This window comes from Taudactylus pleione, unplaced genomic scaffold, assembly GCF_031769625.1.
Source record: "Taudactylus pleione unplaced genomic scaffold, aTauple2 ptg000016l, whole genome shotgun sequence".
Taxonomy (NCBI): domain Eukaryota; kingdom Metazoa; phylum Chordata; class Amphibia; order Anura; family Myobatrachidae; genus Taudactylus; species Taudactylus pleione.
In genome coordinates, this window is record NW_028284418.1 from 2,014,448 (window position 1) to 2,302,805 (window position 288,358).

Consider the following 288,358-nt stretch of genomic DNA (forward strand, 5'->3'; position numbering starts at 1 on the left):
CCAGGTTAACCCAGCTATAAACGGGTTTTAGCTGTGGTGTAAAAGGGGTATTACTGTTGTACAAGAGACTTACTTCAGAGAGGGTTCAATTAATTATTCCAAACCCACCAATACCCTCAGTCTTTTCTGTTTAGTAACCCCATGGGTAAGTGGAATGTATTGATCTTGTGCTTACAAAAGATTGCCTGTAAATGATCTTACACTGCAGATCCTCACGGAGGGAAGGAGCAATGGAAGTGAACTTTTTCAAATGTTTGGGGGTGCTCATATTACACCCACCATATGATTGAAGCATAGCCATGTGGGCAACACAACTATTGGAGGTTGCTTGAGCATACACAGCAACTATAGAGATGTCTCCTATGGAAGGAGCCATATGGTGTCCGTTGAGATATTTGATCAAACACTCACATTTTGGAATCTTTCTGTCCATAACCAAGGCCAACCATCTTTCATTAACATGCTCTTGTTGAAGATTGAGCAGACAGACTCTACCAGTAGCTCCCTATAATATTCACCTGGAGAAAACTGAAGGGTAAGATACTGTATATCTGTCATTTAGATTATTGGTGCTTCCTACACCTCAATTACTCAATATTGGATTAGATATGAAATGTTTAGATTGTCATTATCCCTCAGCACAATACTGGAAAAAGGAGGAGTATGATGGTGGAGAATGTTTAAATTTGGTAAATATTTTGAAACGAAAATTAACTGTTTATCTGATGTTGATATTTTCGTAATTATTAGAATATTCTTTTTTATGAGTATTGTTTTTGCTGCACATCTCTAAAAACCTCAGTCCAATCAGATGCATGATATGAAAAACAGAGGCATGTAGTGCAATAACTTTCTAATATCCTGATATAATAAATTGTGAGTAAAATATGCTTCCCTTTACAAAATCTTTGTCAAAGTAATGAAATATTATATCTTTAATAAATAATAGTATATAACAATAAAAAATACTCTGCCAGCAGTAGCATGCAAGTGGTGTCACATGCCACATGTTGCAAGAACCATTGGATTTAATAAACACTATATTCCAGAAAGTAATCTTCTGGGTTTAAGGATATTTTAGCCAAAACTAAATTTTCTGAATTAGCTTTTAAAACTTTAGGTGCTTTGCAAGGATCGGTATGAATGACCGCTGGACAAGAGCCCGGCGGTTGAAATCCTGACGCCGGCAGGCCGAACAGCGGATGTCCCGACTAAACTACCTAACCCTCCCCCTCTCCCCCCCAACCCTCCTTTAGGGGTGCCTAACTCTAACCTCCCCCCTGAGGTGCCGAAACCTAACCCCCCCTTCCCCTAGCCTAACCCTAACCCTCCCAGGGGGTGCCTAACACTAAATCCCCCCGGGGTGCCCTAAACCTAACCCTCTCCCCCACAGCTATGATGACGCGCAGACCGTACTTACCTCGTTCGGTCCTGTGTCGTTCTGGATTCTGGAGTCGAGATTATGATAGGCATTGGTATTTCGACGCCTGCCAATAATCCCTAGCCGGCATTCACATGACTGCATCCCGCTTTGCATGTTGTAACTCTATAATCTTTTACATCTATTACTGCCGTCAACTACTGCAGTCATTAACTGCCTTCTGCCATCTTATCCTAGATGTCTGAGTGCTTCCTGAAACTTAACATGACTAAAGCCGGGTACACACAATGGAGCGATGTCGGGCCGATATGCCGTTTCATAACGCCGTATCACCTACATTGCTCAGTGTGTACACGATTGCGAAATCCCGCATTGCAAGATATGGTCGCCAGATTTGATGTGCTGCGATATTGCTAGTAGCCAGTGCATTGTTAATGAATGATGTAACTGTTATCATTCCGTCGTTCATTAAAGTCATCCAGTGCGCTCACAATCACTGTCCATGAGCATGGCATTTGTTCGAACCAATGTCCTTTGCTCCAACGTGTACCCAGCCTAAGACTGTGCTCCCCCTCTGCCATCACCTTCTTTTCTGTCCCTGGTGTGTGCGCTGCCTCAGTGCCATCCTCAATTCCACTCTCTCCTTCTCTCCCACAAATTCAGGTCCTCTTGCTTCCACCTCCATAACATTTTCAGGATTCCTTCCTCTCCCCAGATACTACTAAATCTCTTACCCACCCTCCTTCCCCTCCCTCTATGCTGCCTCTCCTCTCTCCTATCTATATTTAATGCTGTTTCCAGTGCCGGTGCTAGGGTGTTCAGCACCCCCTCCAGACTATATATTAAAATTGCGCCATCCCTCCCATACTTTTGAAGGGGGACAATGCACGCTGAAGGAGTGTGGTCCCACAAGGAAGGTGTGTGGCCACAAATTACTCTTTGAAAAAGCCTCTATGTGAAGGGGCAAAACGCGTCAGTGGGGACCCCTGATTATCAGCACCCCTAAGTGTATTAAGTGTATTGGAGTACCTTTTGGACACAGATGGAGGAAATACGTAGTTTGATCAGCTGATTCAGTACAGGAGACAGAGAGACTGCTGGTGCAGCATACCCCAGCTCAGGATGCCGCTTATTCAACTCCAAAAAACAAAACCGGATCAAGCGTGGTAAATATGCAGGATTTGGGATAAGACTTTTGCCAGCTCATTCTTCCTGTTTCAATAAGAGACTATGGGGCATATTCAATTCCAAGCAAAAAGACCCGTACTTTTCCCAAGCAGGGCTTTTCATCAACATCATTGGTTTTCAATGCGGAAAAGAATCGCGCGCGTGCCCGCTTTTCCCTGTATTCAGTTAGAAATCGGCGAAAACAGAACCCGGCGAAACTCTAACATGCGAAAAGTACTGTCAGATTTGGGGAAATCAGCCTGACACCCCCCAAAAGATGCACTGACATTGGGGATCATTCTAGTTACCCTAGAATAGCCCTGCTGAAGGTATCTCGGGTACTTAAATGCTCTGAATAGCTGCTATTTAGCGTCTTTGTATAAGTGGTGAAGAATAGCATTTAGCAGGTTTTTTTTTTTTTTTAAGAAAAAAAAGTAGTGCCAGCAAATTTGGGGTACCTGAAAATGGGTGCTAGCATATTTATAGTTGCTAAAGTGAAGGTTTAAATATCATAAAAAATCCACTTCGGGCAAGCACCTGCAAACTTAAAAACAACTGGTTTTTAAGTTTGTACCCCAACTTTGGACTTTTTCGCCCCCAAAACGAAAGTACATTTTTGGTGTGATCTAAAGACTTTTTTAAAAAACTTTTTTTTAACAGTTTACCTTTGGGGGACTGTCCCATGGGTGCAGGGGGATTTCCGCAGCTTTGCACCCTAAAACCCCAATTCTGCACTTTTGTTCGACACCTATTCATACGTGAAACTTTTTTGCAGGTCCCATTGCATTGAGTTTCTGCACTGGCGAAAACTCATTGGAATTGAATACAGAGGAAACTTCTCGCTAGGCGAAATGTCACTCGCAATACTTTTCCGCAGAAACTGACTTATCGCGGCTAATTGAATACGGCCCTATATGTTTCGTATTTGCATTCCATTTCACACGGATTGCCTCTTGTCTTTGGACTTGTTACTATATGGATTAATACCAGTTTATTGGAGTAACAAGTGTCTGTTCCAGAAGGCTCTTACAAAGTATCCACATTTAGCTATTTAATAACCATGGCTAGTATTTATTTTTAAATGAAGGTGATGTGTGTTCTAACATATTGTGATTAAATTACTATTTTTTGATTATAAGGAGCCCTGACTGTTGTTACATTTCTGCCATTTCACAGTCTACTAGTGTTTTTTTTTATTAATTAGCACAATCCCTGGAGTTTAGACTTGCAGCTGATGGATATATTATTTATATAAAAGTGGGAATTAATACTTAAGGATCAATAACTATACAGTTGAAATCTCTTAATTGGTATATACGTTTTATTAGCGCCCAGGTCATTGGGTTGTCTTTTCATTTTCAAACATGCCAGCCTCCAAGAAGTCTTCCACTGCTGTGCCCTCCCTCCACTGGAACTCTCTCTCCTGGCAAGCCCAACTTCCACTCTCCCAATCCCCAAAGCCCTCCACTTACCTCTACTCTCACATCCTCCTCCTGCCCACCTTGTTTCTTTCCCAGTTCACCCTCCAACTGTTTATTCAGCCTTTAGAACAGGGGTTCCCAACCATTATCCTCAATGCACACTAAAAGTTCAGAATTTAAAGAAAGCCATACTTGAGCACAGGTGACTTCATTAGTACCTCAGTAATATTGATTTAACCATTTGTGCTCAAGCATGGAGATCACTAAAACCCGGGACTGTTGGTGTGCCTTGAGGGCCGAGGTTGGGTATCACTGCTTTAGAATGTCAGCTCTTAGGCAGGACTCTCTTCCCTCTTATTCCTTTGACACTATCTTTACCACCAGTGCTCCTTGTCTTTTGTCTCCTTTTCCCCTTTCAATGACTTGCAGACTTCTTGCTCATCCATAACATGGGTACAGGATTATTTACACTTAGGGCCTGATTCAGATTTGGGAATAGAGTAAGAAAGTGCAAGTAACTGTGCATCATGGTAAAACCATGCTGCGCTGCAGGGGGGCAGATGTAACATGTACAGAGAGATTTAGATTTGGGAAGGGTGTGTCCAAACTGAAAACTTAATTGCGATGCTGGAAGGCCGACAAGGGATTTAAGATAGTCGTTTAAATACCGACGCCTATCTTAATGCCGATGCCAGGAGGACGACTGCCCAGATGAAGGAAAGTCTGGGGCACCCTAAGCATTAGCCGCGCGGTGGAGAGTTAAGTTTAGGTAAGATAGCGGGGTTAGTGTTAGTGTTGTTTTTTTGGGGGGGTTAGGGTTAGGCACTAACGGTGAAGGTTAGGCTACAAAAAGGGAGAGTTATGGTTAGTGGGTGGGTAAGTATACTTATCAACCTGTCGGGATACCAATTATCGGGATGCCACTGTTGGTATTGTGACAGGAGGCATCCCGACAACCAGCGTTACATACCGATTCCCAGGGCCGTAACTAGGATGGTGCGATCTGTGCCAGGGCTGTTCGGGCCTCACAATGTTCTGTTTATTATCATTCTCACAAGTAGCTTCCTCTTCTTTTACCTCTTCCCTGGCCCCTCCCCATGAGGCCATGACCCTTTTCCGGGTATGTGTCCTGTGTCCCTATTTAAAAAATTGGGCGGGAGGCTGCCAATCCTCTTTCTGGCACAGGGCACCAAAAAGTTTAGTTACGGCTCTGCCGATATCCATTTGTGGGCTACATGCAAAAGCAGCCAGTATTTACCACACATGCAAAAATAATGTATTTACTCCACTTGCCTTGCAACATAATTTAATAAAAGAAAAAAGTAGCTGTGCGCTGAACAGGGGGAAGCTGTGAGCCCCTCAGCCAGGAGCAATCCAATTCAGTGTGACTGCTCCCCCAGCACAGGCAGAGGAGCAATGTGTGCTGGCCTGGGGAGAGAGGCTACTGCTTACAGGTAATGCGGAGTGAGGGCGGACCCGGGGCCCAGCCGGTACCTGCTCCCCCTGCCTCTCAGCGCCCCTGGGTACCATATGTGTGAACAGAACACAACTGCATGAAAGACCAGTCTCTTTCATTGGCACCTCCAAAATCTGCTGAAGGGACCTCATATGTGTTCCCAACATTCAACTTAATGTAATAAACAAATGGAAGAAAATGTAAATGCCTCAATTACATTGTTTTCTCCAGCACAATTCTTATTACAAATGTGATTACTACAAGAGATCATTATCTTCATATTAGTGATTTTGCTCTTAATGCTAGTGTCCCTTGGTAAAATAATTGGAAAGACACATTGGCCCAATTGCAATAGCCTGCAAGATATGGACATTGGCAAGATTTCGGCAGCAATTTGTTTTAAGTCAAAACCAACCTATTTACCGTATATACTCGAGTATAAGCCGAGTTTTTCAGCACATTTTTTGTGCTGAAAAAGCACCCCCTCGGCTTATACTCGAGTCATGCCCGCATGGTACGCTGCTGAGTAGCATACCATGCGGCCGCGGTGCAGACTGTGTCACAGCCTGCACCGCGTGTGTAGCGCTGACCGGACGGAGTTCAGTCAGCACTACACACTGCTAAACACACAGCCGCCGAAGCCGGCAGCTGTGTGTTTGGTGTAATCAGCAGCCGCTGAGAGTCGGCTGCTGCTGCTCCCACTGCGGGAACCATCTTCCGGCTCCCGCAGTGGGTAATGGGAGAGACGTCGTCATGACGACGTCTCTCCCATTATGCAAAGCGGCGGAGGAGCCTGTAGCAGCGTCGGGACCAGGAGCGGGGTTACAGGTAAGTGTTTTTTTTTTTTTACATTTCTTTCTACTGGGGGGGCTACTACCGGGGGGTACTACCAGGGGGGGGGGATATCGCTACTGGGGGCACTACCAGAGGGGGGGGGATTAATAATGGGGGAACTACCAGGGGGGGATATGTTGCTACTGGGGGCACTACCAGGGAGGGGGGCAATACTGGGGGCACTACCAGGGGGGATGTTGCTACTGGGGGCACTACCAGGGGGGGATATTGCTACTGGGGGCACTACCGGGGGGGATATTGCTACTGGGGCACTACCAGGGGGGGTATTACTACTGGGGGCACTACCAGGGGGGGATTACTACTGGGGGCACTACCAGGGGGGGATTACTACTGGGGGCACTACCAGGGGGGGATTACTACCAGTAGCTGCTGCATTTCCCACCCTAGGCTTATACTCGAGTCAATAAGTTTTCCCAGTTTTTCGTGGTAAAATTAGGTACCTCGGCTTATATTCGGGTCGACTTATACTCGAGTATATACGGTAACAAAAAATGCAATCCAGCTACGAAAATGAACATTCCTTAGCTCTGCATATTGTGGTAAATGGGCCATGTATCAAAGATCCATTGCTGGAACAGTAGCTCCAATAAAAGGTGGTCCTGGTGTGATACCCCTGACTACAGCTCCCTATTGATGCCTATGGGCCTTGTAGTGCCCTGGGGCTTAGGTGTTACTGTGGAGTAAAAGAGAAGTACTCAGACAAGTGGGAAATTACTTGTGGGTTGTAAATGCGCAGTGTGATTTGAGAGACACTGAGGAGCGGAGCTGTATAGCAGGGGGAGAGGTGCCACAGGTCTGACTGAGAGACTGGAGCAAGCAACGTCGCTGATGTACTGTAGTTTGCCACAGTACAGGACCACAGAGCACCTGCTATGTTTGGCAACGAGGATGCAGCGGAGCCCTGGCAGTGTAACGGAGAGGCAGTGTGCAGTTCAGTGTGGCAGCGCTATGGCTGCAGAGGATCTGTGGTGGCTGAGAGACTACACAGTTGAGAAGGGGGACATCTGTAACAGACCTTACTACTGATATGTGTAAAGGGGATCGAGTCTTGCTAATAGCTGGAAAGAGACCTATAGATATATTTATAACACTAAGTGCTGGTGAAAATGGTACACTCAGGATTGAGATATATAACTGCTAGAGTGTTGAAGATACTTGTGCCCTCAGGAATGAGATACAATTGCTAGAGAGCTGAAGCTTTTGTTTTCTGTGTTTGCAGGATGAACAGCATTAGATGCTAACTTTTACCGTATAGTGGATTCTCGATAATGGAACAAATACATGCACATAATAGGACAGTAACCACCTAGAATGGAGTACTCCAACAAAAAAGTGACCACCTAGCGAGAGTCAGAATGCTGACGCTGGAATCCCAACACTCATCAGAATACCGGCATTGGCATCCCGACTGCAGGGATCCCTATGGCAAGTACTGGGGTTAGGTACTAGAGGGAGATTAGGTTTAGGCTGTGGGGGAGGATGTTAGGTTAGGAGTACTTACCATTAGGCTTTGGGATGCCAGTGTCAGGATTCTGACAGCCGGGATCCCGAACCCATCCCAGCAAGAGTACTACAACATAAGAGACTCTGTTTTCACCTATAAGTAAATGACTAATTAGTCTAGGGTATTCATGGACTTTTGCAGAGTAATATAAACAGATCCTATTTGCTAACTATATATGTAAGAGGTATTGCATATATTCAGAAAATAATGTGTTGAAGTAGTTGAGGGATTGCATTTTCTATATATTCATAGTTAAAAAGGTGCTGTAGCAGCGGAAGCTAAGCAGTATATTTGATTGCCAAGAGAAATGCAGTTTGCTGGTTATTCAACACAGAGAAGTAATGATAGGAAATAAAAACATCTCTCATTTGTGTCGCATTGTATGCAATTTGCATAGTGATAATTACTTTTTACCTATTTGATACTTAATCTTTATTGTGAAAAATTCCATGTAATTTGTATGCTGATATTTTTATCGCATACCTTATACCTGGACCTACGTCCTCTTACTCCCTATAATAAATTTGCCAGATTATTCTGCTTATCAAGGTTGTCATAGTAAGTCATTTTACTGTGTGTGGGCCTAGCCTCTCTGCTGTAATCTGAGAAGGAAAAGCTAGTGGAATCATTGTCTGTCAGAAGATGGCAGGTCCACTGGAGCTGCTGTCTCTACTACAAGGTACCATCTATGTAGGGGTTAAGGACCAGTGCCGTAACTATTTGGGGAATTGGATCTGGCCAATTGGTGGTGTTTGCTGCCTTGACAAGAGAAGAGGTATCTAGATCTTCTTCAACAAGATACAATGTAGACAAAGTCCTTTCTGGTGCATGTTCCCCCATTGAAGAATCTATGATATTTCTTAATAAAACAAAACACAACAGTATTTATTAAGGATTCATTATAGATAACATAAATGTGATCACATCAGTGTCTTAAAAGGCGACAATCCGATACAGCATACATCAATTCTGCATAAACTTTTGCTGCGCATTTCACGGGACTGCTGCCCGCTTCTTCAGATAGTTTATGCCTAAAATTTTCCTGATAATTAAAATCCCAAATGCCATCCAGAGTACCACACTGGCAGTGAAGTAATAGCTATAACTTCAATGCATTTTTGACACGGAGCATGAGCAGCAGTATATTTAGCAAAACACTTATGGAGAAGCGAGGCATCACAAGGTCTCTCTCCTGCGTGAATGCCTCTGTAGGCACACATGATGTCAGCCATCAGTACTAGTCTCCAAAAAGTGTAGGGAGATGGGGCCAGATCTCAGTCCCACTGAAAATAATAGGGACTGTGGTCTGCAGTGCTAATTAGCTTCAGAACATTAGCATTACACTGATGGATCACTGGATCCCCATAGCACATCACGTGACTGCATTGCCTTTTTTTTGTTTTTTCTTTCAACCATTGAGGATTTTTAAAACATTTCCACCTGTTAAAAAGTCTGGTTAATGCACCAAATACATCTCTTCCACTTGCTATTATTAATGTGTTTTGGAGAAGTACAGAATAAGCATAGTTAATATTTGCAGCACTAATCGTCTTTGATTTCCTTTATCTGGTTTACATTAGATTATATATGTGAACTTGAAGGTGAACTTTTTGTGTTTGTTAGATCATGATGTGAGATAACAAAATTAGTGCTCTTACAAAATAAGCAAATCTCTCAATGATAATTGATGGAAAATGCATAGGAGCCTAAGCCGTGATTATAGTGTATGATATGTGCAAGATACACCAACAGGTCTGCAAAAATTAGATTTTGTTTTTGGACATAGATTTTAGTGGTGGAGATTCTGTTTATTTGCAAGCACAATTGACTACTTGCAACAGGACTCTTCTGACCTTAAAATTAGGTACTAAAATCCCAACTAAATAGGAAGTTATTTTAACTAGTAAAACATATATAAAAAAAAGAATACAATGCGCATTAAAACATCATAGCATCGTACTGTGTGGTCACAGGTGCTCCCAGTGAGTGGGGTATATGGGGAAGTCAGAGTGGCATATTGGTGTTACTGATTAGTGGCTGTTTCTTATCACAGAGACTAAGAGTAATGTGTGGCCCTTTTGAAGATTATAGGGCCACACGTATGGTTCTTGAAGCAGTTGCCCTATCACGGCAGCAGATATTGATGAAGTTTCCTGTGATATTCTCTAACATACTTTAGGGCTGATAGCAGAGGCAGACAGATCTCCTTGTAAAGATACAAATAGCGAGTTGTAGCATACAGCCCATGCACAGATGCCATGAATTTACACATATTGTGTCCTATTTTGAGTCAGCTGGCCTTGGCTAGACCTTTTTTTCGCGTGAAATGAGCATTTTGGTGCAGATCTAGGCGGTGACAATCTTATTGCACTGAGCTGTTCTTTCTTGTGGCAGTGTCATAGGAGTGGAGATAGAGTTCGGTGCTTATACGGTGTCGTACGGAGAAGGGAAGCCTGTTTCAGAATGATCTCTTGCACATAGCTAGGGGCCGATACTAATTATAACGGTTGCAGCTGTGTCAGTAAAGAAGCAGTCGGAGAAGCTTCCTTATTGAAGCCTCACATTAGACCTATGGTAACTTGCATAGGCAGAAATAATAATTAGGAGATACAGTAATTGCTCTCCTTTTAAGAATTTTGCTCTAAAAATACAAACTGGAATAAATACATCTTATACCGGCATATTCACCAACAGGAGATAATTACATTGTTTGTGGGTATATCTAGCATCAGTGCTTTAATCTGCTACTGTTGTAACAGTGGTCCTATATGACATTTTTGTAATCACTCCAACCTTCCCAGACAACATACACAGACTATTGTATAACGTTTTGTAATGGTACTTGGCATGTGAGTATGGAATTATAACACGTGCATTCTTCCTTTTAATACTTGGACAGTGACAAGTTTGTTGCAAGCTCTATGTGTTCTAGTGCTGGAAAGCCCAGCTCCCCATGCTTCAAGTTTTTCACCAGATCAATGGTTCTAACAAACCACCTTGTGCCAATGAGGTGATCCATCCAACAGAGGCCTCCTTCCAGCACTACGTCTAACCTCAGCTGTTCAGGAAGGAAAACACAGAGGGCAGACACGGTTTTAGAGTTCTTTCCTGTACTACTGTATCAGCTGTGGTTGTGTTACTACTTGTTTGATCTACTATTGTACTTCTCACAGGCATCAACAACTCCATACCATCAAAAAGAGACAAACAGCCACGTGTAACCGTCTTAACCAACGCCTCGGCATCACCTTCCACAGCGGAGCCTCTATCAGCAGCTGTTGCACCAATGTCCATGTTTTTGATTCTGCCTTGCAAAGAGTTGTTCACACTAAAACCACAAGCAGCATTTGTGGAGCCGGACTCTGGGATGAGTGAAGAGGGGGTCAGTAATTTCTCTCCATCTGGTCCAGGGAATACATCAGTTAAAAGATCCATGGAGCTGGGTTGAGGGGACAATGGTGAAGGCACGTGTTGGACAGCTCTGCGCATGGGTGATGTTTGTGTAAGTGCTTCAAACTGGAGAAGAATCTTATAAAGATGGAAAAAAGAAAAGAAAGTACTTTAACAACAAGATGAATTAGTAATCCGTAAGTATGTAGTATTTATTTGGTAGATTCTTCTTTATTCATTTGCACTCAGTACAGGTGCAGAAGTAATATAATCAAATCAGGAAAGATTCCTAACCTTTACGTATGACAAGTATTCCAGACAATGTGATTCTTGGTAAAATGCATAAATGAATCATCAAAATAAAACCAGATAGGTCACTTCTTACTTGTCAGTATGCGATTATAAGAATTTTATTTCATGTTCAAAAGTAATTATCAATAATAAAAAAAAAAAGAAAAATATTCTATTTACTACACTTTATATAGAGTCCTGGGGGTAAATTTACTAAAGTGAGAGTTTTTAGAAGTGAGTTTTAAAAGTGATGTTGCCCATAGCAACCAATCAGATTCTACTTAACATTTAACTAGCACCTTTTAGAAGAGAACAGCTAGAATCTGGTTGGTTGCTATGGGCAACATCACTTTTAAAACTCACTTCTAAAAACTCTTACTTTAGTAAATTTACCCCCTGTAGTCAAGTTACAAAATAAAATACAAAGTCAATATTTTATTAACTTGGAATCACTACGCAGCAGTCAGGTCTCATCTAGAAAAACCTCTAGCTTCAGTTATGAACCGAACTGAAAATATATCTTACAAGCTGTTGCCCTACTGGTACATAACATTTACACAGCTTTAGACCATTGTATTCACTGTATCCGCTCCAAAGGGTGCTCTGATCTATGCACAATAATACAATAATACATAACAAATCATCAGGAAAGAGGTGGAAATGTGGCTAAAAGATTTACTGGTTGATATTAAATTGAGGGTGCAATAAGCCTTCCCTCCTTTGTCTGACAAATATATTCCTCATTAGGCACAGAAATTTATATCCCATGTCATCTCGTCAGCATTGCTGACTGTTATTGCTCACTGGCTCACAACTATTTTTAGTATTAGGGCCGGGATAATGATTATATGCAATAATGAAGACATAGGGGGTGATTCAGCTTTTGACTGATCAGCTAAATAATGAATATGATCTTTATAGATTGATGAATTCAGTCACATACTAGCATGTACATTGATGTCACTGAATGTATTTGGGAAAGAAGTTACATGTGGTGCTTTACTTAAGAGGGTGTCCTCTATTGTGGCCACTTATACATTAAATATAGAAATGTTTAGTGTTTAAAAAATAAAATACAGTTTTAGCCTTACCTTCCTGGCCTTGTCCATAACCGGTCCTGGGGGCCCTTTGCTGAGCTTCAGCAAGTTTTTTCTAACCACTGACAACATGTGGTCATGTGACAAAAGATCAGAGGTCACTAGAGAAGCAATAGCACACATGGAGCGCTGCAAGAACACAGGACACCAATGTTTAAGTATATATTCCCCTATCACTATATAATGAGCGATCATACACAAAGCATGAACATACCACTCAGAAAATGGCTACGAATGGGGAGTTTACAGGGTATGATCATCTACAACACCAGTGCCAGTCTACAACCTCATCCTAAAACTTTAGTATGGCTGAGGTTTCCTTTAACCATGTAATAAATCTTGCCAATACATACTGGAGGGAAAATATGACTGACCAATGATGGCCCCTGTGGCCTGTTGAAAAAGTACTGCCTCACCATCTCCTGACAGTGGCTTTCAGTGGTATGCAGCATGGAAAGAAGCACAGCCACGCAGGATGACATAGTTTAGCACAGGCCTGACCAACCTGTGGCTCTCCAGCTATTTTGAAACTACAAGTCCCAGCATGCCCTGCCACAGTTTTAGCATTCCCTAATAGCAAAACTTTTGCAGGGAATGCTGGGACTTGTAGTTTCACAACAGCTGGAGAGCCACAGGTTGGCCAGGCCTGGTTTAGCACTTCAATCGCAGGTCGCTCCAAGTTGTGTACCTACAGGGCAGAGGTTCAAACACTGAAGAGTGACACAAAATTTTAATGATACAAAGATAAATGTAAATGAACCTTAATGTACCCTAAGAACACAGCAGCGCTTTACATTGTAGTTAGATTGCCTTAGAACTCCTTTCCTTTTCATATCCTCTTAGTCTCCTTTCCTACTGAATCTGCTGCTGTTTACTCCAGGCTCCTGTCCATGACAGACGCCAGGTTGCTGAGATGTCTGCACTACTGCGACTGCCTGCCTGCTCCCGGCTCCTCTCTGATACTGCAGGAAATCAGGGGAAGGATGGGACTTTGTTTTGACAAGCCCAAGCAGTATTCAGTACAGCAGCGGGAAGAGCAGGAAAGCAGTCTCCTCCCCTTGCTCAGCTGATTGGCCGGAGTGCGTCCTGTGGGAACCGCCCTTTTTGTTGTCACCAGGGCCGGCTCTAGGGGTGTTAGACCAGTGCGGTCAAACAGGGGCGCCACCCATAGAGGGCGCATCCCTCCCCAACATCCCGATTTCAGTACTGTCCTGCTGTTCCACCCGTGGGACGAAGTGGCCCGCAGGTGGTCAAATCGGGAGGTTGGGCACCGCCGCAGCTGTGTGGTGGTGCCGGACCCCGGAGTCTGAATGGATGCTGCGCGCATGTGCACGGTGTCCATTCAGTGACGGGAGAGGGCTGGGGGAAACCCAACTAGTGAGGCTCCTCCGTGCCTGATGTTATTAGTGGCGTGCCATTCGGGCACGCCTCCAAATAACGTCACGTAGGGGGCGTGGCCTATGGTAATTAGGTAAATCCCCCATTTTTGGTAGAGCGTGGCTTCGCCGCACTGTAGAGAGCTGGCACAGGGTGCTCCGACCCCTGGAGCCAGCCCTGGTTGTCACTACACTGTCCAGAAACCAAATCGTGACACACTAAGGTGTCACAATACACAATTTGAGAAGCACTGATCTAGGTCAGTGGTTCTCAACCTGGAGTACCATTACCCCCACCAAAGGTTTTCGCTGTCACTTTCAGGAGCATTAGAAAAAAATTCTGTAATGAAGGGTGTGGCAGAACAGCCAAGTAATAATTAGACACTTAGGGAAAGCAGTGTCCCAGGAATCTCTAGCCCCATGCATCACATGACCCTGATCGCAATAAATAAAATATCTATCCCTGTAAAAGAAAACATATGTGGACTATAAAAACAATCCATTCATTTTTTTTTACATTCTTTACAAATGCATGCTCTGCAAATGTTGGGGGTACAAATACACAATGTGCTTCCTAAAAGGTACCCAGGTGGAAGATTATAAGAAGCACTATGCTAAACGGTGGGACATCATTTGGCGCTTGCTGTAATTGTTTTTATGCTGCATACTACAGTGAGGAGACAGATGACACAAAGGTACCGCTCTTTTAACAGACTGCAGGGGGCAGCAGAGAGAGTAATCATGATTTTACTGCATCCTGCCTATAGACAATGTACAATATAGTTAATTTGAAGTTAAACATCTTTTCTTTTTCTTTTTTTTAAATGGGATCAATCAATACAAATGGACAAAACATTCTCATTATTTATGGTTTAAAAAAAAACAAATCCATCTTCATATTTTAGATAATTGGGGGTAAGATAAAACGCACGCACACAGAAACACATGCACACACACATATATGCAAATAAAGGTACAGTGGACAACTGCGCACAAGGGGGCTGCAAAGAAGGATTGACCGTGGGGGGATCACCAACCCCCAATAGATAAGTCACAAACCAAAAAGATTGGGCAACCCTAAAACTCTGCGCACTCCTTATAAAGTAGCACACACCATACAGCAAAGAAACCAATACAATACTATGAATATAGTCTTACTGCCCAAAGGGAATGTTCAATGTGATGGATGCAGTTCTAGTTCTTCTTGTATGGGATCTCGCCAAAAATGGAAAAAGAGAACAAACAAGAATAAAATAATATAGTGTAGTAATTCATAAAAAGTCTCTCAAATAACACAAATAAGTGGTGATTTCTTCCTCTAAATATGAACAGAAAGGATGATCATACCGCACTCACGTTCAAAAACTATGACTTCCACATATAAAGGTATCTTTAAATCAGATGGCCTCGTCACCACTGTGCAGCATACCAATAGTGAAGTTCACCCATGCAAATGGTGTAGTATAAAGAAGGCGGGCGTACCCCAACTCACACTGATCATAAATTCATAGGCCAATAAAGGTATCTTTGAGCTTTCCACTCAGGTCATTGTTTTTATTTTCCATCTGTTTTATTTCCACTTGGTTACCCGTTTTTAAACTTGTATTGTATGGTGAACCATTAAACTTTTTAAACTGACGTTTGATGGTTGGTTTCCACTTTATCCCATTCCATATTTATATGTTTGGAGTAAGAGGATAAGTCATCAACCACAACGAATAGAAGTGTCGAAGCTCAAAGATACCTTTATTGGCCTATGAATTTATGATCAGTGCGAGTTGGGGTACGCCCGCCTTCTTTATACTACACCATTTGCATGGGTGAACTTCACTATTGGTATGCTGCACAGTGGTGACGAGGCCATCTGATTTAAAGATACCTTTATATGTGGAAGTCATAGTTTTTGAACGTGAGTGCGGTACGATCATCCTTTCTGTTCATATTTAGAGGAAGAAATCACCACTTATTTGTTATTTGAGAGACTTTTTATGAATTACTACACTATATTATTTTATTCTTGTTTGTTCTCTTTTTCCATTTTTGGCGAGATCCCATACAAGAAAAACTAGAACTGCATCCATCACATTGAACATTCCCTTTGGGCAGTAAGACTATATTCATAGTATTGTATTGGTTTCTTTGCTGTATGGTGTGTGCTACTTTATAAGGAGTGCGCAGAGTTTTAGGGTTGCCCAATCTTTTTGGTTTGTGACATACACACACACGGCAGAAATGGCAGCCAAAATCCTAACACACTTATGCAGCCAATCGGGCAATCTGCAGTGGATCCCAATGACTATTGTATAGTGTGTACGGCCAAATCCACCCAATTCATTGTTTTATGAATTGTGTGGTTCCATCATCCGATCAGATGTGCTGCCCATCAGAGGGGATGATGCCACAGACAACATGGTGTTGTTATATTATGTATGTAACAATACATCTCATCATTGTAAGGATGTGTACCTAACTTAGGGTCACTTATGTGGTGTTGGCAGGGTTGCACTTTTGTCTGTTCACATATTTTATGATTGGCAGCCATTAGCATTGGGCACGGGGCTTATTGGCACAGTGACCAGGAAAGGACACGGAGGTCTGTAACTTAATAAATGGAATGATGTAAATATATGTATATAACCACAGACAGTACACTGGGCCCTGGGTGTACAGGATGTTAAGTGAGTTACGCAGCAGAGGTGCTGGTGGTGGTTAGTCCTCATATGGAACAGCATAACAAGGTTTCCGGTTTATTTAACCAGATAGAACAACAAGGTGAATAAAGATACAGGAATGAGCAGGTACAATAGCAATGCTGGAGCATATAGGGTATTGCTGGGCATTGTAGCGCGGACGGACGGAAGAATTCTATATGCCCTGGTGATTATGGCGTATAGTACCCTTTAGTAATAGCAGTGGTGGTTTAGGGCTGTATGTTGCTCTTATGGATGGGAGTCTCAGAGAGCACATTCAGTCTACTGGAACACGGAGGACAGACTCGCCAACAGTTTGTGCACGTAGGTGGTCAGGCCTCCTGCTGAGCCGTGGCAGGTCCTAGAGACCACCGACTCTACTGCTATGGACTGAGGCAGCATAGAGCGTCCTTCATCCAACAGTTTTGCCTATCACATTGACCATAAATAATTTTACTTAGTCCTAGACTATCAACACGTGGCACACTTGCAAATGCCATGTGGCACCCCAGAGTACCACGACAGCCTGTTTGGGAACCACTGATGTACAGTAGTGTAAATAGTGAACATCCTTAAATCTCAGGACATCAATTATAGGATAACTCCACCAACGCAGGCAGTCCCAAAGGCTGTAACAGTGAATCTCTGCATAGCTCTCAGAAACAGGTTCATCTTAGTGACAGTGTTCCCTTTCCTGTGTGAACTTCCCATTTGTTTTGACAATAAGCGGTCACAGATCACCATCAGCGGGTTTGTTTTGGTAACATTTATGAACATTGATGCATAAGAAAAAAACTGTTCTATCCCCTATCAGCCAATCAGATTTACTCTCAGTCATTTTTCTAGTAGGGTGTATAAAATAAAAGCCCTAAAATGAAATTACTGTCCTGTTGAAGACTATGAGGGGTTGATGCAGAGTTGAAAAGCAAATCAGACATAATTAAACCTGCATTGCGTTCATGGATGTGAACTATGCCAAGTTATATGTATATATGCGGCTGCATCACAAGAGATCAGTATTTCCTAGTGTGCCCAACTCTGCATAGCCTGTGATGCCATCAACACACTCAACACTAAACTTAGCCTCTGTGCGAATGTCATGCTAACACACAGCTACACCCCCCAGCCACAAGTGGTGATACATACGACTCAGTGTCCCACACGTGTTACTTTGCAAGGCGGTCGGGTTAGTAAGCGATGTTGGAATGTGTTAGGAACATATATTAGTCACTGGGGAACTGAGCTGCATGAGTCTCCATATAATTCAGCTAAGTGGTCCAATATACCTCTATCATACTCATTTATAGGTGTCCCGCACACTGCCACGGGATGTCCAGCTGGACAAAGATACAAAGTTCATTTCAAATGTAGCACTTACCATGCAGTGCAATAGGTTCTGGCTAGTGCTGTTGTCAGTGGGAGTGTTTGCATCTCACACAGCGACGTTCAGAGCGGCTCATTTTATTTTATAACACTGAATGCGGCTGGGGAGGTGCCTGGATGCCTGCTCCCTGGCAGCACCCTTATCCGGCTCTACAGGAACACCCGACTGTACCAGGCTCCCGTCAGCATTGCAAATAGGCTCTGATCATAACATTTCTCAGCATGGGTAGCAGTCGCTCCCGTGCATCTCCCCCTTCCCTGGCTACTCCACTGTTATTGGCTATAGGTTGGTCTAAATCTGATAAAGCTCTTATTAGATACAGGTTGGTCAAGTCCTGTGAATGGTCTAATATTCTAAATAGCTATAGACTGGTTTAACCCTATTAATCTTTACACACTAGCAATGTAAAGGCCAAACTGGATAAGATCTGCCTGTTGAGCCTCTAATGGAGCCAGTTAATGCAGCCAGAAGAGAACTACACACATAGGGCCTGATTCAGAGGCGCAGCGCTATTTGCGCTCGCTCTGATTCAGGGCTGCCCTATTTTTTTTTATTCCGGCCTCCAGGCCGCTCGCACAGCTGTGGATGACCACCCACAGCTTGTGCGAGCGGCCTGGCGATGGTCGTGATTATCGCGAGCATCGGCATTGCGAGGAGACCCTTGTGGTAGGGTCTCTGCACTCGCAATGCCAGGTGGACTTCCGGCTCTAATAGAGCCGGAAGTCAACTACTGACATCAACATTCGCCCCATTTTGCTGCGAGCTCCGGGGCGAGTGAAGGTCTCACTCGCTACGGGACTCGCGCATGCGCACTGGGCCACCATCGACCCGCTTGCGATCGGGTCTGAGTCAGGCCCATAGGCTAACAGTGGTCATCATCCAATCTCATTTATCAACATGCACGAGGATAGGATCGATTCCCACTGTTTTATTAAAATAATTTAATCAAAACTCAAGCGGGTCATCCATATTTGGATGTGGCCAGTTATCTGACATCGGCTGTGACATATCGGAGTTTGTGTGACCAGAACTATAGCTAGATCCCAATGTAATAAGGCACAATCAATCAATGGTATTTCCTCACCAACTTGACACATGTATTGTCCTCTTCCAATGAGTGGTTTAACATCTCGAACACCACTTCACAGTTCAGCAATGAACACCTGGTGTGGAAATACAAAAGTCAGAACAAAACACCTGTGCAGAGCAAGGACATAGATGTACCACACAACTTTGTTTCTGAGTGGAGCGTAATACACAGACTCATTAGGTGCTTTCACTCATTTCTATCTATAGAGAACACCTTCCCTTCCCTAGCAGTCACTCACCCTCTAACAAAATGATGCACTTCCTCCTGGGTCAGGAATACTTGTTGTCCCCTGATCACTGTTAAAACCAACTGTGCCTCTTGTAGACAGTCACCAGGGTGAGCAGGTTCCAGTCTGTAAACAGAGAGGTAAAAAGAAAGTCTATGATCAATAAAAATACCCCTCACTGTACACCGTTATGGCATGGCTGCCTGTGCAATGATATGGAAATGCTGGTCTTGTTCAGGTGGAAACAGGTAATTATCTATAATTAAAGTAGGCCTGTTACCTACAGCCAATGGATGCAGCCACTCTGTAAGCTGGACCAATATTCACTAGGACAAAGACTGTACAAAGACATAATCCTCCTTGTGAACTGCTGGATTGCTTCCTCGTGACAATTACATTAGCACACAAAATGGCTGCCCTCAGTGACTGTCAGCTCGGCGTACACTTTAAGGAATTTACACTAACAAATTAACATTTTGTCTGTGCACTTGTAAACGCAGTGTATAGCGCACTGAAGTTTGATCAAAGCACAAAAATGAGGGAGTTAATTCTGTTGGGAGTAGTTTGGTGCAGATTTAAATAGGGAAGGTCTGAAAGTGCTTGAATGGGCTCTTCTTGGAGGTAGATTTATTATATATGTACCATAGACATCACGTTTGGGTAAATTTGTGGGATTTGTACGCCTAGATCTTCTCCATTGCCGCTAGATGTACTACTATATAGCATTCGCACAGATGGGGCTTTGGGGTGTTTCCAGTAGCTGGAAATTAGAACATTTGGAGAGCAGTTTGTAAATAATAATAAACTATCCTATCTCTCTGCACCTAGGAGTAAGGACCAACGGTCTGTAGAAATCAGGGGGTTTAGCAATATAATACTGATGATGCAGCGCCCCAAAATGCAGACATTTTAGGGCAGGTCAACCAGACTAGATTTGACACAGCAATTATACAAACAGACACAGAACCTAATAGTGGGCCTGGTTCAGAGCTGTACATAAACTCGATGGTTTATGCACAACTCCGATGTTTTCCGATCAGCGCATGTGCAGGCCAGGATAGAGGAGTTCCTACGGCCATCAGAGCAAGCTTACTCACATTGCCGATGGCTGCCCGATGGTGATCCGATGCGGAGTCATCAGACGCAGCACTCGGGTCTGCAATGCCAGCAGTGGCCGGCTTTTGCCTTTAGGCGCCTCCTGAGGCATTTCCATCTTTGGACGCAGCAGCAATGTAAATAGTGTGCAACTCTGAATGAATCAGGCCTATTGTTTGCACATTACGTAAATCTCTAGTTTGTATCAATGACACTCTACCTTTCAGTGCTCTCTCGGTTGCTACTGCGGGACTGGCCATCGCTGCCTGTTTTACTACCAGCATCTGAGGATCGACTGTGTGGAGACTTGTCCTGTAAGGAGTCCTGAGAGCTATGTCCACTGTCACTGTCATCCCATCCTCCCCCAGGTACTCCTGTGCGATAACTGTCTGGTAGGCAAAAAAAATAAATAAAAATACACATATGTATTTGAATGAAAATAAGAAATATTCCCCATGAAGGCACATTACCACTCTTACTGTGGTGCAGCGTAGTGCAGGCATCTACGGATGTGAACTTCTTTTTATATAGAAGAACATTAAAACTTAATTCTGTTGCACATGGGCTTATTACACAATTGTGTTCTGTATGTTCTAATGCTCTGATTGGCTACAAGCTGATCTGGTCATGTGAACATCCTAATGTTCTGATTGGCGAAAGGCAAATTCTAGTCCAACCTACTTTAAGCATCACACAGTCATTGCAAAGCATAAAAAGAACAAACGCTCACAAGCACAGGCAAACACTGCTAAATATGAATCACCTCTGAAGGCGCGTGCTCCTGGAGGTACAGTCTTGTCTGCAGATGGACACCGGTCACCAAGGGGCACTGCCACTGGCTTATATGTGTCCTCTGCCTGATCCTTTACACAAGGAGGAGGTGATGAAGTTCCTACTAGAACCGCCTGAGTCACAGCCACTGCTGCTCTCTGTATACCACTGAGCAGAGCTTCACGTGGGGTCCCTGAAAGAGAACATATGCGGTTTAGTTTATTATTTATGACACTTTTGGCTTTGAGGAGTGACGAGACTGAATGATACATAATGTTCTGCAGAGCATGAGGTATACAACAAAGCAAAACAAATGCTCACCAGTAACAGTAAACAGTTATGTTAGCTAAGCTTAGGGACTGGGTTAGGGGGTTAGGTTAGTTTATACTTACTTTAGGGACGATCGGGATTTCCAGCGCTGTTGGGCTTCCGCTGCCGGGAACTCTGCTTTTGTCGGCCAGGCACTGCAGGGAATCGAACCATGCGGCCGGCGGTATTTCATACAGATTCCGATCCCCGGTAAAGCTTACAATCTAATTTCCTCATCACATCAGGTCTAAACTAATGCTAAGTATTTGTTGATTGTGGAAGGACATGGAGGAAGCCCAGGTAAATACTCAAAATTGTGCCGACTTAACATGGACAGCACCGAAAGTTATATTTCAATCAAAGTCGTAATGCTTTGGAGGTGGGAAGCCAACTACAGTAACTCCCTCCACAGTTCTCTCCAAGTAAAAGGAAAAAATAAATAAAAATCAGGTAACGGCACAACATGCGCTTCCATCCAGATTACTCCCTCTACCAAATGTCATCCTTGATATTGCTGTTTCGGACTCTGTTACCCAGTGGCGTAACTACAAGGTGGCTAGACTGGCAAATGTCCAGGGGCCCACAAGGTGAAGGGAGTCCAACGCTGCACACCCTGTAGGCTTACAGCCGCTCCAAGTACCTTAAGGATGCTTAGATTGGTGCAGTAGTGATCCGGAGTCATCAGTCCCCAAACACACCTTGGAGCGTGCACCCGATGCCCACGTTACACCTGCTGCTGCGAGTGTTCGGAATGCAACAGTGCATGCCACCGTCACTGAGAATGCACAGTGAGCACAGAGAGAGGCGACTGGCCGGAGCACAGAGAAGTGCGACTGGCCGGTCACTGCATGCTGGGCTGAGTCAGGAGGAGATGAGCCCGGGCATGTAGGACACTTTTGCTGCTGTGGATGGAGACAATAAACAAGCACCAAAGTTCAAGTCAAATAGGCGATGACTAGCAGGAAGAGGGTTATTATACCTGCAGGTGCTGCTGGGTATGAAATGAATTGACGGATTAGTGATTGGGGATCACATTGACCCTTAAGCTGGGTACACACTTTTACGATTGCAGGCTGATCGGGTAAAACTTTCCCCTTCAGTCGTGCAGTCTGTCCCCAGTGTGACCTCCTGTCAGCCGCATACACACTGTGCAGACATATCACAGTGTGTAAGGGGTTCTATGGGATTGGGAGGTCGAACCGACGAATATTAAACTGTACATAAGATGCGACCTCCCGATCCCGACCATTGCAGGGGAGTTAAAAGACGTTTATCGGCTAACGCTCCTGCATCGGGACAGGGTACACACCTATACAATCTAATGGCCGTTCTCTCGATATTGGATAAACGGCCCGATGACTGTATAGGTGTGTACCCAGGTTTAGTATTGACTATCTTGACCTTTATTGTTCATTGTTGGAGCGTTCTTTTTCCAAACTTAAAATCATAAAACAACACAAAAAAAAAAAACTAATCTGAGAAGCACCATGAGTTGGGAGAGATTGAAAGGCTTAGCAGTTCTTTCCAACGAGTAGTATGTGGCTAGCAAGCTGGATTTTGAAGAAGTTATAGATAACTTTGACGAGGTCAAAGCCAGAGGGAAGGAATTTTATGGTATGAAAAAGCTATACAGTCATAACATTTAACAAGTAATCAATTCTTATTATTATTTATTTTGCAGGTCAGTAAAACTCACATTCTTTAGAATGTCCTTGGCTGAACGGAGTTTACATATATTGTGTGATCAATGAATTAGGAGTTTTACTGTATTTAGAGTTGTTACGTATTTCTGATATGCATGATACAGAAATTTTCAGATATCATAAAACATGTAGACCTAAAGGTGCCCACACACATACAGACTTTTCATCCAATTTGGCCAATTTCGACGAATTGTGACGACAGATCATGTAAAAAATGGCCAAATCGTGAGTTTCTACTCTTGATCACGATGCCGATGCTCGTCCCCGCTCGTCGTACCTCGCATCTTCAGATCTGCCGTGCTGTAGGGCAGATTAGCCAATCTGGGATACAATGCATTGGCTGCAAGATAGATCTTTAGTCAGATTGGACTTTTTTAACTCCAAATCATGGGGAGAGTTCAGGGGAAATCGTGTACATCGGCTGATTGGGAGCAAATCGGTATGTGCGTGGGCACCATTAGAGTTTATAGAAATCAAATAGTTAGTCCACCTTGAGAGTTTGCCAGGGGCCTACAAGCCTCTAGTAACGCCCCTGCATTCACCTTTTATCATACTTGTGAAAGTAAGGAGATACTGGAGCTCCCTGTATTTATTAGTGTTATGCTGTGCAGGCAGCACCCCCTGCTGCTGAAAGTGGTGAATGACTTTAGTGCTTGTTAACTGCACATCATTCAGTCGCAAAGTACTCATCATTCTGCTCAAACTGTAGCCGTCCGTCATTCTAATTTAACTATTTATAATCAATGCAATATAAATAATATTATGTGAGTATTCTGCTTTACAGTCTAAAATGTTAGTGTCAGCAACATACTATGCAAATAAGAAGGGGTAAACGGATTCTGAGCAAATAATCTTGAAGTTTAACAATAAACAGTACCTGTGTAGTTGTGAGGAAATACTGAAAATTAAATGACAGAAGTCCCATTGTCTTTCTATTGTTAGCATTAATTATTGTATGTAGTCATGAAAGTAAGAAGTTAAAAAAAAAAAAAAAAAAAAAAAAAAAGAAGAGAAAATTGACCTGAACTGTATTTCTCTTGGGAAAATCCAAACCCTTGCAAAGTCTGGGGACGAAAGACCTGAGAACCCATTCCTAAAAATGAAGCAAGGAATCAGTGACCAGTAATAAATATATATCACACATCTTTATTACAGGACTGAAGTAACAGCAACAGATATGTATTTCTCCCATTTATAGTTTTAAATAATTGTACATTTAAAATTAAAAGTTACAAAACCTAAGAAAAAGTCTTGTGTTTGGTTTCAAATAATAGTCCGGTTATAGGGCCAAATGTAATAGGTAGTCAGTTTTAGTAACAGTACAAACTCGCACTCTCTCGCACATTTAAAAAGTGCGAGTTTGTACTGAAACTCGCAAATGCAATAGCCTGCAAACTTTTCAGCTCGAGGCTACTGCATTTGCGAGTTTTTCCCTATGTAAACTGACACCTTTGAATGGGACTAGCATTAAAAGGTGCGAGTTTTACAGAAGACATCACAGATCAGCAAGATCCGTGATGGCTTCTGTGTGTGTTTGAAAAAAAAATTACGTGCACCCCCTCCCCAAAAGCATAACCAGCTCCGGATTTTATAAAGCCTGTCCTGGTTCTAAAAAAACAAGGGCCAAAATGCGTAGGGGGCCACTGTATATTAAGAACAGCACAGGGCTTTGTTGAGCTGGTCCTGGTTCTGGAAAATCAGGGGACAAAACAAGTAGGGGTCCCCTGAAAATTCCAGAACCAGCACCGAACTCTGTCTAGCGGTGGGATAATGCCACAGCCAGGGAAAACCTTTCACTGGTTTCCCTGACCAAAGCATTACCCCTGACCGCTAGTCAGCCCAGGCCGGTGATCCCTGGGGAGTTGGGGACGCCCTCAATAAAGGGATTCCCCTCTCCAGGGCACCCCAGGCCTAGACTGATAGCCCGGGGCTATCCCCGGCACCCTAGGGCGGTGCGTGCCGGGTTCATAGTGTTAGTGTTTTGTGTAAAATAAAGGGTTAAATATTGTCTTTAGTTGTAGAACCACAAGTACCAGCAAGCCTCCCCCACATGCTGGTATTTGGCGAACCACAAATACCAGCATGCGGGGCAATACGGGCCCGCTGGCACTTGTAGTTCCAGCGGGCCCGTATTGTTCAGCCTGTCTTCCCCATAGACTTCTATGAGAATTCACCATTGAAGTCTATGATGGGAGCCGCTACATCGTATCCACAAGGTTAATTGAGATTAACCTTGTGGTTACATCATTGATACAATGTCGCGAGGCCTGGGCGGACTAGCGGTCAGGGGCAATGCTCTGGCCGGGGAAACCGGTGAAAGGTTTTCCCTGGCTGTTGCAGTATCTGCATCAGTATCGCTAGAACGAGTTCGGTGCTGGTTTTGGAATTTTCAGGGGCCCTTACTTGTTTTGTCCCGATTTTCCAGAACCAGGACCAGCCCAACAAAGCCCTGTGCTGGTTCTTAATATACAGGGGCCTCCTACGCATTTTGGACCCTGTATTTTTAGAACCAGGACAGGCTTTATAAAGCCCGGGGCTGGTTATGCTTTTGGGGAGGGGGTGCACGTAATTTTTTTTTAAAATTAAAACCTTTTACGTAAGTACACACAGAAACATGCACGTATCTCATGGATATGTGCATGTTCCTTTGTTAATATGACCTGCTCAGGATATACTCGCTAGCCTGAAGCAGGTCTATTATTTGGGGACTTTTGGTTATCTTTTTTTTGCGAGTCTAAAACAGACACCCTATTACATTGGGCGAGATCATTGTTTTCAATGTGAAAACATCTGGATGCAAGTTTGAGAATGGAGAGTTTTAGTAACTCTGAAAAATGAGAGTTCTATTGAACTGACACCCTATTACATTGGAGAGTTGTGAAAAATTGCGAGTTTAGCACAAAACTCGCAATTTACCAAAACTGACACCCTATTACATTTGGCCCAAAGTGATAAAATAATTATGATAATTTCAAATTTATAAATTCAGGTTTTATGTTTGTTTTGTAGCAGATGCAACAATTTCATGGAACTATTCCCTTACAAAGTGTACCCATTACCTGCACACACAAGAGGGAGCCATTTTGGGCTAAACAAAAAAGAATTCAGCCAATCCATTCACCAGGAACCAATGACAGCACTGAAGCCTTATATGCCTCATGAAGTCAATTGTTCCTAGGAAAGCCCATATTCAGCTGAATATTACACCGCACTATATATAGGTATCAGGACTGTGCATTGTACGTTGCACGCTTTACAAATACATGTGGTTCTTCTACATTACCTGTCTGGGACTTATCCTTGGTTGGCACCACATTGGACATACGAGGGGTGACGTCTGAGAACAAGTTGCTAACAAGTTCCTGGAAGCAGGAAAAGAAAACAGTTGTTATAACGCCATGGTAACTAGGGGTGTGCACCGGACACTTTTCGTGTTTTGTGTTTTGGTTTTGGATCTGGATCTTTCTTCGTGTTTTGGATCTGGATTGGTTTTGCCAAAACCACCCTTCCGTGTTTTGGGTTCTGGGTTTTGTGTTTTGGATCTGGATTTTTTCTTAAAAAATAAAAAAAAAACGCTAAAATCACATAAATGGGCCTTTTTTTGTTCCTACGCTATTAATAACCCCAATAACATTAATTTCCACTCATTTCCACTCTATTCTGAACACCTCACACCTCACAATATTGTTTTTAGGCCAAAAGGTTGTACCGAGGAAGCTGGATGACTATGCTAAGCGACACAAGGGGGCGGCACAAACACGTGGCCCATCTAGGAGTGGCACTGCAGTGGCAGACAGGAAGCCAATCAGCGTTATGGTGCCCATTTGCATGTAGCACGAACCCGGGAGATCCGTGCTACATGCATCTGTGTGATTGGCACAGAGCAATGACAGGTCCGTGAGACCCGTCTGTGCTGCTGTGGTAAAAAAAAAAAAAAAAAACCTGTGTAAAAAAAGAAAAAAATGGCGTGCACCCCCCCAAAAAAGAGCAACCAGCCCCGGGCATTAGTAACCCAGTGCTGGGTGTGCTTAAATACAGGGGACAAATGACGTAGGGGTCCCCTGTACTTAAGCACAACCAGCACCGGGCTAGTCAGAACCAGCGCTGGTTGCCAAAATACGGGGGACAAACGACGTAGGGGTCCCCTGTATTCTGCGCAACCAGCTCTGGGCTCTGATCCGGTCCTGGTTCTGGAAATATAGGGGACAAAAAATGAGTAGGGTTCCCCTGTATGTTCCAGAACCAGCACTGGACTTTTTCTAGCGGGGGGCTGATGCCACAGCCAGGGGAGCCCTTTCACCGGGCCCCCCAGCCGCAGCATCAACCCTGACCGCTAGTCAGCCCAGGCCGGGGATCCCTGGAGAGCTGGGGACCCCCCCAATAAAGGGGTCACCCTCTCCAGGGCACCCCAGGCCCAGGCTGATAGCCCGGGGCTATCCCCGCCACCCCTGGTGGCGGTGGGTGGCGGGTTGATTGTGTGGTGTGGTGTAAATAAAGAATATCAAACATTGTCTTTACAAGTAGAACTGCAAGTCCCAGCTAGCCTGCCCCGCATGCTGGTACTTGGAGAACCACAAGTACCAGCATGCAGGGCATTAAGGGCCCACTAGTACCTGTAGTTCACCTGTAAAAAAAATGTTTAAAAAAACACAGGACACACACACCGTGACAGTATAAGTTTATTAAACATACATACACACACACACATGTACACATACTCACCTATGTAACCTGTAGCATCGGTCCACTTGTCCGGTAAAGTATCCCTAGGGGACCTGTGAAAAAAAACATACTCACCATCTCCTATGCGAGGTTCTGTCCTCTTCGTTCCAAAGTAGGCATCCCCGGACTTGGCAAAAAAAAAAAACGAAAACGCGATCCACGAACTTAGTACCGTTCTATAGAACGGTACTTCCCGAATGAGAGCTTAGCGGCGGGGTATCACCATGGAAACCCTGCTGCTAAGCGTTCATTGGCTGAGAGAGGTCATCTCCCGTCTCTCAGCCAATGAACGGCTCCCTCCATTGTAGTCAATGGTGGGAACCGCAGGGTAAACTTTAATAACCTTGCGGCTCCCAGCATTGACTACAATGGAGGGAGCCGTTCATTGGCTGAGAGAGACGGGAGATGGCCTCTCTCAGCCAATGAACGCTTAGCAGCGGGGTTTCCATGGTGATACCCCGCCGCTAAGCTCTCATTCGGGAAGTACCGTTCTATAGAACGGTACTAAGTTCGTGGATCGCGTTTTCGTTTTTTTTTTTTGCCAAGTCCGGGGATGCCTACTTTGGAACGAAGAGGACAGAACCTCGCATAGGAGATGGTGAGTATGTTTTTTTTCACAGGTCCCCTAGGGATACTTTACCGGACAAGTGGACCGATGCTACAGGGTTACATAGGTGAGTATGTGTACATGTGTGTGTGTGTATGTATGTTTAATAAACTTATACTGTCACGGTGTGTGTGTCCTGTGTTTTTTTTAAACATTTTTTTACAGGTGAACTACAGGTACTAGTGGGCCCTTAATGCCCTGCATGCTGGTACTTGTGGTTCTCCAAGTACCAGCATGCGGGGCAGGCTTGCTGGGACTTGCAGTTCTACTTGTAAAGACAATGTTTGATATTCTTTATTTACACCACACCACACAATCAACCCGCCACCCACCGCCACCAGGGGTGGCGGGGATAGCCCCGGGCTATCAGCCTGGGCCTGGGGTGCCCTGGAGAGGGTGACCCCTTTATTGGGGGGGTCCCCAGCTCTCCAGGGATCCCCGGCCTGGGCTGACTAGCGGTCAGGGCTGATGCTGCGGCTGGGGGGCCCGGTGAAAGGGCTCCCCTGGCTGTGGCATCAGCCCCCCGCTAGAAAAAGTCCAGTGCTGGTTCTGGAACATACAGGGGAACCCTACTCATTTTTTTCCCCTGTATTTCCAGAACCAGGACCGGATCAGAGCCCAGAGCTGGTTGCGCAGAATACGGGGGACCCCTACGTCGTTTGTCCCCCGTATTTTGGCAACCAGCTCTGGTTCTGACTAGCCCGGTGCTGGTTGTGTTTAAGTACAGGGGACCCCTATGTCGTTTGTCCCCTGTATTTAAGCACACCCAGCACTGGGTCACTAATGCCCGGGGCTGGTTGCTCTTTTTTGGGGGGGGGGGCACGCCATTTTTTTCTCTTTTTACACAGGTTTTTTTTTTTTTATTTACCACAGCAGCACAGACGGGTCTCACGGACCCGTTAGTGCTCTGTGTCAATGACACAGATGCAAGTAGCACGGATCTCCTGGTCCGTGCGTGCATCTGTGTCATTGAAATACACAGCAGCACAGACGGGTCTCACTGACCCATCTGTGCTCTGTGTCACTGTCAATCACACAGATGCATGTAGCACGGATCTCACGAGTCCGTGCTACATGCAAATGAGCACCATAATGCTGATTGGCTGAGAGCCGTGACAGACGGCTCTGTCAGCCAATCAGCACTTTGCCCATTAAAGGCAAAGGCATTTTTTTTTAAATGGCCGCTCGAGGCAAAACCTCGAGATCCGACAGCAGATCTCGAGGTTTTGCCTCGGGAGAGGGATCCGGGGCAGACAGGGAGATCCGAGCTTGGGCTCGGATCGCCCCGGATCCCCGAAGTTCGGGTGGGTTCGGTTCTCAGGGAACCGAACCCGCTCATCCCTAATGGTAACACCTGCAATGGACTGTAATCACATAAAGCCATAGCGTTATAACTACCTATGTACACTAATAATAACAACTGTCATCAGTTATCAAACAATGGACACCTGCAACAGGACTAATACAGGTTAATCACATGTGTATGGAGCAGGCATATAAAACCAAAATAAACCTGTGCCGTAAGGCAGACCAGTGCTTACAGGCTTACCTGAGCAGTACATCGTACCTTCTGGTACATGCTGATACCATGAAGGGGGTCAGGTGGGCCACTAACAGCTGTAAAGCAAAAACACATAAGCATACATATAGTACAACAAATATACATATATATGCTGCTGCAATAACTATTTGTCCCGCAAAATGCAAGTGGAGACATGTTTTCTTCCATATTCCCATATATTATTCATGCTAAATGCTTTGTTATGAGGATATGCCATTCATATATTAAGATACTTCTCTTATCTAAAGACAATATATTGTGAATAGGGCATCATACTGTGTAATATTGGCAGGGTTACTGGGCAGTTGTCCCAATATTGAAGCATGGCGGCCTAAAAACGACTGGACCGTTGTTGGGCATATTGGTAAATGACTGACTGCCAACCAACAACACATACTGGCTCTAGTAAAGCCAGCCAAACTGTACACTAACATGCTTGCATGGTCATCATCAGGGGAGCCTTTCCTCATAGGGTTCTGTAACATTTTCATTATTTTCATAGTTTTGTTTTCTATTGTATATTACACTTAGAAATTGATGCCTCTACCTGCAGCCTCCTGTATGTACACCACATTACGCCGGAGATCCTGGATGAATTGATCAGATCCATGAGTACACAGATAGAGTAGAATTTTCAGCACCTAGATTAGGCAGAACATTAAAATATATTATATATAATATATTCTAGATATCAAGCACTCACAGCCATCCGAAGCTCATATACAACTAACCTTTAACTTTACATTGCATGAGCTGCTCTGCAAGCGGTTCAACAGATATTCCAGGAGACAACTACAGCTACCTGGAGATTCGTGAGAGATCTCTAAATGTCTTGTTAGGGATATGACAGCAATTGTTTCATTAGATACAGATCTAAAGTTAGGTTCTATTAATCAATGCAAATGCATAATGAAATCTACACTGACAGCACGTCACATTCTTACACTGCTGATGAGGGGCAGTGGCGTCACTATGGGGGTTTCGTAGTGCATCGGGTGTTACCGTCCGAGGGGGCGACACCAAAATGCCGGCTCCTTCACAGTGACAGGGAGCCGCACGCTGCACACTAACATCACAGTGCAGCACCCAGTCACTGAGACTCCCAGCACTCCAGGTGTGCTGGGCACACCCCAGTATGATGAAACAGAGTGTGCTGCGAGGCCATGCCCCATTTTTGGCACAGGGAGTTTACTTACTGCACTGTCCCTAGCTGTCGGAATATGCAGCTATGGACTGTGCTTACAAAGAATAATAAAGTTTTTTTTTTTCAATAAGGCCACAGGTGCTGCTGGGGATTTTTGACCGTCGCACTCGCAGACTTCTTGCAAACGCCAGCCTGAGAAGCTCAAAGGGGCAGAGTGTGATTAATTTTTTAATACATCCAGGCGGTAAATGACCCTGCGTTGACTTGATAATGATCAAGCAGGGCATGACACCTTAAGACCTTTTTACACAGTTATAATACATTTCCCCTTTAGTTACAACACTTGTCACGTAGCCAGTTGCCCTGATTATTCTAACTTGTGACTGGGATCAGATCACATGGTCAACACTTACATTCATAATGTCCACATCCTCAGAATGTGGACATGTTCAAAATGTCGACATCTGAAATGTTGCCATGTGAAACGTGGACATTCTCAGAATGCCGATGGTTAGGTTTAGGTGCCACTGGTAGGGTTAGGCTGCAGGCGGAGGTTAGAGTTAGGCTGCGTAGGACGCATTAGGGTTAGGCACTAGGCTGATAGTTAATTATAAGGGATAGGGCTCAGACACTAATTGGAACGCCTCTCCGGCTCTGCCGGAAGCGCTGGTCACATGGCTGCTAGGACTCAGAAGATTATGCTACCGCCGGGACCCGGTAAGTTAACGCTGGGCCACCAGGGACGTTAGGTTGAGATTCTAGTAGGTCATCCATGTAGCCATGATGAATGTCAATATTGTCTATATGCTAAGCAAGTAGACACGCCACATGTTGATATTTCGACCATGTAGACACTCACCCACGTGACTAATAGCCCCATTCAACACCTTCTACTTATCTCCATGTTGGCAGTGATCCTGAACATGTGACCAGCAATTCCACTAGCTAATGGAAAAGGGGTGCGCACAAAAAGAAATCATTCTAGTATGATGATATTTTCCAACACTTCACATATATATGTCATAGAACATGTCCAACTGCCAGTAGTTATACAAACTTAAGGAAAGGTGAACAAAGGATACTGGCAATTTCCTCATATAAGTATCCAGGACATGGGGTGTCATCATCAGAGGTCCCTTTTAACAGCGACGGAAGCTAAGGAAACAGAATAGGTTTAACCTGAAATCATACACAGTGGAGTTGGAACAGGAGAGCTCAATCAATTGATGGATTCTGTAGCTGTAGAGGTCACAGCCATGAGCGCACCTACCATAGGTGCAAGAGGTGCAGCTACTATGGGTGCCAGAGATTAGGGGGGCTCATCTTCCTTGTCAAAGTTACATGGGTTATAAATATTTTTCACCATTGGGTGGTACATAGGGCCCTTACAAACTGTTGCTATGGGGCCTTCAAATATCTAGTTATGCCCCTGGTCACAGCTAGAAGTATGGTCAGCCCCATTAAGTTCTGATCCACCTGTGCTGGCATAGAAGAGGTCTACCCCATTATTCCAGCAAGTAACTTCTCTACTTCCCTGCACTACCTGGATCAATTGTTCTACCCTACCCACTCAATAATGACCCAAGAATCTGCATTCATACACATTTCGTACAACAATCCACATGCACCTACCCAATGTAACTTCTCTCTCTCTCTTACTCGCTTTCACCAGATTTCTCTCAAAACTACGCTTCTCTCTCCAGCATTCTATTTCTTCCTTCCTTGTAATTTATTCCCACCCTCACCACATCCCTTCTTACTAGTTTGCACCAATTAAATATTTCGGGTTTTTTTCACCCACCTCACTCACCAACCCACACAAGCAGTAAATATATAAATATCATCTTATTTCCTTTTTCTTATCCAGCTCTTTCTCCTGGAAACATTTAACCAAACCCAGGCTATGTGCAATTTCACTATCTGATCTCCATCTTGTCTCCACTCCGAACCCTCCTATTCTCCTCAAATTTCCTCCAGCATTATCCACATCTCTCTAACACACACCATCCCATTCCTGACCACTCTGGGGCATGACATTTGTATGTAACCAATCATATACACCAATAATCTATTAATTCAAAAATCCCTCTTCTTGCCATTATAGAATAACCTCCTCTGACACTAGTTCTTCAGCAACTTCCTCATACAAGGACTTCACATCCACATCCTACTTTCTCCACGCTACACCTTTCCAGTCATAGCCCTGCAACCCTCCATCTTCTCTTCCTTTGAAATCCACACCATCCATATATTCTCTTTGATTCATCTTTGTGCTGCTGACACTGGTGTCCTCCAAGGTCGAGTCTCTCAATTCCCTTACTACTTTGTTACCTGACTCACATATTTCCCATCCTTTGACTTACCTTCTCTCATATTAGAGAACCTCAACAGCACAGTGTCTGCCACCACAAGACTCCTTTCACTTACTTGTTAATCTGGTCCAACCCAGTAGACTTCCACTCAATGTGATAGACCTCTCTAAATTTGTCCAACCTGGCCTTCCAGCTGTTAGGATCTGCATTTAGCAGATAATTTTTTTTATTACCATTGAGACACTGCATTTAATCCTGTGTGTGCTGATCACATGTGTTCAGTAATTAACTGTCTGCCTGTGTGCAGTATCAGCTGCTCACTAATTTGTCAGTGTGCACAGGCCAGCTGCTCACTGGTCTGTTATTAGGGAGGCTTACAAGGCGTCCTCTGATTGGATTTTGTATCTGTTAAATTACAGCCAGCCCTTCACTCCATGCCGGTGATAGAGTTTCTCGTGCTTCTGGTTGTTCCAGTCTCCTGATTCTCAGTCGAGTTCCTGTGCCAGTTTACTGTGTTTGTTTGCTGCCGTTTGTACCATCCAGGCGGCGCAGTCTGCATTCCACCTGCTCGTGTCATCTCCTCCTGAAGCGCCAGACTAGCCCGGCGGTTTGTGTCAACCCGGCGACATAGGCCGCAACTCAGCATTCCTAGTGCGCAATCCTGTGCACCGTCGCCAGTGTCATCCCGGTAGCACTGGTAGCTACTCGGCGTCCCCAGTGCACAAACCAGCGCACCATCGCCAGTGTCATCCCGACGGCACTGGTAGCTACTCAGCGACCCCAGTGCGCAAAAAAGCGCACCGCCGCCAGTGTCATCCCGGCGGCACTGGTAGCTACTCAGCATTCTATGTGCGCAAACCCGTGCACCGTCGCCAGGGTCACCCTGGCGACATTGGTAGCAGCGCTACATCTTTCATCTAAGAACACAAAAAAAAAACGGAGTGACACCACACTGCCAGCGCTAATACATGTATATACTTAAAACCAATGGTAGGTAACTCCAAAGTCCTCCAACTTTCATAAATAGTGGATGGTCAGATGATTCTTAGACACGACATGGTCCGTTGAAACAAATGGCATATGTCCCCATATAAAAAAAGAGGATGTGGCATATAGTGAAGTACAGTTTTAATACATAAAAAACATATAACAAAAGCACAATAAAGAAATAGTTTCTTATAAATCCGCAGAAATTACTGGCAGTAGCACATAATGACGGGCAGTAGGTTCTTTTAGAATGGAATCCCCCACCAGCCAAAATGAAAACAATTACCAGCTGAATGAGAAAAACTTGCAGCAGTCAGGTCTTTGTAAACGGGTGAGAATGCCGCGGTCCAGCGTCTGTCCGGAAAATGCACTGGATACTAGCCGGCGTTCGTCACACGTTCCCTGCAGTATCGCAAGTCCTGGAAACAACCAACGCATTTCAACCCCTTACCCAGGGTCTTTTTCAAGGTTCACAGTCAGAATAAATCCAAAGGAAAGTGAATCCATTAAATACATCGTGTGCCCTATCCGAGCGGTCCGGACACAGCTGATCTCTATACATAAAACAACTACAAGTCCCATGATCACTTGCTGTGTCCGGCCAATCACTTCCATCAGCACAAAGCACGTGATTCCTCTTCTTCCGCTCTACAGCCAGGGTGCGTGTTATCTTCCACTCATAGTAGCGCTACGTCATTTCCTTGACTAACTATAGTAACAGGACGCTTCTTGAGAGCAATACTTCGTTCTCTATTCAGTTCTGCATAGCGTATCTGTTAAATCTAGATTTTCTCTCATAGAAATAGCGGATTGAGGTAATTCGATTATAAAGTGCTCTGTGCCTATTAGTATAAAACAACAATAAGACCATAATTAGTAAACACATTTAAAAATATTAGAAAAACCATTTGACCTCAAAATCAAGGTTCAGCCCTCCTGGTTTGAGAGTACCTAATTCATAGATTTTTTTCACCTCAGCTTTAGCTAGCTGTTTAGGTAAATCCCTCTGCCTCCATTGTCCCTTGATACAAGATAGTCCTATAAATCTTTTTATAGCCATTGGGCTACAATTATGACACTGCTTAAAGTAATTTGACAAGGCATGCGTCTCAAGGCCCTTTCTTATGTTACGCAAATGCTCTCCTATTCGTACCCTTAAAAGGTCTTGAGGTGCGTCCATCATAGAAAAAGCCACATTCACATTCCACAGCATATATCACATTACTAGTATTACATGTTATAAATTCCCGAATTGGATGTATCTTTCCATTTATCTCAATTGTTGTTATCTTTGCTGTTCCAATATTCTTAATATGACGACAGGCTATGCACATACCACACCTATAAAACCCTTTTGATTTAATAGTTGTCATATTTTTAATTTTCGGTAATGCACTTTTTACTAGAACAGTTTTTAATGAAGGGGCCTTCCTATAACTACATTTAGGTTTTGTCGGGCTTAAAGTGCCTATAACCGGATCCTTCTGTAAGATACTCCAATGTTTTTTCAGAGTCTTTTCGATTATCCTATGTTGACAACTATAGGTTGTGATAAACGCCCAGTCAAAAATGTTTTGTTTATGGTCAGATTTATTATCTGATTTTTCCGCAAGCAGCTCATCTCTGGGCATTTCATCAATCTCTTCCATTACTTTCTCTATTAGGTCTGGCTTGTAGCCGCACGCTAAAAATCTATTCTGAAACTCTTTAGATTGTCTTTCATAGTTATCTTTCTTTGTACAATTACGCTTGAGGCGTCTAAATTGACTCCCTGGGATTGAACTGAGCCAGTTATGGTGATGACAACTATCCGCCTGAATGTAAGTTTGTGAATCCGTTGGCTTAGTAAAATTCATAGTGTTAATGGCCCCGTCGTCAATAAATATAGTGATATCCCAAAAATTTACCGTGCTTTCACTGGATGTGAATGTAAAATTAATATTTTTAAGATTAGTATTAAGATAATCATAAAATTAATTTAAAAGCTCCCAACCTCCTTTCCAAAAAAACAAGACATCGTCTATATACCTAGACCAGGACACCAGGTTCGCTCCATAGGGATTTTGGTTCCAAATCTTCTCATTTTCCCATAAGCCCATGAACAAATTAGCATAGCTTGGAGCGAACCTGGTGCCCATCGCAGTCCCAACCTTCTGTATATAAAAAATGTTGTTAAAATAATTATTAGACAAAATAAAAAGTACTCCTTCCTTAATAAAATCCTGCAATTCTTGTTTTAAAGTGCTTTGTCTTAAAAACTCTGTTACAGCCCTTACTCCCTCTTGGTGATCTATAATGGTGTACAGGGATCGAACATCCGCCGTCACCATAATAAGCCTCTCCTCCCATTGAATTGATTGTAACATATTTAATAGATATTTAGTATCTTTTAAATGGGATTTGTTCATAGTGACCAAATTAGCGGTTACTGAATTTATCCCTGACACAATCGGTCTCCCCGGAGGATTGAGGGAATCTTTATGCACCTTTGGGAGTATATACACAACACTGGTATAGTTGGTTCAGTAATCAGGAGAAACTTATATTCTTTCTCCTCTAATAATCCATTATTTTTATATTTGTCTACCATTATTTGAAGCTTCTTTATGATCCCTTCTGTGGGATCCACTTTCAACCTTTCATACGTCAATGTATCATCAAGTTGTTTAAAAACCTCCTCCTCATACATGGTTCTATCTAAAATTACAATCCCGCCGCCTTTATCGGCGGGTTTTATTACAATCTCTTTCATTTCTTTTAATTCTTTCAGAGCCCTTCTTTCTTTAAAATACAAATTGTATCTGGAGATATTTATATCCAGTTTTTTTATATCTTCATGAACCATGGAGAAAAAAGTATCTATAAAATTACCCTTAATGTAAGAAGGATAAAAAATAGACTTAGGTTTGAAGGGAGTATTAGGGGTACTTGACTCCTCCTCTACCGTATTAATTTCTTTACTTAAGAAGAATTTTTTAATAGATATTTTTCTTATATATTTTTGTAGATCCACAAACGTGGAAAACTTGTTCAGAGCTATAATTGGAGCATATTTTAAACCCTTTTCTAACATCGTGGTCTGTTCTTTTGAGAGAACATGTTTACTTAAATTAAACAATTTCACTTTTTGTAGTTCTGGAATTGTTGTATTTGTAATGATCCCTGTTTGTTTTATTTTTTTTTTTCTTTCGTGAAACCTTTCTTTTCATTTTTGGTTTCATCTTACCTCCCCTACAACCCCTTTTTGTTTTGGTTATTATCTTAGGGGTGGTAGGCATCTCCCGTTGGGCAAAAAAGATGTTGAACTTTCTAAATCTTGTAATGGCTGAAACCTATTAGTGGTACATGTTGTTCGTATATTCGAATCAATTTCTTTCCAGTTACGTCTATCCTTGTACGAATTCATTATAGGGGACTTAATGAAATCTCTACAATTATCTCTCCACCTATTTTATTCTTTTAGCTGAGGTGAAAAAAATCTATGAATTAGGTACTCTCAAACCAGGAGGGCTGAACCTTGATTTTGAGGTCAAATGGTTTTTCTAATATTTTTAAATGTGTTTTTTAAATGTGTTTACTAATTATGGTCTTATTGTTGTTTTATACTAATAGGCACAGAGCACTTTATAATCGAATTACCTCAATCCGCTATTTCTATGAGAGAAAATCTAGATTTAACAGATACGCTATGCAGAACTGAATAGAGAACGAAGTATTGCTCTCAAGAAGCGTCCTGTTACTATAGTTACAGTCAAGGAAATGACGTAGCGCTACTATGAGTGGAAGATAACACGCACCCTGGCTGTAGAGCGGAAGAAGAGGAATCACGTGCTTCATGCTGATGGAAGTGATTGGCCGGACACAGCAAGTGATCATGGGACTTGTAGTTTTATGTAGCGTTCCCGCTAGGCTGTTTTAGCGGGGCGCGGCGCCCTGCCCTCCTTCTGGAGGGCAAAAAGCACCTTGCCCTCAAGGAGGACGGCAAAAAGCGCCCTGCCCTCACAGCCTGCGGGAGCCGTTCTCTCCCACGGGACGCAGTGTCCCGCGGGTGGAGAAACATGCGGTGACCCGGTCACCGCCGGAGAATAGACGCCGGGCGCATGTGCCCAGCATCTATTCTCCCTGTCTGCAGGGCTTGGGGGCTGCCCGGCGTGTCCGTAAGTGCCGGGCACGCCCCCAAGTGACGTAAAGGGGACGCGTCTTATAGACACGCCCCCTTTTCCGATGACCACGACCCCGTTTCAGTCGCGCGCGCGCATGCCCTCTCTAGCTCCGGCCGGAGCTAGAGGGAACACTATTTATGTATAGAGATCAGCTGTGTCCGGACCGCTCGGATAGGGCACACGATGTATTTAATGGATTCACTTTCCTTTGGATTTATTCTGACTGTGAACCTTGAAAAAGACCCCGGGTAAGGGGTTGAAACGCGTTGGTTGTTTCCAGGACTTGCGATACTGCAGGGAACATGTGACGAACGCCAGCTAGTATCCAGTGCATTTTCCGGACAGACGCTGGACCGCGGCATTCTCACCCGTTTACAAAGACCTGACTGCTGCAAGTTTTTCTCATTCAGCTGGTAATTGTTTTCATTTTGGCTGGTGGGGGATTCCATTCTAAAAGAACCTACTGCCCGTCATTATGTGCTAATGCCAGTAATTTCTACGGATTTATAAGAAACTATTTCTTTGTTTATTGTGCTCATTTCAATTCTGTACATCTCTTTTTGTATATCTTTCATCTAAGACCCATCATCCCAACGGCTGCATCTAACCCAGGTCACAACGTGCAACAGCAAACCAGCCCTCAAGGTAGCTCCACCAGCCCAAATGCTGCATCTTGCTCCGGGCCCTCAGGCCACAGCCAGCCAAGGTAAACCAGCCCTCAAGGCTGCTCCACCAGCCCAAAGGCTGCATCTTGCTCCCAGCCCTCAGGTCGCTACCAGCCCTCAAGGCTGCTTCAACAACACATTGGCTGCATCACACCTTTGGTCCATTGCCCACCGCCACCTACACCTAAAGCGGCCCTCAATGCTGCTCCAACACCCCAAAGGTTGGCTCTCACCTCTAGCCTTTCGGCTACCACCAATTCATGCAAATCAGCCCTCAAGGCTGTTTACACCAGGTCTAACCCTCAGTCCTTAACACCAGCTCTCAGACCACAAACCTTTTTTCAGCTTCCTCATATCTGATCCTGCCACCAGTATCCAATTTGACATGCACATCGAATCAAATAAATGTCTTAACTCAATCCTCTTCTCATCTTCACAAATTAGCTATCCCTACCACCTATAATTACCCTATCCTTCTCTGGTCTGGATGCCTCTTTTTTACAAGAATGCAATCACTTCAACCCTAGACAATGCACAACAAACATACAGCTACCTGCAAAACTGCCCCTTCCCCTCCCTCCCACATAAGTAAGGTCCACTGATGGAATTCTCAGTCCAATGCTTACCTCCTTTGCCACCTTTAACTCACTTCTCTGCCCACTTGCACATCAATTCCCATTCTCCTCCAAAGATAAAAACCAACACTCATGTCTGTGACTGTTAGGCTAACACAAAGCGGTGCCCTCTACCCTCTGCTTTTCTCACTGTACAGCTTTTCTTTTGGTGAACTAATTTTGTCATTCAGCCTCCAAGATCATCTTTACACTGATGACACCAAAATCTAACATTTATTCCCTGACCTATTCTTTTCTCTACTATCTCATATGATCAACTGTTGCTCTGTTATTTCTACATTGATCCAAACACTACATAAAAGTCAACATGACATAAAAGAGCAAATGACCCCCACCCCTGATATCTCTCTCATCAACAACATACCAAGATTTATTCAAATCTCCCATGTCTGCTGGCTTGATGTACCACTTACCTACAACCTCTACTGATCCTCTTTATCTCTTCCCAGTCCTCCAATCTTCTTCATCTCTTTGCAACTTTCAACTCCCTCCTCTACCCCCCTCCCACATCTCTTCCTCACACTCTTGACTTCACCACTCACTTCACATCTGAAATTGAATCCATACATCAGGACATCACATTCCGACGGACCCTCGTTACCTCATCCCCAGTATCTGGAGATGAGTCATGGCCCGAATCTGGTCCTCCCCCCTTGACCCCATCCCCTCCTGCCTCCTGTGCTCCTCTCTCCTGTACATCTTTTCAATCCCTCCCTCTAATCAGAAACTGTCCCCTCTGCATTCAAGCATGGCCTTGTCTCCCCCATTCTTAAAAAGAAAAACATCTTTGATCCCGACACTCTCTCCAAATGCCACCCCATCTCTCTCCTTCCCTTTGCCTCTAAACTCCTTAAGCAGTTTGTCTACAACCACCATTCTTTCCTCCCACTGCCTGCTTGAGGAATTTCTGTCTGGCTTTCATCCTCTCCACTCCACAGAAACTGCCATCACCCTCTCTAAAGTCAGCAATCATCTCCTTACTACCAAATCCAAGGGCCACTACTCTGTGCTCATTCTCCTTGCCCTCTCTGCAAGTCCTGCAAATTCTTCACTACTTTGGTCTGCATGATACTGTCCTCTTTTAGCTGTCCCCTTAGCTCTTTGACGGTTTCATCTGTCTCCTCTCACGATTCCACTACTCCCTCACGTCCACTAACAGAAGGTGTTCCCCAAAGTTCTGTTCTTGGCTCTTTCCTAATCTCCCTTTATACATCTCTTTGGGCGAGTTCATAAGCACCTGACCTTTTCCCCTCTCTCCTTACTCAGATCTCTGCAATTATTGTTACAGTGCTTTCTTAAGTGTAACATGTCTAAGATTGAACTGATAATCTTTTTACCCTCCGGAAGGCAACTAAGACCCTCATCCACTCAATGGTCATCTCCAGATTGGACTACTGTAACCTCTCTTATCTGGCCGCCCTGTCTTTCATCGCTCTCCACTCCCATCTGTTCATAATCCTGCTGCCCCACTTATCTTCCTTTCCAAAAGTTATTACATCTGCCTTCACTCCCCTAAAAGCATTGCAATGACTCCTCTTCAGAACTCAATACAAACGTCACACACTCACTTACAAAGCATTCATCCAGTCCTTTCCTACTTACATCTCTGACCTTATCTCCCTTCACAATCCCGCCCATCGCTTTGCTGAACACCACCTCTTCTCCCTACTTGTTACATGCTCTCAATCCCGCCTCCAAGATTTTCCCAGTGCTGCTCCCTACCACTGGAACTCTCCCTATCAGACTCTCCACCTCTCTACCAGACTTCAAACAAGTTCTCAAGACAACTTCTTTATCAAACTCAACTCTCACCTTAACCCAATGATCCTTGCTCATTGCCTTTCCCCTCTGTTCACCTGTCTGTCTGTCCCTAACCTTTAAACTGAAAGCTCCCATGAGCAGGGCCCTCTTCTGTCATGTGCTTTTCCTTCCCTCACTTACACCATAACTTCCTTCACACTGCCTACAATGGTTCTACTGCCCTGCTGCTTATTTTGGTATTATGATTGTTGATGTAGCAATATTTATAAACCTTGTCCATGTCCTGCAAGGTTTTGTACTGTATGTCACTTTCTTTCCTTTTCTCGTTATGTTTCTGTACTTTGTAAGGCACTGCGGACCCCTAGTGGTGTCATATAAAATATAACTAATAATGTTAAAAGGAAGCCCAGCGCTGATAAGGAAATTTAATGATAATAATATCAATTAAACTGTCAAACCCAGCAGCAAAGAGGAAAAAAAAATGTGCTTCTGGTTGCACATAAAATAACCTTATAAACAAGGTTAGCCGCGTACACTATCTCTCTCTCCTAAGGAGGCTGTGACTTTCCCCCCCTCCCGACACAGCTACATAGTCCCACCGTGGATTCTTTGCGGGGGATTCTGCAAGGAATCGGTAACATTCAAGTGCTGATATGGAGTTCTATGGAGCTAGTTACAATCTTTATAAGTAAAAGTGTGATTGAGAGCTGTAACTTGGATATTGCTTATTATCACAACTACTGCAGATGTGGATGATTTGAAACTATCCCCCCTTTTTTGTTTGTTACATTTTTTGGACTTTGAAAAATCTTTTTGGATGGTTTATGATCCACCTCCTTGAACCAATCCCATTTAAATATAGTGCTGCTATTTAAGCTAAATGTTTTTATAAATATAAAATTTCCAACATTGCTTTCTCTATATATTTGTGTATCTATTATAGGTTGTTCTTGTGATTGTATTTGGTCAATGAATTATAATTGAATTTATTTTATTAGTTATTAAAACTGTTTATAGCCAATTTGTGAAGTCATCCAGTCTCTCACAGTCCTGTCGTCTACATCTTGCTAGCATATGCCCTTTCCAAACCCAAAGTGTAGCCAAACCTCTTATACATACTCTCATCATGTTGCCTTGACTACTGCAACCTTCTCTTAGATGCCATTCACATATCCCCACTTCAATGCTAGATGTTGTGACAAGACAAATCTGACGCATCGCTTTGCAAATATCTAATCGGACAATTAATATACCCAAGATTAAAATTCAAAGGGTCCGGGTCAGTAGCACATCGAACAGGGAGAGAGAGGAAATGGAAGTGGCAGTCTCTCTCCCCAGCCCAGCACATGCTGCTGTGTGCTGGGCTGCGGAGGGTCCAGGGAGGCTGCTGCCGTTCTCTTTCCCTGACGATGTCCCCTGGATCTGCCCCCTGACCAAGGAGGATAAATCTGCCCTCTTCCCAGCGTCTGATGCCACACTTAGGGTCTCATTCAGACCCGCACGTGAGCGCAGGAAGCTTGCAAGCGGGTCGATGGTACCCAAATGCGCACGATGGAGGCTGCTCCGTCGTGCACATGCGCGAGATCCGGCGAGCGACGGGGAAGCCGTCGCTCGGGGTCTCACACCAAAGGGGGCGTGCTGTCGATGGTGAGTGACAGCACGCCCCCTTTGGTGGGTGTGGCTGCCCAGACGGAGGCGTTCCCATGGGAACGCCTACTGTCTGGGTCCGGCCCCACTGACATCACTAGTGATGTCAGTGGGAGTGATTTTGGCTCTGATAGAGCCAAAATCACTCCAGGGCTTGCGGCAGCGAGACCCTACCGCAAGGGTATCATCGCAAGCCCGATGGTCGCGATGGTCTTGACCATCGCGACCATCATCATGGACGCTCGCATAAGCTGTGGGTGGTAACCCACAGCTATGCGAGTGTCCTGGAGGACGCACCAAAAAAAACAAAAACGCCCTGATTCAGAGCGTCCGGCTCTGAGTCAGGCCCTTAGTGCTTAATTTTTTTGTGGAGTGGGCATGTCCACACCTCCCCGCTTTGATCACCCCTCTTTCCCTCCGTACCTGTAAGACTAGTGAGAAGCAGTACCTGGGCCCAGCACTGTTCTTGTTGGCCCTGCTTCCTAGTTCTATATCTTACATGTGCTTTGTCTCCTCTGCAACCACCGATCACTCCCACCTACAAGACTTCTCCCACAGATTTACCTTAATCTTTTATTTAATTTAAGATATAAAAAAAACACTGAAAATGTATTATTTTTCTTTAATAAATATATAATTTATATTTAAAATGTTATTGCAATTTGCCTTTAAAACAAAAACAGATTACGCACGCAGTCTCACTGCGAAGATGTGCTAATCCTCTGCGATTGCTATGCCGTCGCAGCAGTACATAAGGACGCCCACCTTACCTTATACACATCTGTAATACTTTGCAAGACTGTGAAACCATCAGTAACATCAAGTACCATCGCAGTCTCACGCACACTTGCACATGCTCTGAGCTTACTCAGGAATTGCTAACAATCACGCACGCAAGCTGCATAGGGCATCGCAGTGGATAATTTGTGCACAGCCCTGCAACGGCGGTCAAATGCACTGACACGCCTGTGTTTCAGCGACCACCCCCCGTCACCTTCCACAAACAGTACTTTCTGTCAATCACTCAGAGATGGGTCTGTGTGGTCACTGCGATCGCAGTCCCGATAGCAGTAGAGGGTTTTCGCATGCGCACTGCGATGCATACGCAGAACACAACAATCGGCCAATTGCAAGCATTATCGCAGTTGCGATCGCTGCTGAATTAGACCCTGTGTGCTGTATTCTGCAAGAGGTACTATGCATTTAGGTCAATGTTCAAAATGGGACGTGGTCAGGGACAAAAACATTAATTGGAAAATCTTTCAAAACTGGTCTGTGTCTGTACATTTAGAACAAATACATGCTTACATAATACAGCATCAATAATGTAAAAATGTTATCAAAATGTTTGGAAAGCACTGAGGCGTGACGATTGTGAATAAATATTTGGATTAGTTTCAGGAGGTGAGTATGGATACAAAAAAAGGAGGAGTTATCTAAAAGGAAGAGACATGAATCATGGAGGATGTTGGAAAAGAATTTTCCTGGCCAGTTGGGGCACATTCCTGACATATGAAACATGAGAAATGAATGAGAGAAAAGTCATTCCATGTCAAATGGACCAATTTTGAAGATCTTCCGCACCCGCTGATTGTGCACTGCAGAGTTGGTGACAGTTGCACTCACCCCCACTTTCAGGGCTATAGTTTTGCTACTATTGCACCGGAAGGCAGAAAGCTGAAAATCCCGACTGAGGTAAATTCTAACCCTAACCCTCTCATCTTCCCCTCTTTAGGGGTGCCTAACCCTTACCTCCCCCCTCGAGGGGGTTGACTATCCCTAAATCCCCCAGGGAGTCCCTAAACCAAACCCCCCCCCACCCTCCCGCAGTTAAGAGGCCCCGACACCCGGCTTATCTTCGTTCGGTATGCCAGGCATCTGGATTTCGGTGTCTGGATAATGATAGGCATTGGTATTTTGACGCCTATTATTATTCCCATGCCGGGATTTCACAGTCGGGAAGCCGGCGGTCGGCATTTCGACCGCCGGCTTCCTGACTACATACCCCTGATATGCCTGTGAACAACGTTTCTGCTATGATCGAACAATATATCTCCTAGTGTGTATCTGGCTTTAAAGAAAGAAAGAGGGAACTCTCCTTTTAAAAATGCATAAGATACCCACATTTAAAAAACAAGAAATGAAATAAAAAAAGCTTTCTTCAATTTGCTTTTAAGGTCTCACTAGTTATACTCCATATTGCCTGGGCCCCTTTGTAGGCTGTAAAAGTACAAAGTAGGAAATCATCCTAGAGAACCAAACAATAACTTGCTCTATTTCTTAAGTAATCACCTGAGGACAACTTTGTAAAGGACAAAAAAACAAAATAAAACAGTTATTGAAGGTGTCAAATGTATAAAAAGGCCATCAAAGAACTTTAAAAATATTTCAGATTTCTACACTATTACAGAATACCCACATATGCTCTTTGTTTGAAAGAGATAAAAAAAAAAAAAAAATATATATATATATATATATATATATATATATATATATAAAACTTAAGCCTTCGGTGTACTTTAAAAGGGCTAAACCTTAAAAAAATGCCCTGACATTAAATAAATGCCAATCACATTTCCCTGCCCCACTTCCAGTGGTCACACTTGCAATGTTGTAACCAATTGTAGGATTTTTTTTAATGTTAACAGTTTTGTCATACTTACACTTTATTATTACAATAGTTTTTAATTTATCTTTGTAAATCTTCACATCCTGTATGAATGTATTCTATGTATTAACATTTATCTATGATTGATAGATAAAAATAAAATATAAAATACATAGACCATTACCATTTACAGTGTTTTACAGATCACATGCAATAATGCCCCATGGACTGGTAATATGTGTTACAACAATGATTGGTAATTAGGTATCTACCACTGAAATACATCTGTGTTTAGGAATAAAATGTATTGTCAAATAATATGATTGCTGCAAAAGTAAAGTATCTGATCCATAACCTATATAAAAGGTCCTAGGATGAACTGTGAAAATCAAAAATTCAGGATTGAATGGATGCTCATACTGATATTTTACATAGGCAACTTTAACACCAAAGAGAAGTAAAAAAGAGAAAAAGCACACACATACAAGGGTGACTGTTTTTTTATTTTTCTTTAGCAAAAGAGTCACTTTAGAAGGCAAGTTGAGGAATCTACCAATAGAGGTCTAACGATAAGATATATATATCTATGTATAGCAGTTCTCTGTTACCTGGTGCAGGAAGGTCAGCCTGTCCAGTACAGCCATCCTATATTCCTCACTCTGTGCAGTGCTGTGGTGGGAGGGACAGCGGCAGCCACAGCGTCCTCACAACAATCTGACAGCCGGAACTTGCGTTCATCTATCACCAATCTCCCCCGCCAACCAATCCTTGTGTAGAGCCCCTCGGCTCAGCCAATAGGCGTCATTCTGAGGAATAGACCAATGAGAACCAGGCTGAAACCACTCTGCGATGATTGGTTGAAAGTCGAACATGGCGGCGCCCATACAGTTTTTAGATGCAGCATCATGAGCAGCAAAGCGGTCACTCAAAGGAAGTGGACGCTGGAAACGATCCCCCGGCTGTTGGTGGAATGCAGGGCGCCGGTGAGGACGCTGTCTAGCGATTGCTAATAATACATGATACACCCTTGCTCATGTACTACAGAGGCCAGTGCAACCTATTGCCCTACACTACAGGTCCCAGCGTGTCCTGCCAACTCAGTGCTGAGTTTGTTTCTGTAAACTCGAGGCAAGCTTGGTCCTATACCTGGCTACACAACAGTGGTACGCCACAGAACGCCTACTGTACTAATGCTTTACATATATAATGGGTCTGTGCAATATATCTGTCCAGCTCACGTCTTTCACTATGTGACACCAGCAAACCACTGTTATTTATTATTTTTTTTATCACCATTGTTCTACTGCAATATAATGGACTTATACCTGGAGTGTTTTTTTGGAGAACAATTGTATTTGGAGAGTTTTAATTTCGTAAAATGTAGATTAATAATTCTGGGTCTTATCTACATATATTACTAATTTAATAAATATGGAACAATGTCTCACCGTTATACTATGACCATTGAGGTGGCAATGTTGATGAAGGGTTCTCTATCTTCCCTCCAGTTCTGAGGCGCTTCACAGCTGTTTTCATTGTGGGGATTTTTATGTTTTTTTTGCTTGTGTGTCCAGCTCAGTGCTGACCCCTGTAACTGGTTTCAGGAGCATATTTCTGAAGTGTCAGCAAAGAGGATGGGGCTGGAATATATCTGGGGTTTATCAAAACCATACAATATTTAGTAGGCTTGTAGATAATTAAGACATTACAGTGTTTATAGGGCACGATCTGCCTGTAACCAATGAGTGGTACAGAACTTTAACAGCATCATCTGCAACCAAAACATGATTGAGACAGTTTCGTGATGAGTTTATTTAAAAAAAAAAAAAAAATTCAAATTGTTGCTGTACTGATATATTTTAACCTTTGCTTAAAGGCAGCATCCTATGGGAAATGTGTGTCAGCAGATGCTATTGGAAAAGCTGACCTGCGGAAAGGAGCTTGTGCAAAGGAGTTTGAAGAGTTAAAACAGTGCATCATCAAGGCTGTAAGTAAAAACAATGCACCATGTTTATAAGGGCTACAGCACACTGGCATGTTTGAAATATATGGTTTTTCTGACCGAAAACTATATTTCTCATTCAATGTAATGTTTAACTAGTGGTGGTCTTTGCTGAATAAAACAAGTACTTACCTTTGTTATCTCTGTTTCTACAAAGTCCATAGGGTCCACAGGGTTGACCTTGGGGTATAGCTGGATCTGGATCCACGGGCACCACGCAGTTAAAGCTTTAGCTGCTCCCAGGATGCTCTTGGGTCCATGCTCCTCTATACCCCACCCCCGAGCCATAGGCACCTCAGTTGGTAAGCAGCCCAGGCCGGAGGAGGAGTCTAAACAGAGAGAAGGAAGACTGGAACACACAAGAAAACCATACTCACAGAAAAGGGAGACTTAAAACCGGTGACCAGCAACACAGCCCTTTTGAAGCCAGGTGCGGCAGAGCGGGCGCCCTGTGGACCCTATGGACTTCGTAGAAACAGAGATAACAAAGGTAGGTTCTTGCCATATCTCGTTTTCTACTTCAGTGTCCATAGGGGGTCCACAGGGTTGACCTTGGGGATGTCCCAAAGCAGTTCAACTAAGGGCGGGGACACCCCTGTGCAGAAAGGAGAATCCTGCGCCCAAAGAATGCATCCTGAGAGGCAAAGGTGTCAAACGCATAAAACCTCAAAAACGTCTGAATGGAAGACCAAGTGGCTGCCTTGCACAGCTGAACAGCGGAGGCACCACGTCTAGCAGCCCAAGAAGGACCCACAGACCGAGTGGAATGAGCCTTAACAGAGGCTGGAACAGGTAAACCTTCCTGTACATAAGCCTCCCTAATAACAGAACAAAGCCAACGGGCTAAGGTTTGTTTGGTTTTCATAAGAGGGGTTGGCCTGCCAACAAAGAGGACAAACAAAGAATCGGACCTTCTAACAGAAGCAGTCCGATCAACATAAATTCTGAGAGCACGGACAACATCCAATGAAGCCGCGCCAGCTGTAAGATCAGGGGACTGAAAAGCTGGCACCAGCAGTTCCTGATTGATGTGGAACTTAGAGATAACTTTAGGCAAAAACTCAGGACGAGTGCGAAGCACTGCTCTGTCCTGGTGAAAAATTAAATTAAGAAGGGGGACTACAGGAAAGTGCCCCCAACTCGGATCCCCTCCTGGCCGAAGCAATAGCCAGGAGAAACACAGTCTTAAGTGTTAACCACTTGAGGTCAACCGACTCAAGAGGTTCAAAAGGAGGTCCCTGCAGGACCCGAAAAACCACTGCCAAGTTCCACGGGGCCACTGGAGGCACAAAGGGAGGCTGGATTCTAAGAACACCCTGGAAAAAGGTGTGAATGTCAGGCAGTGTAGCGATTCTACGTTGGAACCACACAGACAGAGCTGATACGTCTTGCTTCCCTGAAGGTCCATGTAAGCCCAGGTCAAGACCTGACTGCAGAAATGCCAAAATCCTAGAAACCGAACACCTGAGGATCAAAGTTTCTGGACTCACACCACTGAAAGTAAGTGTGCCACACACTGTGGTAAATCCGTGCAGAGGCAGGTTTACGCGCCCTCAGCATGGTACTGATGACAGAGCTTGAAAAGCCCCAGGACCTTAAGACGGCTGTCTCAAGAGCCACGCCGTCAAAGACAGCCGACCCAGATCTGGGTAAAGGCAAGGCCCCTGAGACAGCAGGTCCCAACGTTGAGGCAGAAGGAACGGGGCATCTACGGACAAGCTCCTGAGATTGGAGTACCAAGGATGTCTGGGCCACGCTGGAGCCACCAGCAGAAACGTGCCCCCGTCCTGTTTGATTTTTCTTAGTACCCGAGATAGCAGGGAGATCGGAGGGAACAGGTACGCTAGGTGAAATGTCCATTTCACCGACAGCGCGTCCACCAGGCTTGCGTCTGCGTCCCTTGTCCTTGAGCCGTACACGGGTAACTTGTAATTGTGACGGCAGTCCCCATTTGTCCACGAGAAGTTGAAACACCTCTGGGTGAAGTGACCATTCCCCGGGATGCACGTCGTGACGGCTGAGGAAATCTGCCTCCCAATTGAGGACTCCCGGGATAAAGACTGCCGAGATCGCTGGAAGGTGGCACTCTGCCCAAGCCAGGATCCGAGACACCTCCGACATCGCAGCTTGACTGCGAGTTCCTCCCTGGTGATTGATGTACGCCACAGTGGTGGCGTTGTCTGATTGCACCTGAACTGCCCTTCCGTGAACAGCGATGCCTGATGACAGCAGAGCCCTGTACAAGGCCCGCAGTTCCAGCCCGTTTATGGGAAGAACTGCTTCCTCCGCAGACCAACAGCCCTGAAGAGACAATGAGCCGGTCACTGCCCGACAAACCCCAGAGACTGGCATCTGTTGTGAGCAGAACCCAGTCCGGGATCCAAAAGGGGCGACCCTCGATGAGATGAGCTGGCTGAAGCCACCAAGCTAGAGACTGGCGCACTTCCGAGGACAAGACCAGTGTCTGGGATCAGATCCGGTGAGGTAACCCGTTCCATTCCGATAGAATCTGCCCCTGCAGGGGCCTGGAATGGAACTGGGCAAATTCCACCATGTCAAATGCCGACACCGTGGACCCTAGGACTCTCATGGCCGAGTGTACCGATACCCTGGCACTGCTCAGGCAACTTTGTATCCGCAGTTGTAGGGAGGACACCTTTTCCGGAGTCAGGAAAATCCTTTGCTGACGAGAATCCAGAAGGGCTCCCAAATGAACCATCCGTTGTGATGGGATCAGAGATGACTTCTTCCAATTTATCAACCACCCGTGTGCCTGAAGACAAGCAATGGTCAGGTGGAGATGTCGTAGAAGTACCTCCGGGGAGCTCGCCAGCAGAAGAAGATCGTCAAGATACGGCAGCAGCTGTATACCCTGGCCCCGAAGGTGGGCGGCCATAATTGCCATCACCTTGGTGAACACCCTCTGAGCCGTGGAAAGGCCACAAGGCAATGCCCGAAACTGGTAGTGATGTTGCAGGATAGCAAACCTCAGATACCGCTGGTGTACCGGTGCTATGGGCACGTGGAGATAGGCATCCTGGATATCCAGAGAGACCATGTAATCCCCGGGTTCCATCGCCAGAATGATGGAACGTAACGTTTCCATCCTGAACTTGGGAACTCTGAGGTATTTGTTCAGAGACTTCAAATTCAGGATAGGGCGATGAGAACCATTGGGCTTCTGTACCAGAAACAGAGTAGAATAGTACCCCGTCCCGCGTTGAGACTGCGGAACGGAAACAATGACCCCTGCTTGTAGCAACGATTGTATAGCCACCTGAATCTGGGAAGCTTTGGCCTTGTTCAGAGAAGGATTCGTGCAAAGAAAACTGGTGGGGCGGCCTGACCCGAAAAGACAGGACGTACCCCTGAGAGACTGCTTCTCGAACCCAGGCATCCGTGGTGGTATTGTGCCAACACTGGGCGAATTGGAGAAGTCGGCCTTCCACTCTGAGGTCACCCAGAGGGAGGCCCGTCCCATCAGGCAGCAGGTTTATCCTCCTGCTTGGAAGAAGGGCGCCGAGCACTCCAGGCGTGCTTCTTTGGTTTAGAGGCGGTCTTAGCCGCCGACTGCCTCGGGAAGGACTGACCTTTTGCCTTACCCTGAACCCCGAAAGGCCGAGCTCCGGACCTTGGCAGGCGTTGCTGCTGAAGGGAGGAAAGCTGACTTGGATTTAGCCAGGGTATCCACTATTTTGTCCAAGTCCGGACCAAATAGCAATTCTCCATTGAAAAGGTAAGGCCTCCTGGCCTTTCTTTGAATCGGAGTCCGCTCTCCAGGACCTCAGCCATAAGGATCGGCGGGCAGACACTGCTGCAGCCGATACTCGAGAGGTCAGCAGACTAGCATCCAAAGAGGCTTCTCCAATGTAGGAGGCAGCGTCTCTCATCTGTGCTAACAACGCCCTCTGGACATCCGGAGCGTCGTCCGGAAAGGTATCATCTAATGCGTTGGCCCAACCCTCAATGGCCTTGGCCACCCAGGAGATGGCCATGGACGGTCGGGCCACAGCCCCTGAGAGGGAGTAAATGGACTTTAAGCAAGTCTCAACTTTTCTGTCCGTGGGATCCTTCAGCGAGCATATAGACTGTAATGGCAAAGTAGCGCTCCTTATTAAACGGGTGACGTGGGAATCCACCACCGGTGGAGTTTCCCATTTTTTACAATGTGCCTCAGGAAAGGGGTAATTAGAAGCCAACCGCTTCTGTGGTAGGAATCTCTTACTGGGCGCCTGCCAAGCCACCGCCATATGATCCGTCAACTGATCAGACAGGGGAAACGCCGCAGAAGCCACCTTAGTTTTTTTTAAACTAGGATACTTCGACTTAGGAGCTGGTGCCTCATCCTCTATTAGGAGAATGGCTCGCACCGCCCTAACCAGTGCTCGCACATTAATGGACGACTTGGTATCCACTTCCTGGACCGATGTGTCATCATGAACCTCCCCATCATGAGGACCCCTCGGAGTCCGATACATGCGCCGCCTGCGCCATTAGTGTGCGTTTTGACACCCTAGAAGACGTCATTCTGCAACATTGACTGAAATGCCGAAGACGCGGCCGCCAAATTTTGTACTGAGTTGGAGAGCATATCCACCCAGGGTGGAGGAGCCGCCACAGGGGCCTGGAAGGGCACCACAGACTGCTGCGTTACAGGGGAAGCCTGTATATACCTAGGTAACCCCGCATAAGGACCAACAGACAGACCCGGGGGGGCTCCGTAATAATTGCGGGACACCTGGGGAATGGGGGACGGCCAGCTGGGGCAACGCCCTAGTAGGGACAGCAGTTGGGACCGACAGACGGTCCGCAATAGACACCAGCACCTGAGAAAACATCGCCCATGGTGGTTCCTGCGTCATAGGAGGTTTTGAAGGGCCAGGAACCACCTGGCACAGTCTACACAGGCCATCCTGTGACAAATCCTCCCTATCCACTCCTGCAGAACAGCGTCCGCAGGAGACCAACACCGGAGCCAGGGAGTGCTCAATCTCCTCGTCCGACATGACAAAATATATTATATAAATAAATATATCTGGCAACAGAGCCGAATCAAGTGCACTCACCAGTGTGCTGAACAGCCCACAATATGGTACTGTGTAGCACACAACTGTATGTGACGGACCCCACAAATATGTGATTTATATAGATGAGGTCTGTAGAAACGCCCCTCCCCCACACACCTGTAGGGCTTGTAGGAGAAGTAAAGGGATAGGTATAAGCCGACAGTAAGTAGAAATAAGCACAGACAGGCACTAGCAAAAGTCACATACCATGTAGAGAAGATATACTCACTGCACCTTTCCACTACAATCAACCTCCCAGATTCAGTGTCTGGGAGGGCTATAGCGCTGTGTACACTGTCCTTGATCGGGGGAGAGGGACACAGGGGACCGGTCCACATGCTCCCCGAGAGATCTGCGCTGCCACAGAGAAAATGGTCCCCAGAGAAGGAGTGGCCGAGTAACTGCAGCTCAGCGACGCCAGACTACGTGCTGAAAGGCGCACTGAGCTGAGGAGCCGCTAAACAGGGAAGGCTTCCTCCCCTGGCTAGCTATTAACCCCCGGGTTGCCGGCATCCCGCTTGCCGCTAAATAACCCTGGTGGTCTAATGGACTAACGGGGTATTCCTCCAATGGGGGGGAGCCCGCCACCACAGGTCTGTCCCCTAGAACCGGGGGCAAAGGACTGCATATAGAGTAAGACCCGCGAGCCGCCGCTAATCGGCGACTCGCGGCTTACCTTCTCCCCGGCGACTCTGGCAGCAGTCCAGGGAGGTCCCCAGAGTCCGGCTAGTACGGACTCTGGCCTCCCGCCGCGATCCCCAGTGCGATACTGGAGTCGCGGCGCCAGCGGGGAGTAAGAGCGCCAGCGTGGGCGTCTGTACAGACAGCCCTTCGCTGCCACTGAAGAGCCCCTGTTAAAAATAAAAAAACTAACAGGCTCTTTTTTTTTTTAAATAAAAAGCTGTTGGGGGCTGCGCCTGCGCAGGGTGACCCGACTCCGGCCGGGCACCAACTCAAACTGAGGTGCCTGTGGCTCGGGGGCGGGGTATAGAGGAGGATGGACCCAAGAGCATCCTGGGAGCAGCTAAAGCTTTAACTGCGTGGTGCCCGTGGATCCAGATCCAGCTATACCCCAAGGTCAACCCTGTGGACCCCCTATGGACCCTGAAGTAGAAAATGCATTTTCTGGTTGTAAAAAAAAACCCCTTGGCATGAAAGCACTGCACACGCTGTAGAAAGAGAAGCCCTTTCTACATTACATTATTTTTATTTTGTGGCTCTCCCTTAGAGCAATGGTTCAAAACCTTGATTTTGTTGAAAACCCCACTGACTGAGTCCTCTTCATAAAACACCAATTTTAAAATACTGTAATATGTTATGTAGCCATAATCATAAAGAGATTAGTATATTCAAAAAAGCAAGTTACAGTTAATTTTTGTTTCCTTTCTGGTGATTGTGATTTGTATGGGATCCCGGCGGTTGGGATGTCCCCTGTCAGAATCCCAACACCATCAGGTAAGTACCCTAACCCTCCCCCCAAACCCCAAATACTTACCTTCGGTATACTGGAGCCGGGATCCCGGTGTTGGTATTTTGATCATCGGCATCTCGCACGCCGGAATGCTGACTATCTCCCGATTTAGACTTTATCCCTACAGATGAGCATAGTTGACAAATTTGGTTGCATAATTTGCTGCTGCAGAGATTTGCAAACTCTAGTCTTTGAATTCTGCTTTTTAAACAGAATTACCATTTTGTATTTGCAAGTTCTTATTTTGTTGAATATGCTAGGGCAATGAGAGTCTATCATTCTGCTGTGTAGTGCAGGTTGGTATAGGACTGGGAACACCTAAAGGAAAATTCTATTAGTGAATCCTGCTAAATGCAGAATGAGGCACATTTTCCATGGAACCTTTGTGAAAACTTCACTCATTCTTGAACCCACAGAGTCTGCGGAAGCCCTGGCTTATGGGGTCTAAAAAAAAGATACAGTACAAGACACTTTATGGGCATCACCATATATTACAAGAGCATATAGCAAAGATCAAAATGTTTATTTAAGCCTGTACCCATGATACCTTTCTGTTCTTGAGATATATCCATTTTCTTCTGGTACTCTGGCTCTTTATTCCCACACATCACTTTACAAATCTAACCATTTTGCTATAAAGTAATACTCTTCTTTGCAAAGGATGAATTGCTCATTCCCAGTTCCACATCCGCACACAAAGTACCTCCAAATATCTTCAGTGTGCTGAACAGCATTGGGAATAAAAATCACATGACGTTACTATTTTCTCTACAGCCAAAATAAACCACTCTATTTTTATTTTTTTTATTTTGTCTGGAAATGTAAGCAGGAGGTATGTTTAATAGCACTAAATTATTTAATGCTGAGGGTAGTTGATGGTCTTCCTAATTGTGAAATTCTGTAGAATGTGAACACGAATATAATTAGCATAGGAGTATAATTAGCATAATTTATAACAACTAAAAATTCAGTTGACATCCGAATTAGTCTTTATGGGTCACCTACATATAACTAGGTTCTCCTAATCATTACACAATGGTTCTTTCAGCATTTTGAACCACAGCACCACTTCCTCTCTTCTTTATTTTATATTGGGGAACCTCAAGTATCTACTATTGTCCATCTGGTTACTCACTTGGCTGACATTGCCACCTACAGACTTTATATTTATACTGTAGTTTAATGCTGTTCATATGGATACATGAAGATAGACATGTTACATTTAAACTTTTTTTTTTTTTTCCCCCCTCATTACAGGCAAAGCAAAGTGCAAGGTGACAAAGACTATACAGTCTGACTCAGGACTGTACTTCAACTATGTTGTTCTTCCAGAGCTAATGCCCAGGCCTAATCTTTCTATTGTTTTGATGTTAAGTCTTACAATTAAATAAAATTGTATCCCTTCACTGCTCCTGTTCTTTGCATGCGTAGTGCGGTCATGTTCAGTAATGGAGTGTGGTTCATACACTCCTGAAAATGTTGAGATGTTTATCTCTGGTAATTGGCATCACACTTGTAAAACCATTTTTAGGCTATAAATAAGCCACAAGGAAATGTGTTTAATGGAAAGAGACAATGACTTCAGGAAAACCCATAAATATGAAATTAGAAAGTGAATGTTGTGTTTCTGTTTCAGGATTACTTTTGTAAATACATTTAGAAGGCTCAGTTTGATTTTTTTTTTTTTATAAATGTAAACTTCTAGTGCTGGTGCCCTCTATTGGTCACAGCTCATCCATCTCCTATAGTGACTCTTAATGTACCATCTGGCCACTACTTTCATTGTTTGCTATGAAAAATTTTGGAGGTACAAAACACCCTTATGAAAAGGAAATGAGTAAGGAAATATTAATCCAGTGTCTACACATATGATATAGTAGTGGGGGAAAACCTTTTAGGGTATGGTGGCCATCTTGGATGCAACTCTTATTTTTTTAAACTAGGAAGGTAGTCATGTGACATCAAACAGATGCAGAATTTCATAAGAAAAACACACGCCTCTAGAATAGAAAGTCCAGATTCGTTTTGCAAAAAAAAAAAGCCGATCTGGAACAGCATTGTTTGGACAGATGAAACTAAGATCAACCTGTACCAGAAGGATGGGGAATGGCTCATGATTGGAAGCATACCATATCTGTAAAATTCGGTGGAGGCAGTGTGATGGCATGGGTCTGCATGGCTGCCAATGGTGCTGGGTCACTAGTGTTTATTGTTGATGTGACAGAAGCAGTCAGATGAATTCTGAAGTGTATAGGGATTTACTCTACTCAAAATCACCAAAGTTGATTGGATGGCACTTCACAGTACATGTGGGCATTGACCCAAAACATACTGCAAAGCAACCCAGGAGTTACTTAAGGCACAGAAGTGAAATATTCTGCAATGGATGAGTCAATCTCAAACTGCTTGAGAATGCATTTCACTTACTGAAGACAAAACTAAAGGCAGAAAGACAAACACGAACAAAACAACAACTCTAGTAAAGGCCTGGCAAAGCATAAAAAAGAAGGAAACCTAACATTTGGTGATGTCCATGGGTTCCAGACTTCAGGCGGTCATTGCCTGCAAATGATTCTTCACAAATGATTGAATTTAACATTTTATTTATAAGTCTTAATTTGCCTAATTACATTTTAACCCGTGGAAATGGGGGATTGTGTATAAAAATCATTGCAATTCCTAAACGTCTCATACAATAATTTTGTTCAACCCCTTGAATTAAAGCTGAAAGTCTACACTTCAATTGTATCTCCACTGTTGGATTTCAAATCCATTGTGGTGGCATACAAAGCAAAAATTATAAAAATTGTCAGTGTCAGTATAAATATAATTTTAATATACTTTTTAGGAGACATAAGAAATTACCAGCCCTGTGCGAAAAAGATCTGGGACTCTTCCAGAATCCCCTGGTCTGATGGGTTCTGGGCAATGAATGGGATCTCCAAAGCGGCATCTATACTGACACCTCTATTACCCTTATTAGGGATAAATAAGAATTTCCATTATACCTCAACACTTACATAGAATACATTAGAAATAATCACATTATCATTGAACAAAAAACAAAATGCACTTTACATAACTTTTTTTTTGTTTACAAACAAACCTGAAGAACTGGAAGACACAGCAGCATATTATTTAAGTTACACAACCCGTGGCTCTTCAGTGCTAGTTTCCGAAGACAACCAGGCACCATCATGTACTACATTTCTTTGCTTGAATCCCCTATCCCTAGAAAACAAATTACTTCCTTATTCTTGATAACAGGCACATTATAGAAAGACACACTGTGATAAGACAGCAGTCACTGACTGGGGAACCAATATTGATTTATACAACTGATGATGGGAGTTCAAGCAGAGAGGGGAAGCCGTGGAGGGTACTGCACAGGGTGCTTTAAGGTGCCAAAAATCACAGATTTTAATCACCATTTTGGGATTATAGGCCTAAGTATACCATGTATGCAGATCAACATCTGATTAGGGGATCAGTATGAATGACCGTCGGACGAGAGCCTAGCGGAAGAAATGCAGACGCCGGCAGGCTGAACAGCAGAGATCCCGACGGAGGTGCGTAAACTACCTAATCCTCCCCTAACCCTCCTGTAGGGATGCCTAAACCTAATCCCCCGCACCCTAAACCTAACTCCGTATGGGGGGGGGTGCTAAAACCCCCCGTCCCAGTGTGCCCTAAACCTAAATTGCGGCCATGAGGACAAAACTTGGTCCCGCGTCGTTCTGGATTCTGGCGTCGGAATTATGATAGGCATTGGTATTTCGATGCCTATCAATAATCCCTAGCCGGCATTCTGCAGTCAGGATTGTGACAGGTTATTTGACTGCATCCCCTGATTAGAATTCGCATCATTTATATGGCGCCACAAGCATTCCGCAGCACCTTACAAAGTACATAAACAAATAGGTCACCAGCGATTTAAAGTACAATGCAGGCCAAGGACATGGATAAAATTAATTGCTACATTAGTGACCATAACACCCACATAAGCAACAGAGCATAAACAACCAAGTGTTAGGTGCCCTAATGGGGAGTAGAGTGGAGGTGATTCAGCTGCCTATGGTCACTAATAGGGGGTTCCCTTTTCCCCACAGTGAGATAATGGCAAACAAACTGGTATAATGACCTGGGTGCTGAAGAGAATCCTCAAAACGGTGTCATTTACTCCAATTAAAAAGGTACTATATATAAAAGGTAGCTTATTCAGATATAATAGCAATAAACAAAACAATTAGCTTCAAACATGAAGCAACAGAAAAAAGGCGTACCAGTCTGTAAAGGTGAGTGTCACATCAGGTAAAGGAGCAGGGGTTTCTTTCACATACCCTTGCTGGGCACTCACAGGCTTTTTAGAGGATCCTGGGTTAATGCGGGAATGCACAGATTAGCAACGCATTTTGAGCTGTCTGCTCTTCAAGGCTTATCTGTGTGTGGTCCTGTGCAGGCTTCTTAAGTAGCAGTGGTCTGATGAGTCATTTAGCCGCGTCTCTGATCTCCTCTCCCTGACCACCAATGACTAAGTAACACCCAGGAAGTCATGCCTTGTACCAAAGGCTCCATTAACATAGGGTAGAGACTATTACCACTTCAGATTCTGTACCTGGAAGTGAGGGCCACTGAGGGCGGAAGTGTAGTTTCCTGCCCACACAGTCCACCAAAAAAAGAAAGTTAAGCGCTCGCCACATGGTTATATTCCCGCTCTATGCCCACTTGGATGGTAGGGAATCATGTTGGACACTGGCTGATGATGTCATGGTCAATCCACGGAAGGGGATCTAGCTGCTTCCATTAACATAGGGATAAATAGTGCTACCTCAAACCGGAAGTGACGCAATGACCACTTCCAGTCGCGGCTAAATGACGGGTTACAATGTGTTTTTGGGGCGTGGGTCCCCCTGGATTGCTTAGGTTGATCTGTTTCAGGGCATCACATTATAACACATTTTTCTTTTATAACACATTTTAACCCTTCACTGTTTTGTTTATTATACATGTACTTCACTTTTCTATATTCATTCTTTATATGCAGCTATGGCTGCACTTTTCTTACTATGGCAGTGCCTTGGGGCAGCTGAGCTGGGCCAGTTTGTAGGTGTCCTGCGCTCTAGATTTGAACCCTAGTATGTTAGGGACCTACCCTAAAAAGGTTACCTGGATATGGTGGGTAGGCCCATAACCTTGGCCATGATTATGCTAAAAACTTCTACTGATTGCAAAATTTTATTGCATTTATATATTATTAATAATTTGGAGTTGTGCACCTGAGACTTGTCTTTCTGTATCTCATCAGAGTAACCTGATACCATAGGTAACACCTCTGTTGATGACAAAGAGGCAGCTACTGTTGGACTTGAATGTTATGTCAGGGATTATTGTCTCAGCCAAAACAAAAACAAACAAAACAAAAGTAAAGCAAGGCTTCAGCAAAATATAAAACCATTTTGATTTAAATTAAACTAATTGCAACAAAGTGTTGCAATTAACCAAGTGTGTTACAAAAGGGGACATATCAAAATATAAAACATCAGGATGGTGTGAAGGTGCTGGTTATTCCTGACCTAATAGTTAGACATATGGTCAAGTTTAACCACATGGCTCGGGTTTCCATGGTGTTCTCACCACCAACCAATTTGAAAGCATTTTGTGCACACTCATGTCTTATCTGCAGCACCCACTCTATGGAATGCTTTACCACGCACAATAAGACTTACTCTAGTCTCCAATCCTTCAAGCGTTCCCTGAAAACTTACCTCTTCGGGCAAGCTTATCAGATTCCAGAACCGCCCACATAACCTTCATAACTTCCATGTCTAATTACATCCCCTTTCACAGTCCTCACTTAACCTCACACATTGTCTTTCTTTCACAAACTCCTGACATTTGGCCAACATTCCTTTGTGACTGGATCATGCAGCCCACCAAGAAACTCTGCATTGTGGCTGGACCAAAATTGCAATATATAGCACCTATCCTTGAGTATCAATGCCTATTTCCATATAGATTGTAAGATTGTAAGCAGGGCCTTCCTACCTATACATCTTCAAGAATAAAAATGAATGAACTGCGCTAGGTATGTCTATACAGCTGCTCAATTAAAAAACTTCAAGTATGGAAAGGGAAAACGAGCGCTTGTTAAAACTAGATCAAGGAAAACAAAACAAAAAAAAAATTAAACAATAAAAAAAAAATAAAAAAATTATATGGACAAACGAACAAACATAAAACACTGAAACCATATGTTTAAGCTCTTTTAGGAAAAATTGATGGCAGGTCCAAGCAAGCGTGCAGTGGTATGTTAAATCCAATGCGACCTAGCTGTCCCTACCTTAATCTGTGGCTTCTAGTGCTGGCAGCGTGTTGAATCGCCTGCACTGCACAGGAAGCTGCACGAAGTGTAAGTGGGGTAGCGGTGGTTGTGAGCAGCGGCACAGGATGACGTCAGCAAGTCAGGAAGATCGTCAAGTTGTAGTCCAGTAATGCTCCACTGTTCTTCCTCCACACTATCTCAGGGGTCCAACGCGTTTTGTACCTGCCTAGGTACTTTTTCAAGGATAGTTTCCTTCTCTCTGGTTACTTCCTTTTATAGGGAAAACTTTATTAACCAATAAAAAAAACAAACGGAAGTGGTCATCATAAAAATTGCTGAAAAGAGCGGTAAGCTCATGGGCCAATGTTAAAACGTGGTTTCACAAAAAATAATAAATAAAAAATAATATAATAAAATAGGACAACATTGAAGACGAACATACAACATATAGCTAAAAGATAAAAGTGAAGAAGGGGGGATATTTCTATAAAAATACATTAAGCTCAATATCTACATTAAGTCCCAATGGCTGTAAAGTTTTTAATGAATAAATCCATTTGGTTTCATTTATTTTGAGTATGTCTACTATATTGCCTCCTCTCCAATGGGGGGCAATTTTTTGTATGCCAACAAATTTCAGGCCAGATGGATCTTGATTATGTTTCTCCAGAAAATGTTGAGACACACTATGAGTTTTTAATCCTTTTTTTTATATTATATATATGTTCGGAAACTCAAATTTTTAGTTGTCTTGTAGTTTGCCCTACATATTGATACCCACATGGGCATTCTAAAAGATAAATCATACCTTCTGTGTTACACGTCAATTGATTTTTGATTCTGTACTCTTTACAAGAAAGAGTACAGAATCAAAAAATTTGAGTTTCCGAACATATATATATAATATAAAAAAAGGATTAAAAACTCATAGTGCATCTCAACATTTTCTGGAGAAACATAATCAAGATCCATCTGGCCTGAAATTTGTTGGCATACAAAAAATGAAGTGGGCATCCAGTGTTCCCTGTGGAATCAGAGAAAAAGATTTAATGGTGAGTACCAAAATCTTGTTTTCTCTCTCATCCATAGGGGGGCACTGGAGTCAAGAACTGTGAGAACAATCTAAAGCTAAAACCCACGGGAGGGAGAGCGCTGTAACACCTGCAGAATAGATCGACCAAACTGTTTCTACAGGTTTGACACCTTTGCGACTTCTGAATCTAAGGTGTGGAGTATGAGCCCAAGTGGCTGCACGGCAGAGCTGAGAAACCGAAGCTCCTATAGTGGCCGCTCAGGACGCAACAACAGAACGCGTAGAATGTGCAGAAATGGACACCGGCGGAGGCCAAGAAACAGCCAGATATGACCGATCATCAGACGTATCCAGCGTGCCAGAGTCTGCTTAGAGGTAGGCCAACCACGCTTAACCGCATCGTAGAGTGCGACCAAAAAACCTGATTTCCGTAAAGTAGCTGTTCGATCCACATACGTTCTCAAGGTGCGAACCACATCCAAAAAATGTGAGGCAGGTTGGTCCTACGCTAACACTGGAACCACAGTAGGTTGGTTGATATGGAAAGCAGAGACCACTTTTGGAAAGAGAGCAAATCGTGCTCTGCACGATCCTCATGAAAAATCAAATAAGGCGCGTGCCAAGCGCAGATCCTGTTCTGGCCGACACAAAGGCCAAGAGAAGCACCGTCTTCCAGGAAAGATACTTTAAGTCAACAAACTCCAACGGTTCAAAGAGCGACGAAAGAAGAGCACCAGGCTGAGGTCCCAAGGCGCTGTCAGGGGTATGAAAGGAGGCTGAATCCAGAGAACTCCCTGCAAAAACGTCTGAACATCCGGAAGCAAGGCCAACTTGCATTGGAAGACAATAGATAGGTAAAGCAGAAACCTGGACTTTCAACGATCCCAGGCGACCCGCATCCAAACCTGATTGAAGAAAATGCAAGACGCTGCTCAAAACGAAAAGACGAGGTAGGAAACCCCCATCTCTCACACCAGGCCACATAAGATTTGCAAATTCGATGATAGTGGGCTGAAGTCACCGGTTTTCTGGCCCTAAGCATGGTAGGGATAACAGCCCGCAGAATGCCTTTTAGTCTTTTTATGTTTCAACAGCCATGCCGTCAAACGCAGCCGCTATAAGCCGGGGTAAAGGAAAGGGCCCTGTTGAAGGAGGTCTGGCCGTAGCGGCAGAGTCCAGGGATAGTCTGTGAGAAGCATCCGCAGATCTGAGAACCAGGCCCTGCAGGGCCAGTTTGGAGCCACAAGACTGACCGTGGCCTTCTTTCCTCTTGATGCGCTTGAGCACCCGAGGTAGAAGGGGAAAAGGCGGGAACAGAAACTGGAACAGCCACTGGGTTGTCAGTGCATCTACTTCTACCGCTGCTAGATCCCGGGTGCGAGAACAATACAGAGGAAGTTGATTGTTGTGTCTGGACGCCATGAGATCTAAGCTGGGGAGTTCCCCAATGCTGAACCAGCTGCTGGAAAACTTGAGAATGCAGAGCTCATTCCCCCGGCTCGGATGGAGATCCCGGTGACTGAGGTACTCTGCTTCCCAGTTGTCAACTCCTGGAATGAAGACTGCCAACAACGCTGCAGCGTGTTTTTCTGCCCAATGGAGAATGCAAAAGACCTCCTGCATGGCGCCGCAACTTCTGGTTCCTCCCTGATGACTGATGTATGCCACCGCAGTTGCGTTGTCTGACTGGACATGAACTGCCAGCCCCCGCGGAAGAGGAAATGACACTTTAAAGCATTGTACATGGCCCTGAGCTCCAGAATGTTTATTGTAAGAAGGGCCTCTTGACTTGACCAATGGCCCTGGTAATGATGACCCAGAACAACCTCCCCCAGCTACTGGCGTCCATCAGAAGAACCCAGTCTCAGATTCCAAAACGTCGGCCGGCCAAAATGAGGCAGGACTGTAACCACCAGAAAAAGGGAAATACGTGTCTCGGGAGACAGACGGACCAGGCAGTGCATGTGGCAGTGATGACCCGACCACTGGGACAAGAAATCCAGCTGGAAGTCCGAGTGTGAAAACAACCGAACTCTAAGACTTTGAACGCTGCCACCATCCGACCTAGTAGTCTGATGCTGAGATGAATCGACACCCGCTGAGGCTGGAGAACTAGACGGACCAACTCCTGGATCGCCACAGCCTTGTCCTCCGGAAGAAACACCCTCTGTCCAAAATCATCCCCAGGAATTGAATTAGTTGTGATGGAACCAGTTGAGACTTTGGAAAGTTGATAATCCAACTGGGTCGCAGCAGAAGGTGGTAAGTCAGCAATACATCCTGAAGCAACTTTTCCGGTGAAGGCGCCTTGAGGAGAAGGTCGTCTAGATACGGAATCATGGTTACTCCCTGAAGTCTTAAAAGAGCCACCATGGTCGCCATGTCCTTTGTGAAAACTCTGGGGGCCGAAGAGAGGCTGAACAGGAGAGTTCGAAACTGATAGTTAGACTCCTGAATTGCAAACCTGAGAAACGCCTGATATGGTTCCCAGATGGGAATGTGTAAATAGGAGTCTTTGACATTTAAGGACACAATAAATTCTTCTGGTTCCAGACTTGCGATTACCGAGTGCAGGGATTCCATCTTGAATCTGTAAAACGCTAAGTGAACATTCAGAGACTTTAGGTTCAAAATGGGCTGAACGGAGCCATCTGGGCTTTGGAACCACAAAAAGATTTGAATAGAATCCTTCCTTGCACTGGTGAAGTGGAACCAGCACCAGACCTCTGATTCTAGAAGCGTGGTGATAGCCTGCTGTAACACCTTCCTCTTCTGACTTGAAGATGGAAGTCCGGTTGTGAAAAAACGAAGAGAAGGATGAGATGCAAAATCTATCCGGTAACCCTGAGAGACCATATATTTCGAACCCAGGTGTCGGAGCATGTTTGAACCATACGTCCTTGAAGAAAGACAGACTAGCTCCCACCATGGGGGTCACCAGGTGGGCAGGCAGCCCGTCTTGCCACAGACTTGTTTGCAGGTTTAGGGTCCTGGCGACAGGAAGGAGCGAAAGCACTCCCTCTACCTCTTGCTCCTCTAGAAGCAGAGGACGACCCTCTAGTCCGACCTCGAAATCTAGTGGGGACATGAAAGGAACGAATTTAAGTTCCTGAATAAGACCTCTGTGGTATAGGAGCTGAAGAAGAGGAAGGCAGAAACGTGGACTTACCTCCCGTTGCCTGGGAGATCCACTTGTACAATTCTGGTTCGAAGAGGATATCGCACGAAAAAGGTAACGCCTCCACTGCCTTTTTGGACTTCGTGTCAGCCTGCCAGGAGCGGAGCCAGAGAGCTCAGCAAGCGGCAACTGCTGAAGCTGAAATCCGGGATCCAAGCAAGCCAATATCCCTGGAGGCTTCTCCAAGATAGATGGCTGACTCCCTAATATGTTCCGCTAGGATGAGCAGCTCTGACCTTAGAGCTCCGGAACGCAAACCCTTAGTTAATTCTTCTGCCCAACGTTCAGTAGCCTTGTTGACCCAAGAACCTACTAACGCAGGGCGGAGAAAACCCCCCGCTACCGTATAAATTAACTTCAAAGTAGTTACCAACTTACGGTCAGAGGCCTCCTTCAGGGAAATTACTCCCGGGACCGGAAGGGTTGTCTTCTTAGAGAGACGGGAAACAGAGGAATCCACTGGCAGAGGATATTCCCACCAAACGCTATTTTCTGTAGGAAAAGGATAGGTGGATAAAGTCACTTAGATATTTGGAACTTCCTCTCCGGATGTTTCCAAGCAACCTCCAGTTGTTCGTCAAGTTCCTGGGAAATGGGAAAAGTAAGAGAGGACTTTTGTGTCTTAGTAAACAGAAATGCCTGAGATGGAGACCTTAAGAACCTAACGTACGGCGAGAATAAGGGCCTCCAAACCCTGAGGTGCCACATCCGCCTGAGGATCCTACTCTAGAAGAAACTCCTCCTCTGAGTCCTGTAAGAACTCTCCTTCCTCAACGATAGAGGACTGGTCCTCCTTTGACTCAGCCGCCTCCAAGATCGCCGGGAGAGATTTTTCTGGGCGGCGGATGGTATGGTCCTTGAACCTGAGGCAGCACCTACAAACATTCCATAGACTGGGCTAAGGCCTGAGCGCCCAAGCTGGCTCCGCCGCCTGCCCAGCCGCCAATGTTTTCCTCTCCTTGTGTGACTCTGCTAACTCTGCAGATAAATCTAACAGGAGAGTGGAAATCCAAGGAGGAGAGGGGTCCTGGACTTGGCATTGTACTTTTTACAGGCATAAAGCTTTTGTGAAGTCTGAGACGCTGCTCCCTTGCCTGTCATATTGAACCACACACAGGAGACCGTAAAACACAGCTATATGTCTACACACACAGGCACAGCAGTGACAGTGAGGAGAGAGATTGATAAGAGCAGAGAAAAAACACACAGCAATAGAGAGGGAGGAGTACCACACAACCCCCCAAATTTGTTGGCTCCCCCAATCAACCAGCCTCCCCAGGGTATTGATGGTATAACTGGAGGATATGCTGGAGACCCGGGAGACAGCTTGCTGTGTGTATAATGCTGGCCATACACTAGCGCGATTTTGGGCCAATTGCCCGATTTTAGAAGTGTCGTGCGATGAACTGTGTAGTATTTAGGTAAGATACGATCCGATGCACGCTCCCGCCGCTCTTAAAATGTATCGTATGATCAGATGTGCAGCCCATATTATCTATCATAATCGTATGCAGATCATGCCATGTATACGATGCATCATACGATGCATCATGTGCCCGACCGGCATCATTTGAGTTACACTTTGAAGAAGTGTGTTTTTTCAATGACCTTCCCTCCTAAACTGCAGATCAATCTTATCGTGCGATCGTATGTACATCGTGTGTCGATCGTGCGGCCAGGACTGCCATCGAGTTCAAAGGAAATCGTAAGATGAATCTCATCTATTACTGGTCGTTCTAGTGTATGGCCAGCTTAAGTCACGGATGCTGCAAGCAGAAATGCTGACTCGGCGTACTGTAGGCTGCGCTGAGCGGGAACTAAGCGCAGGATGAGGAGTGCGCTCAGACGGCCCTGCTGGAAGGAAGAAACTTCACCCTCTTCCATGATTGACACCTGGACGGCCAGACAGAGCCCCTGCACCTAGCCGCCTGCCTACCGCTGCACACAGCACTAAGCTGTGTGCGCCATGACACCGCGCTTGCCAGCCTTTCTCCAACTAGCAGGGAAGGCTGGCTTTACTGTGGCGGATCCCCATAGCACAGTGTGCCTTGATCTGGATCCCAGATGCTCGCTCAGGAAGCAGCGGCAGGACCCTCCGGCGGCTGCATCAGTGCAGGCAGACAGGGGCTGATATGGTCTGCCTATCCTCAGTAAAAAATTTTTTTTTTAATAAAAGTGGAAAAAACTTCATAGGATATGCCCAGGGAACCGGCAACCTCGAGGCACATTTTCTAAACTGGGGATAGGGGTATGGGGGCATAGAGGGGGAGGAGCCAGTCACTAGTTAAATTCTTTAAGTGCCAGCTCCTCTCAACACCCATCTATATCCCACAGTTCTCGACTCCAGTGTCCCCTGTGGATGAGAGAGAAATTATGTTTTTCTTGTTATATAATGAACAACAAAGGGATATGAGAAATTTGGCAATTGCAAATTGTTTGTGCAAAGACAAGGCAGTAAAACAAGACAGAATATCCACAAATGACAGACACCTTAGTTGCAAGATGTAGTGTGTCTGGAAAAAACAAAACAATAAAAAGCTTCTTAATTAACCTTCTCAGTATTCCCAGGACTAATATCAAGATGTTCTAGCCAAAAGGATGATGGTGCCAGATGCATATGGTATATGTGCGTCATTAGCATTTTTCCCCTTTTGCTACCAAATTACTATGGACAAGAGTGTACTCTGGTGCAATAGGAATGGAGAAGAATAGAATAAATCTGACATAAACCTGATTGCTCCAGAGTACACATTTCTCCAGAGACAACAAGGGGAGAACATTAGAGACTTCCAATTCCAGCTGACCGTATATTATGAACTGGTAGATTAACCCCTCTTTTTTGTAAACCAAATCACTAGCACTTGCTTTTCCCATAGCCTTTTATATTGTAGAAATAGTACAAATATCATCAGCTGTGTATAGACTCTAGGACTCCAACTCATTCCCACTGGCAAACACATTTCCCTTTGGATTAAAATAAAACAAAAAATTACCAGGCTCGGATTTCCATTACCGTTACAGGGGTGCTAATAGTCCTCATTATTCCAGTATCAACACTGGATACATTTAGGCTGGATTTTGCCCCCACATAGAGGCATCAATACACGCAGACCAGCATGGTTGTAATTCCCCATTGACATACCCTGTTAATAGTAGGATTTCTTCTCCAGATAAAGCTTGAAGAGAAATCTAGTGTAACTACAGCTGAATGACAAGACTTACCGCAGAGGGAGCACTGCAGAATGCAAGTACCCATACTTTCATAATAGGAAAAACACCAAAGGGAAATTAAACAGCTAAAAAATGGCTGACAAAGATCAATAACTTTCACTTTGCTACATTGAAAGTTTATCTATCATCCATGGATGGGCCAAGTCTGACGCAGATGCCTCCCCACATCATGCTTTTCAAAGCATCTCTCCGTGGCGGATTGGTCTGAAACTACTCCCTCAATTACCCAGGGGAGCTTGGGAAAGAGCAGAGCCCAGTATGACGCTGAACAGGGTAGTTGAACTGAGCAATAAACATTAAAAGTAGTGCACCATAATACCTACTCTGGGGAGATGGATGCAGGTTTTTTTCTGGCTCTTCAAGTGAAAATTTTCGGTTAAATCAGGAAAGTGCAACTTTATGGAATGGCTTTTTTTACATTTTTTTTTTGAGGATGGGGAATAAAAAGGCAGATATTTAAAGTTACTTTCACAATAGATGACCCCGTCATAATGAACTGCTTATGGAGGATATAATCACAAATCCAAAATCCCTGGGCAAATCTAACAAAGCCATAGTCATTTAATTCCTGGGAACAACTGTCACTGGGTAGATATGACCAAATACCTGTGGTATTACAAGTCTGTATTAAGACTAGTAATCTTCTATATAGGCAAGCCATATATTCGTTAATGGAGAAAGTAAAAACTGCTAGGAACATCGCCATTTGTAAGACAGACAAATTGCATAGCAGTAATAAAAAACCTGCTTGCAGAAGCCTAATTGTACAATACCATATCTCCCAACATTGTGTGTGAGATGTTACCAACAGTTGTGGCCATACCCCAGGGGCAAGCCTTTTAGAGAGGACCAGAATTTTACAGCATCTCTAGATAATAGTACATCTTTAATAAGGCAATTCGTATTTTAGATGCAATAGTTGTTTAAAGCAATTGCGCTTTGTACTAGGTTATAAAACTACTGATGTTGGGATCACACTCCTCACCCTTTTGTGAAGGCTATCTATGGTTACATTTCAACTTGCCTATTAAAAGTATAGCAGATGTTTGAGGACCACACTATATACAGTATATGTACTGAATGTGGTGGGAAGGATTGCTTTAAAATGTAACAGTATAAGAAAAAAATACACAGGGTTTGGAAGTCTTACCTTACGCATTATATGTGAAAGAGCATTTGAACTTTGAATAAATGCTTCATGTAAAATGTGATTTATTAGGAGGATACCAAGTTCACTTAACAGTTACAGGGCTGCAGAGGCAAGTAACACTGTGGTGTCAGGGGACTTATGTGTGAGAACAGAAAGGGACATCACTGGAATGGACGGAAGGCAGGACTTATTTGTGTTATTTTCCATCATAGCAGCAGTCTGCTCATTATCCAGATGACAGATTGTGACGGATGATCACGGCTTTACATTTGTCCTGTGGAAGTAACAACTGCTGCTATTAGTACCTGAGATACATTTGGTCATACACAGTATGTAATGTTTGTTACAGGGCAGTAACAAAGATCAATTTATTTCACTAGGTGTCCCATGAGCTAAATAAAGTTCACAATGGCTCCCTTATCCTCATAGGAGTGAGGAGTTAGGTATATAGTATCTTGAATATTTGCTCAGTCAAGGGGGTAAAAAGTATAGCTGCCTCGCTTAAGACAGTTTCCATATCTTTCTCTATGAAAACTCTGTATGGCAAACCAGCACAGTGAGGCCACCAGGTGTGCGTGACTTTATGTGCAGCCTCTTTCCAAAGTCATTGTGTTCTCTCATCTCTTCTTTTCTTCTGGTACCTGCTTGATTTGGCGGCTGAACACATGTAGTCCTGCCTCAGCTTTAAGATGCGTCTCTAGAGCTGTATGGAGGTCATTAACTCTTGGGTTGGGGGCATGGTTGAAGCCGATTATATGTGCTTCATCTTCCTGAATGTGTTCCTCATTCCCGAGATCTCTCTTCTTTCTTCTCAGATCCAAATCATTTTGCAGCTTCAGATCTTTGTTGGGCTTGGCTTGCTCATTATCTGGTACAGCACCATCTACTGTTTCCACTTTTTCTTCCTCCCCAGCAGGCTTAATAGCTTCTACTGGCATCGCCACTTCCACTCCATCCCCTTGCGCATTGTGGACGCTGAGTATTTTACCTGGATTTTGCAGGTCTTGGTCCACCATTTGGGCTTTTACTTCTTTAACAGCTTGTTTCTCTTGTATCTTCTCAAATGGAGCTGCTTTCTGTTCTGAGCCTTCTACTTGCAGCTTTGCTACATTAGCTTTATGTACAGCTGGGTATTCTTTCATCCTGGTGATCTTTTCTGGAGACAAGACATCATTTTCCCTTGCTTTATGTACATCTGTCTGTTTAAGGTTTTCTTCATATTTCAGGAAATCTTTATCATGTTTCTTCAATGTTTCCTGCTCTTGCAGCACCGGTTTCTGTACATGGACTTCCTGCATTGGCTGCTTTTTCATTCCTACTGTCTCCTGCACTATATCTGCAGCTGCATTCTGCTGTGGCTCAACTTTCTCAGCTACAGGATTATCATCAGTCTTTTTGACTTTAGGCATTTGAACTTTTGCCCCATCATCCACACCTTTGTCTTTCTCCAATTCAATATGTTCATGTCCTGCCTTTTTCTGAGATGCAGGCAGGACAGCTCTGTCTTCCTCCTTTCTCTGCTGTTCCTTCAGCAAATCTTGTGCAGGCTCTTGTTTAATATCTAGGTCTTTTTCTGCTTCTCCTCCCTTAATTTCTTCCTTACTTCTGGGATGGTCCTGAACATGGTCTTCTGGCTTGTCACCTGCACCATTAAAGTAACAATAGTTTATTGTGTGCTCCACAAAGTTTGAACACAGTGCAATAAAATATGTAATCCCTCCCAAAAAGGGCCTAAATCTATATTGAAAAGGGTCCCTACCTTTACCTAATTTAAGGCGGAAAACCAGTTAATGTCCAACAAACTGTTAATGAATAATTTCCCTAATAACTCAAGTTATGTTTTTTTTGTGTTCGCCTCAGTTTGAGCAAAAAGTGACGCCTAATTCCAATAAAGTTTTGAAGGTTTTATACAAGTGCTAACAAATAAAAAATGTAGGATCCTAAAGGTGATATACACTGCCAGTTCTGGGTTACTATAACAGTGGTGCCTTAAAAATGTGGTTGGTACCTTTTTCATTAATTCAGGGAACTCCATTAATACATTTATAATGCATTCAGCAGGCCGTCTAATCTATTAAAACCACAAGCCCATTTGATGCATGGATGCTAGCATGTTTAAGGGGGATTGGTGGACTGACCAGGGGAAGGTGCTTTTCCATCTGCGACCAGGTTTGGAATATCCACTTGGTTTCTACATACACTCATTTATCCTTATTCTGGTAGGAAACCACCCTCATCATTTTTCTGTCAAACATCTAATCCTTTCACTTCATGGATTGTGCTATTCGGATTTTATCTTCATTAAATGTTTTCATTTTTTATCTACTTTGATTACCCTTTATTATTACAAATGACACTGTCAATATTTACTGCAATATATTCTTTTCAGTATATGTATTTGTTGCTAACATTGCATTAATGCAACATTTGTCTTACAAATTCATAATGGATGTGAACTGGTTGCACTAGATTGTGTATATTTATATCTTTACATGTCTCATGTTCCGAGAGTATATCTTCATTATCTTAAACCATTATATTGTGGAGAATTCTGGTCCAAACAGATCAACTTTTCTTCTGTAACAAGATAAGTGTTATGTTTTTTTAAGTGTTATTTAAGGTGCAAGGGATGCCATCCAAATAAAGTATGTATGTTTATTATTCTGACGAGCTCATATCAACATCAAAGACTACTACAATAAACAATATCACACTAGTGTAATGTAGTGTATTTAGCATTTTTGTGATGTGGACGAGTACTCTCAACTTTATACTGTAAGCTCTCACAAGCAGGGCCCTCTTCCCTCATGTTCTTTGCCTTCCCTCAGTTATACCTTCATCTCCTCCCCACTGCCAACAACAGCACCTATCCCTTGGGTATTATGACTGCAGGTCATGGTTTATAAACCTTGCTACATTAGCAGAGTTCTGTACCATAAGCGACTTTGTTCATACTGCTTCTTGTGTACTTTGTATGGCACCATATAAAGGATAATATTAATGCTGGGAGCTGCTGCAATTTTCCAAATGTAATGTCTTAAAATGGCTATATTTTTAAAAAAGCACATAATGCTAGCACTAGATATGAGGCTCCATTTTATCTAGTGCTAGAACCAGATGGGCAGTGGCAATCTCACTCTCCAATGCTGTGTCTAGGAACCATTGACTTGGCCATCCTGGGCAGTGTTTCCTGGTCTCTAAAGGTGCCCATACACGGTGCGATTTGCAGACGATCCGATGTCGTATACAGTCCCCCTTGAACTCTCACCGGCAGCTGAAGTGAACGATGTGCAGCAAAAGCTGCATGATGTTCACCCAATCTATCGTGCACGATGTAATTATTTGCATATTCATTCGATCGAGTGAGATATGACACATGCATGTAGCACGGACAAGGGAGATCCGTGCTACATGCATCTGTGTCATTGACAGTGAGACCCGTCTGAGCTGCTGTGGTACAAAAAAGGAAAAAAAAAAACCCCAGTGTAAAAAAAAAACAGAAAAAAAAAAAAAAACAGCATACATTTGGCATGTAGCACGGATCTCCCTGGTCCGTGCTACATGCATCTCTATCGTACATGACATTGTTCTGTGTGCACAAACACAGAACGATGTGTGCATGACAGGTCGCAATCTTACTGCAGGGTTCAGTTGATCTACGATGCCAATATACGCCACCAGGGGCGCGCATCGTCATCGTCCAGGAAAATGCCACTTTTTACATGATTGGTCGTTACGATCAATCGAAAATTGGCAAAATGTGTAAAAAAATAAAATAAAAATCGCACCATGTATGGGCACCTTACCTGTCCTGGTAAAATTCCCTTTCAAAATGTGTACTTAAAATGCTGTAGTAAGTACATAACATTAAAGCTAACTACTGTAAGTACAGAAAACAAAAATTCAAATCTGAAAAAGGTAATTATATCCGATTTAAACACATTTTAAGAATAACATTTCCGTGATCAGGAAAACAAATCCAAAAGTCGAAACAGTATACCTCAACATTGTCAGATACCCTATAAATAGGGAAAAAAACAACAACCACCTGTAAGTAGAAACACTGATCCTGATCTGTTACATAGTTACATAACCTAATATGGAAATGGGATTTCTGAATTGAACTTGTGAAGAAAACCCTGTGACAGTGATATCCTCAAGCAAGTTCTTTCCCGGTAGCTCTGTATTAACAAATCACTGATAATACAGCAGGTGGCACTCAGACGAGTGACGCGGAGCCTCCGCAAGTCTGAGCCAACGTTTCAATTCTCAAATAAGAATTTTCATCAGGACAATAATAATAAATAAAATAACTTACCTATATAGCCTTCACCAACACCCATAACGTGAAGTCAAACGGAGACATGGAGGCTGGACTGCACGATATGGGTGCAGTGCAGATGTGTACTTATACACTATTGCTGTACTTGTGCTGACCAGCCCTTTCTGGTGTGCCGGGTCCCGTGTGACTCTGCTTTCGCAGAGTGTCTGACGCCTGAAACTATGTCTTGGTCGCAAACAGATGCGACAAACAGCTTCATGAGACTGCACGGATTAATTTGATATGCAACACTTGTATATCTGTCTGCGACAGTCTGAATTTGCATATGAAGTGCTACGATGCAATGGCCGTCGCTGTTTTCCATGCCAAGTTCCATTGTGCTTAGTTTGCAGATTCAGTTGCGCACAGATATACAGATGTGTCCTCATACATTTTTGCTGCAGTCACGGCAAACAGTTCCTCTTGGCGCTCCAGGACCAGTGCAACTCTAGCACCGGGCATCTTTTTTGCCCAAAAATGTGTCCTAGTTGCAATGTGATGTGACTAGGACGCACCCGAAGACTGTGAGTCATTTGACATGCAACACTTATCAAAGACACCTTTTCCAGCTGAAAAGGCGCAAAGACGCAAAAAAAGATGCATAGGACCTGGCTGCTCAAATGCGCCAGGCGTCTCACGTCGCATTGAGGCTAGGTGTATGAGGACACATCTGTACCAGTGCCGGTTGCAGCAACGGACATTGGGCCTGATTCAGACCCACTCGCGAGCGGCTGTCCGCTCGCAAGTGGGTCGATGTTATGGACTGAGCATGCGCACGACGGAGGGAGCTCCGTCGTGCGCATGCGCCAGACGCGACGAGCGAAGGAAAGTCCTTCGCTCGTTGTGTCCGATCAAAGGGGGCGTGCTGTCAATGTTGATTGACAGCACGCCCCCTTTGGTAGGCGTGCCGGGGGCGTGCCTCCCTGACGGGGGCGTTCCCACGGGAACGCCTCCCGTCAAAAGCCGGCCCACTGACATCACTAGTGATGTCAGTGGGAGTGATTTTGGCTCTGATAGAGCCAAAATCACTCCGGAGCTTGCGGTTGAAAACCTCAACCGCAGGCTCCGGCTCGCAATTTCAATGGTTGCGATGGTCACGACCATCGCGGCCATCAAAATGCACGCTCGTATAGCCTGTGGGTGGTGACCCACAGCTATACGAGCGTCCAGGAGGACGCTCCATTTTCATGGAGCCCGGCCCTCATTCAGAGCGTGCGCTCTGCTCAGAGCGTATGGCTCTGAATGAGGGCCATTGACTTTTGTAGTGTCGTATGCTGCATCTGCTCTAACGGTCATGAAAACAAAAATATATAATAATTTGTTTAGATAATTTATAAAATGTAAACTTTATTCTTAGTGAACTAGACCCATTTCCAAAACAAAAATTGGTTTGGCCATGAAGGGACAAAACCACTGCTCAATAAGACAGTGTGTGCTCAGCACATCCCCGTAGCTTGCAAGTGACACAGGGCCCGATTCATACACGCTCGCGAGCGCTATGCGCTCGCAAGCAGGTCGATGGTGGCCCAGTGCGCATGACGGAGCCAGCTCCGTCGTGCGCATGCGCGAGACCCGGATAGCGAGGGGCAATCCGGGTCTCGTACCAAAGGGGGCGTGCTGTCGATGTTGAGTGACAGCACGTCCCCTTTGGTGGGCGGGCCGGGGGCATGGCTGCCCAGACAAAGGCGTTCCCATGTGAACGCCTACAGTCTGGGGCCGGCCCCACTGACATCACAAGTGATGTCAGTGGGAGAGCTGTTAGAGCCGAAAGCTCTCTGGGGCTTGCGGCAACGAGACCCTACCATAAGGGTCTCGTCGCAAGGCCTATGGTCTTGACCATCATCATGGCCGCTCGCTATAGCTGTGGGTGGTCACCCACAGCTACGCGAGCGGCCTGGAGGCCGTTCGAAAAAACCAGAAGGCCGGCCCTGATTCAGAGTGTGCTTTTTAATCTGATACTTCCTTAATGGTAAATAGGTGTTTATACGGTGTCCATAAGAACTACCCCACTGCCTTTATCGGCGGGTTTTATAATTATTTTGCAATTTTCCTCTAAAGATTTAATGGCAAGTCTTTTACTTTTAGTTACATTATGGGTTTGATATTTTTTATGTTTGTCTTTCATTCAGATTTTTAAATTCCTCCACCACTAATTACCTAAAAGGTGTCAACAACGCAAGCTCTTTCATGTACAAGGTTAAAAGTGGATTGTTTACTAAATGTGTACTTTTTCTGATGGTTAACTGTGGTTTTGTTTACCATCTTTTGATTCTTCTTTGTGTAAGAATTTCTTTAAAAAAAATTTTATCCTATTTTTTGTGAAATGTTTTAAAATAAAAACTGCTTCTTATTTGGAATACTGAATGGACTTCCCTCATGAAATAATTAAGTCAGCTGTGTACCTTTATTGTTCTGGATAGGAGTGGATTGCATTAGTGACTGTGCAGTATCTATTTTCTGCACGGTTCATATGACAGATTGGTTACTTTTCTTCTTTTGACTACAGCTGCAGAGTGTAGTAATCCTGCCCAGATTCAGACATTAGGGGTATATCCAATTGTGGACGGGCTCTTTAAAACAAAACCTGCGGCGTGGGTTTTTCCTGTAGCCGAAGGGTTTTGCTATTCAATAAGGTGCCTGAAAATGGGACACGGTGATCTCTATAGAAATCACCGCGTCTTTTTTCTCACACCTCCAGAGTAAGTCTGATTTTTCCTAAAATCGTTAATTTTAGGAAAAATCAGTGGGACTTGCTCCAGAACCCCGGCGGCACCCCCTCCTGAGGACTAATTAAGCTATTGGAAGTTTCCAATTAGCTTAGTCTTTCTTTACTCACCTTCCGAAGCGGTGCTTTCTGCATCCAGCGTCAGGAGCCGTCTCTTCTACAGCATGGCGAGTATGTCAGTGTGTTTGAGTGTATGAGTCAGTGTGCGCACGTCTGACCCTTGGTGTGTGTACCTCCCCCCACCCCCTTCCCGTAACAGGAGCTGGGAGAACTACACCTCCCAGCAGCCCTTACGCCTTCCAGCAGGCCCCTCCCCAGTGACAGATGGAGGGGAGGCCACACCGGAAGCCACAGAGACCCCCAGAAATCCAAAATTGGCCACAAGGTTTCTTACCTCGCTAAACCGAGCACTCAATTAAATATGCCCGTAGGTGTATGCGCTTGGCCGAGGAACCAATGTGGGTGAAGCTACCATCCATGGCAGGGTTTCCCAAACTCTGTCCTCAAAGCACCATAACAATCCTGGTTTTAAGGTTATCCATGTCCGTCACGGAACTGGAGCATAAATGGAATAAGGATGCCCCTCTCCTTCAGCACATCATATGTTTACTGGGCACCCGAAGCTAAATCACTTGTTAATAACCTGCTTGTGGAGAACATTTCACTGGAACAACTTTGCTTCATCTCCCGTAATCATGTACTTCATTCTCCGTGCCTGTGACAATGTACTGGAAGTGACTTTAGATTTCTGTCTGACCAAGATATCAGTTTTGATACCTCCACCATCATTGAGATATCAAGTTTGGTTTCTGGTGCCTACTTGATGATTTATGAAGTCCACCACAGTTCTGTTGGCTGAGAAGACTTTGAGATGCTTCTCCAGTACTATTAATGAAAAAGTTTAACAGATTTTCACACATGCTCTACTTTTTCAGTATATTTATGTTGAGTTTCTTTAAGTGATCATCTTCCTTGTGCTATCCTTACAAGGAGCATTTAGCACTGGAATCAGTCATTAGTATTAGCTTTTCTTGATCTAAGAGTGACATTCCCTTTTAAATCTTGAAGTTTTCTGACCAAATTATACTTCTTTTGTGGTTCTCTATAATCTCATGTTGTGATCTCTAGAGGCCTGCTTGTGATCTCGAAGTTTAGTAGTTCCAGCACAAGACTGTGCAAGGGCAGTCTTACCCAGAGAACCACAGTGGGTAAGACTGCACATGCAAAATAATTTGAGCTTCAGGTTTCTGGATTTTTAAGACACATATTTACACATACTTTATTTCCTCCCGATGGCAGAGGTAAACATCCCCAACAATTAAAAAACTTTTTTCTTACTGTTGTCCACTGATGTGTGTCTAACTGATATGCCAAAACATCTTGTTTTGTATGGTATTTATATGCATACTCAGAAATGTTATATGCTGTGAGGAAACGAGTTGACTCTTTGGCCTGTTCAGACATGCTTCTATAAAAATATCAACATCTATATTGTTTTTCAACCTATAGCATTTTCTTATCAAGATACTGAAATACAGCTATCAATTTTTTTATTCTGCCATGAATGCCACCAGTTCTTTTGTGAAGGTTCTTGGAAACGTTGTCAGAATCGAAAGACAGGTAAATTGGAAACTGCTGTTTTATGATCAAGAGCCTGACAAACTTATTGTGCTAAACTGCAACTGGAGCGTGAAAGTAAGCATATTAGAGATCTATCGATGTGAGAAAATCTTTGCCGATAACTGTGGGTTCTGAATTCACTGATTTCACGCAAAAGGTTCTGGCATTAAAGTTGTGAAGTCTTCGCAGTTCCAGAACAGAGCAAAAGGTTCCTGAGGATTTTTGGAATAGGAGCGGCCTGAAGTAAAACTCCCTGCCCTTCTGATCCAAAAGAAATGGGGACATTCCAAGACTGTTTACAAAGCTTAATCAAAGCCTCTAACTCACTAAAGGGGCTTATCAATTACACGACTTTGTGAACAATCCGACCAAAACCAGGAGGTTTTAGTTGCATTGTTCGCAAAGTCGAGTAATGCATAGCCGGCAAGGACCAGCGATGCGCGTGCACGCTGGGTTCTTGCTGTCCCCGACTATCTACTGAACATGCCCATCAACCTGACGACCCTCGTCAGGTTCGGCATGTTAAGAGATAGGAGGTCATTCAGTGCGAGTACCACACCTCGGCAACCTGAAGGTCTGAACGCTAGACGTTCAGTCTTTCAGGTCGCCTAATGGATAGGCCCCTTTAGTCTGATTGACTGTACTTGCATATTGCTTAAACGATCTTGTATCCATTTTATACAATCCCTAGAACCCATTGATCTTTGATGAAATGTGACAAAATCTACAAATTCGTAATTCTGCCCTCCTATGAGTGCTAGTGGGAGCGGATTCCTAACTTTAAGCCATTGTGTGGCTGTATAGAGGTAGAAGAAATATTCTGTGTGGTCTTCCTAATAAACAGCTTCTTGCATCTTTGCCACAATAGCGAACGTCCATGTATTTTCATCCATCATGTCAGCAATTCAATCAGTTTGGCTTCCCATTAGAGGATTTTAATATGGGATCTTATTTCTTTACTAATATAAAACAACCCTTCAAATGGGAGATTAGCCAAGCGATTTTGAGACTGAGGGGTAAATTTACTAAAGTGAGAGTTTTTAGAAGTGGAGATGTAGCCCATAGCAACCAATCAGATTGCACTTAATATTTAACTAGCACCTTCTAGAAGATAATAGCTAGAATCTGATTGGTTGCTATGGGCATCATCTCCACTTCTAAAAACTCACTTTAGTAAAATGTACCCCCTAGTGTCTTCAGCCCAAGGCATAACCAGAGAGATCTTCAAGCCACTATGTGATTACACAGATCTTGCTGAAAAAGCAATGGTGTCTAAGGGAGTTTAACACAGGAATTCTATCCCTCTTCTTAGCAGGTACTGCCTGTTTGCCTTCTTTTGGATATCCACATGGATAATGTGATTAAAAAAGAGTGTTGTTGAATCACATCACTTTTTCTTTCACTTATATTCTTTTGTTTTTAAATATTCGCTGACCACATTTTATGAATACTTAATAAACATTGTGTTTTAATTAGGGATGTGCAGGCTCGGATAGGTTCGAGTTTGCACGCAGAGTTCGGACTTTTGTCCAGGAATGATGATGTTTGTCCATGCAAGATGACGTTTTGCCTCTTTCTGAGTCCCGTTTTTTGGAGGGAAAAATCCGAACTCGGCGTGCAAACTCGAACCTATCCGAGCCTGCACATCCCTAGTTTTAATAGACCCTTTGCATCCACAATACCTATTCTTTTTCTAAGTTCTCTTAGATTTATAGTAATTTAGGTAGGGTAGTTCCACCAGTAAATTATAAATATTGTTACTAATATTAATTGGGTCTCTAGTGTCAATTTGAATAAAAATGAGTCTTGTGCGAGTCATATTTCTTTGTTGAGACTTCTAATAGACCTGAAGAATCCCATCCGAATGGGAACATCTATCTACTATATCTATACTTGTCTAGAATCTTGTTCTTTCAACTCCTTGCTTAGCATAGAAAATCTCCTTTGTGACAAAATGCAGACTATATATGTTATTTAAACTGTTCAAAAGGCTGAGCCACTCTTTTAGTCTGGAAACTGCACTTGGTACAGAAGGCTCCCTCATTTTAAGCAGAAAACGTTCTATCACAGGCTGCAGACCTTATGCATCTGTGACTTGCTAATCATCTTTCCGTAGTTCTACAAGATTGCTAAAAATAATACACTGCCACTAATCAAACTATTCAGTGTAGCACCATAAGAAACCCGTAAACGTCAGAAGCTTACCTAAAAGCAGGTGTCTTTCAGCTGTCTGGGGTCAAGCTTAGGCTCTATCCTGCTTCCATATACAGCTTCATCCGTGTGCATGTGCAAGGGAAACTGTGTTCTAGGCATAGGGGACGCGCAGAGCTGTTCTGCATCCCTTTTCAGTCTGTCTCACATTTCTTCAATGGGTTTGTACTATCATTCAGGCATGTGCTTTATTTTTTAAAACCAAATCTGCTCCCGATTCTGCTACTTTGTTTACAGTATCAGATGGGGCATCGCGGGAACCAAAGAGAAGGTAAACCCTTGTAGTATAGGAGAAAAAACCCTTCCTGACCAGACTATCCATAAGCAACCAGGGACAGAAGTGGAGCTTTATCATATCCGAACAACATTTTATACTACACTCATTAGAGTGTAGTATAAAAACAAATGGGTGATGGCAGGGGCATATCTATAATGGGTGCAGGGTGTGCGGTGCACACGAGCCCCTGCGTCCAGGGGGGCCCACACTGCACACCCTGCACCCATTTATTAAATACTTACATCTCCGGAGTCCCGCGTCGGTGGTTCCATTGCTCTACAAATCGCCTGGAAAATGTCCGCCGTTGCCATTTTCCCGGCATTATGCACAGACACCGTAAGATCACAGGGAGAATAGTTGGCGCGCCATTTTCCCAGAGAACTGCGCATGCGCAGTAGACTCCGGCAGAGCACTAGAGTTTACTAGTAGCGCACTGAGTGGGACAGCTGGGTGGAGAGGAGGGGGCCCAGGATGGAGACTGCACATGGGCCCCCATCCTCTGTTATTACACCCCTGGGTGATGGGACTAGTTTCTAAAAAGGGAGCACAGTGGTTGACTTCAGCTTTCAAAGCCCTAATGAGAAAGTCAATGGATTCCCAGTGGGTGGACAAGTGGTCTCTTGTTATCTTTCCATGTTTTGCTGTCCTTTACTGCATCAGTGCCCAAAAACATAACTATGCCACACCTCAGCGTCCCCCAAAAAAACAGGGCCCCTAAAACATAACTATGCCACAGCTCAGTGCCCCCAATACATAATTATGCCACACTTCAGTGTCCCAATACATAACCATGCCACACATCGGTGCCCAAAACATAATTATGCCCCAATACATAATATACCGCACAGCTGCGTATCCATCCATTAATTATACTATAACACAAGTAAATATATGCATTTACCTCAGACCAGGTTGAAGCAGAGGCCGACAGAGGCTGTAGATTTATGCTGGCCATGGAGTAGAGATTTTGAAATGGCCATGTTGGAAAACAAAGATATCCATGGGCAGGGTGGCATCCAAGCCCATCCCCTAGTTTCTCACAATAGGAGGTGGCATGGCACAACCCTCCTCCACTCCAAACTACTCTTGTCTTTACCTCAGCATGCATAGCACTACAAAAGGGGGCAGGGCACATTCTTAATCTGCAAAATGGTCATTGAGCAGCGCCTTGCTAAAAAACCAAGCGTGAAAACTACACATCACGCACTCTGTTAAACACTCTGTATTAAACACAGCTGTATAATCTGAGCACCCAATATGCCCATTCACCCCATTTATAACCACCTTTTACCGTAAATAGTGACACCATGCCTACTTTAATTTTTCTGCCGTCTCTCAGCCTGTGGATCGTTCTCTCATCCCTTCTTTCACTACTTTGTACATGAAGGAAAAGTAGAAGCATTACCCATGTTCTGGAGCTGCACTCTAATATTTTCCCCTTTTCCCGAGCCACAATACTGCCAAGTACCCGGAGGGATCTATGACCAGTATCCCTTTATATATTGAGTCCTGTGGCAACACTCATTATACCAGATGTCACTATTATCCTGCTTTGAGTTATTCATGGGATGAGAGTTTTCAACTTTTAATATTGTTATTTGTAATAGCAGAGGGTGAAGAGTAAGGAACTAACTCCGCTTATTTGCAGGAAAACCATTATTCTGCACATATATAATTATATGTAAACTAGCTGAAGTACCCGGCGTTGCCAAGTTATTAAGTTTTATTATGTGATGCCGTCCAAATGCATTTAGTGGAAAGCCCTGAACAGGCTCCCTGGGTCAAAATTCTGCCCTGTACACTCCGCCATGAAGACCAACCGGGACCCCAATTACTCCATTAGGCATCCCAGACCAATTTACACCCCTCTGAAGTTATCATCCAAATCCATTCAGTTGAAGGCCTAGAACAGGCTCCCCTGGTCAAAGTTCTGGCCAGCGCCCCAGGTCAAAGTTCTGCCCACAACAACGGGAGGTCTGACCGACACCCTAACCCCCCTAAAACCTTGGCAGGTTCCAACTGGACCACCCTGCGTTGGTTTCATCCCAATCTGTGCAGGGGTGTCCGAATGCATAACCAGGCAGACAAACAGACCAATGAATTTTATATACAAGATGACGGTCTGTATTTCTCACTGAAACACAATAGTGGGGTCTGACAAATAAAATAATAATAAACGTGCATTTTAGGGATCTGGGACATTGTTCTCCTGTACTTTTTTTGATTCTCTGGATTTGAATAAAAGGCTGGTGTCTTTACATTGTGTTAAAGAGAAACAATATACATATGTGGACTTATAGGTCACCATTATCCTGCACTCATTTAGGCGCAGGATAAAGTCTCTAATATCTACAGCGGATTTCATTTTTATAGCAGAGGGTGTACATATAAATATCATCAGCGTTTAGCTGCAGTTGAATCATTGTATTGCATATATCATTGTACATAACTGACCGTCTGTGATTCTAAACACAAAAGTGGGGGTCTTACGACTAAAAAGATAAATCGTGTGTTTAAATGATCTATGACACACATTTTCCTGTACTCTTTGTTTTTCTGAACTTTAAACAACGCTTATTTCCATACATTGTGCCAATTAGAAATATTACACACATGCAGACAGTATCTATTCCTAGCAACCTCTTTTCTTTGTGAGTACCTGTTACTATTTATTTTTGTGCTTCCTTGTTACACAAACATATTAGATTTAGGACTCATTATTTTAAGAAGTTTGTTTTGTGCCATAGATATGACCTGACAGCTGTGACTAGGGATTACCGCATTATAATTTTATTTGCCGTTTCAAAAGTATTATTTCATTATTTTGCCATTCTTTCCGGTCATTTGCAAGGGTTTGATGTGCCTTACGGACTTATCTATGTTTAATACACGTTTTATATGGTGGTATTAAGATTCTAATCCTGTAACTATTACACCTTTTCTATTTATATATTTAGAAGTCTTCGTCACAATTTATTCAGAGATTATTAAAAGTTATGTTTTTAATTATTTTTCACAAAAAGGAGTTTTTTCTTCTTTCTATTCTGCTTCTTTGCAAAGGTAGATTCCTGTTGTATGTAACCACCATTTACCCCCAGCAACTCATTCACACATCCTATGAGTTCACAGTAACCCATTTAGCAACCATTAAATTACCCATGAATCAATTAACCCCCATTTACTCAATGCGTCAAGAACCCATCAATAAAATCTCCCCCCCATCATCCATTGACCCATTCCTCTGCAATCCATCAATTCACCCTCACAGCTCCCATAAAGATCTTCCCACTCCGCACCCATCAACCTTTCCACCTGCAACACTCATTAACACCACCACTCAGCACCGATTAACTCCCCCCACGACCCAGTTCAGATTAACTCATTAATCATGTCACCCTCCCAGCACCCTTGAACACATTCACACACCCTGTCAGCACTCATTAACACCCCACCCACCCACATATATACTCCTAACCAAGAAGTCATACAGCAGCAGCTCCTCAGTCAGTACAGTACGTGTAGTCTGGAGGGGCGTGATTGACAGGCTGGGACTTCAGTTGTAGGAGGAGAGGGAAGTGATGGCCACCACACTGCCGCATTTGCCATAACACTGACAGCTCAGAGTGCATTGCACTGCAGTGTGCGGTCATGGGCAGAGGGAGGTTTGGAGGCTTATTAAGACTGCAGCAGCAGTTTTCATTTACTATGGTATAGATGTCAGATACATCCATGGGGGCAAGGAATTCCAGCAATGGTAGTGATGTATGAAGGTTGTTTATGAAACACCCACCTGCTGCTACATTCCAGGAACCAGCCTTTTTTAATGCACAGATGTACAAATGTTGCACACCAAATTGATCAATGTAAGCTAGCAATGTAGTTTTGGTGCAACTATGTCAGTGGTTCCCAAACTTATTTGAATCACGGCACCCTAGAGTATCAGCATTGTTTTCACGGCACCCCTAAGCCAAAATTTGTTATTCAGAAAAAACTGTAGTAAAGTGAAGTAAATTGTGCTTACCCGTCATTCTTAGGTTTGGTTATATAGTGGTGGAGAGGTTTGTGCACATATTTACATTACATTGACCATAAAGAATTTGATTTGGTGCTGGACCACCAACCCGAGGCACCCCTGCAAGTGTCCCGAGGCACCCCAGGGTGCCGCGGCGCACAGTTTGGGAACCACTGTGCTATGTTTTTCAATTATGTGAATAAGGTGCACATTTTGAGTGCTCAGTTCGGCCGAGTTGCATGGGACCTGCAGTGCCAAGAGGGGCTATTTGGCACAACTGAAGCAACAGTAAGAAAGGACATATCTGTAGTCTGCTTACTAGGAATGAAACATAAACCACTATATTTGTTATATGAAAATTAACTGATTTTTTTCACGCCATAGATCAACCTTATTTTTCAGGATACTTCTCACCTTGCTGCTCCTGGTGTATTTCCATGTGTTGTTCTTTGATCACCTCCAAGAGCTTTTCCTGCTGATCTAATAAACGCTTTTGCTGCACTTGCTGCTCCTTGATGACTTGTAACAAGATTGCGTGGTCCAGTAACTCTGCTTTCCCAGCGTCTGTGTATGCGGGAAAGATAAAACACAGAAAAGCAGGATACATTATCTATGAGTAATCAATCATTTCTATCTAGTATTTGGTCTGCAGTGTTAACAGGCTTTTCCACCTTCAGGGAAGACCATTATTGACAAGTATATATCCTCCTGCTATTTTTAACAAATATATTGCTTTATATTTCTGCTTTCCTTTTGTGTATTTCAACAAAGCTTTAACATTGTCCCGTCAGAGGTATTTTTCTTACACTTGTAATAAACACAGAAGCTATATATACATTTGTATCCAAATGACTGTACCATAATCAAAGAGCTATGATAATAGGAAATGTTGTCTGAATGATTTAACAGCCTTGTTGAAAGTTACAGAAGGAAAAAGTCATTTGAAGGTAGAAAAAAAACTTCAATTGTTCTTGACAATTCATCAAACATCACAGCCAAACTGCAGTACACATATCTAAAACTATTTGGATAGAGAAACAAACTAGAACCAACAAAATGTTTCAGCACACAAATTAGTTCTACAAGAAGTGGATCACAAATGTTAGCAAATTGCACCACTCAGTAAATAATCAAAATGAGCACACAGATTGGCAATAGCGCTCACACACATGCAATGGGTGACCATGCTTACGTTCTGCTAGCCTTCTAAGCTCTGCTGTGAAGGTCCCAGGAAAGCATGAAGGGGGAGAGAGAGTAATAAGTGGTCACAATAGTGCATTAAGAAACCAATCTAAGAATTCTGCTTATCCCACTTATGAGACTGTCTGAAGCTACGCAGACACAGTATGATTTTGGCTACTGTTATATGGTTATCTGGGTCTGATATAAGGTGAAACACCAAGTCAAACAATGACCCTCAGTGTGTGGTGTTAACGTTTGGCCTGGAAACGCAAGCGTGTCTAAACAGATCTGCTCTGCACAGCAAAAATTAGACTTCTCCCAATTTCTCCGATTTACTAGGATGCAGCGTTCTACTAAGAAATCAAAGCCTTTCTATAAATAACTTTTTGAAATATAAAAAAGGATGTTCTATAAATAGGTAAAAAGGTACTTTAAAACCACATCACCAAATTGGGCAATCGCTGTAATTTATTAAACTGAACTTAGTCTCCAATTTAATAGAATGGGTGTAGTACCTTTTCCAGTGTACCAGTTTTCAAAAATATTAGCAAAAATGTTTTGAAGGAACAGTAACCTCCCTTATTAAAATTCATAATTACTGTGCCCCCTTTGATGATCAATTGAATTAAGGTACAGTAGGGATCCCCGCGTATTGAGGCATAAGGGCACATCTGTATATGTGCATATTAAATGATTGCTTATATTAAGGAACTGACTTAATTAACAATCTATCTACTATTAACAATGTTTTTAATAGGAATGCCTGCAGCCTCTGTACCGCCCACCGGAAAATCTTGCACACTTCGTGCATGGCTTGATGACTTAATGATTGACGTAGAGGACGGTTGTGGCATTGTCCCAGCAAACCTTGACTGAATGACCTGTGTCTTGCATAAAATAAAGCATTGTAAATTGCCTGGAGTTCCAAGAGATTAATGGGGAGCCGGGTTTCCATTGTTTGCAGCCCAGGAAGGTTGTCGATAGTGTGACTGCACCCCAAACCCTTAGGCTGGAGTCCACCGTAAGGATAGTCTACTCTTGAATGATGAGACCCTTGTAAAAGTGAGAAGCGTGAAGGAGGTAGAGAAGACTATGGGGACAATGTTAGAAACTTGGACTTAATTTAATCATGAGCTCCATTCCACCTGGCCAGAGGTTCCAACTGTCAAGCTCGGAAATGGAACTGCAAACACTCCTGCAATGTCAAAGGTGGAGACCATTTTGCAAAGGACTCTCATGCAGAGGTGTACTGACACTCATCGGTACAGGAGGAGAGACAGAACCAAGGTCTGGAGGCAGAAAATCTTGTCCCTAGGGATAGAACCCTCTGGGCCTCAGTGTCCAAAAGGGTCCCCAGGTGTGCCAGTCACTGTGAAGATAAAAGGCTGGATTTGCGTCAATTGAGGAGCCACCCATGGGACTGAAGGACTTGAGACGTTCGGTTCAGGTGTTCCTGCATGACATCTGCTGACTGGGCCACAATGAAATGCTCGTACAGATAAGGCATTATATGGATCCAGCGAAGTTGCATCGCGGCCACCATCACCGACATAACTTTGGGTTGTCAACGGCTTCAAGTTTTCACCAAACAGTAAGGCCCAAAATTGGAAGAAGTGATCCGAGAGGACTGCGAAGCACAGGAAACACTGATGGCCCTCCCAAATCGGAAATAAGAGTCCATCACATCCAGGCAAATTAAAAAAATCCCCGGGTTACAGAGCGTACATAATGGACCAGAGGAACTCCATCTTGAACTTGGAAACTCTGAGAACAACATTCAGTGATTTTAGGTTCAACATAAGACTAAAGGAGCCATCCAGCTTTCCTACGAGGAAGAGGTTAGGGTAAATGCCGTTTTCGCTTTGAAGTAGTGACACAGGGGAACTTACTCCCGAGTCCAGAAGGGACACGATGCAACCTTGCATGGCTATGGCTTTGTAAGGGTAGCGAAGTAGACCTGTGGTGAAAAAAGGTCTAGGAGGAAACTCCAAGAATATCAGAGCATAACCCCTTTTTACAATACATAGCACCCAAGAGTACGATATCGTCCTCCACCACTCCCCGCACAACTGAAGATTGCCAGTCCACCTGGTCCGGAGTCTGCATGCGCAGAGCTGCTGTCTGTGACAAGAGCGTTCTGCAAGCTGAAGCCAGGGATTTGAACAGGCGGCGGGCAAAAGCGCTGTTAAGTAGCAGCTCCGCAGCCAGCCCAGTAGAGGGGGAAAAAAAAGTGAAACAAGAAACTAAAATAATAGAGTGGTAGTCCAGCTGTACGAGCAGGTGAACAAAAAAAAGGTGCCCAGCACCGTTGGGCACTAAAAAAAAACAAAAATGGGGGGGGGGCGGTAAACGTTAGGAAGAGCCCGAACGGTCTCAAAAGTTAACTTTTTAGTGCCCAAACTCCTCCAGAACCAGCTTTACTCCATGGTTTCTCCAGTGTACCCCATGGCTGAAAGATAAATCTGTATATTTTACTAACACAAGAAACATTCTAAAATGACTGTGGTAGAAATAGTGTGATCATAAGTAATCCTCCACTATGCATAAAGCTTCTTAATAGCCTGAATAGTCTATCACAGGAGACATACAGAGAACAGCACCAACCTTCTTGATTGTCTACTGCCTTAAGTTCTGCATTTCTCGCTTCACGCTGCTCCAATTCTGTATCGGCTGGTGCTTGCTCTTTCTTCTCATCTGGAATGGCAGCGACAAGTTAGATGAACAGTCACATAACATTCATGGAAAGCAGACTCAAAATAATTTTAATGATTAGTATATCTGGCTAACTAGGAGAAGGATTATAAAATACATCAGACATGCAAAGGCTGAGGAGAAAGCAACACAAAACTGTTTTAGATATAGGAGTAAAGAAAAAAGGAATAGTAATATTAAAGGCGGAGAGAAACAAAAGTACAGTAGTACTGGTATTTTGAACCAATTACTCACTGAGTTATAAACACACAAAAGGAGTTGCTCTCTTGCTCTGTCCCCAGCCAACCCCTGAACCATAGGATAAACAAAAGGTCAATTTACAGAGGAGAGCGTCCTGACAGTAGATGGAATACATTCAACAGTACCAAAAGAGCTTAAAGGGGTGCTTGGTTACACCTTTACTAAATTATTCAACAAGTCACTAAATAGTGGAAAGGGGGGCTATTAAAAATACATGACAAACAGGAAAGGCTAAAGAACAACATGAATAGATTGGTTTTAACATGAGAGGCATTGTTAGCTCTATAAAACGAAATAATAGATTTGAGTTGTGTACAGCAATTGTTTAGGAGCTCAAACATGATATGATGGCTAGTCAAAATTGTCATACTGACCAACCAATCCAGCCAGAAACTTGCTAGGCCAGAGGTCCACAAACTCTGCCATTCCAGTCCACGTTTTAAGGATATCCATGCTTGAGCACAGGTGAATTAATTAGTACCTGTCAATTTGATTTAACCATCTGGACTCAAGCATAGCTATCCTTAAAACCTGGACTGTGATGGCGGGGTTTGGGAACCTCCGTGCTAGGCACATGCCAAAGCTCAGGACACCAGAGAAGGAATATGCACTACATGTATATAATTGCTACTATATACTAGTACTTTCAGATTTATTAACAGCAACCTAACCTTTTCTTAATAGCAACATTATAGGAGAACACCAACAATCTTAGTACATTTTCTACAAATACCATATCTAAAATGTCCCCAAAATAAATCTGCAGAATAAAAGGAGTTCAATGTCCAGGGCTCTCACTGTTTATTACATACATGCCCCATCTACTGCTATACAGCAATGGTTCATATTACAGCTACACCCATCAAATTATTGCTCTGGATAAAAGAGGCATAAGCAGACCTTAGCTACAAAACTCTTCAGCAGGAGAAACCACTGAAGTGTTGCAGAGGAGGTTTCTCATAACTGTAGGGGCTTACTGGTAGAAAATGTGTCTGGGCATATTCCTTCTATAAATGCATTTTCAAATTGAAATAAAAAAGTGAATTTGGTCAAACCAAACACTGGATATGTAGGTTTCCTTTAATGTGTGTGCTTTTTATTAAGCTCCTTACCTTCCTTGAGCTGCTTTTCCAGGACTTTCTCAGCCAGGGCTAGATCGAAGTCTCCTGCTACAACTTTTGCATTCTCCTTAACATCCATAGCAGCATCCCCGGCCTTCCCGTTAGCCTGCAGATCTTTGTTTGGAGGCTGGGCATCCTGCTCTTCTTTCACTTGGACTCTCTCTGGCTCCTTGTTGGGTAACCCTTCCTCCTGGGGAGGTTGCTGAGGTGCTGCTTGTTCATGCTCTTCTTTCTGAACAGGAACCAGCTCTTTTTCTTCAAGTTTAACATCCACTTTTTCCTCCTGTTTCTCACCCCTTTGAGCACCATCAAGTTGAGATTCTGGGAGCTGCTTCTCCTCATATGCCTCGTTGTCCTTCCGTATGTCTACAACTACTTCATCCCGTGGAACTGGAGGTTCATGTCTGTGAGCCTCCCCAACCGGAATTGCAATGCCTGTTAGACAAATAAAAGGGTCACTTAATATGCTGTAAAGTAAAACACAAAATCAATTTCTATATTTTTTTTTCATAAGCAAATCCTAGCTTAATAATGTTATTATTACGCTTTCGGTCTATAGAAAAGTTGTATTTATTAACAGTTATTTATATCTTAATCTGCTAAAGTCAATCCCATCCAACGGTTCCTACTGCTAGGGAGAAGGGACAGACCCTAGCCTAGCCGGTGAGAACGATGATGCGCCGAGCATGGTATAAGTATGGGGATGGGACAAAGTGGGGGCAGGACAACTAAGTGTGACAGGGCAGTAGACAGAGGAAGGCAGGACTGTCCTGGGACCCCTCTTTTCTGCCCTGGCACATTGTCCTCTATAAATCACCACCCCACTCCACAACCAGGAAGCATCACTTCCCTGTCACTGTTTTTCCCCTTCCTCAACAGTCTCCCTGGGAGCCCTTCCCTCTGCCCTGTCACCTTTCCTGATCTCCTTGAAGAAGTTCAAAAGGGTCAAAACGCGTCGAGAGCTTCTCCTCCATTTACAATTCATACATGGACGGAGACAATTCCTTTTTTGAAGTAAATGGACTCTCTGAACATTGTCTAACACCTAATTTGGCGCTAGTTTATGGCTAAGCGTTTACTTCTTTTAAGATATTTATTGTATTTTATGTGTCTGGTTCTGTTTAATAAATGTACCCCACTTTTTATCTACAATGTGTAGAATTCTGACTTTTTACTTAACCTATCAAAAAGGGGTTTATTTGCATTGGGTGAGAAGCACCTTAGACCAGACCAAACTAGCCTGAGCCAGTGTCACCTTTTTTTTATTTCTATTTATGTCGTATTTAATTCACAAAGAATTGATCGGAGTCATAGAACACACACGGCAACCTTTGAGACCACAACTTGGAATATTACAGCATTTCACTGCTTTACACCAAGAGTCTATTTGGTACCCATATATTTTGTCACAATTTGAGTTAGTCTCAACTGCACTTGGATAACTACACTATTAGGCGCTCCTTTTGCTCTCTCACTCCAGATTTTCCACAGCTGATTTGCTAAACCAGCCCTCAGAAGAAAGAGCTCCCACCCATAAAACTTAATGAGGATGTATATTTCTTGTGCTGAAGATAGCGCCAATATCCTGGACTAATGCTTTTCTCTAATATCATCAAATGAGGTCATCTGCATAGAGACCATAGTATTTTGTGAAATATTGTTCATATATCAAATAGTGTGACTGATTATCGTACATCTATAATATACCAAATGTAGAATTCCTTTCATACCTAATTAGTCACAAAGATCCATAATTATTCAGAAGAATGTATATTTCTAACAGCAACATTTACCAATATATTATTGTAACAATTCCAAGTAGATACTCATGGAGAATGTTGCCTAAAGTCATCTCTTATAAAAACTTCCACTGTAGACACATAAATGCAAGGTATAGCCGACCTGCCTTACCATGACTTTGGCATGCCCTTACAGCAAATCTGTGGCAGGGCATGTTGGCATGTGTAGTTCCACAGAAGTTGGAGTGCCACAGGTTACATGACAATTGGGCACATCAGACAATGACAGCATCCCGGTTTGCGCATGTGCAGTGATCTTCCCTCAGTAGGACACTATCTTGTACATTTGTCCACTATGAATAATGGTCAGTATTATTATTTTATCTATGTAGACATTTTGTTTGTCAACAGCAGTTATTTTTATATTGTCCACATTTTGATTGTGTCTACATTTTAACTGTCGACCTCATGTCCATGTCAACCTTTAGGTAGACTACCTTTTAACCATGTTGACATTAGGTCAAATTACATTTTGGTGTCAACCTTATTGATCGCGTAGGTTTATATCGTCGATATTTTGACTACATCCAGTTTATTACAATAGTAGCAACATAATCAACCGTAGTGTACAAAAGACATACCAAAGTAAAATTATCCCTGTAGAAGTGTCATGGCATGGTCACGTGCCAGTAGGTGTGGATAAGACATAAGGTCGGTGTTGCTGAGGACCTGAGACACGCAGCAAAGATGGCCAACACTGCATAACATTTTGGAACGCTTTGTTTCCTGTTCATAAATGTGAATATTTGTAATAACCTCTAGAATGTGAAAGGAACAGGGTGGGCGGAATTACCCCCTGCTAAGTTGTATGCTGTAATGGAATGTAAGCCCTATTTTGTATATACCATCTTAAACATCGTGGTGTGTGTATCTGTACTTCTGAAACGTCTTGTATACTGTAATGTTAGCACCTTCAGCTAAGGAACTGGCATTTTGTAGACAATTTGCAGGGAACAATCATCATTTTGCTTCAAGATGTGTGCATCTGCTTTTATCCTGTGACTAACCGAAAAACGCATAACAATATTCTGTTATCCAGATGTCTTGAGGTTGAGCCTAGTGTATCCAAGCTCAAGCCCTCTGTCTGCTCCCAAATGCAATACTGGTCCATACTAACTACCCAGCGTAGAATTAGCCCAACATCAACCAGAGCTGTTGCAGCTTCCAGGTGCCAGTGGTAGGAGCCTGGGACAAGCGATTCCAAATGCTGGTGTAGGAACATGGTATTGTCAGCAAGTTAACTGCCAACAAAGCAGTGGAAGGAGACTGTAACAGACCTTTACTGATAGCAAGAGGTAATCCCTATACACTAATGGAGGGTACACATGGTTAGACTATCAGATAACGACAATAATCGTTATCTGATCATCCTGCATGTGTTGGATGATCGTTATCGAGCATCCAACACATGCATTAACCCCCTGACTATAATGACCCGCGATTAACGACTGCAGGTCCCTATGGTAAACAGGCTAACCTGGTCGATATCGACCAGGTTGGCCTGCATGCACGGGCAACAGTCGATGGTAGTCATCGACCACTCGTGCCAGCGCATCGACCATCGTTTGGTCGTTTGCAGGGGCCAGAAACTGTACGATTTTAACGATAACAATATTATCATTATCGTTAAAATCATGCAGTTTATCTGACCGTGTGTACGAGCCATACAGTGGTGTGGTGAAGTAAGCCAATACAGGTTGCTCAAGGAAGAGTGACCTTCTACGCAAATGTGACTACTTGGCAGAGTAAGGTCGTCATGTCACAGTGGGCCTTTGTATGTCTCATCTACAATAACTAAAGACAGTTGTTCCTGCACTCAGGTTTTAAGTCAGGACCATCTTGCTTCAAATTTGCTAGAGAAGATGAGTTTCACAAAACTTTCGTCATTACAAACTCAAAAAGGACAGAGTTCTAAGCCTTCTATCCCACTTCCCACGTCTAGTCCAGGATACCTTGGTCAGGCCGGTCCAGCTGTACTTCCTCTTGCTTCCTTTTTACTTCCTCCTTTTGTGGAACATCAATTGGGCCTTTAATCTGGGGCGGTTCTTGTTCTACCTTCTTTGGAGGTAGCTTAGGTTTGTCCCGGTCATCAGCTGGTTCTTCCATGATGGGTTTCTGGACTGGGGACACAGGACAAGTCATCAAATAAAGATGATATACATGTGAAATTACAAGCAAAAAATATGGTAGTTGCTCAATCAGCTTAATGATATACTACAGGCGCTTGTAAAGGGCGGGGTTTACACTGAACACAGAAAAAAGGAATTTGCCCCCCGGCACACTGCAGCTAAATCAAAAATACTTGAATCCTACATGATAATAGAAATTCAGAGGTATTGGTTACATACATTTGCAAATATATGAATAAGCGCTGGGCCGACGTCAAGGCTCCTCTATACCAGTGTCCCTAACATTAAGGGGTTCACGTCCGAGAAGCAAGGCACCCCAAAAAATTCCAGCCAAGGACCATCCCCAGGGCATCACACGAAAAGGTGAAAAAAAAGAGATAGTGAAGTGTAAAAGGATAGATGTGTAAAGATAAATCAATAAGTGTTAATGAAATGTAAAATAATTAAAATGACAAATAATATACAAACGAATAGAGAAGTGAAAAAATATTCTATGTGAATTAAGTGGTGATGCCTTGAGAAAGGTCCAGCCAGAACAACCCCGGGGGCCCCACCCCCAAACGCTCACCCCAAAATAATTATTGCTACATAATAGTCCAAAGTAAATCCACCAAAGGAAATTTCGAACAGCTATGTAGTTCTAGAGATACCCAGCAATTAACAGAGGGAGAACTAAACCAGTCTTGGAGAGGAACTAATAAACAAGCTTCTTGATAACAAACTAAATCTGGTAGACCTAAACCTCCACGTTCCCTAGAGAGAATAATTCGAAACGAGCTAGTTTTGGAGGGCGATTCTTCCAAAGATAACGAGACAAAAAAAGAAAAACATTTATCCAAATATTTACTAGGAAAAAGAAAAAGGGATAGTACGAAACAAATGCAATAGTTTCGGTAATAAAGACATTTTAAAAGCAGCCAAGCGTCCAAGCCAAGAAATCTCATACGAAAACCAAGATTTAGTAAAGTTGGACAGGCAATCAATTAGGGTGGGCATATTAACATCAGAAACCGATGCAGAGGAGGGTGGGATATATATACCAAGGTAGTAAATAGAGGAGGTACGGCAATTGTACTGAAAGGTAGAACGGAGAGAAGAAATATCGGAAGTTGTAAGATTAATAGGCAAAGCATCAGTCTTAGATGTATTAAGTTTATAGTAGGAAGCAGCACTATATGCTTCCAAAACCGAGTGGAGATGCGGCAACGAATGGAAGGGATCTGTAACAAAAAGAAGGACGTCGTCTGCGAATAGACAAAGTTTATGTGACTTAACCCAACCTTAACTCCAGGAAACGCAGCATCTGTTCTTAATTTAGCAGCAAGTGCTTCAATAGGTAAAAGAAATATCGATGGGGAAAGGGGGCAACCTTGTTGCATACCATTAATTATAATGTGTCCGAACCCATTGCTAAAGACCCTAGCCGAAGGAAAGCTATATAGAGCTAAAATAGACGCGAGAATGCGATCCTTAAAGCCAAATTTAGAAAGGACAGCCTGCATATATAGCCAACTAAGGTGGTCAAATGCATTCTCAGCATCAAGGGAGAGTAAAAGCAGTCCAGTTTTGGAAGAGTTAACAATCTAGGAGATTAAATACTCTGCTGGTGTTATCTGAGGCTTGTCTGCAGGACACAAACCCTACTTGGTCAGGGTGAATGAGAGAAGGAAGGAGAGGAAAGACTATTCGCAATCAATTTCGCATATAATTTCACATCTCCGTTTAGGAAAGCAATAGGGCTGTAATTTTGGCAAAAGGCAGGATCTTTTCCTGGTTTAGGCAGGAACACAACCAGGGCTTCTAATATTTATGTGGAAAAAGAAGCAATAACAGACACATCATTAAACAATGATGTCAATATAGGGGCTAAATAGTCCGAAAAAGTCAAATAAAAGTCATTAATAAATCTGTCAGGGCAGGGGGCTTTACCACGCGGGAGCGAGCGGATAACCGCCTCCACCTCTAAAAAGGAGACCATGGGGCATTTAATTCCAATAGCTGATCAGCCGTCAAAGAGGGAATACCAATACCAATGTCCGACAGAAAAGAAGCAATAGTAGAAGACGAATGTTGAGGGGTAGAAGTATCAGAGGACAAATTATATAATTGAGAGTAATAATTGGCAAACAAATTAGCAATAGCTGATGGATTACCTATTTTAGTACCTGTAGAGAAAAAAACCATTAATTCTATGTCGAGCATGTAGAGTTCGAAGTTTACGAGCTAAGAGTCTCCCAGCACGGCTACCCATCAAGTAGAACTTTTGGCGTAAATGACTTAATGCAGCTTGAAAACGCGCCATAAGTAATTTCTGAAGGTGGCGTCTAACAGCGGATAATTCTTTACGCAATTCTCTAGAAGGGTGCGACTTATTATGGGTCTCCAGAGTCTGTAAGAAGGTGGGGAGAGTCTCCAGGGACGAGGGGGAAAATGTTGACAGGACAAATTCCATCTCCATAATAGTGGGGCATGGTCAGACCATGTAAGGGGTAAAATGTCCAGTGACTGCGAATATTGTAAAGTCCATTTGTCTGTGAAAAATAAATCAATACGGGAATAAGAATTGTGGACAGGAGAAAAATAAGTATATAATCGTCCTGAGGGATTATATATTCTCCAAACATCATACAACTAACAAAGTACAAAATGCAAGATGGGGATCAGAAGACGAAGAGTTGGAAAGCGGACGTGATATATCTACTCTAGGGTCTAAAACCAAATTGAAATCCCCCAACATTAACGAGCCTCGTTTAATTTTTTGAATGGCTAAACACAGTTTTCTAAGAAATGGAACCTGGTTGGAATTAGGGACATAAACAGAGACAAATGTCACCCATTTATCATCTAATTGGCCCACCAAGATAAGATACTGTCCACTTTTATCTGACACAGAGGAATGTAAAACAAAAAAACGGATTTAACAAATAAAATGGCGACGCCATTACGTTTAAAGGGGCCATTAGCAAAATGGGATATCTATGATCTTTAAGGGCAGGAGGGGTTTTTTTGCATTGAAATGTGTTTCCTGGAGGGCTACTTTATCTGTTTTCTGCTTATAAAATGTGGACGGTGCAAGTCTACGCTTATTGGGAAAGTTTCTTCCTATAACATTTATAGAAAAGATGCGAACCATCACACTGGATAAAAAATTAACAAAAGTTCTAGGAAACAGAAACAAATATGACAAATAATTGTTGAATCACATTGTACATGTGCACAAAAAATCCCTTATGGTATAGGAAAGGGCTGAAAAAACAAGGGAAAAAAACCCCCAAATGACCCGGTATATTGGGTCAACATAGTTACTGCAAGGGAAAAGAAAAAGCAGTAACAACAAAGTGCGGGGGTAGGCCTCAACGCCACCACCCATGTCCTAAAAACAGAAAAGTAAAATTACACAACCAAATAACAAAATCATCACATAGTATAGAAAATATCAAAAGAGACATTAATATAAAAAATTGTAGCATTAATGTAACAGTGTTTAAATAACTCACAAAACCCAAAAAGGTATATCCCGTATTCTGGATATAGGTCAGTCCTGGAATAAAGCAGAGTTCAGTTAGGCCAAACTAGCAGAGACCAGCTAAATTAAATACAAGAAAAAATTGTAAAGAGTCTATCCAAAAGGAAATAAGCAGTACTGAGGAATACGAAAATTTGAAGATCCAGTAGTAGACACAGGAATTTCAGGTGAAAGACCATTCAGGTTGGGATGGAGATGGTTTCTGAGGACCACTTGGTAGTTCAACCGAAATGTCCCACTCCGAGAGAAGTTTGGCACCGGCCTCTAAATCGGAAATCACGTAGGATGATCCATGCTAGGTGATTATTAATTTAACCGGAAAATCCAATCTGTATTGGTTCTCATGGGAACACAAAGCAGAGGTAAATAGGGGCCAGAGACCTGCGCCTGGAGATAGTTGCAACTGAGAAATCTGGAAAGAACTGTAAGCCGCCCAAAACATCAGAGTCCTACGGATCTAGCTGCTTGGAGAATACGTTCTTTTATCAGGAAAAAATTAACCCGTAGGAGAGTATCTCTAGGTAGAGATCCGGAAACTGACCGAGGTCTAGGGAGACGGTGTTAACCTATTTGTGTATTATTATAAGCATCATTGGGGGGGGGGGTCCAAAGGGTTCTAAAATAAATCCCCACATTTTTAGCCAAAAATAGGGATTTTGCATTTTTTTTTCCTCCTGGTCTGGGATGGAGAAAACTTTTCTCCATTTTTTTTTTCTCCATTTTCGCCTGTTTGCCGTTTTCACCTGTTTTTTTGGGGAAAAATTAAATTTTTTGTTGGCGAAAAATGGACATTTGCTAATGACGAAAAAAACGTCAGTTTTTACTGCGAATTGAATAAGGCCCAATGTTTGAAGGGATAGCCTGGAGCGCGCCCAGACGCGGGGCAGGTAGGAAAACCTCACGGAAGTCACGGAGGAGAGGAGCTCCACTAAGGATATGCAGTCGGGAAACCGGCTGCCTTAATACCGACAACCGGCTTCCCGGTTGCTTTATCCCGGCGTGGGGTAAATGACCGACATCTATATCTTCGATCGGGATGCCGGGCGCCGCAAGCGGACTGCCGCGGGGTGGGGGGGGGGGGAGGGTTAGGTGTAAGACACCTGGGGGGGACTTAGGGTTAGGCACCCGCGGGGGGAGGTTAGGGTTAGGCACCCCTAAGGAGGGTTAGGGTTAGGTTAGTTTATACTTACCTTAGGGACGATCGGGATTTCCAGCGCTGTCGGGCTCTGCTGATCTGTCGGGCCGCCGCTACCAGGAATCGAACTGCCGGTCATGCGGCAACCAGGATTCCATACAGATTCCCCACTAAGATGTGTCCTCCATGTTAGGTTGCAGGCCACGCCCCACATAATCTTCACTTTTTAAAACTGAACTTGAAAAGTGTAAAGAATAAAGTATATGTTTTGTTCATTATTCTTATGTATCATATAGTATAGTAGTTAAAAGAATCGCCTATTTGTTGGCTATTCTCACCAGCTGTTTCATGATCAGTAAGCCAGTCCAAAGACATCACAGAATACCGATAGCTAAACAAAGTAATATTATGCGATTATCTATGCAGAGATGGACACAAGAATAGAAAGATAAAAAAAAATTCACCAAAGTTACTTAAAAGTGTACCAGTTGAATATATTCTACCGAGGCCTCCATTTTAAGAGCTGGACCAATATACATGACGAAGCACCTCACCTTATGAATGCAGGGACATCACTGATCATGAATTGGGAATGTAACTTACTAATTCAAAATGAATGTCAATTTTATTACAGTGACAATTCATTAAACCTTTTACCATTTTGAGAATTGAACAAAATTTGTATGAGAGCCACCACCAGCCTGTGTGTGTGGTCATTTTCTGTCTGCACTAACAGGTCTCAGTGATGCCAGAAGTTATCTTACCACTAGACTGCCAAATTAGACAGTGCCTGTTGCATGGCTCACTGGCCAGTCAACACAATGGCCAAGAAGGCTGGTCTTCCAAGCTCCGCAACTGGTAGGACCATTTAGAATAAGTATTTTCATGTATTACATCTCACCCACTTATAATTTCCAATTTATAACCTCCGGTAGCTTACCACCAGTTATAAAAGCATGTCTCCTCACAAAAATATATTCATTCAAATAGAGGTAAACTTCTTTATAACATTATTCTATGTGTGATCATTTTGGCCTGTTTTAAGGAGGCATTATAAAAAAGGAGCCAAGTATAAAAGAGAACAATACGAATAAAGTATACATACAAGGTTATACACACCACAGATGTATAAATAACTCATTACCATGAGATGAATTGCTATTGGGTCAGTGCTAGTAAACAGGACACAAGTCATTTTCCCTTGTGGTCACCTTGCATTGGACTATTTGAGGATATCCAGGTAGCAGTTTGACCCCAGTTTCCTCACTCTCTTCAGTACAATATCAGGAAGCAGCTGGAAAACCCAGATCACAAACACTGCTCCTAAACCAGACAAATCCTCAATACCCCAAACATAGATTCTCTGTCCTTGTATGAACAGCTTGAATAATAATTACTATTATATAGAGGTCTAATCTCACCATGCAGGACAACATATTATAGATTAGCCATGAACAGGCTTGCAAACATAAATGGGGAAAGAGTCTCTGATTATTTATAGATCAAGCACAAACAATGAAATTATGTCTGATCTACACAGTAATTGTCTGAACATACATTAAAAGGATTTTTGAGTATGTAAAAAATAAATTGCATAATTGTCAGCTAAGCCTAATTTCAATGGACAACATACGCTTACTGCCATATTATGATATTTTTTTTTTTATGAACATAGGGCCTGATTCAGACGCTGTCGCAAGCGCTGAGCGCTCGCAACCGGGTCGATGGTGGCCCACAGCGCATGCGCACGACGGAGCCGGCGCTGGGTCTCACACCAAAGGGGGCGAGCTGTCAATGTTGAGTGACAGCTCGCCCCCTTTGGTGGGCGGGCCGGGGGGGTACTCTTGCCGTTTGGGGGAGGCCCCACTGTCATCACGAGTGATGTCAGTGGAGAGCTTCCGGCTCTGTTAGAACCGAAAACTCTCTGGGGCTTGCGATGAACGAGACCCTACCAAAAGGGTCTTGTCGCAAGCCCGATGGTCACGATGGTATTGACCATCGCGAGCATCATCCTGGCCGCTCGCTATAGCTGTCGGTGGTCACCCACAGCTATGCGAGCGGCCAGGAGGCCACACAAAGAAAAAAAAAACGCCCTGATTCAGAGCGAGCGCTGAATCAGGGCCATAGTTCCACTTCTCTTGTGCTCTAGGCTTTAGTGCATTTCTCAATATTTCTTATTATTCAATAATTCCTATACAGTGACATGAATATCAAATACAACAAAATGATGGTCATATCCAGGGATCAAATCTTATAGTACCCTAGCTGCTAAATGTCCCTATATTTATATGCTGAATTCAGATGACATTGAAGATGCACCCTAAGCAGGCAAAAAGACCAGGATGGGTGTTAATTACAGTAGGTTTCCGGCTGCTTTAAAAACAAAAACAGCTATATTTTAGCTACATAACTTGCTAAAAATCGTACTTTCACTGTACAAAGCAGGGCTGGACACTTGCATATAAGTGGGGACCTCTGCAAAAGCCCTTTAGCGCTGCTGGTCTCTCATTGCAGCAGGAAAAGATATACGGCACAGCGGGTCTCAGCTATGAGCGAGTGCTAGGACTATGCTACACACAGGCAAATAGTACAAAGTTCCTTTCCAAAATCCCTGCGCCCCTGCTAAATGAGCAAAATCAGAAGTATTATTGGAAAGTGTTTTCTTTAGTCAAATTAACTGTTAAAGTAAAATAAACCCTAAAGAAAATAATTAGTATCAACAATTAATGTCTTATACGTTAAAGTCATATACTCTTGGCACCATACACAGACCGTAAGAACATGGATTTGTAGCATCACCTGATATTTTGGGAATGTTTTGTTTCAGCTCAGTCTCGCCATCTTGTAACCCCTCTTTTACCAGCAAATCCGACTTCACTTGTGCTGATGTTTCTTCTGGAACTATCACGGTGGTGTAGGTACTGATCACGAGAATCACTAAGCCAACTCCCAAAATAAACTGCACATACATATAAGAGGATCACAGGTCAGTAGAAGCCATAATTGCCATTTATAATAAATATTTGTATTAAAACTCAGCACAATAGAACTGCAGTTATATTTGCAGCTTCTAATCGTACAATGTTCCCATGACATTGGCTAGTTTACACTAGTTTTGGTCAATACTGTAAAAACTTTAAATGTTTTTGTCAGTGTGTACGCCAGTTTGCAGTGTGCAGGGCTAGGCTCATCCTATATACGAGATTCACAAACTCCGCCATTCCAGTCCACGTTTTAAGGATATTCATGCTTGAGCACAGATGACTTAATTAGTACCTCAGTCAATTTAATTTAACCATCTGGGCTTAAGCATAGCTACTGTATGTATCATTAAAATCTGGATTGTAATGGGGGACTTTGGGTACCTCTGGTATATAAAGTCAGAGATTTAGAACCTTTAAATAAGTCAACTGAGGGACATTTGAAAGATCAACAAACTGAATTGTTAATAAGTACCTTAAAATGTACTCTTATCTGCTGCATACTTTGTTCATACAACTGCTAAAATGAATAAATTGCTATATTAATATATATATATATATACATACATACACACACACAGTATATGAAAAATATATATATATACACAACTTAAAAATGTCTTGCAGATGTGTCTTCATACAATAGTTGTTCAACAGACCCTTTAGACGCACCAGTTCCCGAGCTACTTAGCAGTGGCTAACTTGCATAAATAAAACAACTCACTCTTTGATAAGCCTCCCCAAACAGGAGCGAAACGTGTCAGTACTACAGGACTTTTCTACATTTATCTGGTGCTATATTGCGGACATTTCTAAAAAGATCCCGGCCAGGCAACTGCAGACACACTAAGAATCTGACTCCGCAGACCGCGGTACTGTTGACAGCATTTAAACAAAGCTGTGGTGCAAGGCTGGAGACTGGAGTTGGACACTGCCGCACGCTCTAGAAAGCCGGGTAACAGTGTGTGCGGCTGTTCGGTCAGTACAGAACAAAGTGCTCTGTGCTCAACAGCGGCTGAACTGGGCAAAAGCCGGGACTGTCCATTTACTCATTGTTGCTGTTCCAACATCGTGGACTGTGTGATTTCTAATATTTGTCCCAGGAGCACTTTCCTATATTTATATTGAAATAAGGAGATAATCTGTCTGTGGAAGTACCTTTTACTATTAAAGCTGGATAAAGTCGGATATATAAAAAGGATTGTTCTACTACATTTTTTCTGTCTGGACAACTACTTTTTAAAGGTTTTTCTATATGTTCCCTGGTGGAATACCAATAGATAAGTTTGCAGTATAATGTTTTTGAATGGCATCAATTTATTAATGTGATATCATTAATATTCAAATATTTTATTATAGGTTTTTGATATATATGATATAACTAGATTAAATAGATAAAACATTTTGGAACAATTTTATATCTAACTTGTGTCTTGGAATTCTCAGTTTCTGCCATAATAGATTAGGCTTATTAAAGAGCGCAGTACCACTTTATTGTATAAATAAAACAACTGAAAGCAACAAAACTGCTTTGCTAGACTGCACAGATTAATTTGATGTGTGACATTTGTACATGTGGGTGAATGAGTCTGACTCTGTATACGAAGTGCTACAAACAATGACGCGGCCGTGGCGTTTTCTCACTCCATGTTCCGTTGTGCTTCATCTGCAACTTTGTACATGTTTGAATCCTGTGTGGTTAAATTTGCAGCCCAGCCAAATACTTTGAGTGGTGTTTTGCGGTGTATGAACTGCGAATAAGATGCAAGATTATACCTCCCAGAGCAGCTCAGTCACGCCGGGTGGAGTATCAAGGTGTATGAGAACGCATCTCTAGCTGTAACAATGGTCATACACCCAAATAGTTAGACTATGTTCAGACTGAGCATATGTATTGGGATAGCAAAATGGCTACTGACAGACATTTCTATTCATGGTTCTTATGTGTGTATCAGACATGAAGTGGTGTATCAGGCATGAAATGGTACAGGAATGTGGAAAGCAGACAAGCCATAAATCCTTTAGGCGTTGTCTACTGCGATGTACGCTTGCGTTAAGTTTTAGAAGTCCTTATCAGTAGTTAACCAATAAAGTAGTTTGAAGTAGGTTTATGCCCAATTTAGTAAGAGTTAAATGGGTATGCAAGTAGGATACTATATAAACGAAGAACAAAGGAGATTCCAGTGGCCTGCCCTATGCCTGGACCAGAGACTGCAGCTGGTGGCCAGGATATTGTTCGTTCCAGCTCTATTCTGAGAGGAGGCTCCTGGATCGTGTAACCATCTTATATTCCAAAGCTAAGTAACTATTATTCTTCCATATCTTGTTATCTGTTGTAATAAATTATATCTTTTTTCAAGATACTGATTTGTGTGGCTTAATTAACCTTCTGTATCCAAGAACCTTATCTCGTTCCACCGGGAACAGCATACCAGTGAGACACCATTGGCAGCATCAGAAAATGGCCCCATACACAGTAATGTAAGGTCAATGTCTGACTTTAATTTACAGGAAGCTGCATATAACAGATTCTGGTCACATGATGACCTGAAACAGATCACCATGTTATACTCCATTTCACTAATCATTCTATGGTGCAAACATTTGTAGATTTCTAGGTGTATCATTTCTTGACTGTTCAGTGTTTCAAACCTATTCATTAATTAATTACATTTAGGTAACTGTTCTTATTCTGTGACAGATCAGATTAATATTTTAAATAGGAAGCAATGTTCCTCTCATCCTTAACTAAACAAGGTCTCAAACAGCACCACTTATCCTCTTCAGCCTTGTACTATCAAGGGTTAAAGCAAATGTGCCACCAACATACAGCTTTTTTTTACATTTACTGTGTATTACAGCTAAATACTTTTTCATACTAAGATTTAAACATGCCAGTATAAAGTCAGTCATTTTCTAACCAGCTATGAATATTCCCGTGCATTAATAAGAGTCAAGAGCTGGCAAGGGCATATTGTTTCTGCTCCTGAGAAATTTCCTGTCACATCATCAAGTTGCCAGCTCTTACTACATTAGTTATGAATGATCACTTGATCCGTGTCACACGAACTTTTGCCTATATCAGTGGCTAAGGGGTCTATTTACTAAGCAGTGCTAGGAGACAGAGTCAAAAGTGATAAGGTGCCAGCCAATCAGCTCCCAACTGTCATCTCACAGGGTGTGTTTGAAAAATGACAGTTGAGAGCTGATTGGCTGGCACCTTATCACTTTTCACTCTGTCTCCTAACACTGCTTAGTAAATAGACCCCTAAGTGAGGGTGGAGCACATAGTGCACTCTTCACAATATTGGTATGTGTTCTATTGCTCTTCTACTCCGGTTTTACTATTAAAGTTAGATTTTTCAAAACTGCATGAGGTATACTTTAACAATCTCTGAACTCAATAGCTTGTCATTTGGGACAAGTTTCTGTCTTCCCTAAATCCCTGTGTGATGGCTTAATATGGCCAGAGCTCTGTGAGTGACCTGACCTACATTTAACACTCTGTGCCATTTCTCTTTCCCCTGTGTTACTGCAAGTTCTGCAGTCTTTGCGCAGCCGCAAATGGGATGTGTGTGAAGGGAAATTAAGGTCACTATCACAAAGACACTTTCAGCTCAATAAGCTTGTGCCCGTCAGGGGAGTCTCAAAACTTTCACCTCATAAGCAAGTTTTCTTTATTTCATAATGGGGGTTAGGTTGGAAGCAGAGTGAAATATCAGACCTGCAAAATTAGCAGGTACTTTATGGTTATTTTCACAAAATGTTTCTTGTAATTACTACATTTACCAAATTAAACATATACTAGAAAACTATCTAATAAAAAGGGTCTGTTACACTAAAGTATGCAAACACCAAATAGGTTTGTATTATGTAAGGTATCATGGTGTTATTTAGTAGCTTAAAATATAATAGGGCAGTACAGACTGTGCAATGGTTAGCATTACTGCCTCATAGCACTGAGGTTGTGGGTTCTATTCCCACTACGGCCCTAACTGTGTGGAGTTTGCATATGCTGCGTGCGTTTCCGCCAGGTACTCCGGTTTCCTCCCAAGAATATACCGGTAGGATAATTGGCCCCCAACAAAAATTAACCCTAGTGTAAGTATTTGGTAAGGGAATACAGATTGTAAGCTCCAATGGGGCAGGGACTGATGTGAATGGACAAAACATTCTCTTTAAAGCGCTGCGGAATATGTGCCTTATGCACAGTAATAAATAAATAATATTATTGTCAGCACAGGTCAATTTAACCTGAATGTACCTGCTGCTAGACATGTTTATAATTTAAGGGTTGAGTGGCACGATCACCAATTTGGGGGTCATAAGTGGATAGGGAAACCAGATTGGCTCCAGCCTTTAGTCCAGATCACTAGGATGCAGCATTGCAGCCTGTTCGTGTAGTCAGAAGATCACTGCTGCACACAATGAGACCACATATTCTGCCATGTCCACAGAGGTGTGTATGCTAAAAAAATAACCTCAAAATCATTAGGGCAATGGCCTGAAATTGTAGCATGTGTGATCTCTTACAATGCAGGTTACACTGCACCTGTCTGTAGCGACGTAAAGGGGAGACACAGCACATTTTTGTAGGCATGGAAAATGTTCTCTGTGTAACAAAAAAAAAAAATAGATAAGATGTTTTCTACTAAATAATAATAATTAATTTCCATTTCGGAGTAACTTCCTGTTTGCTTCACTTTCATCAGACAATTCTATGAAAAATAGCCCTGGTCCTATTGATGAACTGGAAGAGGTAAGTGTAATAGCCTGCGACCTGCAGACATCTGCAAGCTCCCGGCAAGTATGCCCAATGTTATAAAAGTGCAATAATTTGAAAGGCAAAACTTGGGCAGACTCGCCAGAAACTCACCGTTGCCTGCATTGCGCAGGCTATTACATTTATCCCCAAGTAGTTTCTTTTTCTACTCTTTAAAACTATTTAAAGAATAACTTAAACACACCTTTCCCCATATAATGTTACAAACTGAAAGTTACTGGATACTTGTGAGATTAACAGAAATTATTTTATCTCCTCAGTACGAGGGAAACAGAAATGTAAGGTAAAGTGATCACCAAGAAGAATTCTCAGACAGCCTCATGGGACAGTAGACTTAGTACTAAATGGCAAACTACAAAACCTGTCCAATCAGGTTACTCTCAGCTGACAATCTTCTGCAGAAATCAGAGATTAGCAGGCTGCAAACTGGTAACAGTGGGTGTCTCAGTCAGGAGGTAAAATGTACACAGTATAAAAATAAAACCCAAAAAGCGGTTTAACCCTTAGCTGTGTTTTACATCCAGAAGCTTTACTAGTTTGACCATTTGCCATGTTACAAAACCTTAAAAATGTCCCTCTTCCATCTACATTGCTTTAGACAAAGATCCAGGTGTCAGTTCCTTCAACAGTCACCCACCGACCATTTTGTCAGATGGAATGGAGTACAACTGAGGATTAATTGGGCGTTCACAGGTTCTCATCTTTTCACAGCCCAGATAATTTGCCCTTTTCAACTTCCGCTTGCCTGCATGGACTCTTACTTCCCTCCTCTTCACTCAGCCTCTTAACAGAGCCAGTCAAGGCTTAGTGCTTCCTGCATGCTGTAATTAACTACTCGTTGGCAGAATTATAAGGCGTTGGCAGCCCGGCTGTAACATCTGGACTGCACAGATCCTGGGGAGCTCAGCTAGTGTGCAGGACATAGCTCTATGGTGTATCACACTGCTCCTCAATACCTTGTTCCTATACTGAAAGTACTAATGTTCCATCTACGATCTAATGCGAATGCATAAAGGTCACAAAGAAATGAACAGAGAAAGTTTTTCTATTTTGATTAAACGATAGGTAATGGTTGCACAGTAGAGCACAGACCTGTGATGACACACCCTTGTTGTGTATCTTTTTGTAGATGAGAGCAGGGCAAATGAAGCATATCAGACTCCCCATGGTTGCCCCGGTCACGCCAAGGATGGTCTCCACTGAAAATCATAATACACATCTGGGGTTAAAATGGAAATAAGACAAAATCTCACAGTACACACATCGCATGTAGCCAATGCTTCTGTTAAAGGGGGGAGAATAAGGAATTAATTTATAGCTAAAGTAATTGCATGACCATCTAGGTTTTCTATACATTTGTAGAAACAATGCTCAATCTAAATCCTCTAAAGGCAAGTTATTAGCGATGTAGAAATAGTGCCAGCATTAGTTCGTATTCAGATTATTCGCACTGCCAGGCATTGGCGGTTTTCTAAAACCCTGACCTGGTAACAAGTGTTTCTAGCAGATATAGAAGTCAGCGCCCCCCCACTCTGCCACTGTAGCTTTTATATGCCATCATGGTGATGACTAGGGTTGTCAGATCATCCATTTAATAAGGGGCACATGCGAATTACACAGGTCATGTGGCTGATTAAACCCAGGTGAAATGGAGACTAAGTCAGCCAGCCACAGAAACTGTGTAATTCATATGTGTCCCTTAATAAAGGGATGAGGTGGCAACTCTAGTGATAACTGAGCTACTTGGATTGGAAGTGCAGGCCAATATCTCAGCTCATGATTTGCACCTCAGAGTAATGGTGCACGCTATTTGCAAAATGTTAAGGTGCGTACACACGGTACGATTAAAAAGCACAATATGAATGATATCAATCATATCGTTATCGTAAATTTTTCGGTGCCTCCAACCCACCAACAACCTGCGATGCGCGGGCACTTATGGACGATAAAGACATCGTCCATCGACCTTGCAAGCAGGCCAACCTGGTCGATATCGATCAGGATACTATAGGGACCCGTTGGCCGTCATTGGTTGGTTGGTGGCGTACTGGATAATCGATATCGAACATCCAGCACACCCGCGAGATCGTTCAAGATCATCCTGTGTGTATGCATCATTACAGAGTTCTTGCATCATGTATGCCACATCACAGGCTCTGAAATGACATGCCCCAATTTCTTGAAATTTCATAGACTGCTGAACCAGCACCAGCTAAGCAAGAACAGGGAGCTATAAAAAGAAATAAAAATATGAAACACCCCAGAAGGATTTCAAAAATCATAGTTAACCCTATAAGTAGCAGTTAAGTATATTGTAATAAAGAAAAAGGATACAGGCACAACACAAGGAGAGGGAAATGCACGGTTTCAAAATGTGCAAATATGTATGATGTGTATGTAGTACAAAGACAAAAATATATACAGTTGACAAGCATACTACACAACCTTAACTAAAATGAATACATGTAAAACATACTGCCATTTCAGTTATAACCAGGGTCAATGTAATATGTAAGGCAATATGTAGACAATCAATTGTGTACAACGAAGTATAATATGATACAATATATGTTGACTAAGAGGAGGTTGAAAGTACTTCTAGCAATATTGTATTATTAAATGTTAAAAAAAAGTTCTCTGAGGATTTTAAAATTATGGGTCTTTAATCAAGCTAGTAATTATGCCCTTTTAAATGTGATTAAAAGTTAGGCCTTAGAGGTTCATATTCTTCCAGCAAGACAGCAGGGGTCTGACCCAGCAAGCATGCATATATTTTTCATCCATCCATGTAATATGGTAATGTGTACATAGAAACAAAAAATATAAAAAGTCTGACTTTTCTTGATTTTGGAGCATACGAACGTACAATTCAAGTGTTAACAAAATGGTCTATTTAAGGACTTCTCGGAAAGTTCTGTCAATTTGCGATCACAAAATTGAATGGCTAGGGGACAAAACTTGCTAATTGTCAGTATTGCACTGAGAACTATTTCCTGACTTCTAATTGGTTTTATACTGACTCTGTCAGTGCCTGACTGATGGAAATATATTCCAGACCCTTGAGGATATAAAAAGCGTGTCAATGTGTAAACTAGGCTGTTGACTCCTTATCACAGCATGGCCTTTATCATGAAAATCTGAATATTTAGATAGTCTATCCTGTACTGCCATAGTATTGCACAGTTTCTATTCATAGTCTTTGCCAAGCATGCAATGTAACTTCGCATAGCTCCTGGGTATTGAGTCAATTCGGGGGAGTTTTTACACAAAAATCATGAAAATGATTTAATCTAACCCTTGTCCACAGTGTTCAATAAAGGGCAAAGTATGAACCATACCATTAGCATAAATACAAAAGTACAAGATGTGTTAAACATTGCTCAGCATTCCCTGGAGAACAGCAACAGTACCTCAAGGCAAGGGGACCTGGGGGAGATTTAGAAAGGGGCGATATGGGGGAGGAGAGGTTTCAGAGCACATTATGTGCACTGATAATGCTTCTCCCCCATGTATTATTGTGGGGCTGGGCGGTAAAAGGAATTATCGGCGCTATTATGTACAAGATAGCGCGCCGATAAGGAGGGCAATATACGAACGTTCAGATGCACTGACCGTTCAGACAGATGCAGCTATCGATATCGACAGCTGCAGCTGTCATTGCCCTACCACCACAGCAGGGACAGCACTGACCTAGCTGCAGCGGCTGCCGGCTCCACGCGGGATCCCGCTATAAACTCATTTACCCCCATGGTTTCTTATGACTGATGCGGTGCTTCCACCATTTGTCTAATTTTGAATTTACAATGGTTACACTGCCAGTGATCACTTTAGAAAATGGGGCTCCTACTTCACTGTTTCTGGGTTCATTAACATATTATGGGGGGTAAGGGCAGTTGGGACAGTGCAGGGGTCGTTAGCAGTTGAGGTAGAGGGATTTAAGGGCAAGCAGCAGTTTCGGTAGAGCTGGGGTAAAGTCAGGGAGAAGTTGGGGTAGAGCTGGGGGTAAAGGGGATTAAGGGCAAGCAATGCTGGGGGTATGGAGGGGGTAAGCCAAGATAGCAGTGCTGGGGAGCAGCGAGGGGGCTAGGGGCAAGCAGTGCTGGGGGGTAGGAAGGGGACAAGGGTAGATAGCAACCAGGGCAGTACTGAGGTAAAAGGAGAGGGGTTGGGGCAGGCAGTACTGGAGGTAGAGAGGGGCCAAGGGTAAATAGCAGCTTGGGCAGTACTGGGGGCAAGGAGGAGGTTAGGTGCAGGCAGTGCTGGGGTAGGGACGGGGTAAGGGTAGATAGTCCCTTCCCCGTCGCCACCACGACTATTAATGTTTGCTAAATGGTAGTACCCCCTTTAACCCCTTCTGGCCACCAGGCGGGTGCCCGCCGCTCTCCACTAAACATCAGCCGCAGGAAGTTACCAACAGCCCCCCTACCCGCCACAGTACCAAGTAGCTACTTGCTAACCAGCAGCACCCCCACCTGCCATAGCACCAAACAGTCACCCGCTCACTCCGGCAGCACCAAATCCTGTCAGTGCATTCACGCCAGAGACATTGTCTTCTGCAGCCTCCTGCCCACTGTAGTATGCCAGGTGCCATCTTCACACCGGGTCAGGTAGCCACACTATGTCCCTGTAGTGCCAATGCAGCCACTGCATGCAAGGACTGGCATCAAAGAGGTCAGTCCTGGTTCCACCTCCACTTTTTATAGCCTGCAGCGGGACCAGGATACATCAGTCACTTTATTGGCAGCATATAGTGCATATTTGCGATCACTGTACTGCTCTCTAATAACATATAAAGGGCCTTATATAGAGTTGGACAAAATACATGCAACTGAGTGTAAGCTGAATGGCGCACGTATGTTGTGATTTCTGCAATACTACATTAAATGCGTATAATGCTTCATGAGGATTGGCATTTTAATGTGGAATACTAAAATATTTTTTTTTCTTTAAAAACCAGGTTATGACAAGCTGGGCTGGTGATACAAATTGGGAAATCCAGAGAATGAAGTCACCCTGTCATAATTTCACACAGACCCAATTTGTAAACTGAATTCCCCAAGGATATTGGGCCCATATTTTCCTCTAGCAAATAGTGTACTAAAAGTAACAGGGTTCCTCCCAAAGTGTCTGCTGGTGGGGGAAGGAGTAATATGTGGTTAAATTAGATAAAACTGCTATTTTTTCTCCCTGTGGCACCTGCAGTCCCAACAAGTCCTGGCAAGTATAATGCCAATACCTGTAGTGCACCAGGAAACAAAATTAGGAATTAACTACATTGTATCAATGTACTAGTTCAATAAACACTGAACCACACAAGTTGTTTATCTGCCAATAACCAATCAGAGTGGCTTTCTCACACTGACTAATCAAAGTGAAGCCTCTCTGTTTGGTTATTATGTTTTTATTGCTATTTTGCAGCATTTATTTTGATCCCAGCAGACCGTGGATTCCAGGGCATGTTGAAACTTGTAGTACTACAAACACCAGCATGTCCATGAAAGTTTTTGACTGCTCATAGGGAATTCAGCTCCGTGCCGAAGGGCCGTATGACACCAGTCCAGCCTGTCAAGGTCAGGTGCTGGCAGCAGCTTTTTTTGGGAGGTCCCCATGCGGTTCATCCCTCATAAACCCTAGGATGCCGCGGCGCACACTTTGGGAACCACTGGCCTAGGGTAATCGGACAAGCTAAAAAAAAAAAAAAAAAAAAAAAAAAAAATACAGGCGCCCTCATCTAAGAAAAAAAATAATCAACCTGTAAGTAATGTTTAATCTCTCTTACATTCAGCACTTTGACAATGCCCCTACATTTCACTTTTCTCGCATCTCATTCTATGCAAGTCGCAACATGTTACATTGCAGAATCTCCTCTAGAAATAAGTAAGTACCCCATATGCTGGTTGCATATTAAATTACAATTGTGTTTCTCCCATTGTAGCTTAGGAAGTTAAAAATAACTTGTGGAAAATGTAAACGTGTTTAAAACATAAGTACCTTTTCTTTTACATGTGTTTTAAAACATTTTGTACACAAGAAATTACTATGATAAGAGCTATTTTGCACATCAATGACCAGATAGATGTTCATGTGTTAGAGATATGCCCTGTACCCTGGGTATAACAATTTTTTACTAAACCCAGGCGATTTTGTATAAGCGCTGCGGAATATGTGTGATCTATATAAATAACTGGTAATAAATAAATACATTTTTGGAGAGAAAGGAGGCTCTTGACAGTATATATTTCTTTTGAATTGAAATGTACATGGAAATATGACCACAATATCAAAGACTATTTTTCTTTCAATAGTACACTAAAGGTCCAATTCAATTAGCCAACAGCAGCTTGCGTTGCAAATTTTTCAGTGCATTGTGGCAGGCAGATTCTGTACACACCTATAGAGGGTACGCGCAGAATCTGCCTTCTGCAGTTAGCATACAGAAGCCGACCAGACCCGTTCCTGTGCAACTCCATTAAAATTACCATAAACTTTAAGCTAGTGTACACAGAGTTGAGGCATGCTAAATGTGTACTTTTGATATAATTCTATGCAAGATTATTTATAAAGAAAAACAAATGTAAAATGTTTGTCTCAGCGCTCTCTCTCATATTATTATATAGAATTTTTTTTTTTCTGACAATAAAGTTTGAAAATGCATTTCTTAATTATGACAAACTATAACATCTATTCTATTTTACTAAAAAAATAAATAAAAAAAAAACCAGCTTAAAATGTAAAGATCACTTCCATTTAGAGATCTGGCATACCAGTATCCTTAAGGACCAATTTTCTGACCACTCCTATAAACTATATTTCGGATACACAACATTTCCTGGTCTACGGAACAATAGAACTTATTTTTCCCAATAACTATAAAACTCTTTGAAATAAAATTAACTCCTCTACTTTACTGTAACAGCTGTGGAAAATTGATTTTGTTTTAAAACTTTTATACACAACAAACATTTACTGCCACTAAGGACTGTTGGATACTGACAAACTAAAGTCCATCACATGTTGGAACACTAATTTAATACAGTGATCAGTACATTACCATTTGGTATAAGTATTCCACCCATCATGGTGCCAAATACCACTGCTAAAGTCAAGACTTTGAAGCGTAATGGTGGCATGTACCCTCCAGCGGTAAATGTGCCATCTTTTTGCTGTAGGAAAAAGAGAATCGATAAGTGTTTGAGGAACCCATTCAGATTCAATTGATATAGTTGATTATTCATTAATAAATACATATAGCTGTTATAATTAAGTAATGTCAAAGGAACTAAGGGCCTGATTCAGACCCAGTCGCTAGATGCGTTCGCACACAGCAGTCAGCTGCCAAAGTATGCAAATCCCGCGATCGAAAGGCAAGACACTTGCATGCCCACTATGTCTAGCCGTGCGATCGCAGTTTGTATTTAGATGCCCACCAGCCTGTCATAAGACGCCCACTTTCCCTTAGTAATACACGTCATCTCCTGGAAGTGTATTCAACATTCGGCAACATCGGACCCATAAGCAGCACTTGTGGCTGACCATACCCTACCACAAGCACTGCGAGTGCTGCAGTGTGTAATTCAGCCATGTGACGTGTATTACGACGCTGCTTCTTAATTATGCACGCCCATGAAACGGCATTAAGACGTACAGACACGCCTGCGTTCGCACCAGTACACCTCCGTTTCCATCGACCAACCCGTCACTACCCACAAACGGCTCGTTCTGTCACTCATTCTGGCGAGGCGCTTCCCAATCGCATTTACTAGTTAGCGCACACACACTGCGTCTTGTACGCATGCGCACATTGCAAACATCGGCAGGCTACGTGCAAACGCAGTCTAGCGAACGGGTGTGAATCAGGCCCTAAGTACAAACTGTTCTTAAAGAAGGTAATTAAAGCGAATAGCTACTCAACAGTCTATACTGCTGGACTTTACCCACCTCTCTGCCAACAGCAAGTCGCTGAATATCCCCTGCTGCCGCTGGGCACTTACACATACCTATAATCACTGAAGCGATCCCTCCTGATACCGCTCACCTGTTATTGACCAGCTGCAAACACTGGGCCACTAGAGCAGCTGGAGGATGGCACATTCTTTTTCCTCTCATGACTACTCACCCCTTCCCCACAGCCTCTTACAGTAGATGTTCTTGGACCTCTCCTATTCTCTCTCTCTCTATTCGTCCTCTCTAGGTAAACTCATCTGCTCTTTTGGCCTCCATTATCGGATGATACTCAGATCTACCTTTCCTCACCTGATCTTTCACCCTCTCTACTGACTCGTATCTCCAACTGTCTCTCATCTCTTCCTGGATGTCCCAACAATTTCTCAAATTTAAATATATCGCAGACTGAGCTGATAGTCTTCCCATTCTCCCGCATAACCTAATTTCCTACTATTTCTTTCTTTAGATGGCATATCTATCTCATCTAGTCCCAAAGTGCGTTGTCTTGGGAGTCATCCTGGACTCTTCCCTCTCCTTCAAACCACATATTCAGAACCTCTCACAGTCCTGTCTTTTTCATCTCAAGAATATTTCCAAGATCAGACCCTTTCTCACCGAGGATGCCACCAAAACCTTCATACATTCACTGGTCATCTCCAGATTGGACTACTGTAACCTCCCTCCTATCTGGCCTCCCCAAATCCCATCTCTCTCCTGTCCAGTCTGTCCTCAATGCTGCTGCTTGGCTCATCTTCCTCTCCAAACGCTCTACATCTGCCTCCCCTCTACAAGCCCCCCACTGGCTCCCTGTCCTTTTCAGAATCCAATTTAACGTTCTCACACTAACTTACAAAGCCCTCACCCATTCCTCTCCAATTTACATCTCTGATCTCATTCTCCCATCACTCTTCTGTCTGCCCTCTTCATTCACTTAATACACTGCCTTTCATGCCAATTGATTACTTCCTCCCACTCCCGCCTCCAAGATTTTACCTGTGCTGCTCCCCACCTATAGAACTCCATCCCTCTCCCCATCAGACTCTGAACCTCTCTACAATCAGTCAAATGAGCACTTAAGACCCACTACTACATTAAACCCTTCCAGCTCTCATCCTAACTTGCTGCTACATCTTCCTTCCTCACCACCTACCCCATCTGTGTCACTCCTGTTTGTCTGCCCCTCCCTTTTAGAATATAAGCTCTTTCGAGCACGGCCCTCTACCCTATTGTGCTTCTCCCTACTGTATTTTCATTTATCTTTTACTCCCCACTAGGGCAACTAACACTTGGCTGCTTATGTTATGCTTATGTAAAGGTTGCTAATATAGCTATGTTTATTATCCAGGTCAGTGTCCTGCTTTGTATTGTAAGTCGCTGGTTACTTGCTTATGTACTTTATAAGGCGCTGCGGAACACTTGTGGCGCCATATAAATAAATAATAAAAAGTTGATTTTAATTTTGGATAACTATCTTTTATTTATGCTCATCTGAAACATGGAAGTATTCATTTTGTTGACAGAGCACTTGATATTCAACTGTTTTACAAAATGTAATACTGGGATTATACTAACATGTTTTGACCATTATGTACATTATATTTAATTAAATAAAATTTTTTTTTTATCAAATTACATCCAGAGCTAAATATGTTTTAGCAATTTCAGGCTGGCACAGTCCATTTTCCCTTTTTTCTTATTAGAGAGGATGCCATGTTCAGCCAACTTTTGTGGCATGGCCGAACACCTCAATACATTTAAACCATGCCTTTCTTTATTAGATTCAATGAATATGGGAATCCATAAATTTTATGAGGTTCACTATCCACAGATCTGAATAGGGAAGGGGTGGGGGACTGGGATGTAAACTGTCTTGGAGGAAACTTGAAAGCCAATTGTCCATTTGTGGACTGGTTGTCAGTGATCACCAAGTCAATGACTGACTGGAGGTGTGACATCTTTTAAAATGCCATAAAAAGTGAGAAAGGGTGGAAGCAATGATTGAAAAATAAAATGGTGCAAACATGTTTTACATATCATAAAATTTAGAAATAGCAAATAGCATAATACAACAATTCATGTATACTGCTACCACTATACAGGATTAGTGACAGCAATATACATGTTACAATGCTCTCTCTCCTCTGACAGTATCTTTCATTGAGTGCACCTTCACTGCACAGATGTTATTCCTGACTAGGACATTATTTAGTAGCCACATTAAAGTTTGCTATATGTACAGGCAATGGAAGTTTCTGCACTTAATGCTTATTTATGTTTTGACTTAATTTTTTAGACTCAAAGCTTTAATGTCACCACTGGCAACATGGAATTCATTAAGAGCAACACTACAACATCAATATAGTAGGTCTTTTTACGATTCCATGTACACAGAGTTACACATTTCCAAGGTATCCAGCAAAATGGGGCAAAACCATTTCAACTAAATGGGTATAACTTGCCCTGTACAAACAAGACCATCTGGGCTTTGAAAAACCAATAATATGTGATTTACCAGAATATTAGCATCCATTTGCATGTGGTACAACCATTATTATGATTAAGGTTTTGCTTGATTGATTAAATGATGTTAATTTACAGACTGACAAACAGCGTAAGCTAGGGACAAACAAAGTCAGTCATGTGTTTCACCAATTCAGCCAGCAGGCTTGTCTTCACTATCTGGGCAAAATTTACCATGCAGTGGGTTCTAAAGCCCAGCGGTATGGCGGTGGTTTTGCTATCCGCCGATTTACTAAGGCCAAAACCGCTGCAAAGCCAACAAGAAAGCACATTTTAGAATAGAATATCAAAGCACCATCAATGTTTTAGACCAAAGAAAGAAGAGAATCCCTGTGGGCCACTCTCAGCCAATCAGCACTTCCTCATTCATTTCTATGGAGTGACGGGCACTAATCTGTCAATCTGCAAGGAGACAGTTTTGACAGCATATGTTATTGTGCAAAGATCCCTGGTTGCTACGTGGACCATTTAGGACTGCTTCATTGCATTTTTAAGTATTAAACTGGAGAACAAGGGCTGTGTGGGGGAGTTTTTTTTGTTTTTTTTTTAAATTACAAAACATTGTCTGTCCATGTCTTGTCTATTATATATTACAGACGGACTACAAGCACCAGTGTCGTTCTACAAGTGCCATCATGCCGTGGCACGCCGTTCCCCCCCCATTTTCCAATATCCAACCTGGCTCAGAGGTCCAGTGCTGGTTACTGATTTACAGGGGAACCCCACACATTTTCTTCCTTAAATTTAACTATTTCAACACTTAACATAACGAAGTCTGTAGAGATTATAGTGATCTGTGCAGTGCTAGTCTATTGTTTAGCTTCTAATCCACAGTGATTTCAATAGAAACCGCTGTGGAGTACAACACAACACGGCGGGTTGTCATTTTGAAACTGCCAGGGACAAACAGGTGTTTCAGTTTAGACATCAAAACCGACCTTTAGTTAATGCCACCAATTAGATATCAATTGACGGATGTTTCTGGCAGTTTCTAAATGGCACCAAAACCCTCTATCTTAAAAGGACAAGTACGCAGTGAAAAAAAACACATTTTGTTCTCAGATGTCATTGTAAATAATCAGAGTTATCGTAAGAGTTAGCACAGGTGAATTAATTAGTACCTCAATCCATTTGATTTAACCATCTGGACTTAAGCTTGGATATCCCTAAAACGTGGACTGTAATGGTGGACTTTGGGAACCTCTGCCCTAAGTATTGTTTGAATCACAAATCTGGGAGAAACCCTTGGCTCTTAAGATGGAAGACTCAGGAGCCTCGCCGTCAAAGTCAGACGAGGTAAGTCCGGATGCAGGCAGGGACCCCCATGCACTAACAGATCCGGCCATAGAGGAAGAGGACACGTACTGTCTATGGATAGATTCCATATGTCCAATGACGTCTGGGAGAAGCAGGAGCCACTAGCATTACTGTTCCGCCTTCCTGCTTGAATTTCCTGAGAACCCATGGGAGGAGGGAAGTCGGAGGAAAGAGATACGCCTGCTTGAAGTCCCATCTTTCTGCTAGTGCGTCTACGAAACGGCTGAGGGACCTCTGGTCCTGGACACATACCTGTGGTTGTGAAGTGATGTCATGAGGTCCATGTCTGGTAAGTCCCATTTGTTCACCAGCAGTTGAAAACCCCCAGGGTGGAGAGACCACTCTCCGGTGTGTATGTCCTGACGACTTAGGATGTCAGCTTCCCAATTGAGGGCTCCAGAGATGAATATTGCAGAGATTGCTGTAAGAGGATGTTCTGTCCAAATCAGAATGTTTGTCACTTCCCTCATGGTTGCATGACTTTGCGTGGCTCCCTGAAGATTGAGATAGGCTACTGTGGTCACGTTGTCGGACTGGATCTGGACCGGCCTGCCCTGGAGCAGGTCCTGTGCCACAATGAGTGCTTTGTATACTGCTCGTAGCTCCAGAATGTTAATGGGCAGATGACTTTCCTGATTTGTCCATCTTCTTTGAAAGGTGTGTTGACCTGTCACTGCCCCCCATCTGCGAAGACTGACAACCGTGGTGAGAAGCACCCAATTTGAAATCCAGAATGGGCGACCTTTGTCCAGATGATCCTTTTGGGGAGGGAGAGGGACCGACCTCTGGAGTGAGAAGGATCCTCTGGGACCTTATTAGATGATACTGTCTGTTCCACCTGGAGAGAATCAATTTTTGCAGAGGCCTGGAATGGAACGGAGCATACACCACCATGTTGAAGGTGGATACCATTGACCCCATGACCTGCATCGCTGATAGAATAGATACCCTTCACTTGTGTAGCAATTTGCATACTCGCAAAGATAGGGCTGCAATCTTGTCCTCTGGCAGAAAACCTTTTGTGCCTGAGAATCAAGTGCCACTAGATGTACCATCTGCTGTGTTGGAGAAAGAGGATTTCTTCCAATTGAAGATCCAGACGTGCTTCTGTAGACAGGCAATGGTCAGTTGGAGATGGTGTTGTAAAACAACTGGAGACTGTCCCAATATCAGAAGGTTGTTCAGATATGGTCTATCAAATGGAGAGTCTCAGGGTTACTAAAGTTTATTCTGCGGTTCCCACCACTGACTTCAATGGAGGGAGCCGTTCATTGGTTGAGAGAGGTGGGGGCTGACCTCTCTCAGCCAATGAACACTCAGATACAGCTCTACAAAGGCAGAAGCAGAGTCTGAGCTCTTCATTCGGGAGGTAACAACCATTGTGGTTGTTGCCTGTTGCGTGGATCAAGTTACTCGTTTTTTTATTTTACCAAGACCATGGATGCCTACAGGGAGAAGGGGACAAGTCCAGGTAATATAGGTGAGTATGTGCGAGTGTGTATGTACGTATTAAAACTTTACTATCACGACGTGTGTGTATTTTTTTTTTTAAACGTTTCTTTACAGGTGAACTATAGGTACCAGCGGGCCCTTAATGCCCCGCATGCTGGTACTTGTGGTTCTCCAAGTACCAGCATGCGGGGGAGGCTTGCTGGGACCTGCAATTCTACTGTAAAGACAATGTTAACACTTATTTTTTTACACTACACTTATCAACCAGGCACCCACCACCCAGGGGTGGTGGGGATAGCCATGGGGTATACGCCTAGGCCAGGGGTGCCCTGGAGAGGGGGACCCCTTTATTGGGGGGGTCCCCAACTCCCAAGGGATCCCTGGCCTGGGCTAACCAGCGGTCAGGGCTGATGCTTCGGCTGGGGGGGACCCGGTAAAAGGGCTCCCCTGGCTGTGGCATCAGCCCTCCGCTAGAATGGGTCCGATGCTGGTTGTGGAAATTATAGGGGAACCCTACTCTTTTTTTTCCCCCCTGTAATTCCAGAACCGGATCAGCGCCCAGTGCTGGTTGTGCTAAGTACAGGGGGAACCCTACGCAATTTGTTCCCTGTACTAACACAACCAGGACTGGCTATGAAAAGTCCGGGGTTGGTTGTTTATTTAAGGGGGGACCCCACGTAATTTTTTTTTTTGTTTTGTTTTTACATTAACTCTTTCCAAGCTTTGTAAGATACATGCATGCATCTTATTGATGTATACATGTATGTGTGTCAAATCCAACTGTTCTTCTATACATTTGGGGATTTGCAATTAGAGTTTGAGTTAGTTTTTCATTTGATTTACAAATCGAATGTTAGTAAATAAAGGGATCCTATTGTCCTGTATGTGAAAACATTGATGTTTTTCAGAAATTCGATTTAATTTCAAATTCCTTTTTCTGTTCGATTTGACATTCGATTTTGCCTTTAGTAAATCCTTTATTTAAAAAAAAAAAAAAAAAAAAAATCGAACCAAAAGCGAACAGAAAACATTCGAACTTTAGTAAATTTACCCCCCCGGAGTGCCTGGTATAACGGATAGCCCACAGAGACCCCTAAATACACTATATCACCACTGCGGTACAAATTAGAGATCACGCTGCCACCATTGTGAAAAAGCAGCTTATACAGTGAGTGCAATCTGACACACCACAAGGCCTAGCAACCCTAATGTTCCTCGCTGCAACTAGCTAATCCTTATATGCTGTACCTGATGTTAACCCTGTTAGTGTAATATTAGTTTAATGTTTTTAGCGCCACCTAGTGGTGCTATGCAAACGTTTATAAGGTGAAGCTACCTGTGATGGGGGTGTGGTTTGTTTTTACCTGTGTTTGCACAACATGGCTATTTGGAACTATCATGCAGTATTTGTCATTATTAGATGCTTTTGAAACACCTGTGTTGATCTGTTCTTGTTGCCACCTGGTTAATAACCTTCACCTGATTAAGTTGATTTGCTGTGTAGACTAACCTCCATCTTACACCACTGCAAGCTACCATCGTAGTGTCTGCCAATAAATAGGTCATCCAAAGAGGCAGTAATGGTCACCCCGAGAGCTCGAAGATGTGCAGTCATCATTGACATACACTTTGTGAAGACTCTTGGAGCAGGAGCTAGCTCAAACTATAAATGAAGGTCCTGAATTGCAATATGCGTGTGCACATAACAGTCTATGGAGCCTAAGAAATCTACTGGCTCCATGCCCTAAAAAATGGATCAGAAAGACTCCATTTTGACAGAACGAACTTCAACAAAGTGGTTGAGGGACTTAAAATCCAGTCTTTTTAGACTCGGAATCAGCATGAAAAATTGTAGCAAAGACCCGAGCAACAAATAGAGGGGCATCTATAGCAGCCTTGCAAAGTTTATATTTAAACAGATTCTGTTTGTACTGCATTCTGTATATGCAGAACCTTTCTGATAGCAACAATAAGGACTAAGGACTAAGTCAGGGGTCTTCAACTCGTGGAGCTGTACCACGTGGCCCGCCGACCGTGGAGCGGTTCCCCGAGGCCCGCTGACGGGCTCAAATTCCCGGACGCCCGCTGAGATTTTGTTACCAGCGGGCACTCGGCTCTCTCCCCGAGTCAGCAGCAGCCGGAGGCTGGAGCTCACTCCTGAGCTCCAGCTTCCGGAGTGTGTAGTGCACTATGGGAGAGACGTCATGACGTCTCTCCCATAGTTCAGAGGAGCAACCAGGCAGACCGGACGGCTGCGGACGCAGGAGCGGGGCTTAAGGTAAGTATTAGGATTTTGGGTGTTTTTTTTGTGTGTAAGCGGCTTCACTACAGGGGGCACTACTATTGAGGGCATTACTACTACGGGGAACTGCATAAAGGGCACTACCACTACTGGGGGCACTGCATAAGGGGCACTACCACTACTGGGGGCACTGCATAAGGGGCACTACCACTACTGGGGGCACTGCATAAGGGGCACTACCACTAATTTGGGCATTATGTGTAAGGAGTACTACTACTGTGGGCATTATGTATAAGGGGCACACAAGTGGGCATTGCGTAAAAGGGGCACTGCTGCGTGTCATACACGAATGAGGGACACTACTATGTAGTGTAATGTGAATCAGAAGTAAATCAAGAATGTGCTACTGTGTGGCGTATAGCTTAGTGGCCCTCGGGCTTAGTTGACATTATTAATGTGGCCCACACTATCTTAGAGGTTGAAGATCCCTGCCCTAAGTAGTCCCCTAGTCCTCCCCCATCTGAGACATGTTCTGATTCGAAAAAGGCAGAGCCCCGTCCTCGGCAGAAGATGTGTCAGAGTCCGACTTATCCCACGACTGAAAGATATCATGACGTTTCAGTGCCCGGGACACAGCTGAAGTGTGTACCATGTCCTAAAGAGAGTACGACACCTTAACTTGGCCCTCAACAGACCTAGCCAAATCCTGCTCCCATGTCAGTTCTGTGGAGAAAGCTGCTGGAGCACCGACAGACCCAGAGGCATGATCACCCGACCTGTGTCCTGCCGCAACCTGCTCAGATAAGCAAACTGTTCCTTAGTTGCAGCAAATTCGCCACAGCATACCCAAGCCGGCACCTATCCCACCGGAGAGGCCCTCACTGGAGAGCTAGCATTCTGGCCACTTGCCGGGCACGCAGCGCACAGAGCTTCCTGGTCTGACATGCATAAGAAAATTTTGCTTTACGTTTTGTGCAGGCAAACACCTTAGAGACAGACTGGGACTGTCCAAACAGAATTGCCCTTTTAAAACATATTGTGTGAAAGAAAAGGATAACAAAACTACAGAAAATTAGTGCTAAATATATAGACCAGAGTGTATCTACAGCAAAACAGGTGTTAAAAAAATATATAAAAATAATGTTAAATATATAGACTATGGAAATGTATATATAAGCAACTGTTAGCTTTCCCACCTGTAGCAAGGTCTGATCAAACACACCTCCTCCTAGAGATACCTTGTTAAATAGTATAGAGGATAGAGTAAACCGGGAGTACAATCAGCAAGAAAATAACGCACAGAGGACTCATCTGATGCAAGGTACTGGCATCTGAGGTGGAAAAATGGCAGGTAGTCTTTCCAGGAGAGCGCCCTCTTCACAGAGGCGCAGTCAAAGGCATCTTCTCCCACGTCCCCCCGGGAGCAAGACCACTCTCTTTAAAGTGGTTCCCCAGGATCACAGTATCTATAGCAAAGGGTGCAGCAGCAGATGACACTTGCCGAGCTCTGCCTCTATTGGAGGAGCAGCCTCTGTCAGGGACAGAAGGGAGTGCACCAGCTACATAGTATCCAATCACATTGTTAACAGTTACCATGTCGACCCGGTTCAACATGTCGAAAACTTCAGAATGTTGACATCTGAAATGTCTACATTTTCAGAATGTCAGCACTTCGGTTTATGCACCGCTGGGAGGGTTAGGCTCTAGGACAGGGGTAGGCAATAAGTGGCCCACTAGCTGCTGTTGAACTAGAAATCCAACCATGCTTTGCAACAGTTTTAGCAAGGCCAAATAGCAAAACTGTGGCAGAGCATGCTGGGAAGTTTAGTTCTACAACAGCTGGGGGTGCACTTACTGCCCACCCCTACTCTAGGAGGTTAGGATCAGGGATGTGGTAGAATACTCACCAGAACAGAGCTCGTCAGACGTCTGTGCCAGAACCGCTTGTCACATACGGACACAGAAGAAACTGCTGGAGACGCTGCTGCTGGGACCAGTTAAGTGACCACTGGGCCACCCGGGACATTATGTCAACATTTTATCATAAATATCAACATAAAACATAACTCACCCAGCTACGGAGCAGAGGGAATCAGTATGACATACCGGCGGACAGGATGCCAGCGGTCAGAAGACCAACAGCGATATTCCTATGGTGAAGATCCCGACAGGGGCCAGTAAATAACCTAACCCTCCCCCTCTCCCCCCAGTGATGTCTAACCCCAACCTCCCCCCCCCCCAGTGGTACCTAGCCCTAAACCCCCCCCCCCCCCGTCCTCCACCCTAAACCTAACCCTCCCCAGCGGTCCCCTTGGTGGTGCCAAACCCTAACACCCCTCCCCGCAGCCTAACCCTAACCCACCCCTGCAGGTCCCTAAACCTAACTCCTCCACCCCCGGCCTAAACCTAAGCCACATACTTCCCTTTGAAATGCAGACGTCAGAATGCTGATACCGACATCCCGAAGGGATCAAGATACCGAAGAGCGTCAGGATTTTGGCGTCGGTATCCTGACTTCCGCCATCCTGTCCGCCGGCATCTTGACTGGATACCGAGCAGAGACCCCTTGATATGTTGAGTCACAGAGGCGTACAGAGTCCGACCCAGAGGCTATCACGTGGTGGAGGCAGTACCCAGTAGCAAGGAATGAGGACCTGGAGCCCCAGGGGCTATCCCAGCGAGCCCATATGGCATAATTCTTGTAGAAATAAATAAAAACAATGAGTCAGGCCAAACAGTCTGATTTACAACACCAAGCTCTTTTAGGCACACAGGGGACTATGGACCTCATTCAGAGCCGGTCGCACAGAGCGTTCGGTCGGTCTGAATGAGGGGAGGACGTCTTGAATTTTCAAGACGTCCTCCTTTGCGGTGGTAAGGCTGTGGGTTAACACCCACAGCCTTACGACTGCCTAAGGTGATGGTCGCGATGGTCAAGACCATCGCGACCATCGGGGCTAATGACGAGACCCTAGGGTAGGGTATCCCTTGTCGTAAGCACCGGAGAGCTTTTGGCTCTGTCTGAGCCGGAAGCTCTCCACTGACATCACTAGTTATGTCAGTGGGGCCGCCCCCAAACGGTAGGCGTTCCCATGGGAACGCCTCCGTTTGGGCTGCCACCCCCCCGGCCCGCCTTCCAAACGGGGCGAGCTGTCAATCAACATCGACAGCTCGCCCCCTTTGGATCGAGACCCGCTACGACCGGTGCTGTTGGTCGTAGCGGGTCTCACGCATGCGCACGACAGCGCCGGCGTGCGCATGCTCTGTGGGGGGCCATCGACCCGGTCCTAGCGCATCGGCGCTAACGACCGGGTCTGAATGACCCCCTATGTACTAAGCCTTGGAGAGAGATAAAGTGGATGGAGATAAAGTACCAACCAATCAGTTCCTAACTAACTTTACAGGCTATGAAAAAATGAGGAGCTGATTGGTTGTTACTTTATCAATCCACTTTCTATCTCTCCAAGGCTTAGTACATAGACCCCCTAGGAAAAAAAACAACTGATTGCTAGGCTAGGTATGGAGAGGGAGGAGTCCCCCATGAATGAAGGAGAAATAAATGTGATTTATTTTTAATCAATCTCAGTATGAGCAAAGACTGCTACCACATGGAAATGCCAAGTCTTTCTGTTACCTAGTCCCTGACCAGGGGGTCTAGATAGGACAGGATATTTCTCAGCCACACAAGTCGAAACCGGCCACTATTTTACCTCAAGATGGTCCTGTCCCCTGTGAATCATCAGTAATCCCTGGGGTTTATCTTTAGCTGGACAGTTAAGCATGTTAGTGTGAAAATCACAAAGCTCAGCTCTGATCTGTTTTTTTTTTCCTAACCAGAAAGTGGGTGCGGCCACAATTATGTTGTAGAACTTGTCTGATGTGGGTATTGCAGAATATGACAACAACTAGATGCTAATCATTCAGTGGTAATATACTGTAGGACACCATCAGAGTCCTATGGCACAGTGGTCACCACCTTTTGGTATGAACAAAGGGACAGCCAAGAGTGCACTGAGATTATGGTCCCTGGTTGCGATCAAGTAAATATTGCAAATATTGATTTAGTGGTCTTTTGGAATACAATTTTTGGTGCCCTGACATGGTCATTTAAGACAAAATATGCAGGAAGGAAAACAGCATTAAAAGACGCTCATGTGATACCAAACTAACTGCTATATGACCTTTTATAAAGGTACTATTACAACTGTATTAGTTGGTATGATAGACATAGAGGTAAGAAGGCCCTGCTTGCAAGCTTACAAAGCTATTCTGTCTGTTATTAGCCTGTTTTGTTCTATAAATGTTTCCAATTGTAAAACGCAAAGGAATATGCTGCGCTATATAAGAAACAGTTAATAAATAAATAAAATAGCGCACAGCTCCCCCATCTGCATATATGCAGATGAAGATGCTATGTCTTTCAATGTCGTGCTGACCTGCTGTTCAAATAGGAGGGTGTTCAGGGCCTGCCGACAAGGGAGGATCATCATGGGAAAACCGACGGCCACAGACATCATGAATCCCACCCGGATCATCTCTGTAACCAAGTTGGAAGGAAAGTTCACCAGCACATTACCAGCAATGGTTTCTGTAAAGCTGACATAGCCAAAGAAGCCAACCTGGGAAAAAAAGAGAGCAGAACATTAAAGGATAGCAACTTTAAGAGGTACAAACTTTCACTTCAACCTTACCATTAAATTCATTATAACAAATGTAGAATTTATACTATACCTTAAATATAGTTTCTTAGGCAGGTCTCCAATTTTCTATACTGAAAACTACCATATTAATGTCTGCAGAGGGCTCGGTTACAATTACTGTCAATGTACAAAGGTCGTCACTCTCACAAAAAGGATGACAGCAGAAGTAGCCATTTTCCTTGAGACAATATTTATAAAAGTGCACCTTACAAATTTCCTATGAAAATTAATGATATCACTGAGGCACAGCATCAGTTTGTGTCTCACTGAAGTCAACGGATTCTAGTGAATGCTGCTCATCAATAATGGGTCAGGCTACAAAATAACACTTGGCTGTGATTAAAAGTTTTGAGAATGACACAAGTAATGGTTTTCACAAAGTTTGCTGCTTCAGTGTTTTTAGATCTTTTGGTCAGATGTTAGTATGGTATACTGAAGTAACATTACAAGCATTTCATAAATGTCAAAGGCTTTTATTTCACAATTACATTAAGTTTATGCAAAGAGTCAAAATTTGCAGTGTTGACCCTTCTTTTTCAAGACCAACGCAATTCGCCTTGGCATGCTGCCAATCAACTTCTGGGCCACATATTGACTGATGGCTGCCCATTCTTGCCTAATCAATGCTTGGAGTATGTCAGAATTTGTGGGTTTTGTTTGTCCAACTGTCTCTTTTGGATTGACCACAAGTTCTCAATGGGATTAAGGTCTGGGGAGTTTCCTGGCCATGGACCCAAAATTTCGATGTTTTTTTCCTCGATGCCACTTAGTTACCACTTTTGCCTTATGGCAAGCTGCTCCATCATGCTGGGAAAGGCATTGTTCGTCACCAAACCGTTCTTGGATGGTTGGGAGAAGTTGCTCTTGGAGGATGTTTTGGTACCATTCTTTAATCATGGCTGTGTTCTTGTGAGTGAGCCCACTACCTTAGCTGAGAAGCAACCGCACACATGAATGGTCTCAGGATGCTTTACTGGTTTGTGTAAACAAATACTTGTCTGATGCTCAAAACTTTTGGCCATGGCTGTAGACTGAATCAAAACTCTTGAAAGAAAGACATTAAGGTACCACACTCAACATACAAAATAAGAGGCATATTCCAGCAGAAATAAATTTCTAAATTACATTTTTCATTAATCCAGAATTCAATTTATGTTCTCACCCTCACTTACTCCACCCCTTCTTACACCTCTGACCTCGTCACAAGATACACTCTCTCTTGCCCCCTGCAATCTGCCTCTGACCTACACCTCTCCGTCTCTAGGGTAACCACCTTTCACTCCTGGCCTCCAAAAGCTCCCATATATAGAACGCCATATCTAACCTGCCCAGACACTACACCCCCCAACCTTCTATCTGTCACACAGGCTCTCAAAATGGCTATCAAAGCTGGATTAGTGGCTGAGACGGAAGCAGCATAAAAATTAGCGTGCACGATGCCATCTTGTGAATGGCAGCTAGACTCCATTTTAGAAACAAAAATCTGCAAGACGCCATTTTGCGACCAGCGCCATTTTAAGTTACAACTCACGAGCTAAGTACAGATGGCAATGTTTTTGATAATCTTTTTAGAAGCCATGACAGGTCCATTCTGGGGACAACCCTGCATAGAGAAATACCAAAAACAACTAGAAAAACAGCCTCCTGAGAAAAGTAAATAGAATAGACAACACACCAGAATACTGTGAGTGTTTTACATACAAATTGGGAATCCCTGTATATAAGTATAGTTGTGGCAATTGTAATATAACCCAGACATTGATCTACACAATTGAATTTGTCTGAATCCTAAACAGGTTTTAGTCTCACTCCCAGACAGAATGGCCCCATGTGTATATAATATATAATATATATATATATATATATATATACACATACATATACAGTCAGGTGCATAAATATTGGGACATTGACAGAATTTTCATATTTTGGCCTCTATTCACCACCACAATGGCTTTGAAATGAAACAAACAAGATGTGATTTAACTGCAGACTTTCAGATTTAATTTGAGGGTAATTACATCCAAATCAGGTGAACGGTGTAGGAATTACAACGGTTTCTATATGTGCCTCCCACTTTTTAAGGGGCCAAAAGTAATGGGACAAACTAAACAATCCTAAATCTAACTTTCACTTTTTAATACTTTGTTGCAAATCCTTTGTAGGCAATTACAGCCTGAAGTCTGGAACGCATAGACATCACCAGTAGCTGGGTTTCATCCCTGGTTATGCTCTGCCAGGCCTCTACTGCAAATGTCTTCAGTTCCTGCTTGTTCTTGGGGCATTTTCCCTTCAGTTTTGTCTTCATCAAGTGAAATGCATGCTCAATCGGCTTCAGGTCAGGGGATTCACTTGGCCATTGCATAACATTCCACTTTTTAGCCTTAAAAAACTCTTTGGTTGCTTTTACAGTATGCTCATTGTCCATCTGCACTGTGAAGCGCCGTCCAATGAGTTCTGAAGCATTTGACTGAATATGAGCATATAATATGGGCCCGAAACACTTCAGAATTCACAGCTTTCCGGTACCATCGGTGTAAAGATTGGAACATGCGTTCGCAACTTATGGACCGTAAAGACATAAAGAACCAAAATGTACTTTGTAAAACCAACAGTCTAGATTTGCATGAGGTGGGAAAACGAAGGCAACCAGCTGTTGGAGGCTGGACTGTGGCCATTTGAATCAACCTGTTAAATGCCCTGTAATAAATGCACCCGCACTGGGAACCAAAGGGATCAGCAGCAAACTCCTCTATTGTGTTGTCTATTTCTGGGGGGGGTATAAATATGTGTGCTCTAACCCTGGCTTTCTAGTCTATTCTGCTGATTGCTGATTGACGGAGGTCTCTTGTTGATGCCGGAATCTGGTCCTAGAGCGCTTGCGTATGTATGACTATCTTGGGTCTGTATAATTCTTTGCGCTAAATTGTACTTAGATCACAGCGTGTAACTAACTATACTTTACTTGAATACTACTTTGTGCTTTTGAACACATGTTCAAGGTCTAAAGTCTTTATTTTACTGTATGACTGCGTACGCAAATAGCGTAAATTTTAGAGGTTTATAGGCAGGGTTCTTCAGTATCCTTACGGCCTAACTATAACCTACCCTATACCCACCTGAAACTATGGCCTCTGCGTGTTCTATCAGCTCTAGTACCACTAGTTTCTATTGTCTCAGCAGTTCCTTCTTTTTCTAATCTGTAAATTTTCACAAGGAGGGCCTTCACTACCCTGTCTCAGATCTATATCCAATTTGTCAACTTTGGGCTTGATTCATGAAGAAGTGAAAAGTTTCACTGATAAAAGCTTTTCGCCTCTTCGTCCTGTTCAAAGGTTTTATGTGGATAAATCTAAAGTTTCTCCAGTGGTGCCTCCGATTAGAGTAAAATCGCATCCCCATACAATAGTATGGGGAGAGCAATTCAGAGAAATACAGTAGTGAGTGTTTCCGTTTTGCGTCTCAGTTTAATTTTGCAATCTAGAAGGTGCCAAAATGTGCTGCAAAGTACCTCAATTGGGGGAGAGGAGCAGTGAAGTTCACTGCTCCAGTTGTTCCGCCCCTTGTGACAACTGCGGGCACGCAAGGCTCTGCATGTGCAGTCGACACAAGACTAACCACAACCTCTCCAAAATTAATTTTCTGCGTTGATTGCTGGGATCGCAGAGGGGCTGATTATCGGAGGTCCTAGCCACTACATAACACTACTGTATATTGTATCAATATGATGCAATATATAGTGATAATTACCAGTAGCCAATTCATGTGTAGAATAGAGAGCTTCATCTGTACTTATTCTGTTAACATGCAACTTGTATGATTTATAACAGTGGTCTCCAACCTGTAGCTCACGGTCTTAATTTTGGTAGTTCACCTAGCTGCAGTACTCCAGAGTCAACTAGGAGGAAGTGACCTCTGGCATGTACTCCCCATGGCATCTACTCCATTGGTGGAGCCACAGTGAAGCATGTCAGGCAATTTCCGCAGCCTCTACAGCAATCACCTGACGTGCTTCCCCGTGGTTCCACTCACGGTGTCTACGCTACGGCGGAGCGAGTTACTCCCGTCCAGCCCTGTCAGAAAATTACACAGCAGCCCTGCCTATATCTTTTGCTCCACTACTGCATGTACCCTCCTTGGAGCCGGTAATTAACAGTAAAATGTGCCTGGGCTTAAATTGTATTTATAGACTACAACAATATCACTGTAATAATTAACATTTAAAATTTTTACATTTTCATTAAATTACCTTCATTTGGTCGGTTATTAGCCAGATTTTTTTTTGCTACAATATTAGTAGCTCTTCAGGAGGTTTCGTTTTTCTAAAGTAGCTCACACCTCAATTTACGTTGGAGACCACTGATTTATAACTTACTGTCTGTAGAGTTTAGTGGCACCTTACAATAAATGATAAATATTTGCTTTCATTTTTTTAAATACTTCACAGAAATCCATTGCATTTACATTTCACATAATGATTAATCTTACCAAAACATAGAACGTAGTCACAGTGTTTAGAGAAGAAGCAAAGATTGAACTCATTTTTTTCACAGAGGGCTCATCCAAGCTGTCGTATGTGGGAAGAACTTGGCTATGGAAAAAAAAATAAAAAATAAGTCAGAATAGCACCTTGTTTATTTTGTAGGCTGCATTACTTCTACAATTATGTATTTGAAAGGACCCATTCAGATTAGAAGGCCTCTAAAATTGTTGCAGCAATATATAAATACTGTGAAGCTCAAAGCAGCAATATGAAAAAAAAGTTGCTTTATTTTAGATAAATCACTGTGGCGGGCTATAAGAAGAATCTTGATTTTTACAATTTCTCCACGGTTTGTTTACTTGGCTTCTATTAATGAATAATAATTCTACAGAGTCTCATGGGCTACCATGGCAACTACAGTCACATGAGGGCCTTTAGAATGCCTCTATGAGCTCTGTTTTAACTGCGACAGCCTCCTCCCTCCTTCTCTCCTTCTGCCATCAAATTACATGGTGAGAGTCTGCGCGGCAGACTGACTGTAGCTGGCACTCAACTCTGTTATTTCTGCAAAGGGTTTTTGACAGAAGTTAATTTGTAGGAGGATAGCTAACAAAATAACTACCAGATGCAGTACTTAACTTACTGCACGGGACAAGTACTGAAAATCTCAAAAGTAAAAGTTCTCCTCAAATTATGAAGACATCTGTGTTACTTTTACAAATAGGTGTCAAATGTCTTCTGACTTATTAGATCACCTATTGGGGTCTATTTATAAATATAGCCTGCTAAAGATTTTCTATTGCCGTAAAAAAAATCTTTATAAAACCAATTTATCTATAAAAGTTTACTTATACTAGCTTACAGTGATAAGAAGAGACTAAGGGTCATATCCAATTAGCCTAGAAAAAGTGAAAACTAAAAGTCGGAGAAGTTTTTGCACAATTAGCGTGTTTTGGTGCAATATTTTCGAGCCTTTTGTTTATGCGTGCTCCCGTTTTTTCGGACTATTCCATTACAAAAGACGCGAAAAAAGCATTCGCCCGAAAACTGTTAGTGGGGAATCCAGCAAAAAGTACAGCAAGATTTGAGGAAATATTTTTGGCCAATATAAATGCTGCAGTTAAATTAGGGGTACATGAAGATGCGTGCAAGTATATTATTATGTCCTGAAAGTGCATTTAAAAAAAAAAAAAAATTGTAAAAATACACCCGGTGAAGGCACCTGCAATGTTTAACACACCTGTCCCATCCATACAGCCCCCAAAAATAACTGATCCACTAATTTAGACCCATTTTCCAACACTTAATTTTTTCACCCCAAAAATGACATGTCATTATTGGCCAAATTAAGTTCATCAAAAATTTATTTTTGCCTAATTTGCCATGCAGGGGGCGAGGGCTCTGAAACATTTCCCGCATTTTTAATCAAAAATAAGAGCTTTTGCAAATTTTTTCACCTGCTCGGAGATGGTGAAAACAGTTAGCCGGTTTTTATCTATGGAGAATTCACACATGTGAAAACTTCGGCAATAGGATTGAATGATACACATTTTTGTGAGTAAAACATTTGCACCTGCGAACATTTAGCGCCAAAAAATGACTTTTTGGATATGGCCATGTTTCTTTAGCATGTCCATGTCCCCTATGTGCAGTGTGGCCTGGTTTGGGCTTCCAGCAGCAGTATCCAACAAAGAGAGAAAAAAATATATAAAATTTAACAGAAAGAACATGCTTTTTCTTTTTATTAAAATTGATCCCCCTATTTCCAGGAACCTCATACAAGTATTTTTGTTAAGGCCATGTTGTTAAATCCAGCCACTGGGTTTAGGAAGAAAAGAACACTCGTTTGTGGGGACACACTTAACTTTTAATATCTAAAAATTAAAACATCATAACAAATACGATCACATACGCTTATAAATTTCTTATTCTAGTGCTCAATATTTCCCTCTTCCCCTTTTCCTTGGATTTTACAGCAAATCCAGCCACTGTAAACTCAATTGAAGGGAAGTACCTTGGCTTAACAGGACCTGCTGTGGTAGAAGCTGCCAAGACCTGACCTTCCGCCATGTTAAGAAGGTCCATGTACCACACCCTTCTTGGCCAGTCCAGAACAAAATCAGGATAAATCACACAACTCTAAATATGTAATGCTTGCTCTTGATTGCAAAACCAGAGAAGGCTCTGAAGTCAATATAATACAGAGACATGCAAATACACGTCCTTGATGTCAATAGGCCTTGCTTTCACCATACTGTTTATTACGGACTTCAGATAATCCATCATGAATCTAGGTGTTCAAGGACTTCAGAATGGGTCAAAAATACTGGCTGATTTCTGCACTAATAAGTAGCCATAATAAAATACCCCAACTTGGAACTCCAACGACTACCCTAGAGTACAGTGTGTAAGGATTTCATGACTTTGGTGCAACAAGCTGTTTTACTGCTTCCCTGCAGATGGTAACAGATGGCTAACATTATCATAGGCACAGAAAAGGACCAAAACCTGGGGGGGGAGGGAAGGGGTGTCAAATAGCATCCCTCTCTGCGTGCAAGGTCCCGGCGAATTGGCCGTGCCAAGCGTCTTTATTGCTCCAAATGAGTGTCTTATTCCACAAATAAAACTGGGAGCGACAAAAACTAAATTTCTAGATTACACTGATCAATGTAATGTGCAACATTTGTAAAAAAAAGGGCTCCAATGCAAGCAGCAGCGGCTTTTCCTCATACCAATTTCATTGTGCTTAATCTTTGTACATTTGTAAAACCAATTTCTGTGTGGTTAATGTCGTAACCTAGCATTTCTAGTACACTGAGCGGCTTTTTGCTGATTCTGCGATGCGAAGAAGATGCCAAATTTAAAGAAATATATGGCACACTGCTCCTCTCAAAGTATCTCAGTTGTGCCAGATGGCTCATGCCGTATGGCATATAGATGATAGGTGTACGTGAACACATTTGTATCAAGGCTGCACTGAGACTGCAGTCACTGAAATTCTCACCCCTACATGACTGGTATAAAGTACTCAACGGTATCCAACAAGTTAAGCAAATCTAGGCCTATTGGATGGTAAGCCCTCAGAGAGACAACCATTTATTCACAGCCTGAATCACCTATGTGGAAGCCATGATAGACCTAGAGGAGGCTCCAGCCACGCCAAAAATAGTCTTAAGGAAGCACTCAAACATCCGATATGTGTCATACTTAAGGGACAGTAAACTAGGGATGGGAATTGTGGTGGACTTGTACAACCTCTAAATGGACGCAATCACAACTAAGAAGTGATTTTTACAAGAAGGAATATAAACTTGTACAAATCTATGAGAAACCTGGAACTTATAGAGTGGCCTCATTCATACCTGGCTAACCAGATCCTCAAGAGAGAAAGGAAACCAGATGCTAGAGTGTGAGAGCCTGTCAGGGAGTAGGTGCATGAGGAGGGAGGAAACACCTCACTATAGGGCCCAGTTCTAAAATGGCACCATTCCCTCTGCCAATCTTATAAGAATAGCAAAAAGATAGAACAATGGGAAAGTTGGGAAGCCTTGGAGTAGGTGCTCAAATTGACTGAGGTACCTGTGCTCAAGCATGGATATCCTTAAAACGTGAACTTTAATGGCAGAGTTTGGGAACCTCCACTACACACATTGACTTGATGTGTTCTTGCTGTAGAATAATCTCCTGTGTCCGAATGATGCTTTGTTCAATAGTTATTAATCGTTCTGTGAAATATGTTATTATCTTTGTTTAATGTTAAGGTGGTCATGGAAAGACACAGACCCCAAACAATATTTAACTGGAGGACTAGCGTTCAAGTGCATGCCAACTGCTGTGAAGCTGGCCACACACCAGGACTATATCGTTCCAACCAGCCAGCTAGTTGGCTGATTGGAATGATAATCGCCTAGTGTGTGGGAAAAAATGATAGTCAGCCGTTTGCTCCCACACACCGAAAAATGGCCAGAAATGGTCGTTCCAACTAGTTGGTGAAAATCAAACATTTATGATTTTCACCAACTAATCGTACTAGTGTAGGGGGAATGTTCCTCCCAACTGAATAATACGTAGGTGGACACAGGGCCGTTAAGAGCCACGCCAGGCCTGGGTGAAGGTCCCCTCAGAAAAAAAAAAAAGTACAAAAAAAACCTAGTTGCAGTGCTGGGGAGGGGGGTGCTATGAGGCCCCCAAGCCTGGCGCAAATCCGTGGGGAGTGCGATCACTCCCTCCCACAGGCTGAGACTGCTACAGCAGCGTGTGTTGGGCTGCTGACAGGAAAAAGCCCGGCTAATTAGTAGCCGCTCCCCCCTCTCGGCACCCCTTGGCAGACACTGGCACTAAGACACTTTTGCCATACTCGGGGCAAAATTTACTAAGCGGCGGGTTCTAAACCTCGGCGGTTTGGTGTCAGTTTGACGGTGGTTTTGCTACCCGCAGATGTACTAAGGCCAAAACCGCTGCAAGACCACAGTCAAAACATTTTAGAAATAGAACAGGGCAGTCATTTAGAAACTGCCGCAAAACCGCCACCAAACCCCCGGGGTTTAGAACCCGCTGCTTAGTAAATTTTGCCCTCAGTCTTTAAAAGGAGCGGGTCCCTTCATCAGCGCTGACTGCAGCGTGTTTCATACAATACCTAAAAGCAGCAGCGGCGGTACAGCGTGTGGGGCAGCCTTAGAAAATCCACACCGCTTGGCTGCCCCTGTCAGCCCGAGATCAGCAGCAGCAGTTTCCTTAGCAGCCGGGGACCTTGAACACACTGTCTTGGCTCCGGACTCTGCCTCCGTGACAGCAGACGTTAAATGTATGCCATCAGGGCAATTCACCAGGACCTCCGACCCCGATCCTCCAGCGCCAGGAGAGATTCTTCTCCTTCCCCCAACTTTCAGCCCCTCTTTGCCCAGTGGGAGGCGGTGTAGTGCCACAAGGTTGGCAGGGAACAGTGACTCTACATATGCTCCCAACACAGATGGCAGGTTCCTGACACGTGTGGCTTCTAATCCTATACAGTACTTAGACAGTGTAGTACTGTATAAGATCAGATGCCGCCTGTGTTAGGAACAAATGCAGCATTACTGTTGCTGCCGGAGGCTGGTGCAGGAATCAGGACTCACATGGCATCGGCTAGCAGTGATCATCAGCAGGTACGCTGCATGATCTGCTGTCAATGCCGAATTAACCACGGCTCAGTCAATCAGTGCTGTTTCTGCCGGCTGCAGCAGACAGCACTCTATGTACCCACACCCTTGAGACCCTGCAAAGTCTCCTCTGCAAATGAAGGAACCCTCTGCACTTATGATAGCAACAAGGGTAATAGTATCCATCATCCCACCCTGTAAGATATATATTTTTTCTTTACTGAATACTCTATGGGTGGGATGCACTCTTGCAGTTATTGCGGTCAAACCTCTGAAAATGTAGTTTTCAGAGGTTTGGTCGCTCATAACACAAGCCCTGGAATGTGAAACAATACGGGGCTTGAATGCGGCCTCTATTCATAACGCCCGCTGAGAGGGATCCAATCGGATCCCTCCCAGCACCCCCCGCGGTGTGTTCATCACTTCACGCATTCGCACAGGACTTGTTGGTACTAAACCCACAAGTATTTATATCGCAGAAGGAGAGATCTTACTGGGAGAGCGGTCCTTTGTGAATTTTTTCAAACATACCGGCGTAATTAACGCCGACATGTATGCGATGAGTGGGGGGATGCGATGAGTCATGCATCCAGCCCTATACCACTATAAATGCTTGGTCCAATATTAGGAGTTATACAAGAGTGCATATGTGTGTGTAGATTAATATATATATTATATTCAATTCATGTTCAATATATTTATTTGCTCACAACATGCAGGAGTAGGCTGACACCGTCCGCCTACTTCTGTGACATCAGGAGTTGGACAGAAGTTGTCTGGTCTGATGAAAAGTTGGTTAGATGTGTGGGGCAGTGTTTTAGTTAGACAGAAAAGTTGGACGGTTGGAGGAAAGTTGGTCACACTTTGAGGGTCACCAGCCTTTAACAGACAGATGCACGCTTGTTGCTGCTGCTTTAAGGATGCAGGTGCGGCTACAGCCCACACATTTCACAAAGACAGAAAAAAAAAGAACAATATTTTTATTGTTTGTGTAGCACACTTTGACGGTGTCAACACCCTTTAACAGACAGACGCACGCTTGTCGCTTTAAGGTGTCAACCCTTAGACAACTTTTTGAACGATCCGACCAAAGCCAGGAGATTTTGGTCGGAACGTTCAGAAAGTCGTCTAATGGATAGCCGGCAAGGATCAGCGATGCGCATGCACGCTGGGTCCTTGCCGACCCAGACTATCCGTGGAACATGCTTGTCAACCTGACGAGCGTCAGGTTCCACATGTTCACAGATAGGTCGGTCTCCTGCACTGAATGACGGTCAGTGAACGCCGTTCAGTGTAGGCACCGCACCCGGCGGCCTGAAGGACTGAACGCTAGACGTTCAGTTTTTCAGGTCGCGTAATGGACAGGCCCCTTAAGTCTCACTAAACACTGGCAGTGTGTTGTTGGGAAATTAACTATGCATCTGGATAAAAAGGTATTGTGGGAAGGAACTGAGCCAGTGAAGCAAACACTATTGACCTGTACTCCTCTGATCAGGCATACAGAGTTTAGGTGCAGAAGCCCTTTAACTTTGACCCCACTGTGGCCTAGAAACAGTTTGCTGAAATCACTCCATAACAGTACTCATTTTAAAGTACCCCTCCTCTCCAGCATTAAAGGCAGCATGCAATGTTAACATTTCATTATCAAAGTGTGAGAAAATGTATGAGCTGTTGCTGGATGTGAGAGGCCAGGGCAGGCGCTGACAGATGACAGGGTGGTAGATGGGACAATATGGCTGCAATGTAGAATGTGTGCTCATACAGAAGGCAGCTATACAGCTCCAGACTGGAAGGAGCACTTCACTTGTTTAAATCTTTGCACATTTTGAGGTTACCCTTATAAATACATTTTTCTCATTCTTGTAGTGTGGTTATTCCAAAAACTGGACTCTGTCTTAAGTTAAGGGAACCAAGGGTCAAAAAAAATATTGAAATCACTAATTTAATATATTATTCATAAATGGTAATTTGCAATCATGAGAGGCACACAGCTATATAAAATACATCTCCCAAAAGAAAACAACGATAAAAGACAAAACCATAAGTGATCCACCAGGTATTACCTTTGTGTTCTGCAAGCTTGTTGGACAAATGTAATTATCTAAGGTGGTTAGTACAGGTAATGTGCACCACAACAGCAGAACTGAAATGCAATAGGGCACATCTAACAGGCAAACTGTGATTGGAGTATGAAAGTTACAGCCATTAAGCTCGTACACTCAAATTTAATAGTGTTAATATAGGTCTTTTTTTCCATCCATAATTGTTACATATTTACTTTAAATGTAAAAAATTAAACAAACATTCACAGGCATATATTAGGTGAACCAAACCAAACACCATCAGCCTATCAAGTTGTGGTAAAGACGCTATAAGGCCGCATGTGGAATGATAGACTGACTATCATGAGTATAAGCAGAGTCTTCAAAATGGCTGCTCCCACTGTGGAGGACACACAGTGGGAGCAGCCATTTTCGATTTAAAAGACTAAATCTTCTATCTTGGGAAAATACAGAAAAATGCTGTGACCAGAGTCACATATTAGCTTTTCTGAGTACACCTTGCATTAGTCATTTCTTACTTTCTTAACTTGGCCAATAAAAACAATAGCAGAACACAACATAGTTTGCTATCAGGCGGAGACAGGAAACCTTTACTGATGGTTCAATCACATGTAAAGCAGTCAAAGTAAAAATTATATTGGGACAGGAATTAAAACTTGGATAATATAGCATATTTTAACTATTCTATAGCATAGGCTGCCAGGTTTGTGATGTGATTTGGAAATCATATACATCATCTACAGCAGGGATGTGGAACCTCAGGCCCGAGGGCCGTATAAGGCCCCCGGAATCATTTGGTCTGGCCCTCTGAGCTTTTTTCCGCTAGCCTCACTGCCTAGAATGGCACCCTGCAGCCAGAATCTATGCAGCAGTGCCGCCTGGAGCGTCCTTAGGACGCCTCAGACTGTCACACCGCTGCCCTTACACATCCTCAGGATGCTCCGGGCATTGCTGTAATCACTGGCGATTGTGGCCCCGCCCCTGTGTGACATCACACGGAGGGTGGTGGCCTGCAGCGGGCCCACGAATAATGTTTTATATATCAAAATGGCCCTCGGCAGAAAAAAGGTTCCCCACCCCTGATCTACAGCAAAAGGGCTTTGCTTGATATTTAGCTTCATCAGGTGCCTTGTAAACATATGGGGTCTATTAGATAGTATTATGCCAGGTACACCCATGGCGGACGTCACAGGGAGAAGTCTGCTGCAGACACCACAAAAGTAGAGTAAGGAGCTGCTACATTTTCTTTTTACAAACAGCCCCAAACTATTTCCATCTATATACCCCAGTAAGTATAAAAATTGTGATTAAAGCTAATAACTGTTAAAAATGATTTCAACTTTAAAAGATAATATGCAAATAACATTCACTATAGTGAGATCAGTGTCACAATTAAAGAGTAAAAGAGCTAGAGATAGCCCGAGGTTTCATTTACACCTCATTTCAGAAAGGAGTACTTGGTGAATGAATGTTGTCAGCAGGGCTTCCATGATTGCGAACACTTAGTAAAGGTGCTGAGAGACATACAGCATCTCCCAACCCCCATCGCTAAGCCCCTGTTACACTCAAAGGCCAGATCCAGTGTAGTGGGATGAAACGCACAGAAACAGGATGGAGTGCTATGTGTCAGGCCATGTAACCCGATCCTTGTGACACCAACAGGGGAAACAAACACACGGCTCTGTCACTGTGAGACCCCATAAAGCCATCACGTTGAAGAACTTTCTTGCACAAATAATTTTATGGCTTCTGTTCCAGGAAAAAGGACATTACTGCTCATGCCTCAGACTGATGATGAATGACAGATGTCCTCCTCTAAGAGGTTGCACTGCACATCTTCTACAGCTAAATCCTGCCACTGGTATTACCAAACAATAAGTGATACGAATATCTGTATAATACACAAGTGATGCGATTATTTGTATTCAATATCAGTACAACATAACATCTGAAAAATGCAGCCACTACTATAAGTGATTATATATTATTACAAGTCACGTAGGAAATCAGTGGCCTCAGGCCTAATGCCTTTATATGGTCACAGGTATTCTCAGTAGGGGGGATACTTTTTCCCTATATATAAACCATGTTAAATGAAAAAAGAAATGAACCGCCATTCTCTGACTAAAGTGCCGGTCGCGCCGCTATTAGCGATGCGCTAAGCCGGCAAACAGCTGCGTGCCCGGCACTTTTGTCTGATTTCTCCTAGCATCCCCAGGGGGGTGCGAGAAGAAATCCTTTGCCCGCCCAAACAGCGTGGTGTATTGAATAGCTGTGGGAGCCGCCTCTTGCGGCTATTCATCATCGCACTGAATTGATTCGACCCTGTGACTAAAATTTCTATAGGGGCAAAAAAAAATTACAGTGTTATAGAGAGAGGGATCTCTCATTTACATCTGCCCTTGCCCCAAATATATGCACACAATAGGGTCAACTGCAATTACCAAGTAATCTATCAGTATATTTTTGAACTGTGAGGGAAATCTAAAGTACCCAGAGGAAAGCCCAACAAATTCTGGAAGAACCTATAATATAAATATTAAATCATAAAATTAGTTGCCAGCTATCAATTGTAAGTCATCTTATTTCACAATGTATAGATAGATTGTACAAAACAGGGAGGTAAAAAAAAAAAAGGGGGATTTTGTCTTAGTTGTTAAATCCTTTTTTTCTGAGTTCATGGGGACACTGGGGCCATGGGTATAGGAGGAGCTGCAGGAGTCTGGGCACCAAAGAGTTAACGTCTTCCTCCTCCCCTATACCCCACCTTAAGCTCGGGAAGCCAGTTAAAACTAGACAAACCCAAGGAACAGGAACAGAAGAGAAGGCCGGCACACACACCAACTGGTAAGAGCTCGGGTGCCGGAATGGTGAATCACCCAGCCAGCCAGGGCGTGAGGGTCCTCCAGTGTCCTCCATGGACAGAAAAGGATTTAAAAGACAAAAATCCCCTTTTTTCTTTCGTACACTGGGGGACAATGGGGCCATGGGATATCCTAAAGCTGTCCCTTCAAGGGAGGAAACGCTTCTGTGCTGCGCTTAGGACCAGACAGCCAAAAGCCGAATCGGGCCAGACAAAGGTCTAAAAAGCTGTAAAACAATGAAAGTATTGGCAGAGGACCAGGTGGCCCCCACGACAGAGTTGCTCCGCAGAGGCACCTCAGCAAGCCACCCACGAGGTCCCCACGGACCTAGTGGAATACGCAGTCACTGAGGGCCTGATTCAGCTTTGGGAATAGAGTGAGAAAGAGCACGTAACTGTAAACCAGGACAAACCATGTTGCAATGCAAGGGGTGCAAATACATACATTTTATTTTGCATGTAGGGTAAATACTGGCTGCTTTTGCATGTAGCCCACAAATACTGCAGAGCTTTATTTTTACACTGCAATTTAGATGTCAGTTTGGATGTCAGATGTCACTCCTCCCAAATCTAAATTTCTCTGCACATTTCACATCTGCCCCACCTGCAGTGCAGCATGGTTTCACAAAGATGATTAGTTACGTGCTGTTTCTTACTCTATTCCCAATGCTGAATCAGGCCCTGAGGCCGGATCTTTTTGCCAAAAGATAAGCCTAATGAATTGTCAGACGCAGCCAGCAACCCAATGTTTGCTTAAAGGCCGGCCGGCCAGCCACGCTTGTGGAAGTCATAAAGAACGAATAAAAAGTCAGGACTTCCAAAATGTCCTTGTCTTGTCGACAGAAGTGCGAAGGGCCCGAAACAGATGTGGAAACAGGATACTACCTTCGGAAAATAGCCCTGGCGGGTACAAAGGACAGCGCGATACGAAGGGAAAATCAAAAAGGGTTCACGGTGAGAGAGCGCCCCCAAGTCCGATGCTCTGCGGGCTGAGACAATAGAAAGTAAGAAAACCACTTTCCACTTAAGCCAGCTCAAATCGATAGAATCCAACAGTTCAAAAGGGGGGATTTTTGAAGCACTCTCAACACTAAAGGCAGGTCCCACTGAGTTACCGGGGGAACAAAGAGTGGCTGAATGTGAAGGACCCATTGCAAGAAAGTTTGAACTGCAGGAAAGCGAGCTCTTGCGTTGTAACAAGACTGAGAGGACCGACACCTGTACCTTCAGGAAAGCAAGGCGAAGGCCCAGATCCAAACCCGCCTGTAGAAAAAACTAAATCTTGGAAAGGCGAAGAAAATAAGTAGATCCAAACCACGAGAAGACCACCCAAAGTATGTTCGCGACACATGATAATGGATATTTGCCGAGTAAGGGTTTCCTTGTGTGGATTATGGTCCGGATAACTGAATTAGAATAACTCTTGGCCTTTAGGATCAAGGTTTCAACAGCCATCCCGTTAAAGCTAGTCTGGCGAGATCGGGATGGAGGCATGAGCCCTGGGATAGAAAGTCCAGCCGGAAATGAAGATACCACGTGGACGCTAGGGACAGACTGTAAAGGTCGGCATACCGAGCCCTCATTGGCCAATCCAGAGCAATGAGGATGGCGGAGACGCCCTCTAGCTTTAACTTCCGAAGGACGCACAGGAGAAGACCAATCGGGGAGTAAAATGTAAATGAATAGGCACGGCATCACGAGCGCATCCACTAAGGCGGCTCCTGGGTCCCTGGTACGGTAGACGTAGCGAGGAAGCTTGTGGCTGTGCTTGGAGGCCATCAAGTCGATGTTCGGGCGGCCCCAGCGCCTAACATCTGGAAAACGTTGGGGTGCAGAGACAACTCTCCGGAGTGAACGTCCTGCCTGCTGAGGAAGTTAGTCTTCCAATTCTGGACTCCCGTAATGTTGACTGCTGACAGAGCTGGAGGAAATCGCTCTGCCCAGCGGATGATGCGACTGACTTCCCTCATGGCCTCACGACTTCAGGTGCCTCCCTGATGGTTTATGTAGGCTACTGCCATCGCATTGTCTGATTGTACCTTCACAGACATGTGTTGAAGAAAAGGCCATACCAGACAAAGCCTTCCAGACCGCTCGAAGTTCCAGGATGTTGATTGACTCGCCTCTTGAGCTGCCCACTTGCCCTGAAAGGTGCAACTTCCAGTGACGGCTCCCCAGCCTCAAAGGCTGGCGTCTGTGGTTAAAAGAAACCAATCCTGGATCATGAACAGATGACCCTTTTTGAGGCCCGAAGAGTGGAGCCATCAGGCCAGGGGAGTGGCGGACCTCTCTGGACAGCACCATTGTTTGGGATTTGAGATGGAGGGGAGAGCGGTTCCCTAGCTGTAAAAGTTCCAGTGGCCTGGAATCGAACTGTGCATATTTCACCATATTGAAGATGGAGACCATCTTTCCCCAAAACGTGCATGCAGAGGCGAATCGCGACTCTGGGTTGGTGTAGAAATAGTGTGATGAGGGACTGAAGGGACACCAGCTGGTCCCTGAAAGGAAGACACTCTGCGCTCTGCTATTCAGGAGAGCGCCAGATTAAGCATTTCCTGCGATGGAGTCAGGCTGGACTGGACCACTAGACCAAGACATGGTGATTTGCAGGTGTTTCCAAAGGGTATATGGAGACTGAGCCAATAGGAGAAGGTTGTCCATGTACAGCAGAATTGATTCCACGGTGACGAAGGTCGACCGCCATAACCTTCGTGAACACTTGAGGTGCTGTATACAGTCCAAAGGCAAGGTCCTTCCATATAGAGAACCCCAGGAACCACTGATGATTGTCCCGGATAGGCACATGCAAGTAAGCATCCTGTATACCAAGGAAGGCCATGAAATCGGCTGGCTCCATGGCTTGTATGATGGAACGAAGCGCCTTTATTCTGAACCTGGGGAGCCCGAGTATCTTCAGGTTGAGGATGGGGCGGAAGGAGCCGTCTGGTTTTTGAACGAAAAACAGATTTGGAGTACAAACCCATCCCCCTTTGGGCCCTGACTGAATATCGGAGGGAGGCTGCCTTGCAGACATCGATTGGAAACCCGGTAGAAAAAAACTGGACAAAAGGGAGTTTCTGAAATGTTAAGGAGTACCCTCGGAATATGATGACTCTTACCCAAACATCCAATGTTGTTTCCAAACATATGTCGGCAAAATGAAGAAGGCGGTCATCCACCGTGGGACATCCACGCTGGCTGCGACCTGACAAGTTCTAATGGCTTCTGAACTTTGGAGGAAAATCCCTGAGCTCTCCAAGAGGACTATCTTCTGCTTTTCCCTGTGGGAGAAAGGAAAAACCTTTGGCCTTCGGAGCTGTTGAGGGAAGGAAAGCTCTCTTAGAAACAGCTAGAGTGGCAATGATTTTATCTTCAGGACCAAACAGAACCTCCCCTAAAAAGGGGAAAGGCTTCCAAGCGCCTTCTTGGACTCATCTGCTCGCCAAATGCGAAGCCATAATGCTAGTCTAGCTGTCACCGAGGAAGCAGAGACTTTGGAGGATAGAATGCCCGAATCAATAGCGGCCTCACGCAAATAAGTTCCGGCCTCCCTGATGTTATCCACAATGGAAAGGAGGTCTGAGCGATGAGCTCCTGAACGAAGTAAATCTTTTCAGGAATTTACCCAGTGACCCAAGGCCTTGGCCACCCAAGCCGAAGCAAGAGCTGGACATAAAGCCACCCCCGCATTGGCAAAAATGGACTCAAGAAAGTTATCCAACTTTCTGTCTGCGAAGTCCTTGAGAGAGGCCGCACTGGGAATGGGCAATGTGGTGGACTTCACTAACTTTGCAATGTGTGCATCTACTGGAGGGGAAGATTCCCATCATTTTCAATACCCTGGAGGAATAGGATAGAAAGAGGAGATTAGTTTGGACACCAAGAATTTCGTATTAAGATGCGTCACGGCTTCCGCAAGAATATTCTCCAACTGAGCAGATGGAGAGAAAACCGCTTGTTCCTCCGCCTTACGTTTGAAGAGGGGCACATCAATGCTGGAGAGGCAACCATATCCTTGATAAGCAAGACGAGACTTAACTGCCTTTATCAAGGCCTCCACATCGAACTGGGTTAGGTGCTTGTCCTGAGCAGAGGAGGATTCGATATCCTATGTCTAGACAACTCACCTTCCTCCAAGGAATCGTCAGACTGGTAGTCACTGCCCGGGTGAATAGGCATGGAACCCTCACGTCGGGTTTTGCGTTTAGCCAAGGGCTCCAGCATACGATGCAGAGAGCTGGAGACTAGCACCAAGCCTTGGACCTACAGGGATAAACCTTGAACCAAGCAGGCTTGGAGAGGGACAGCTATTGATCCACAGGAGTAGTCTGAGAAGAGGTCACCGATGAGGACGGGGGCCACCGAGAGGCCACCAGCTGAGATGCCAATTCCCGCATGGCAAGCGACAGGGAGGACACCTACGCATGTTCTTTTGGGGGGTCCACCTCAGAGGGACTCATCCAGTGTCTCCAGTCACAGATGCCAGTGTGATCCTGTGCCAAAACATTTCCTTACAGATTTGCAGGTATAAGCACACAGCACAGGAGAATCCCTCTCCCTGGAAGCCTTTACAAAGGTACTTTTGGAGGACATAGTTCCGCTACAAAAGGAACGACACACAGACACACAGCAAATAAACTAAGTGGTGCAAGGGGGGTAGAGCACGGAACATAAAGACCACAAATAAAGAAATAAGTAGTCTAGTAATACTCAACTACTGTTTGCCCCAAGTACACTGTAGTGACTAGCAATAAACAAATAAGTAGGCACATAGATAGGTACAATTTCCTAACTACTGAATAAAAATTTTTTAGGAAGAAATGGACAATCCCTTTGTTAAAAGTAAGCAATGCGTGTTTAAGGCAGATAGTAATGAGAAAAATAAACAGTTTGTCTGTATGAAACTAGATTAACCTAAAGTACAAGGATAAACTAGTGTAACTTCACTAGAGACATGACAACCAAAGTTCAAGAGCTCATATTTAAGAAATAAAGAAATAGCAGGCACAATATACCCGGCAACCAGCACCAACAGGTGAGGAAGAGGATCAGAAAAAACCTGGCACCACAAGACTGAGGAGTAGGGGAGGCAGGAGATCCTCTCTCCGTGCAAGCAGGCAAAGCAGCGAGGCAAAATGGCTGCTCAGCATCTGGGAGTGGGAGGAGAGAGGAGCCTTTGGCGGGCAGCCCAGGACAGGAACCAGCCAAAGGGTGGGGGGTGGAGAGAACAGAGGGTCTCATTCAGACCCGCACGCGAGCGCAGGTCGCTCGCAAGCGGGTCGATGTTACCCCAATGCGCATGCGCACGACGGAGGGAGCCAAGCTGTCGCTCCGGGTCTCGCACCAAAGGGGGCGTGCTGTCGATGGTGACTGACAGCACGCCCCCTTTGGTGGGCGTGCCAGGGGCGTGGCTGCCAGACGGAGGCATTCCCATGGGAACGCCTATCGTCTGGGTCCGTCATGGGAACGCTGGGTCTGGGTCACTAGTGATGTCAGTGGGAGTGATTTTGGCTCTGATAGAGCCAAAATCACTCCAGGGCTTTCGGCCACGAGACCCTACCGCAGGGTCTCGTCGCAAGCACGATGGTCACGATGGTCTTGACCATCGCGACCATCATCATGGACGCTCGCATAAGCTGTGGGTGGTAACCCACAGCTATGCGAGCATCCAAAAGGCCGCTCCACATTTAAATAGGACGGCCCTCATTCAGAGCGAGCGCTCTGGTCAGAGCGTCCGGCTCTGAATCAGGGCCAGATAACGGCTCTACCCCCCACTGGCCAACCCCAGGGACCTGCCTTTAATTTTTGTCCACGTCACAGCTGTGTCCCTGGTGGTCTAGCAGTAACATAGACAGGACTGTGTACCTGCTGTGCCAGTGACCGCCGCTGGGTGCCCACCCCGCTGGCAGTGTTTGTCGCTAAAGACCCGGCTTCCCACAGTGCTTATCTGCTCCCACGTGCCCTGGAGGAGGTGTCCGGTGGTGCTGACAGAATGGGTGATAGAGCGGTCAGTGGCAGCGTATGTAACGCTGGCCACTGACAGCTCAGAAGACAACAAAATAAAATTAAATTGTCAGAGGCTGCAGTGCTTGCCCTTTCCTTGAGGCACCAAAGTAAACTGGCTTCCAGGGCTCCAAGCGGGGTATAGGGGAGGAGGAGAAGCCTGTGCTGCTTCCCAAGAAGTTAACTCTTTGCTACCCAGACTCCTGTAGCTCCTCCTATAACCATGGTCCCAGTGTCCCCCAGCTTCTAGGGATCGGGGGAACTGGCCCAATACATCACAGAGTTATCATTACAAAGTAAACAGTGCACCTGACCAATGCAGCTGTAACAGGAATCTGCATGTGACACTTCACAATCTGTGGTGATTTCTTGTAACACACACACACACACACACACACACACACACACACACACACACACTACTTAAAATAAATTAAAACGAGTTCATCAAGGTAAGAGTATATAGACCATCTGGCTTTTGGATACTCTGCCATTTCTTCTTTGTTTTGAAAAAGGACTTTGTTAATTTTATATTTTTCCTACACAAGGGTTTTTGTGAAGCCACTATGGGCTGTATTCAATTTGAGGCGAAAATGGGTTTTCGCCTGTTTCAATTATCCCCGTATTCAATTAAAGACTTTTCGCCGGTGCGAAAAGTCTTTGTTAAAAAACAGGGATAAGTTTTCACCATGTGAAAAAAAGTGCAGAATTGGGGTTTAGGGGTGCAGGTTTTAAAAAAATAGCCTGCATCCCTGGGAATGTCCCCTAAAAGTAATGTGTGTCAAAAAAAAAAAGAAAAAAAAAAAGAAAAAATCAGGACACCCCAAAAAAATGAACTCTAATTTTGGGGATTAAAAAAAAAAAAAATAGGGGACAAACTTAAAATAGCGGAATTGATTCCAGAGGGCTTCCCAAGTATGCGGCAGGTGTTTTCTTCAATGCGGGTGGTAGCGGCAGGTGGATTTTTGAAAAAACATTTTAGGGACTTAAAAATATGCATGCACCCATTTTCATGTACCCCAAATTTGATGACCATAGTTATTTTCAGTAAAAAAAATTGCTAAATGCTATTCTGTTCTTCACAGGCACATTTATGCACCTGCCTGTAAAAATCCGACTTCCCTTCAGCAGGCCAAATCAGGGGTACCCATAGTGATGCCCCATGTCAGGACATCTTTAGAGGGATGCCAGGATGTTTTCCAGAAAATTGACAGGACTTTTGCGCCTGTTCCAGTTTTGCCGGGTCTCGTTTTCGCGTCCTTACAAATTGAATACGGGGATAAGCGGGAACGAGCGCGATACTTTTCCGCCAGCAACACTTTTCGCCTCAAATTGAATATGGATCTATGTATGTTATTTTTTATTTTCATGTGATTTGAATTCATTTGTGAGGATACAACCCACAGCACTGTTATAAGAGATCACCACTAGAAAAAATATTTCCTCTTTCATGCTTAGCATGAAATGATGATCTCTACAATTAGCATTACACTACATGATACAAATAAAAATCAACAGGTGAGGAAAAAATAAAAATGGAGCAAACAAAAATAAATAAAAACATAAGAAAATAAATAACATCTGTGCTGAAGGTGCCTACACACATACAGATCTCAGTGGCAAATGCAGGATTTATAGAGGGGGGTTTCCACTGATCACAGTAAGCCATTAGATGCGGCAGTAGGGCCATCCTGCCTGAACTGAGAATTTTTATTTCAGATGTGGGCACTATTTTAGAGCATTGGAGCAAGTTCTGGAGTCTGGGGGACCAGCAGAAAAACCTAGCACTGCCCTGGGCATTTATATACATATTGGTCTCGTTATGCACTGGCACTGGCTAGTCTATTATATGGTATTAATAATTAACCCTATTGATGGTCTGTAGCAGTGCACCCCTAACAGTGAATGTTTTCCAGATCTCCTAGTTGATGCACAGGTGTATTTATTACAGGCTGATACATATGTTAAAAGATCCACAGTTGGTGCTAATTATTTCATTTGTGATACTGAGAAGATGCAGTACTAGTAAAATTCTATTATATCACTATTTCTATTGTGGTCATGGTGTGGGCTGGGGAGGGGGGGTTCCAGGCAACTGGAAAACCCGATGTGTTTGCCTATGGATTTGGCCATGGCTCAGGGTTTTAGCACATGGTTCCCTCTGGCCTCAAATTAGGGCAGCCGAAGAATGCCCAGATATGGTCATGGATTGCATTTTCTGCCTGTCCTGAAAAATCCCAAGCATATGTTGACCATCAGTCTTTTTTGGGATGCACATATTGTGATTTATGACAATAAGACCTAAATGGCGGCAGCTGCCACACTCCTTCCCCAACAGACCACCTTGCTAAGCTGTTTTATAGCTAGAATCCAGCAGGGAGGAAAATTGGTCCACTTAGAAGAAAACATTGTGAAAGAGATTGTGATTGCACAGGTACCACTTATAAATACCCTTGCTTGCAAGCGCTTGGCACATTAACATGCCACAAGTCTAGATCTACTGAAATGACCCAAAGACATTGTATGTGTTGGACGGAAATACTGACGGTCTTTGATTGATCCACTTACCAGGAGGTACTCTGCTTTGCTACTGATTGCATGCATGGTAAAACATCTTCTAACACGGTTTATGACCACAAAGACCATGTTGGGCAGGAGCTATCTTCATTTGGACTACTCCTCTATATATTTATTTTGAATTATATCTATTGTGGTGATTACAGCATATTTTATTAATAACTTTATAAAAGTTTTATTAATACATTTTTATTATTTACTTAAATAAGTCCGAATATATTCTAAACAGTGCCTCCTCTTTTTTTTTTTTTTTCACTCCTTTGCTGCTGGTCAAAAATAGGTATACTGGCTGGTAGTGCCGTTATTCTGACCGATGGCATCCCGACCGACCGGAAGCCAACTACATCCCTTCAAGACACCCATGAGCAACAATTCAAAATTACTACATGTAAATAGGAGGCAAAATAAGATACAACCGTGCATGTATATACAAATAGAGCTAGCTTTAGATGATGGCTATATCCATCCATCTACACATTCATTATTTAGTAAACAAGTCATAATCAATCACATGTGGTATTAGCGGGAGACATACCAGTACATACAATTTCAGATGTGGGTTTGCAGACTTAGGGGAAGGGGGGTTTACACAAAATGACAAACAAATTGAGAACTGGAAAGGGAGGGAATACAACTAGGAATGGGATAAAGGTGTGTGTCAATTGTAACGAACAAGTCTGTTATTAGATGTAATGAGCAGGTGCAGGAACAGCTTATAGAGAGGGAAGGAGGCTAGCCATATTTTTATATAAATAGACTAAATGTACACACAATAAAACAAAATGAAGACACTTACGACTGGCAGGCAAAGGACATACCAAAGATAGGTATGCATCGGAAGAGGCCCTCAAAACGGACGTAACTGACTTGCTTCATCCACTGACTACTGAACAGGCCGTGCTTAAAAGAGGACAGCACAATCTGAATGCAAAGTGAAAAGAAATAATAATAAAAATAATAATAAATAAGGACTCTCGGATAATTTTAGAGACTCTGGAAACACTAAGTAAAATACATCAAAAATATAGAAAAAAACATAAAGGAGAGAAATAAACAAGAAGGAGATTTAAGAATTAACAGCAATTTTCAAAGTCAGTCCATATGGTTCGACCAACTATGCTGTCATACTTCATTATTTCATGTATAGACAGAAATAATTTGAATAGGTTTTAAAATGTAATAAATTCACACTAGAATAGTTATATAATCCAACCGCAGGGAAGGCACTCTGGGACTTGTAGTACAAAACATAGATCAGCACATACTTGCAACGTTTCAGTTTTAATCACAGACCGTCATCAGCCATGCCTGGTTTGTGATTAAAACTGAAACGTTGCAAGTATGTGCTGATCTATGTTTTGTACTACAAGTCCCAGAGTGCCTTCCCTGCGGTTGGATTATTGAATTTTTTTTAGGTTGGTGCACCTGGGCCAGCTCTTCAAGAAGGGTGAGCGCCAACTGTGTATTTCATAATATATATATTATATATATAAAAATATATAAACAAAAGTGGTGGTGGCGGCACTCATAGCAACTTGCATGCCATTCCATTATTCTGACCTTGTCTAAGAATAATTCTGAATCAGGCTTCTTTAAGTATTTGTTATAGTGTTTACTGCATTGTTTACAGTGTTTGTAACCATGGTGACGGGTGCACTAATGACTATGCTGACGTCACCTTCCGCTTCCAGGCGGTCTGACGGAGTCTTCACGAGGTGTCTGCTATAAAGGTATGTGAGTTGTTCACTTTTATTATATCCTGATGAAATGAAGTAAATTCATGAAACGTTGATGCCAACAAAGAAATTGTTTATTTGTTCATACAAGTTGCTACGAGTGCCGCCACCACCACTTTTGTTATACATCTCCCAGCTCCAGCCAGGTTAGGAGATGGCACCATCGCAAATTTCCTCACGGAGGTCGTGAGTGGCAGCAATTTCGCTATAAAATATATATATATATATCTAGTTAAAAATAGCATTTGCAACAGATCTATGTTTATATATTCCACATCATGACAGCATTTCCTTTGATGAATATACTCCTCATTATATATAACTGTGTCCTCCTCAGGAAGTCTTCCATTATGTGAGGCAGAGTTTCCGTGCAAAGACGCTGTAATGAGGGCAAGCAAATCTTACACTGGGACATAGCACTTCCATGCAGCTCTACTACAGAGGTAAAAGCTGATCAAGTCTTCCAGCACCAAAAACCAGGTACATCAGTCCAAGTGAGTAAATCTATTAACCTAGCGTTATCGGCCATCTTAGGCTTTGAAAGGCTTCATTAATTTCAATAATGCTACCGACATGCAACCAGATAAAAGTCTACACCTGTAATCACCATTATATAATTAAGTATTCAGTTCTGATAAGCTCATTAAACTTAGTCATAAGAACCTTATTTGTTAACATTATTAACAATTATATTACCAAGAGACAATTTTTCATGGTTTGTGCCTTGGAAATTGACGGAAAATATTCTCAAGTGCCAAAATTCACAGGAATTTGTTTAAATTGCAGGTAATGTACAAAATGCTCTATACCATTCCTCAACTCTCCCGATACAACTTAGGTGTTGGAGAACGCCTGCTATTACACCAATGTTCCCAGTATTTGACTCTTGATCCGCAGCATGAAAATGAAGAGCACTGCCAAAATAAACTTGTGATAGCTATTCAAGCAGCTGGGAGGATGGTACCCAAAGTATGTGCAACAGATCCTGTTCAATCAGCTGCCAATATAGGGTAAAGTGAAGGTGTCCCTAACTATTCACGCTGACAATGTTGCACTCTGTCAAAGTGGCTAGATTAAGATCCAAATAGTTTATGGTAGTAGCAACAGTGATAGCTTGCAAGTTTGGGGAAAGAAGGCTTGATTGGGGGGATGGTATGGCTAATAAGCAGTGGTTATCACACAATTCTTCCTGCATTGCCCATGGTGATAAAAAATAGAAAAAGGTTTAAAAAAATGTATTACCATAACACCTATCCGATATATAATGTAGCACCTGCTTTGCAGATTTCTGGGGAGAAGCAGGACGCAACAACATCAGGATTAAATACAAGAACGGTTGTGTGGTGCTAAAAAATGCCTGTCAGCCAACAGCAAAAGCCAATGAGGACTTTGCCACTTCCGTTAATAACAAATCATCATAGGAGGCCAGTTGTAATAGGGTGAGAGTTTAGAAAATATGACAGTTTAGCAGTAACCTCTCACACTTTTTAAACTCGGCCAATGTAATAGAGTCTGAGAACATGAAAACTTGCGTATTTATAGACTAAAAAAAACTTAAACTCTCATCCAGATGTTTTTCCATTTTGAACATGAAACTGGACTAATGTGAAAGTTTATTGCTCAACTCTCACATTTTCTAAACTCTCTCCCTATTACATTTGGCCCAGGGTGGCGCAAGGAGGTAAGAAAGTACTAAATTGTATACTAATCAGTTATCATACAAAATATATAGATCACCATTTACAGTGCAAAGAATATATACAAAACAATGTTTTAATGTATATACATTATACAATCGTGTTTTTTCTATATATTTTGTAAACAATTTACTACATCATAGCGCCATTATAATTGGTTTTCTAACAACATCAGGATGTACTAATAATTTACTGAAGTGGGTAGGATGTACTAATAAATAATTTACTGAAGCGGGTAAGAGATAACTCACCCTCTCAGCGATTGCAGACACCCCTGTAGTGCATGATCAGCTAAGTACTGATGCAATATTTAACCTGGTGGAACAAAGCATGTGCGACCGATATCAGCGTTGCATGTACAAGTGAGCTGTCGGTGGCGCAATGGCGTGGGAGTCATGGGCGGCACTTGCACAGACTTATTCCGACATCCATACCAGGGACCAGGAGGGCTCATAAAATGTTAAATCTGTAACAAGTCGCTGCATGCTTCCTACTGACTACATGGTGTGTGGGACAGAAGATACCGGCAGCTTGGCATGCTGATACATTTTCTTACAGACTGTAGAAATGGTAAGGGTTCCCTTGCTTTAAATTGTGCTGTAGTATCACTGCCATAGAAACTAGGGTGTGATGAGAACCTAACATCTGGGCAGTTCTGTCTAAGTGTAGAAACTTTGATGTACCTTTTAATACACCTCGGGAAATAATACATATGTGGGTTTTCACTGAAATTATCACATTTAAAACTTCTCATCTTCAAACATTTGTACCAAAGCCACATGATTCTATCATTCAATATTAGCTATGTTATTTGTATGCATGTGTTGTCTAATGGCATTTTACCAGCTAAGCAGCAGTTTTATAAAAGTTTATTGTGTGTAACATAATTCTTGAACCATTAAGGCATACGTCAGCTTGTGTTATAGGAATTCAGGACCTGGAGGGAAACTTACCATGAAACAAACTTAGTGTCCATTTCCCCCCTTCCAAAACCAGGACCCCCCCCAACATGTTAGAGAAAACACAGTTCTCTTGTCCATTTGTAGGGTCTGGCACATCCTGAATTATGAAATCTCACCTTTAAAGCAGAACCTGAACTTTCAGAAAGGCTTGTCACCCATTATATTTGCATGGAGGGATCTGGGTAATAAATTGAACAGTTGTCTGCTAGCTAAACCGAGCAGACTGCCTCTAACATTTGAACAAGCAGTTGGGGAAGTCTAGTTTTCTCTGCCTTTACCTTTCCCCTACTTTTGTTGCAACACTACGTTGAGTCTGGTTCCGAGAAACTACTCTGACCACAGCTGGCAGAAAGCCTTAGATACAGTCTTATTACATATCCCTGCAACAAAGTCATCACTATTTATTATAATTTCTTAAGAGATCATCTACACTATGACATATTAACTACGGTACTGAGTCAATGGTCAAAATTCCTTGCGTTATTTGTGGACACTCTAAGAATCCAGTCTCCTAATTCCGGCACCAAACTATTTCTTAACATGTATCACAGAACAGATGTTCCCAAACTTTGCCATTACAGGCTAGGCTTAACCATGCTTGAGTCAAGATGGTTACATCTAATTGACTGAAAATGGTAGGAAATGGCGAGTCAGGATTGTTAACATGTTTTTTTTATTTATCTCTCGACAAATCGCTGCTCCCTGGCAGATCGCCATCGGCAGAACGGTTAAATCGGCTATTAGATGTACGGCTCCCATTACTTGAGGGGCTTGTCTTCATCCCACTAGTGTCCTAGATACTCGCTAGTTAGAAACTGCTCTGCATAAGTCAGGAACTTCCCTATGGAAACATTGCCCATGCACTTTTCCAGTTATATTCACAGAGATTTTAACTCTGTGAATATAAACTCTGTGAATTGAATAGCATACGGGAGTTCCCTCCCGCGGCTACTCATTATCGCGCTGAATTGAATTTCCCCCAAAGAGGTAAGAGGGCCCTGCTTACAACCTATAGGGAAATAGTTATTTCACACAGGAGAAGTGCTAAATGTTACAAACTGGTCCAGCCAGATTGCAGAGGTTCTGGATGGGCTGTGTGATCCACACAGCAATGCTGGCCTCGGATCAGTGGGTTGTGCGGGTGCAGAAAGAGAAAATATATAACAATTGTATGTGAACTGTGTAGAGGAAAGGTAAATGGGTAGAAAAAAAAAAAAAAAGTGGGTGGTTCAGAAATATGCTAAGCTTCCGAAGAGTTGGATTTTAGGGAACACTTGAAGGGTTACAAACAGGAAGAAAGTCTTGTTGTGTGTGGGAGAGCATTCCACAGAATGGGTGCAGCTCAAAAAATGTCTTGTAACATGGAGTGGGAGCAGTTAATGAGTGTGGATGAGACGCACAGAGCGAAGGGGTCGAGTAGGGCGATATTTTGAGATAAGCGAAGACATGAATTTTGGTTTAGTCTTGTGGTTATCCTTACATGTAAAAATGTGTCCTCATACACCTAGCCTCAATACACCATACGGCACAAGACGCCAGACATGAGTAAGCCACCAGCTCCTGTGCAATTTGGCTTGCGCCGAGCAATGTTTTCGTCCAAAAATGCATCTTAATCATAAACAGATGCGACAAGCCGTTTCATGAGACTGCGCCAATTAGATATGTGACACTTGTATATCTGTTTGTGGTTTAATCTGTATATGAAGCACAACAGAACTTGGCTTGGAACAAAGCTGTGGCTTCTGCATCGTCACACTTTGTATACAGAAGCGGACTCAATCACACACAGATATACAAGTGTTGCACATCACATTATTCAGTTCAGTCTTGTGAAGCAGCTTGTCATATTCGTTTGCTTGCGCTGTGCAACTTTTTCGCATAGTTGCCTACCTTTTACTTGTCCTCCCCGGGAGAAGCCTGGGGAGGACAAGCAGATGGGCTGTGACGGGGGTGGTGCCTGACGGGTCATGTCATTAAGCCCCGCCCATTTGCTGCAATTTGATGCAATTGGACTAAATTTACATAGGGGGCGGAGTTAAATTACGCGAATCAGGGAGAATCGCGTCATTAAGCCCTGCCCCCGACTCGGGGACCCACAATCACCATGGAAATCGTCCCCATTCTGCCAACTTCCCTAGGAAGTGGGCAGGATACGGGAGAAATTAATACCCTTCTGGGGGTGCGGGGAGTTTCCCGAAAAATTGTGAGCCTCCTGGGAAAACCAGGAGGGTAGGCATGTATGGTTGCACGGGACCTGGTGCGCCGAGAAGGGCCGTTTAGTGCGACTGCCTTAATAGTGTATGAGGACACATCTGCAAGCAAAAGTGTTATATTTTTGATTCAGTAGAACACATTCTCTGGTGAACTGCAACATCTGTTATACTAACATTGGGCACATTACAAACACTGATTATCTATATTTAACCACAAATTTATTTATTTGGGCATAACAAGTGGCAACTTAAACTAATCTTTGAACCCAAATAATTTTTTTTAATAATTTCTCAATTTGACCAAGTTCTCATTAACTAGTACTCTTTTTATACAATTTATTGTGTGAAGACCTCATTATTGCTGTCCATTCCATGGCTTCACCATGCCAACTCTAGGTTTCAACCAACTCAGCTGACTCAAACCAAAGACATACTGAACCATAACCACAGGGTAGCTAGAGATTAGCAGGTAACCGAATCTCCTGACATGGACATGACATTCCAACATTGAATGAGGTGTGGCTAATAACAAGACTGTACTTGTAAAAAATAGAAACCATACTGCACGAGTTAAAAGGGAGTGTGGAAACATTGACCTTGGACTATCCCAAAACAGCTTTGCAAATGTCACCCCTCTAGCACAGATAGTTTACAGTCACACAGCATTTGAATAAGTTGTCTTTTTCCCATGCGGTGTAAAATTGCTTAGTTCAAAATAGGGATGTGCAGGCTCGGATAGGTTCGAGTTTGCACGTGGAGTTCGGATTTTTCCCTCCAAAAAAACGGAACTCAGAAAGAGGCAAAACGTCATCTTACATGGACGAACATCATCATTCCTGGACAAAAGTCCAGGAATGATGATGTTCGTCCATGTAAGATGACGTTTTGCCTCTTTCTGAGTTCCGTTTTTTTGGAGGGAAAAATCCGAACTCCACGTGCAAACTCGAACCTATCCGAGCCTGCACATCCCTAGTTCAAAAGTAGAACATAGTGTTAACGTAGAAATATTTAGTTAAATTGAACAAAACTCCTACTGACTCTTTCCGTATGCTAACAGAGGCAGAAACTGTTATGCAAGTTTTGCATCAAGATCTTAACATGACAAAGTTTGTGCTATAACGGTTCCAAGGCTTCTCACTGCCGAGCAGAAAGAAAATCGAAAGAAAATTTGTACAGACATTTTGGAACAATTACAAGCAGATTTGCATTTTTTTTAGTTCTTACTGGTGATGAACCATGGATCTTCCAGTACGATCCTGACAAAACGCTAGTCCATGCACTGGAAAACACCATCATCACCAAGAAAGAAGAAAGCACGTCAAAGCAAATCCATGTTAATTGCTTTCTTTGATATCAAGGGTGTTATTTTGACTGGGTACCAGAATGAGCAACGGTGAATCAACATTACTACAAAATAATGTTCTAGCAACTTTTCGGGAAAAAAAAATGAGAAGAAAGAGGCCAGAGTTGTGTAAAAATGGTTTCCTCCTCCATCGGGATAATGCACCAGCCCACACAGCTCTCTGTGATGCAGTATTTGGCTGAAACAGATTGCAGTACAAAAACACCCTCCATACTCGCCAGACTAGCAGCGTGCGACTTCTTTCTTTTCCCTAAAGTCAAATCTGTACTCAAGGAAACCCATTTTGCATCAGTTACTGAGGTAAAGAAGAAAACGACAGAGCTGCTGAGCTACAGAACGGCTTTGACCAATGGAAATAAGAATACAGCAGTGTGTATGCAGAAAAGGAGAACATAGAAGGAAAACAGACTTAAAATGTACTTAATATAATTAAACATATATTATGGCATCTGTCTGGTTATTTAATAGCCACACCTCACCCACACATTTCGTGCCACTTGTCTCACTAGTTTCTTGTGAATTGTTGGGGTGAAAATCGTACAAACCCATAAAATGTCCATTTCCGCTATGTGAAGGTGATGGATACTCTGATGTCTAGTAAACACTCACCACAAACATGAAGACTGTGTAGAAAAGGAGTGCCATCGCACTGAACGACTGGATGGAGGCCATCATATTGCGCTGCAGACTGAGTGGGAGAACAATGCACAGCGAAACCATAAAGAGAAGGAAAATGCGAAAACCTTCTGACACCTAGAGAAAAAAATGCAGAATGTGGTATACATTATACATATATTATAGCATTACTGCTAGAAGACCTGAAATGTAAACACATGCAAGTACTTGCGTAGCGTACCATAAGATTCCGTACAAACTACAAAGCCATCATAATAAACTACCCATAATATTATAATATATTTAACAGAAGTGCATTACTCTCTACCTGTTGCATTTATTAGTAAGAAATGTAGCATCAAATGACATTCACAGTACACTATAGACAGCAGCCATACAACAGGCGTCACAAGTGTAAGTATGGGTAAAATACGACTGTCTTATAATGTAGTCATCGTTACCTGACTGGCTGGATGCCACACATTCAGCTGAGTTCAACATTTAAGAAATGTACCTGGGCAGGAGGGGGGAGAGAATATATATATATATATATATATATATATATATATATATATATATATATATATATATATACATATATATATATATATATATATACATACACAGTTGATGCAAGTCTATATAGACCCAGAAATATAAACATAAGAGGGCAGGATTTACATCTCTGACCCATTTGGTTCTGCCCCCAAACACATGAATTTATTACAAAAATGTCAGGATTATATTCTGCTATAGATTCTGCCAAATGTTTGGTAAGGGATAATGGCCCTGAATCAGAGCCGGACGCTCTGACCAGAGCACTCGCTCTGAATCAGAGCCGTCCTAGTTAAATTTGGAGCGGCCTTTTGGACGCTCGCATAGCTGTGGGTTACCACCCACAGCTTATGCGAGTGTCCATGATGGTCACGATGGTCAAGACCATCGCGGCCATCGGGCTTGCGACGAGACCCTGCGGTAGGGTCTCGCTGCCGCAAGCCCTGGAGTGATTTTGACTCTATCAGAGCCAAAATCACTCCCACAGACATCACTAGTGATGTCAGTGGGGCCGGCCCCAGACGGTAGGTGTTCCCATGGGAACGCCTCTGTCTGGCAGCCACGCCCCCAGCACGCCCACCAAAGGGGGCGTGCTGTCACTCACAATCGACAGCACGCCCCCTTAGGTGCGAGACCTGTAGCGACAGCTTGGCTGTCGCTATCCAGGTCTCGCGCATGCGCACGACAGAGCTCCCTCCGTCGTGCCGTGCGCATTTGGGTACCATCGACCCGCTTGCGAGCGTCCTGCGCTCGCGAGCGGGTCTGAATGAGACCCAATGTGAGTTTATTACATAAAAAAAAAAAAAAAAAGGCACGGTTTTGTTATATAATAAATATGCTCACTTTACCTCAAGCCCCAGCAAACGGGCAAAGAAAGAGGAACCCAGGTCTCCAATTACAACATAGAATGCAATGCAGGTTCCCAACATAAGTCCAATCATACTGTGAAAGACAACGAGAGACAAGGTTAGCCAACAAAGAGTGATCAGGCAAATTAAATGGAGCAAGGAAAAGTAATAACTGAAAAAGCAAAACAAATGGTTTGTTAAAAACGTAGACAAAATTTTGAGCAGTACTACAGCTTTTAACAAGAGTATTTAAACAGTATTCTCAGAGCCTCTCTGCAGCACGGTGCACTATGGGGGTGATTCAGCTTGGGACAGAATTGCAAAGTTGCACGCAAGCAGCTTTGCAATTCCGTCCTTGTAAATATGCTGTCGAAGTTGAATAATTGAGTGAGACAAGTTCAGTTTAAAATTTAATCGCAGCGACGCCATCTTGCGAATGGTCGCAAGACTCCATTTTGGAAATGAGATCGCAAGACACCATTTTGTGTGGTCAGCATTAATTCAAGTTATAACCCAGGAGCTAAGAACAGATGGCAATGTTTTTGTTTACCTACCAAGGGCAACGGGAAAAACCAGCTGTCTGAGTAGAAGTAAATAAGAAGAGACAATGGGTATTTTTACATACAAATTGGGAATCCCTGGATGCAGATAAAGTATAGTTGTGGCAATTGTAATATAATATCTACACAATTGGATTTGCCTGAATCCTAGACAAGATGGCTCCAAATCCCACAGTTTGAGGTGATAATACATTTGCACTTCACACAAGAGTCTGTGAGAACAAAAGAGGTTTTGTTTTCCTTTGAACACAGCAGGTGGGGGCCTGCTGACAGAGGGCATGTAGAATTACAACCCTCAGCCATCCACACTGCTGGATGTTCACTTCGTGTATGAGAGATTATGCACTTAAATCTCACCCATTAATAACTAGCGTCCTTATATCAAACCCCGAATACCCACACACTACATATTCGCACATAAGGTTCCATAAGCATCAAAATGTATGATTCACGTTGGTTAAGTTAGTTTAAATGCTAAGAAATAGAGGTTTTTGATATCTAAGGTATTATACATGATAAGCAAGGTATGTTTGGTCTCGTTCTGATGCGCACGCTTTTTACAGAATCCCGGTGTTAATCAGTGGAGAGATCGCATCATGCAAACTCAAGTTACGGATCGCAGAACTTATAAGCAACAAAATGTTTTAGTTGATGGAATGTTACAGGAGGCGTTACCAGAAAGACCCCGGCTGTTAGAGGCAGGGAAGGTCTATTTGAAACAACCTGTTAAATGTGTCGTTACATATGCTCCTCCTCTGGGAACCAATGAGATCAGCAGGAATTTTCCCCTTTGTCCTGTTTCAGTCTGAGGGGGAATAAATACATGTGTCCAAACACTGGTTTGCCAGTTCATGCTGAATTTTGGGTGAACTGAGGATATCTAGTCAGAAGTCTATCTCTGGGTCCAGAGGCGCAGCGTATGTATAACCGTACTTGGTCTGTATTATTTCCTTTTACGCCTAAATTATGTATGTATAGATTGCGTGTAACTGACTGTACTTTTACCTGAATAATACTTGTGCGTTGGAACCACAGATTCCACTCCTGTCTTTATTTGCGGTCATACTGTGTACGCAATTAGCGTTGTGTTTAGAGGTTTATAGGCAGGTTTTGTCTTAGAGGTTCTAGGCAGGTGAATCTTAGAGGTTTATAGGCAGGTTTTGTCTTAGAGGTTCTAGGCAGGTGAATCTTAGAGGTTTATAGGCAGGTTTTGTCTTAGAGGTTCTAGGCAGGTGAATCTTAGAGGTTTATAGGCAGGAATGTATTAAAAGGTATTTACAAATTTAACAATGCAAATGTAGCTGGAGGTGTATGGCACCCCCTGCTGCATTTGCTATCCCAGCACTGCGACCGAGGTCGCAGGCTGGGATAACCACCGTGACCATCGGTCGCGGTGGTGGACAGTGCCAGGCAGCCAGACAACTGAGTAAGCCTCAGCTTACGTAGGCTGGCCGGCTTGCGAGGCTGGGAAACTGCGTCCGTGGATGCAGCTTCTGGCCTTGCCACTCCTGTAAAATGGGGAGGACAAGCCCCCCGTTTCCAGGAATGCCGGCCAACCCCGCCCCTTTAAATGCCACTGCCTGTCAGTCAGGCAGCGGCATAGAATGGGCAACATGTGATCATGCAGGACCCATCCTGCACATTCTCAGAAAGGGTTCTGCATACGCGCAGATTACCGATAATCATCAATCGGTGTTCAGCATTGCACTTGTGTGCATTGTTGATGGACTTAATGTGTACCTAATGAGCATTCTTTAACATTTCACCAACATTAAGGTTTGTTAACGCTGCAGGCAACATCGAAATTGAAGCAAAGTGTGTACAAGAAGGTGTACGAAGATAGATCAATTTGTATACATTATTTTTTATGTTATTTGCATTAAACCACATTTAAAAGGCTTCAAGAATAGAACTTGAAATATTAAAATAACAACAATTACCAATAGCCCACACCATTACGAATGACACACCACCAGCAGAAGAGAGCCTGATGGTGAGAAAAAGAAGCTGGAAAGAGGCATTATAGGATAAGCAGATTCCAATTGATTGTGACATATGATGGCAGGATTATTTTATTCCCAAATTATTCTGAAATTCTCTTACTGACCAATACTTGTTATGGAAGTATTTTCCAGCTATTACCCCTTCCATTTTTTGAGTATTTTCACTTCCTCCAATGTGAACACCATTTATTTGTTAAGCCCTTTTACTGTGTTTGGAGGTATCTTTCGTATCCATGTTGTGGATTTTCTTTTTGGTTCTTGAAGCAAATTATAAAACATGTTGCAATCATAAAAGACAGCTATTAATAATATTCACATGTATAGAAGTAAAAGTCCCCATAACTTGGCCAAACTGTAAATGTTTGACATTCAATTTACATTTGCTAGGTAGCCAATTGTAAGCTAGTGCTCTCAGTTATAAATCGCTCTCTACAAAAGGTGTTTTATAATCCTGCCAATTATGTCATTATTTAGTGTGTTATTTGTACTTTTCACATTCCTTTTCTCTAATTGAAATTTCACATGCACAAATAGTGTTTTTGCGACATTCTGCTGCATAATATTGCGCTCACACTCCATAGACACCTGAAGCCACTCATACATCTTTAGGACAGTTTCCTGGTGAAAAACAGAGATGCTGAGATATTACGGGTTCTAGGGGCAATTCAGTTCTCGGTGATGTACTGCCAGACAGCTCCAAATTGCTCTGCTGCAAAGATTACAGCTCATTACTGTAAGGTACAGGTTCTCAAACTCGGTCCTCAGGGCCCCACACAGTGCATGTTTTCCAGATCTCCTCACAGAATAGCAATTAAATAATTTTAAAATGTGTCAGTAAGTAAAGAACACACCTGTGCTCCTGAGAAAACAAAGAAAAAAGGTATGTGACTTGCGCTAAAAGAACGGCAGCCGGGGTCCAACCCACAGAATCACCAGCTCTTAACCTTGCAAAACATATACAGAAAATAAGAGAAGGCCACCCAGCGCTGCTCTGAAAAACAATTATTTGTTAAAAAGATTAATAAAATATATTATGAAAGGTTCTTCTGTCCGATAACACCAATCCAAGTCCTTAGGGAACTTCAAGCAATCGATGTCAACTGATATATCCCAATGAGAGTATGCTCACCTCAAAATGGTGAAAAATGTGCACATAAAGGTATCTTTAAGGAGATCTTCTAGATTTATTCAGGGATAACCTTTGTCCTACTGTAATCGATGTTCCATGGACCCTCAAATAGAATCACAGAGAGCGCACTCCCATCGTGTAAAGCAGTAAAGCAATTTATTCACAATAAACACGTAACAAACAGCACAGGACAAAAAGATATGTATAATAATAATAATTTTAAAAATCCCCCTTCGGGGTATCCTGCGTACCGGAATGGGCCTAGAGATAGGCACTGTAAAGAACGTGGGTGGATAGATGTTAACCCGGGTACATCTCCTCCCCGATCAGTCCAGAGAAAATCCTTTCCTAGGTCCAGCCAGGCAGCAGTAATTTCTCCCACACCAGGGAGGTGGTGTGGGAGAAATTACTGCTGCCTGGCTGGACCTAGGAAAGGATTTTCTCTGGACTGATCGGGGAGGAGATGTACCCGGGTTAACATCTATCCACCCACGTTCTTTACAGTGCCTATCTCTAGGCCCATTCCGGTACGCAGGATACCCCGAAGGGGGATTTTTAAAATTATTATTATTATACATATCTTTTTGTCCTGTGCTGTTTGTTACGTGTTTATTGTGAATAAATTGCTTTACTGCTTTACACGATGGGAGTGCGCTCTCTGTGATTCTATTTGAGGGTCCATGGAACATCGATTACAGTAGGACAAAGGTTATCCCTGAATAAATCTAGAAGATCTCCTTAAAGATACCTTTATGTGCACATTTTTCACCATTTTGAGGTGAGCATACTCTCATTGGGATATATCAGTTGACATCGATTGCTTGAAGTTCCCTAAGGACTTGGATTGGTGTTATCGGACAGAAGAACCTTTCATAATATATTTTATTAATCTTTTTAACAAATAATTGTTTTTCAGAGCAGCGCTGGGTGGCCTTCTCTTATTTTCTGTATATGTTTTACACCTGTGCTCCTGCTCGCTGACCTGGAAAACATGAGCTGTGTGGGGTCCTGAGGACAGAGTTTCAGAACCACTACTGTAAGGAATCACCAGTCATTTTCCTGTGCACCTCTATGGGGTTGCAAGAAAAAATGAGGAAAGAAACATCAGGGTGCCAGCACAAGCATTCAAGAGGTACCCTGTGGCACATCGCAGAGAAATGAAATGCCGCAATTGATGCTCTTTAGAGAAGCATCACTAGATATATTTGTATATTATTTAGCTCGGTAATACAATTTTTAATATAAGTCAAGGTCACATAAGGATGATGTTTAAATAGAAAACTGTGCAGATATAGAGAGAATAAAGGACTGATGCAATCAACTTAAACGTCTCCACCACTTTAGGACACAAGACTGATAAACCTCTGAGCCTACCTTGTCTCCACCAGCATTTTCCCAGCTTTTCCATAGGCGTGGAAAGCTACAGGTAGCAAGGAAATCAGAATTAGCACAAGGCAATGTTGTACAGTAAAAGATGAATACAGATGGGAAGAAAGAGGTAAAGAATAGGAGAACCGATAAAGAACAAAAGGTTGTATTAACAACTGGGGAGCGATTCAGGAAACAGTCATCTGAGTCAGACGTCAGTCATAGTGATCTTATTGTAGTTCTCGTGTTAGGCCTTCTTACCATTTGGTTTATAAGTACAGAAGAAGATCCAAGGGAGTCATCTCACTAAACTAGTCACAAATATTTGTTTTACTCTCCCCAAAACCTCCAATACCTAGCACTGTCTAGTATATACAGTACATCAGGGGTATTCAACATGCGTCTCTCCGGCTGCTGTGTTACTACACATCCCAGCATGCCATGTCTCAGTTTTAACATATCTTAATAGCAAAACTATGACAGGGCATGCTGGGATATGTCGTTCCACAGTAGATGGATGGCCACATGTAGAATACTCAATATACTTTTTATTTTAAAGGGCCACGACATATAATCAAATTTCATCTTTTTTTTTTTAACTTAAAACCACACACAATAGTTTTATTTAAATGGGGAATATGTGACTAAAGTTTAGCAATGGTGACAATGAAAAATAATAATAAAATAAAAATAAATAAATAACTTTTAAACAATAGCCAATTAAAGAGCATTAGAAAAAAAAAAAAAAAAAAGGAGTTATGGAAGCTTGTTTTATTCTCTGCAGTGGACACACCTTTCTGTAAAGCACTTTTCTATTTATTTCTACAGCAGAAACGTTAATAACGGTAAGTGAAGAGCCCCATATGGCTGTATCCATATGAGGCAAGGTCACAAAATGAAGTAGAAAGTAGGCCAAGTAAATTCAAAGAAAATTGCTCCCATACACCAGCATTCCCAAAGCTGCAAGTAATGTACATCATGTTCTCTTCTTTACAGGTTTAATCTCACACCATAGGCTAAATGTAATAGCCTGCGAGCTAGTGCCGCTGTGGGAATTCATGCGAGTATGTCCATATTTTTAAAGCAACAAGCATGTTAAAGGCTAAAATAGCTTGGTTTAGCCTTTAACATGCTTGCTGCTTTATAAATACAGGCACACTCGCATGAATTCCCGCAGCGGCGCTAGCTCGCAGGCTATTACATTTAGTCCCATATAGTTCCAGGGTCCAAGACACAGCTTCCCAGAGGCCTAGATACATGCAGCCCCCATGTCTAGGTGCTCACTTCTCAATACAGTGAAAAATATGGAGACAGGGAGCCTTCAAACTTGCCTGTAAGTCCTGAGACCAAGATATATACATGAGATTTCCTTTTTTCTTAAGGCACAGTACATTGTAACAAAGGTAACAGCAGTTAGCCGTCTATAGGCGGACAATAGGTGCTTGGTGCCATTATCCATGGTCATTCCAATTGCACCTTCAATCTCACTATAGGATGTGTACTGACGGCTAGATAGAAAGGTATCCCTTCTATAGCCAACCAGTCTCAGAATGACTGCATCCTAATGGCTAGGACAGAGGCTCCCAAACACGGTCCTCAAGGCTCCCCAACAGTTCAGGTTTTAGAGATATCCATGGTTGAGCACAGATGGCTTAATTAGTACCTCAGTCAATTTGATTTAACCACCTGTGCTCAACCATGGATCTCTCTAAAACCTGAACTGTTGGGGAGCCTTGAGGACCACGTTTGGACACCCCTGGGAAAGGATATAAAAGACCATTTACAGTTCATGCCCCACTATAACTGTGCAAAAAAACTTAGATATGAATGAATAGCAGTAGGACATGGTTTTCGTGCAGCAGAAACTAAACACTGTGCCATTTATAACATATTGTGGATATGCCAATTTTAAATAAACCCTATCACCACATGAAAAGATTAAATAAATAAAAAAATAAAAGATGTACAGAGGGGAAAGTTATGTAGAATGGACCAAACACTGCATCTAATGTCACAGGTTAGTAAGGCTTCCCTAAAGAGGGACAAATGGAATGATAAATGCAGCCATTCAAGAAAGAGGCTTGCCACATTCATCAAGAGGGTTGTCTGCCCTGACATAAGAAAAAATCCAACACGGCACACTACTGATACAATACATATACAAGTCTATCGCATGAAGTGGGATTTAGTAACATACAGTCACCTAAAGACTAATACTTTCTGTGCTTTCCTTAATCTCAGACAAGGATTTTGGATGTCTGAGGACCATTTTTATCTGATACATAATTTTTCCTTTAGTAGTTTTGTGGAATTTTTTGTAAAGGTTTTAGATTAATTAAAAGAAAAACAAATACATATATACTGCAGTAGGCACATATGCCAGTTGTATGTTCATATTTATTTTTAAGTTATTTATATAGTGCACGATTATTACACAGAAAATATTTCAGCCAATCACATTACTTCTTGCCCCAGTGGAGCTTACAATCTATATCTATCTAAATTTGGCCAGTCAGGTTGCATCAAGAAGTAGCCGGGTGGGGGCCTTCGCAATAATGACATGTTAAAATCCTGACTTTATATTGATTTAAACTGCCCAGATACTGCCCCATTTGCTGGCTGGGATGATAACCAGCCCAGATACTGCCCCACTTACTGGCTATGCAGAAGAGCCAGTAAGAATCAACACGCGGCCGCTGTTCAGAGGCATCTGTTCCTAAAGGCCCGTCGGCAACCATGCCCTCTGAAGTGCCCAATAAGTTGTGCTTCACTGAGGTTTTCATATTAGAAAGGTCAGTGGAGCATGACTTTGGGCCGTGTCACAGTGCTGGGTGGCAGATGAATTCTGCCGGGCAGACTGCCCGAGAAATAAAGCGTGGGGAGAACACTGTTCCCTATCACATTTCCGTACATACATGGTACGTTTTATTTTCCCATTTTATTGTCGGAATTGTTTTTGGATTGTGGGAGGAAATCCATACAAGCATGGGGAGAACATACCTGACCATAACGCTAACCAAGCTGTCCCATATATGTTTACAGTATATGATGCCACACAATATATGTAGGGCCATAAAGATTTAGGACTGGAGGCAACAGTGAGTTCAGATATTTTATTATGTTAAGAAAGAGATCCCCGCCCAGAAGAGCTTACATCCTAACAGAAATACTTGAGTAACAAGTAATGATTCTGACCACTGATGTAAGCATGTTAATGATTTAGCGTAATCTCAATGTTACAAATCTAGAGTAATAATAAGCAGAGTTTGGACTAACAAAGGAACAGACAAATAAAAAAAAGTGTCAGGAAATTAAATACTATGGGAGAAGATGGAGCAGAATAGAGAAGAGCAAATGTATATACAGTCAGGTGCATAAATATTGGGACATTGACAGAATTTTCATATTTTGGTCTCTATTCACCACCACAATGGCTTTGAAATAAAACAAACAAGATGTGCTTTAACTGCAGACTTTCAGATGTAATTTGAGGGTAATTACATCCAAATCAGGTGAACGGTGTAGGAATTACAATGGTTTCTATATGTGCCTCCCTCTTTTTAAGGGGCCAAAAGTAATGGGACTATCAACTCAAAAGCCATTTCATGGACAGGTGTGGGCTATTCCCTCATTATTTCATTACAATTAAGCAGGTGAAAGGTCTGGAGTTGATTCTAGGTGTGACATTTGCATTTGGAATCAGTTGCTGTCGACTCTCAATATGAGATCCAAAGAGCTGTCACTATCAGTGAAGCAAGCCATCATTAGGCTAAAAAATCAAAACAAACCCATCAGACAGATAGCAAAAACATTAGGTGTGGCCAAATCAACGGTTTGGAACATTCTTAAAAAGAAAGAACGCACCGGAGAGCTCAGCAACACCAAAAGACCCGGAAGACCACGGAAAACAACTGTGGTGGATGTCAGAAGAATTATTTCCCTGGTGAAGAAAAACCCCTTCACAACAGTTGGCCAAATCAAAAACACTCTCCAGGAGGTAAGTGTATATGTGTCAAAGTCAACAATCAAGAGAAGACTTCACAAGAGTGAATATAGAGGGTTCACCACAAGATGTAAACCATTGGTGAGCCACAAAAACAGGAAGACCAGATTAGAGTTTGCCAAACAACATCTAAAAAAGCCATTACAGTTCTGGAACAACATCCTATGGACAGATGAGACAAAGATCACCTTGTACCAGAGTGATGGGAAGAGAAGAGTATGGAGAACGAAAGGAACTGCTCATGATCAAAAACATTACACCTCATCAGTGAAGCATGGTGGTGGTAGTGTCATGGCGTGGGCATGTATGGCTGCCAATGGAACTGGTTCCCTTGTATTTATTGATGATGTGACTGCTGACAAAAGGAGCAGAATTAATTCTGAAGTGTTTCGGGCAATATTATATGCTCATATTCAGTCAAATGCTTCAGAACTCATTGGACAGTGCTTCACAGTGCAGATGGACAATGACCCGCAGCATACTGCAAAAGCAACCAAAGAGTTTTTTAAGGCTAAAAAGTGGAATGCTATGCAATGGCCAAGTCAATCCCCTGACCTGAATCCGATTGAGCATGCATTTCACTTGATGAAGACAAAACTGAAATTGCCCCAAGAACAAGCAGGAACTGAAGACATTTGCAGTAGAGGCCTGGCAGAGCATCACCAGGGATGAAATCCAGCGTCTGGTGATGTCTATGTGTTCCAGACTTCAGGCTGTAATTGCCTGCAAAGGATTTGCAACAAAGTATTAAAAAGTGAAAGTTAGATTTAGGATTGTTTAGTTTGTCCCATTACTTTTGGCCCCTTAAAAAGTGGGAGGCACATATAGAAACCGTTGTAATTCCTACACCGTTCACCTGATTTGGATGTAATTACCCTCAAATTAAATCTGAAAGTCTGCAGTTATAGCACATCTTGTTTGTTTCATTTCAAGGACATTGTGGTGGTGAATAGAGGTCAAAATATGAAAATTCTGTCAATGTCCCAATATTTATGCACCTGACTGTATATCATGTTTGTGGCCACACATGTGGTGAGCTCAAATGCAGACCAGGTTATTCTGCAAATAAGAACATACACACAATGCAGTTATCAACATCTAACTCCTCCAAACAAATTCACTCAATCCCAATCTGTTTTTATTTCTGATGAGGAATTTATTCATTGTCCAAAGTTCTGTAGGTAGCTGGACAGATGACCACCAATTTGATGACTTGAAAGTTGGTATCCTTATTTTGGCTTGTTTAACATTCATCCACTTTAATATTGACTTATCAATAGAAAAGAAAAAAAAAAACAATAATTTTGCACTGAATGCATAAGGAGAAGGTTGAATCTTTCAAGTACATTATGCACCAGACACTGAATTAGAGAAGAATTTGAAACCAGACTGCAACACCCCAACCAGTATAACTACAGGAGTGAACCAGATAGGCCAGTTTCACATTTGCCGGTTTTGGCCGGACAGGCAAGAACCGGGCGGTAGCAGCCCGGTCTTTTCAGGCACTGTGCATCTTTCACAATCAGCGACTGAGATGCTTTTATGGGGGGTTTTTTGGCAACCAATTGGGCGTGCGCATGAGCAGCTGCTGCTGCACAAGCTCGGCCGGCAGAAGCCAGTGTGTGTGAAAGGAAACATTGTTTCCTTCACACTACTGGCGTGCAGGGACGGCACAGCCACAGCACCATCCTGCACAGTAGATATTTCCGGCTGTTGGACGGCGACCATGCTGTAGCCGTGCCGTCTGAAAGGACGCACTGATTCCCTGCATTTACTAGATTCCACACGGGGCTAAAAAGCCAAACATATGTAAAACAAACCGTAAAAACAGAAAAATGTATAACAGCCCCCGAGAAAATCAAGCAGTTACTTTGGTGCCATTGCGAAGAGTCACAAAACTGGAATGGAGGAAAAGGTCTCTTAGTAGCCATCAAGCAGGCTGCTTCACTGACACGCTCACCATGGTGTCTTTAGATATTCCTGCACAGAGCCAGTCATACTGGGTTCTATAGGACCCCACTGCACCAGGTGTTCAAGCACTAAAGGGTTGTAACAGCAGGCCAGAGAATCTAATTTTACCACTGCTCAGGGTTAGGGGGGGGACACCATCACAGAAGAGGTTGGATTATTATTTAAAAAAGGTAATTATTTTGAGAACCTATTGCATGGCTCTAATTACTCAAAAGGAACCTATAGCTTCTGAAAAAAAAAAATTTGACAAGAAATAGCAATTTTTTTTTTTTTAAATAAAGCTGACATTTGTAAAGGAGCATTTTTCCTATGAACTCTGGACATCCAATATGGAACAATGACCACAAACTGACCCAATATTGCCTTGTGTTTAGTCCAAATCAAAAGAGTTAACCAATAATAATCCAATCAAACTCTGCTGGATCAATTTGCTGGATAGAGGACCAGAAGCTGCCTCTGTGTGCAGTCACCTGCAACCGTATTAACAAGCACACGTATGCCGGCTGCTAGCCACAAGGGTCAAATGTGAATGTCTGTCTAAATCAGCCAACTGTGTAGGACCAGAATGGAAATGGATCCTGCAAGGCATGTGACAGCATCAGTACATGTACGGTAAGTTGAGGTTCATTGAACAGAATGACAACGACAATTACAGTAGTCAATAACTAGTTAACAAAAGTAAATCATCAGTTCTCTTAAAGATTTAAAACCTTTACATTGAAATGTATGAATGGTATCAGGATTACTTTCAAATTAGATCAACTAGAAATTTTTATTTTAGTTGCTTCTCAGACCAGAATTATTCTCACCAAGACCAGCATATGTCCTGCGCTTGGTCACACTAGCAGATTTTACAAGGAACTTGCAGGACTGGTGCGTCATCCAGCAACACAACATAAGGAGCAGCGTACCCAATACAAGACCACACTGCAAGAAAAGAAACAGCATATTAGCATAATCTTACTTTAAAGACTTTGGGCAGTATTCAATTGTTATAGCGTGCCCAATCTCCTGTCTAAAGTGACGGGAGATCGCGGGGCACTATTCAATTGTTGCAGATTTTTGCGCTGATCGTAGGGTTTAGCCGCGTAAAACAGCTACCCCTGACCATAGTGCTGGGCGCGATCGCGAAAAATACCTGTTTGGGTGCCCAAACAGGTCACTTTTTGCCCATTTCAGCTTGCACCCTCCTGGAGCTGTGAGCTGAAATGGTGCGCCGGCAGCTGATCACGCCCAACAGGAGCAACAATTGAATAGCTCCTGTTGGGCACATAGGGGGGGGCGATACAATTGAATACCTCCCAATAAGCACAAATCCAGCCCGACAATCTAGCCACAAAAAATTGAAATATTTACCAAATGTTTAGTTAAGAGATATTTCACAAGCTTCTTGCACGGACAAAACATAATTATATTTTGCTGATACAAAATTCATTAACCAAAAACACATGCCAAATAGAATATAATCCATGTGAACACTAGTCTAACTAATTGGATTATAGTTGTGTGATTGTTATAAATTGCAACACGTGTGTTATCTTCACATTTTATCACTTTGGGATCTAGCTCTGCCACTGCTCTGCAAATGACCAATACCTTAATTCTCACGGATGACAATATCTTACTCCTGCCTCTCAGACATCTCCAGAGCAACTTTCCCCAGCCAGACTCTCCATCAGCCTCCAAAGCTTTAACCACCTTACAATCCACCTGTTGAAATCTTACTACTAATCTATTACTCAATTCTGTTGTCACAGTCTGCCTTTGCCCACATTAGTCACTCAATGCCCACCCCATCCCTTCCCATCAGACTTTTTGCAAACAGAACTCTCTCTCTGCACATGACTCCCCACCCGCAAAAAAGACATAAATTATATTTTTTCTTCTCAATGATCCCTGTGAGCTTATTTCAGTCACACCAAAAATATATTACGAAGAATGTAATAAAGGAACATCCTATATTGTTTATTATTGTGACTCTAGAAACATCCTATATTGTTTATTATTGTGACTCTAGAAATCTTGAAATTATACTCCTGGGTTAAAAATTAAAAGGTAGATATTTGTTTTCTTTTTCTTGTTTTTACACAAATGTTTTTCATTATCTAATTTAACTGTAAAAAGTAGAAAATAGAGCAAACACTGAAGGTGAAATGGATCCTGTTGGGAAGTTGGGTTTTAGTGTAGTTTTTATGAAAAACATGTTATATGTAACTGGACTGAGAAACACTGTCAAAAACAAGTGCGAAAAGATTACCAACAATATTACAGACGTAATTATTTCACACAATACAGACTGAATATTTACCTGTTTGAAACAAAACGGCATGGTTAACACGCTAACACCAACAATGCTGTTTACAATGTTCATGACAAGTCCCCAGTAAGAAGCCGCCATGTTTGTTATCAGGAAAGAAAAAAAAACAACAACTCAGCTCTGCATGTGTTATTTATATTGAACAATTCCAAAATATATATATATATTAGATTGGTTGTTAAAAATAAAAAGTTGACACCATAAAAAAAAAAAAAGTGTTTGTAGATACAAGTCCAAGTCTGGGAGTAAGGATTAAAGGATGGAGGCTTCCAAAAAGATTTCAGGAGCTACAGCCAGTGATCTCCACACTGAGCCTGGGGCATCTCAAATGTAAAGTCCAATGTGAGCACTGGTAACCTGCCCAGTCTAAAGCACCAGCTCCTATAGGGAGCATATTACATTGGGGCAATGCCACTGATCCTGGGACAAATGCCCCACAGTGGCAGAGAGAGCTGCTATAAAAAATAGTCCAGAAAAGTGCTGGCAAACTCCGGATGATGGGATAAATGACTAATCATTAGGGCAAGAACGGGGTTTATTTACCCCTTATAGGGGCGAGAGGGCAGCTTCTTCCTGGAACCCGCCTGGATCTGAGCAGCCAGGAAGCAGGGGGTCCAACTGAGGCTCCGTGAGGCTCCAGGCATCGATAGCAGAGTATGCGTCCGGCCGGTTCTGTCTCAGCACGACGTGCGGGTAAATGACGTGTCCCTGGAGCACAGGGTGACGTGGCGGCGTCAAAGCTCCAGGAATGACAGCGTGTCCACTCTACGGGTTCAGGGGCAAACGCTGGTCACCGTGCTCTATCAGAGACCGCTGGACGTCATTAGATCACTGTTAGCCGGTTCCCGGCGGCGGTACCGAAGCGGAAAGGTATATTTCCCCTTCTGAATTGTGTACCTGTAAGTGACGTGCAGTGAGGGCGGAAGTGCGGTTCCCTGCCCGCACAGTTCACTTAAAAAATAAAATTGCTCGGTCGCCACGCTTCGGGCTCGGTGGCTCGCCACAAGATTATATTCCCCCTCTATGCCCACTTGAATGGTAGGGAATGACGTTGGGCAATAACTGATGACGTCAGGGTACAGAAACTGAAGGGGATCTAGCTAGCCACCTAACACTTCCGTGTTATGGCTGTATCTAGGTAATGACCACAGAGATGGTAACGGTGAGACAGAACGGCTGCAGTCATAGAGCGTCACCTGGCGGTTGGGAAGAAGCCTGACTGAGAGTGCGGGAAATAGATGTGCATGTGTGCAATGCATCGACTTTCAGACAGTCAGAGTGACCCCCTTCATTAGCGGATTTATAGTTAGCAGCTTCCCAGGACAGTGTGCGTAATTCTATATGTGACTAGTGGGAAACATAAAGTGGCCAAATTATATTACAGTCTTTTCCTTAGAATGGAGATACCACGTATAGCTATGTAATAACTTCCCAGAGTGTGATGTGGGCATAGAGCTGGGAGCATTGCTTTGGGGTTCCCTTTAGCTTAGGAGAGAGGAGACCTTGAGAGACTTTTTAGCAGTTTTCAACAATAATATAATCCAAAGCAAACTGTCCCTAATAGTAATACAGCAATTACTATTAAGTCTGTTTATAGTTCTCTTATTTTTTTTTGGCATGGAGCCCTATTCAGGTTTTCCATTACATTTTTTTGGAAGATCTGTTTTTGGATATCCAGTAAAAGAGACATCAGGATTAGTAAAATGTGCAATAATACAGGTGAGTTTATATGTTACAACCATTTTAACTTCCTGTCTAGAAGTAAAGGTGCCTACACAGTAGACAATATTTTACACGATTCGCTCGATTTTGACGCATCGGAACGACAAATCGTGAGTGTCTACTCTCGATCATGATGCCGATGCGCGTACCCGTGGGACGTACATCGCATCTTCAGATCTCGCCTGCTGCAGGCAAAATCTGAATCTCTTGCACGATTTGGTGCAATAGATAGATTTTGTGCAAGATCTTTAGTCAGATTGGACACTTTTTAGCACCATATAGTGTCCTGGAGAGCCTGGGAGCTGCCTGGGAGAGTTCAAGGGAAATTGCTCATGATATCGCATCGTGAGCACATCGTCTAGTGTGTAGGCACCTTATAAGGAGAGGTGGGTAAGGAGGGTATTGATGAGGTTGGTCAAGGTAATGGGGGGTATCTACTTGTAGATATACAAACGACAGCACGATTACGACATTGCAATCGTGCTGTCGTTTGTATATCTAGTGATGTGCCTAGACTGAACGTTCACTCGTTCAGTCCCAACACATCCCTCATCCCCGCACATGCTGAACCTGACGAGATCGTCAGGTTGACTAGCATGTAAGGGCAATGTCGAATGTCAGAAGCGACCAGCGGGCACGCACATCGCTGGTCGCTTCCGACCAAAACATGCACGATTTGCAAACGATTGCACGATAACGATGTCGTTATCGTGCAATCGCTTGGCTAAATTCGCTAAGTGGATACCCCCCATGACAGCAATATCCCAGGTAGGGCAAATTATCATAGTAAAGGTCTCTAGCTAAACTAAGTAAAGAAAGGTAGATGTAATTAATGTGAATAAGTTCCAATAGCTAAACAATAATGGCATTGAAATGATTTGTGTAGGAGTTCCACATTTTGGAGAGCCACTATGTGTATTTTGTAAATGTTTGTATACATTAGATTTTTTATGACTATTTTGAGATTCAGGATGGGAAACCAACCTATCTTCCTCCCATATCATCCTTTGTTCTTACCCTTCCCTCCCATCTCTTTCCCTATCATTCCCTATCCTCCCTTTACTTTCCTATAATTCCCTACCCTCTCTTCCTTTCTTTCCCTATTATTCCCTACCCCAGAGGTTCCCAAATACGGTCCTCAAGGCTTCCCAAGAGTTCAAGTTTTAGAGATATCCATGGTTGAGCACAGGTGGTTAAATCAAATTGACTGAGGTACTAATTAAGTCCCTCATTCAGAGCCGTACGCTCTGAGCAGAGCGCACGCTCTGAATGAGGGCCGGGCTCCATTTTCATGGAGCGTCCTCCTGGACGCTCGTATAGCTGTGGGTCACCACCCACAGGCTATACGAGCGTGCATTGTGATGGTCGCGATGGTCGAGACCATCGCGACCATCGAATTTGCGAGCCAGAGCCTGCGGTTGAGGTTTTCAACTGCAAGCTCCGGAGTGATTTTGGCTCTATCAGAGCCAAAATCACTCCCACTGACATCACTAGTGATGTCAGTGGGTCGGCTTTTGACGGGAGGCGTTCCCGTGGGAACGCCCCCGTCAGGGAGGCATGCCCCTGGCACGCCCACCAAAGGGGGCGTGCTGTCAATCAACATTGACAGCACGCCCCCTTTGGTCGGACACAACGAGCGAAGGACTTTCCTTCGCTCGTCGCGTCTGGCGCATGCGCACGACGGAGCTCCCTCCGTCGTGCGCATGCTCAGTCCATAACATCGACCCACTTGCGAGCGGACAGCCGCTCGCGAGTGGGTCTGAATCAGGCCCTAAGTCACCTGTGCTCAACCATGAATATCTCAAAACCTGAACTGTTTGGGAGCCTTGAGGACTGCGTTTGGGAACCTCAGCCTTACTCTCTCTTTTCCTTCCTTATCATTCCCTACTCTGTCTTTCCTTGCTTTACTTCCCTATTATTCCCTATCCTCTCATTACTTCCCTACCCTCTCTGCCTTTCCATTGCTTCCATATCATTCTCAACCCTCTCTTGCTTTCCATCCCTATCATTCCCTACCTTCTCTTTCCTTCCTGGTCATTCCCTATCATCTCTTCATTTCATTCCCTACCCTCTCTTTCCTTCCCAATCATTCTCGACTCTCTCTTCCCTTCCTTTTTTTTTCCTTTCCTTCCTTGCCTTCTTCACTTCCTTTTCTACCTTCCTTCCTTTCTCTTTAATCTTTATTCCTTCCCCTTTTATCTATTCCTTGCTTTCTCTTCCTTCCCTTAGTTTTCCCATATTTTCTTCCTTCCTTATTTTGCCTTCTGTTCCTTCCCTTCCTTTCTATTATTCATTGCCTTTCTTTTTCCCAATTTTTTTCTTTGCTTCCTACCTTTCTCTATTCCTTTCCTTTATTTATTTGTTTCTCAACATTGCTTATCTTCCATCTTTTCAGTTTCTTCTCTTCATTATCTTCCTTTTTTTTCCTTTTCCTCCGTTTTTCCCTCCCTTCTTCTCAAAACTAATATTCCCTAATACAAGCATCATAAATCCCATGATAAAAAGAGTATTTGCATCAATTAGTGAAAATCATCAAAATATAGCAAACAAATTCATCATTAAATAGAAATATGAAATTCATAATATAATAATGATAATCAAATATTTATGTATAATTCTTGAAGATATAAAAACAAATCCATTAGTGTCAATTGCTCATTGATACTGCAATAAATTGCCACTGGGCTAAATAACATTTTTAATTGAAGTTGAAAAACAGAATAACACCACACATGTATATATATAAACCGTTAATCAAGGCAAAGGCGAAACAGCATAAACACATATGACCTTTCTTAGTTCACTTCAATTTATGGTCACTGGCCACCTTATTGCATATATACATATATATATATATATATATATATACACACTGTCAAAATCAGGTGACTAGGTGATAAGTTATAATACAACATTCGGCCCTCTATCAGAGGAGAGAGAGACTGTAGTAAACATACCCAATAAATGCTGACAGGTGCGGATCTGGAAAGAGCTGCTATAGATGCCTCCTTGTTCCACATGAGGATTTTTGATTGAGAGATGCTAGCACTAACCAATGTTGCCAAGCTTTGTTTTTAGTAAGCAAACTCATTAGCTGAATATAAATATGGATGCACGGTCCAATTAGCTGGCAAAACATGCACACAGGCGGAAGGATCCATTAAATCATAGGTCATTCTTAATTGTGTCCATGAACAATTAATCACAATACATGTAGCGTCCATAAAAGACAGAAAATCAATATATGGTGGCAGATGTATCTTCAAAGGCTTCCCAGAGAAATCACAATTTTAGCTATAGTTCAATATATAAAAAGAAGAAAATGTAGTTTTACATCCATAATACCATATATCCCGTGTTAGGAATAAACAAGTGATTAACCAGACCAAACAGTCCTTTAAAGAAAAGTTTAAGTGGTATGTGTAACTAATGAGGCACCTGATTGGACAGGAGCGACAGACGTCAATCATACGTGCAGTTCAGAATGCTATGAATGGCGGTGAGCTTCTCTTCTCTTCAAAGGAATAATCTCCCTCTTGGGACAGACAGAATGCTTTTGTACAGACTGAAATTTAATAACTGAAAAATATATAAAAAAATTTGTATAGTGGGCAACTTGGCAACACCAATCACTTATTCACTGATGATCATTTCTGCTCTGTGTTCTGTTACCATGTTTCTTGTACTGTAATGTTATTGTTTGTATGGAATCAACTCTTACCTGCCTCACATTCTGTCTTTGCAAGTGTTCTTGAATGATAAATCGTTCATTATATCTGCTAATGGATAGGCCCTGAACGATGACAGATGCACACTCCCGCGGCCGATAAATCGCATCTATCATCTCTCCAACATGTTGGTCAATTATCGCATATAGCTGTACAATATTAGCAATATCGTGCAGTTTATATGCAGTGAACGACGAAAGATTTTAGCAGCTACAGAGCGCTGCAGAGAAAAAAATCCACTCCCTGAATGATGTCATGCGATATCGTTCGTCGTTTGCCAAAATCTGTCATGTACATGACAGATATCGTTCAGCACAGCCACCGGAATTTTCAAGGGATATCTATTGTTTTTCATCTCTCAGAAATACATCTGCAAATGGATAGGCCCCTTAACTCGTACAGTGAAAAGTCTGCACCATAGCACCAGTGTTCTAGAATTGAAAGAACATTATGTTCAGCCAATGGGAGCCAGCCAGGCAAGAATATAAAATGGGTCTTGAGAGTTTCTCTTTGAGCCTCAGTTTAACAAAGATGGGGTAACAAAAGTAAGCAGGATGTGCATGATTATCCTCCATCAAATTTCTCTCCTCGTGTCTGTACATTTGGCTCTGACAGTCTCATTTTATACATATATGTAAACATAATAGTACTCCATGTTCTGTTATTATGGTTGATAAAATATTAATTTGATTCTAACTTCTAGAAGATTGTATGTTAATCTAATTCATGTTCTGAAAAGTCCTTGCGAATGGCATTATTTAAAAAATCTTATTTATGTGTGCACCAAATCACAATGCCCCACCACAGTGTTATATCATACAGTATTTTCCGGTGTGGTGTTTAAAATAAAATCTTCTGAGTACTGATAGAGCATTAAAATTGTCCCTACCCTGTGTAAGTAAGCTGGTGAAAAATGCAGGTGAATCCATTCACTGTCTGGTGTAGATGCCACTTAAAGGACTTGTGGTACAATGCCCGGTTCTGTGCCAGTAGTTTATAGCCATACGTAGTCTTCAGCATAATGCTTTATTAATCTGTAAGAGTGGACTACCTAGTCAGTACTTGCTGTACTGAAGTAAAAAAACAGATTTTGCTACTTGCATTTGTAGTCCATTTAGGGCTCAGTGTTAATACAGTGACAAATGACAGCATATTCCTTATAGTGATGCCTACTGTATTTTAAGGCAGGGCTTGACAAAGTTTTCTAAAATCTAGGAGCCAGGATGAGATTGTAAGAGCCACATCACCACCCCCCCAAAAAAAAATTACAGAAGTGAGTAAGGAGCACAGCTCTGTGTGTTATGCAACTGTTATACACACTATACTAGTCCACAAAATGGTCAGTTGAATGGATACAGTAAAATGGAGGCCCCCTCACTGCTCTGCACAGCTCCCCTGCTCCACCCTCCAGTAATAATAGACCACATTTCACATAAAACAATGTGAATGCCAGAAAGTACAACAAAAAAACCCTCCCCTCATGGTCACACCACTGTCCCTCTGAAGCCGCTCCGCAATCCCTGTCCACGCGTAGACCCTACTACAGGAGAGCTCTATGCAGCCGGACATAGGAGACCGTAGACAGCCGGGGATATACAGGAGGATCAGCGTAGACTGGGACAGACAGGGACCAGAGCAGGCCAGGATGGAGAGGAGTTGTCAGCGCAGGCCGGGACGGACTTAGGCACAGCAGTCGCCTCAGGCGACACTCAGCACATGCACTCCTGTACATGATATGAACACCGCAATACTATAAGCACAAATCTCCGCCAGAGCTGATGAGGATCTGCTTCCTCCCTCACTGCAAAATCTGGTAGCCAGGCAGCAAAATCTGGTAGCCATGGCGACCTGGCCCCTGGGATTTGTCGAGCCCTGTTTTAAGGAATAGTATACGTTGGTATCCGGTCTACAGATCTACAGTAAAAAGGTAGACAAGATAGACACCAGATGTTAGACAGGCAATAGGATGACAGGGACAGTAGGTCGACACACTAAAGGTAGACATGTAAGAAGGTCGACGTGAAAATGGTGGACACGTGGGTTTATTTGTTTGTTTAGGGTTAGGCACTAGAAGGTACGGTTAAGGTCAGGCACCTACCCTGACGGTTAGGGTTAGGCACCAGGAGGGAGGGTTAGGGTGAACAATGGGCCGACCATTGTCATGTCGACCATATGCGGGTCGACATTTTGATAATGTCGACCATTTGTACATGTCGACCTTCTTACATGTCTACCTTTAGGGTGTCGGCCTATTGTCCCTGTCGACCTGTTGCCTGTCTAACATCTGGTGTCTATCTAGACATTGTCTACTTTTTAACTAGATCTATCAATCCATAACCGTATACACTGTGCTCACCTGCTGATAAAAGCATGCCAGATAAACTGTTATAATGGGTGAACAGTGCTAATCCTAACATTCAAATAACTTGATTCATTGCTGCGACCATTATAGCACTTTTGCAGTAGTTACACCTGTGACTATATACTAATGCTAGTAAAAGCTCTGGCCCTGGCGTACAAACGTGTGCGTCTAAATGCGCAAGGACTGAGACGCCCACTTTGGATGTCTTTAGACGCTGCTTGGTGTGTGTTTAGAGGCAACCGTTGGTCGTACCATCGACTCTTGCACCAGCCCTACGGTAGGTGCCAATTTTCCATCTGAGTATGGCATCCAGTATGAGCAATTAAGCGTCTATGTATGCAACCACTTCAGCAGCACGCCTGCGACACCCCCATAACACGTTCATAGGATGGACCATCTTCGTGTGTCTGACTAGCCCTACCCAGGAATGCCCAGCACATTTCCAAGACACTTCTGCTTGCATGCATATAAAATTGCTACTGCGACTATGTACGTTCACAATCAGGATGTATATGTGACTTAGACGCATTAGTAAAGAAATCACTTAACTGCATCCAACATTGACGAGGCGTACAATTCAGACTCAGGCCTATCAAGTCTTTTCATGCAAAAGTTCCAGTTAAAAATACAAGTGTTGTAAATAATCTCTCTATAAATGATACATAGTAATGTAATAACATATAATTAGTGCTTAGTGATGTCACCACTACGGTACACCTAAGGAACTCTTATGTGATATATTAAATAACTGAACTGAAAGCTTGTACATTATAAAGATATTTGAAGTTTTCTCGAGGATTGGTATACAGATAGTGTACATGAGTACTTTTTCCCATATATTACATACATTTGTGTCTTTATACAAAGTTAATACAAAACTACCAATTAGGATTTTCTTACAGTGAGTACATTGCCTACTTTATTCTTTTATAGATTCAATGTTTTTGTTTCATATTTTGTGTGTTTGAAACTAGGCAAGTGCTGTTTATACCGCCCTTCGTTAGTAGAGATGCTCAAACCTACTGTGTATCATTTCTCTAACCAGTTATACCCCTTTTACCCCGAGCTAAAAATCCCGGGTTGATGCGCATCTAGGGACCTCGGGATCCAACTCGGGTATTTTGCTGGGTTCGCCAAGGGGCGTTCCCGTGCCACCCTGCAGTGTAAACGGCGCGATCTGGGTCACGATGACCCGGATCGCGCTGCATGCCGTTGTCTCCAAGCGTCCACTTCAACGCCGGTAGAGCCGGGTCACTGCAGACCTGGCTCTGGTGTGAACAGCGCTCACGCTGGAGTATCCTGGGTCGCGCCGGTGAGGTTCCGGGTCTGATCCGGATTGGAACCCCGTCCCAAGCTCTGGGTCAGACCCGGAACTATGGTATAAAAGCGGTATAAGTAACATCAGTACAAAAATCCAATTTCTAAATTGTTTGTGCTCAATAAGAAAACAAATTTGAGAAAGTTGAAATGTAATTAAGCTTAAATTTATATATGTTAACATTTTTTATTGCAAACTTTATACACAGCAATGTTCACAATTGGTATTAAAAATACTTTCATTTTAAAAATACTATTGATATAGCGTTTAAAAACACAAGATAATTTTATTGCTTATTGTGAATTGTATTCAGCCACTGTAAATGACGAACTTGAGCCACAAATTCCGAATCAAGAATTTGAGTTGGGTTAAATTGAGAAATGTTACAAAGAACATAACTGCCCTCAAACCTTGTGCAATCTGAACGAACTTTAAACCAGTTTGAAATTGTCAAGCATCTATAGTTGTCAGTGAGAGATTAGTGGTGGTTAGAGCTCTGGCCAAGATAAAGTCTCCCAAACTGCATGGAAGGTGATAGTTGCAATGATATGTCATTAGCATGGTGTAAATTACAAATGTGTGCTGTAATCCACACTAGCCAATAGGATCTTAGTTTTGAACAGCAAGTGCAGGCTGAGTATGAAAGATAATGTTAGACTGGTTTCTAAAGGTTAATTCACTTTTGTACACATCACACAATTTTTTTTTAGACAGGCCTTATTGTTGAATGTATATAACACTTTGGACTTCATTTTCCCAGGTTTAACTGGCAGTGGAAGGGTCAACAGATCACCAGCTCTGCAACTCTTCCAAATTCCTGATCTCTAATGAGCCAGATAACACAGTTTTATTATTAATCATCGGTGCTTTCAGAAATTGCTTCAGAATGATCCGACTTCTGAGGAGAAATCAATAGGAGACTGAAATTGTAAGTATGCAAATGACATGGTGACAAAAGCAGTCATCTGTATAATGAACACTTAGACTTCATTTACTCAATTATGTTTCTCAAAAGGCTTTCTCTCCCCCAAAGATTTCACTTCACATCGCTTCTACATCAACTTCCAGCCATTTCCCTGCATAAAATTATTTGTTCACTGTGAAATTGAGCTCCTGCTAATGGCGTGCTCATGGCCTCTCCCTGATTTCTTAGAATCTACAGGAAATCCAGTCTCTCGGGCCCCCTGTGTGCAGCTGAGAGAGGACATAGAGGAAGGAGATCCTGGGAGAGGAAAAGCATACTGTAAGATACAGGAGAGACACTCTAGCAGTGCGATGCCCTAGGCTCACATTGGCCTTTCATAGTACTAGGAATACATGATGGTGGTCCAAGGGATCAGCATAAGGACTTAATTTTTTCTGTAACCTTGATTACTTTTTCCTTTCACACATAGAGCGATGTAAAGTGGATGGAAGAAATTCTATTTACAATTGTTTTTTATTTTTTTTATTTTGCATGTTTATAAGAAGCAACGTTACCATTACCATAGCATAATTGCCATTACCATACCATTACCCGAGCCAGCTGCTGAAGGGGACAATTGCCCTCCTCTGCAGTGTGTCCCGCCGCAAAATGGTGTTGTGCATAGTATTCTTAGTTGGTTTGTTTTTCAGAGTGTGTGTACTCACACCTCTGAGATTTGGCCACACCCCCTCATTATTGCCCGGGCCCATAGTATGTCTCAAAGGCCCTGACCAAGTGTAGATATCCTTTCTGAAAGTAAAGCAAAAGTAGCCTTTAGACACACAAGTATTAGAATTGGACCATTGATCTATGGACATCTGTAATGTGGATAGAGAAATCAAATCATTCAGGCATGAACTCTACGTGTGAGGGGGCACTATTTGTTTATGGCTATATTAAATGGTGCCCACAATGTAAAATAATAAATGTTATCCCATTCATAAAAAATGTTTTTAAACACCATTAACAATTATTTATTCATTGTTTTAAAGAGGCAATATTAATATTGTTCTCTTAATAAAATTAAACTATAATTTCCCTCTAATCTATTAATAAATTTGTATTTCTCCCATAAGAGAATTATCAGTGTTATTCAATATATAATGATTTCCCTCGTTATAAGTGTATGATGATTCCACTTCTTCTGATTGGCCAGATCGATGCAGCGGTTTTGCTGTAGTTTTGTGTTGGTTTAGTCAAACCCCAGGAAAAATAAAACACCACAGAACCTCCGTAAAACAGATGGACATCGACAGCGGTTTACAAAACCATTGACTAGTACATTTTCAATCTCACGGGGTGAACAGGGGTTTCAAATCCCTGCACATCGCCAGCACATGAGTAAATTTACCCCATGGCCTGGGTATCGCTGTAAGTTGTAATATTTCTCCTTCATCCACTAGGGGACACTGGAGCTCAAGACAGTGAGGTATAGATGGTGGTAGAGTAGAGCCTGGCACTTCAAATAATTTAGAAGTGTGACTGGCTCCTCCCCCTCTATTCCCCATCAGCCCCAGTTTAGAAATTGTGCCCGAGAGAGCCGGAGCACATTGGGCTGTCTTCAGCCCTTGTTTATTAATAATTAGGTTATTATTTTATTGAGGACAGGCAGACTGCTTACTGTGGCAGTCTGCCTGCTACACGGGAGGGCACCGCCACGGCTACTGCAGCCTGTGTCCGGTGACCCTGAGAAGGGGGCTCACAATGGAGTCATCGGACCCTGCGAGGACCCGCCACAGCCGACACCAGCTCTTGTCTGGGCTCTTCGCCGCCCCCTCAGCCCAGCTTCTAGGCCGCAGCAGTTGGTGAGTATAACCACCGCTCCTGAGTAGCAGGAGCGGTGTTGGTTAGAGCTGGGTTTAGTGACATGCCGCGAGCTGTCACTGTACGAGGCTGCCTCTCTCCTTCAATTACAACTGAGGAGACTGTAGCTTGCTTGGCGCCAGAAGACCCAGCGCATCGCTAAGGTATCTGTCCTGCCATTTTGTTGCCGCGTCCCTTATAGAAAACACAGCGCTGACATGCACTTAGCGGCGGTGAACAAACAGTGCTGTCCCGCCCTTAGTATGCTTGTATGGAGCAGTGAGGTGCGCTGTGCAGTGCTCTGGTACGAGCTGCAGGCGCATGTTCTTAGCATAAATCTAAACAGTACAGTGTTCTATAGCTCCGGAGCACAGCGTTACATAGCAGCGTCTTCCCGCCTTTTCAGCTGGTGCTGAGGCGGGCAGCTAAAGCAGACAGCAAGGTGACGACCAGTCAGCGCTACAGCAAAAGACCGACTGGGATTACAGAGCCTGGGGTCAGGACTCAGCGGCAGCGCAGCTCTCCCGTATCGCAGTGAGGGGGAACTTACACCGTGGACCTCCCGATATCTGCGAATCAGCCCTGAAGCTATTTTTATAAACCAGGCTCTTCTCTATTACAGCTGCTTCCATAAAGGTGAGAGACAGCTACATTAATCCCGCTATTTCTTTTTCAGGGTCCATACGCTCCACAGGTAGACCTTGGGGTGTAGATGATGGCTTGGACATCCGGGCACCACGCAGTTAATTCTTCTCTCCCAGGATGCATCGGGCCACACTCCCTATACCCAGCCCCCGTTTTGTTTGGTGCTCGGCCGGAGTCTGATCACTGTAACGCAGTGTGGGCTGTTTTTTACAGCTCCAGAAGAATTTTTAACTTAGAGCAGGCAGCGCCGGACTGTCCATCGGACGTCCGTGCTGCCGCTCCATCACCCCGCCAGGCCATGACCCCAGTACTGATCTGGGGATGATCCTCGCGGAACTCCCTGACTGCAGCCGGATCTACGGGGAGCAGGTAAGGCGGATCACCGCTTGTTGCAGTCCTTTCCCCCGGGTCTCAGGGGATAGACTGGATGACAGCTAGTAAGCCAGGCCACCAGTACCCCTGCGCTTCCACTAGACCACCAGGGACCTTATCCTGCTCGGGAACCAACGTTACAGGGGTTAATTGCCGGCCAGGGGAGGCAGCTTTCCCTTTTACAGCGGCTCCTCCCCTTAGCTCAACGCGCCTTCCGCTTAGGTCTGGCTTGTCTCAGCAACACTCCTCACACAGGCAGTCCCACTCTGAGGTCTCTGACGGCCATTTTCTGTATCTGGCTTGATGCAGCTCTCTCAGGACGTCGCGGAGCCCGGTCCCCCTACATATATCTCCTCCTGGTCACCGTATGTAGCATTATATCCTACCAGACACTGAGTCTGTGTAGTTGTTCTGTAGTGCCATTGTGCAGGTGTTTCTGCATTGTATGTGACTTGTGCTAGCGCTGTCTGTATCTTTTTTTCATTACTGTCAAGTATATTAGTATACCTCATTTCTCCTGCCTTTACAGTACTGGATGTTGAGGATGATGTGCACACTGCTGATCCCACTCTGCGGTTATGTAAGAGTTGTGCTGCAGGTTTGGGCAAGGGAGACGGTGCATGATGGATTATGTGTCAAGATCTGTAGGCCTCCAGGCCCCTCTTTTTTCTCAGTGCCGGTGCAACGTACATTTGCTAAGGCACTCACGTCCATGGCAGGACGTTGGGCGGTACCCACTGCTTTTCTCCCTATGGGTGTCCCGCAGCAGTCGGTTTTTCCCTTAAAGGGACTGCCTCTACAGTGCAGGCACCATCTGTACCTCCACCGTGGATGCTCTGTCTACCACAGCACAGAACCTGGCGGCCACCTCTACTGCCCTCCAGGCTATTTTACAGGGTGATAATTCCCCTAGACCTGCTATACGGCGTATGATGTCGTCTCCGTCCACGTTATATGACTATGACACTGATGACGGAAAAGTTGTTGATGTCTCTGACTCAGAACCCTCTTCTCATGGAGTGGAATTTAGGTCAAAGCTCAATATTCAAGCTCTAATTAGAGCGGTACGTGCCTGTTATAGAGGAGGATGAACCACCAGCTCCTCGGTCCAAACATGCTTTTTTCAAGGATATAAAGGTTTCTTCTGTGGAGTTTACTTTATCTGATCAGCTCGTGGATCATATGGAGGTAGCTTGGCATTCACCTGGAAAGAGATACCAGCCTCAAAGACGTCTGGCCTTCTGTTACCCCTTTCCTGAGGAACACTGTTCCAAATTATTATTGTTATTAATATTATCCTTTATTTATATGGCGCCACAAGTGTTCCGCAGCGCCTTACAAAGTACATAGAACTAATAGGTGGACAAGAAACAAGTAACATACAGTACATTACAGTACAGGACAAGGACACAACTTATATACATTGCTGAAATATTGATTAAAGCACTCACAATAAGCTGCCGGGAATTGGCGGTCCCGTGTTAGGTGCCCTAATGGGGAGTAGAGAGTAGAAGAAAATGTAAAGAGAAGCACATGAGGGAAGAGGTCCCTGCTCATGAGAGCTTACATTCTAAGGGGAGGGGCAGACAGACAGGCGTGACACAGAAGGGGAATATGGGAAGGAAAGAGCATGAGGTGGGTTAGGATGAGTGCTGGAAGGCCTTGATGAAGTAGTGGGTCTTGAGAGCCCGTTTGAAGATTTGTAGAGAGGTGGAGAGTCTGATGGGGAGAGGGAGAGCATTCCAAAGGTAGGGAGCAGCACGGGCAAAATCTCGGATGCGGGAGTGGGAGGAAGTAATCAGTTGGCAAGAGAGGCGGCATGCATTAGTTGAGCGAAGTGGGCGGGCGGGAGTGTGAAGGGAGAGAAGTTCAGAAATGTATGCGGGAGAGGATTTGGTGAGGGCTTTGAAGGCGAATGTAAGAACCTTGAATTGGCATCTGAAGGGGAAGGGGAGCCAGTGTAGGGCTTGAAGGAGAGGGGAAGCAGATGTAGAACGTCTGGAGAGGAAAATGAGCCGATCAGCAGCATTAAGAACCGATTGTAGTGGAGAGAGGTGAGAGACTGGGAGGCCAGCTAGGAGAAGGTTACAGTAGTCCAATCTGGATATGACCAGTGAGTGGATGAGGGTTTTAGTGGCATCCTGGGTGAGGAAGGGTCTAATCCTGGAGATATTTTTTAGGTGAAAACGGCAGGACTGCGAGAGGTGCTGAATGTGCGGTTTAAATGAGAGGGAGGAGTCTAGGATAACTCCAAGACAGCGCACTTTGGGGCTAGAGGAGATAGTTGTGCCATCAATAGATAATGAAATTGTGGAAAGTGATGTAGTGGAAGAGGGTGGGAAGATGATCAGCTCAGTCTTAGACATGTTAAGTTTAAGAAAGCGCTGGGACATCCACAAAGAGACAGCAGAGAGACAGTTGGAGATACGGGTAAGGAGCTCAGGGGTGAGCTCAGGGGTGGAAAGGTAAATTTGAGTATCATCTGCATAGAGATGATATTGGAGGTCAAAGGAGTTAATGAGTTCACCCAAAGAGGATGTATATAGGGAGAAAAGGAGAGGTCCAAGAACAGAACCTTGGGGAACTCCTACCTTTAGTGGAAGTGGAGGGGAAGAGGAGTCATGAGAGGACACAGCGAAGGAACGATCAGAGAGGTAGGAGGAAAGCCAGGAGAGGGCAGTGTCACGTAGACCGAGAGAGTAAAGGATTTGCAGGAGGAGAGGGTGGTCTACAGTGTCAAATGCAGCAGAGAGGTCAAGGAGAATGAGCAGAGAGTAGTGGCCCTTGGATTTGGCAGCAAGGAGGTCGTTGCTGACTTTCGTGAGGGCAGTTTCAGTGGAGTGGAGAGATCGGAAGCCAGATTGAAATGAGTCAAGGAGGGAGTGGGAAGAAAGAAAGGTGGTAAGGCGGTTGTAGACAATACGCTGAAGGAGTTTGGAAGCAAAAGAGAGAAGAGAGATGGGTCGATAGTTGGAAAGTATGTTAGGATCAAGGGTAGGTTTTTTAAGAATGGGGGAGACAAGAGCATGTTTGAATGCAGAAGGGACAGTGCCAGATGATAGGGAGAGATTAAGGAGGTGAGCCAGATGGGAAAAGGCAGAAGGAGACAGGTGGGAGAGGAGACGGGAAGGGATAGGGTCAAGAGGGGAGGTGGAAGGGGGGGAGGACCGGATGAGGGCCATGACTTCCTCTCCAGAAGCAGGGGAGAAGGATGTCAGAGTTGGTGAGACAGAAGGGGAGGGGTGGTAAGGGCAAGGAGGGGGAGGAGTGCTGAGGGTCTGATGGGATATGATGTCCTCACGTATGGAGTAAATTTTAGATGTAAAGTAGGTGGCAAAGTTGAGGGCAGAGAGCGAGGAGGGAAGGCAAGGAGGGGAAGGGCAGAGTAGGGAGTTGAAAGTGGCAAAGAGGGGGGTTTGAGGACTGGGAGGAGATGAGGTTCTTGAAATATTTTTGTTTGGAGAGAGACAAGGCAGCACTGTAGGAAGAGAGAATAAATTTGAAATGGAGGAAGTCAGCCTTAGAGCGTGACTTTCTCCACTGACGCTCTGCAATTCTTGAACACTTTTGTAGGTATCTGGTGCATTTGGAATGCCAGGGTTGTGGTGTGGATCTGCGAGGGTAAGTGGTTATTGCTGGAGCAACAGAATCAAGAGCAGAAGTAAGGGAGGAATTGTACAGGGAAGTAGCTTGTTCAGGACAGGAGAGAGAAATGATAGGGGAGAGAAGAGAGTCCAGCAGGGAGGAAAAGGCAACAGTGTCAATAGCCTCAATATTACGCTTAGTAATTGTAGCTTTAGGAGTTAGAGGAGGGGAAGGAGAGAGGGATAGGTTAAAAGAGAGAAGCTGATGGTCAGAGAGGGGGAATGGGCAATTGGAGTAATCAGAAATATCACAACGGTGCATAAAGACCAGGTCAAGTGAGTGCCCACTCACATGGGAGGGTGAGGAGGTCCATTGAGCGAGACCAAATGAAGAGGTGAGGGTAAGGAGTTTAGCTGCAGAGGATTCTGTGGGAATGTCAATAGGAATATTAAAATCACCTAGGATAATGGAGGGAAGATCTGAGGAGAGAAAGTGAGGGAGCCAGGAAGCGAAGTTGTCAAGGAATTTGGAGGGAGAGCCAGGGGGACGGTAAATTACAGCTACTCAGAGGTTTACTGGTTGGAAGAGGTGTATAGCATGAACCTCAAATGTGGGGAATGTAAGGGATGGTTCAGAGGGTATTAGCTGGTAGGAGTAACTGGTGGATAGAAGGACCCCAACACCACCACCATGGCGACCCCCAGGCCGGGGGGTGTGGGAGAAGGCGAGGCCCCCAGAGGATAGAGCAGCAGGAGAAGTGGTGTCAGAGGGTGAGATCCAAGTTTCAGTGATGGCTAGGAGATTCAGAGAGTTGGAGATAAAAAGGTCATGGGTGGGGACCAGTTTATTACAGACTGACCTGGCATTCCAGAGGGCACAGGATAGAGAGATAGCATTTGTGGGGGAAACACCCCTTGCAGTGGATTCTCATGTTGTGCCATCCATATCTGCCTATGCCGTCCATATCTTCCCTAAATGATGCTACGGATAGGAAGGTAGAGGTTTATGTACTCTCTTTCAGGAGCAGCCACTAGGCCGGCCATGGCTATCTCATGGGTGGCCAGGGCCATTGAAGTTTGGGAAGACTCCCTGGAGGATTCCTTTTCTATGGATGTTCCTGGAGATCAGGTAACTCTTGTAGGTAACTTCCGTGATGCAGCTGCATATATTAATGAGGCTGCTTTGGATGTCAGCCTCTTGACTTCCAGGATTTTGGCTGCTGCAGTGTCAGCTCGACGTTCCTTGTGGCTGCGCTCCTGGAGAGCGGACGCTGATACCAAGAAGGGTTTGGAAGGTCTTCCTTATAATGGTAAAATCTTGTTTCGGCCTGATTTAGACAAGATTGTTAATACATTGGCAGAAACTAAGTCTGCGTGTCAAATCTTCTGCACCTATGCGTTTAGGGGCTCGGGCCACCTCCTTACGGTCCTATCGGCTCGAAGGAAAGCCTAAGGGTCAGCCCTTTCCTAGACCGTCAGTCAACAAAAAGGCTACCAGATCCAGGAAACAGGCATGGAGTGCTTGACGTCCGGCTTCCAAGTCCGAGGATAAGCCCTCAGCCTGACGGGGCGGGCCTCCCCCTTGGAGATCCCAGGGTGAAAGGCCGACTTCTTCAATTCGCCCACTACTGGGGTCAACACCACCACTGAAACTTGGGTAAGAGAAGTGGTCTCTCAAGGGTACGCTCTTTCATTTTGCAGAAGAACTCCCCACAGGTTTTCTCACAGGCCCTCCTTCAGACAAGGAAAAGGCCTTGCAGATCCAGAAAGCCATACAATCCTTGCTCTAAGTAGGGGTCATTGTACCGGTCCCGTTGCCTCAACGAGGGACGGGTTATTACTCCACTCTATTTCTGGTTCAGAAGCCGAACGGCTCTCATCGGCCTATCCTCAATCTCAAGTCCCTGAACAGGTTCCTCAGGGTACTTCGGTTCAGGATGGAAACCCTACGCTCCATCATACTGGCTATGGAACCTGGGGATTTTATGGTATCACTGGATATTCAGGATGCATACCTGCATGTACCAATTACACCCTCTCACCAGCGTTATCTCCGATTTGCTATACAACAACAGCATTTGTGGTTTCGGGCTCTGCCTTTTGGCCTATCTACTGCACCTCAGGTGTTTACCAAGGTTATGGCTTTCATGGCGGCCCATTTGCAGGGACAGGGTGTCCGACTGTTACCATACGTGGATGACCTCCTGTTGTTAGCAGTGTCCCCAGAAGTACTCCACCAACAATTTCTGTTCTACAAACTCTCGGGTGGTTAATCAATTGGAAGAAGTCATCACTGATTCCAGAACAGAAAAGATCTCCAATTTGCAGATGCGAGTACACAGATGTCTCCACAGTCGCTGGGTGTCAGTCCACTCAGTGGTGATTCTGGGATCCATGATGTTGACATTCGACATGGTGGAGTATGCCCAGTTCCATTCCAGGCCTCTGCAGAAACTGATCCTCTCCAGGTGGAACGGGTTACCCCATCGGATAATAGCACAGACAATGGTCACGCGGCAATGACAGAGGTGTCACGCATTCTGACATGGGCGGAAGGCCATCTCCCAGCCATATTGGCAGTGTTCATTCCGGGAGTTCTCAGTGGGGAAGCAGACTTCCTCAGCCGTCATGACGTGCATCCAGGGGAATGGTCTCTTCACCAGGAGGTGTTTCAACTCCTAGTGGACAAGTGGGGCCTTCCAGAAGTGGACCTCATGGCCTCCAGACTCAATCACAAGCTGCCAAGATACGAGTCCAGGACAAGAGATGCCAGGGCACTCCTGGTCGACGCTCTGTCAGTAAAGGGGACCTTCCAGTTTGTGTGCCAGTTTCCTCCAGTCTCCCTTCTTCCTCTGGTCATTCGGAAGTTCAAACAAGAGGGCTGGAACGGTCCTGCTGGTGGCTCCAGCGTGGCCCAGACTGCATTGGTACTCAGATCTTCAGAGTCGCTCCGTTGACACTCCGTTGCTGTTGCGTCAACGTCCGGACCTGTTGTCTCAGGGTCCTTTCCTTTACCTGGACTTGGGTGTCTTTGACGGCATGGCTCTTGAGACTTCCCTGTTAAGTGTCCTTCGGATTCAGCCTCCCTTTGTCCCCACTGTGGCTCCTTGGCATTTGGCTGTTGTCCTTTAAGGCTCTCCAGAGCCCTCCATTTGAACCGCTGGACTCAGTGGATCTCAAATGGTTGACAGCTAAGACTGTTTGTTTTTCTTCTGGCCATAGCTTCGGGCCAAAAGGGTGTCAGACTTAGGGGCGCTCTCCTTTCGCTCCCCATTTCTGATTTTTCACCAGGACAGGGCGGTTCTTCGGACTCGCCCTGGGTTCCTTCCTAAGGTGGTCTCTACTTTCCACATTAATAAGGAAATTATTGTTCCGGCCTTTCAATCTCCAGACCTCTTGGCAAGTGAGGCCTCATTGGATGTGGTATGTGCTTTCAGGATTTATGTGGACCGTACCAGTTCCATTCGGAAATCAGACTCCTTGTTTGTCCTCTACGGTTTTCACCAGCCAATAAACAGACATTGGCTAGGTGGATTCGCATGACGATATCTGAGGCTTACATTTAAGAGGACATTTAATATGGCCAAAAATAATTAAAATATATAAAAAACTAGTATAGAATAGGGCAAAATAGCCTCAAGAAGAACAGATATAAAGTCCACTATGCCTTTAGAAATCTGTTTAAAATGCAGGGATCCACTTTGTGAAATAACATGTACATTTATCCATGTATACAATATAAGGATCAGTAAGCCCAAATACTGGCTTTTCAAGCTCAACCTCCTCACCGTGAATCAACCTCACCACCTTGCAGCTCTTGATCCCCAGTACTCTGTCCCGGAGTAGCAGCGGTGGGAGGGCAATACCTCAGTGCATTACACACTTTGTGCGATGTACACACATCCACCTGATGTTGAAGATGGAGCTGTGTCAGCGGGAGCAACACATCATTGGCCGGTGTTTAGGGAGGGAGACGCATCCCCTTGAGGGGATGTGATAGGACTATGGAATCACAAATACTTAGGTTTTATCGCACCCCTATCAGGGTGTCTGTATTTTGCCATTTTCCTGTTCTCATAGAAATTATATGTAGCCTACAGACACCGCTGTTACTTCTGTAGGCCCGAAGGCCAATCTCCAACGCTTACGGCCACCCCACCCTGTACCCTGCCATTCTCATCTGTACTTGGCAGTTAGCAGGGTCAGATCTGGTTAGTTTGGGAGTCTGTCTGAGAACTAAGACATTACTAAAACTCTGCTTCAAGTAACTGTCTTATGGCCTTCTTGTATGTCTGAACATGTTTGTAAAGAGATGTACTTACACAGTTGTTCCTGGGGCACTATGTGTCTAGGTTCAGCTCAGGCTGTGCTACGAGGGGCATTCTGCCTCACAACTCTTGGGTCTTGGGCTATAGCATCGCGACCCTGGACAATATCAAGTGTGGTACTGTTCCTGTCAGTTAATATCTGAGGTGCCCCTTTTCGAAGGGGCCTATTATTATTTTAAACTGCAGTAATTTGGCTTCTGTGGTGCACTTGGTCAGCGCCCGCTACTTAAAAGACACTAAGAATACAGTATTCTAAGTGATATATAAGCATGCTGATCTCCTGGTGCAGGAGTCTGTCAGTAAACTTACTCCGTTGGTACTATCTCTTCCTTTTGAAGAGATTGACTTCTCTTGCAACTATGTATATATGTATGCAAGTACGTACGTACGTTTGGATGCGTGTGTGTGTGTGTGTGTGTGTGTGTATATATATATATAGACTGAACAAAGCTATCTCAGCAAGATAAGTCTCTACAGCACTGGCCCATTGTAGATCAGAACATATAAAATATAGTTTCTATTCCATCCTCAGGGCTTACTTGGGTAGTGCACAACATGCTGCAGTTACAGCTACTACGCCTGAGAGCCACTCACCAAGAGGTTAGGCAGGGTCAGCCCTGGGTTGTATTATATTGGTGTGCAGCAAGTAAAAACTTGGCAATTTTATTGTTTGTTTCTATATCCCTATCGTTGTGACCACTGAAATTGTCAGGGGTCACTGGTGGGGATCCATTGTCAAATATGTGATATTCTATGTGTACTTTGACCGGCACAGGGTCTAAAGGCCCCCCATACACGGCACGATATACGTGGATCGGCACGATATAGGTGCTATATTGTGCCGTGTATGGGCACGATATCGTACCTGATATCGTGCTGCGCGCTCCCGCGGGGTCGTACATCGCATCCCCAGATCTTCCTGCAAAACCATCTGATCTGGGATGCGATGTACAATCCCATTCAGATGAAGGAGGGGGACGCCGGCATATCGTGCGGTCTGTGGGGACCGCACGATTGCCGGCGGTGACAGCACGATCCGTCTGCCGACGGATCGGCAGTCGCCCTTCACGGTGAACCTTTTGTGATAATAGCTTTCTCATGCACCCCTGTGCAAGCTCATTTATAATAACCTGTGTCAGCTGCCTTTTTGGTAGTATGATGGAAGCTATGTTTGGTGACTGCCTTGCCTTTAAAAGCCATTAGTTGGCAGGTAAGCTTTAAACCAGTTAACACTTTTTCCGTTTAAACTCTGTGATAGCAGCTACCAGGTTTCCATAAGTATGACAGATAGTGTAGGACCTGCAGAGAAATGGGGTCCCGTGATGTGGGCTGCAGGCTTAAATGCATTGATCAATCCATGACCCAAAACCCCATTATTTATTTCTATACTATTGTGAGTGATTTAACAATGGTGAGTGCTGAGTTTTATGTTTATTTATATATATATATATATATATATATATATATATACAGTCAGGTGCATAAATATTGGGACATTGACAGAATTTTCATATTTTGGCCTCTATTCACCACCACAATGGCTTTGAAATTAAACAAACAAGATGTGCTTTAACTGCAGACTTTCAGATTTAATTTGAGGGTAATTACATCCAAATCAGGTGAACGGTGTAGGAATTACAACGGTTTCTATATGTGCCTCACACTTTTTAAGGGGCAAAAAGTAATGGGACTATCAAATCAAAAGCTATTTCATGGACAGGTGTGGGCTATTCCCTCGTTATTTCATTATCAGTTAAGCAGGTAAAAGGTCTGGAGTTGATTCTAGGTGTGACATTTGCATTTGGAATCAGTTGCTGTTCACTCTCAATATGAGATCCAAAGAGCTGTCACTATCAGTGAAGCAAGCCATCATTAGGCTGAAAAGTCAAAACAAACCCATCAGAGAGATAGCAAAAACATTAGGTGTGGCCAAATCAACTGTTTGGAACATTCTTAAAAAGAAAGAATGCATCGGAGAGCTCAGCAACACCAAAAGACCCGTAAGACCACGGAAAACAACTGTGGTGGATGACAGAAGAATTATTTCCCTGATGAAGAAAAACCCCTTCACAACAGTTGGCCAATTCAAGAACACTCTCCAGGAGGTAGGTGTATATGTGTCAAAGTCAACAATCAAGAGAAGACTTCACAAGAGTGAATATAGAGGGTTCACCACAAGATGTAAACCATTGGTGAGCCACAAAAACAGGAAGACCAGATTAGAGTTTGCCAAACAACATCTAAAAAAGCCATTACAGTTCTGGAACAACATCCTATGGACAGATGAGACATAGATCAACTTGTGCCAGAGTGATGGGAAGAGAAGAGTATGGAGAAGGAAAGGAACTGCTCATGATCCAAAACATATCACCTCATAAATGAAGCATGGTGGTGGTAGTGTCATGGCGTGGGCATGTATGGCTGCCAATGGAACTGGTTCCCTTGTATTTATTGATAATGTGACTGCTGACAAAAGCAGCAGAATGAATTCTTAAGTGTTTCGGGCAATATTATATGCTCATATTCAGTCAAATGCTTCAGAACTCATTGAACGGCGCTTCACAGTGCAGATGGACAATGACCCGAAGCATACTGCAAAAGCAACCAAAGAGTTTTTTAAGGCTAAAAAGTGGAATGTTATGCAATGGTCAAGTCAATCCCCTGACCTGAATCCGATTGAGCATGCATTTCACTTGATGAAGACAAAACTGAAGGGAAAATGCCATAAGAACAAGCAGGAACTGAAGACATTTGCAGTAGAGGCCTGGCAGAGCATCACCAGGGATGAAACCCAGCGTCTGGTGATGTCTATGCGTTCCAGACTTCAGGCTGTAATTGCCTGCAAAGGATTTGCAACAAAGTATTAAAAAGTGAAAGTTAGATTTAGGATTGTTTAGTTTGTCCCATTACTTTTGGCCCCTTAAAAAGTGGGAGGCACATATAGAAACTGTTGTAATTCCTACACCGTTCACCTAATTTGGATGTAATTACCGTCAAATTAAATCTAAAAGTCTGCAGTTAAAGCACATCTTGTTTGTTTCATTTCAAAGCCATTGTGGTGGTGAATAGAGGCCAAATTATGAAAATTCTGTCAATGTCCCAATATTTATGCACCTGACTGTATATATATATACACATATATATATTTGCAAATATCAGCCCGGCACTCACTATGTCAAAGTGATGGTACTCGGGTGCCTCCTGTATGGACTGGTAATGTAGATAGAAAATAACCATCGGCACTCCGAGATTTGTGTAAATGCAAAATATTATATTAAGACCATTTGTCAAAAATAGGCCGCCGTTTCGGGGCTCACACGCCCCTTTGTCAAGGTGATTCACCTTGACAAAGGGGCACGAGAGCCCCGAAACGTCGGCATATTTTTGACAAATGGCTTTAATATAATATTTAGCATTTTCACAAATCTCGGAGTGCCGCTGGTTACTATATTTATATATATATATATATATATATATATTATATACACCCAACAGTGCTGTGTTTCTACTGTCGGCGACTGTTGCACCTTCCTGTTTTAAACTCTGGTACGGTTTTCTTCAGTTTTGTTCTCGTGTTACCGCCCTTCTCCTCTGAATTCTTTTTGGGGCTCACTGCTCCGGGTTGGTCTGTTTTCAACTAAAATTACAGTGTTCTGATGATTTTCATCTGCTGTTGTCCACTAGATAGCCGCTTTCCCATCCCATTCGACTTACACTGTATGTTGTGGAATTTTCTGTGGATGTTCAGCAAGGATTTCTGATTGTGTCCTGCGCTCTACGACATTTCTATTGGACCCTACGGTTCTTGTCGGTCCCGGTTTCGGTTTGGCCGCGAGGTCGGCAAGTTCACAGTGCTTCCCACCCGGGAGGTTAGCTTTGGGACGTCCCCACTGTCTTGAGCTCCAGTGTCCCCTAGTGGATGAAGGAGAAAACAGGATTTTGGTACTAAATCAGCCGTTCGCCCTCAGTAGGTACGACTGTCCAAATGTCAAACCAAGCGCTCGCACGTGTGTTCGCTCGTAGCAAGTCTTCCGCCCCATATTTCCACAACCCCTCCTCTAGCTAACAAGCATCCGAAATAGCGAGCGCACGTTTTTTGATGAAGTGTTCGCTCGCACAAGTACGACCGGAAGTAGGCCTGTCATTTGTCGATTGCCTTGTTTCTCCTTCATCAAACATCCGTGAATCGATTGGTGCCAATCATTATCTTAATTTACTTAATTGTTGGTCGAATGTTTTCAATCTTGTTTCTTTTTTGAATGTCAATAAACTTTATTGTTTGTTTTGTGTTCATTTTGGTCCGTAGAATCCGTCCGCTTTTAACGGCAAACTTGTTTTTTTTTAATCCAAAGGCTGTTTGTTTGGTTTTTTAATAGCTTTTATTTTGGTTTATAATTTAGAAATGGTTTTATTTCCGGCTTGTTGCTAACGCATCCAAATGCAGCAAGCCAATCCTAAATCACAATATATTTTTAGGGGTTGTTCACATGACTCACACATTAACCAATAGAAGTTTTCATGTTATTTATGAAAGTACATTAGCCAATCAAAATTTAGGGGTCCCTGTAATAAAACTGATTTGTGTAAAAAAAAACCCATTGCCATCATGAGAGCCAATGCTTTTACACGGCGTGAGCTGCTGGTGCTCACTGAAGTGCTGGATCGACGAATAAAAGACATGCCGCCCCCCGTCACCAACCAACGCAAGCGACGGACGTACGCGGAGTCGCGGCGCAGGCTGCGGGCATTGGGATTACGGAGGACCATCGGCCAATTAGAGCGCCGGTGGTCAGATTTACGCCGCCGGTCCCCACACCTGCTTGCGCATCTTCGGATGAGGATCCGTCGGCGTAAGTGAATATTTGAATGTTTATATATCTATGACAATCTGTTGTTACTTTTTGTGTTTGCTAATGTAAATTTGCATTAATGCGTGTGCATGTGTGCAGTATGCGTTTTTTTCGGGCTAAATGAGACCTTGTTAATGTTGATTTTTAATTATTATTTTCTTTTGGATTAATGTTTTACATTTTAAATGTTTTTTGGTATACATATTCGCTAATATTACAAACTATACATCATTTAGGTCAGGAGCAGATCCATAGACGGAGGCGGAGGCCTGCCCGACCCCTCTCCCCAACTCCCACCAACTCCTCCCCTGCCCACTCCTAACAAATTTCTCCGCCCTCCCCTGACCTGGACATCCCTATTTCCCCTCCCTCTCCTGCTCCCCAAATCCCCTCCCCTGTCCTACCCATCCACATTCCCACACCCTCCCCTGATGCACCCACTCCTGATTCCACTCCCTCCCCTTTATCCCCACCGGACATTTCCCCACCTTCTTCGGCCATCCACTGGCCCACTTTTTCCGAGGAAGAGGATCTGGGCCAACCTGCAGGTATTTTGTATTTCATGTTTGCAATTATTTTGTTAAAATGTGCCCTATATGCATACACTGTGGTATCCCTGCTTACAATCTAAGGGCAGTCCAATGTTTTTGGTTTTTTTTATTTTGGGTTAAAGCATCTTTTCTTTTTCTTTTGGGTGCTAATTTTTGATACATTTTGGCCCAAATTTAATGTTTATTTTTTTTTGGGGGTGGGGGGGTGGGTTTAAGTTTTTTGGAGTTTGTTTACCTAAATTTTGGCCAAATTTATTCATGTTTGATAACAAAATAAACGTTAAAATAACCACATATGCCGGAGCCAAATACAAGTTTCATTGTGCTTTTTTAAATTTCTAGACTAAAATCAATATACAAATTGTGTAAGTATTATTTTAGATCCCAAAGTGATTGTTCAAACCACTATTCTCATGTTCATGTTTTGTTAAGTTGTTTTTTTGTGCCAATTGGTAATTTAGGCAAATTTATGTTACCACTATTTTAGCACAAAAATTAGCATGGTATGTAAACTTTTTTGATTTGTAAATCATACTGTTTTTCTTTTGTTTTCTTTAAAAAATTCACATTTAATTAAAACACATTTTTGTCTTTCAACAGACCCAAGGAGGCGGGATCAGGCGATTTTGGCTCATATAATGGCGATGAGGGGCCATTTGGTCCAGCTGCTGGTCTCAATGGACCATTTAATTGTTTTTTTGCTCAATTACATTTTTTTTTATATTTGATTTTGTTAATAAAAGGTGTTTATTTAAACAAATCTCATTTATTGACTCAAACATTAGCTCACGAGATCAATCAATGTTTTTTTTTTTTAAACATTTGGGTTTTTGGAATTTGCATATGAAAATGCAAACAATGTGCCAGACTAAATTTTTGGAGTAATTATTCTTTAAAAATTTAAAAAAAAAAAAAAAAGTGGTTTCCAAGAATTTAAAGACATATTTTGTCATTCAAATAATTGGGACAATTACTCCATAATGTTTCGCTAAAATACCCTTATGTAATTATTTAATTTATTATAAATTATCCATGAAACTCCCAAAATAGGAAAATAAAGAGGAAAAAAGGTAGGGCAAACTATGCAAACATGTTGTTAATTGTTATTTTGTTTAAAAAAAAAAAAAAAATACAAAAAACACTTGGAAATTAAGTTAAAAGGTACTGTCCATTTGCTGGTTTTTCATGTTAAAAAAAACGATTAAAAATAAAATTTGTTTATTACACATTCTCACAATACAAAAAAAATACACACAAATATTTGAATAAAAAAATCAAAAACTGGTTGAAGGTGGTGTATGCCAACATGTTGTCCCATATCAGGTAAGAAACACATTTGTCCAGGTGTAAAGGTCATTTGTGAGTCATTAATGTCACAGGCGTTCATTTTCAGGAAGTAAGAAGGTTGTTATTTGGATTTTGCAAAAAAAAATGTTAAAAAAAAGGTTAAAATTCAAAACATAGGATAGTAAACACACATAATTTTCTTTAGTCACAATGTCAACAAATGTAAAAAAAAAGGAAAATCAAATACCTGAAAAAGCGTGTAACTACCTCATCACTTATGGCCCCCCCTGACACTCTCCGACCAACCTCGGGGGGCCATTCTCAGGCAAGGCATCCTCTGGCTGCATTGGGACAACACTCCTTATGGCAATGTTGTGAAATATCCCACATAGGACCACAATTTTGGAAACCATAGCCGGCAAATACACGAGGTCGCCACCAGAGCGGTGGAGGCATCGAAATCGGCCTTTTAAAAGGCCAATACAATGCTCCACCACCTGCCTGGTGGCAGTAAGTGCGGAGTTATATTGACTTTGTGGCCCTGGTGTAGGAACCAAATAAGGAGTGAGCAGCCAGGGCGTGCAAGGGTAAGGGTAACCACTGTCTCCTGTGAAAATAAAAAAACATTCAGTACCATTTCTAAGTCAACAGTGTTTGCTTTAAAAACTAGGGGTACCACTTACCCAGAAGCCACGCATCACCAGCTTGTAGGTTGTTTAATTTGTGCCAAAGCCCTGATTGCCGGATGACATGAATCATGTGCACTTCCTGGAAATTTGGCATTCAGGGACAGGATCTGGAGGGAGGCATCACATACCACCATTACATTCATTGAATGGAAATGTTTGCGGTTCCTAAATATTGCCTCCAGCGCTGCTGGAGGCTGAAGTGGTATGTGAGTGCCGTCCACAACCCCTATGATGTGTGGGAAGCCTGCAATTTAAAAAAAATTCTGCTTCACATTAAGGGACCCCATATCCAATGGCATATTAATAAAATGATGGAGGTGCTTAAAGAGTGCATCCATTACCGCCCTCAGGATCCTTGAAAAGGAGGATAGGGAAATGCCATGCATCGATCCCAACTGTGGTCTGGAAGGATCCCGAGGCGCAAAAATGTAACGCCGACATTAACTGCGTAAGTGGTGGTATTGCTGTTGGATTGTTAATTTGCCTTTCCAGATCACTCTCTATTAATGAAAGAGTGTCTAGAATGATTTGAGGTGGTAGGCGTTAATGCCGTAAAACCACATCATCAGGCATTCCAAAAAGGGTGACACATGTTCTAAATATCTGGGGCCTTGCATGCCTACGATGCCTACGCCTAGGAGGATGTTCAGGTTGGTCGGGGTCGTGGACCATCGCCACTATAATTCGCCCAACATCAATCTGAAATGTTAGACAATGTAGTTATTTAAACAACATTTTAAAATGTGAAAATATACTTATGTTTTTTACACATTAAGAAGAATCTTACAGGGTCAGGCAGTGACATCTTGAAGTAAACCTACGAATTAGATTTACCATAAAAATAATGTTAAAATAAAGACAGGCTAAGGCAAAAATATAAAGAATGCATGCACTACACAGATGATGTTGTTATTCTAGGATTTTCATCGAAAATTAAAATGTACGCTAAAGCCACAGACAGGAGATGTGCAAAATATACGCAATAGAGGTTACAAAATACAGCTAGATAGTACGCTAACGCCACAGACAGGAGATGTGCAAAATATACGCAATAGAGGTTACAAAATACCGCTAAATGGTACGCTAATGCCACAGACGAGATGTGCAAAATATACACAATACATTTCGCATTTTTGATGGCCAAAAAAACATTTGGCCAAAAAAAAAAAAAGAAAAAAAAATATCTGCATAGTGTGACCCCTTAAAAAAACATGATACATTTTTTAAAAAAACAGGGTCTAATGTATGTCAAGAAACACTTACCGCACAAAGACGATCACCAAAAAGTAAACGAAGTCCACAACACAAAAGGAGAAAAAAAACAAAACAAAAAAAAAACACGTATTAACATTAAAAAAAGTAAAAAAAAATGCAAGTTTAAATCGACCCAAAAAGCGACCCACAAAACTTACCTCAACACCAAAAAAAAAAACAGCTTAGTAAAAAAACACAAAAATGCAAAAGAAAAATAAATAAAAATAGACAACTCGTACCAAATCCAACCAACTACTTCACAAACCACTACTCCGCCATAATCACAACCTCCAACCACTTAATCAACCCACCCCGAAACAAGGCCACAAAAAAGCCTTAAATAGACGAACTTTCCCGCTCAAATCAATGACGCACAATAGATGCGCCCGTATAATGCACACGCATCTATAATAACGTCACGAGAGGCCACAATGGGTCTGCTGAATTCAAAGGTTTAATCATGTCCACTGAACAGCAGCAAAGCCAAAATCCAGGACCTCACAGTAAGTAGCTCCAAAATTAAAGTTACCACACAAATAAAAAAAATTGAACATTTTTTTTTCAAGGTGTTGAGACTGACAATGAGGAGGCTGCGGGGCCTAGTACCCAGGCCAGGGCCAAACGAAAAAGGCAGCCACAATTCACAAGAAAGGAGATATGGAGGCTTTGGTGCAAAAGTGCTTTGATAACTTGGCACAGGCACCCCGAAATATGGGTGCAACCCAGAGATGGAAACTGTGGGAGGAAATAGCCAGTGCTGTCAAAGGGGTTGGTGATTTTGTCCGTTCAACCAAAGAGGTCAAACGCCGGTACGTAAATGCTGTAACCTATTTCCAAAATTCAAAAAACTTAGTTAAAAAACTAACCATACATTTTTAAACAACAGATAGAGCGACTTCAAATATCGGCTAAAACAAAAAATGGCTGATAGGGCTAGGCATGCAGGGGGGACAGCTGGTGGGCCAACCCCTGTGTCATTGGAGTTAACAGATTTGGAGGAGCTGGCACAGGGGTGTGTGCAGGAAGAGGAGGTGTTTGGCGTGATCAACATGGACACAGACATGCCAGACTTTGCGGCTCCACGTGTTGCTGCAGGTAATTTAGTTATAAATGTTTGAAAAACTTGTTTAAATACAAAGACAAATGTACTAATATTGTTATGATCTCTCTTTTTCGCACATGCACAGAAGACGACGAGTCTGCTCCAAAACTGAGGTTTGGCCGCTGTAGATCTGCTGGCTCCGCAGGGGAGGAAGCAGTATTTCCGGCTGGGGACCCTGTGGCGGACAGTCCAGGGCCTTCCCCCTTGCAGGCAGTGGCCCTTCTCACAGATCTCAATGATAAAACGGATAAAAACACTGAGATCCTGATGAGGATGGACGCCCATCTGCTACGGGTGGCTGACGCCCTGGAGGCAAACGCTGCGGCCAATGTCAGAATAGCGAATGCCCTGGAGCAGCTCGTCCACCTGCGCATGTTGGATCCGGCCTCCCTTCCTGCTGGAACATCAGGGCCCTCCACCTCTGGCGCAACATCGGCCATCCCTCCAAATGTGCCTAGCCCTATGCCTAGCCCAGAGGAAACACCAGCTACCTCTGCCCAGGCACGCCGTACAACCAGACAAAGTCATGCTCCCTACCAACATCAAGCCAAGCGGGGGAGAAGGCGTTGACAGCACTGGCTAATTTCCCCAAATTCCATCTCTGTGTTTGCCCCATATTTTTCCTACACCAAACCTCCCTCTCCTTTCTTGTGAATTGATTTTTTTTTAACATTACTTTCTTTTTGGGATGTAAAAAATAAAAAAAAATTGGCTGAAAAAAAGCCACATTTCTAACAAAATGAACATTTAATTTTTGAAAAATAAAAATCCCTAAAAAAAAAAATGTGTGTCAAATTCATTAGCAAATGGCTAAAAGGGACTGGAACAAACATACTTAAATATATAACAAAGGTCATATACTTAAAAAAATGTTTAAATCCAAAAAACATAAGGTAACAGGTAGGTAAACAATAACACAAGCAAAGCAATTAGTAGCTGATTGTCTTTCTGTATTGTAACCAAAATGTCAATAAAAATTATACATATGAAAAAAATGTGTTGGGCTTTTTAAAAACAAAATAAATCTGTAAACAACATGCGTACAGAATATAGCAAAAAAATCAAGCATTTTAACCTTTATTTAAACATTTATTTTGTGATTGCTGTGATTACAAAACACAAACAAATAGGAACACAACATGCGTTCCAAATTTAGCTAATAAATCATGGCCATTGAAAATCACCTTCTCGCAAGTGATCCAATTATTAGGTGATTGGTCTTGTGCCTTGTAAAGGAGAATAGCAAAACATCGATTCGCTAAGGGAGTTACGAAGAGACCATTGTCTTTGCGAGATCCAATACCCTACCACAAGCTGAACGAGCAGTCATAATGGAAACTGGATCACACAGTGACGTATCCAAAATAGCGTCCATATTGGACGTTCGCACAAGATAATACATGTACGCCCAAAAAACGGCTTGCCACGCCTGCGTTTTCTCATCTCCACCCCCGTTACCACCCATAAACGGAACATTCTGTCGATCAAATGACATAGGTCACTTCCTGTTCGCTGTGTATACGAGCGAACGAAAAATTACCGCAATGATCCGGCCGCACATGCGCAATGAGAACCGGACGCATGCGTGGTTTATAACAATCGAATGCGTACGAGCGAACGGCTGATTGCGTCCGGCTCTGAATCAGGCCCTCAGTTTCTTAAACTGGGGCTGATGGGGCATAGAGGGGGAGGAGCCAGTCACCCGTCTAAATTATTTAAAGTGCCATGCTCTACTCTACCACCGTCTGTACCCCACTGTCTTGTGCTCCAGTGTCCCCTGTGGAATCGGAGAAAGGGATTTATCGGTAAGTACCAAAATCTTGTTTTTACACTAAATAAAACCAGTATCATTATTAAAACAAACATGCAGATTGCTTCTCTTTGTAAGGTTTGAATTCTTAGTTTTAGGCAATGGTATATTGGCTTAAGAACCATGGTCAGGTCTACAGTCTCCTGTGGATACTATTAATACATAATCTGTCTTAATTTTCCATCTCCCGATAATTGTTTTTCATACACATAATACATCAACACTTTTACCAGTCCAGTATCATTTATTCCAGTGGTGTTCAGGATTCAGGAGTTGATGGGACTGCGTCCACAAGGACATCAGTGATGTGATGAGCATTGCAGCACGTGATTGATTTCATTGCAGTGAACAAATCACTCATACAGCAGCCTGTCATGAAAGCCACAGCCCACACTGGAGATATGTTTTCTATGCCTTGTGCTTCCCCAAAGTAAGGCAAGTCTGAAAAAATTACTGTGTGTTTTGTGTAAGAACAATGTTTACTTAGATTAACTGAAGTTCAGCTACGCGTTTTTCTTGGATTAATGTTTGCATGTCATTCTCACATAAAACAACCTTGGTATTTTTAAAATCTTTAGAACGTCAAGTAAGGATTTGTTTATATCAGTGAATACTCTAGTATAGACAAATTTGAATCCCAAATTGCGCAAAAGACAAAAACAAGCAGCCTATTAGGAACCAAGGAATATTACCAATTCCTCATAAACATAGCATGAAAAAGACAATGGGTCCTAAAATGGCACTAATTGTCATAAAGTTCGCTTACATTAGAATAAGTCAATGGTATCAAAGTCCGTCCAGTTCTGTAATGTAAAAAATCCCTGTTGTAGAAATGTGTTGGACCGGTGTTCTTATAAATCGAAAATTCTTCATTTAATCGTGCATTTCAAAGAAGAAAAGAGAAAAAAATCATAGTGCAACACTGTAATCCAGAAAATACATAGGAATTTATTCAAACATTACACTCACATGGTTTAAAAATTAAAACAGCATATAGCCACAAAAAGTGGTAACTCCAAAATAATGTCTGCTGACAAGAGATTTTTTCACCGTAATTGATACTCCAAATGTATCAGGTTCTCACCGGTCCCGGGCAGCCAGGGTCCCTGAATCTAATGGAGGATGGTAAATCAAATGGTGATCCAGCAGTACACATAGAAAGGTCCTTTCTCACCATGGGCTTAACATGTTTCGGACGCTCTGGTCCTTCCTCAGAAGGAAGGAGGAAGGACCAGAGCGTCCGAAACATGTTAAGCCCATGGTGAGAAAGGACCTTTCTATGTGTACTGCTGGATCACCATTTGATTTACCATCCTCCATTAGATTCAGGGACCCTGGCTGCCCGGGACCGGTGAGAACCTGATACATTTGGAGTATCAATTACGGTGAAAAAATCTCTTGTCAGCAGACATTATTTTGGAGTTACCACTTTTTGTGGCTATATGCTGTTTTAATTTTTAAACCATGTGAGTGTAATGTTTGAATAAATTCCTATGTATTTTCTGGATTACAGTGTTGCACTATGATTTTTTTCTCTTTTCTTCTTTGAAATGCACGATTAAATGAAGAATTTTCGATTTATAAGAACACCGGTCCAACACATTTCTACAACAGGGATTTTTTACATTACAGAACTGGACGGACTTTGATACCATTGACTTATTCTAATGTAAGCGAACTTTATGACAATTAGCGCCATTTTAGGACCCATTGTCTTTTTCAGTGAATACTCAATAGAAAAAAAATTTCGAACTACATTCTTATTTCTATGTGTGAAGTACAGGTAGCACAGGTTAGCAATATCAGTGGCATCAATGTCAGCTAAAAGATAAATGAATACGGGTTTCATCAATAAAAAGATGACAATAAGGCTGATTTTCTGTCGTCGCTTATTTTAGCAAAAGAAAATGCCCTAACGCCATAATTCAACAAATCTCAGTGACGCTGGCCTGGAGTGGTAAGGATTAAATTACTGATTAGCCGGGACACTGGAGCGACTCAAACATGCATGACCCTAACAGACAGATTACACATGTGCCAGGAACTGAAAGTCCATACGTGGGCTTTCAATTCATTTAATAGGAAAAAAAAAAATAGTTGAAAAAATAATATTGAAGAATTCCCATTTGAAAAAAATTTGCTTTATTTAAAGCTTTGATCGGCTAAACACAGTTGATCATACTGCTGATTGTAGGTGAGCATTGCTGTCACCCCTTGACACACATGACCTATTTTCAGTGAAAACACTAGCTTTCAACGAACATAGGGCTTAATAATACTGAATATATTTATAAATGTTGTGCATAGGAGAAAGATATATTACTTGATGGCTTATTTAAAGGGCGCATTACTTTTAGATCACTTCCTTAATGTAAACCTTTATTACCAAAGCCCATAGGTCAGTATGTGTCTGTTAAATCTTTCTTAGATTACATCAAACAGAAACAATCATACTTTTCCTATGGCCATTTTGTCACATAGCTACTATGTTGTGTCAGCTGTTAAACTACCATGACACAGACAGACCACCACCTAACCCAAACTTAAATCTATACATGTGAGCAGATTATGTTTACAGTGTTTTAGAGAACCATGATTTCAATGCAGAACTTGTAACAAAAAAAGTATTTTAATACCAGCAATACATGACAAATAACAGGTGTCAGCTATACCATAGCAGCCAATTGCTGCAATTTGTTTGTTTATTTATTACGTTTCTTCTATAGCGCAACATATTCCATTGCACTTCAAAATTGGAAACATTAATAGAACAAAACTGGGTAATAACAGACAGGCATAGAGGTAGGAAGGGCCCTGCTCACAAGCTTACTATCTATAGGGAAATAGGCATTGATACACAAGGATAAGTGCTATATATTGCATTTTGGTCCAGCCAGAATGCACAGTTTCTTGGTGGGCTGTATGATCCAGTCACACAGGAATATTGGCCAAAGGTAAGGAGGATGAGAAAGAAAGACTGTGTGAGGTTATGTGTGGGCTGTGAAAGGGGATGTAATTAGATATTGAAGCTATGAAGGTTATGTGAGCGGTTCTGGAATCTGATAAGCTTGTTTGAAGAGGTGAGTTTTCAGGGAACACTTGAGGGTTTGAAGACTAGAAGAAAGTCCTATTGTGCGTGGGAGGGCATTCCACAGAGTGGGTGCAGCCCGAAAAAAGTCCTGTAACCGTGAATGGGAGCAAGTAATGCGTGGAGATGAGAGACGCAGATCTTGTGCTGAGCGGAGAGGTTAGGTCAGGTTGGGAGATATTTTGAGACGAGTGAAGAGAAGTATGTTGGTGTGGTTTGTTTTATAGCCTTATGTGTAAGTAAAAGTAGTTTGTATTGAATACGGTAGACACCGGTAACCAATGGAGGGACTGACAGAGCGGAGCAGCAGATGAAGAACGTTTGGCGAGGAAGATCAGTCTCGCAGCTGCATTCATAATGGATTATAGTGGCGAGAGCCTGTTCTTGGGAAGACCAGTAATGAGACTAGTCAATGCGGGAAATAATGAGTGCATGGATTAGAGTTTTTGCAGTGTCTTGAGTAAGATATGGTCGAATTTTGGAAATGTTTTTTAAATGTATGTAACATTATTTTGAGGGAGATTGATTGTGGGGAACAAAGGAAAATTCAGAGTCAAGGATGACACCTAGACAGTGAGCTTGTGGGGTAGGGTGGATTATCGAGTTATCAACAGTGATAGAGAGATAAGGTGGAAAACTGTTATTGGCCGGTGGAAATATAATGAATTCTGTTTTAGAAATATTAAGTTTAAGGTGGCAAGATGACATCCAAGATGAAATGGCAGAAAGACATTCAGTGACACGGACCAGTACAGATGGTGACAAATCTGGGGTGGATAGGTAGATTTGAGTATCATCCGCGTACAGATGGTACTGAAATCCAAAAGAGCTGACTAGTTTGCCAAGAAAGGTGGTATAGATTGAGAGAAGCAGTGGACCTAAGACTGAGTCTTGCGGTACTCCAACTGATAGAGGTAGCGAAGAGGAGGCAGAATAAAAAAAAACTAACAGTGAAAGAGCGATTAGATAAGTAGGATGAGAATCAAGAAAGGGCTGTGTCCTTAAAATCTAGGGATTGTAGTGTTTGTATGAGAAGAGAGTGGTGAACAGTGTCAAAAGCAGCAGAGAGATCTAGAAGAATTAGAAGTGAGTAATGGCCTTTTAGCCTTGGCAGCGACCAAATCATTCACTACCTTAGTCAGTCCTGTTTCTGTGGAGTGTTGGAAACGAAAGCCGGAGTGAAGTGGATCCAATAAGTTGTGTGAGTTAAGAAAGTGTGTGGGGTGGATGTAGACAAGTCTCTCAAGTAACTTGGAGGGGCATGGTGATTTGAAAAAGTGTTAGGGTCAGAATTAATTTTTTTTTCACTGCATGCTTGAACAGTGATGGAAAAGGTATACAATCGGGAAACCGTCTGCCTTAATACCGACAGCCGGCCTCCCGACTGTCATATCCCGGCGAGGGTGAAATGTCGGGCGTCTAGATGTAGACGCCTGACATTTCCCCGATGCCGGGAGACCAGCGCCCAATTGGGATAAGAGGAAGTCACTTGGTTATGCCACTGATGTTGTACTTTACATGAGAGTTTTTGTAGATGCCTTGTTAATTTGGAATGCCACGGTTGACGTCTACGTGTAGTGTGATGGGTAGCTGGAGCTACTTCATCGAGGGCTTTTTCTAGATTCTGGTTCAGGTGTGATGCAGCAGTCTCAGGAGAAGTGAATGTAGAAATTGGTTAGAGTAGTTGTTGTAGAGAGGTGGATAGTTTAATAGCATTAGTATTTCTGCGAGTTTGAGGAGGCTTGGTTGATTTCAATGACACTGTGGTTGATGTAATGGAGGAGAGTGTGCAGGTGATAAGGTTGTGATCTGAGAGAGGGAAATGAGCATTAGTGAAATCAGAAACTGAGCATAGTCTGGTGAATACAAGATCAAGGCAGCGGCCCTCCTTATAAGTAGAGGAGTCAGTCCATTGGGAGAGGCCAAGAAAGGAGGTTAGAGAGAGAAGTTTGGAGGCATGAGGAGATTGTACACTGTCAATAGGGATATTGAAATCACCCATGATAATGGTGGAGATGTCTGAGGATAGGAAGTGAGGGAGCCAGACAGAAAAATGTTCCAGAAATTGTTGGGGTGACCCAGGTGGGCGATAGATAGAAGCAACTCGCAGAGAGAAAATGGTTAAAGTTCTGATAGAATGTACTTCAAATTATGTAAATGAGAGTGATGGTACCTATGAAAGAACTGTGTATGTGAAAGATTGGTACAGTAATATTCCAACCCCACCTCCTTTACTATTACCAAGCCTGGAGGTGTGGGTGAAGTGTAGGTCACCGTGTGAAAGTGCTGCAGGGGAGACCGTGTCTGATTGTGTGAGCCATGTTTCTGTTATCGCCAGAAGCTTGAGGTTCGTTGAAATAAAGAGGTCATAGATGGATGTTAGTTTATAGCAAACAGAGCGTGAATTCCATAAGGCACATTTTAGTGACTTTGTGGGTGAAGGGAGACGTGATGTTCATGAGGTTTGCTAGATTTATAGTCCGTTGTGGATGGGGCATGTGGGGTGGGAACTGGATTTGATGATATACCATTAGCCAGTGACAATGGGTACGTAGTGTTCACTCTAGCTCCGGCTGCAGGGAGGGTGACGGTGCTAGAGAGGGCATTTCCATGCGCTCGCCGAAGCCGCGTGCGTCCCCAAAAAGGGGGCATGGCCAATGAAAAGGGGGCGTGTCTATAAGACGCATTCCCTTTTCGTCACTTTTGGGGGCGTTCCCGGCATTTACGGACACGCCGGGCAGTCCCCAAGCGTTGCCGACAGGGAGAATAGATGCTGGGCGCATGCACCCGGCTTCTATTCTCCGGCGGTGACTGGGTCCACTGCATATCTCCCCACCCGCGGGACACTAGGACCCGCGGGTGAAGACGGCATCCGCAGGCTGTGAGGGCAGGGCGCTTTTTGCCCTCCTTCAGGAGGGCAAGGTGCTTTTTGCCCTCCAGAAGGAGGGCAGGGCGCCGCTCCCCGCTAAAACAGTCTAGCGGGAATGCTAGGTACATAATGGATATTGTTAGCAACATGAGAACGTAAGGGATATTGTTAACTCACATTAAACTTTGTACTTACTTCACATGTACAACTTAAATAAATGCAACTAGAAAATATCACCTTAATAATATTCAATCTGAAAGTAACAACCATAAATCAACCACGACTGTCAAACATCAATCATGCTGCTTCTTCCAAATACAGAATGAGTGGATTACTTTCAACTTTGGCCACTTACATAAGTATACATACTTATAGAATATAAATATTTTGATGACATCAAAGATGTAATCCACTCGGGGTAAATCTAGCACTGGTCCCTGGCACCATTTGTATTGCAAAGCACATCATGAGGGATCTATTTGCTGAGTTCTGTGGTTGATCTATTAATTTGATCTTGTAGGTAATGTATTCATTGAGTCCTGTGGATGATCTGCTTACTGGAACCTGTGGGTGATTTATTAATTTGATCTTCTAGATCATGTTTTTATTGAGTCCCGTGTAGACTTTAGATATTACCGACTCTCCTTGACTGTGAGGGAGACTCCCTGTAACAGTGGCGAACTCCCTGAAGAGTCTAGCACTCTCCCTTTAGGCCAACACAGGAATGATATCATCACTCTTCATGGAGAAAATGCTATGGAGACGAATAAGACCGTTATCTGCTACTGGAAAATGGCCACCAGCACACTGTCGACTGTGTGCCTAAGCATGTGCGATGAATTACAGAAGATTTGTGCACAAGATTTGTGTTGTGTTACTGGTTGTGTGTGCTTTATTGCAGGGTGTGTGTGCTGCATTGCATGGGATTTGTGTACAATTACATTTTTTTTATTGTGCATGGTTTACAAAACTGAAATACTTGGTTCAAAGCGTAGACGCTTAGGGGTATATTTACTTAAGTGTGGATTTTATGTAGCACCTACTAGATGATAATAGCTAGAATCTTATTGGTTGCTATGATTCTAGCTATTATCTATTCACAATATAATTACGCGCTGTGTTTGCTGTGCAGGGAAAAGCTCCGGTTTTCACGTCCAGAGCTATTCATTTAATATTTTCCCCTGGTAGGCCATGGGTAAATGCGCGCTAACCTATAGATTCCACACAAAGTGCTGGAATCCTACGTTCCCCTACATATTATAATGCAGAGTATGCATCTCAATGCAGATTTTTCTTCATAGCTCCTGAAAAATACTTAGGCTTAGTGCATGGAGTTCGCACAGCTAATTGAATTGGGTCTAATTAAATCTCCCCCTTAATGAATTTGCATCATACTCCTACTGTCTAAAATAAGGAAACGTCATGTGGTCGATTCAATTAGACGTAAGGGGGGCGAATTGTGTAGAAATGCCGCCGCCGGCACAACAACCTTATCGCCAATCTTGACCCGGATTTGTGGATTTTTGTACACAGCCGTATGGGGCTGCAAACAAAAGTCTGCTAGTTCAGAGGTACTGTAAGTGCGGCACATATCCCACTTACTCGAGGCCACGAGTAATTCTCATCTAATTGAATCTACCTCCAAATATATATTGTTCACTCTAGGATCAGGGTGCTGATCACTGATTAGGGCACAAGTTAATTTTGAAGGGTACATTTTGATGCATTGCTAAAGCTACAAGGATGGACTGGGGTACGTGATCAATCATACGATAGCGATGGGCCGATAACGTGTGTGGGGCCATACAAAAATGTCGTGCTACGGGATGTGTGCTGCCATGCGCTCTTTAAAACTGCGTTCAGTTTTACCAGTATAAGAGAGGCCACAAGGGCACACAATCTGATAAACCGTATACTTGGTGTTGCATGTAAGCTTATAATTGATGGTATATTTTCTACCTGAGTGCGGATGAAAAAATATATCACCAGGGATCATATAGTTACGCGTCATGCAAGTGCACTTGATGCAACCTTTTTTACCAATAAGGAAATGACTATTAGATGATATTTTAGGTCTTGTTATGTTAGGTTTCACCAAGTAGTCACGTAAATTACGACCCCGGTTGTATCCGGCCTTTAATTTTACGTCCTGCATTTTGAGATCTGGATCTGATTGGATCATTGGCCACAATTTTTTAGAGGCAAAATTAATGTGTGAACTTGCAGGATTAAATTGTGTCACCCAAGGTAATGTTTTGGGTTTCATGATAATATTACGTTTATATAAGAGTGTGTCCCGATCTAATTTAAGCACTTTAGCCTTAGCTTGAAGGAGAAGTTTCATGTCATAGCCTCTCTGCTGGAATTTGGCTATCATCGTATTCATCTGTTCAGCCTCCTTCATATCAGATGTAATACGTTTAATACGTAATGGCTGTGAAAATAGGGAGTCCCCTTTTCAAGGGAAGCGGATGAAAACTTTTCATGTGTAATAGGTTGTTCCTATCGGTAGGCTTAGTCTAGAGTGACGTACTGATGATAATACCGTTATGTAGGGAGATCTGCACATCTAGAAAGTTTACCGATGTGGCACTAACATTGTATGTTAATTTCACTGGATGGTTAATGGCATTATGCCCATCAATATTCTGTGAAAATGCTGATTTACTCGCCAGATAATGAATAAGTTGTCTATAGAACGCCTATAAAAGACGATATTGTCATTAATCAATATATCTGAGAAAAAAAATCTCATTCTACCTCGAGTCGCATATACGTTTTGATAGTTGGATTCGCCGATACAGGCTCAAATGTGGACCTTGGTTGTAATTATGCAAGAGGTTCAGGTAGATCGCTAATCTTACATGGGCTCGTAGAATTTTTAGCAAAATAATCCTTGAGTTTCAATTGACGGTTAAGTCGGTATTTGTCTATTTGCCACTGGAATTTGTCAGGAGTATTAGTAGGCACGAACGATAGGCTTTTAGAAAGTATTTATTCCTCCAATGGTGTCAGCTCGTGTGTAGAAAGAGTAATGACTATATTTTGCAACCCCCGTGTCGGTTTTCCTCCAAGCACTCTGCCTCTGGTCCCACCATCTCGTATATTTACGTCTCCTACCAAATTTGTGGCTCTTGTTATAACTCCAATTGGGCCCTGCAAGTTTTTTAGCCCCTGTGTAGTTTCAGGATCACTGGCAGATGATGTAAATTCATATGAGGATTCAGGGTCCCATTCTGATCTCAATTTGCGACGAAAAAAAGGTTTTCTAGGGCCTGGTTGCCGTGCATTATCAGTCCATCAATATACGTTATGATTATCATAGTCACCATCAACCTTGGTTCTTTTATCTTTTTAAATTTAGTTAAATCCATTTTGTATACTTGTAACTGGCTGTTAAGCTTATCGTACCAATTGATATCATGATCTGTTTCAAGGATGGGTTTATGTATGTGCTCAAATGCATTGATCTTGTCTTTAAGTGCATTAATTTCCTTTGTGCACTGCTCAATGATTAAGAGTATCAAATCCATGGAGCACTTATTAAGAATGCCCACCCATTTTTTACAAAAACTGGGATCATTGCGGCCTATGGTAGGACAATTCCTAACGTAGACCCCGTGGTATCTTTTTGTCTTTAAAATAATCACTGAGTGATATGCAATGGAAATAGTAATCCGTTTCTTTTTTTTCTCATTTTTAATAGATCACATTAAATTTCCTCACAGTTCCCAGCTTCACATTGTTCATACAATTTCTCTTTATAAATTATATTTTCAGAATAGATCGCCTGTTTCATATGTGGTATATGAGAAACCACTCGCTCCAGTGGTCTCGTTAATTTGTGACATAATAAACCGCAATAGTATACAAACTGATATAGAAAAATAAGAAAGCACTAGAAAAAAACTGAAACTGTTTACAGCCAATTGCTAAATAGCACTAGTATATATTGTATGCTCAAGATAAGGTGCTTAGAATAAAGTGCTCATGCCTCTATATGCCGATAGTCTCATAACGTGTTACTGAGACTATCCAGTATAATTTAAGTCACCAACATCATGTTCATAGCAGCTTACAAGTAGCATGTAGCTGAGTTGTCCCAAAGGCTTAATATAACATGCATCCGTGTTTGATATAATGCAGATAGCCAGGTATCATTGTAGTAGAACAGTTGTATTCATATCAATGTCCCAAAATTATATGTACAAAGAAATAGATATTTTAGCGTCAAAGCACTAAATTATAGCACAGCCGCGCACCGCCAAAAAGAGGGCGCGGCCTCATGGACAGGGGGCGTGGTCACTTGGGAAGGGGTATGGCCTTGCCGCCCGAACCCCAGTGGTCCGGTGTGGTGAGGGGTGCCAGAAGTACGGGTGAGCACTGTGCAGTGCTGACTCCCTCACACTGTCAGGGGCCGAGTGCTGCAACGGGGAACCTCTGAGGAATTTGAGCCTCACTGGGCAGCGTCTTCAGCTCGTATTCACTATTCATGTAGGAGATCACATTGTCTGGAAGATGCCTGTTTACGTAGAAATATAACCCATGTCATCATCATAACATACTGTAGTAACAGAAGTTTTTGTGCAGGAAAAATGTGAATATCCTTGATCAAACTTCTGTGTCTCTCCAGGCTCCCCTGTGTTACTCCAGACCCCCCAATGTCTCCATCCCTAGGCCCCCCTGTGGTTCTCCAGGCTCTCTGTGTCTCTTTATCTCCAGGCCTCCATGTCTCTCCCCAGGACCCCCTGGGCCTCTCCATCCCAAGGACCCCCTGGGCCTCTCCATCATCAGGCCCACCTGTGGCTCACAGCCTCATTCCCCCAGCCCCAGTGTGCGTCTCTGAGCCCCATTCCCCCGGCCCCAGTGTGCGTCTCTGAGCCCCATTCCCCTGGTCCCAGTGTGCGTCTCTCAGCCCCTTTCCCCCAGCCCCAGTGTGCGTCTCTCAGCCCCATTCCCCCGGCCCCAGTGTGCATCTCTCAGCCCCATTCCCCTGGCCCCAGTGTGTGCCTCTGAGCCCCATTCCCCCGGCCCCAGTGTGCGTCTCTCAACCCCATTCCCCTGGCCCCAGTGTGCGTCTCTCAGCCCCTTTCCCCCGGCCCCAGTGTGCGCCTCTCAGCCCCATTCCCCCGGCCCCAGTGTGCGTCTCTCAGCCCCTTTCCCCCGGCCCCAGTGTGCGTCTCTCAGCCCCATTCCCCCGGATCCAGTGTGCGTCTCTGAGCCCCAGTGTGCGTCGGCATCATTCCCTAGCCCATGTCACCCCAGTCCTGTGCAGTCAGCTCCAACCTCCCCCCCCAACCCCCTGTGCAGTCAGCTCCAACACCACCAGACCCCCTCTTTCTCACATCACTGAGCCCTCACAGCACAGACCCCCCTCACAGCACAGACCCCTCTCACCTCTTTCTCACATCACTGACCCCTCTCACCTCTCAGAACAGACCCCCCCTCACAGCAGACCCCCTCTTTCTCACATCACTGACCCCTCTCAGCACAGACCCCCTCTTTCTCACATTACTGACCCCTCCCACCTCAGACCCCCGCTTTCTCAGCACAGACCCTCCCCCTCGCTGCACAGAGACCCCCCTCGCTGCACAGAGCCCCCCCTCACAGCACAGACCATAGGGTTACCTCACCTGTGCCTCCAGGCTCCCAGCACTGGGTCACGTATGTGGAGGTGACAGGGAGTCGGCTGCTGCTGTACCCAGTAAGTCCCCACCCCTGCAATCTGCAGTGTGGGTAAGTCCGCGGTGTCCTCCTCCCCATGTATAGGCAGCAGGTGACAGCACCTCGGCTCCTCACTGGCATAGCGCGCACAGCATGACGTCATCGCGCGCTCGTACACAAGAAGGATCAATTCGATTGGTGACAACACAAGAGAGGCGGAGGTGCAGAACATGAAGGTTCTCCCAGTCAGGTGGTGGCGGACTGTAGAGTAGACTGAGCGGCGTTAATGCCTTCCTGACAGGGAGACCAGCAGGCCCCCCTTCTGTCTCCGCCCCCAGCTGACATCCCTTCTGTGTCTCCATCCCCAGCAGGCCCCCCTTCTGTGTCTTCGTCCCCAGAAAGCCCCCATTCTGTGTCTCCGCCCCCTGCAGACCCCCCTTCTGTGTCTCTGACCCCTTTTTGTCCTCAGCAGCCCCTTTATGTGCCCCCAGCAGCCGTACTTCTTTGTCACCAGCAGCACCCCTTGTGTCTCCAGCAGCCCCCTTTACTGTATCTCTATCCTCAGCACCCCCCTTGTAACCCCCGCAGCCCTCCGTCTGTGTCTCCTTAGTTGCCCCCTTACATATCCCCAGCAGCCCCCTTTTGTCCCCCGCAGCCCTCCGTCTGTCTCCTTCCTTAGCTGCCCCCTTACGCATCCTCAGCAGCCCCTTTGTGTCCCCCGCAGCCCTCCGTCTGTGTCTCCGTCCTTAGCTGCCCCCTTACGCATCCTCAGCAGCCCCTTGTGTCCCTAGCAGCCCCCATACTTACCTTCGCAAGTCCGCATTGCTGTTCCAGGCTCCCGGGAAGCAGCTCCAGCACTCCTCTCTTTCATGACTTCACGCGCGCCAGGTCTTTAACAAAAAAAAAAAACTTAATTGGCTGCGGTGCTGGCAGACTTCTAGTAGCTGCACGGCCCGGGGAGGGCTGACAGCAGCAGCCTCACCCTGATGGCTGCCGGGCCAGTGCAGCTACAGTAGAAAAAAATCTTCTCCTAAACGACATGCCTGGGTGCCCCCTCCCCCTGAATCCGCCACTGTATATGTGTGTGTATATGTATATATATATATATATATATATATATATATTATACACACACACATACTGTACATACAGTCAAACCTGGATAAGTAGGGAAACCTCTATTACTGGGGGATCGGTATGAATGACCGCCACCACTAGAAGTATTTGTACTATACCTAACCCTCTCCCCCCCCATAACCCTCCCTTAGGGGTGCCTAACCCTAACCTTACCCCTAGTACCTAACCCCCCCGTAAGTGCCTAAACCTAATCCACCTGTCCCTGGAGCCTGCACCTAACCCTCCCGAGAGGGGGGGTGCCTGACCTTAACCTCCCCCCGAGGGTGCCTAACCCCTCCTTCCCCTAGCCTAACCCTCCCAGGGGGGCCTAACCCTGTCCCCCCCGGGAGCCCCTAACCTAACCCCCCCCCCCCATGGTTGTCCGCGCCCGTCGCCCGGCTTACCTTCGTTTGGTATGCCGGACGTTGGGCTCCAGGAGTAGGGATAATGATGGGCGTTCGGATATCGTCGCCTATCATTAGTCCCCTGTCGGGATTGCACAGTCGGGAAGCCAGCGGTTGGCATTTCAACCATCAGTTTCCTGACTGCATACCACTACTGGGACTATTTGTGAGGTCCTGGCATTTTTGCACCAAAAAACCTCTGTTAATGAGACTGTCAAACCTCTTTAACTGAGACTGATATTTCTCGATTATTAGGATTATTATAACTGAGACGATTGCTGTTAGGACCTCTTTAAGTGAGATTAGTGCAGTTTATTAACCTCTATAAATGAGACGACCACCTTTAGAACCTCTGTAACTGGGACTAGTACAAGTTTGACAAGTCTCTATATCTGTACCTCGACTTACAGGGGTGAGACAAACACTTCTTAAACCTGGATAAGTGAGATACCTCTTTAAGTGCCGTATTCAATTAGCGGCGAAAACTGACATTTATTTTTTGCCAAAAAAACTGACGAAATTTTGCAAATAAAAACAGGCGAAAACGGCAACAGGCGAAAAAAACTGGAGTAAAGCAAAATCCCTATTTTTGGCTAAAAATGTGAGGATTTCTTTCTTTCGACTGTTGCAGTTTTCGTCTGTTATTTGTCGAAAATTTTGCCTGTTTTTTGTCGAAAATTTTGCCTGTTTTAGTCAAAAATTTCGCCTGTTTTTTTTTGGGGTGAAAAATTTTCATTTTTCTGAATGAAAAAAACTGCAGTTTTTGCCGCTAATTGAATACGGCCCTAAGTGAGGGTAAACGTGCTGTCCAATTTGTATTTATTCACTAATGGATGGTTGCTGTGGTGTTAAACGCAGGGCAACATTAAGTCAATTCAGGGCCAGATTAACAATGGGGCAGATGGAACTACATAAAAATAGGCCCATCATCATGACAGCAGGATGATGACCAGCCACCTAGTTGGTCACATGGTTAACCATAAGTACTAAGTGACCAGTATAAATACATTTAGCTTGTACAGTTGTATGTTACTTCTATTATAGTTCTAATAAAGAGTCCATTTGATCAGCTTACTCACAATGTATGGCTGGGTCTGTCTACATTGACCACCCGCATGTGGCCTCTTTGTAAACCAATCCTGCTGCTCAATTTGGTTAGAGTGTTGGACGGCCTAGAACTGTATGTAGCTATACTTTAGCTGTGCACAATCTATTGCTCTCTGTAGTTGCTAATTTTAGCCTCCAAGTGACTCCATGTTGTGTTTTCTAGTTTTTTGCGAATAGGAAAAATGTTTCCCTCTTAAAAATGTTTACTGTATATAGATATGGATTCCTACCTATCTATACACTCTAAAATTGTCACTGTTTAGCGTTATGAGTCGCACAAGAAATAATTGCTTTTAGACTTTGATTGTGGTTCCAAAGCACAAAAAGTTATTATTCACCATAAAAACAGATAGTTACACGCTGTGATCTAAATACAATTAGCGCAAACAAATTATACAGACACAAGGTACAGTCGTTACATACGTACGCGCTCTGGACCCAGATACCGGCATCAAAGATGAAACCTCCGTCAACAGCAAAGCAAGAAGACTGACATCTAGTTTCAGAGAGCCTGCATGTATACTCTTACAGAGATAGGCAATTCAATAGAACAGTTTGGTATGATTCCATTGGTTCTTCCTGGTTCTTCTGTTACAGTACAGTTCATAGGTCAATTCGTATGGTCACATTCCAGCCTCCAACAGCTCTTTGTGTCCATTTTTCCACTGCATAACAAATTAGACTAGCTGCATTACAGGATACATTTCAATGCCTAACTCTCTATGATCCATAACTTGCAGACACATGTTGCGATTTCTTCCCCGATGGAACCGGAAATCTGCAAAGACACAGTGGTTTAGAATGACACCAAGCACGGTCTGCTTATCATGCACTAAACATTAGATATCAAATAACATGTATTTCACAACATTACTGATCATGAATAAAACCTTAAATATTAACCTTGCTAGGAAACCTTTTTATGTAAGTGTGCAGAGTTTAAGTACTGGGGTATTGAGAAAAGACGCTAGTTAGCGTTGTGCGACTACATGTTTTGTGGAGTACACCATGGTTCATGTTTTGCAGGGTTGATCATATTATAAGTTTTAGTAACTGTCTGTATTTATATAATGAGGACTTTAAACATCTTTCTATTGCGTGGGAATCGCACAATGCTAAATAATAGCATCGCTGTATGTACTTATAATGGGTGAGATTCGCTAAAATGGCGCTAGGCGGCCAGTCGCAAAATGGTGTCTTGTTGCCGTTTGCAAAATGGCGTCGTGCAGATTTAATTTTCAACAGATTCTATCTCAGCCAATTATCCAGCTTCGACATAGGGCTAACAAGTTACTGAAAATCTTAAATCTTTTTTAATCTTACGAGCAAACCCAATATAGTAATCAAGTTGTTTTTTTATTGTGTGGTTCTATAAATGTTATAATAAATAATTTTCTTATAATAGACAAGTGATGTTAATATATATATAAACTCCTGTGAACAGGGGCTGGCCTGCACATTTTAGCCTAGGGTGCAAGCTGGCAGCAGCGACTTTTACGTAAAAAATGACTTTAGGCATAGAACGCATACTCATTTATTAAAGGGAGAAGGGTCTTTTTCTGAAGTGCTTGTTTCGCTGAGCCCAATATATTAAAATACAGTTACCCTCAGTAACCCTGTTATTGCAGTCTATTTATCAAGCATTGAGGCGGTACTACCTTTTCTGTTATGCAGATATTATAGCAAGAAAATAAGTATTAAATAATTTATTCTTGTGATAACACATTTTATTTCTGATACAATATTGTTTATTATTTTATAAAAAAATAACATACTCAATTACACTGATACTATGTTGCTCACCAGCACTGCTTCCACTTGAACAGTTGTTTTGAAATCTCCCACTACCTAGCTCAAGTCAAGACAGCAGTTCAAGTGTGAAAGTGCTACAGAGATATTCATGTAAGCAACCTTATACAGCAAACATTATTAAACTTTATTTATTTGTTAATTTCAAGTATATATATATATATATATATATTGTATATAAGCTGGAATATATATATATATATCAATTTCCAATAAGGAGGCACTCACAGGCTGGATAAACGTGAAAAAATTCTAATGCTTTATTGCATTAGTGCACTAATGCAATAAAGCATTAGAATTTTTTCACATTTTTTCACGTTTATCCGGCCTGTGAGTGCCTCCTTATTGGAAATTGATATATGAAGGGGACCCCAAACCTCAGGGTGAGCACCGCAGCAAGGTATTTATTGCTCACAGTACAGGAGTGCCGGTAACATAGATTTTGTATATATATATATATATATATATATATATATATATATACTACCATTCAAAAGTTTGGGGTCACTTAGAAATTTCCTTATTTTTTAAAGAAAAGCACTGTTTTTTTCAATGAAGATAACATTAAATTAATCAGAAATACAGTCTATACATTGTTAATGTGGTAAATGACTATACTAGCTGCAAACGTCTGGTTTTTAAAGGAATATCTACATAGGTGTATAAAGGCCCATACCAGCAACCATCACTCCAGTGTTCTAATGGTGCATTGTGTTTGCTAAGCGCGTTAGATGACTAATGGATGATTAGAAAACCCTTGTGCAATTATGTTAGCACAGCTGAGAACGGGTTTGCTCGTTAGAGAAGCTATAAAACTGGCCTTTCTTTGAGCTAGTTGAGTATCTGGAGCATCACATTTGTGGGTTCGATTATACTCTCCAAATGGACAGAAAAAGAGAACTTTCATGTGAAACTCGACAGTCTATTCTTGTTCTTAGAAATTAAGGCTATTCCATATGAAAAGTTGCCAAGAAACTGAACATTTCCTACAATGGTGTGTACTACTCCCTTTAGAGAACAGTACAAACAGGCTCTAACCAGAGTAGAAAGAGAAGTGGGAGGCCCCGGTGCACAACTGTGCAAGAAGACAAGTACATTAGAGTCTCTAGTTTGAGAAATAGACTCCTCACAAGTCCTCCACTGGCAGATTCATTAAATGGTACCCGCAAAACGCCGGTGTCAACGTCTACAGTGAAGAGGCGACTCCGGGATGTTGGCCTTCTAGACAGAGTGGCAAAGAAAAAGCCATATCTGAGACTGGCCAATAAAAGGAAAAGATTAATATGGGCAAAAGAACACAGACATTGGACAGAGAAAGATTGGAAAAAAGTGTTATGGACAGACAAATCGAAGTTTGAGGTGTTTGGATCACACAGAAGAACATTTGTGAGACGCAGAACAAGTGAAAAGCTGCTGGGAGAGTGCCTGATGCCATCTGTCAAGCATGGTGGAGGTAATGTGATGGTCTAGGGCTGCTTTGGTGCTGGTAAAGTGGGAGATTTGTACAAGGTAAAATGGATTTTGAATAAGGAAGGCTATCACTCCATATGCCATACCCTGTGGACAGCGCTTGATTGGAGCCAATTTCCACCTCCAACAGGACCATGACCCAAAGCACACCTCCAAATTATGCAAGAACTATTTAGGGAAGAAGCAGACAGCTGGTATTCTGTCTGTAATGGAGTGGCCAGCGCAGTCACTAGTTCTCAACTCCATTGAGCTGTTGTGGGAGCAGCTTGACCGTACGGTACGCAAGAAGTGCCCATCAAACCAATCCAACTTGTGGGAGGTGCTTCAGGAAGCGTAGGGTGAAATTTCTTCAGATTACCTCAACAAATTAACAGCTAGAATGCCAAAGGTCTGCAATGCTGTGATTGCTGCAAAAGGAGCATTCTTTGACGAAAGCAAAGTTTGAAGGACAAAATAATTATTTAAAATAAAAATCTTTATTTCTAACCATGCCAATGTCCTGACTATATGTTCTATTAATTTTGCAACTCATTTGATAAATAAAAGTCAGTTTTCATGTAAAACACGAAATTGCCTGGGTGACCCCAAACTTTTTTACGGTAGTGTGTGTAGTAAATATATATATATATAATTATTTTATGTTAGCTGGGCTACCTGGCATTGGCCCGGGTTGAAGACTGGACGCTGAAGTACATTTTTTTTTACATTGTCCTAACCTATAAACCTGGATAACTATGCAAATTAGGAGTAAATGACAGTGCAGGCAGGCGTATTGTCATACCGTTTGGCATGAGGTATATCAGGAGCAGATTGATTAACAGAACAGAAATCAGTATAGCTTCCAAAATCGCTTGCGTTTCAGAACTCTCTGACAGAGGGGGCGATTCAGCTGCAGACAAATATGCTATTGCAGCTAACAGAGATCTTGTCCTGTTCACTCCCCCCTAACAGAGATGACACGCCTCTGTTGCCACCCTCTCCCCGCCCAGAAACGGCAGCAGACTGTCAATCACTGACAGTCTGCTGCTAGACTGTGTGCGCAGTACGGGTCAGGCGCATGCGCAGATTCCTGATAATCGGGATCCCTGTCCCTGCATCAGCAGCTGAATCACCCCCTGAAATCACTCTGCAGATCAACATTGTAGACCATGACTAGCAGGGCTGCAATCAGGGGGGGAATGCCGGGACTTGAGTCCCGTTTCCGGGTAGAAAGGGGCCCGCTTGCAGTGGCACTGTGTGGCTGTGATCAGTATACCCTGCTCTTTGTAATCTCCGTATGCTAAACTTGGCCAGGATCAAATATTGTGGATTGATTATGCTGTCTACCACAGTCTGAATGTATTGAGTGCTGAGCTGAACATGAGCCTGCCAGGCACTCTGCTAAACCCCCCCCCCAGGACAGCTGCTGTAAGATGAGACAGTGAGTGAAATGCTAATAATGCACACGGTTTTTCAAACACAGAGGGCTGACTAATTCTGTATTTCATTTATGTGGCTGTTGGAAAAGTGTGTATGAATCCAGCCCCAGAGCCTGGGTAATTTAAGAGTGTTCTGGTGTTATGGGATTGTGTGACAGTGTGTGGCCCTGACGAAGTTCATACCTAGGCAAAAACCTAATCGCTTAGAATCGTTGCGTTCTGATGCTGTTACTTCAGTGTTCTTTAGGAATCCTTGTGTTTATAGGGGTTACATCTCCCTCTATTGTAACGTTTTATGGATATTAGAAGATATCTCAGATATGGAGTTCCTATAAAAGCACTCAACCTATAACCTTGTGAATTATATTAACAGTGCTAGTGATGTTACTAAATAAAATAAGGTTCATTCATTTTTGGGAGAAAATCCACCCATGTTCTTGCAATCTTTGTCCCTATGCTAATTAGGACTATGGGCCTGATTTAGCGGTGCACACTTTGTCGATGCCGCATGCAAGTGGCCGATGTTTTAAGTCTGTGTATGCCTCTGAGCCGCATTGTGCGTGTGTCCCGATGGTTACCGCCAAAAGCCGCAGAATAAATTTCAATGCATTGAGCGTATCAGTGGACGTGTCAGGATGGTAACAGGGAGGTGGCTATCCAGACGCGGGCGTATCGCGGTAAGTGATTGCGTCTTAAGAAGCAGTTGCACTGGCCTCGACAGCTGTGTTCAGATGGAGAAATTGCAGCTGCCATAGGGCTGCTGCAATCGCTAATGGTGCGTCTTAATACACACCGTAATGGATTAGTGCCGCGGCCAATAGGCATCTCTGTAGGAATCCCATCGGCTGCGGCATTAGTATTCAGACTCAATCGCGCTGAGCCAAGAGATGCAGTCGCGGCTGCAATACCATGCAACTGTGAATCAGACCCTATGCCTCCAAAATCTGGTCAGTTGTAATGTATGCTTTTAAGGAAACAGTCTTCATATTAGGTTATATTTTGTAGTTATGCTATAAGCCTGTGAGCTTAGACGTATCCCTTTTTTAAGGGAATTTTCCTGAAGACAGTGCAGTGTGTGTGTGTGCACCTTGATATATGCTTGGAATAAATTAGACCCAATTGCAAAACGGTCAAAGTTAACTTTTTCTATAGTTTGAAAATTATTCTTATTGTCATCCCTTCAAAATTATAGAACAAAAACACTTTTACCTTATGATTTCAAAATACTATCTACCATAGATTACAAAGGATATCTGATTGCTTTGCGATACTTTCCTTTGTGTGATCACGATATGCTTATAGCTACAGATGTGACTGTTTCAGATATCATCCTGGTTTCATTAGAGACTTCAGGGAGCTAGTGAATTTGGTATACAAGGCAGTTAACTATGACACCATAAATGGTAAGTATTTGGGCAGAGTAGGTCCAGGGTTTGGGAGGAGGCAACAGGGCAGGAGATGTCAGTGCAGTGTATAAGTATGTTTTGTACCAAATATGGCTCTGCGTATTAGTCTTAGCACCAGGTAGGGATTAGCGAAGCTGCGGCAAAATTTAGCTCAAATCGAGATTTGTGTTGGTGAGGAGACGTTCTCGTGATACAATCTTTTAGTTCCATATAATACTACTGTACACTGTGGGGCTCACACTGAGGGGTATATTTACTAAAGTGAGAGTTTTAGAAGTGAAGATGTTGCCCATAGCAACCAATCAGATTCCAGCTATTATCCCCTAGAAGGTGCTAGTTAAATGTTAAGTAGAATCTGATTGGTTGCTATGGGCAACATCTTCACTTCTAAAACTCTCACTTTAGTAAATATACCCCTGAGATGGGTGTATGCTTAGCACAAACTATGCATATTGCTATTGTACCGTCATATGCACACCGCTACAGTTTAGTAAACTAAGGGCCTGATTCAGGTTGGATCGCAATGCTGCGTTCGCACGCAACCGGCCACTGCGAAAATATGCTAATGAATGCATTCGCACTGCCGTCGCAGCACAAGATGCAGACGCCCAGCACTACATAATGCTACCCCCTTACCCTCTTCTCACATCCGTACTAATGTGCAAGTATGCGAAATAATGGGTAACATTGAGTAACATCGTAGCTGCACGCACACTTGTGGTTGATATGACCCTGCCGCAGAAGTTGCTAAACTTCCTGCACGCAGTGAGTACTCAGGCTGCGTATGGGTTCGCTGTGAATAATTTATACGCGCCTCTGAAACGGCATTCAAACGCACTGACACTTCCTGCGTTCGCACGACCACCCTCCCCCATCACCACCCACAAACGACACTTCCTGCCAATCACTGAGTGGTGGGTCTGCGTACTGCCTGCGATCGCATTCCCAATCGCAGCACCTGGTTCATGCAGTCGCACTTTGTCTTATACTCAAACGCAGATTGCAAACATCGGCTGGCTGCGTGCGAACGCAGCATTGCGATCTATCCTGAATCAGGCCCTAAGAGCAAGGCAGGTTCTGTGAGGCAATGCAGGAAACAGGACATACATAGCCAGTGATTGTACTTTAATGCAGCACTGTACCTCCTCTCCAGTTCCATTTCAGGTTGTCACGCTCAGGCTATGCTGACCCTCTGCCGAGGTATTGGAAGACGTGGACCCTGGTTGGAAAAGGAACAGGAGGCGAGGGGTCTTGATAAATGACTTCCTCATCCATTAGTACCGGATATTGGCTAGTCCTGACCAAAGGCGCAGAGACTAACTTACTGGGAGGTGTTCACCAGTGACCCCTCCAAGCGGGATTTGGACTTAAACTGCACCCAGCAAGCAGGTCACGGCCCTTTGGACAGGTATTTGGCACAAGTGGGAAATGGAAGAACACTTATCACAGGGAAAGCAAAGGAAAAAGATACCGGAAATTTGTACTGGGGTAATGTAATGAGTACACACTCTATTGATCCAGACGCAAGGCTGACACAGGAGAATGGCACTAGGAGATTGTACTTGGATGACGTTCTAAGTACATACGCTGTGGCTTCAGATGCAGAACTGGCACAGGAGAATGACATTATGAGATGGTACTTGGATAACGTGTTAAGTACACACACTGTGACTTCAGACTCAGAACTGGCACAGGAGAATGGTATGATGAGATGGTACTTGGATAACGTACTAAGGGCCTGACTCAGCAAGAAACGCAATGCCGCGTTCGCACGCACTCGGCCGCTGCATGTATATGCTAATCAGTGCATAAGCACGGCAACAACAGCACAAGATGCAGACACCCAGCAATACATAATGCCGCCCACCTCCCTTTACTCACAGCCTGAGTAGGCCGCAAGATCGCGGAAACATCAGTAACATCGCGAACCATTGGAACCATACGCAGAATAGTGGTTGATCTGACCCTCCCGCAGACTTTGCTACATCTCCACGCAGTAAGAGCTCAGGTTGCGTAGGGTCTCGCAATGCCTAATTTATGCACGCCTCTACAACGGCGTTGAAACGCACTAACACGCCTGCGTTCGCATGACCCCGTCACCACACACAAACTGTACTTCCTGTCTAACACTGGGAGTTGATCTGCGTGCTGTCTACGATCACATTTCCCCCTTGCAGTGCCTGGTTTGTGCACACTCAGTGCGTCTTATACGCATGCGCAGATTGCAAACATTGGCCGGCTGCGTGCGAACGCAGTATTGCATTCCTTGCTGAATCAGGCCATAAGTACACACACTGTGGCTTCAGACGCAGACCTGGCACAGGAGATGACTCTGGGAGATTGTACTCAGTAGATGTACTGAGTACACACACCGTGGATAGACACTAGGAATAATTCACTAGAAGCAACGGAGCTTGGGACCTGGAATGCTGCAACAGCAAGTCTTCACTGGAAGTAACGACGTTCTACAGGCAACTTCCTGTTGTCCAGAGCCCACCCTAAGATAGCAGTCCATTGGAGGATAGTGTCAGCTGACAGCAACCAATGTTACCATTGGGTAAAGGGCTAATCAGGATATAGACACTCATGACTGCGTCCACGGGCCGTATTTAATTAGCGGCGAAAACTGCAATTTTTTTTCGCCACTGGCGAAAACGTCCGTTTTTCGACAAAAAACAGTCGAAAACGGCAACAGGCAAAAAAAAAAAACTGGAGAAAAGTTTTCTATATCCTAGACCAGGAGAAAAAAAAATGGAAAATCCCTATTTTGGGCTAAAAATTTAGTGATTTCTTTCAGTACCCTTTGGACAACCTCCTAATGATAGATCACTGAAAAAAAATGTCATATGTTGCGTATCTTGGTAAAAAACTACCGCGCAAATTTACAGCAAAAAAAAATCGTTTTCACCGCTAATTGAATACGGCCCCATGACGATAACCGCAGAAACCACGTCACGGAGCGAGCGCATGGATGTCCTAGCAGACCCCAGGTATAATACTCAGCGCGTCACCGCCGTGCCTGGCGTCTGACTGCTCGGAAGATCAGGGGAAGCCGGCACTGAGGTTAGTAACGGCCGATCCTTGGCCGCAACCTGACACAGGTGGGCGCATTGTTGAAAATAATTAAATCTGCGATTCTATAAGGGTAGTTTGTGCAATGAGGTTTATAAAATTTAGCTAGAAAAAAATCTGCAATGTGGTTGACAAAAAGCTGTGTAATTAGACTATCAAAAAGACATGTAAAAAATGTGTTGAGCTAATGGTCCAATATTCAGCATGAAGGGGGCCAGACCATGATTCTGAACAGAGGGCCATTTTGTCTCAAGCCAGCACTAGGAATGAGTTCTTTAAATATTGCAATGAATCCAGTTAGTGATGCAGTGTTTAGGCAAGACTCTCCCACAGGAAGCTGCTAAGAGTGGACACGTGTTGTGGTTGGGCACAGCATTTGTAAGTCCTGGTTAATTTTCCTATTATGGGCCTATTTATGAAGAGGCCCATAATAACCAAGATGATCTTATTGCTTCGATTTTTCTAAAACAATCTCTGGGTCTGCGATACTGGCCCAGAGCGGTAATTGTTAACTTAGCATTTCTACTGCATAGTCTCTGCAGATATGAGAATGCACATTAGGACCCTAAATAATTTGTTGGAGCTCAGATGTGGTGTACACCCTATAAGCTATATATTTCTGTTGGTCTCAGTAGGATATCTGAGTGCAGCCCGGAAAAAGCAATATATAGCAAAACCTGTACAGACACACTTTCTTATTGATTACAGGTCCCCAATGCTATTAGGCCCCATACCGTTTTGCATTGGATGCTACAGCTATTGTCTTGTCTTGTGTGTATGTTTGATGTCTGTTTCTTTTTCCTTCCCATTATTTACAAACCAACACAGGAGGTACTGTGGTAGCCATAAAGTTGATCAGCACAGGCCTTGGAGATTATCAGAGCAGGATGTGTATATTATTGTACTATGCTGAATCCCTGAAGCTGAAGACTTTCAGCATTCAGTCCTGTAGACCATTTACGTCATGAAGCACACAGGAGTTCAGTGTTTGTAAACCCCAAAGTGTCTCTATGCAGAGAATCGGCTCTGCTTTAGAAATCGAATACTCTTCTTCTTGGAGTGAACAGACATTATAGTAACATGCCTTTCCCTTGCTGATCACTGAGTAGAGAAAACCTAGTGATTCCCACTCCAAATCACCATAAGACTGTAGGGCTATGAAGAGTTTTGTGTGAAAGGAGGATGGAGAGGGCCCACTGACACCATGGAAGGGCAGTTTCTATCGCAGTACAACCTAACTTTATTATACATGGGCAATAACACAGTCTCTGTTATAAGAGCAAATGGTCATTTATTTTGCCTTCAGCATTAGTCATGGCTTCCTGCTTATCTCCATTCCCTGACTCACATGGGGAAAATGCCCGTCACACAAAGGGACTCTACCTCCCACATAATCACCTCTTATTACTATGACCATTGCAATAATCAGATTGGCTAATAGAGTATACCGGGACAAGTAGGTTTTGAAGACTTAATCATGCATGTCTATTCTCCCATACATTTCTGTGTCCTCCTATACTCATGGCAGAGTAGGCCTCCGTCTCTGATGCTGCTTTACCTTTATCTGAATTGAGAGGGGTCTTGATGATGTGAATTGATGCAGATTGCTTCCACATTTCCCCACTGTTTCATGACGCAAATCATCATTGGGTGGTGGGACTATAAAGATGCAGTGGCATCATAACGTCCCGCGCACTTGTGTCTTGGACATCTAATATGGAGTGAATACGATGAGGTATTCAGATCGGTATGCATTTGGCATCCCGGCGGGTGGGATGCCGATGCTTACATTACTGACGCCAGAATACCAACGCCGGTCAGAATCCCTTCAGATCCTAGTCAAATGCAAGTAAAAAAGTGTAACATTGATTATCTTATTTTGGAATAAATACCTCTTAATATATCAGTTAACAGAATGTTCAGCGTACTGACAGTGTAGTCATACATAACACGTCAGCCCACCTTTTTGGTGTGTCTTATATAATACTTGCCATACCTGTCTTTCCAGCAGCTATGTGTTCTCCATGTTTGAAGTTGACCTGGGCCTTTGTGACTCAGTTATCTGGAGATGGGTTAGATGATTCCTGTCACAACAGTTTATTGTTCTGCAGGGTGAAGAGCCAGGCTTGAATTTGGGGATGGCGGTAACCCTTGGGTTGGGCTTAACCGACTGACACAATTCAGGAACTTTGACAGCCAAACAAGCCTAGACAGATCACACCTATTGTCAAGACATTCAATCACATACCCATATAGCCAATGACAACATTATATACAGGTTTTTTTTTTACTTAGTAAAACTGTGGAGAAATAATTGGCAACAAAATATACAGTAAATATTTTATTTAAAAGCCCCGAATGGTGAGAGAGCTATAAGGTGCAGAAGAGATTAAGCCTTTATGCTTCTAGCAAGCCACTACACAAGTATGAACGGTATGCAGTCAGGAAGCTGATGATCAAATGTCAACCGCTGGCCTCCCGACTGTCCTATCCCAGCGAGGTACTAATGATGGGTGACGAATTCCCGATGCTTAACATTAGCCCTATGCTGCGAGACCGTTGCCCGCCATACCAAACAAAGGTAAGCTGGTCGGCGGCAGCGGACAGCTGCGCAGCGGGGGGAGGGTTAGGTTGGGGGCTCCTAGGGGGGACTTAGAGTAAGGTATCCCCCCGGGAGGGTTAGGCTAGGGGACGGGGGGGTTTGGGTTAGGCACCCCCGGGGGGAGGTTAGGTTTAGGCACTCCCCCAGGAGGGTTAGGTTTAGGGTGCGGGGAGGGGGGGGTTAGGCTTATGCACCCCTATGGGGGAGATTAGGGTTAGGCAGCCCCCTAAGGGAGGGTTAGGGGGGGAAGGTTAGGGATAGATTAGATACTTACCCTGTCGGGATCTGGTGCTTTCTAGCTTCTGGCATCGGTATTACATCTGCCGGGCTGACGTCCGGCGGGATATAATACCGATTCCGTATGAACAATTAACTTTTGTATTATGTCGTTTCAGTCTTCACCCTTGTGATAAAACGGTCACAGTTCTCGCTTTGCTCAATTAGAGTGTTATTATATTGTTCCGCCAGTAGGGGGAGGTATGTGTTCATTTTAACATTATTTAACCATTTTGTTATGAAATATTTACCACCAGTCAGCACTTAGGGTTTTAGTATGCTCATTAGACAGCAGTATTTGCACTTAGAGCCTATGAACAAAAGAGAGCATTGTGGGCATTCAAGCAGTCATGGGGTTAAGTAGTAAGCATTGCTGCCTCACAGCACTGGGGTCATGGGTTGATTCCAACCAGGGCACTATCTGTATGAAATTTGCATGTTCTCCCTGTATTTGCCTGGATTTCCTCTCCTCCCACACACCAAAGACATACTGGTATGTTAAATTAACTTCTGACAAAATTAACTCTAGTATGTGTGGTAGGAAATATAGATTGTAAACTCTATTGGGACAGGGACTGATATGAATTACTATATATTCTCTGTGAAGTGCTGCATAATTTGTACAGGTGTGTTCTCACTTACTACTTGTCCGTATGAGATACCCGGGAGGAGTAGTGTACCGCATATTTCTTTAAATTTAGCATTTTAGTCGCTTCGCAGATGCAGGGAAAAGCCACTCACACAGTGGCCCTGATTCAGAGCCAGACGCTCTGACAGAGTGCTCGCTCTGAATCAGGGCCATCCCTCTGAATTTTAGAGCTGCCTCCTGGCCGTTCGCATAGCTGTGGGTGTCCACCCACAGCTATAGCGAGGGCCAAAAAGATGGTCGCGATGGTCAAGACCATCACGACCATCGGGCTTGCAACAAGACCCTTGTGGTAAGGTCTCGTTGCCACAAGCACTGGAGTGCTTTTGGCTCTATCAGAGCCGAAAGCACTCCCACTGACATCACTTGTGATGTCAGTGGGGCCGGCCCCAGACGGTAGGCGTTCCCATGGGAATGCCTCCGTCTGGCCAGCCACGCCCACCAAAGGGTGCGTGCTGTCACTCACCATCGACAGCACGCCCCCTTTGTAGCGAGACCCATAGCGACGGCTTGTCCGTCGCTATCCAGGTCTCACGCATGCGCACGGCGGAGCCGCCTCCGTCATGCGCACTGGGCTAACATCGACCCGCTTGCGAGCGCTCAGCGCTCGCGAGCGGGTCTGAATTAGGCCCAGTGTACCAGAGATGCTAGGCTGCGACTTTAATGGCAAAGGAATTGGTTTTGCACAGGTATAAAGTCGCAGATGAAGTACAAGAGAACTCAGGAAAATCCACTCGCATCAAAGCCCTTTTTACACAGATTCAGACTCCGTTGCATGCAGATGTACAATTGTCACACATGAAATTTATTAGTGTAAGTTAGCAGTGTAGTTTTCTAGCTCCCAGTTGTTTTATTTATGCGAATATGGTGCACATTTTGAGTGTGAAAGACACGCGGCGTGACCAAGACACATGTGATCTGGTACACCGAGAGGGCCTATTTGGCCAACTATTTCACATGCATGTTTCACGGATCATATCAGCAAAGAGTCACTCCATTCCCACCTTGATCTTTGTGGGTGACTGACACAGTGACAGTAGAGGCAGAAGAGGACTAATACTTCTCCTGGTCCTATGCCTTTCACGCCGCCAGTGGCTGCACTACAGTGAACACAGTAAGAAGAGCAGGAGACCCACCTCAACGTGAGCTTATTCTGCAATTAATTATTATACAGGGCCAGTGATTGGAGTGCTGGGTGAAGTGATGCGGGGTGCCAGTAGGCAAGGTGAGAACCTTACAGCTGACCCCAGGATGGTACCACCTCAGACAAAGTTCTTACCTCATGGGAGGAACAGCCTGTTATTTCTAGTCATGGTAGATGCCTAACAATGCTTCCAGACTTATATTTTATGCTGCTCAAGCTCCGATAAACTTCAGCAATCCGACAAGTATAGGGACGGCAGGATTTCATTTTGCGGATGATGGCTGTGTGCAGATTTCATGCTGAAGACACAGGCCCTGATTCAGAGCCGGACGCTCTGACCAGAGCGCTCGCTCTAAATCAGGGCCCACCTCCATTAATATGGAGCGTCCTCCTGGACGGTCGTATAGCTGTGGGTCACCACCCACAGCATATACGAGCGTGCAAAATGATGGTCGCGATGGTCTTGACCATCGCGACCATCGAAACTGCGAGCAAAAGCCTGCGGTTGGGTTTTTCAACCGCAAGGCCAGGAGTGATTTTGGCTCTATCAGAGCCAAAATCACTCCCACTGACATCACTAGTGATGTCAGTGGGGCCGGCTTCAGACGGTAGGCGTTCCCTTGGGAACGTCTGGCAGACACGCCCACCAAAGGGGGCATGCTGTCAGTCACCATCGACAGCACGCCCCCTTTGATGAGACACTCCGAGCGAAGGAAAGTCCTTCGCTCGTCGGGTCTCGCGCATGCGCACGACGGAGCTCCCTCCGTCATGCGCATGCTCAGTGGGGACCATCGACCTACTTGCGAGCGGACAGCCGCTCGCGAGTGGGTCTGAATGAGGGCCCCAGTTCTCTATTCTAAAGCAGGGATAAAATGATTGCATTCAGAGCTGAACTTACTCCTCCAAACAGTGGCCTAGGCAGGGGGGTTGCAGGGGGAGCGGCCGCACTGCCTGCTGACAATTCAGCACTTAACTGGTCCTGGCCCACTCACTGCCTTTTTTTTATTACATAACGGTGTCAGCGATGACCACTATCAAAGAGCCGCTTTCCAGGGTTAGGGATTAACACCCGTCTGGGATTCCCCCGGACAGTTTGTAAATCTGCAGCTCTTTCCGGAGGCTACCCAGTCACGGATAGGTGGTGTCCAAGAATACCACGGCGTGCTGGTGACGTCACTGGACGGCCCTTTCTGTTGCTCTAGCTCTGCTCCACCTCTGTATTCCACAAGGGCCATTGGAAAATACCTGGGCTTATAGAGCCTATTTTCCCTTAATGTCAAAAACTGGCTACACCACTGTCCCTAAGATTAGATGCAACTAAGGCATCTGGAGTTTCTGCCTTTTTCTCAATCTGGTCCTTGTGCCCCGATTGGAATCGGTAACCCTATACTTACCAACATCTGTTTTTATTTTGGACTACTATTTTTCCCATCCTCAAACTGTAGAAACTTGGATGGATCTAATCGATGCAAAAAGTGTTTTGTTTTATTTTCAATAATTTTACTATATTCAACCTAATTTAATTATATGGTCAATTAGGAGAGCCACATGGAAGCAGAGTTAATCAATCAATTTGACATTTATGTAACTAGAGCAATATCTATGGATGTAAGCAGAACATTTGTTAGGTCTGGGTGCCGGACTCTTGATAGACAGTCAAAAGGTAGACAATGTCTAAATAGACAGCAGATGTTAGACAGTCAATAGGTTGACTGGGACAAAAGGTTGACATGTAAGACGGTCAACGGGTACAAATGGTCGACAGGATAAAAATGTTGACACAAAACTGGTCGACACATGTTTTTGTTTTTAGAGTTAGGCATTTACTCCGACGGTTAGGGTTAGACACTAGGAGGGAGGGTTAGGCACCTACTCCGATTGTTAGGGTTAGGCACTTACTAGAGGTTTAGGGTCAGGCACCTACCGGGATTGTTAGGGTTAGGCACCAAGGGGAGCGTTAGGATGAAGGTTAGGGCTTAAAAAAAAAAAAAAAGAGTCAACTGTTTTTGTGTCAACCATTTTTAAGTCAACATTTTGACCGTGTCGACCATTTGTACCTGTCGATCTTCTTACATGTCGACATTTAGTGTGTACACCTTTTGTCCATGCCGACCTATTGACTGTTTAACATATGGGGGTATATTTACTAAAGATCGATATTAATCGATATTTTGTTTCTGGGGCTATTTCACACACTTACTAATACTTGAAAAACTGAATCAAAATTGTCTTAGTAAATGTGTGATTTAGCCCCCAGAAACACAATGCTGATGTTAATCGATTTTGATCGATTTTAAATCTATTAAAATCGACCATTAGTAAATATACCCCATGGTGTCTGTCTAGACATTGGCTACCTTTTTACTGTCTATATGTTAATTCACACCCGTTAGGTCTTGTAATAGAGAGTAAATGTACAGTATGAGTAAACAGAAACTTAAGATGATTCCTTTTCTTATTTTAGAAATTTTTCTTCCATTGTAGTAAAAAGACAATAGTAGTATACAGAAAAAATCTTGTCTGTTAGCAGCAGTAAACTAATGGTGCGTACACACGGTACGATCAGTCAGCGATAACGATATCGCTGACTGATCGTCCTGCACCTTCCCGGTGCGCTGGATGATCGTTATCATTCATCCAGCACACCACCACCAAACCACCAAGACGGGCCAGCAACCTTATGTAACCTAGTTGATATCGACCTGATTGGCCTGTATGCACGGGCGATGGTCGATATCGTTCTCGTCCATACGTGCCCGCACATCGCTGGTCGTTTGTGGGTTGGTAGGCACCAAAAAGTGAACGATCTGAGTGATAACGTTATGGTCGATATCGTGCATTTTTATCATACCGTTGGTACGTACCCAGGACCGGCGCTAGGCTTTGCTGCGCCCAGCGCCATCCTGTGTTGCTGCCCCTTCCCTCCTCCGCTCCCTCCCCCTGAGCTTAAATATCAACTATAGCGCTGGGAGGGAGGTGGGCGTCTCCTGCGCCCTATGGAAACAGTAGCGCTCCGGGCGACGGACCGGCTTGCCCGTGCCTGGAGCCGCTACTGTACGTACCATAAGCTTTGCAATTTAACATCTGAGTTCTACATACAAAATATTAGTACATATTGTGTTAGAGAGGCCTTCACTAGAAAAATCCATCTTGTTGATAAAGTGTAATGTGTGAATGGCAATGTGAGCAGAATCAAACTTTAAATTCATACCGGCAAACGGTCCTGATTTTTAACACAAAATATGGTGGATCCAAGAAGGTTTGTTTTGTCCCCATTTTGCTCTCAGGAATGTAGAGAGGTACTGTATATATTAGAATGAATTCAGTCAATATGCTTAACACTCATGACATCAACGAGGCATGAGATGCAACATATTCTCCTGAATATTGGTTGATTCAGCTGACTAGCTTCCCCCTGTCTGTAATGAGAGGGTATAAAGCAGGGGTCTTCAGCCTGTGGCCCGCACATTAGGGTGAGCAGGCGCACCCTAATGTCACCCTCACAACTGGGGGCACTGACTAGGGGGACCACTAATGGGGGCAATGCATAATGGGGACTACAGTGGGCACTGTATAAGGGGCACTGCATAGGGGGGCACTACTTGAGGCACTGCATAGGGGGGCTTATACTAGGGGCACTATATAAGGGGCACTGCGTAGGGTGGACTACTACTGCGGGGGCACTATGTAAAGGGGGGACTACTACTGGGGGTACTGCATAATGGGGACCACTACTGGGGGCACTGCAGAGGGGGGCAGTTATGGGACATAATTGTTTGAGGATGGGGTCAACTATATGACATAATGGAGGAGGAGGGACAGTTAAGGGGCATAATTATGATTGTGGGAGGAGGGGGGCCATTCTGGGACCTAATTAAAATTGTAGGAGGGGGCAGTTATGAAACATAATTGTGTGAGGAGGGGGCAGAGTCTAAATACCGCAGTATAGCTTAGTGGCCCTTGGGCTTCGTTGAATATTTTAATGTGGCCCACACTGTCTTAAAAGTTGAAGACCCCTGGCCTAAAGCATCAAAAGACATAACCCTGGGCTTTACACATTCAGATCAATATGATATTCATCAGATGCTAAAGACATTGACCTTTATTTAAATTTCTCCTGTATTAAAAAGAAGAGATTTGTTACAGAAGTTAATACTGTGGAAAATGCAGTATTTCCTGTGTCCTCTATATAGTGCATGAATCTCTATAAACCCTCAGAGAACATTCACTCTGAGACAGGATGATCAAACCATCTGTATGGGACTTGGGGTAAGGTAAAGCCGGTTTAATTCATGTATGTTTCCTAAAACAGCTCATACCTGTCATAGGGAAGGTGCAAGGGGCTAGCATGGGAGAACGTTGTAAAAGCTGACATTAATTGTTATGCACATGAATCCTTTTACCTATTGTACTTATTTAGCGCAGTTCCATTATGTATTATATTCAATATTGTACCAACTTAGGGGCATATGCAGCGTCCGTGTGGGTCTTTTGCCAGCATTGCTTCTGCGACTTTATGCAAATACCGCTATAAGCCCTTCCCTGGTGTGCAATCGAGCGTCTGCATGTGCAAAAACTTGCAACAGCCCCCATGCTAGGTGCAGATTGTCCAGTGTGAGCAAATATGTGTCTGAGTTCGCAGCCACTTCAGTGACAGGCCTGTGATCCTTCCATAACACGCCCATAAGTCTGACCATCTCCATGTGTCCGCATAGCCACCTCCCAGGAACGCCCAATACATTTTCAAGACACTGAGGTCCTGATTCAGACCTGCTCGCGATGGTACCCTAGTGCGCATGCGCACGACAGGGAGCTCCGTCGTGCGCATGCGCGAGACCCAGATAGCGACAGCCAAGCTGTCACTCCGGGTCTCACCCAAAGGGGGCGTGCTGTCCATGGTGAGTGACAGCACGCCTCCTTTGTTGGGCGTGCCGGGGGCCATGGGAATGCCTACCGTCTGGGTCCGGCCCAACTGACATCACTAGTGATGTCAGTGGGAGTGATTTTGGCTCTGATAGAGCCATCATCCAGGAGGACACTCCAAAAAAAAACAAAAAACGCCCTGATTCAGAGCAGGCGCTCATTCAGAGAGTCCTGCTCTGAATCAGGCCCTGAGTCCATGCGTCAATCGAAATTGTGAGTGTGTGCACACAGACTCTGGATGGATGCACAGTGGTAAAATTCCAATATCGACATTGCATCCGGAGCCGGATTAACAATGGGGCAGGTGGATGTGGAGGTGCAGCTCCAGGCCTTCCATCAAAATAGGCCCACAGCATCTGCTGTGCTGCTGTAGACAGAAAAGAAATTTTGCTATAGCTGGCCCTGCCAGTGACATGGGAACACAGAGGAAGGCTTCAATAGTCCTCCATGCGTCTCATAGTGTCCTACGCGCCAACACTGTAAGTCACACTATCCATCGCAGATGTCGCCCCCACCACCGCAAACCTTAAGCATCTGAGCAGGATGAACTTATCTTCATGAAGAAGGAAGTCTGACAGGGAGACTGATCTGGAGTCTCAGGTGGCATTGCTGCTGACTGCTGTTTGGGTTGTCGTGTCCAGCTGGCTGGTGCTGCTGATCTCTGAGCCTCAGACAGTGCTTCTGCAAAAAGGTATGCAAAGCTGAAAGCACTGACAGAAATTGTATTTTACTGATCAAACTTCATATTATGTGGATACTGTGGTGTGTATATACAGTATGTGTGTATGTATGTGTGTGTGTATGTATATATATATATATATATATATATATATATATATATATATATACACACACACAGTATATATATATAATGGCACCTCTGTCTCCGTCACCCGCTCACCCCTGCCCCTTCTCTGGCTAGCCCACCCCCTCTCTGCTGAGCCCCCCTCCCCATCATGCGGGTCCATCCCGACCATCCCTGCTACCATACGTACCCTGGTAACTGGTCCTCTCACCTAATGCTGTCCCTTTTCTCTTGCAGGGGCTCCTGCATTGAGGAGACATGATAGCATTACACAATTATTATGTAGTATATATGAATATGTATATACATACAAACACACACGTCAGGGTTCGTACTTACGCGCTGTAGCACGTCTTTTATGCAATATAGACAGGTAGCGACTTAGTTTTTGTACATCTGGGGTGTACTACAATGTGGCATAATGTGTATCGGGGGCACTAGGATGTAAAATAATGTGTTATACACATTATGATGTGGCATAATGTGTATAAGGGGGCACTACAATGTGGCATAGTGTGTCCTTGGACACTGCAATATGGTATAATGTGTTCCAGGGCACTACAAAGTAGCATATGTGTAATGGGGGCACTACAAAGTAGCATAATGCATCTTGGGGTGCACTACCATGTGGCATAATGTATACCTGGGGCACTACAATGTGGCATAGGGCCTGATTTGACACAGAAGGGTACAATGCAGCATCTATTAGGTTACAGACCAAACCCCCCCATAACAGTAGTCACAGCCCACTGTGCTGGTCACACCCCCTGCGGCAGCACACAATCAGCCCTTCATAAATTTCAGCTCCAGGCCCATGTGGACCTTAGGGGCCCATTTATTAAGGATCGCATTTTGCAATGCGATCAGGGCATGCAGTACCGCCCATGATCGCATTGCAAAATGCGATCATACTGGCCGAATGTATGACCCGGCACATGCAGGGAGACGGGCTCCGAAAAGAGCCCGTCCCTGCAATGTGTCCGGAGCGAATTCCGGGCTGCTGCGCATGCGCAGTCCCGCGGACTGCACATGAGCGGCGCCCATTGGGCAGCACAGACGGTGTAATGGTTAGCGTTACTGCCTCACAGCACTGAGGTTGTGGGTTCGATTCCCACCACGGCCCTAACTGTGTGGAGTTTGTATATTCTCCCTGTGCTTGCGTGGGTTTCCTCCGGGTGCTCCGGTTTCCTCCCACACTCCAAAAATATACTGGTAGGTTAATTGTCTCCAAAAAAACATAAAATTAACCCTAGTGTGTGTGTGTGTGAGCATGTGATAGGGAACATAGATTGTAAGCTCCACTGGGGCAGGGACTGATGTGAATGGACAACTATTCTCTGTAAAGCGCTGCGGAATATGTGTGCGCTATATAAATAACTGGTAATAAATTAAATAAATTGCCGGCGGAGGGATCTGGAAGATCACTCCGCCGGCTGAAATGCGGTAAGTGCCCATGGGGACAGCGGCTAACGCTATCTTCAGATAACGTTAGCTGCTGGGGTCAATATCGGGAATGCTTCGCATTCCCGATATTGATACATTTGGCAGCATCGCATCCCCCATAGAAACCTATGGGGGAGGCGGCTGCCGGCGGCAATGGAGGGATTGCAGCATGTATCGGAGATAACCTGCTGCGGTCCCTCCTTCATACATTCGGGGGATACTAAGTATTTGAGGTAAACCCCTGAAAACAGGTGTTTTCGGGGAATTTACCTCAAATGCAGTTTGATAAATGGGCCCCTTAATCTGGTACTGATTGCATCCAACTCAGAATCAGGCCCTAAATGTGCTGTAAGCAGTGAATGTTTAAGGGTGTCCCGTACAGACCTAAGGTATAGGACGTAGATGTAGAGGATATAGAAAGTCAGAATACTAAAAGGTTTTTTTCGCCCCAGATGTTCTTGAGGAGTAATGTGCTTTGAGTGTGATGGCTTCACCTGACTGCCATCAGAAAGAAGAGTCCCTACTTTTACAAGATTAATTAAATGTCATTAAAATTCACAAAAGGATAATGCATGTGTTTGATTAGGGGCGTAGCAGGATTTCTGCAGTTTGGTCTCTTTTCCTTGGGTGCCAAAACAATGTATCTGGCTAGGTTCGAATACCTCAAGTGTCTCTATGTTCAGTCACCAGTTTACTATCAGTGCTTTCCCCATCTGCGTCTGGTATAACTTTGTTTAGAGAAGCTCATTAATTTTAACCCAAACCCTGCATGTTACTATTTGATTTTGTGCTTTGTGTAGCTGTGTTTTTTGATACTTTTTGTAAATAAGTTTGTTGAGGTGCATACATATGACTGAATAAGATAAAACATGCCCCTTATAATTATCCATGTTAAGAAGGATCTGGCTTCAGAGGGGTTACCTCTCCTGTTACTCTGTTCCTTATATGCACCAGATATTCCACATTTTGGGTCTTATTCAGAGTCCGTTTACTCAATTTGAGATTTTTTTCAGTCTCAAATTGCAATTTGTTTTTCAAACACTACACAGAATCTGCGTCTGTTTTTTGTGTGTTTCAACTACCAAATTTCAGGTTCTCTGCGACTAGTGGTCTAAGGGCCTGATTCAGATTTGGGAATAGAGTAAAGATGGGTACATACTAGACGATGTGTTGTCTGATCCCGCGGAACTGAATCCGGGCACCACGCAGTTAAAAGCTTTCAGCTCCCAGGATGCATTGGTCCACTCTCCCTATACCCTGCCCCCGAGCCTGAGGCACCTCAGTTTCGTTGGTGCCCGGCCGGAGTCGGGTCACCATTAACGCAGCTTTTTGTTTTATGATTTCTTTATTTTTACTTTACCAACGGAGAGCGCGCAGCAACAGACTGTCACCCCTCCAGAGCCGCGACACCAGTACTGATCTGGGGATGCCGGCGGGCATTCCCGGGGTCAACGTTAGCCAAGGCCTCCGCAGAGGACCCAGACTGCAGCCGGACATAAGGGGACAGATAAGGCTCGCAGTGACCCACGCGTTAAGGCAGTCTATACCTCTGGTCTCAGGGGACAGAGTGGAGATTGCTGGGTGTGGACACAGGCTCTAGTCACCGCGTTCCACTAGACCACCAGGGACATTAGGTGCAGGAACAAGCGTCCTGGGGGTTAACAACCAGCCAGGGGAGACAGCTACCCGTTTTAGCGGCTCCTCCCCTCAGCCCAGGGTGCCATTCCACTGAGGTCTCGCTTCTCTGAGCTGCTCTCCGACAACGGCCCTTCTGAGGTCTCCAGCGGCCAACATCTTTCAGTGGCCCAGTCGCAGGTCTTTCAGGGTACTGCAAGGTCTGGTCCCCCTACATACCTCTCCCCAGAGTCAGCCTATATAGCGCTATAGCTTACCAGACACTGAGTCTCTGTAGTCGAGTATTGCCAATTTGCAGTAGTATTTCTGCATTGTATGTGACTTATGCTAGCGCTGCCTGTCTGTTTCTATCATCTACTGTCAGCATATATCTTTCCATTTTTCACTGACTTTTCCCTAACATGCAGGGGTATTCAGGGGTTTCCCTCTGCCTCACATATATAGAACTAAGTATTTGTGAGATTTGTCGCATACGGTTGTTCGTTGCACTGTGCCATATTTGGGCTGGGTGCTCCTGCAGCTTACCCAAGCATAAGACAGGACCAGTATATTGCATTCCTACTAGTATCCTACATACACAGTGGTTGCATTATACCCAGTGCCATATTGTGTGCCATATTACTCTACAGCTATGTCTAGCAAGGGCAAGAGTAACAAGCAGGTATTTGCTCCCATACTGCTATCATGCAAGTTATGTGCTGCAGACTTAAGTGAGGAGGATTTTGTAGGATTATATGATTATGATTACGAGATGGGTTATGTAGTGTTATACTCCACAGGCCCATCAGACCAGCACCTGTACTATAGCCCTCCTGGGCTTCAGTTTCTCAGGTACTGGGCACTATTGCGGACCGCCTAGCGGTTCCGGCTGTAATTCCCCCTATGGGGTTATTGCAGCAGGCTGTAATGCCCCCTTTTGGGGTTTCCACAACAGCTCAAGCAATACAGGTAGCTCCTGTACCTCCACCATGTACCTCTCTAACTCAGTACAGAGTCTGATGGCTACATCTCATGCCTTTCAAACCATGTTGCAAGGTGAGAAGCCCCTATCCAGTAAGCCCTTTTAGCGTCCTGTGTTATCATGACAGTCCACATTCTGAGGAGGCAGACAATGCTGATCTCTCTAACCCTGACTCCGCTCTGGAGGAGGATGAGAGTCGGTCAAAAATTAATATTCCTGCCTTGATGCGAGCTGTTAGATCCATCTTATTAGTAGAAGATGACGAGCCAGCCCCTAAATCCATGCACTCTCTGTTTAAATGACAGAGAGTTGCTTCAGCAGAATTCCCTCTATCGGATCAACTAGCTGAACACATGGCTACAGCCTGGCAATTGCCTGGTAAGAGGTTTCAACCACAGAAAAGGCTGACCTCATGTTACCTTTTTCCTGTGGCTCATTGTGCAAAATGGGAATCACCCCCTGCAGTGGATTCCCATGTTACGCGTTTAATTAAAAGCACTACGTTGCCTCTTCCTACAGTTACTTCCTTGAAGGATCCTACTGATAGGATCCCTACTGATAATACTCTCTTACAGGGGCTGTTGCCCGTCCAGCCACGGCTATTGCAAGTAAAGCTATAGAGAGCTGATGCACTTGAAGACTCTTTTCCCTCAGAGGCTTCTAGGGGATCAGATGTCTTTTGTTGCTCACATTCAAGATGCAGCTTCCTAGATTGGAGAAGCAACCAGTCTCCTACCCTCCAGAGTCTCAGCTGCGGCTACACTCATGGAAGGCAGTTGTGGATTCCAAGAAAGGCCTAGGAGGGTTACCGTACAATGGGGAGATCTTGTTTGGCCCAGACCTGGACAAGATTGTAACCATGTTGGCAGCATCGAAAATGGCATTTCTGCCTTCAGCTGCTGCTACTACATCTTTTAAATCCTTTCGTACTCAGGGAAAGCCTAAAGGCCAGTCCTTTCCTAGGCAGTCGACCTCCACGAGGATCGCCAAACCCAGGACCAAGCAGGGGTAATTGTCCCGGTCCCACTATCTCAGCGAGGAACTGGTTATTATTCTACTCTTTCTGGTTCAGAAGCCGAATGGGGCTCATCAGCCTATCCTCAACCTCAAATCCCTAAATAAATTCCTAAGGGTACTAAGGTTCAGGATGGAAGCCCTACGCTCCATCATCCTAGCTATGGAGCCCGGGGATTTCATGGTATCTCTGGATATTCAGGACGCGTACCTACATGTACCTATAGCGCCTTCTCTTCAGCTATATCTCCGGTTTGCTATACTACAACAACACTTCCAATTTCAAGCCCTGCCCTTTGGATTGTCCACAGCTCCACGAGTGTTTACCAAAATTATGGCTGTCATGGCGGTCCACCTGCATGGTCAGGGTGTCCGACTGCTACCATATCTGGACAACCTCCTGCTCTTAGCAGGATCCCCAGAGGTGCTTCAAAGCTATCTACAGTTAACCATTCTTTTCGTTCACAAGCACGGATGGTTAATCAACTAGACAAAGTCCTCCTGAATCCTTCACAGAGAATGATTTATATTGGAGCCCTGCTGGATTCTCAGGATCAGAGAGTCTTTCAGACATCAGATAAGATCTCCACGCTTCAACTACGAGTGTGCAGATGTCTCCACAGTCGCCGAGTGTTGATCTGCTCAGCAGTGCATGTTCTGGGATCCATGGTGTCCACCTTCGACATGGTGGAATATGCTCAGTTCCATTCCAGGCCTTTGCAAAGGCTGATCCTTTCCAGGTGGAATGGGTTACCCCATCGGATCAAAGCTCAAACGATGGTGCGCTCTCCAGAGGTGTGTCTGTCTCTATCTTGGTGGCTACAGACATCTCATCTGACCGAAGGGTCGCCCCCTTTTGGATTCCGGACTGGGTAATCCTAACAACGGATGCCAGTCTCCGGGGCTGGGGGCGCAGGAACTGGTCCACACTCCTTTCATGGCCATTGGACATCTTTTGAATCGACCCTGTCAATCAACATATTGGAACTTCGAGCTGTCTACAGGGCCCTCAAACTGGCCCAGCACATACTTTGTGGAAAACCTGTTAAGGTTCAGTCCGACAATGCCATAAAGGTGACTTACATCAATCATCAAGGAGCCACTCGAAGTCGGGCAGCAATAACAGAAGTGTCACGCATTCTGACATGGGCAAAGGGTCACCTCCCAGCCATCTCTGGCTACCACGACGTGCATCCCGGGGAATGGTCTCTTCACCGAGAGGTGTTTCAACTCCTAGTGAACATATGGGGCCTCTCAAAGGTGGACCTCATGGCCTTCCGACACAATCACAAACTGCCAATGTACGGGTCCAGAACAAGAGATGCTAAGACAACCTTTGTAGACGCATTGTCAGTGAAGTGGGACCTTGTAGTCTGCATACCCATTTTCTCCAGTCTCCCTTCTTCCTTGATTTCTTTGGAAGTTCAAACAAGACGGTGGCACTGTCCTGCTTGTGGCTCCAGCATGGCCCAGATGTCATTGGTACTCAGATTTTTGGCGTCTCTCCATCGACACTCCATTCCTGCTGCCCGGACCTGGATAGTCTGTCTTTGATGGCGTGGCTCTTGAGGCATTTCTCCTGAGGTCCAAATGTTCCTTAGCTCTGTAGTCAAACTATGCTCAGAGCGTGTAAGCCAGCCTCTGCTTGGATCTACCACAGAGTGTGGCATACATATTTCCAATGGTATCGTCCCGGAAAATATGACCCCCAGGTGTTTAGAGTTTCCAGAGTCCTGGCCTTCCTTCAAGCTGGTTTGGACCTTAGACTCTGCCTGGCCTCACTGAACGTGCATGTCTCTGCTCTGTCAGTGTGGTTCCAACGAAGACTTGCTTCGCTACCGGATATCCACACCTTCCTCCAGGGGGTCCTCCGGATTCATCCTCCCTTTGTCCCCCCCAGTGGCTTCTTGGGATTTGCTGGTTTTTTGGACCCTCCAGGGTCCTCCATTTTAACCCCTAGACTCGGTAGAACTCAGGTGGTTATCTGCTAAGACTCTTTCTTTTTCCGATTGCATCCGCCAGGAGAGTGTCAGAGTTGAGGGCGCTCTCCTGTTGCTCCCCTTTTCTGATATTTCACCAGGACAGAGCTATGCTTCGCACTCGCCATGGGTTCCTTCATAAAGTTGTTTCTAGTTTCCACATTAATGAGGAAATTATAGTCCCGGGCCTTTCAATCACCGGACCTCTCGGCAGGTGAGGCCTCTTCAGATGTGGTCCGCGCCCTCAGGATTTATGTGGACCTTACCAGTTCCCTCCAAAAATCAGACTCCTTTTTTGTGCTCTATGAATTTCACAAGAAAGGATGGCCAGCCAATAAATAAACCTTCGCCTCTCAAGATCTTCCTTTGGATGCCGAATTCTCCTCTCAGCGCAGGAGCGTCCCCACCCTTAAAAGGGCTGCTTTGGGACATCCTCCAGGTCTCCCTGTGGAGCCAATGGACCCTGAAGAAGAAAATGAGAGTTATGGTAAGAACTTATCTTTGTTAACTCTCTTTCTTCGAAGTACATAGCCTCCACAGGGCACCCGCCTTGAGGCACCTGGGTTCATATGGGCTATCTTGCTGGTCACCGGTTTCCCATCTACTTCTCTGTGAGAGTGTGTTTCTTGAGTGTACCAGTCTTCCTTCTCTCTTATCCTCCTCCGGCCTTTGGCCTATTATGAACTGAGGTGCCTCAGGGGCGGGGTATAGGGAGAGTGGACCAGTGCATCCTGGGAGCTGAGAGCTTTTAACTGCGTGGTGCCCGGATTCAGTTTCATCACCTACACCCCAAGGCCTCCCTGTGAACCCTTTGGACTTCGAAAAAAGAGAGTTAACAAAGTTAAGTTCTAACCATAACTCCACATGCAAAATAAAAGTATGTATTTGCACCCCTTGCATTGCAACATGGTTGTCCAGGTTCACAGTTACTTTCTCTATCTCACTGTATTCTCAGATCTGAATCAGGCCTGGAATGGGCGTGGTACTGTGGGAAATGGACAAGACATTGATGGCACCCAGGGCATATAACAAAATGGAGCTCCTTGAAAACTTCTTTCAAAACGTTCACATTTATATTAAAATAAAAACACACTAGAAACACAAATTAGGGAAGCCTAAGGGCAAGGCAAAACATCAATATGACAGCAATCAACACAACATTCACACTCACACTGTTGTTGAATGGAAAATGTAAGTGAATGGACGGGGACCTGGGGGCCACTTAGGCCCCCATAAACTATACTAATTTTCATAGTGAAACATATTTTAGGTGCTTATTTAACATTCCTGTCACCCGCTGAGACTTAAATGTTAGGCCACTAAAAAATAAAAATAAGTTTCCACTTTATTAATCTATCACCCTTTACAATGGGTAAATTGTGCTGACTTTACCTTGAAATGTGTAGAGGGAGCAGGCAGGATTCACCAGGGACCCACGCAAGAAGGTTTGGACTTAGCTGCGAACCAGACGGACGAAGCAGTACTAAGGATCAGACAGATACAGCTAGCTCACGGATAATAGCCAAGATTTAAACCAGAATACTAAGTGCAGTACCAGGGAAGAGACTAAATTAGGTCACGAGCAAAGCCAAGGGTCAGGAACAAGCAGTAGTGATCACTGGAGGTAGTAACACTGGAGTATGGTTTGGGAGCCTATACTCTGGCACAGAAGTGTGCTCAGGAGCCTACTTACAAGGGAGGAAACTTGAAATTGGTACCCATGTGATGTCACCTAGCCGTGTGCCTGGCCCTTTAAGACCTATGCTGAGCGGCTCTATGGGAGCTGCAGTCACAACCCAGAGCCGCTGGGGAATGCTGCAAGGGAACACACAGTGTGTCCCGAGCGGCTGAAGGGAAGAGATAGCCAGCCGCATATCACAGCAGGGGACATCAGCGATGCCGGACCATGCTGGAATCCAGCGTGCTGTGACATTACCCTCTCCTCTAGGGGTGGGCACCGAACCCCCCACAAATGGCTTGTTAGGGAACTTCTGATGACATTTCCAAAGGAGCTGAGGAGCATGCATATCTAAAGCCTTAACCCAACAACATTCTTCAGGACCATATTCTCTCCAGTCTACAAGGAATTGAACTGAGCCTCGAGAAATTCTGGAATCCAGAATTTATTTGACCTCATATTCCTCTTGAGAGTCCACAGAAATAGCCGTAGGAGGGGTGCATGGTGTTAATAACCAGAGGTTTGAGGAGGGAAACGTGGAACACATTAGGGCAGGACTGGCCAACCTGTGGCTCTCCAGCTGTTGTGAAACTACACATCCCACCATACCTTGCCACAGTTTTGCTATTAGGGAATGCTAACATTGCTGCAGGGCATGCTAGGATGTGTAGTTTCACAACAGCCGGATAGCCACACGTTGACCAGGCCTGCATTAGGGGATATATTTACTAATGTTCAATTTTGAGTTTTGTGTGATTTCACATTCGATTTGCATTCGGATTTCATTCGATTTTGCCTTTGGAGATTTACTAAAGGCAAAACCAAATGTCAAATCAAATATAAAACCGAATCCCACTCAAAATTGAACATCGGCAAAACATTGGTACTTTTACATAGACCAACATACAAATCCCACATTTACTTATATTCGATTTGAAAAGGAACACCAAAATCTTACTTAAAGTCCCCAAAGAAATAGACCTGCTTCATGCTGGCAATTTTAGCATGAGCAGGTATGAATTACACAGATGCATGCACAGATCAGTGAGATCCATGCATGCTTCTGTGTGGAAATTTTTTTGTAAAGTGTTAAAAAAAACATGTAAAAAAATGACGTGGGGTCCTCCCCTAAAAGCACAACCAGCAAAAGGGCTTTTCTTAGCCGGTCCTGGTTGTAAACATACCGGGGATCAAAGACTTTGGGGTCCCCCGTATTTTGCACAATCAGCACTGGGCTCAGTCAGTCTCCTGTATTTTCCAAACCGCACAGTACTCTCTTTAGCAGGGGTGTAATGCCACAGCCGGGGTACCCTTTCACCGGGTCCCCCAACCAAAGCATTATACCATTATACCTCTCCAGGGCACCCTAGGCCTGAGCTGATAACCTGGAGCTATCCGCGGCACCCTTGGCCGATGGGTGCCGGGTTGATTGTGCAAAAATAGATTAAATAACATTGCCTTTTACAGGAGAACTAGTGGTCCCAGCAAACCTCCCCATCATGCTGGTACTTGGAGGTACTTAAGGGCTCACTGGTACCTCCTAGTTTACCTGCAAAATAAATATTAAAAGAAACACAAGACACACATTGTGAAAATAGAACTTTATTACACTTACACATACCTAAAATCCCTGTACATGTCCTCTTCTCCATGTAGGTATCCACTACTTCCTAAAATTAAAAAAATGGGAAGTCCCGATCCACGGACATAAGTATTGTCCTCTAAGGACGGTACTTCCCGAATGTCAGCTCAGCCGCGGCATTTCACTTCACTCCGCCTCTGTCAGCCAATGAATGGTTCTCTCGATTGACTTCAATGGTGAGAACTGCTAGGTAACCTTTAGTAACTTAGCGGTTCTCACTATTGAAGTCAATGGTGAGAACCGTTCAGTGGCTGAGAGAGGCGGAGGCTCACCTCTCTCAGCCAATGAACGCTCAGCCCATGCAATTCTAAGTGAAATGCCGCGGCTGAGCTGACATTCAGGAAGTACTGTCCTTAGAGGACGATACTTATGTCCATGGGTCGGGACTTTGCGTTTGCAATCATTAGCATATTTTCGCAGTGGGTCTGCGTGCGTAATTGCAGCTGATATCGCAATAGTGATCCGCACTGAATCAGGCACTATGGGCACTTGCTCTGAATCTGGGCATTTTTTTTGTTTGTTTTTTTGGTGTCCGGTCGCCCGCAAAGCTGTGGGTGACCACCCACAGCTTGTGCGAGCGTGCTGGAGACCGTCGCGATTATCGCGACCATCAGGCTTGCGACGAGACCCTGGGGTAGGGTCTAGCTGCTGCAAGCCCGAGTGGACTCCCTGCTCTAATAGAGCAGGAAGTCCACTACTGACATCACTAGTGACATCATCCCTCCCAATAAACACCAGGCGTTCCAAAGTGAGCGCCTGCGTTTGTCCGGCCAGCCCTCCTACCCGCCCACAAAGAAAGATGATTGCATTCTGGATGACACGATGTAGAGGTTGGATTGTCGACAAGCACCTCTGATGGCAATGAGATCCCCATGACAAGATTTGAGGTTTGCTCCAGTTTAACGTGGGAGCATGTTTGCGTATCCACTGAAGACCCAGGATGATCGAAGTCTCAGCCAATGGGAGTATATAGAAGGAAATTAACTCCATGTGGAGGACGCCAGTCTGCATGGTAACTTCTGAAGTCCTGTATCAGAGGGTAGCCGCTGGAAGTTTATTCCCGTCCACTTCAATGATACAAAGTGAGGTCTGAAGAGGCACACTAGGAAATCCCAACTCCTGGGCTTTCTTGGCTGTGATTAAGTTGTCATTGGCACCTGAGTCTAAAAAGTCCTTAAGAGTTTCACAGGGTTTCTCTAGAAGCAGAGTCACATGGATAGTAACCTGGGAAGAAGCGTTTTCTTTTGGGGTGTGCTGAAATGCACCTAATCTGACCATCCCTTGATCAGTTAAGCCTTTTCGTTTTCCGGGCGCTTAGAACAGCCAGTGAGAAGGTGACCAGGTATGCCACTGTACAGACACAGCTTGTTCTTAAACCTCTTCCCTCTCTGCGACAGGGAGACGTGACTTCCCGATCTGGATGGGCCCTTCAGGAGAGTCAACAAAACAAGGATCGAGCTTGAAACTGAAGCATTGTGCTGTTCTCTCTCTCGTGCTCTTTCTCTATGACAAAGACCTGCCTGGATACATAAGGATATTAGGTCATCCAGGTTCGTTGGTAGTTCTTGGACGCCAGCACATCTTTAAATTGCTCCAAAAGCCCTTGCCTAAATGCAGCTACCAGGGCTTCATTATTCCACCCTAGCTCAGAGACCACGGGTTATCAATTGTACTGCATACTTGCCTGTAGACTGGTTGTCTTGTCTCAATTGCAGAATTCTTGAAGCGGTGTTGACACCCGTCCAGATTTGTTGAACACCTTTCTGAAGGCCTCCAGAAATTTCCTGCTGTCGTTGACCAGCGGGTCGTTTCTTTCCCACAGGGGAGAAGCTCATGCTTTGAACCTGACAGGACACCAAGGAGATGAAAATTTGCCAACTGGACCTCGTACTGGATCGAACACTGATTCAGAAATTTCCAACAGCTCTTGGGATCCCCGTCAAACTTTGAGCGGAAGCTCTGGTACCTGGAACAGATCCCACAGGAGATGGTGCTGACTGTCCCGGGAGCAACTGATTGGTACCAACTTGCTGCATCAGTGTCTGTAAGCACTGCGTGATCTGGGCCTGATCAAGTTCTTTCTTCTCAACTCTAACCAGGAGATTTACCAGCAGTTTTCATGGCAAACGATTACCAGCAGCATCCATGTGGGCATGAGTATTCTGTCACAAACTCTTGGATAGATAGTAGATGCTTGTTTGTACTTTGGGATTGACTAAGGTTCGGAGTCTGACGTGCTGAAGGTATTCACCAGGGATCCCCGCAAGAAGGTTTGGACTTAGCTGCGTCCGACACGCAGGTCACGGCCCTCTGAGTTGGTTCCCTAGTACAGGTGTTGGTGTACACTGGAACGTAGTAGGGTACATAGTAAGCGTACTCGTGGCCAACAACCCGGGTCAGAATCAGACGCACGTAGCAGTACCAAGGATCAGACAGAAACAGCTCACGGTGTATAGCCAAGGTTAAAACCAAAAAAGTGCAGTACCAGGGAGGAGATGGAAACAGGTCACGAGCAAAGCCAAGGGTCAGGAACAAGCAGTAGTGATTACTGGAGGTAGGAACTATCGATTCCTACCTATCTATACACTCTAAAATTGTCGCTGTTTAGCGTTGTGAGTCACACAAGAAATAATTGCTTTTAGACTTTGATTGTGGTTCCAAAGCACAAAACGTTATTATTCACCATAAAAGCAGATAGTTACACGCTGTGATCTAAATACAATTAGCGCAAACAAATTATACAGACACAAGGTACAGTCGTTACATACGCACGCGCTCTGAGTCCAGATCCCGGCATCAAAGATGAAACCTCCGTCAACAGCAAAGCAAGAAGACTAGCATCTAGTTTCAGAGAGCCTGCATATATACTCTTACAGGGATAGGCAATACAATAGAACAGTTTGGCATGATTCCATTGGTGGTTCTTCCTGGTTCTTCTGTTACAGTACAGTTCATAGGTCAGTTCATATGGTCACAATCCAGCCTCCAACAGCTCTTTGTGTCCATTTTCCCGCTGCATAATAAATCTAGACTGGCTGCATTACAGGATACATTTTAATGCCTAACTCTCTATGATCCATAATTTGCAGACACATGATGCGATCTTCTCACCGATGAAACCGGAAATCTGCAAAGACACAGTGGTTTAGAATGACACCAAACACGGTCTGCTTATCATGTACTATACCTTAGATATCAAATAACATGTATTTCACAATATTACTGATAATGAGTAAAACCTTAAATATTAACTTTAATGCTAGGGAACCTTTTTATGTAAGTGTGCAGTGTGTAAGTATTGGGGTATTGGAAAAAGACGCTAGTTAGCGTTGTGCAACTACGTGTTTTGTAGAGTACACCGTGGTACGTGTGTTGTTTCAGTAACTGTCTGTATTTATATAATGAGGACTTTTAACATCTTTCTATTGCGTGGGAATCGCAAGACGTTAAATAATAGCATCACCGTATGTACTTATGTGTGAGTTTCGCTAAAATGGTGCTGGGCATCCAGTCGCAAAATGGCGTTGTGCAGATTTAATTTTAAACAGGTTCGGTCCAATTATCCAGCTTCGACAGAATGCTGGAGTATGCTTTGGGAGTCTATACTCTGACACAGAAATGTGCTCAGGAGCCTCCTTATATAGTAGGAGACTTGAAATTGGTGCCCATGTGACATCACCTAGCGGTGTACATGGCCCTTAAAGACCTATGCTGAACTGCCCACGAGGCCCTATGGGAGCCGCAATCCGAAAGCCGCCGGGGAGTGCTGCAAGGGAACACAGTGTGTCCCGAGCGGCTGAATGGGAGAGAGAGACGGCTGCACAACACAGCAGCAGATGTCTGATACCTCCCACTTGCTGCCCCGCAGGAATTATCTGACACCAGCGCTGACGGACCCGGTAAGTAGACTATGGGATCTGGCGTGCTATTAGACTATTAGACGTGTAGAGCTGGGGCTTGGTTACAGAGTGAGGGTGCAGAGCTGGGGCTTGGTTACAGAGCACGGAGTGAGGGTGCAGAGCTGGGGCTTGGTTACAGAGCACAGAGTGAGGGTGCAGAACTGGGGCTTGGTAACAGAGCACAGAGTGAGGGTGCAGAGCTGGGGCTTGGTTACAGAGCACAGAGTGAGGGTGCAGAGCTGGGGCCCGGTTACAGAGCACAGAGTGAAAGTGCAGAGCTGGGTTCCAGTTACAAAGCACAGTGTGAGGGAGCAGAGCTGGGGCCAGGTTATAGAGCACAGAGGGCCTGATTGAGATGCATACTATTGCAGCTGCGTCTTTTTGTGTAGCCGCAGGTGCGATGATATGCAAAAGTTAGTTTCAGCTTTTCCCTTGTGTACTAGTGTACGTCTCAATGTGCAAGCCCTGAGACGCCCACTTTCTGCGCCCCTTTCTGCAGCACTGCTGGTTATTCTAGACAGTCCGCCATCTACGCACCATCAAATTCACCATCACCATTTTCACCAATCTATGTCAGGTGCAGTGTTTCTGCCGTCTGGATAGCTTCTCACAGCTCCCTGATATTTGTAGGTGCAGGATCTTGGGTTCGAATGGACTTCCCCACCACCTCCCATACTATTGGGTTCATTTCATACATTGTAGTCGCACTATTCGTCTGAACTCTCCAGATTGCTCAGTGAACCAATTTTGGACAACTTAGGACCGATGACATGGTGCTATATCGTGCTAGAATATTCCATTGTTGTGGGGTTACATGAAGTCCATGAAGGGCTGTAAATGGTCTTAAAGTAATACATTGTAGCGGTTACCAACCCATGCCATGTGAACACACTAGACACAATTATGAAACCACCATCAGCCTGCACGGTGCCTTGTTGACAACTGGGGTTCATGGCCTCCTGGGGTCTGCACCACACCCGAACCCTACCATCAGTCCGAAACACCTGGAAGCATGACTCATTGGACCATGCCACATGTTGCCAGTTCTCCAGGGTCCAATTAGTCATGTCACAAACCCAGGTGAGGCACTGTGTCCGGTGTCATAGTGTTAACAGGCACTCTGGTGGGTCTTCTGCTCCCATATCCCACGAAAGCTAAATAGCACTGCATTCACCTGCTGGATATGCGTCTGGTACCTCCTGCAATGAATGTGGATGTGATTTGAGCCAGTGTCGCTTGTCACCATCATTAAGCACCCGTGGTTGGCCACTGTGCTGTCAGCGGTGGGTGGTAGTGCCTTCTATGAGATATTCCTGGTACACACCGTAGATTAATGTTGAATGTCCATACAACTTCAGAAATGGAATGTCCCACTATCATGCCCTGTTCGAACTCCGATAATTTACATTGCCTTGACATGAGCAGCCTTACGGTGTTCAAACTTACTCACGAGATGTCGGATTACAACTGATACAGGTCTGGGCATTTCCAAAATGTCACAGTACGGTGACGCCATTATCTTTACATACTGCTATCCTATGACTTTTGGACAGTGTATATAGTGCATACATTTCTATAGCTGACTCTAACAAATAATGATATCAGCAGCAGAGGAATAACATTCTTAGAATACAACAGGACACAACTGTTCCCCCTCACTTCCTACCCCCCCCTTTCCAGCCTATTTCCTGACGCCCCAGTCCTCATCGTACTGTGCTGAGAGCAGCTCTCCGTGCTGACCCCACTCTCACTCTCCTCATCTGCAGGCTCTCTGTCTGCGACCATGTGTTGAACGATCAGCGCAGCACTGGAGGCACCACATGCAACTCCGACATGCATGACATGCCCACCCCGGTCCCCAACACATGCATGCAAACACGCCCCATCACATACTGACTGCATCGCCTCCATGCAAAGGGGGAGAGGGTCTGACTTAATTATGTCCAACTGCCAGGGGTATGTATGTCATACAGAGGACAGCCGGCATTATACTTTCAGGTGCTTTATAGTATTGTTATATGGCACAATTGGCAAGAGAATTGTCTCTATACCTTTTGCTGAGAGCACTATGGAACATGTTGGTGCAGTGTATTTATTGTCCCCAGGGTGCCCAGCTAGGGAACAACACTATGTTAGGGGAAGCATCTGCCAGCCCCAACGCTGTCCCTCACTCCCTGGCTAAGCTACTGACCTATTAACCTGCTGTCGGTCAAATATGTTCTGCTAGTCAGGGCCCTTTCAGAGCTCCTCCCTGCTGCTCCGCTGATGGGTATTTTACTGCTTCTGCTGTTATGCCGCTACCAGGAGCCCCGGGAGCAGGTAAAACAAATGCCCATCCACCCACCAAGCCATGCCCTCGCACCAGCGCCTCCCCTCGCTGGCATCGAGACATGTGCCCTAGATACCCCACCCTCATTCTGCCACTGCGCGCATATGACTGCAGTGGGCAAGCAGTTGCAACAAAAGTATAGTAGGTGTGGGTGTGTAATCCCAGATTGAGAATAAAATGGCTGAAAAGTCACAAACGCAGCTTCCTGAAGGTGTCTGACTTGCATCAGCTCTGACTAGTGTAAATGTAAAGTTGATAGTGGTGCCTGCGAAGATGTTAGTGATGACACTGTCCGATTGGTTGCATTTGAAAAATACACCTATTTACGCAAATATAGTAAAACAGCAGGAACAGTATTTAAAGAGCTATTTTACACTGCAAGCAACACTTGTTTTTCAGAAATAAAAAATACTGATTCATGCACAATTGAAGGGGAAGCCCACACACACACACAAACATACAGTCAGGTCCATAAATATTGGGACATTGACAGAATTTTCATATTTTGTCCTCTATTCACCACCACAATGGCTTTGAAATGAAACAAACAAGATGTGATTTAACTGCAGACTTTCAGATTTAATTTGAGGGTAATTACATCCAAATCAGGTGAACGGTGTAGGAATTACAATGGTTTCTATATGTGCCTCCCACTTTTTAAGGGGCCAAAAGTAATGGGACAAACTAAACAATCCTAAATCTAACTTTCACTTTTTAATACTTTGTTGCAAATCCTTTGCAGGCAATTACAGCCCGAAGTCTGGAACACATAGACATCACCAGACGCTGGGTTTCATCCCTGGTGATGCTCTGCCAGGCCTCTACTGCAAATGTCTTCAGTTCCTGCTTGTTCTTGGGGCATTTTCCCTTCAGTTTTGTCTTCATCAAGTGAAATGCATGCTCAATCGGATTCAGGTCAGGGGATTGACTTGACCATTGCATAACATTCCACTTTTTAGCCTTAAAAAACGCTTTGGTTGCTTTTGCAGTATGCTTCGGGTCATTGTCCATCTGCACTGTGAAGCGCCGTCCAATGAGTTCTGAAGCATTTGACTGAATATGAGCATATAATATTGCCCGAAACACTTCAGAATTCATTCTGCTGCTTTTGTCAGCAGTCACATCACCAATAAATACAAGGGAACCAGTTCCATTGGCAGCCATACATGCCCACGCCATGACACTACCACCAGCATGCTTCAATGCTGAGGTGGTATGTTTTGGATCGTGTGCAGTTCCTTTCCTTCTCCATACTCTTCTCTTCCCATCACTCTGGTACAAGTTGATCTTTGTCTCATCTGTCCATAGGATGTTGTTCCAGAACTGTAATGGCTTTTTTAGATGTTGTTTGGCAAACTCTAATCTGGTCTTCCTGTTTTTGTGGCTCACCAATGGTTTGCATCTTGTGGTGAACTCTCTATATTCACTCTTGTGAAGTCTTCTCTTGATTGTTGACTTTGACACATATACATCTACCTCCTGGAGAGTGTTCTTGATTTGGCCAACTGTTGTGAGGGGGTTTTTCTTCACCAGGGAAATAATTCTTTTGTCATCCACCACAGTTGTTTTCTGTTGTCTTCCGGGTCTTTTGGTGTTGCTGAGCTCTCCGGTGCATTCTTTCTTTTTAAGAATGTTCCAAACAGTTGATTTGGCCACACCTAATGTTTTTGCTATCTGTCTGATGGGTTTGTTTTGATTTTTCAGCCTAATGATGGCTTACTTCACTGATAGTGAAAGCTCTTTGGATCTCATATTGAGAGTCGACAGCAACTGATTCCAAATGCAAATGTCATAAAGAGAATCAACTCCAGACCTTTTACCTGCTTAATTGATAATGAAATAACGAGGGAATAGCCCACACTTGTCCATGAAATAGCTTTTGAGTTGATAGTCCCATTACTTTTGGCCCCTTAAAAAGTGGGAGGCACATAGAGAAACCGTTGTAATTCCTACACCGTTCACCCGATTTGGATGTATTTACCCTCAAATTAAATCTGAAAGTCTGCAGTTAAAGCACATCTTGTTTGTTTAATTTCAAAACCATTGTGGTGGTGAATAGAGGCCAAAATCTGAAAATTCTGCCACTGTCCCAATATTTATGGACCTGACTGATATATATATATATATATATATATATATATATGTGCTGAATAGTGAAGAGAAACTGGTGACACAGCTTGTCACTGCCGATGTTTCAGAGTGTGACCTCTTTTTATCAAGAGTATATAAACTATATATCTGCTATGCAGATCAATTCAGATACCAAGCTCTGGGCCGTAGCTAGGGTAGCGTGGCCGGTGCCATCGCACAGGGCACCACAGGTCGGGGGGCGCTGTTTGGGCCTGTCAAATCTCTGTTTATTATCATTCTACTTGTAGCTTCCTCTTATTTCATCCCCAGCATCTCCTGGCCTCCCCTATCGCCTGGCCCTTCCCCATGAGGCCATTCCCCTTTTTTGGGTGCATTATGTCCCTTTGAAAAATGACGGGGCACCGATGCTCTTTCTGGCACAGGGCACCAAAAAGTCTAGTTACGGCTCTGACCAAGCTACTTGGGTACTTTATTACCTGCACGTTCCGGCCATTAACCAATATATTTTCATTGTGTACTGTGATTTTTAGCATTTTGGTAAAGCCACACCTCCTACTTAAAAAAATGTAAGTTGCATTTAAGTTTCAGACTGACTCTGAATAAGGCCCATTATAAACAAATTATATTAATATATATACTATAATGTTCTGTAAATAATGTATGTACATAAAGTGAGTTCTGACTCATAATTGGTGAGTTCTGATGTCATTACTTTGGAGTTTATTAGGAAAATGAGTTTATTATAAGGAACAAAAATCTATGAGTAATGATTGTTTTTTAAGCTACTGGTACTTTTTATATACATAACTGTTGGGGAAATATTATTATTATTGCCCATTTCTCATTTATTTATCCACCAGCCCTGGTTGTCCATTCCCTCCCAACATGCAGTGATGCTGCTCATATCTGTAATAAGGAAGACTGGAGGCAGCTGCAGTGATTAATGAAAGCCAATAATATAGGAGGCTTTGTTGTGAAAATCAAACATGATCTGCAAATGTCAGTTCCGTAGGGACTGGGGTGTGAGTGTGAGCATATAGAGAGATCTTCTGGACAGTTCTGTCGCAGCTATAGAAACTTATTTCCAAGAATATTAGTAACTTCAAAGAAACTGATTAGACCTATTTCTCTATTCCATTCCTTTGAATTTCATTGTGCTGCCCTTACATGGAAAATTAGTGTACTGATCTGAGGAGGTGCACAATAAGAAAAAGGAGGGGCGATGAGGTTAAATGAGCACTTAACCCCAACATTTTCTATTATCAAGCAAGAAGGATATGTTGTTCAGTGTCACCCTGGCATTCCCCTCCAGCTACAGTACATTGCTACCTTGCGACGTCAAGGTTTACACCCCTGTCCCCTTCACCACATACACACTGTATTACAGATAGCTGAAACCACATTTTATATCTTTAGGACACTGACTTAAATGGACTATGCAACTCAAAAAGCTGATACTGCAGTCAGTTAAGCTGCAGTGACATCATAATCAATGCCTCCTGTGTATACATCCTCTGATAATCACAGTGCAGATGATGCAGAGTGAACACTGCGCCATTTGCCATGTTGTAATTTGGGCATATTTGCACTGCTCATGCCTGAAAGTAAATAGATGCAAATACGAGATTGCAGAGTAGGGCACATCCAGCATTACAACTGGAGAGATGGAACGGAGGTGGGAAGGGGCAACGTTCAACAACGTCATCCTATACGGACCAGCAATTATGCACATATATGCCTGTTAGGTGGAATGTATTTTGAATCTATAGAACAGGTGCAAATATACACTGATGATGACTTGCCGCAAACTAGGTGCATATGCTGCCCATGAAGATCCAGGCGCTACCTATTCTGCATCCGGCCCTCTGTATTTATAAGCTACAAGTTTGGAAACCTTTCAGTCATACTATGCTCCCTCAGTGACACCTTTTCCTAACATGACAAAAAGAGATAGGGGTAGGCGCTTCAACTTAACAATAAGTGAAACCAAAAGCAGCTCACAAGAGGGAGGTGGCTAACCTCTACATAACCTCTGGAAACTACAAAACAAACTGGGAGCGCTAGTAATATCACTAAAATATTTATTACTTGATTATAACATAGTAGTCATATATGATAAAAGCAAATAGTATACAAAATATATAAACAAGCACTGTGGCCACAGAGAAAAAATGAGAAATTGCATGCATATATAAAGAGATGATGATACTAAAAAATATATTGATGTTGCTGATTTTCTTTATCCACCGAGGTCGGCTTGAAGTACACTCGGGGTGCTGTAAAGTCCTGGGTGCACCGGCATGCGGGGTAAATCAAACTAACGCGTTTCTCAGCCTATAACACCAGCTGTTACCTCTGAGTAAAGAGCCGGTGTTTTAGGCTGAGAAACGCATTAGATTTACCCCGCATGCTGGTGCACCCCGAATGTACTTCAAGCCGATCTCAGTGATATCACACTACGGGACTGCTCACTCAATAACTAGCACGCGTTAGTGTTCCAACAGCCTGTTATTGCATCTATGCTGCACCACGCTCTATGACTTCACGTGTAAGGATATACGACAGCTAACAGGAATCCCCTTTTGCCGGAGGACGGAGGAGAGGGCTCTCCGAAGATTCACGCTGCATAGCAGCAGCACGGTACTTTTTCCATTTCCTCAGCACGGAGTCTATAGCCTATTGTGGATTAGTGGAGATAGACAATTATCTCCAGATGCGATTCCCAATAGAGATTTATATTGAATATCTATCCATTGATTGCAATCTTGTTTTGCTACAAGTATAATACTTGTTCCACCTGAGACATTGTTTCTATTTTATTGTATACAAACAAGAAGTCTAATCTTTGGTCTATCAATATCTTGGATAAAGAAAATCAGCAACATCAATATATCAATATATTTTTTAGTATCATCATCTCTTTATATATGCATGCAATTTTCCTAACATGACAACCTAATGCAAAGGAGTTACAGACAATATGTAAAATACTTCTTCAAAATAAACAGCCTTTGATATTAGGGTCAAACCATAGCTTCCACTTTAATACAATTGCATTGCCTGTTGTACTGAATAATTGTACTTTGTAACATCTTTGTATGCCGCGGAGTTGAGAATATTGATATGTTTATGCCACAGCCGCTGTCTTTTGCACATACTCAAATCTGCCGCTTGCGTACAAAGACGCAGCATCAATCACACCAACAAACCGTATGGCTGATTACAATGTCAGTGGGAACTAAGAGGGGGGCCTGCACCATTGCATACAAGGATGCAGTCGCTGGCTCCGTAATGCCTCCTAAATAGCCACCATGTTCCTGCGTTTTACTTGCCAACCCCTCTGTTATCTTCCACAGATGCTCACTACCTGTTAGTCATTATGCATCTAAATCCACACTACGACCTCCATCTTAAATGCAGTGCGACTCAGATGCATGCGCGGTAGAAAAAGCATTGGCCAACTGCGAAAACATCGGCATAGCATCCACCTATGAATCGGGCTCAAAATCATGGAATTCCCAGCAGTTTAGGTTGATTCAAATGTTTGTTATTCTACACTCACTTAGGGGCATATTTACTAAAGTGCAGGTTTTTAGAAGTGTACAGAAGATGTTGCCCATAGCCACCAATCAGATTCTTGCTCTTATCATTTATCTAGTACCTTCTAGAAGATAAGTAGAATGTGATTGGTTGCTATGAGCAACATCTCCACTTATAAAAACCCACTTTAGCATATATACCCCTTGTAATCTGGCAGACCAGATTCCAAGCAAAATTACTACTACTCTAGGGGCACCCAAACTTTTCTCTTGGTGTGCCATATTAAGAACATTACTTTGAATGGAGGGCCATATTTTTTTCTCATTGTTTGCCTCCCAGCAATTAAGTTCTTTGCTGATAAATTATTTTATGCCAGCCCAGAATCACCTTATTAGGTTTCAGCCCAGAGACAGCCCCCCCCTTACCGGTATTATGTACCAGTCCAGAGTGTCCCCCCCTTGTGCGCCAACCCAGAATCACCCCTATTATGTGCCAGCCCATATTCCCATGTACCAGCAGAGTCCTCGCCCTCCCTTAGGTGCCATGCTATAGTCCTGCCCCAAATAGGTCCAGACCAGAGTCATCGTCCACCTTTGATGCCAGCCCAGAGTACCCACCCCCCTCCTTCACTGCCAGCTAAGATTCCCCTGCTCCATGAGTTCCAGCCCAGCATTGTCCCCCCCTTTATGTGCCAGCTCAGAGTCCCACCCTAGGTGCCGCCCCAGACCCACCTTATTTTAGTTTCCTCTGGGTCCTATCAGAAGTTTGTCCATCTGCTTCTGCCAACTCTTTACATGTGTGCGATTGCCATCCATCATGTGCAGTGGGGGCTGGCCCGTGACATCGCCGGGCCGTGCTGCCTGTAGCTGAAAAGCTCATTGGTAATACAGTAACATGTATTTTTCCCTCTTGTACAGTTGTATGTAAGAATCCTTTGTAAGGGTCTGTGTACTCTAATCAGCATGAGGTCTGGTGTGTGGAAAGGTGACAAAATCCCTCTGGACTAGTCCCCTTTGAAGCTGTGCAAGAAAGGTTGTAAGAAGGTCTGTCTTCCTGAATCAGCCATAAATATGTCCCACTGTATATGGCATAGAAGAAATATGTCTGTGGAATTATGACAGCTGGTCAGGCCCTTCATAAAACAGTCATTAAGAGCCCTGTGTTGTTTGGGGACAGTGATCAAAAGAATGGACCAGGGAGACACTATGTCCCTGGAGGTGTGAATCTCCTCACCTAGTCACTGGGCACGTTTACTGACCCAGGCCTGTTTACCAAACTTCAAATAGAGCTGAATGTGTAGTTAAAGAACTCCTGCTCAGGTGGCAAGCAAACCCTGAGCTTCAGCTAGCTAAACAATCCACTCTGAGCTGAAAAAGGTTAAAATCATCCCCAGGGGGTGAGGGGGGTGCCTGGAAAAGGCAGGCATAACTATGTGAGTCATCCCTGGCCCATTGTTCATCCTGCATGAGGCTATCAAAGGATACAGATGATCCCGAGTTAGTCACTGGGAAGGCCTCATCCCAGAACCATTTAATCCGCTGTAACCCTAATGTTCTGTTTTTCCCCATTTTATTTTCTGGAAAGTGTGAGTAACTGATTTTTTTAGATTATATTCTTTGTAACATAAGCTTTGAAGACATTCTTGAATTAAATATTAATTCTAGTTGTGGATCTGTGTTTTTATGACCCATGGCCTTATATGGTTCATGTTACCTATTTTTCTAAGTATTAATAATTGTGTATGCAGGTAGGAGCAGAAGCTTACCTTAAGCTTTAGCATTATATTCTTCTGCTGGTGGCAGTTACCAGGTTTAGTTAACCACGAGTGCTGAGGTAACCTGTAAAAGTCATGGGCGGCGATTCTCAGATTGGCGCATCTGGAGGGTCAGCCCGCAGGACCGTGACACTGCCACTCAAAGAGGTAAACTACCACTGGAGTCCGGACACAGGTGTTCGGAGCTTGGATTGATCCCAGCCAGGAGTCTAGCAGGGGGCATTAGCTGCCCATGCTCTAGATAGAAATGTCAAATCTAGTACATTTTGTGTGCTCATTTTAAATTGTTACTGGTCTTTAGTTGCCCACATACTAAATAATATTTAAGCAATTAGATTTAAAAAAAATGTGATCTGAATAGAATAGAATGTGTGCGTATGACTACTGTGATGTCTTTGGGTTAATTAGCTCAGCAGAGGGTGAATGGGTGCAGTGTTTAGGTGCTTAATGAGGGTCCACACACAGCTTTCAGATGAAATAAACAAGGTGGTGCTTTACTCCCAGCATGTGAAATCAGGAAAAAATAACAAACAAATCTAGCCCTTGTTTAGGGCATTAGCTCACTTCTTCAACCCTCTCTATAAGTGAGCAGCTAGTCTGCAAACAAAAGTCCCAAGTCAGCTTAGCCCTGCTTCCTGCAGTTAACACAGGCTCCGGCCTGGTCTTTAGTTTGCTGACACAACTACACACACACAGTCTGTCTCTATGCCTTCCCTGTATCCTCCAGGTTAGGCCTTGGCTTCCTCAGCCTGCAGCTTCACTGCCTTCTCGTCACAGTCTGAGAGTTTTTGGTCCCCCCTTGCCTCCTGCTAGATTCGGACACAGGCCTGCTGGCCTCCCAATGGCTCACTCATCTTCACTGGGCTCTCTGACTGGTCTGCCTCACCAGCCCACACCTGAGCTCTCTCCACAAGGCAGCCCTTACACAACTTCCCAGACTCCTTTTCTTCTCTGTGTGGGCGGATCTCTCCTGCCCCACACAGAATCTGCTGCTCACCAGTCCCACCTCTGGTGATACTGCCACATATCCCCCTCCCCAGCTTGAAACCCCTGGGTTCAGCTACATGGGACAAGGCATTCACATGGCGCTGTCCCTCTTCACTCTCCTCATGAGGGAAATCCACCGTCCCCACGGTCATCCAGACTCTGGTAATTTCTGGGGGTCACATCCTCCAAGTTCCGGAGTTAATTTTTCGCCTCACTTTATGGTACCAACGGTGGTACTTGCTTTCTTTGTGCAGTACTTGAGGTTCACCCCTGGGTACCATATCAGGCAGCGAGAACTTGAAGTTACTTTTCCTGAAGTGACATACTTCATCTTCACTCTTGTCAACTTCAGCAGAACCCCGCAAGTTCTTTTCCTCATCTTCTGGCTCATACAAAGAATGGCTTTTCCTTTGTTTCTTTTTAACCAAATATAGGTTTCTTTTGCTTACACCTCTTAAAAGCACACACTTTGGCCAACTTCTCTTTGTCACATATTTAACCTTCAACCTTGAAGCACGATATTGGCTATTGGCATAATTTACTGATGGCCCCTTCAATGAAGAGGAGCTATCAGTACCTCGAGTCATCAGCATCACAAATTCTGGACCTTGGCCTTATGTCAACAGACAACGTACTGGCACTGTCACCCTCAGATTCTGGACTCCCTTGTCCACACAGGATACTTGAATATTGACTCCATTGATCCACATAATTTATCTCCCGGCTTTGATGGCTATCTGCCACTTCATTAAGGCATAGATCTCTTGGTTTTTCTTGTGCTTCCGATTTTTGAGCCTTGAAAATATAATGCACTTCCACATGTTTCACCAGCACAGGTTTAAGTTCACTCTCCACAGAGGTCTTAATTTTGTAATTCACTTTAGCTGGACGTTTTGCTTCAAGCTTTGTAGTTTGAGACCACTTCACTTCCTCACAGATAAATTCAGCTGTATTGCAAGTTTTATCCTGGTTGCATGACGGCATTACTTCACATATATGAGAATTACTCTTCACAAGACTGTTACCATTAACTGCCTGTAAGGTTCTGTTTTCCACTGCAAAAATGCATGACTTGGGCGCATTCACATCACTGCGATCACATAGTGACATCAGAGTCTCATCTTTGGAAGCCATCAATATATCTGTAGACTTTTGTACGTCTTGTACCTTTACCTCACTGGTTATGCGATTACAATCTGTATACATTATTTCTTTATCCCCAGTTTCAGACACGGTTATGCAACCTGGACCTGTGCCCCTTTGGGAGGACTTCACACCCTCAGTTATTACTGTAAGCTGAAAGTCACTGCAAGGAATCTCATCCACTTTTCCAAGACGGACTTTTAGGGACTTTCCCAACTCAGATACTTCTGTCACTTCTTGTACACTGGAATCGTTAATGATGACATCTCTATGATCACATTGCTGCTGAAAGACATCATTCTGGAACATCTTGCTTAGTTCCCGCAATTCACAGTTTGTCCACTGCTCATCACACAAGACACTCTGTAGCGGAAGCATATTACTCTGCGCGCCAGCCTTTTCAGGATCAACTTGAACCAATTGCTGCTTGTGGTTATGTACTTCTGCCACACTGGGTTCAGCGAAGACATCGGATGCCATTTTAGGTCCAGAATCCAACTTCAGAAGGTTATTTAACTTCTTTTCCTCTTCTGATCTTCCCACTATCATGTGGAACTTTATTTGAGCTGTAGACAGCTGCTTTCCCAGCTGGGCAATTTTCACCATGGCGCTTTCCAACTTGCTCTCAGATTGCAGTAGTTTGGGCTCCACAACTTCATTTTCAGCAAGTCTCAACTTTTGTACAATTATTTCAGACTCTGCAACTTTTAATTCACATTGCAATTCCATTTCTTTGGTATTCCTTTCCACTTAGAATCTTTGCAACTGGTCCTGTGTACTTAGCAAACACTTATCAAGGTTCTCACTCTGTTCTTGCAACTTCCAAGTCCTGCCATGGGCAAGGTTAAGCTCTCTCTCCAAAGATTCACTTTGCTTGGCGGCTTTATGCAGACTTTCCTCCAGGAATACATTTCTTTCTGTCAGACATCCTGAAACTGCTTTAGCTGCAGGAAAATTGGAATGGAGAGTTTGTACTTGCTCTTTACAGCTGACTTTAAGATGGACCGTCTCCATCTCTTTACCTTCACGATCAGTTTCCCACTGAGCATGGGTCTGCAGCATCTGGCGATACTTCTCTTTTAATTCACAAAACTTTTCCACCAGAGAATTTTTCTCCAATTCACGATCTTTAAGCTTTACTTAAGTGGACACAATTAGAGAGTCTTTTTCTTTTAACACCAGAGCCAGATCCGCCACTTTCAATTGCGTGCGCTCTGCAACCGTGCGATGTCTCTGGACATCTTCTTTCAGCTCCTCCACTTCCTGCTGAAGTACCACACACTTTTGCTGCAATTCAACAATATCTTGCTGAAATATGTAATTTTTTGCTAGCAGCACATCATTCTCATCCTTTATAATACATTGGAACAATTTAGCATCCTCGAGGCATTCAGACATCACTGCCAATTTGAGGTCTGTCTCTTTAAGAACTTCACGTTTTTTTGTTTCTTCCTGCTCAAATGCCATTTTGAAAGAGGATAATTCACTCCGTAATTTCTTTACAGTTTGTTCATGAACATTTCTCTCATCAGCTAATTGTTCCGTTAAGTCATCAACCTCCCCAGCAAAATACGCATTACCTTCATTCAAAACTTTACGCATTCTGTCAAATTCTTCCAGGCTGATATAGCCCTCATTGGACAGACCATGCACCATACACTGACCACACACACCGACATCTTTATTCTGCTTTGAAAATGTCTCTTTCAACAGAATAACACTGTTTACCCCATCAATTTGAAAGGATTCACCACAGAGGATTTCACAGCTTTAAATCCCTTCCATGTAACTGACTTTCTTCACATTCAGACTGTAGACTACAGTCCTGGATTTGCAAATCTCCAGCCTTAAACTGGACCTTTGTAGCAGACTTTCTGCCTTTAAAACATTTATCTTTATTTCCCATAATTCTTGTCATACAATACACAGGAACAACTTGCTTTTATTTTCACTGTATCACACTTTGACTTCACAAGTACTTTTAACACAGCAAAACAATTTTCTTCATGTGGTACTACAATTACCAGCATGTCAAGCTCTGTCTGTTTAACAGCCTTTCAAAAGAAATCTCTGCTCCCTCAGTACCACACCTTGACTTAACGAGCATGAGCAATTCACCAGGATTATCCAAACAAAATTTCTTTTAACTGTTCCAATGCCAAGGAAGTGCACATTTCTCTTCACAGACAATATATTTGCACTTTTCACTTTTTCAAAACACTTGAATACTTTGTTTTCTGGCACTTTGCATCTCAAAAGCAAAACAATTCTCCAGCAGCTTATGTAACACTTATTTCTCTTCCTTTCCAAGGAAAAGATGTACACTGCAGCATTAGTGCACACTTGCAGACAATTTATTTGTTTTACTCACCAGTCTGAGGAGCATTGCACTTTTGAGTCCACTATGCAAGTGCAGTGAGCTTCCATATTTCCCCTTGGTGCATAGAATCTTTGTGCCCGCATTCTCCACCATATTGTGATGTCTTGGGGTTAATTAGCTCAGCAGAGGGTGAATGGGTGCAGTGTTTAGGTGCTTAATGAGGGTCCACACACAGCTTTCAGATGAAATAAACAAGGTGATGCTTTACTCCCAGCATGTGAAATCAGGAAAAAATAACAAACAAACCTAGCCCTTGTTTAGGGCACTAGCTCATTTCTTCAGCCCTCTATAAGGGAGCAGCTAGTCTGCAAACAAAAGTCCCAAGTCAGCTTAGCCCTGCTTCCTGCAGGTTAACACAGGTTCTGGCCTGGTCTTTAGTTGGCTAAAGACACACAGTCTGTCTCTATGCCTTCCCTGTATCCTCCAGGTTAGGCCTTGGCTTCCTCAGCCTGCAGCTTCACTGCCTTCTTGTCATAGTCTGAGAGTTTGTGGTCCCCCCTTGCCTCCTGCAAGATTCGGACACAGGCCTGCTGTCCTCCCAATGGTTCACTCATCTTCACTGGGCTCTCTGACTGGTCTGCCTCACCAGCCCACACCTGAGCTCTCTCCACAAGGCAGCCCTTACACAACTTCTTCTCTGTGTGGGCGGATCTCTCCTGCCCCACACAGAATCTGCTGCTCACCAGTGCCACCTCTGGTGCTACTGCCACACTACCAATAGAAACTTTGGCCCTATTTGATACGGAATGTAGTTAATAGACCAGCGGACGCAATGCCGCCGGTCTAAATCCCGACACTAACTGCCCGACACGGGATTTAAGATAGGCGTCGAAATGCAGGCGCCTATCTTAATTCCAACACCAGAAGACCGACATCCCGATCGTCGTGTGCCAGGTAAGTATAACACTTAGCCTGGGGATGGGGGGTTAGTTTTAGGTACCCCCGAGGGGACTTTGGGTTAGGGATTCCCCCTGGGGAAGGTTAGGGTTAGGCTAGGGGAAGTTAGGGTTAGGTGCCACTAGGGGGAGGTTAAGGTTAGGCACCCCTCCCCCCCCCGGGAGGTTAGGATTAGGCACTAGGGGGGAGATTAGGGTTGGGCACCCTAAGGGAGGGTTAATGGGGCAGGGAAGGGTTAGGATACTTACCACCGGGCGTCGGTATCTCCTACTGTCCGCCTTCCACTGTCGGAATTTGAACCGGCGGCTGTTGAGCCGTCGGTATTTTAATCCCATTCCATTTGATATCAGTGTCTTTTTAGTATTACGGTATGCTAATATGTTTACCAAAACTGCTATCAAATCCCTTAACTGACTAACTGATGTCAGATGTGTCCCAGGACTTGAAGAGAATATCCACCCAAATTTGTATTCAAAATGTATTTACCCCATTTTTTAATAACATAAATTGGCTGACATTTTTGTTATATTTATTTCTGCGGCTATATGGTTGAAAGGAAAAAGTATTGCTTTCTCTACAACAGTAAGGGGTTTATTTACTAATGTGCAACAATACGGCTTTTATTTATAGCCGCTTATTGTAGCGATGCAAAAATCCACCTATCACATCAGTTTATTGCTGTGGCAGCTAAGCATTACTTGGATGCCTCGTGGATACTTACCAACCCTTACCAATCTGAACTAGATTGGTAAGGGTTGACTTACTACTTTTCCAGGTCAATCTGATGTAATATGTACACACATGACCTGGCTAGCTGTTCACGTATGCACAGTGCAACTGAAAGCCCTAGACTTGGGTTCAAGCTTGAACTTCCACTGGTGGATAGGGAAAAAAATATTAAAATACATTTAAAATATGACAAAAAGAAAGCACAAAACATTAAAGATGGAAAAAAATGCTTAATTCAAATAATAAGGTTTGCTCCGGTATTTGTACCACTATTATCCTTGTTAAATAGGAGGTGAAGCTTATCTCTGAAGGAAAGTCCTATGTTTGCTGGCTTGGGTACAATTGGTAAACAGTTATGTCGACATTTATCATGACCGGTAACCACGAGGCACATGTTCCTGTAGAATTCTGCATTTTTCCATAGGAGAAGTACAATTATGTAGATCTGTCACTTACACATAATGCAACAGTTTTGAGGTCAGTACTATTTCAGCTCAAAAATATCTCCCTCCTATATATACAGGTGATAGGAGCACTTTAAATCTCTTCGTTGACAGAGCTAAAACGTACTATTATCGTACACCTAAGTATAAAATAATATCAAAGACAATGGGAAATTAAACTGCAAAGGTTTAGCAAAGGTTTAGTGATGATCAGGTTAAACCTGTACATATGAAGTGATACTGACACAATTGCTATAATTGATCACTGTGAAAACCCGCAAGAGTGTGTGTAGTCCTGACCACTATTTTGTCAATTTGCTATGCAGCCATAAAGCAGACATGCTCACCCATGATCAGACCATTCTGTATAGTGGGATCCCAAACTTGTTTCTGTCAGGAAGATTAATTAATTGTCTATTGATTCTTGGAGACCTCTAAAAATCCCAATTACTGTTTTTAACAATATGCTGGTGTGGTCACATCAGATGCGACCACGCCAAGTCAGGTTTTACTTGACATGAGAGCATCTGATGCAACCAGACATGAAACGCCAACTGGTTGTTGCCGGAAGTGAATCATCTGGCAGCCCCCAATCTCACTGGGTCTACAGGCATTTGCTCCTCCCCCGCTAGTAACTCACATCTCCCTGGTACTGATGGCCATCGGTGGGTTAACCATCTATGGTAACATTGGTGGTTAACCTTGATGGCATTAAACCATCTACGGGGAACCATTGATGGTTTTGTCCGCCGATACTTAGTCATCCCTACTTTATTACTCAGTGGTCAATTGACCAATCAGAGGTGGAGCTTCACAGGTTATGTCAGGGGTAGAGGTAGGCCCCATGTCTTGGCACCTGGAAGAAAGAAAAAATTGTGCAGGGCTCTGTGCCATTGTTGGCTGAGAACCATTGCATCTCCACCATTGATGGTAAAGCCATCAGCCACTAGCGGTTAACTATCAATGTTTAACCAGCGATGGTCAATGGCCTTCCCTATTTGCTGGGCCTGCCTCAGAAGTAATAGTTCACCCCCAGCTGCTGAACGCCAATCATCCAGCAGCAGTTGATCTTACTGGTATCCCGTCACTCTCCCTCTACCCAGCCAGGCACAGATAGCCATAACATTGCCCACCTATGGCTTACTGCAGTCGATGAGGCCACTGATGTCACTGCTCCACCCCCCAGTCTCTCCCCCTCTCAGTTTCATACCAGCAACAGTAATCCTAATAGGCACAACACACCCTCACTTCCTGCTGCTGTCTTCTCACAGGATTGTGTGAAGTGTATGACAGAGAGATCAATTTTGTACATTTACACATATAGGCAAGAGATAGTAATAAAAAAAGCTATACTTTCTATTGAGCCATCAGTGATAGCACAGCCCATAGTATGATTATAGCCCCAGGTCAGAAAACACGAAAATAAATAAATCAGTGTTAATTAAATTTTATATAAGTTCTATATAGTTTAGTTCATAATCAATCGTTTGAAGAAAAAAAATTATACTGTTTAAAAAAACATTATTATTTTTTAAATAAATGTGTTGGATAAGTTTTAAATTGATATTATGAACGAAATTAGTAATAAATCATAAAAAAATTGACAAATTAAAATATTTTTTTTTTTTTAGAATAAATATTCGTCATTTAATTGATTAATCATTTGAAGACGTTGGAAGATTACACTAAAGATTTATGTATGAAACATATTTACCAAAAATATGTAAACCACAATATTATGTAGTATAGTAAACACCAATCATTAAAATTATGTGTGTGGTATGATATATGAAATAACCAAAATGGAGTTTTCAGAGCAAACTGTGCTGGGATAATGTAGGGGGGAAAAAAAGAGACGGTGGGAGAGAAAGAAGATGGTCCACTGTAGAAAATATTATAAAAAATTATATTTATTATCTTTTAAAAAAAGAGGAGTATCCCTCTTGTAAATTCACTAAAATCTAATTCAACAAATAAAGGTATATAGCATCACATTCAGCATGTGTAATAAAAACATTACTAACAATTCATACTATTATATAAAAGAAGTCGAGCTACACAAAGCTGTAAACCAGCAGAGTAATGCACTGGTAAGCATAGATATCACCTAATCAGTGTATGTTAAAAGTCCAGAAACCTGTTAATCCTGCCTGAACGGCTCTGTACCCTATAGATACCAATTCCCCAAAAGTTGGTTAACTTTAGAAGAAGTTAGTTCAATGGTGTGGTATGATATGTCTACATTCATAATACATACTTGCCAACTCTCCCTCATTGGCAGGGAGACTCCCTGAAATAGCAGCAATCTCCCTGAAGAGTCTACCAATCTCCCTCATTTCACCTTACCCCCATTATGACACTGTTATATAAAAGAAAAAACAAACAAACAGATATATACATTCAAATGGGATCTTTGGTTATAAGGCACAATGATCCCTATGGTTACATGTATTTTCTGAGACGTATCTTTGTATTTTCATCAACAAGTAGATCTTACTAAATGTTTTGGGGCTCATTTAAATGTGGATGTAAATCAATTTTATGACACGCCTCTCAGATGTAGCAGTACATCCACTTTACCGCCGCGCTCATAGGTGATGCTTTCACAATCTTCCTGAAATGCTTTTTCAAAAGTAGGTAAGTATGTCATAATATAAACAAAAGAATATTGACATTGAAAATGTCAACACTCATGATGTAGACACTGATGAAATGTGTACATGTTAGAACGTCAACGTATCATTCCTGGTGGCCCAGCAATGACTTACCTGCTCCCGACGGCTCCAGTGGCATCTTCCGGGTCCCGGCGGTCATGTGAGTGTGGCTTCCGGTGCGGAGCTCTGAAGGAGTAGCAGTTCCGGTGAGTATTCTCCCCCTATCCATAATCCCTAACCCTGGTCTTGGCACTCCTAGACAATGGGAGGCTGCGGCTCAGGGACAGCTGCATGTAACGACGCAGGACTCGGTCTGCACATACGTAGATCGGGTCCTGTTGAGGCGCCCCACAATCCAAGATGTACGCAAACCTGGCTGTTTGCGTGCATCACTGAATGAGGTCCTTAATTCATTAGAAACGCTGCAAAAATGTCTAAAAGATATTATCTAAACTTCTCTGTGTTGTACACAATTATGCCTGTACTTTACAAATCATAGATCATATTCATAGAAGCAGATTTGTTTTCATTGTAAAATGTATGTGAAAAAAAATCTATATTTTTTATGGTCAATTTCTATATGATGAATAGATGTTCCTCGTAGAAAGGACTTTGAAAGATATTTATTTGCTTCTGATCTGGACTAAAATTATGATTCTTGAATAATTACGGATTTTATTGTCTCCGCATAAATTAAATAACTTTTTTTGTCAGAATAAATGAACCTAAAAACCTCCCAATATTTAGCCATATATACAAAGACAATTGGTGAACTTGACAGAAAAGCCAGTGGGCAAAATACATTTCACTTTGTAATTGTACGATTGTGGCATTAAAACTTGTGGTAAATATGTGCATTAGGTGGGGAGAAAAATGAAAAAATCTGGAAGCTTCCTTCACTGATTTTGTAATACACGTCATTATCTGTGAATCTTTCATACCTCAGATTAACACTGAAAACTGTTACACAGGCAAATTATAATATGAATGATCCAAGTCTCATTACACTCTATATAATAATGAGGTCATAACAATCATCATTAAACTTTATAGTAGGTGAAAACAACACTTGCACACTACAAGGATTGTCGCTAAATTGGTTACATCACGCGCTTCACCTCACGTGACACAGTGCTCCATCCAATAGGTGACAGGTTCTTGGCCGTGCAGCGTCTCTTTAATGTTACTAGTGCTGTCTCCACAATCACATTTATCTGCTTGCATGTGCTAATTACATTAACTTTCGGGTGTTCATTTTCATTTGGAGAGATTAAGATCAATTGGGAGATTATTAAATTAATTTAATCGGCTAGATTACATTGGAAGTTTTTTTTTTATCTATTTAAATATATTTCTCGCTTCATATTAACCTGTAATAATCGGAACTGTTTTACATTGATTTGAAGGTGCTTTGTATTTATTTTCAGAATATTTCATTAATTTGTTTGCTTATTATTAAATTTTATGAAGATTATATTAGCAATATACTGGTGATCAGAAGATTTGGTTGCTGGATTGACATATGTCAAACACTAGGGGGTATATTTTAAATGATTTTAAATCACACATTTACTAACACTTGATGATCCGATGTTTCATTAGCATATTTTTGCAGAACAGCTGCGTATGGAATCGCAGTTGCTGCAGGATTTACATTTAGCGATATTTGCAGGCGATTGCACGATATTGACATCGTTATTGTGCAATCGCTTGCAAATCGCGCATCTATCTGGCACATTTAGGTCGGAAACGACCAGCGATGAACCCGCTGCTGGTCGTTTCCGACATCTATCATCGCTCGAACATGCTGGTCAACCTGATGATCACCTCAGGTTCAGCATGTACGGGGATGATGGATGTCCCTACACTGAACGACTTAACGTGCAGTGTAGGCACATCACAGACATAGAAACGACAGCACGATTACAATGTCGTAATCGTGCTGTCGTTTCTATGTTAATGGATAGGCACCTTACGTCCTCTCCTAAACCCCTGTGGGGAAAACTGCTGCGTTCCTCCACTGGTGCTTAATGCAGTAACTTACATCCGGAATCAGTATGAAACCCAGACAGCGGCTGCCCGGCAGGGGTGAAAATCCTGATCATCCAAGTTAAGTATTTCCTAACCCTCTTCTACTCCCTAACCCTCACTTAGGGGTGCCTAACCTCCCCCCCCCAAGTGCCTAACCCTAATCACCCCTCTAAGTGTCTAAACCTAACCCCCCTTCCCCGCCGCCTAAACCTAAGTCCCCCGGGGAGGTGCCTAGCCCTAACCTCCTCCCCGGGGGTGCCTAACCCTAAGTCCCCCCCAGGGAGCCCTAAACCTAACCCTCCCCCGCAGCTGTCCACGCCCAGTGCCCGGCTTACCTTCGATCGGTAAGCCGGATGTGGGGCTCCCGCTGTAGGTCTAATGACAGGCGTTGGGATTTCGACACCTGTCATTAGACCCCTGCCGGCTTTAGACAGTCGGGAAGCCGGCGGTCGGGATTACGTCTGTTGGCTTCCCGACTGCTACCCTAATATCCCTACTTATCTGCCAGTGGTGGCCCTTATCTCCAAACAGAATTTGCCAGGGAACCATTTCCCATTTGCCTTATAGCAAGAATTTCTCTTAGGCCTTCTTGTAGTTTACCAAACAAGGCAATATTAGCTTTACAAGCCACTGGAAAATGGTGGTTTTCTAGTAGCTCAATCTTGGTGAAGCCATTAAGGGTAACATTTTTAAATGTTGTTATTTACAGAGATAAAATAACCAGTGTTTGTTCAAAGGGGGATAGGGTTTTTTTCTCTCAAAATCCATTTACACCTTCAAGAAAATTCATATGGAAAAGCTAAGTCCCATTTAAATACCAAGCTATTATTGCACGATCTCTGCAAACATCCCAATAAGACTGTTCAATCCGTTCAGTGAACGAGGAGGTGAATATGACTGGTGATAGCAGTTAGTAGGGAATCTGTACAGCTGTGTAAATGACACATCATCAGCAGAAGGCACCTGCATTATTGCACACGTTCCTTCCATCGTGTATCTAGTCTTGATTTGACAGGAAAGGCTATTTTTTTTTTTTTAGGTTGCATCAAAAAGACATTATTTTAATTTTTCTTCTTCTGCTTTCATGCTGCACTTTGTGACTTGTCTACATTTTACTCTTATGAGCAGTGAGACCACTGGTAAGTGACAACTTTCACTGGGGTGGCTAATGTTTAATTAAAATACTGACAATTATTATTTTAAGTCTCAATGCAATTTAGTTGGTAAAATAATCTATAGGGTCACTTTGCTGTTGGGCAGGTGCCTCTGACTAATTCCTATGCTGTTACCACTTTTGCCTACCACTGAAAATATATTTAATTGACACATTATTATTCAATATAAATTCTGCAGCACTAATAGTAAAATTAGGATCTACAACTAATATGGTAGTATAAGAAATGTATTCATATTCTTTCCTATTGTAGGAAGGGGGGGAGCAGAGACAGAAGTCTCTTTATTCTTATTAAAAGGGAAAAAATATTTTTACTCACTGTTGGTAAATTTACCGGCGGTTGGCAGCCCTGGCAGTTTTTATCTGGATATAAGGTACTTGCAAATATAGTATTGCGATAAAGAAATTATATTGTACAATTGCAGAAGTGTATTGTCTATTCCTCAGGGGGGAAAGAGTGATACAGATGTGTCCTTATACATCGAGCCTCAGTACGCCACGCAGTACAACTTGCCTGGCGTGAGTGAGCTGCCAGGTTCTGTTCAACTCGGGCGTCTTTCTTTTGCTGAAAATTTATCTAAGGTGCAATGAGATGAAACTAGGATGCACAAGCAGACTGCTGATTAATTTGGTATGTGACACTTATCTGTGTGCATCTGAGTCTGTATATGAAGCACAACGGAACTTGGATTAAAAAAAGTTGTGGCCGCTACATTGAAAAACTTTGTATAAAGATTCAGAGACTCAGTCGAACACAGATATAAAATTGTCGCCTATCAAATTAATCAGCTCAGTCTGCTGGTATGTCTTGGTCGCATCGCATTGCAACTTAGACGCATTTTCGGGATTAAAAAAAAAAAGACGCTCAGCGCTAGCGAAGTCTCACAGGTCCTGGCGTGCCAAGAGGGGTTTTTTTGTCATGACTGCGGCTAAGTTTTGTAAGCACACATCTGTATACAATAACTGCAGTGTCGTGGGATGTATGAGTTTTTATAAAATAATAGATCATGTCTCCAATCCACTAGGCCATACTCCATTTGTGTTGAGTAGTGCGGAATGCCAAGCCCGTTCTTGTCTATGTGTGTATTTAGAATTAAATTAAGGGATAATTAAACCATAAGTTTACATGAACTTATGAAATATGATGGTAAAATACATTGTTTAGTAGTACCTTGGCATTCTATTGCTACTCTGTTATAAAGTATACCACACAGCATTGCTGGCAAAGGGGTGTGTGGTCATGCTTCTCCGAGGGCGTAACTAAATCATGTTGGGGCATGCCCCTCTTTACCCAGAATTTAGAACAGTCAGGGTCAGATACCAAGGACTCCTGCTGTTTTTTAGATTTTCACTTGCCGGTGGTTGTCTACTGCCGGATTCTTCAGCTGGCACTGCCACTACCAAGGAAATTAGACACATTGCGGTAAATGCCCTGATTAGACATTGTGTCAAAAAAGAGGAATTTTCATATTCTCCTGCCAGTAAAATCATCTGTTAGATAGTAACCAGACATGGGGCAAATATGCTTGACAATTGGGTCTTCTGTGGATAGTAATTACGATGGATCAGCAGTTATGGGTTATATTTACTTTTATTTTTTTTTACTTTTGTTATCTACCTGCCTGCTTCATACATAACAACACAGAGTCTGTGTGTGTGTGCAGCGCCCAGTAATACTAGCCCAGGTGCTTTCTCTACAATGCTTCTATATATTCCAGCACTCACCACTTATCTCCATCCACCTCTCTCCACATTAACCATGCAATAAAGAGCAGAGCTGTGAGCAGCCAGCAGAGTGAACAAGGCGTCTTTCTTCCAGTGTTGCTGCCCGCGGGCCTGAATACTGCCTTTCCTTTTCAGCTACTCTGGGAGAGGTGCTCTGTGACTCTGAATGGACCCTTGTTTCCTAGATGAAGCAAGTATGAAGGGAGGCAGGAAATGTCACGCTTGACCCTTTCTCTCTCTCTCTCTCTCTGTACAAAATAGAGCTGTAACTATCACATATTTATAGGGCCTTAAATTCCCCACAATGCACTGTTGTACAGAACAGCTATACATGCATAAGTATTGTCATTTGGGATTCTCAACCCCCCAGAAGTGTCTCTATCAGGTGCTATTCCCTTTGAATTGCGTTCCCACAGCCATATGAAAGAGAAGTCAAACGGATAACATTATGTGTAATGCTGTAAGAAGTGGCAGAATGAGATTTGAAAAGCATAAATTAAAACTTACTGTGTTTTATACTGCAAATAAAAGCAGCTTTATATTTTTATTGCATGACATCCAATGACAAAGAGCTGTTTCAGGCTCCCTTAATTGCATAAGAAGGAATGCACCCTTGTCAATAAAACCTCCTCTTACACGCTGGCTGTCTATGCTCTTTCTCTAATTCACCTGTCCTTGCCCTGTCATTTCTGTATTGTCTGGCTGTCACATTCCGTTATCGAAAGCCTCATATTTATCTGGAGTAGTACAAAACACGACTTGCTGCTTTACAACAGACACTGCTGATTAGTTGTTTGTTATTATCAGGCTGTATTTAGAAAGTGCCTACTTACTCTATAGAACTGTACTATAGGAACAAAGCCACATAAGGCTGGTGACACATTGTGAGAGTATGCATACTGATACAATGCAAACTAAGGCTGCGTTCACACAAACATTCAAATTCTGCGTTTGAGAGGTATTTCTAACACACATTTAGTGCACGTGAAAAATAAAATCATTGTACCAGTTAAGACTGTACATTTAAGTGTTTGTACATGTGTTTAACTCGTGCTGCAGTTATTTCTTGTTCCATTGTAGGGTCTGATGTGTATAATTGCATTTGAAAACTTACATTCATCTCCAAGGGGAGTGTGTTTTAGATGCAGTCAGGATGTAGTTTACAAGCATTTATACATGCCTTTCCGCATGCGTAACATTGCTTTGTCACAAGTGCACGTTTAAGAACACTAAAAACACAGATTAAACACACTTCTAAATTTTATTTAAATCGTATATAAACCACCTAAAAAATATATTTAAACAATACATAAATGCAACATAGTATATATTTTTTATTTGCGTTTCAACATGCATTAAACAAACATATTGCAAACCCCACTGTGTACGCAGCCTCAGGGAGCTTCTTAAGGGAGTTTACTGTGTTCATCAAGGCTGTTTAACTGTAATTCCCTCTCTGTGCCCCTGGCTATGAATGAGGTAGGTGTGCAGAAGTACATTGCACAAATATAATGACTGGACAAGACCATGTTCTATTTATGAACTTATCATTTATGCATAATTTTCAAAAGGACTAGCAAGTTGTAAGGTATGCACTATGGACAGTTCAAGAAAGTTGCTCTGCTTCCAACAGTAAAAGTAATTTACGAAAATGCAAGGTGCCACTTCATAATAATCCTTTTTAAGGGATAAGCGCATGTATATATATATATATATATATATATATATATATACACACACACATACATATACACACACACAGTACTGTGCAAAAGTTTTTGGCAAGTGTGGAAAAAATGCTGCAAAGTAAGGATGCTTTCACAAATAGAAGTGCTAATCAGTTATTTTTATCAATTAGCAAAATGAGTGAACAGAATAGAAATAAAATCAATATTTGGTGTGACCATGCTATGGCTTCAAAACAGCATCAATACTTTTACGTACACTTCCACAAAGTCAGGGATTTTGTAGGATTATAGTCAGGTGTATGACCAATCATACCAAACAGGTGATAATGATCAACATTTTCATATGTAGGTTGAAACACAGTCATTAACTGAAACAGCTGTGTAGAAGGTTTAAAACTGGGTGAGGCACAGCCAAACTCTGCTACAAAGGTTTGCGCAGTATTGTACATATATATTGTGGTAAGGTAGCATACACACTGATTCTAGTCTTCTCCACCACTGTTTTATTGTTTTCAGGATGACCACAAAATAATGACTTACTAACCGATACCTAGTCACCGGCAACTATCTGCGTTGGTCATACTGACACACGGCCTGTAGAGGCCTTAAATACCCTAGATTCCTCCTCCCCCTCCCAGACTGACAGGCAAACCACACTCGCTTCACAGGTGTTAAGATTTGGCCAGACATGCTGCCATCCTGCAGAGAGAGAGAGAGAGACAACATTTTCAACAAGCAGGTAAAACACCCATTTTATCTTTCAAATGAATAACTTTCCTGGGCTTTGTTACTAAACACCCCTGCCTCCTTACAGAGTACACTACCCCTTTTGCCACAATATATACCCGATCAGACATAACATTGCCTAATAGTACTCCAGTCAGCCATAACATTAAAACCACTTGCCTTATATTATGTAGGCCAAGACGTTAGTAGCAGATCCTTTAAGTCTAGTAAGTTGTGAGGTGGGGCCTCCATGGCTTGGCCTCATACACCTGCAAATTTTAAGGCCACCACTGGGAAAATCTCAGATTGTGGGCAGTGTAGAGACTGAGACAAAGTGGCACGCCTGCGGTTAGATCTGACTGGGAGCATAGGTAACTGAAGAGGAATGCACAAACCTGGTTGGCTGGACCCAGGTCTTTCTCATAGAGGAACAGGAGGTTGATGTGATGCCTGTGATGTTAGGAGGAACCGATGAAGGAACCACTAGACAATGATAATAGTCCACAAGAGTAGATGACTTGATATTAATAGTAAAAGTCCATAGAAGAATATAGTGGATCAGCATAGATAATCGGTAAGGACCGATGTTTGGCACTGGATAGTGACCGATGGTAGAACTTGATATTGATTGTTGATGAGAAGCGAGGTGAATCGTGACACAAAGCTGTCTCTGTCTCAGAAGTTCAGGGCCTTATTCAGCAGTGCACGCTAGATGGTCGGGAATCTGCACGCAGACTGTCGGTGATTGACAGTCTGCTGTCATTTGTGAGTGGGAGGGGGTGGCGACAGCCTCCGTTTACCGAAACGGAGGCGTGTCGCCTCCATTGGGGGAAGAGAACAGACCAGGATCTCCGTCGGCGGACGGAGATTTCCTGACCTATTTGTTGTATCTCTGTCGGCCACTGTTATCACAGATTATCCATTGCTGCATCCTTGGACGCAGCTCGGATAAGTAATGCATTCAGGAGGAATGACGCCCCCTGCTGCGTTAACATAATTGCAAGGATGGAATTGCAAAACTGCTTGCATGCAGCTTTGCAATTCCGTCTACTACTGAATCACCCCCTCAGTCCATCAGCATTGGTTTCTGTGTACTTGGAAACCCTCCCTGTGTGCGCTACTGCATGTAGGTGGTTTGACTGGGGCAGTACACTTGTCAATCTGTAATGCCAGTGTAGTAAGGTGAGCTCAGGGAGGTCAGAAACCCCTAATGTGCAAAAAGAAGATTGTACAATTTAATTAGATTATTTAAACTAGATACCAGGGCTGAAGAAATAGTACTTAGAGAGGAAATTTCTTGTTCAGAGGAGCCCATATAGTAATAACACACAAAACACATGTTATAAAGACGTGATGCCTCCTCAGACTAGGTGGTGCAATTTATTTTTCCTGGAGGAAGTTCTAAAAATTGTTAGCAGCTGTGAACAGGGCCACCAAGACATCTCTTGGCCCCAAAGCTAAAGAGCGGACATTGCCATGTATGTGGGTGTGGCCACACCTGCTCAGAAAAGCATTTAATAAGAAGATTGTACAGAGATGGGTGGCGCATTGGTCTGTCTCCATGGCTGGCTCCAGCACAGTCCTGGGTAATCAGTACCCACCCCCTCTAGATACCCTTAGCTTTGAGTGAAGTAGGGTGTGTAAATGTAAAAAATCGTGGGAAAGCACATACTGGTGGCACATCGCAAGAGCAACATCACTTATTTTATCTCACACTTGAAATGACGCCTTTGTGTCTGCATTTTAAAAGCAAATGTGTTCACACTCTGCATCAGCCCCTATAAGAGCCCAGCACATCAAGGTGTTATTATTTTTTTGCTATTATAATTATCCTTTATTTTCATGGTACAAACATTTCTTGGTGTAGTGCGGTAGATAATGGACTAACAAACTATAACTATATATACCAGGTCCTTGTGTTATGAGAAAATTGCAGGCAGCCATAATAGTGTTATGATGTTCCCTTTACTATAGTATATCCAACTGCAGTGACCATCAGTGTATTCTGTACCATAATCTCTTCCATCACCTACATTACATTAAATAAAGTATTTTTAAGCAGTATCTAATATTTTGATGTTATAAACATATGTAATCTTTTATCCGGACTCCTGTTATCCAGAAAGTTCAGAAAATAAATAATTTTTTTAAGTATTTTGGTCATAAACACTGGCAGAGTGGTTCCCAAACAGGGGTGCCACTGGTTGGTGGTCCAGTACCAAATCAAATTATTTATGGTCAATATGGTAGGCAAAACCAGTGTTGGTTGCTGCCAGTCATATATTATGTGGACAAACAGAAGTGCAACACTATCCCCTACCACATAACTGAACCTAAGGATGACAGGTAAACACAATTTTTAAGATTTTTTTTATATATATCGCAAAAAGAAACTTTTGACTTAGGGGTACCATGAAAAAATGCAGATACACTTGGGCACCTTGATTCCAGAAAGTTTGGAACCTCTGCACAACCATGTCACCAAGTGCTTCTTGATATAGTTGCTATAAAGTGCTCTGCTGCACAGTGTAATGAGGGGAATCCCAGGACAGTCTGAGGAAAGACAAGGGAAGTTGTTAGATGTGTTTTAGCATATTTTAGGCATACTGCTGAAAATGACTGAAAAAAACATTAAAAGTAAGTAAAAACACTTTTAACATTAATATATAGTTTTGCCTGTATATTACTAAACTCAATAATATATAGTATATGAGGTAATCATTTAAAGCCTGGGTATATATTTCTGTGTAACACACCAGTATTTTTTTTAATGTGCCTTAACATAAAGATTTACATTGCGACACACAGTGACTGAAACACACACACTGTCACATAAGGGCTGTCTCAATTAGAATTCCATAGTAATCTCACAACTATGGGCCTGATTCAGACCCACTCGCGAGCGGCTGTCCGCTCGCAAGTGGGTCGATGTTATGCACTGAGCATGCGCACGACGGAGGGAGCTCCGTCGTGCGCATGCGCCAGACGCGACGAGCGAAGGAAAGTCCTTCGCTCGTTGTGTCCGATCAAAGGGGGCGTGCTGTCAATGTTGATTGACAGCACGCCCCCTTTGGTGGGCGTGCCTCCCTGACGGGGGCGTTCCCACGGGAACGCCTCCCGTCAGAAGCCGGCCCACTGACCACTAGTGATGTCAGTGGGAGTGATTTTGGCTCTGATAGAGCCAAAATCACTCCGGAGCTTGCGGTTGAAAACCTCAACCGCAGGCTCCGGCTCGCAATTTCGATGGTCGCGATGGTCTCGACCATCGCGGCCATCAAAATGCACGCTCGTATAGCCTGTGGGTGGTGACCCACAGCTATACGAGCGTCCAGGAGGACGCTCCATGAAAATGGAGCCCGGCCCTCATTCAGAGCGTGCGCTCTGCTCAGAGCGTACGGCTCTGAATGAGGGCCTATGTTTCTACTCACAATTCCAATTATAAAAATATTAAAAAATGTTGTTCAAAGTTCTGAGTTGCAGACAAAAATTAACAAAGACTTAGGCAACCTAAAACATGGTGCAGTAACATAGCTAATTGAATTGGCTCCTTATACTTAAGTGACAGTTACTGACACACGCTGACAAATACAGTAGACTCACATTTGCAGAGATGAAGTTACACAGACCCAAAGGCAGAGACACAGATCCACGGTTTTAGATTGACAATGACTATAACTGACAGACTCACACTGACACACAGAATAGCAGTTATATAGGGGCAGATTGAATGCAAGAGTAAACTGGAGTTGTATGCTATGTGCAGCTGTGTGCACTGGCAGGTATTATGTTAAGTAAAGTATTGCTTTTTGTTTGCACCTCTATGATGTGTGAGCAATAAGCAATGTTTCTTATTTGTAACATCCCATGGAAGGTCACCTCGTGAGGCTTCAACAGGAATCGCTGCTATAGAATCAGAAGCAGGACTTTCAGGTGCACTTTAAAAACTTAGCCAGATGAGCAAGCCCACTTCCCCATCATTGTGCAGGCTATTTAAACATCTACATACATCTCAGGTTTCCATATTTTCAGTTTGTTAGCCCTGCTATACAGACCCTATTTGGCTCCTTGATGTTATTTGAACTTAGAATTATCTACCTAGCTCCTTGTGCCTGGTATCAATTTGCTTTGCTCCTCATCCACATCAGTAGATGAATGCAGGAGGTATTCTGGGCTCTTTTAGTCCCTCATTCATATGAGTACAACTCTACTATCCTTGGTGTGTTGTGTTTCATTCTCATTAGACCATCTTTGATGTCTCTCTTCCATCTGTCACTACCTTCTGTTTACATCTGTTGCTCATATCTCTTTGTAGGGTCCCTGGTGAATATCTGTGCCGTGTTAGAATACATGCATCCATAGTGTGTTGCACCAATCCAGGACTGACTGTATTGGGTCCCACAATACCTATGTGAGTTCCTAATAGTAAGAGCTGGCCCTAAATGGATCTTGCAATTAATATGAACTGAATAGAGATCCACTTCAACACCTCATTGGTGGAATGGAGTACCAAGAAGATCCTCATGTATATTGGATATCAATTTTGAACCCATTTTGGATGACCTCTAGAACATGCTCATAAGTCCAATCCATCTCCAGAATAACCTGCCAAATAGGATAGTATTCCCAGGACTTGTGGTTTCCTCAATCAGAGCACAATCCAATTTACATTATTTTCTGGCAACCACTACACCAAAAAAGCCAAAGTTGCCTATATGATCTTGCTCTTTTATCAGACTCTGATATGGGCCTATCCCTTCTGGGAATGTAAGAACCTGTTGCTTCATAACTTTGCTATCTTCCTGGAAGTTTTTGCAGGATATTTCATGAGCCAGGGCCTCTTCTTCAACTGCTTGGATTCTCCAGTTCTGCCAGGGAGCTCAGATGGTTGGTCAGAATGTGGTATAGTCTGCATTGAACAACAAAGCTTTGGTTGGAAAAATTCTGGCACAGTCTTCAGAGTTAATAAAAGATAACTTCTCGTGAGTTGCCTTCCTACTTGGATGATGTGAATTCCTTGTGCAATAGAGTAAACATCCACTTTCGAGAACGCTCTCAGGAAAAGGAGCAAGGACATCATCCCTCGTTTAGATTTGCACCTTAGTTTCAACCTATCTGTTTATAGTTAGGACTGGTTGTTTCTCCTTATCCATCACTCTATCTGCCCTTTTATACCAGGGACACTGAAAATTAAATTTCTTCGGAGCTGGTAATCACACCCAGCGATACCCATTTTTCTAACGATTATTGGTGGTAGTAGTATTCAGAATGCTACAATTAAGTCCAAACTAACCCTCTAAATCTTTTTGTTAGGCGGTAGGACACTAATGCCTTATAAGTAATTCGTTCCCTGCCTCCTACTGAATTTACTTCATCTGACTGGACATCTGCTCAGACTACCGAACTGGGATCCTCATGTCAGTATCACTGCATGAAGGGAGTCCTGATATTCCAACACATTATACAAGGCTCTCCCACCACATTCCTCCATATGTAGGAGGGTTTACCCAATTTCACTCCTTGAAACTCAAGTGATGTCAGAATAAATGAACGAAAATCTTAAAAGTCTCTGACCATGTATTAATTATCATGCCCATTTTGTGGTTATCATAAAAAACAAACACAAAACTTAACACTCTCCCTCAAATTATTGATAAAAGGAGCATCTTTCATCACCAAACTTGCTCTCTACAGAGCCAATAATTTAATCTGCATACATGAAGATGACAAGTGGAAGAATGCCTTTAATAATAAAGGTAGTCACTAAAAATATTTTGTTGCCCTTTACGGCTAGGTAATGCTCCAGTAGGAACACATGCAACAGGAACCTGTTGTCCCTTTGGTTTGGCATTTCTGGTCACTACTTTCTCTGCTTTTCTTCTGCGCTGGATCTTCTTAGTGGTAGTTCTGCTCAGTTTTTGCCAGCATTTATGTGTCCTGTGACATCATTGCTGCTGCCAAATCTAAATTGCGTAGGATATTTAAACCCCTCTCTTTTGTGCAACTTGTGCCAAAGTATCAGATCAATATTCCTGATTTCCACTGTTCCGACATCTATTGCTACTCCATTTTGCTAAACTAATTCCCCTGTTCTGGCTTGGATTATTTGACTATTCCATTTGTCTGCTGATTGTGTCCTGTCTGTTTCTCTCTTGGCTGCTCCTGATGATATCCCTGTTTACTCCTGCACTATCTGCTACAGTATCTTGTAGCAGTGCTTGGCTAGTTAGGCCATTCGATCTCTACTGCCCCACAAAGAACCTAAGCAGGGTTCCATAACCTGTGTACCGGTCGCAGCTATGCCCAAACCTCCTTGTGGTGGTCCCTAGTGAAAACCACTGTTGCGTTAGACTTGCCTCTGCCCTTGGTAGGGAAGCCAACCCTGCCTCATTTATTTCAATCCCGGGATTTTTGGGATCCCAAGGATTAAGTTGAGCAATGAAAATAGGATTATTCCTTTCTTTTATGAAATAAAAATGACCCAGCACAGGCCCACAAGAAAAAAATATAACTTTCATGCCCCCCATGTTATTTTATTCCTGTGGTGTGTGGGGGGAGGGGGCTGAAAGTTTTTATTTTTTTTACTATTGCCAATTTATCCAAGGATCTTCTACCTTGATGGTGACTATTATAGTTTTCACTCCTTAAAATGCCAACACTAAGGTATGGATATCGGAGCGTGCCTTTTCCACAGCTACTGTGCTTAAGCAACCTGAAACATTATTTTCAAGATAAGAACTCTATGCTCTCAGCAATCTTCCACAGGGAAATGACATCCTTTCGCCATCTGAAAAAAATTATACCATTTTATCCAAAAGTGCTTGCCACACACCACTAGACCGAAGCTTTCCCTTACCGGGTCCTTTCGAGCATAGACACACTTTGGGCCTCATTCAGACCCGCTCACAAGCGATGAGCGCTCGCAAGCGGGTCGTTGTTGTGGTCCTGCGCACGCGCAAGCCCCGGAGCGAGAGAGAAACAAACAAAAGGGGCGGCTGTTGATGGTGATCGACAGCTTGCACCGTTTTGTAGGCGAGGTGGGGGGGTGGCTGGCCAAACGGAGGCGTTCCCGAAGGAACCCCTGCCGTTTGGTGGCGGCCCCACTGACATCACTCGTGATGTCAGTGGTGAGCTTCCGGCTCTATTAGAGCCGAAAGCTCACTGGGGCTTGCGGAAGACGAGACCCTGCCACAAGGGTCTCGTCGCAAGCCCCGATGGTCGCGATGGTCTTGACCATCAACCTGGCCGCTCGCTAAAGCTGTGGGTGGTCACCCACAGCTTAGTGAGCAGCCAGGAGGCTGGCTCTTTACAGAGAAGCGGCCGTCCTCATTCAGAATGAGCGCTCACATTTTGCAAGCGGCTCTGAATGAGGTCCTTTTTCCGGTCATCGAATTGGCAACAGCTCCTCGCAATGCGCACTTCTATCTTGGGAGACCTCCAGCCGGCTGTAGCCATTCACGTTTTTAAAACCTCTGATCATTTGACCAGGCTTATCCAATCACTGTGACCTCTTGATAGGAATGTTATCATGTAGTGTAGGACCATAAAAGCAGAGACACCTTGCTGTGGATGGTGGCTTACTATATGTTTGCAAATGTATGTTACTGGGATCTCTGCAGGATACAGGTCTCTTTTGCTGGCCCATTGCAGGCTGCTGGGGGAAAATTTTCTGTTTTTTTCCTGTCTAGATTAACCACTCCCTTACATGCACCTGTGATGATCTAATAAATTAATATAGCAACCTCCATTCTATGTAGGCTATTTAAACCTTCCTGAGCCCTCATTTCTTTCCCATATCTTCTCTCCTGTTTGGATTTGATCACTGGGTCTTCAGTGCCACCTGGTGCTCTTTAACCTGATTTATTCACTCAGTGTTGGTGCTCTAGACTCCTTGGAGTCCCCACTCTCTTGGTGGAAGTTCGCATCTTCTCCTAAATGCTTTCTGCTTTGTATACTACATAGGTGTCCTTCCATTGTTCTGTGCCTTGGACTTAATCTCGACTGCTACCTTCTGTCTCCATAAACTACCTTGATGCCTCATGCCTCCTATTTTCTCAGTGACCACCATCCTGAAAGTCCCTTTCTCATTTTATTGGTCTCACCTGGTGCCAGAGGCGGATTTAAGTCTCATGGGGCCCTAGGCAAGATAGTCTTTTGGGCCCTCTCTCTCTGTCTATATATAATCATATATTCTATAAACTGTATATCTGATCGTATATTCTAGTAACACAGTCAGTTCAGCCTGCAGCATCTCTCCCCATTTGACTGCCCCGTGACAGTCGCAGGTAGTGGGAGCCATTGTGGGGGTCTTTGTTTTATGTTCTTTACCTGCCTGATTCCCTTTACTCTTTCTTCCCTTACCTCAATATTTTGAACTCCCTAAATCCACACCTCATACTTGTTACCCTATGTCTCTATAACTGCCTCATTTCCTTCAGCACTCTATTTCTGCCTATAGTGCTTTATCCTCTCTTTACACCGGCCTCTTTATATTACCTCCTCCCTCTTTACCTACATTCCCTAACCAGCTCCTCTTTACCTACATTCCCTATTCAGCTCCTCTTTACCTACATTCCCTATCCAGCTCCTCTTTACCTACATTCCCTATTCAGCTCCTCTTTACCTACATTCCCTATCCAGCTCCTCTTTACCTACATTCCCTATCCAGCTCCTCTTTACCTGAAGTCTTCCCCCCTCATTCCTTTCACTCTTAGGGGCCCA

At 43.6% G+C, this 288,358-nt stretch overlaps 2 protein-coding genes and 2 long non-coding RNA genes across 6 annotated transcripts; 2 read left to right on the forward strand and 2 right to left on the reverse strand.

Moving 5' to 3' along the window:
• Window positions 1-8,648: 8,648 nt before the first annotated feature.
• On the reverse strand, window positions 8,649-46,766 carry TEPSIN (TEPSIN adaptor related protein complex 4 accessory protein). Its single transcript, XM_088472877.1, has 13 exons — window positions 46,627-46,766; window positions 32,323-32,395; window positions 30,828-30,919; window positions 30,644-30,737; window positions 30,085-30,152; window positions 26,490-26,568; window positions 24,228-24,299; window positions 21,187-21,387; window positions 20,644-20,812; window positions 19,341-19,454; window positions 19,097-19,175; window positions 12,557-12,691; window positions 8,649-11,312 (listed from the first exon to the last, which is right to left on the reverse strand). Exons 1-13 carry the CDS (start codon window positions 46,660-46,662, stop codon window positions 10,839-10,841), a joined length of 1,686 nt encoding a protein of 561 aa, XP_088329003.1. The 5' UTR covers window positions 46,663-46,766; the 3' UTR covers window positions 8,649-10,838.
• Window positions 46,767-46,862: 96 nt separating this feature from the next.
• On the forward strand, window positions 46,863-55,963 carry LOC148540860 (uncharacterized). The gene is made up of 3 exons (XR_015878434.1): window positions 46,863-47,001; window positions 47,895-48,005; window positions 55,815-55,963. It is a non-coding gene; the product is annotated as an uncharacterized LOC148540860 (long non-coding RNA).
• Window positions 55,964-69,516: 13,553 nt separating this feature from the next.
• On the reverse strand, window positions 69,517-174,004 carry SLC38A10 (solute carrier family 38 member 10). Of its 3 annotated transcripts, none has more exons than XM_088474360.1 (17): window positions 172,882-174,004; window positions 171,383-171,500; window positions 164,606-164,651; window positions 159,540-159,633; window positions 158,131-158,274; window positions 150,347-150,471; window positions 130,909-131,011; window positions 126,157-126,339; window positions 113,297-113,408; window positions 107,338-107,444; window positions 101,281-101,440; window positions 93,644-93,811; window positions 89,884-90,327; window positions 88,424-88,513; window positions 85,830-85,850; window positions 85,052-85,201; window positions 69,517-71,113 (listed from the first exon to the last, which is right to left on the reverse strand). In XM_088474360.1, exons 1-17 carry the CDS (start codon window positions 172,969-172,971, stop codon window positions 70,089-70,091), a joined length of 3,180 nt encoding a protein of 1,059 aa, XP_088330486.1. In that variant the 5' UTR covers window positions 172,972-174,004; the 3' UTR covers window positions 69,517-70,088. The 3 variants fall into 3 exon arrangements, with proteins under 3 accessions (XP_088330486.1, XP_088330477.1, XP_088330495.1); XM_088474351.1 differs by having other exon boundaries at window positions 85,830-85,853; XM_088474369.1 differs by lacking the exon at window positions 85,830-85,850 and having other exon boundaries at window positions 172,882-174,003.
• Window positions 174,005-174,514: 510 nt separating this feature from the next.
• LOC148540862 (uncharacterized) lies at window positions 174,515-199,787 on the forward strand. Its single transcript, XR_015878778.1, has 4 exons — window positions 174,515-174,609; window positions 182,781-182,948; window positions 198,803-199,114; window positions 199,718-199,787. It is a non-coding gene; the product is annotated as an uncharacterized LOC148540862 (long non-coding RNA).
• The last annotated feature ends 88,571 nt before the right edge of the window (window positions 199,788-288,358 follow it).

Bases quoted from the DNA above. Each gene is read 5' to 3' on its own strand.
- SLC38A10 (XM_088474351.1), bottom strand. From the start codon at position 172,971: ATGGCGGCTTCTTACTGGGGACTTGTCATGAACATTGTAAACAGCATT. The intron at 171,501-172,881 runs GTAAATATTCAG...CTTTTCTTGCAG, and splicing joins TGCCGTTTTGTTTCAAACAG to TGTGGTCTTGTATTGGGTAC. The intron at 164,652-171,382 runs GTGAGAATAATT...TGCTACCTGTAG, and splicing joins CAGGACATATGCTGGTCTTG to CTTTCCACGCCTATGGAAAA.
- TEPSIN (XM_088472877.1), bottom strand. From the start codon at position 46,662: ATGGCTGTACTGGACAGGCTGACCTTCCTGCACCAG. The intron at 32,396-46,626 runs GTAACAGAGAAC...CTGTTTCCTTAG, and splicing joins GGCTGACCTTCCTGCACCAG to CTTCCGTCGCTGTTAAAAGG. The intron at 20,813-21,186 runs GTGATTCATATT...TTTGCCTACCAG, and splicing joins AGGAGCACGCGCCTTCAGAG to ACAGTTATCGCACAGGAGTA.